Source organism: Prinia subflava, chromosome 3 (assembly GCF_021018805.1).
Source record: "Prinia subflava isolate CZ2003 ecotype Zambia chromosome 3, Cam_Psub_1.2, whole genome shotgun sequence".
NCBI lineage: Eukaryota > Metazoa > Chordata > Aves > Passeriformes > Cisticolidae > Prinia > Prinia subflava.
Window position 1 is genome coordinate 16,138,780 of NC_086249.1, and position 215,564 is coordinate 16,354,343.

Consider the following 215,564-nt stretch of genomic DNA (forward strand, 5'->3'; position numbering starts at 1 on the left):
CAGAAACTTTTTAAAGAATGAAGCTCAGTGAATAGGTGAAAAACTTCATGGCAATGCATATTTTTGTGAAGAAGAAAACTATCTGGTCAGCTGACATGGCAGCCTTTGACTGGTGTTTGAGGTCTGGTGTGTTTGAGAAGAGTTGTGACATTGTGGTGGTGACCTGTGGCTCTTCTTTCAGAGACCATTCTCCTAAGGAAGCCTCACACCTGCCTGTTGGCAGCCCCGCTAAAACCTGCTCAGATTTCCCCACTCTTTGCCTCAGTGTCTTTGGCTCTGGCCCTGTGATCAGGCAGGAAGTTTTCCTGGGAGTTTGGGCTTGTCAAGCTGAGCTGGAATCAGATCCTTCAAAAGAAGGGGCAAGGAAGGAGCTTGCAGGGAATTAATCTGCCAGTATTTGGCATTACTGTCCCGACTAATACCTTCTGGTCTGGCTAAATCTCGCATCACGTTTTTATTTCTCTTCCAGACAGCTGTGATGGTTACACAAGTTCAGCCGCTTTTGTTAACTTCACACAATGCCTGACCTTGAATTCTGTCATTTCATGTCTAGCCCTTGTATTTTACAAGAAAGGGAGGACAAGTGCCTCCCGTCATCTTCCTTATGCCTCTAATTATTGTATCATGTCTTTTTTCTGCAGTTCCTCCCTAATGTAATCAATCTCCATCTTTCCATCCTTGCCTCCTGTGAGAAGTTTTCAAGCCCCTAATTATCCTTTCATTTCCGAACTTCTGCTGGGTCCTTTTTAAGCAGTGTACTTTTGAAGTTGCTTTTTCAGCCTGATCTGAGAGGATGCACGCTTGGCTTTCAGCAGCCTGAGAGGGGGCTCGGGATTGTTGACTTCAAATGCGGCGCTTTTGGCAGGGCCATTATGCTGTCACCAGGAGTAGCCGCCCCGAGGGCTGGAGAACACGGGGAGTGTTCAAGGGTGTTAATGGGGCCTCCTCACCAAAGGCTGCAGCCTGGGCTCTGATCCTCCTCTGCCTCTTGTGCAGCAACACAGACCCGTGGTACCGAGCCTTGACTGCCCCTCTCAGCACCGTCTTGGCCTTCTTTCCTGTTCTCTATTCCACCTTACGTTGAGATTTTTGGGTTTTCTCCCTGCCCTGCTCTATGCCATGGCTTTCTACGACATCTGTCACCTGATGGCTGAGCTCTTTATCCACAGCATTGTCTTTTTTCTTGCTTTATTAAAGTTTTTGTTGGTGACAGATCTGAGCCTCGGCACCCTGGTGCCTGAGCATTTGTGTGCCCTGCCTGTGAAGATGCTGGCTTGGCCTCATGATCAGCTCCCATGGCCTAATGATTTCCTGTCCTGGGTGTCCTGCGGTGACACACCTGTGCCCTGTTCCAGGCCTCGCTGGGGCTGCTGTCATTTGGGCTGCTTGTTCTTTGGCACATTACAACATTTCCTTCCCACACGCTGCCTTCAGAATTTCCGAAGGATGGATCTCACTCGTATTTCTCAGCAAGCTCTCTAGAAGCGGGTGATGCTAATCAGAAAGGGGATTAACATGTACCCAGACTTATTTGGACTAACAAACTCGATGGGTTCATTTTAATTAAGCAGTAATTTGGAGTAAATGAGAAGATAAGAGGTAGCCACTGTGGCGTTTGAGTCCTGTTACTGGGACTGGCTCTGAGCTGTTTTCTGATTGCTGCTATTTACATTCCTCAATTCTGATTAGACTTTAACTCTTAGCGAGGCTGAGCAGTGGGAGCAGAAGAGGGCTAAGCCAGGTAAGTGGAGGCACAGTCCAGAACTGCAGAAAAGGGTTTATGTTGTCTTCTAAAGGGGGTAAGAAGGAGCTTGGTTGCTCACATTACTTACCTGGTATTGCCTTTTCCCCCACCTCTGATTGGCTGAGGGCATTTTATTAATTCAGGACCTGATGCCCAGAGTGCAGGTTAGTCTCAGTCCCTGTGCAGTCAGGATGGGATGCATCTGGTACTGTTTGTTCCTCAGCTTGTCTGTGTGTTTCTCTCTTCACAGCCCATTCCAGCCTCCTGTCAGCCAGCACAGCCTGGCACAAGGACAGATGAATGCTACAGAAGGGTAAGAGTTCTGTTTATTGCAGCTGTTGACAGCCTTGTCCCCTGGTGCACACAGAATTCCCACTGCAGCCCAGCCCTGCACGTGCCCTGCACTGCCCTTGCCTGGCTCCTGCTCCAGCAGGGACGTGTCTGCCTGCCAAGAGAAATCCCGTTGGGATGCAGTCCTGGCAAACAGCTGTGGTCACTGTGAGTGCCTTGTCTTCACACGATGGGATCCTGCAGGACCCAGCTCCTCACAGGGAGAGCCTGTCCCCTGCTCTGGCTGGTTCCCATCTGCTTTCTGCTCAAAATGACTCAAATTTGCACTCAGCTGGCTTCTGGTGTGGGGCAGAACTTGCCCAGCCTTGGTAACAGGAACTCACCCCTTTGGTGTTTGCTGCAGCCTCCTGGTCCTTTCCTCACATGCAGACCACAAGGTTGTTTTGCCTTGGTCTTTCTGCTGCAGCTTTCCTTTCCTCCCTGGCTACTGGAAGTGGTGACAGGCAGGTGACAAATAATGGCACTGGTAATCTGATCTGGTTTGATCCTTTTGCCTTTCTCATGCTGCTTGCATTCATCCAGAGAGTTGTACATAGCTGACAAGAGGGAGATGGGAGCTCAGCACCTTTGGCTGACATTTGGGCTTCTCCTGGCAGAGCAGTTCAGTTGGGAAGAGCCCTCACACTGAGCTCACTGCTGCCCTTCTGAGCGCTCAGCCTGGGGTGGCCGCGTTCTCCCTGCAGTGGGAGTGACAGGAAGGGGCTCTTGCTTGGCTGGGGACATTCCCTGGGGCTGGGATGGCAGGTGGGAGCTCCGTGTGAGCTCCCTGCAATGGAGCACGGCAACATCAGCTAGGGCACGGCAGGAGCTGCTGGAGGAAGGGAGGTGACCATCCCCACCTCAGCAAGAACCGCAACTGCAATTTCTGTATTCCTGAATGAGAAGGGTAAACTCCAACCAAAGGCTTTATACAAACCACGCACCTTTGAAACACTATAAAGACTCTAGGAGTAGAAGTCAGAAAAAAAGAGATTACACCAACTAGTATCAATTCTTTCCTTTATTTTCTTTCCCTCTGTTGTTTTTTGGTTTTTTGGTTGTTAATAGGGGCTCGAAACAGCCTCACTTCAAGATGCCTTAGCTTTGTGATACTGATTTAGGATACCTGTGGAGACAGGACATGGTTAGCACAGGAGTGTGTGCTTCACCCCCGATCAGCCTTCGTTCTGAGAGACAGGTAATGACTCGTTAACAAACCACATACATAGCCCACATTTCCTTGACACTGAATCCGAATATTTGTTGCTATTTAAAAAAGTACAACGTTTGATTTGTTTGTTTAATCACAAAACAAAACACATGAATGGAAACACTCATTTACGTGACTATTGCTTATACACCTAAGAGGAAGAGTTGACTACGAATGTCCACACGCGGTTCCTTCATGAGAGAGAGTGTGCTCTTACCAGACCCTTCCAAGGCAAAAATCCATTCAAGACTGAAATATGCTGTGCTTGAGTTCACCTTTGGACTATGGAAAGGATGGATGGGGCAGGGCCCAGGCTATTTGAAGGGCATAATTAAACAAAAACTGGGGCCTTGCCTGTGCTACTACACACGCAGTTTATGCATGAAGGAGGCCTGAGGTGGGATGCAGCTCTGAAGTGATTTCCATTGGAAAAAAAAAAAATGTATGCCCATCTGCATTATGCATTATGCACGCAGTGTGGTGTGAAAGGGATTCTGGAAAAGGAGTATAAACTGTTTTAGAGGAGAGTTTATGTGATAATTTGATACAATACATGTAGTAAATAGAGTATTTTTGTTACACGTTTTTGTAACAATCCTCATACTGTGGGGAATGACTGATGTAGATAATTGAACTGTAGAACTACAAAATACTTAAAGCCCCTCCCCCCAGGTAATTATAGAAAACAAAACCTGATTCTCAAAATTTCAATTATTATGTCTTTTAATTCAAGATTTGCAACTGAAGTTAAAGCTCTAGAATGGATTTAATTTTTTTATTAATAAATAAAGTAGCTTGTACTTCATTGAAGACTTGCCAACTCTGCAGACTTATAAATAATCTAATTTAATGCATTTCTCTGTCTATCTACAGCACTAGACATAAGATTACAAAATCTGGTCAAACCCAAAGGTGTGTGTGCTGTTGGAAGTTCTGTGTAACTGGTTTTGGATGTGATTACGACAGAGCTCCTGGAGAGAAGAACGTGAGAGAACAAAGTATCTAAATGAACAAACAGCATTTTAAACTGAACTAATATTTCCAGCCAATCTGGCCTGGTGCAGCTGAGGATTGCGAGGCTGAAGATACATGTAAGCTCGGGATTTTGCTTGAGGTGGTGCTGTCTGAGTGGGAAAGGTGAAAGCACAGAAAGATTTCAACATCCAGTGACAGCCAATGTCCTTGGTTTTCCTCCAGCCAGTCACAGTCCTACAAGTCTTTCTCAGAGTCAGATGCTGTGCTCCTTGCTGGGAATGCTGCAGCTTCATGCCTGTCACTGACAGCCTTGAGCAGCGTGCAGGGCAAGCCTTGCAAAAATCCCACACTCCCCCTCATTTCACAATAAATCACCCAGGCAAGAGTTTTTCCTCCCTCATTGAACTTTTTAAGTGATGGGTTTTTTCCACATACATGGTAAATCTTGATAGAAAGCATTTAACAGTGTGCACTAACAAACTTATACAACATATACATTACATATATATATTATATATATAGAATGTTCTATATACAAACATATACAACTTTTTAGATCTCTACAGACTACAAGAAAATTGATAATTATAGTCACAAGTGGTGAACTTAACAGAAATAGTAATTTATAACTGTTTGAAAATATGTAAAATATGTAAGAGTGGAAAGCTGTGACCTGATGGGGAGTACTAGAGAAAAATTGCTTAAAAGTTTAGTATTAAAAATTGTAAGTTTTGAGGACTGCTAAATTCTCATTTCTCTGTTGCATAAATATGCAAATGTAAACCTACTGGCAGGTTTTTTTTCACCCTGGTGATAAACTAGAGACTGTTGGCAGCCAAAGTCAGATGGGCCTTGTGTAAAAGACTTGTTGAGGACACTTTTCTCTCTGGGTGAGCTGCAGTGATCAGCAGTTAGAAGTTGCTCTTAAATTTTCTTCAAAGATCCCACAATTCCAATCAGCCTGTGGGGCTGCTTCTGGCTGCCACACACCAGGGCAGAATGGAAAATAAGCTGGCTGCTGAACAGTTTGAATGCTGCCCCAATTGATTCTGTTGCCCAGAGACCAGTGGGTTTGGATTATAGGCCGGAGCAGAGGCCCAGTGAACACAGGTTTAAACTGAGGATCAAATTGCTGTAATGTTCTCCTTTATTTCTCATTCTCAGTGCCTGATTAGGCAGTGCTCCCTCACAGGCACCAGTGGTTACTTCTGTGACCCAGCCCCTGGAAGGAATTTCCCAGGCCAGTTGCTATTGGCATCAGAGTGGCAAGTTTGGCACATCCTTACACACACACACACACACACACACACACAGAGAAATCCTCTTGGGTCATGGACAACTCCAATTCCTTGGCTCTCAGCAGAAAACTCAGGCATTGCTCAGGCTTTGACCTTTTTCCCCACAAGTTTCTACAGTTCTGGCAATATAGAGCAGTTTCTCCTGTGCCAGAGGAAATGGTGGAGTCTCATTCCCAGTTGAGCTAGACCTGTAAGGGCCATAATTTTGATTTTTGCCTACAGCAAAATGTAAAAATCCTGTAACTCATGAAATTGTTCTGCTACAATGCGAATTTAAAACTTCACACCTCAAATCTCTTCCAACCCTTTAACTTGTGCAGTGGGCCAACTGTGAGGCCAGACTTGTGGATGGTACAACTTCCTGGGCTGTATTTTACTGTAGGTAAAGGAAGGAGATGGAAAAGACATCTTTGAGAGGGATCATCTGAACACTGTGACGATACAAACACCAGTGAAGTTAAGGTCTAGGTGGGAGTGGGATGGTGCCTGTCTCCATCAGTGTCCATCAGGATTCCTTGAAGGGACAGAAGGTCCCTTACACTTCTTCAATAGAAAAATTTTAAAGGCTGTTTTCCCCGTTTTTCCTCACTTTCTTTTTTCTAATTTGAAGCCATATCCAGACACATGAAAACAAGCCTTCAGTGCCTTGTATCCAAGCCAATCTTAGAAAAATTTCTAACCTAAGAGTTGGCTTGTGTGGCAGTGAGTCTTGTAGGGTAGGGTGCAGCATTCCAGCAAGATAGACAACAAATCCAGCTTACTGTTCTCTTCTGTGGCTGCAGGCTGCAGAGTTTTCTGCAGCATTCACTGTGAAAACCAAAGAAGCCACTTTGAAGCAGAAGCAAATTACTTGTAGCAGTGCGAGCAGAGCACAAATTGTCACTCACCCCTGGTGTCACTTTATATCTGTGTTCCATATGAATGTTGACAGTGGTTTCCATGCTCCTCCCTGGCCCACTGTGTAGTGTTCCTGCCTCTAATCCCTCTCTCACAGGTTTTGGGGGTTGTTTCTTTGCAGGTCCCCTCTCATAATTTCAGCTGAGCACTTAAGCTGCTCTGCCAGCTGCTAAGCAGCCTCTGTGAGCAGTGTTTGACGAGACTGTGCTTTCCCATCTTGCCTTTCCTAACTTGAAGCAATGCTTCCCAAAGCTGGTTTTCTGTTCCTGCTACTGGAAATAAGGCAACCAAGTGATACAGACTCCACAGGGATGAAAAGTGCCACGGCCCACCTTCAAGGACAACAGATGAATCTAGTGCACATTTTAAAAAGTATCGATTGGGATGATGTGCCATGTGCTCTGAATTGCAAATAAACCATCTATGCACATCTTAATGACCTTTTTAGATAGTGCCTGTCCAGCTACCTGCAAAATTGTTAAATTTGGGGGATAGGATTTTAAGGTTTTTTATTTTTCTGGTAGGAGTTAAAGAGCACTGCTTGTGAGCAAGGCTTTTCAAGGGAAATCAATAGCAGATAAGAAAATGCAGCTCAACTTATTTTTATGTGGAGAACAGTAGCAAACATGCTTGAAATGTACTGGCCTTTTATAATGTCACTTTTAAAAAATAAAGATTTTTGTCATTTAAGGTGTTTTTTCTTTTTTTTTCTCAGAATAGAAATAAATCCCATTTTTCTTCGGTCACAACATGCTTCCTTTTTCTCTTTTTTTTTTTTTTTTTTTTTTTAAGTTGGCAATTAGTCATGCAAAGTTTTATAAGTGCATTAACATTCGAGTTTGTACAGAATATTTTTAACCAGACGCACTCCCCACAGTTCATACCTACAGCTTCTGAAAAACTACATGCCACAGTGATGGTTGAGTTCCTTTTGGGAAAAAATCGGCCACCCCATGAGTCAGCTGTTGGAAAGACCCTCATGATTCCAGCTTCCGTCCCATGGTCTGTAAAATTTCTCCTCAATGTGATGAATCCAATAATAGTAACAGGAAAACATCTTCTAGGAGAAAAAACTGTCTCTGGCCAGTGACTGGTAGATTTGGGAATAAAGGTTGTTTCCCTGAACAGTGTTCTTGATAAAGCCACAAGCAGCTTCTTTGAAAGTCTAAAACTGGTACCACTTTTTGTCCTTGTATTTGAGCATCACCTACAGAGATGGGGAAAAAACCAAACAAATGCAATCAAACACCGCCCTGCATTTGAGAGACCACACACGACCTAGGCCCATTAAGTGTCAAACTTTAGAATTAATAAATGCAGAACAATGCATTGCTTCACTACCAATGTCAGCAGGTCTTGAGGCCACTGAGATCTCACATTTAATCTCACAGTTATTACATTAAAAAAGCATTACCCGCTATTGTTGTTTTTAGAAGATTTATCCCGAGGAGCTTTAACTACTTTTCTTCTTTAAAAATTAAAGGAACTTGCTTTCTATAGGAATAAAAAGACACTTATCTATGGAGCATAGTAGATATGTCCTGACTATATAAACTTCTTGCATTTCAGGGCACGTTCTTTCTGCCTCACACTTACAAAAGCCAATAGAAATGTAAAGGTCGAGAGATGTGATGCACATTAAATGAAAAACTTGCATTTTGGGAAGTAAGCTTTGATGTTGTTTTATCTTCAAGAAAAATCACTTTAGTTTTCCCAGTCTTAACAGCATGAGATGGAAAAGCTTTCCATTTCCAGCTCCAAGCACAGAAGCTATTCCTATTCCTGGCAAGGCCTTTTCTGCATAACAGTACCACAAGGCTGTACTAGTAATGTTCTCCTCTTCCCAGTAAGATCCATAAAGGTTGCTATACACTCATCCACCTACCTGTTTTCTGCCCTACTACATGGATGTGCTGCATTAAGTGGCATAAAAAAACAAATCATAACGAATTAGTGAGAAAGGCAAGATGAGAAGTGTCCTGTTCTAAATTCAGAGGCTGGAAACGTGAAGGAAAGGGGTGCAATGGCAGTTTGTTTTTGGCATTCTGATAGTTTGGGAGCAGAAACAATGTCGTGCCAGTTGTCACGAGCACACCTCCAACACCATGACTGAGTGAAGGGAGAGAAGGGCACTTGGCTTTCCCAAAGGGAAGCAAAGGCTGGGTGGCAGGGTTGGCAGTTCCCGGTTCCAGGGCGTGGGTGCCAGGGCTCCTACCTCGTGGGCATGTTTGGAAAACGCCTCAGCGCTGGCCATCATGCTGGCAGTCCTTTCATCCAGCTCGCCCAGCTTCTGTCCCCTCTCGTCCAGGGCGATGCGTGCGCGAGTCAGGTCCCCGATGACCCCGCCCGCGGCTCCTCTCACGCCTTCAATCCCGCCGGACCCAGGGATGTGCTGGGCCAGGCTGCGAGAGGCTTTTCCTGCTGTGGCCTCGCCAACTGCAAAGGAGAAATGGACAGAGAGACAGGGATGAGTTCCCGGCCTGGCTCTGCCAGTGCTCCTTAGTCTTGAGCTGCAGCCCTGCAGCAGCGATGTCATTTGAGGGGCACATGGCACATGTGGAAGGCTTTGCTCTGTCACCATCACATCTGCAGTGCAGTCATGTGTCCCCCACTCTGCTCATCAAAGGGGCTGCCAAGGTGAAGGAGTTATGGAATGGCAGAGAAGGACGCTTCCCTTCCTCCACTAGGTCAACTTTTTCTTTTCATCAATCATCTCAGTCTTGTGTATTGCTCCATTCCTAGAAGACAAGGGCAGGGAATCTCAAGAATGATTTTCTCCCGAAAAAAACCCCAAACAATAAATTACTCACAAAGCTCCTCTCTGTCAAAAGCTTGTCCGCTTCCTCCGAAAAGTCCTTTGAGAAAGCCTCTGTTTTGGGCTTCTGGTGTTTCCACAGGAGTAAACAAATCCCCAAGCATGTCCTAGTAAAGCCAGAAAAAAGTCCATGTAAAAAGTTAGTGAGGTGAAAGTGCCTCTAGGTGTTTTCTTGATTTTCATTAACAAGCCACATGCACTGGATCTGATGAACTGGTTTTAAAAGAGTCTGTTGTGTGAACCATATGTTGTAGGTAATATTTGTGTATTCTGACAAATGCTTAGGCTAACTAGACTCTCTCATGCTTTCAAAGGGACCTGGTTTGTCACTGCCCAGTCCCAAGTTTGTTACCAGAGGAAAAAAATTGCAGTTAATACAGAATGAAAATACCAGTGATAAGGTCACATTTTGCTTAGAATCAGCAGAGGTGACACTATAACTGATTAAACAATCTGTTGTGTATTTGCATTTTGCTTTAGTGGTTGCCCAGACAGGTTTTCTTTTTGTAGCACACCTGAGTTCAGTGCTTGCCAGCAATTCAGAGTTTGGTGGTTTGTCGCTTAGTTGATTTCTTTTTTTAAACAAAATTCATTACCTTCCTGCAACCTTTCCCCACCCCATTAGTGTGCCATCAGTAATGAATGCTAAAAAGCACATCTGCTGAAGGCACTGCTCTGGTGCCACATCTTGGAGCAGTCACTCCAAACAAGTGTCAGGCTCAGATTTATTTGCAGCAGTACCAGGAATAGGCGGCTCTCTGGAAAAAAACCAAAGGGAAGAGCGTGCAGTCCCATTAGTGTTTGAAAGCAGGGGGTTGTGTGCACTGGGAACAGTTTCTGCCCTGTTGCTCAGCTCTGTGTTTGCTCAGCCAAGCCTCAGCAGGCAGATCCAGCTGCTGTGCTGCACACAGTGCTCGCTCCTGGGGGCTGAGTGTGACTCACAGCCACTGCTCCTCTGCACAGCCACCTGCTCGGAGAAGAAAAATTACTGCAGCCCTTGGAGCCTGAGTGGAGCTCTCATGCAGCCCAGCTTTGTTTTCCCAGGTAGCAGGTGATACTGGGTCATCTGCTTTCTGTACACACATAATGACCATGCAAACCTTTTTTTGCATAAAAGTCAAGATAAAAGCAGCCACAGTCCAGCAGTGCAGAGAACCAAGGGCTGTGTTTCCCTTTGCTTGGTAGTTGCATGATGCTGTTAAGGTTGGTAAAAAAAAATAAATCTAGCTTATAACAGCCTCTTGCTGTAGGTCCACAGTCTAAGATGAATCGGTCAAACCTTTAGATTATTTTCAAATGGGCTCCTTGCAAAACGATCTCCTCTCTGGTGCACAAAAGCTGGTGTGCAATGCTGGCTCCTCAAAGTGCCTTTTCAGACTTGAGACAGACAGTGCTGTGATGTGAGCTGAGCAGCTCAGCACATGTTATTCCCTAGGGCATAATGAGTGCTGGCAGGACCATTTCTTTTATACTTCCATTCTGGTTCACTGCTAATTATATAACCCAGAACTTATTCCCCCTCTTTTTTTTTTAAATTTTTTATTACTCATGTTTCTCCCTGTAACCTCTCACAATTCCTTCTCTTCAGTAAATGACATTTTCATTTGCATTTTCATTGTAAAATAACCAAACCAAACCAGCCCATCTCCAACTTGTAAAGATTTTTTGCACAGGTGCAGGTGACAGTGCATGAAAAAGCCCAAAGAACAACAGAGCTGCTGACTTCTCTCTCTTGCTTTGGCACCATTCAGTCAGGGCAAGTGGAGAGGAACAGATCTGTCCCCCCTCTGCAGCACTGTCCTTATCAGGGCCAATTTACCCCTGATGAGTGAGGCTGCCATCCCTCCCACAGCCGGGCACCAGTGAGGTGTGAGCCCTACCTGCAGGCTGTCACACATCTCCTGGCTGTACGTCAGGCGCTGGATCTCCGTGGGAGAGCTCAGGTACAAAGCCTGCCCTTCGTTGGTGAAACAAAAGGTCCGTGCTATCCTCATGTCTGTGACAGGCAAGTAGTTGATGTCCAGCAGTGGGCGGAGGCTGGGCAAGCTGAGGAGAAGCAGATTCCCAGGTTAGTCACCAGCTGCCACACCAGGCACACCTGCTCTGTGCCTGCATTTTAAACCAACTCTTCACTTCATGCTCTTCATAATTGCAACAGCTCAAGTACAGCCCTAAGCTGAGAAATTCAGCTGTAACAACGCTGTATTCCCATCGTATTTGGTTGGCTCCCATGGAGACCTTTCAGCTGCCTTGCCTCCATGGCACAAAGGCTTCTGCTGCTGTCTGGATATGGGATGTGCATGTGGCACAGGATGGCTTGTGCCACACGGCCGGGTCGTTTGCAGGGCAAGGCCTGCAGGGACATCTGGAAAGGGCCAGGCAGGGCCCTGCTTCCACCCAGTGGACAAAGACTCCAGCATCACCTTTGCTGTCCTCCAGCTTCCCATGGTTTGCTGTTTTGGACAGTACTTTCCCAAATTTAAATAGCCTGGCCAGGGAAAGAGGGTGCAGCAAGGTGAAGGTACAACAGGGCTACTGCACAGTCAGCTCCCTGGGGGAAGGGACAAGGAAGGGAAACCAAGTGCTCTGAACAGAAAATCTTCAGAAGTGACAGAGTGGGACTTGGTACTTCACAAAGGATAAGCAGAATCCTTTCTGTGGCTGAATTCTATACTTTTCTATATCTGACCCACCATAACTGAAAAAAATTATCAGGGCTTTCTTTTATCATAGTTAAAAATCACCAGCCATCAACTGTCACAGGTAGGGGATTACTAGAAAAAACCAGGAGCTTGCTTTACTGTGCACCTGCCTGCCTTAACTCCCCACGTGGAGACAGCCCAAGGATCAGGTATGGCTGCGTCCAGGCAGAGAATTAAACACACCCACCAGGGAGTTAACGCAGAGCATCAGGCACTCTGCAGCAAACACAAGTGGAATATGACAGCACTGTGCCACCTCTTTGCTTAGTTTTGCCACAAGATTAGTTAGATAAGTACCTCAGTGTCATGATGTGCCCATTAGCACAAAAGCACGCCAGACAGACGCTGTTACAGAGGGTGACCACATCTGCTCGCAATAAAAAGGACGTTTCGGTGATGTTGTGGACATAAAGACATGTTTGGGAAGGCAATGAGAAGACTTTGGCTTGTTTTTCTGAACAAATGACTGCAAATTGATGATCACCCATATCCTGGGAGGAGGAAGGGGAATGCATGACAAGTTTCCTTTTCCTTGTTTTGTCACCGTCATCAGCGCTGTGTGGATCCCTCCATACTTCATAGGGCCGATGTGTCAACGTCCCCATGCAGTCCAAGCACGCGAAGGTCAGCACGGCTCCCTTCAGTGTCAGGACGGTGCCTGCAGAACAGAATTCCCTCTCACTGCCACTGGCACCACCACCAGACTGGTTGTCAGCACGGCACAGCTGACACCCAGCTCTGGTAAACACAGCACACGCATTGATCCAGCCAAGGGGACAAGGCGTGCTTGCTCAGTTCTTTCTGACCACACGAGAAGGTGAACAAACAGCCTGCCAGTGCTGGAAAGGTCTCAGGCAGCTGATATCTATAATGATGGATATAATACAAGCTGTTGAAGGAGGCCTGTTGTTTACCTCTACGTTATGCTAGTAAAATATTTATTCTCCAGCAGTAAAATTGCTCTAAGTCTGGTGACCTTCCAACATTGTTTTTCTAAACAAACTGGGGGTGGGAAACCTCTGCTTCTGTGCGTTCTCCATTTTTTTGTCCATTTTTTAAGCACATGCTGCCTCTCCTCAGACCTGACCTCTCAGCCCTCCGTTCTCTCTGCTACACCATCTGTCACTCACTCAGCCAAGGATCTCTCCTGGTACAGCAACCTGCCAACATTTTTGTTTCCTTTCCTGAACTCCCTTCTGCTTCTCTGCAGCTTCCTGATACTAATGCAGCCAAACTGTTTGCAGAATCCCAGACAGAATTGTAAACAGGACTGTAATTTCACAATATGAAGGAACTCTGCTAATTTCCCAGTCCTCACAAGAAACATGTAACTTTGCCTGTTACACAAGGCAATCTTTGGAACTAACACAACCAAGTGTCTCTGTCCATGAACTTGTTGGTCCCTCATGAGCATCTTTACCTGTGTGCCCTCCACTCAGTGAGTGACCACACTGATTTTTTGAGACATTTCTGCCCAAAAGGCCATACAAAGTCATGCAGTTATTGCCCCTTTGCACCAAGACAGACAAAAAGCAGGAAAAGAGCTGCACTCTCACCACTTGGTGACACCACGACTGGCTCTGACTGCCGTAAGTCATCACTAGCAGGCAGGTTAAGGGACAGGATTATGACCATTCCAAGGCCTGTTCCAACCCAGAGGCAGGAGGAAACAGCAGAGTCGTTCTTTCGGGCAAAGGACTCCATGAAGTACAAAGCTGTGATCGCCTCCTTTGAGTCCCTGTCGATACTGGACACGCTGGAGCTTCGGGAACGGCTGAAGGAGTTTTCCCTATTTTCTGCACAAACAAATACAAGCAAACAGGCATAAATTACTGCTCTGGGCACAGGCACAAGCCTGCAGCAAACACAAACTCCCTGCAGAGTACAGAAGATAAAGTTTTCTTAACCTGAGCAAACATTCCAACCCTAGCGTGATACCAGCTTGCTGCCAGTGTATAAATAAGTGTGGAGAACGCTGTCAGACATCATCAGTTAGATCTGCATTAGAAATAGCTGTCTATTATGGAGATTAGCATGGACTAATTAGAATTTACAACAGCCTTTGCTCAAAGGACTTGTTCTAAATAGCACAAAGTAATTTTAGACCCATATGTTACCAATGCATTTAGAATTAATCCATGTATCTCATTGCTGCAGGACATGAAGGGAGATGTCATTATCGGCTTCAGAGCATGTGTCCCCTGCTTTGCTCTTGTTGCCATCACTAGGATGCTCTAGCACTGCATTCACAGCCATCATTTATTGTGAAGGTATTAACAACTGCTCCCTGGGGAAAGGACACCCATTGCTGAACTGAATCCAGTCCCCAAAACGTCTCAGGGTACAAATCCACTCTGGCTTTTCAGGGGGTGAAATAAGAAACCTGCTCCGTGCCCTTGGCAACACCTGCAGAGTGAGCTGGCACTGCCGAAGCTCCAGCAGGCAGCATTGAGAGGCAGCTGGAGACAGGGCTGTGCTCTCCCCACTGCAAGTGCCCAGGTACAGAGACTCTCTCTGAGCTTCTCAGGGAGAGGTAACAATGAACAGGCTAAGGAGCTCTGCTTTGCTTTGCCCAGTGTCAGGCAGGAAGCACAAAGCTGTGTGAGGGAACTCCTGGCAACAGCAGGAACATCAGAAGCTATAAAGCAAAGAGGGCTAAAAAGTTCCCTCTGGCTCCTTGAAGAGTCAAGGAGCCAGAGGGAAGATGGGAGTAGGGCTGGCTGCTGCATAGTCCTTGCAAAACAACTTATGCCTTAAGTGATGCTCTTTACCAACCTGTAGTTAAAAACGGGATCAGATCATTGGAAACCCCACATGTTCTTTGGCAACGCTAATAACTGGAGGTGAAGAAATAGTTGAAGGTACTGGGTCTGCGATAAAGGTCTTGCTCCTGAACATATCATTATGAAGCTGATCTGTATCTGGTACGAAATTGTCCTTTTTATAGCTCAGAAGACAGTCACCTCTTCAGAGCCAATAGAAGTGTCTAAAAGGAGGAATAGTTTCTGCCACGGCTGAAGAATAAAATCAGAATACTTTCTCATGTAGCCCAGCTTAAAACTGAGCTAATCATCACACTGTATACATGGTTCCTGTGCTCCACCAGAGCAGCAGCTTTGCCAGAGACTCTCTTCCTCAGACAACAAACGGCAGCATTGCATTCCTCTGCCCAGATGCCTCAGTTCAAAGTCATCCCTACACTGCAGCTCCCTGGGGAAGAGTGGAGAGAACCAGGGCGAAGCACTGCTGGAACCACACCAAGGATTTCTGCCCGTGCTTCTGCCTTAAGTGTTGGCACACAGGGTTGGGGCAGGTTCTCCTGCTACTCTTTTACACTTGGGCCACCTTCTGTCCTTTGAGGGCATCTGTAACTTGTCAAAGAGGAATTACACAGGACAGCTTCTCCTGGCACTTCAGTTCTACTCTCATGGAAGAGAATCTTATGTCTACTTGAACTTCCAAGCACTGCTCTCACCCCATTTCCACTTCCACACAGACACTGCTGCAGCTTTCTAGTTCTGTCCCAGCACTGCTCCATGTAGCTGCATAAACTGGGATTGTTGGCACATCTACAGACACAGCTGCTAATACCTTAAGAATTAGTGTCTCCCATAACCCAAGCACTTTCTACTCCTCCTGCATGGAATGAGTTGGCCCAGCTCCTTCCTGAGCACTGACAGCTGCCAGGTAAAGAAAGGAAGACAGGAATTTCAAGGCAGAAATCATCAGGGCTCCATATACATATATATATATATTTTTCTCCCAAAGGGTATCTAATCCTTAATAAAAATGTTATTATGTAATTAATCTTCTCTTTAACAGGTGTATTAATATCACAGTCACATAAAATTCAAATATGGTGGTGCTCAAGTTAAGAAAGATGTTGAAAGGACAAATGCAGTTAGTGTAGGCGACATACACAGAACTTAAAATATATGATGTGCCATTTGCATGTGTCATCAAGCTTTCTCCCTCCCTAAATTAACAAGAAATGTTCCTCACTCCTGTGCAGTACAGTTAACTAATACATCTCTGCAAAACTGACACTAACAGATATAATCTTCAGGACACTTTTGGGAACATACTGTGCCATCTTCTATTAAATACACTACTCAAACTGAAATTCCAAAGATCAGCAAGACATATGCCAAAATTTGATGTCATTAAACATATCTGAACAGCAAAGTCTGCAACTGCTAAGTGACTTTATTGGCTGGCTCTAAAGCAAGGTAGAAATCTCTCCTCTTCCTAGATTTCAGGATAAATTTACTTAAGTCTTGTTCCCTGGGACTCTTTCCTCAAAGAGATTCTACCCCAAATCCTTCATCTAGAAAGCATGCCACTGTATCCTGGAGAAACACGAAAGCACCTTCCTTAGGAAGTCTAAAGAACTTACCAAATCCTTTGCGAATATGATTTCTGTGTCTTAAAATGACATCCCATCTTCTCAAAGTTGACTTGCCAGTTTGTAGCAATCCTTATCCAACCACCATATTCCAGGTTTTCTGTCCTATTTTCTTTTTCTCACTCTGCATGGTGAGTGTAGCAAGAATGTCAGCTACATCTTTCTGCAGGAGTCTGAACTAGGACCACTTCTTTGCAACATTGGTCAAAGTTGATTTGGACTATGTGGCTCAGCCAGGGGACAGGACATTCACCTGTGAAAAGATCCTCAGAAGTTTGCGTCTTCTCCTCCTCCTGAGAAAATCCTGCTATATGGAACTGTCTCAAAAATGTGCTCCTGTCTATAGGTTGCTTCCTGCTTTGAGGAAGCCCAGTATTCCCTTTTCTCTGAGAGGCACATATCCAACATATTCAGGATCCATTAGGTCCCACACAGCCCCTCAGACCACCACATCCTTTCCCCTCTTCAACTCGCACACCCTGATTTCTTGGCTTTTCTGTTCTCCTGTTAGGTCTCCAGGCTGTTTCTGCAGCTGGCAGCAGAGAGCACCACCAGAGGGATCCAGTGGCCCCTCAGAGCTAAGTAGTGACTGTAATTTGGGAGAGGCTGCTGTTGGATGACAAACAGCTCTGAGCTAAAGCATTACTACCTGCAGTCAGTGCATTTCAAAAAGCTGCATTCCACGGGTCAAGACCACACAGAATAAACACCACTGCTGTGCTAAGAGTAGCCCTCCTTACTTCAAAATGTTTTCATTCAGCCCCATCCTATGCATGGTTTTGGGTTAATGAGCTGCAGATGGAAACTCAGGACCCAGCTTCCTTTGTGATGCTGGACTGGTGATTAAATTTGGGTGATGAGCCAGCAGCGTACAAACAGAAGCTTTATGACTTAAAACCAAGCAAAACCCCTCTAAGTTGCTTCCCACCTCACAGAAAAACACACAAGACACTTCCATGCACAGCAGATTAAAAAGGAAGCCAGTGCTTTTGAGTCTTCCCTCTGTTCATCTGTGTGCAAGCAGTGTGGTGCCGCTTGTCATGTGAGGATGTTCTGATTCCATGGAAGTGCTGGAGCACTGGGAATGCAGCCCACTGCCATAAAGGCACATGCACTGCACAAGGACAGGAGTGGCTGAGCCAAATATTAGCATGACATTTATACAGAAGCAGCCCTGAGTAGTTGTCCCAGTCCCTTCCTTGCCTGACAGAGTGTCCTGTTGCTGGTGTCTAGAGGAAGATTTAATTTGGGGTTTGGGGGTTTTCTGAGAATTCAAAAGATCGTAAATGATTCCATGTGTTTCAACTGCCACCTGTACAGAATGGAGATTGCATTGAATGGAGATTTTTTTTTTCTTTTAACTTCCTTTTGCTTAGCAGAAATAAAACCAGAATTTCCTCACTTTCCTATGGAATTAAAAAACCCCATATGTATGCCATGCCCAACGGAATGCTCTGACTTGTCTATTCCCAGCTGCACCAAAAGCTTTGTAAGGGGAACACATCCTCACATACCATATCTCCCAGGAAATTGTTACTGGGATTTTTATAAAACAGTGGAATTAAAACTAACATAAAGTGTTTTTCTTTATGAAGTTAGGAATCAGGAAAATAAAAGTACCACTTGTTAAGAGGAATGAAAAAACCCAAACCTACCAGTGACAAAGATCAAGAGTTTCATAGCAAATATTTACATTCATTACTGAAGAGTTTTGCAATTGGTTGTCAGTGTCTTTGATGCTATTTATAGGTTCTTTCCTGATGTTACAGTAATGAGTAATTGATCTGTTTATGAAATATATACAAAAGTTGACCTTTTTGACATAGAAATCAATACATTCTGAAAAAAAAAAGTGGAATAGTTTATAGTCTCCTCACTTGGAGAATTCTAAAAGTTTTACTCCCAAACATCAAAACTACTAGAGGCCAATGGAACTGTTTAAAACATTTGCCAGTTTAAGACCATCATCTTACATTTTAAGAGAAATCTGTCACTTTCAAAATTACGTAGTCAGGAAAGCATTCAAAGCTCTGAATGTCAAGGGAAATATACAGTAAAGGAATTCTACTTACAGCATGAATTTGTGTAACATCACAGACACATGGAGACCAAACATGGTACTGATGACAACATTTCAGCAACACAGAGGAGAAAAGGGCAGGAGGTAACACACATTTAGGAAAAGTGCATGTTTGCCTGGCTATAAAACCAACATTTTAACAGCAGCACTCTAAAGCTGCGTTCCACACGACATAATCCACTGGAAAGCAGCAGAAGTTGTCCTAAGCACAAACAATGTGTTAATAATCTGGAATTTTACTGTAAATGATGTCCTGCCAGATCAACTTACTCAAGTTTCCCTAAAATGATGCTGTGGATATGCAGCTTGCAGAGCATTCCAGCCACGGTGGCTGTGTCTGTGCTCTCAAGGAGCTCACAGCTGTGGGATGCTTGACCCTCCCCAGAGGAAGTTCTGAAATGTATTGCCATGATGCTGCTACAGTTAAGGCAGTGTAACCTGAAAGGTTTGATAGAATTCCCACTGATCCAACACTGATGGAATGGATGGCAAATAAAAGCTTGAAAGAAAAAATAGATTCAAGAAAGTAGACCTGGATCTAAGGTATTTCCAGAATATAGTAAAGTTGAGGCTTATGTTTTAGTTCAGCAAGTTTTAAAAACAGTGTCAGGGCAGGATTATTTTTCATGTTGAAAAAGTAGAAATAATTTCTATAAAAATGCAAAAGATCTTTGCAGTAAGAATCTATCAAAATTCCATTGGATTTTATGAATCACTTCCCTTGACTTACACAAGCAAACTGTCTTTATATTAACATCACAAAAAGCTCAATTTGGACTTAGTTTATGAGTTTGGACATATGTTTTTTATTCAAAGACATCACAATTCTCTAGAACTGAAATCTCAGCCTGAACTATCCATTCTGCTGAAGCATCTTTTATGACACTGACAGTTCAGGAAAGAATAACTTGTCTAACTTTTATACATGGAAGTACCCAAGGATAAGGCGGAGACAAAAGGCATCATGGAAGATGATGAAGCCATGCCATGGCAACATCTCTGCCTCCACACCTTTCTCACCTGGGCCACTCATGGTGCTGGGGACCTCAGCCTCATCCCCAGGCTGCCACTGGGGTGAAAGTTCAGAGATCTGCAAAATCTGAACCTCCAGGGGCACTGGGAGTGGAAGAGGCAGGCCAAGGGAAGTGACCGTGGATATAGCAAAACACTTTGGGTCGATCTGAAGTGATGGCTAGCAAGGAAAAAAAGCTAAATTTGAGTTGCTTCACCTGGAATCAAATCATTATTTAAATTAAAACTGACTAAACTGACTAGATATTCAGTGACTCCAAGAGTAACAATATTTTCATTGAGTTGGTTGTTTTAAAAACAAGGACAATTTGCAGATTCTCATAAGAAATCAAGCTGATCCTAGTAGAACCTAACAGAAAACGTACTTGAATCATGGAATCCTCCTTTCCAAGGAAAGTAAGAAACACTTTCTAGATCTAGAACAAGTCTTCCCTGCAACATTTTTATCTGCTCCTCTGCACAGACAAGAAATATGGTGACAAACACAACAGTTAGTCAGGACTGTGCTTTACCATAGTGTTTCTCAGTTTTTTCCTGTTATACAAGTCTTACCAATTACACTGATGGCAAAGTAACTCCAAACGCTATCAAAATTGAAACGATTTACAGGAAGAATCAACACCATCAGCTCCTCCCTGAGAAATCAATCAGCCAATCAATGTAAGGGCTTTTCCACGTGCTATGGAAGTCCAGCTGTGAAAAGCCATGGCACTCAGGGGCCTCGTGAAGCGTGGCCCCAGGACTGCTGTGCCATGCCCAGGGGATCACGTAAGCATCACTCTGGCTTGGCTGCTGGGCAAGGAAGCTTACCAGAAATGATCCACTCTGCAACACAGAGAGTTATTGGCAAAGGGAATGTGCTGGAGAACATGAGCTGTTCTGAAAACCTGCCAGAGAAGCAATAACCTCCTCAGAGAATTAATTTCTGCAGTTAACTACCCTTGTGATCGAAATGAATCCCCAACTGTCTTCCTTAAGTCAGGCTTCTGCCTTAGTAATTTATGTCCTGTCCTTTTCTCTAGAGACACAGACAGCTGACTATTCCCTTCCTCTCTGCAGTACCCTGCCATGCATTTCAATACTTTTGTGCTTTTTCCCCCCAAAAAGGTTTTTTTTTTTGTTTTCTTGAAGGCCTAGGAAGCACTGCCTTAAAAACTACACCAACCAACCTCTTGGCCATCATTACCTACCTCACATCCACACGTGGGCTGCAGACCCAAGAGACTCAAGAAAAAGAAGAGCTAGTGATAAAAACAGAAACCTCCTTCTTCTACCCCCACCTTTTCACATGGAAAGGAAACCTCATGGCCACATTTACTCATCCAGTGCAAAAAATGCCAATGTGTTATGGATACAGCACTGCTGGAGACGGCTTAACAGCAGAGCCTTAAGTGGCAGGAGAAAAATTATATAAATTTTATATAAATTAGACAGCAAACACTGCAATGCTCAGCACACCAGGTGAGTCTGCTGCCTCAGGCAGTGGCCTGTTCGCTAAGATAACTACTCAGTATCAAGTTTCAAGACCCCAACTACAGCATACTGGACTTGGCTAGAAGTTTTCATCAGGCTACCTAAAAGGCGTTTTTTTAATGGTAATTTCCATAAATACTTTTGATGAATAAAAAGAGTTTAAATTACATAGTATGTACCAAATACTGTGTATTTTCCAAAACAAATTGGACAAAACCATGCAGATGAGAGAACAATTTATCCCTGAATAACTGTAGTCATCCTATGCATACACAGACACAAAAGAAAAACTTCAGGTATAAAAGTATACTGGATCAGTTAAAATGGAAATTGTGTTGTACTTGCCATAGAATTTTGATAAGATCATTAAAAATAAGAACTACTTCAGTGGTTCATTTTGCCAGCTCACAGTGACACTTCAATTCATGTACTCTGTATCAAATTTTAACTGCCTATAATCAAAAGAGTTAATCCAAAACCTAAATGCTGAAACAGAATTGTTTTAAAGGAAAGCAAAAGCAAATTCCAAGTCTTTGTTATTAGCATTCCTAGAAAACTACAATGCACAGCAAAACCTTGCTAGGATTCCTTGTTCAGAGGTAATTCTGTAACACCCTGTGTAAAACCTGTAACACCTTTCTAAAACAAGGTGATTAGGCTGGACTAATTTAAAACTACATAATGGGGAACAAAAATAGTAAAAAAAGGAAGACAGTCTTCTGTCACTGCTGCTGGAAGTAAATGGACTTCCAAACACAACACTTCAAAGGAAAAATTCTACTCTGTGTTTTCTTCCCATGAGGTATGATGGAACCACAGGTGGACAAATGTATGCAGAATGCCCAGATTTCCGTATGGATGCAGACAAGGAAAACAAAATGGCAGACTCAGCCAGCAAAAGCCAGAGAGGAACCTTTGGAGAATGCAAAATGGCTTAAAAAGCAGTGTTTGAAAAAAACAGAACAACCAATAACCAAGAAGTATCAAATCTGAAAGACTTCTCATAACACACAAAGCAAGGAGAAATGTGTGCCAGCACGTGTATCTGTGCACACATCCATGCACCCACCAGCTACAGAAGTACAACCACACTGAGCTCCCTCCCACAGCAATTTTATTTTTATTCTTTAATGTCACTGTTTTCTTTAATTCAGGGTTTTCTTTAATCTAAAATTGCAATTAAAAATTCAAACACACATTTTGTTTTCCTGTGCAGAAAAGCAGCAGATGTTTGGGATCTAATAATCTACACTGCAATTCTTGATCAGATTGGGATCTCTGCAGGTTTAAAAACTATGATGTTAACTCTTAGGCTGAGATGGACTATTTTAGGTCTGTGCCACAGTACAGAAAGCCAACCAGTCAAGCCACATATTTTCCCCAGGAAGCTAAACAAAAATTTAATCCCTATTCCAGTGTTTCTGTGAAGACCTGCAGAAAAAATTGGGTGCTAGTCAGAACCCAGAGGTGGAAGAGACTGAAACATGAGCAGTGCAAATAGCTACAGCCCTCAAAGAAATCCACTAAGCTTGGAGACAAAGCACATTCCCATTCCATAGAATGTTACCATGGGTCAGAATCTCTGTAAGGATTTTATTGGCTAAGAATAATCTGTATTCATGTGTATTTTTTATTACTGTTTAAGAGCACAATGTTAACTTGCTAATAAAAATGTAGTTTATACTCTGTGCAAGAAAGCCTTATCAAAGAAATATAACCACTAAGTCCTGAAATCTCAAAAACTTCTTTTCAAACGGGACTTGAAGTTTAGACTTTAGAAGCTCAGCAATGGAATTTCCTGTATTTGTGGGTTTGTTTACAATGCCCACAAATTCTTATATTATCTCAAGAAATATACTGCTTAATCAAAAGTATGTGAAAACAAGATTGTTTAGAATCAGTGATCACAGAGTAGTTTGGGCTGGAAGGAACCTTTACAGGTCATCTGGTTCTAACCCACCTGCAACAAACAGGGACAGCTTCCACTAGGTCAGGCTGCTGAGAGCCCTGTCCAATCTGACCTTGAATGTTTCCAGGGATGGGGCATCCATCACCTCTGCGGGCAACCTGTTCCAGTGTTTCACATTAAAAAAAAAATCTCTTCCTCATAAATAATAGTATGCTATTGAGAATTTGCAAGGTTCTAATTTTTTGCTAAAGTAAGATATAGAATACTGAGGATCTACAGAATTTTTTACTACAGCCATGAGAGTGGTGCTTTTATGAAGGCAGAAGATACTGAGATAACATGCAACATTTCAAAAAGCATAAAAGAGGATGATGAGGAGACTGGGAAAAACATAGGTTTAGGCAGTAATGATGCACCACCCCTCCGCCACCACTACCTGGCTTTTGAATTATTCTGCTATGAATGTGGGAGAAATAGCAGCACTCATGAATCGGAGCAGTTTGCAATATTCCAACCTGCAGACAACAAGACAACTACCCTGCCCTTCCCTCCCCCCTCACCATTTCCTTCCTATGATTCATCATTGCAAAGACATTCTTCAAAAATGTTTGTCTATATCAGGAATCCTTCTGCAGAAGGAAAGAGGTGAGAGTCAGCAAAATCTTGACAATCAGCTCACTGGAACAAAGTCAGAAGAATGTATTGTGTGAAAGTTTGTTGAAAATAGACTTGATGAAAATGCTGGAAATACAGTTCCTATTCTACCAGGAGGTCATATTTGAGTAAGTAGAGTTCAAAATCCAATGCAAGGAGAGAAGATTAATTTATTATTCTAATATATATCTTATGATTGCTTACCAAAATGTATTATCTTTTTAATCAAATCATATAGAAGAGGTTGTAAAGAGTAGGAACTGGAAGCATTATTAAAAAAAAAAATCTCCAAGTATTATCAGTGCCTTGGAGACAGGCTTAAAAAAGGTAAGAACCATTTATCCCCACACAAAAGGGGTTTTTTTCTTTTTCTTTTTTTTTTTTTTTTTTAATGCCTAAGAAGTCCTTCTGAGATAGCAAACTCTAATCAAAATTCTACTCTGGTAGAATAATAAAATCCTACCAAATTCTAACCTGAAATGCTATCTTTCTAGAAAGCACATAAAATATGTATCTTGACTCACCTCATGAGAGTACAAAAATAAAGGAAATAATTTCTTGGGAATATATCTATTGTTTGTGGCAGCATAGGCTCCTAAGTAGCCAATAAATTCTTAGCAAAGAGGGGAATTTTTTAATGTTATTTTGGAACAATTTAACCAGAAGGTTTTGATCAAAGCCACTTCCACATTAGAAAGAGAATTCTTATTCTCAGCATATTCTTTCTCAAATCTTTTAACTTCTCTTCTTCCTCTTCCCTCACCCAAAGAATCTTTCAAGCATCGTACCACCTTCCAGCATATTATTCAGTAGAAAAACCTTTAGAAACACATCAAACCACTTGACAAAACAGTGTGTCTAGAAATTCAAGATACATGAACAGTGGAATGTCAGTCATTCCAGGCAGATCAGGCAGTAGAGCCAGAACTCAAAAAACAAATACTGCCAACTGAAAAACAGTTTAGACAAACTGGACAGAAGGCTTTACTTTACTGAGAGACCACAGATAATCAGAGAATTATTTTAGTCAACAGACCTGCTCAAAGGTGACTTGTACACATATCCACACACCCAAGGACAAACTCCAACCATGCTCCATCACATTACATGCTGATATAAGTGACTCTGGAGGCTGTCTGGCTCACTCTTGCAACAGTCGTTTCACTGACTTTACTGAAAATTTTAATACTATTTAAGTGATACTTTTAAATAGGAATTTTTAACGTCAATTAATTCAATTTCCTTCTCAAGCCTGAAAGGAATTTGGATGATTATCTCTAAAAGAAATACACTTTTATATTAAAATTGATAGATACTATAAATAGCCATGAGCAACATAAAGTGAATCTTTCATGACATAGGTATGCAGAAAAGCAACATCATACCATTGAAAGCATCACTGTATTGCTAAATGTTTTGTACAAATGAGTCAGTGGGGCCTTAGGGGGCTGTGGGCTCTGCCTGCCAGTGACCCTCTTTACTCTGGGAGGATGGGAGGGAAGAAGAAAAGAAGCATAAAAGGATTAGGTAATACTGTGGCCTTGGCAGGTACAAGTGCAGGTACAAGTGTGCTGATATTGCAGCGGGATCTGCATACCAGAATTCCAGAAGAGTTTGGTACTAATAGGATGAAGAAAACCACTCAGCAATAGAAACTACTGTGGCAGTGGTATATTTTCCATCAGGTTGCTGTTACAGGACAGTGTTACTTACCATGTTTGTGTGGCACATAAAGAGAGCTATACAAAAGGGTTATGTTATGCTCACAATCTGTCATTAATGTGCAGGGAAAAATTTGCTATTTTATATTACCACAAAAACTAAAAAATCAAATCTAATAACAGGTAACAAAAGTATATTGAAACCACTTGTATTTAAAAACATAAAGGTAGACAATCTGAGCTATACAATTGCCCTTGCTCTGTCTTCACTAACAGGTGTGGAAATTTGGAAGTCCTGGTTCCAGCTGTAGCTGTGATGCAGACACCCCTGCAGGTGGGCAGGTTAGGATACAAAAGCTCCTCACAAGAGGAGGATTGGGGTTATGGTGTTGCTCATTGCCTACCAATTCAACAATTCAAGTGTCACTTAGCTCAAGGCAATACCCGAGACAAGGATCCCGCTGAACTTACTCCCTTTCACACCCGGTGAGAAATTCTCAAATACCTGGCAAAAGAGTCATTGCCACCCACCTTCTGTGGTGACTGGGAGAGAAATCTCCATGCAGGCTGCAGACTGGGCTTTCCTGAAGGGGGGCCTGCCGGGCCCTCGGCGGTTTGCTCGTGACACATCCGCACTGGAGAGTCGTTTGCCCGAGCCGCAGCTCTGCGATGTTGGGCTTGTACAGTGACCATTCACATGATCTGGAAAGTGAACGCAACAGATGCTCGGTAAAGCGTCAGCTCCCAGCATTCGGAATGGAGGAGAGATGGATGTTCTGATTCTTGAGAATGGGTAAAATCTGATCTGCTGTGGATAACTACTGAGTGCTTTACCAATCCATCACATTTACTAAAAAAGAACTCACCATTTCTTTAAGGTATAGCTTGACAAAACCCAAGGGCCATAGAACCGGTACATGTTCTTAGAGCTGCACATCCCACAGCATTTTGCTGACCTGTGCACGCAGGCATTTACCAAGGTACTGCAGGTAACACTGACACCCTGCTGTTGTGTCTCCTAAGAGATGCCGAGCCAATTTGAATGTTTTCTTTTCTTTTAGCTCTCGAAAGAACTGCAAGTATCATTTACTACAGAGTAAAACTCAGAGCTAGACATCTTCCCTGCCTGACTCAAAGCTACATGAAACAGGCCCTATTTGAGATAATTACAAAAATAGCCATAATATTGCTAAGTATTTTATTTTTTATATATCATAGATTTATTTTACTTCTAAGGAAACTGCTGAACAATTGATTTGTCTGCTACAGCTCTATAGAAATGAGGCCATGGTCAATCAGCACAGTGCATGTTGCTGTCTCATGGGGTGGGAAACAAAACACGCCTGCTTCAAACTCTTACTACATTCGTCTGTCCTTTGTCAACAGGTCTTTAAACCACAGCAACCACTGATCAGGGCTTGGATCAGAGTTCAGAATTGGACTGGACTGCAAAATATTCATGTGATATTTTTCTTCCTCTCATGCCTGGCAAGACAAGATGAGGAGACTTACTGAACACAATTTCCCCTTCAACATGTGAAATGATACACACCCAGGTATAATTGAGTTCTTTTTGGTCAGCAGGTTATTTTAAGTAAACAGCAGCTAATAAGTAAAACAAAAGTTCAGATTCATGCAAGCACACTGGATATTTCATTCAAAACTGTAAAAGCTCAACACTATAGGTAGGGGTTTCTGCCTTAATTTGGGGTTAATTCCCACAGTCTTGAGGTTTCTGCCCTAGTTTTAAATGTCAGGTTATTTATATCTGAGAATTATCTTAGTCTTTAAGAGTCTGTACTTAAGGATCATATTCAGTCAACTGTCTCTGATTTGTATTGTATCCAAGGAAAAGATGAATGTTCCTGTACCAAGATAAATTTATTTCTTGGTTACCACGCCATGACAGCACCAGTGTACATTATGAAAAGCTATTTCTATATTTCTATATATTTCTATATTTCTATATTCACTCAATATTCCAGTCCTATAGTGAATACAGTGTATAGTGTGGTACATTTAGTCTTTGAATGTGCAAGTCATGTCCTTTCCATGTGAAAACAGTTCACTCTTAATGAACAAATGTGGAAAAAAAAGTTCAGAATTATAGATTAGAAAGCAATTTAGTATCTGTACTGCGTAACAAAATAGCTCTGTAGGAGACACAACTTCCATGCTTCTTGTCTTTTTTCCTTAATACATGGCTATTAACTGAGCTAACAGCAGATATAAAACTGATGTGGATGACTCATTCCATTTTTAGTTAGGAAATTTTCCAAAATTTCCTGGAACTGTTTGTATATTTCAGCAGAAGGTCCTGTGAGATCGGGGGCTTTGTTCAAGGACACAGACTGACTGTTCAACCTCTGCAACAGACACATCCTCATCCAGCTGCTTCCTTTCTTCAAAATTCAGTTTGTGGGAAGGTGTTTCAGCATGATATCTAATTATCTCCAGGGGGAATCCTAGGAAGTGGTGAGGAGAATAATAGAGTGAAAAAAAATCATATTCTATAGAAACATCAACAACATTTGATTGAGTCCTCTCCCCTGAGCATTGTACAGAATGGCCACAACACATCCAAACCCCTGTTCACTCTGCCACACTTTGAGAGGAATGCTGCTATGTTTCTCTAAGTTTGCTGCCTTGTCTCAGTTACCTTCAAAGGCCCACACAAAATCATCCATAGGATCTGGGCACCTAAATCGCTTTAGCTGTTTTGACAATGCTTTTTTGAAAAAGCAAAGCCTGTTCCTGGGAAGAAAAAAAAATCAGGCCTCATTCTAGAAGATGTAGGGATATCCCTTCAAGTACTGAAGCTGGTGAAATATTAGTGGGTGCTATAACAAGGAGCAGAAAAGGGATTTTATCGATCAGCTACAAACTTGTCTGTATTTTAACACTGTTCTGTTCCTCTGATTAGATACAACTTTTTCAAATGTATACAAGAAGAAATGTAGGTCTTCAAGCCTTAGTAAAAACACCAGCACTGTACAAAAAGTAAGATAATGATAGGAAACATGACTACAAGGTTTTTTTGTGGAGAAACTGAAAAGAATCCAGCAGATAAAGACCATTTAAATCTATGAGAAAACTCTGTGTGTATTTAAAAATTAACTCCTCATATTTTTTAATGCTATACGCTCTGTGATACAAAACAATTCTAAAGAAAGGTTATGTACTCTTTAAGAAGGGCTTCCTCACTGCACTGTCTGGAAAAAGATGAAGTGTGCAAGAAAAATGACAAGAAAAAAAGAAGTACTACTTTTCTACAGTGTACTTTGTAAGGGAGAATGAGAATGTTCAAACTCTCAGCCTTTCAGAACAACTGCAATGATTTACTACCCCTCTGAGGCCTGAGTCACCTGATTCTCCTTTGCCATGACGGATGTCTCCCTACCACTCCAAAGAACACGTACAGGAGGCTTGTAAAAACACGGCTTTTTTCCAGCTTTCTTTGATTTGTAAGGAAAAGCAACACTTTAACTTCTGTCCTTGCTGGAATACTGCTTTTGTCACATGGTCACTGGGGCTCTTCTCGGCTTGGAAATATTGCTTGATATGGAGCATTAGTTGATATCAGGGACTTAATGTTGTACTTAAGCAGCAATGCACAGACACAATAGTGCAGCAGCTCCTCACTCTCTCTTCTTGTGGAGGAGGCAAAGAACAGCTACTGCTGAAGAAAACTGCACAAAACACACCTTCTCTTTTCTACCACTGCATTTGCCATCACCTCCTACCCCTTCTCATGGGTGCTGCTGCCCATGAGGTGCAGGGAATGAGAATTACCCTCTCCAGTGCTCCTGGATCCCTTCAGCCAGTCCCACACTAATGCAATATATTTGGGCATCAGGGTTTATCCTTGAAGCAGTCTTCAAACTGTGTAAGAGCCATCCCACTATGCCAGGGGAGCAGCCTTGTCTATTCCTGTGGATAGTGAACTAAACGGCCAGGGCTCAGTTTGTAGTTATTCTGACCATTAATTTGAAAATTTAGGGCTCATGCAAGCCCTTGGAAGTAATCATAGGCAATTACCCCTTTAGTCCATTTAAAACTAATTTAATTGTATTGGTTTAATAAAACAGCAGTAAATCATTGTATATATGATGTATTAAAATACATAAAAGTTCATGACATAAAATTCTGTAATATCCTCCATGTGCTGCTTCTACAGTGCAGTTCATGGTTGTTGGCCTTTGTCTGGGCCCATGGAATTACGAATAGTTACACATAAGAATTAAAAATGCTTTATCTGTCCCTCTTACCAGTCACTAGCACCATTCAGTGCCCTGTGCACCCCACAAACTGCTTTCAAAAGCAAAGAGAACTGTGCTGGATGTAAGGCAAGAGTGTCACACAAAATACCAGCGGGATCAAAATCAATAGGAACTGAAGAAGTAACATCAGCTACTGTGAACCTGATGAAACTACCGAAAAATGTGATGTGCAATGTGACAGCAAGCAAACCTGCAGGGCAGCCTCAAATTAAGCCAATTTTTTTTTGAGGCATGTTGCACAGGAACAATATTTTATACACACATGCTGATTTTAGCTTACACACAATAACATGTATATCCTACACAACCTGCCTGATTACAAACATAGAACTTTTAAACAACTTGGTGACCTCTGCAAAAAAGCAAAAGAGACCAACAATTTACCAGTAAAAAGATGAACACTTGTTAAAGGCAAATGTAATGAAAGTGTCAGTAAGAAAGAAGCACTCATTTGCAGTTAGTGCCTAGCAACTTTTTTACACTTGACACAAAAAATCAGGAAAGAATATGAGCAACCAATTCTTTCAGTTCTAACAAAGGGATAAATTCAAACAGAAAAACTAACTGAAAACCTTCCTACTAATGATTTGAGAGAGGCTGATACAAAGGAACATAAATATCCACAATTAGAAGCATTATAATATCATCTTAAGTTGTAAAGAAGTAATCAATAAAAGAGAAGATGAGAACCAGAAGAGAACCAGATAAATGCTTTATATGGAGCAGAAAGAACCTGAAAAATAAGTCTCAGAAAATCTTCTCAACAACTGTTGAAGAATACAGCCTTTACTGTTAAAGTGAAGAAAAATCCATTTGCTTCCACTGGGGGATTTTTGTTATTACCAATAAATTGGATTTTGAGTAATGATTATGGTGGTGAGTAACTTTTATTTTTAAAGCAGCAGAGATACACATTTGAATTAAGAAAAAAATGGTATTCTGCCTATGGTAACAAAATCCTATCATATACTTGGTTCTAGAATCACCATGTTTTTTGAAAGCAGAATGAATAGATGTATTTGTCAGAGAAACAAAATACTGTGGAGTGGCTGAAAACATTAAGTGCATTGTCAGATCACTGGCAGAGTCTCTTTTAGAACTACTATTTTTTGCCTGAAATTAGGAAAAAAATGAAAATACAAAGTAAATGCTCTGCAAATGCAAAAAAAAAAAGAGAATACATTATTGTATGTCATAACATCACCTCTATGTTATCATATCTGAAAAGCCAAAACCTGGCAGTCCAAACCAAAAACAAATCTAGCTGTGCTCCCACAGAATAGTGGGAAAATTTTGGACTACTCGGATCTAACTCTGCTCCTCAGATTCATCTGCTGAATTTCTAGTGATCATGTAACACCACACTACAGGACAATCTCAAAAAGTACACAGCACTCAGTGTGCCTCCACAGAATAATCTGACATAAATGGTTGTTATGCCTTGTGCAATAAACAGGAAAACATAAGACAGAAACCCTGACTGAATTCTGACACATAAGCATGAAATGTGATAAATCCTGAGCTGCACAGAAGACAACACTGCAACATGCAAGCAGAGTGGATAGACCATGAGACCATCTGGATATCAACAACTTGTCCTGAGCACCCCTTAGTGTAGCACTGCACCTGCATTGTCACCATGGAAAAAAACTGGCATTCATTCTCTGGTTTTAAAAATGAAAAATGAAAAATGTTACAACCTGAGAGGTGAACAGAGACCCCAGAATGGAAGAACACCTTGTATGTGTTTGCAGGGCTGGAAAGCAGTGGAAAAGGACTTACCTTTGAAGTCCCCAGTAAGGAACTCTTCTGTATGTAAAACCAAAGAGCTTGGGAGCAGTGAGTACCTGTTACAATGGAGCCTAGCAGTTGTGTATCATTTTGTTATTACCAACTCCTAAATGTACGATGATCTTTACCGCTTGTTTTGTTTTTCCAGCTGCCAAATTTCACTGCCTTTCCTTTGTGATGAAATTTAACTGTTGCTTATAATCATTTTAGTCAGGATATTTTTGGTATGGTTTAAGGCACTTACCTTGCACTTTAACTACTTGCTTGTAAAATTCCAAAGTAGATCAGTTTGTTGTATTTTTTTTTCTCACCTGGAAGCATTAGAAGTTAGAACACAGCCCCTTTCTGCTGTGAAATATAACCACAGAACACATGTGTATTCTGCTGTAATAACTGAATTATCCTGTTGCTTTTTAAAAATTCTGGTTATTTGGACTAGCAGAAGTACAAATATATTCATTAGATATATAGGTTCTCTTTTAAAAACGTTTGACTATAAACATTCTACTACTTAAGCAAGGAAGAAACTGGTGCTGTTATGCACCTGACCTTAAGAAGGTTAACAGACTGTTGTCTAGTAGGGTCCTATATACAGAGTATCAAAATCCAGGCCTCACAATGTGAAATAGCTGAAAAAGTTTAAAACCATTTCTGTAAAAGTGAAAGACCTCAGTCCACCTCAAAATGTTTTGCACCTTCATGGTGACAAAACCTGAAGCAGAGAAGGCAAAGCTCATCCTCCAGTGACTCAGCAAAAGCATAACCAGACGCTCGAGGGCTGAAATCCTTCCCCTGTATTTGGCACTTGCCAGACTGCAGATCAAGTGCTGAGAGACTTGACTGGACACAGTCCTGACCTACCTGCTGTAGCCTGGCCTGCTTTGAGCAGGGTGGGGGTCTAGACAACCTAGACCTGCAGGGTCTAGAGGTCCCCTCCAACCTTGATTATGCTGTGATTCTACCTAGAGGTAGAGTTCAGATAATTCCTCTACTCAGATGGTACTTTCAGACTGAGAAGGGGACAGAAAAGTTCCTCTACCCTTCTGGAAGGAGACATACACTGGACAGTCCCTAAAATCCTCATCATGCAAAAATACAAATAATTTTCCATGTATATTTCCAAGCATTTAAAGAAAATCATTGGTACAGCTGGATGTCTGGATGGCCTTGTCTACGAAGTCATACCAAGGAGGAAAGCAACTCATATAGTTTTGAAATTTCTGAAATGTTCTTTAGCTTTGTAAACAGAATTACAGATCCAGATAAATCATTACAGAATGCTCCACCTAAAATCTACCAGTTTGTCCAATGCAGTAGTAAGCAAAAACAGATTAAAAGCTTCAAAATTGTGTGAGTGCCTAATGTCTGCTGTAAATACTTTGAAAAATTTAAGTGATAATTGTTATAACCCCACTGCTTGTTCCTAAAATGGAAATGATGTTTCATTTATTCAGGCACTGTTTTATAGGCTTGGGAGCATCCAGGTCGTGATGCTTCCCTCTCAGTGAAATACAAAGGCATCAAACGGACGATGTTTTCATATTAAAACTCTATTACCATATGCATAAATCAAACAGATTCAACAAACCTCACACAAAATGGACAAAATTAAGTACAAACCCATAACCCCAGGTCCTTAATCTGATCCTTACAATTATGTTTTATGAACCCAGCTTTCAGAATTAAAGTTTTTGGGACTCTGCATTAGAATATGTTTCTCAAACCCCTGGAAAAATGAGGTTATTTGGTAATTTTTCTACATTTTCACTGATGTATAAAGTGGAAGATGTTAACTTCATTTGGCAAAGAACTCATTCACTGCTTATAAGTATCTGCAGAAAGCATACAAAAATATATTAAAATTTTGATGATCACAGCTTAACAGGAAGGAAAAAACCCACATCTATTTATATTTGCATTTCCTTTTGTTCTTTCACTAATAAAAGTCTAGGTGATGGCATAATTCCTTACAGTCAAACCATCTGTTCATAGTAATTCTAGAAAAGTCAGCAGTTACCAACTCTCTCCCCTCTTTAGCTATGGCTTCTGTCTGGCTCCCTGTGATCAGCTGGAAACTTTAAAAGCTTTTAGTGAAATGAGTAGAAATATTTTCTGAAAGAAAAATACAAGGTGAAGCTTGAAGTGGCTGGTGAAGCAAAGTGAGAGAACTTTCATACCAGAGCAGTTCTGTGTGTCTAGATACATCTCAGACTCTCCACTTGATTAAATGAAATTAGGATTATCCCCATAACTCATTTCTGTGAACCACTGCAAGGAAATGAAGATGATCTGTTCAGAAGACTTTGGGAAACATTATTAGGTTTAAAAATAAAGGTACTATCATTCAGAGCTGTCTCTGAAGGGTAATAGAGAAGCTGTACAGTCTGTGCAGCAGCATTGCCACAACTTCCTTCTGGTCAACTCAAATAAACACTGGGTTGCTGTGACCTGCAGTCACTAAAACTATCAAGAAGTCTCAGAGTATCCCTTCATGTGCCACATCACTCATTTCTGTGTGGAGATACAACATCCACAGGTGACAAATGTTTCAGCAAGGAGAGATAATAATCACCACATCAAAGTAAAAAGAAGCTGAGATCAACTTCATCAGTCATATAAAGGTCAAAGTGGAGTCCCAAAGTACCCTTAGGTCATGAAAATCCTGCTGAGGTTTAACAAGAACACCTTGAGTCATCAGATCACACATTATTCCCCTAAATGATAGCAAACTACTCCCCAAGCAATTTCCAGTACTGGCAACACCTCCACCTGAAATAGATTTAACTTCTACTTAACCTCTACTATTTACAATTCAAAGCAAAGTGAAAGCAAGGACATTCCAGGAGGCAGATCATAAGAAGGGAGCAGAACTGTAAGCTGCCAAATGCTAATGTATGCCCCAATTAGCTGCAGTCGCTGCTGAGAGTGGGCGATGTATCAGCGCTCTCTAAAAAGCTACGAGCCAGAGCCAGTGGGATGCATGGACAACATTTTATCATTTTTTATCATTTCAAAGTGGTGACCTGAATATCTTTACAAGAAGTGTGGGCCAAAAACTATTGTTAGCCCCTGAATATTCAGATTGTGGGGACCATCTCAGGCAGCAGCCAAATGGTGGATAAATAATCTCCAAGAGCTCTGACAGCGTGGCCAGGACATTCTGGAGCAGAAGTAACTGAAATGCAGTCACCACCTTTTCCAGGAACTCTCATTTAAATGTAGCTCCTTATACTGAGAAAGAGAGGCTCTTCCCAGCCTGTTGTAAACTAAGCAATCTATAATTCAGCACAGTTTTAATGGCCAGAATAATTCACAGGCATATCTTGCCCTTCTAAGACCATCCGGACTGAGAGCTGAAAGTCTGGGGGTTTTTCAGTTTATTTTCTTTTCCTTTTCTAAACCTCTCTCTGCTGTTGATTGTCCATGAGTATCTGCCAGTTTAGACATTGAATGCTGCTTCCACATGCTTCATCCTTAGCTTCTGGGAAATCTGAGCACAGGATACCTGATTGCTGCAGCACTAACAACAAACAAGATGCTTTAGTGACAATTTGATCACAACTTTCAGTGCTTATGAAGCTTTTGGAATCAGTGGCATTGCACTAGTTCCTGCAAGATGTGTAACTAGAGCTTCATAGGCTTATTTTATAGTTAGCTTCTTCTATTAAAAAATAACAAATACAAGCAAATAAAGGAATGGTAGAAACATGACTACTCTGAAATCAAAACTACAGGCAGGATTATGCATTCCATCAATCTTCAAAGTTCATTACATATGTCATATATTTAAAATGGATCATTATGCTTCCTACCCTTTCTGGTTGAATTTGTTTAACTTCTGGAGCTTTTTACCCTGCTCCCCAGTCCTTAGGATTTTCTTGGGATTTTTTTTTGTGTTTGCTTGGGGTTTTAAAAATATAATTCTGCCTGCAATTTGTCAATATATTCTAGGCAAAGCTTACAATATGCTCCCAACATGATTACAGGAAAGCTGATGATAAGGTAGCTTTTTCTCTGATATACAACATTTTATATTACACAACAAAGCTCTCACCAATTCTAATTACAATGGTATAGTTCTTTCTCTTTCAAAATCCTCTAAATCCAGTCTTTTGTCCATTAAGTTTATCTTTTGCTTATCTTATGCTTCAGGATTTAAAGTTATTTAATGCTATGTGTCTTTCAAGACAATATATTTTTTATAATACTAACAAAAAGAAGTTTGATCTGTAGAATATGGCTTAGTCTTAAATCTTATCCTACAGCTATTTTGATACTCTAAGTATTCACCTTCCCTCTTAATAGCTGCCCATTATTTTAGCAATAAATATTAATTTTACAGGTCTATAGCTGCCTACTTCTTTCACCTTTTTGGAGTATTAGATTGCTATGATTTTCCATTCCAAATTTTCTTTAGGTGTATTCCTCTGTTCCTACTTTCTCAAATTTATTTCAACTGATCACTTTGGACACTGAAACCCGCACAATTTGGATTAAACTTTCCAATGACTTTTTCAACATTTATTTACCTGTTCTTTACCAGGAGCAATTGACAGTTTTCCAGGTTCTTCAGTCATTTATATTATGGAAGATATATTTATGTACCTGACTTTTGCCTTGTGGTACAAGTGCTACCTTGGTTAATAGGTGCACACGATTCCCAGTGACAGAAATGAAGTTCAGCTGTCTTATGACATGATCCAAGGACATGATCCAACTTTAATTTTTTATCTCTAAAAGAACACTAAGTAATGAGGCATGGCTACTTAGCTTTTTCTGTCATCTTACAAGGGAAACTTCCCAAGAGACCAAAACTAGAAAGAACTCCTTGAGACTGAGAATATTTAAAGAACAATTATAAGAACTTTTTGTGTGAGCGACACATTCCAATCCAAATACCAGGAGCAATACCCTTTATGTGGATATGGTGTTGCATCATCTGCTCCAAGCAGTTTTAAGTTATTCAAGACACAGAATTTTCATTTTAGATTTTTGAGGTGAAATTTGTGCTCTCACTATGTGCACTATGTACACTTCCACTGAAATATTAAAGCAGAATTGAGAAAAAAGATTGCAGCGAACTCTGTATTTAACAGCTGCCTGAGGTAAGTCTCAAGGAGAAGACTGAGACAAATGACTGACTTCCAATCTAACTCCTCAGACATTCAAAGACACCATAAAATGCAGATGGTCAATTGTCTTATCACTGTTGTGGCACAATTCGTACACCAAATAAAGAAAATAGACCAGCGCATGCATTGGGTATTATAGGCAGAGTTCACCAACAACCAGCTTGGAAAGACTTCTGGAGCTTTTTCAGAATAAAGTATTACACACACAGTGTGTAATGACTGGCAATATATGTCTACATGAAATAAATGAATATTAAACAAGCAAAATGCTGAGAGCTGCCAACAGAACTGTATGGGTTAATAGGTGGTTTTTAGAAAGCCTTTTCATACAAAGCCTCTGAGGTTATTGTGTTATCTCATGAATCAGTTGGTAGAATGTTTTGCCAATGAATGTAAGGAAGTTTAAAGCTGTTGGCTTTCGCCTACCGTACCAAGATCAGTCTTAAGATCTGTTGGCAGACTTAACTTTCTTGATCCTTTAACTGAAACAACAGAAAAAGGAGAAAGGCAGTTGTTAATAAGTAAGAAAGAAAAAGGAGCGAGGGAAAACAACATGCCATCTTCTGGTTAAAACCATGTTGCAAATTTGTAGCACTTTTCTTTTAATCAGCACATAAATGCAGAATAATGGTTTAAATATTTTCATTTATACCATTCAGCAAAATAAATGCAATTGAACAAAGAAGCACTGGAAAAAAAAAATTACTCCAGCTTTCAAGGAGTGAATGATGTTTTACATAGCTTTGGCTGTGTGCCTGCAATATCTTACCTTGTGGTGACAGGAATGATAAAAAAAGAAACCACAAATGAGATTAAGGCAAATATTGCAAATGCTGGCTATGCAGCATATCACAAATATTTAAACACCTGCAAACCAATTTAATAAGAGGGTGCAATGAAATTATGAGATCTGATGACATCATACCTCAAGATAGCATTTGAAAAAGAGAGGGCATATTGCAGAGGTTATGGGGACAGAACATACTGTTGTAATATTGTGGAAAGGAAGACAGATTGCACAGAAACAAAATACAGCAGCTTCAGGACATAATGTGGTGTTATCTAGTCATCAAAATATTGTACTCAATTTAGTGAAGGTTTAATTATTTGTTGTGTTCCAATTATGCAAGAAACTGGTAATTTTGCTTCTGTTCAAAAATGTTTTCATTTCCTCACACATGAGCACATTTTAAAACAATGAACTCCAGAGAACTGAAATAAAGCATGTCTTGTAGCAGTCAAAATGGCATTAAATTTATCAGAAGAATGCCTTAAGAAATCTTGTATTAATTATTCAGAAGATTTGATTTCCAATTTGGTTATTTCATTTTGTATTCATTATTTTTTACATGGTTTTCTGCCTCTTACCCCTTTCCCATGCTGTCTGTTACCAGAAGGGAACAATCAAATATTTGTCAACTAACTATTATATCACTATTATTAGACTTCTAAAGGAAGTCCCACATGGTAAATACTGCAGTGATGGGAACATAAGAATATAGGGAACAAATTCTTAGTAATTTGTATTTGGTAAGCTTTTAGGTCAGAAGGATGCCCAGAACAGACACTCATTCTTTAAGTCACAAAATTCTAAATTAAAAAAAAAAAAAAGAAAAAAAGAAAAAAAAAAAAAAAAAAAAAAAAGAAAAAAAAGAAAAAAAAATTCTGTTGTATTCTTTTGCAAGGCCAGAAGTAAATATCAGCCAGCACCTATGCTAGATGTTTTTCTCTTCAGGGATGAGTAGGGGAACCCATGAGGCTCTTGAGCAATATTTTGCTATCAGTAGACCCACCACAGCCCTCCCAGTAACCCAACTTTAGCCATAACTTTAATCCAGGACACAGTAAAGAGGTCTCTCCAGATCAGCCTGACATCAAAAATACATACCCCTAACACTACTACATAAAAATTCTCTAATTTGGATACCAAGTGTTAGGCACCAACATCCATTTTAGGCACTCACACAAAGGGCAGTTTGATTTTCAGAACAGCCTTTAAAAACCCATTCTATTTATCTGAGCAGCTGTCAAATACTCTTTCAGACTGTGAATGGGAGGCTACTGCTCCAGAAAATCAGTGCTCTGCTATAAAGAAGCATCACTCGTGATATAATCTCCTTTTAGGGGAAGGACAACATCTGGCCTAACCAGCCCTCTGAAAAAGGATAAGCAATTCATTAGAAAAACTGTAGGGCACTTTACTAACAGATTAGGACTTAGAGTAGCTAAATTAGTGCTATCATCATGCAGCTTTGAGCTTTGAAAATTGGTAGTCTTAACTTCTTCTATTTCTAGGTTACAGGTGTACAGCAGGAATTATGTGTCTTGTGTTGCATGCCACAGCTGTTCCCAAATGGTGACACTCATCTGAACCACAACAGCTCCCAGCTATTTGTGTGCAGGCTCATACAGCACATGCAAAGTTTGGACTTTCTGATTCCTCTGAAGGAGTCTACACTGGCTTGGTTTGGGAGCTGCCACGTGACAATCGCACACCCTTCACGTGGCAATCACACTGATGCACTAGGACACAGCACAGATCACTATCAATAGACCCCATATTTGAAGGTAAAAACAACAGAAGCTGCTGGTTGTTTTCATGCTTTACTGTGATTAAAGATGTCTATATCAATGTTTTTGAACTAACTTTTAAGTATTAATAATATCCACATTCTGATCAATTTATGTAACCTGGTTTTAGTACCTATATAATGCAGGTTTTACTGTCTTAACATCTTTTATAAAGAAGGATCATGCACATAAGCCTATCTTGCTGACAAAGAGATTTTGAAAACCAGTTTTATTTGAGAATGGAGTATAAAGGATCTAGAGGCCAGCATAGTTGTCTGCTGTCATTATTTGTTTATATTCACACTGGAGGCAGCCAGCAGAAATTGTGACGCTACAGCATAAGGCAAGACAGCCCCTACCCAAAAGAGCTTCAAGTGTCAAGAGTCAAATCATTCAACTGTGGGATGAGGAAGAGTTCCTAGGTACAGTCTAGCAACCAGCTAAGCTGAGCACGCAGGTTTTCTGACCCGACAACATCCTGCTCTGTAGCCATATGGTTCCTCTCAGTCTTCCAAGGAAAACACCAAGGCACAACCAACAAACAAACATGCACTCACAGCTCTGGCATTCAATGCTGTTTCCCTCAGCAATTACAGCAGCACTGTGGTCACAGAATTTCACATGACTCAAAATGAAGGTGACTTTATACAGGATTTTTTCTACTGAGAAGCTTCTGCCTGGCTAACACTTGGAAATATCAGTCCCAGTTACTGCTAGAGCCCCCTTGAACCTTGAGCCACACACCAGGGGCTGCACAAGGGCCCAAACCCACGCCCCCAGCTCCATGGATGTATTGTGCACACTCCCTGTTCCTTGCTAATCCCTACATACAAGTCCCCTCTCAAGAACTTAAGCACGAATTCACCTGTTCAGAAACTCCTTTGCTCAAGGGAAATAGTGATAAAATGCACCTTGTATCCACCCTGCTGAAGCTAATATCAAATTATTGTCTTCTGACTAGCTAACATTCTTTTTAATTTAATATAGATAAGTAGAAATGGCTTTTCCAGTGTTATCAGTAACTAAGTTTCAAAATAAATTACCTAGGTTTTACAGACAAAATGTTTTGAAATGTTTACTTTCTAGCTTGTTTTCCAGGAGAATATAATTTTGAAATGGAGTCAAATCTCTTCAGCTACTCTGAAGTCACCCACAAGTCAAAGAAAGAGAATGATTGTTTAGAAACTTAAAAATATTAACTCTTCTTGAAAGAAAGCTATTTTAAAAACACTTCAATAGGAAAGTGGGAGTTCTGCATGGCAAAGGCCTAATCCCAACAGATTTAACCAGTAAAATGAATAAGGATAGCAGCATTTGGAAATCATAGTATGTATAAAAACTTGTGATCTTGCCATTAGGGACCTGTCTCAAAGCTCATGGGAATCAGTTGTGGGAATTTTCACACAGCGTTCTCTAAACTTCAAAATCTTAAAAGCATTTTGGATGCAAGCCCACAATATGAAGGTGCTTCTTAAGAAAAACCACAACTTTATTTTCATTTTAGAACAAGCATTCGAGAAGTCCCTCTCTATACACAGACTGAAGAAATTCCTTCCTTCAGGTCTTTGAAAGGAGTCTAAAGTGTCCATTTGCACTGCACACAACAAATGACCTATCAAAGTTGTATTTTCCTGTGCTCACAGTGTATTTGCTTTTCTACACTTCAATATGAAGCTCCATATGAATGCTTAAAACAGTAATGGACATACATAATTATATATATTATACATTAAATCCGTAAGAGTCGTTGAATAAGTTTACCTAAAGAGATGATAAAAATAAAGGTAAAATTTACTGGAATGGGTACTGTTCTGTAACACATTACACAGTAATTAACTCAAGCATTTGATAGAGCACCATTTACATGATGAGTGCTTTAGAGCTACTCAGCTTTCGTGTGCCCCTGCAGAATGAAAGCAGTACAAAGCCCTTTTGACCCCTAAATCACAGACAAAACAAAAATGCAGTTTGAAGGAGTAAGTGCAGGAGTAAGAACAGGATGTTTTGAGGCTGTTGGTTTAAAGCCACCAAATACCATGACATGGCATGCCTCGCTGCATTTCTGCAGTCATGAAACATGCTTTATATAGGCAAGAGTTTGGGGTTTTCTAAAGTTCTGTTGTTCCACAATTTTTACCAATGTTATTCCATACATATTACTACATCCAGAGTACATTTACAGTGGAAATTGCCACCTGTCAGATATTCAAAAATAAGCAGAATCTTTCAACTAACTTCTTCTTTTCCTTTATAGTGTTGGAAATGCATCACTATAGTATTTAAATACCAGTTTAATTAAAGACACCAGTGGTTAAGGAAGATTATTCCTCTCCTCTGCCTACCACTCTTAAAAAACAAGGATGCTATTTCTTCACTTGTGCTAACCTCTGTGTGGCACTGTGCATTTCAGAAAACTTTTAATCAAATGGTTTAATTTTACATTCTATTCTGAGCAGTTTTCAGAATGGGAATCTGATTTTTCAATTATATCTGCAGAGTCATGTTTTAGTAAGTAGCACAGGAGGAACATCTGAGAACACAGTCTTGTGAAACAAGTTAAATATTACTTAATGAAGAAGTAAGATTTGTACTGAATTATGTACCAGCCCTGCATGTGAAATAAGGAGTACTCTTCAGCCCTGAGTTTCTTGCTCAGTACTTCAACACTCATATCAGTGATAGAACACACAAATGCCTAATTCTGCTTTGAGGCAGGGAGAAGAGAAACAACAAAGCCAAATTTGTGAGTTGACCTAGGGTGTCTCTGCAGAAATTTAGTCAGAGTTTAAAACATTGCCAAATGCTAGAATGTTACAGGCAAAATCAATTTTTTCATGGAAACAGAAATAGTTCAGGCAGTCTAAGCAATGTTCAGCATCAGATCAAAACATGAGAGGCAGGAGATCTTTCAAGTTCTCCAAGAAGCCTTTACCAACACTGTTCTTACAGCCTGACTGGAATGGAAATCTGACTAAGCTACTCCTGGCTTTCTCAGACGTAGAGCTACTCATGTCTACACTGGCAATTAGTGTGCCCCAGGGATTCTTCCTAGGCCTTCCTTTGGGAGTCTCAAAGTACACACGTGAGCACAGCAGTGTTGTTCCTCAAATCATCACCCTTCCAAATCATCCATCCCTGATGGAGCTAAGGATGAAGATGCTCACCACCGTGCCATCCATCACTCGTGTGCAGTGTTTGCCATCCACACTCGTGCCCTCCAGCAGTTTGCACCTCATGTATGTACTGAGCACCCTCAGGGCCAGTACCTGGCACAAACTTCCCTGCTGGGTGAAGAACTGATGTGGATGTGCTGCTACAAATCCAATTCTGTTCCGTCTGTCTTTGCCACCTTACGTAGTCACACCCAGCAGGCCCTCCTCCCTTGGGGAGCAACTTGAGCCGCTTCACACAGCAGTTCAGATTTTCTTTCTGGTTTTGCTAGGTGTCTGAAGGATCGAGTCTGTTTTCAGCAGAGGAATGTCAGTGGTTTTACAAACACAAAGGTCATGGGGCTCTTATGGAACACAGCACACTTCCATTGCACAGCTCGTGTGCCATGGACTTTAAACAGACAAAGGCAAGGCTGGAAGTGGAAGGATCCTGCCTGACAGATCCATAAGTATGTAGCTGTGCTCTATGAGCAAGAAACATTACTCAGTGAGAAGGCTGGTGTAGGTGTGAGGCTGTGCTGGTGAGCACAGGATCAGTCCCACTCCCAAGTTTTGGAGGGTGCAGCTTTGAGGTCACTTATTCCAGGTGACTAGGTTGGATTTTGCCTCATTTTACAGGAGGCATGCAGAAGCAATATTAATTAAATAAAAATAATTAATATCAGTCACAGTAAATGAAGCTTCTTTTAAAAAGTAGTACTAATAATAGTTACTTCCTACAAAACTGCACCTGATTTCACATTTTAAAAATATCAATATAGCTTGGAAAACAACATGAAAGTGCTAAAATAGGAAACACCCATAAATATGCCATGTTTTCCTTGCTGAATATCTCCAAAGCAGAAAAAAGCAGAATAAATTTTGGAGCAAATTATCTCAGATTTATCTAAGAGAGCTATTTTTGAGCAGTAGCAGAATGAAAAATTGAAGTTAACTGTAGAAAAAGTAAAGTGTTATAGGAGACACTCATCATTATAAAACTAAGAATATGCACATATGGTTACCAAGTCAGTCATCTCTTAAGTTTCAGTGAAAAGAAAGGGAAAGGTTTTAGCTCATTTCTGAAGAGAAAAGTGAAAAGTTGAATCCAAGTAAGCCACAGAATAAATAATCTAATTATAACTGAGCTATCATATGTTTTATTTTAAAGCCTATATCATGAGTTTCTGAGGTCCTGCTCAAGGGTTTGAGCTCCTAGTTTTATATCAATATTATTATAGCCTATTTCACTTTGATATCACCATATCTACAGAATCAGGGTTGCAAATAGTACAAGGAAATACATATTTCAAAGTAGCTGTTTTGTTTTAGCTCTTGGTATGTCAGGAAAACATTTTTATTAGTTTCAGTCTTCTATAAATTACTAATTAGTAGCTTTCATTCAAGATTAATGTGTCCTGTTATTATGACAGAAAATATGTGAAACAATAACAGAGAATTTGAATTGCATAGTTGTGGGAATTTGTTACGATAACTAGGGGGGATAAAGTATCTATCAATACTTACCAAACTACAAGGAAAAGAAATGTGATATGCATACCACAAGCAAAATGAATGTATCACAGCTACACCTCCTTATTTTCCATAACATTTAGAAGTCAGCTACCAGAAAACAGCTCTTAGCAACCATCTTTAAGACAGTGAACTCACAGTAAAGAGATCAATGTAGACTTGCTGAAAAGGTCTCTGGCAATGAGACAAATTCCACCTTCTGAAAGACTATGGGTAAAATGGGAAACATTTATGAATTTTTGTATGGCCAAGATTTCCCTGCCCTGGCTGATACAAAAATATTTTCCTTGAGGTTCTGCTTTCACTGTAAATTACATAAATTAGGCACCAGGGTTCTAACGGTTAATATTTACCATCTCCATACTGCTGATTTCAAATGATTTCTCCATGTACATGTATGTATAATATATACATATAGAATTACAAGGACTCCCTATTGTAAAGAAACTTGGAAAGCCTTTTAAAAAAACCAGAAAAACAAGTTTCTTATAGGAGGCTATAGGAATATACCTGCATGGTCCTGTTACTTCAGATGTTTTCACACTGTTCACCTCAAGATGCACCACGTACATTTGGGTTTTCCTTAAGGAAACAGACTTAGGATTTTACTGTGCTACATAAAAAGCGCTTCTCCAGTAATTTCTTCTCTTTGGAACTATGAACTTCACTTCTTAGGGATTAATGAAACACAGTGATGCATGACATGAATGGCTTATACAGACTGCAGGAAGAGAAGCCAATCACCTTTACCTGAAGTGGGAGACTTGCAACGCTCAAGCTCCAGGGAAACTGGACTGTCACTGAGTTCAGTCAGGCCTGAAAAAATGGAGTTAAAGAGTTAAGTTACAATCTAACAGGGCATGCTTAAACTTTCTTGGTTGATGATATTCTGCACTTTAAAGTCAATTTGGGGAAAGGAATGGTGTGAAATGAGAGGGAAATAATCTATTTCAGATAAGTGCAGTTATCAGGCTGTCACTGCAGCAATTTAGGCTTGGTTAAAAAAAAAAAAAATCACACCTCTTGTTAACTCAGATTTGTTTTCCGAGTGCCTCGGGATAGAAAAGAGTGACTGTACCTACCGAAAGAAAACAAGTAAGTATAGTTTAAAATGTAAAAGTCTGTGATATGACTCAAACTCATTCATCCCTGTCAAACTGATGTGGAAACAACTCTGTGCTTTCAACTGCTGCATAATGCAGGGAGGAAATCTTAAAAGAGGGGAAAAAAAGTAAGATTACTGCTACTGTGCAATATTGTAACTTTCATGAATTCACACAAGAGAGGTCATTTTAAAGGACACAGAAGCACTGATAATGCTGGCTGAGTGTAAGACTGAGTTTTTCGATAAAATGCTTTCTACATGGTATTTATAAATATTTGTCAGGAACTCTACCTACATGTAAGACAGCACCAAGGAAAGCAATCCTAGTCTATACTGCGTAAACTTGAGCTTGTTTCTGTGAGCAAACTAAGATCCATCTTGGCTGAACATTCAAGTTCAAACATGCCTGTTGGCATGGAAGGGAGGGAAGGTCTGAGCTCACTTCATCCTTTACCATGGGCTCCCTGTTGAGTGGGTGAACTGGGCATGGCCACACCTATCCAGATGCACCCTTTGTGTGTATCCCTAAAGCCCTGTGCCTCACCCTTGTTACAGGAGCTCTAGCACTCCATGCCACTGACAGGCAGCCCTGCCCAGACGTTCACATGCCAGCTAGGTGCACCCACAGCACTGAGGTCAGAGCCCACAGTCAGGTGTACATTACTGCCACACTGATACTGGATTTACACACACTCTGCTTGTGCTGCATCCTGAGAATCCAACATCCTACAAGAACCTTTCAGTGTGCTTTAAACAGCTCCACAGCTCCTGTGAGATTACATGTTATAATTTTTAATGCTTCCAGACCCTCAGGTCCAGAGACTCTCACCACTAAAATTCATATACACTCTTGTTTAGGAAAATTCTGCCACTCAGTCACCAGTCCTGCTTTCTTAGTACTGAAACCATTGGAATCCTAATGTAGGTACAACTTTATTACAATGTATTTTTGAACTGCTAAAAGAACTGGAGAATATCCAGAGCCCCAGCCAGCAGAACAAAAAAGCTCCTACCAGTAATGAAGATGTAGGAGTGCAAGAATAATGCTGAGAGCCCTTTGGAAAACCAGCAGTATTGATTTAGTCTGTTAAGTCAGTAGGAACACCATACTCGCTTCTAACTTAAGAAACAAGATCTGCCAAACTAGACACTATTGTTGAAAACCAAAGATTTTTTTATTTTGAAAAATGTACTTGAATCTTTCTTTGATTTCACTTAGAATCTGTGAGAAAAATTTATATTTCAATCAACTGCAAGTTCGGTCACTTTTGATGTTATGAGAATACTCAGGAACTGTAATAATTTAGGAAGCCTCTCTTGTACAGTGGATCTTACTTCCACTAGAACCCAAGGCTTCTGTATGTACCTAGAGATTTGGGACATAATTCATTTTTCCTGCAGAACTGTCTGTAGGGTGCAGCAGGAGCAATTTTGGCCCATTTGCATAACAGCAGAGGCCTTGGATAAATAAAACTTACACTGTTTCTTTTGTAAATGCTTTATTGGAGATATACAAGTTTTAACACCTTGTCTAAGACGTCCTGAACATTGTATAATTAGTTCTTCTGTTGGATACAATATCAAAGCCCAGATCAGACTTTGCTTCTAAATAGTTTGGTTTGGTTTTTTTACCATGGTGTTCATAAAAACAATACTCCATCTCCATATAAATTATGGTGCCAAGGACTTAAACAGGAAGAACACCAAACTGTACTACCCAAGAGCAACCACAGTAAGAAGACCATGACTTCTTCGTGTTTGGTACAATTTGCAACAAAAACCACTGAAGATACATTTCATGTTATGCTATTTAAGAATGTTGAACAGGTAAACTTCTCTACAAACCTTGGCTTGCTGTCAAGCTACTGTCACCCCTAGCAATGACCACTTACAGATGCCTTTAAAGAAGAAGTGCAACATATCCCCTGTGAAATGCAATGCCCTGCACTGGAGTATTGGCTTAATCTCACTTAGATTTCCTTAAGAATTCCACTTACAAATGTTCTCCTGCCATAAATCTTTCTTGCTTTGAAATATTATAATGAGTTCTGCTCATTAGATAGCCATTTACCCAAAGTCTCTTTTAATCTTGCTAAATTCTAAATTCTGAAGACGTTGTAAGGCAATGAATTACTCAATCATCATTCACTGAAAAGGATAAACACGTATTCGTCAATTTTTATGTGTTACCTTTGATTCCACTAAATGTTTCCCTTGGAGATAAGAAAATGAGCTCTCAAGCTTTTCCTTGTAGTACTGCTCATTTTTTACTTTCATTTCCTTTTTAAGGAAACCAAACTAAATATTTTCAATAATTTACCATGTATAAATATTTCCATGAACCTTAGCTTCCCTCAAATGTCTGAGAGACTACAACAGATACTGAAGTCAGATTTTAAAAATATTTTCATTTTACATTTTGAATTCTGTAGGCAGTTTGTGCCCCAATATATTTTAGCTATTTTTAGTCCCCCCCAAAACCACCACCCCAGGAAATTTTAAGCCCACCTACAGAAAGAGGAATATAGCAGTAAAAAATGAAGGCAAAACCCCGAGACTAGCAGTATGAACAACCATCTGAGAGAAGATATACCCATGGACATTATAAAGAAATCAGCTTTGATTTGAGCAAATTGTAAACGTGTAAATAATGCAAGGTGTAAATATATCACATAAGGCACTAAAAGACTTCTGCAGACATGTCCTGTGGATACCTTTCTAAATTTAGTGTGATTTTCATTTCTTTTTTATTCAAGGATCAAAACCCCTACTAGTATGAGGTAACAACTTCAATGAACCTGTAATGTAAAATTATGTTTGAAATTTGAAAATTCTATCTGTAGGTTTGAATGATTCAGACTGATCATTTACTCTAAAGCACCCAAAACCATCACATCTTTGCTTATAAAGAAATGAACTATAAATAAATTATCATAAATATTCACAAGCCAATATAATAAGTAAGCTCAGAGTTATCTTAATCCCTCATCTTTGCACTGAATTATCATACTATGTTTTATGTTTATATACCTATATATATATCTATGCATCCATTCTTTGGAAATTAGTTAGTTCAGAATATAGCTGTTGACTTAAACTCGACCTATATTAGCTTCTTAGGTGTGACTTAAAATTACTGATATACAATGACTGACTCATAGCACACAGTTTTCTGTGTCCTCCTCACCGACTGAGGTTACTTCTGCTCACCCCCTCTCAAGGGACTGGCCTGAGGGAGGAACAAGGACTTCTCACTGAAAAGTCTTCATTATGAAAATTATTTTGCAATGAATCAACATCCTTTGGATTTGACAATATTTTGGATGCTTCATAAAGACTATTTTGTTCTACCAACAGATGGTATGAATTTCTAGTAGGAGATGCAAATTTCTTTTGCATCATTTTGGTATTTTTATATTCTGCTGCAGATATTATCCCTCTAGATGCAATAAATGTACTTGTTTTAATATTTGAATGCATGTTATCCAAAATCGGGTAACAATATGTACAACTTGATTTCAATTGAAGAAGAAAACCAACCAAATAACCAACCAACCATGTAACTCTGCAGTGCAGCAGAGAGGGTTTATTTTATTTAGCTTGTCATATAATCTTGCTACAAAGGGAGGTTGCTGCAGATGTTACAGCAAATGGAACCAGTCATCAACACCTGAAAGTTATCCCCAGCTCTGCACTTATGCTCACCTTAACTTCTTATTTTCCTCAAATTACTTCTCTGATCGGACAATTATGTTCCAGTCTCTTCCACTGTGTATGCCTAGAACTGGTTACACTTCTTCCCTCCTTACTTCCCTTTCCAACTTTCACTTCTCAAACCAGAGAATGTGCTGCCTTAATGCTCTAAGTCCACTCTGGGTGCATTTGAAAAGTCTGCTTTACATATGTAACCATTATTGAGCTATCTATAGATTTATCGGCTAAAATTCAAAATATTTATTCCATAACTGTACTCTGCATATTGGATGTCCCTGACATTGTCGATCATATCTTTCCTCTGGAAAGCCTCTCTTCTCCAACTTACTGCTTCTTTCCTCTTACACATTCATTCTTTTTTTTTTCCCCTTTCCCTGTTCAGTTGCAAGACATCCCAGACTGAAATATCAACACTTCCTTTCTCTGACCCAGTATTTGAAGAGATTGTTTTGTATAAATATGGCAAAAATTATATATATATATATATATATCCCTAATGATTCATAAGTACACATCTTTAACTTGGATTTATTCCATCCAAGCTGGAGTAGTAATCATGTCTTTCAAAAATCTACTCAGGAGTGTCCAATATGATTTTAACAGCACCAAGACGAATACGACTTTTTTTTTTTGTGATGAAGTGTCCTCTTTACTATATCAACAGAGCTATCAGCATCACTGTCTTCTCTGATGCTATAATCCATAATATTGGTTCCATCTTTGAAGGTCACACTTTAACTCTTGTAATTAGGCTGGGCACTAAATTATATAGTCTCTTCCTGCAAATAACCTCTGAAATGACCAGCAAAACACTAAGTATCTTGCTCATTGATAATCTCTTCTTTGGCTTCAACGCCTACAAGTCTTATTTTCTCATACTGATCCACATGAAATTATCTTCCTGCTTCAATACTTAATTGAATCAACTACTCATGTATCTTCCCATTAACTTCCATTTTTAGTGATATAACCCTTAGAAGTTTAGACCTAATGCTTCTGTTATCACATGAATGCTCCTGCTTTTGTCATAATAGTATCAGCTTCAACTGCACAATTTCCAAAAATAATTTACTTTTCCCATCATCATCCCTTATGAGAAAAAATAAACTTGTAAGCAAAATCCAGAATCCTCTCTTAATACCCCTCTTAAAATTCATCTCTCAGATAAGAGATATAACAAAGCAGAACTTGAGAATGACTTCGCAAAATATTTTCAGTCTGTGACAGATTCTAGTCCTGTTCTTGATCTTACAGCATCTTTCAGATCATACAATATATACTCCTGTATAAGTATCAAATGACAAAAGCGAGAACCAAACCATTTTTGAGGAAAGAAATTAAGCTGTTAATGATCTTGCCTAAAAGTCAGACTACTACTTCATAGGAAGTTTATGCAGACTTTTCTGACCATGGAGATGAAGACAGAAACAACATAATACATTTTCAGCTATGAGAGACTCTGTGATCTGTGTTTGTAATTTTGTATGAAAACAGTGGTAATTTTTGCCCTTAGAATTTATTACATTTTTAGAGGGGAGAAAAAACCCTCCAAACATTTGACTGCTGTCTGTCACTCGGGTTCTCTGTTACAGACTTGAAATTAGCAAGATCAGATTAATAGACTTTAAGATATCATACACCAAACCTTTTTATGGACTGCTGAATCTGTAACTGGACTAGTCTTTTAACTAAACAGACCACCTTTTATGAACCATTATGAAATCAAGTCATAGAAATCAGCCTAGAGGGATGGAACAGAATGTGTTGTGCAAGTGTACAAATGTATTTCAATAGGTACATAACTTTATATTTATGAGAGATGATGAAACAACTACCACTCCTTTATCCTGCCTATACTGAATACTTAACATAAAATTGCCTATCCTGTTGTTCTGTGAAAAGTGCTTTAAAAAGAGGCATCCTAGAGACCTAATTACATATAAGCACTGCAGTTAATTAAGATACGTATGGCTCATCTGTTGAACAGTCATTTTTGCAAAATTAATTATAGCTTTGTTCACTGCATTCTGCAATGATGAATACTAATATTTAAATTTCATATCAATATAACTCATAATTTAAAGATATTAAAAATGTGAATTTTCATAGCTCTCTTTGATGTATGTATTTTTATGCCACTTTACATTCCCCATTGAAGATCAGAGGCATAGGATAGTTCCCCAAAGCCAAATATTTAAGCACCAAACCAAGATATTTAAAATTTTAAATTTCACAGCATCCAATCCAATGGGTACTCTTTTATACCACATTGTTCTTCTGAAAAAAGGGAAGAATTAATTGGTAACTACAGATAGTGCCATTGCAAAACAAGAAATGCTTCATCTCAGTAAATGTATATGGAAACGAATATAAAACAAAAGAAAGATACTGTCACCAAGAACATAACATTGTTGAAAAATAATTGCTAAGGCCCAATCTGTCCCATATAACACCGAGGTTTTCTCTTTGACTTTCTTTTTAAAGAAAAGAATTTCTGTATAATAAAGGTAATTGTCAAAAATAAGCATGGTTGACATCACAAAATGTAATAAGTTTGCATGCATGCTGAATGTGTTTAAAAAAACACATTACAAAGCACAAACACATGGGTTTAAGTCAGGCATAGTCCAATCATGATAAAGCTTTTTGCCTAACCTTTATAGAACTTACTCTGATAGGAAGTACGGATCCGTTTCGTTAAATCTGGATAAAAGTTAGACAGGCCACGCATGCAAAAGTTGTCTTTGGAACATGCCAGTACACCAGCATCAGCAGCAGGCAGAGGAAAGAGAGAAAAAACAGTCTAAAGTGAAAGGAAGTGATACCATAACCAGCATCTAGAACAGCCAAGGTGAAGAAATTTCAGCAGATGCTTACCTTCCAATTGGGAGATATAACAAGAAAAATAATCAAAAAAGTAAAGGATGTGGGATGGATGGTGAGAAAGCAGCTGAGGCTTTTTTTAGCCGCATAGTTTCTATGAGCAATCTAGACCTTGCAATCCTTCTTAGTGGTCATTTATCCCTAGTGGGCTCCATTCTGGCAGCACTGGATAGCTGGAAGGATGCCTTAAAAGATTGGCCCAGACTGCCACTGACAGAGAAAAACCCTCTGTGAAACAGTGCTGATAACAGCTTTTTCTACATGAGCAATCCTCCACCTTTTGTACAGAGCTCTGCAGCATGTTTGTGGCTAGCTGCTCACATTTCTTAGGGAGCTGCTGTGGGGCTGGCTGAAACCAGACAGAGAAGCTAAAGGTAACTTGAAGCTGCTGGTCTCTTCTCTCCTCAGCTGTGCCAAATTTACATATTTAACACTTGGCACAGATGGGAACTAAGTTTGCTATGATTAAATGCATAGAAAGTGAGATAAATGGTCTTTCAGGAGCAGAAGTAGGCCTGAACACTTGTATTTTAGTCTATAAATTTTCCTGTAGATTTTGCTTTCTGTTTGGAGTGTAAACACATTCAAAATTAAAAACCAATATTTCCCATAACTCTGTGGAGAAGTAGGATTTGATGACTCAGTGTAGGGTCTGCTGATGAAAATGCTGGTGGCATAAACCCATTATAATCTATTGCTTTTGTAATTTTAGAGTTAGATATAAACCTCCACATTTTCACAGATATTTTAAAAACTAATTCTAAAACTTCACAGCTATGCAAAACACACTTCATAATTGTGTCTGACTCTTGCATGTTACTATGGGATATGTCAAGTGGAAAGACTTGAAACAGACGATCTGACTTTTTCTCATACAAGTAAATGTTTAGATAACCAACAAATTATGGTAAAATGTAACCCTACTGAAATATTAATATTTCTAATACACAATGCATAATAACCATTATGACTTACTGTGATCCTCTTAGCATCAAATTTTAAAAAGGATGTTGTAAGTTTATATTAAGAACTTCAGTTCACTAATGAAATGCTTAATTTGAGCTCTTTGTGTTACCTCCATAACAAGCCTCCCAGGTGCCACACATCTCTAAACACAACTGACTATTCCAACAAATAGCACCTGGCAGAAGGCACATTTAAGCTTAAACTGGACTCTCATTTATTGGCATGAACTTATTGAAACCAGAAAGAATATAGCATACAAAGTACACTTCAAGGGACTGCCAGAGAAACAATTTATTGCTCTGCTTGTTATGATTTTTACGGACTCAGCTAAGGGAATTACTTGCTGACCTCCATCCCAAAAGGAAAAAAAAAACCTCATAAAACATTTTATTTATGAGAAAGTGCCCGCACCTAGAGCACGTCAAATTTCTTTTGCCAAGTTATAGAAACTCCATTGGCCGGCAAATAGTCATGCATTCCAAAAGCACTAGAAAAAGCCACAGGCAAAAAAACCAAGGAAACACATCAGGCTCATAAGTACAATGATTCATTTCCTACCTGCAGCAAACTGCCTGCTCTTGCGAGGCGAGCGGGGCTGCCGCTGGTATGGATCGCTGGATCCATAGAGGTCGAGGGTGCCCATGCTCAGCAGGACTGTCTTCTGCATGAAATCCACAACAGCCAAACCATTGCAGTTCCCAAAAGCCACTCTGTACAGAGAAACGGCCCTCAAATGTCTTAGCAATACGGAATTAAATTCTGAAGACAATAATAATTATTATTATGAACAGTGCACAAACCTTTTCTTCAGGAACTACTCAAGCTCACATTTTTTATTTCTTACAGATTTGTAATCCTGAATTTCAAAAACTGTTTTCTGAACCAACTTTCCAGAAAGCAGACTCACAACTTCTACCAACTTTCCATACCAAACACATTGCAGTAATGTTTAAATGTTGCTTCACTGAACAATATAATTCTAATAATAATGACATCAATTAAGCCTAAAAATTGGGATATAGATCTTAAAAAGTGGTTAAGCATTTATATAAAATACAAATACATGCAAAAAAATCTTTTAAAGCTCAGTGAAAATGGACAAATGAAATATATTAAGCTGTTTTGTGGAAATGACCAAATCTGAAATGCATTTATAAAATTTCCTTCCAACTCCGTCAGCTTAGCTACAGCAGTGATTCCTGTTAAAAAAGTCTCTACTGCTTTGAAATGATTCTGTAAATGCATTTTGATGGCAGTTTGATTTATGGGCAAGATCTCTCTCCTTCTGTATCAGTCTGCAATTTTAAATTCCAGACAGAAAGGATTGCAGGTACAGCCACAAAGAAACTCAAAAATCCAAACCATGTTTAATCGTATGCGGAATCACTTGCTATCAGGTTCTGTCATTTTATGTAAAAAGTGATTCAGATGGTTAGTTCAAATCACTGTAAAATATTTAAGCACTTAATTTACACTAAAAGTCAGGTGTGCAGTCACCTCCACCTGACTCTTCTTAATGTATCTCCAAAATATCTGAAAGGAGTTTGTGTGTGAAAAAACAACAATGCAGAAAAAAAGTAATGAGGTGGAGGGAAAGCAGGGCAGCTAAAAAATTGTCTTCTGCCCTACCTTTTCTTACACTGCTTCTATTATAAAAAAGAGGGTTCCATCTAGCAAATAAAAAGTAATACGTAAAGAAAAATGAAATTATTTTTCCTCAGTTGTCAAACTAGCAAATTAAGGCACCATCTGCAACAATGGATTGAATTCTACTGGTTGTTACTACACCTTGTTTACCACCCTTGTCTCAAATCTGACTGCAGTACAGCATCTATGGAATACTATGGATGCACTCTGGTTTTTCCCCACTGATGTCCCTCAGGGGCCCATACTGGGACCAGTACAGCTGAATGTCTTTACCAGTGACAGAGGCAGTGGAATCGAGGGCACCCTCAGTTAATTTGCAGACACCAAGCTGAGATGTGCCTGAGAGACAAGTGCCATCCAGAAGGACCTGGACAAGCTTGAGAAAAGGGCTCATGTGAATGGGGATAATGGTTTTAGACTAAGAGAGGATTGATTGTATGTGTTCATAAGTACTTGACTTGTGGGTGGAGGCAAAAAAAGAGGAATAAAAATGCCAAGTGTCAATCTCATCTATTAACACTTTAGGGAAAAATAGCCATTTGCACTTTGAAAATTATTAACCTGAGATTTATTAACTTTGGAAAATACGAGTCACAAGAAGAGCTAGTGATCATTCACACCCCTGGTCAGCGATTTAACAAATGTATCATTTCCTGGTCTGGATTTTTCTAAGCTCCTCTAATTTCACACACAAGCATGGATCTAATATTTCTTATACCCTAACAAATTAGTTCAAAAAAGAATGTGAAATTGCTCATTAATAACACTTCTGAGGATGGGTAAAAAAATCTAGACAGCCATTACTATTAACAAGGCTTAAGATATATTGCTAACAACCAAGTCCTTATGAAATCAAATACAAAATAAATTTCTCAGTTTTGAGCAATGAACAGAATTAGTTTCTAGGTAATGTTCCATTCTTTTGGTATCTTTCACAGAAATGCCATAAAACCCTCATCAGACATTTCTTGACAATTAATATGCAGATTAGCTGAACACTGTTACCCCGTGAACCGGTAATAAATTTCCAGTGACTGCTTTCAGTACAACAGAATCTACTTCAAAACAAATTTATTATTTGTATTTAACCTTGTTCCTCAAGGTTAACCTAGTTCTTCAGTTGTAATTGAAGCAATTTGTAAAATTTTCTTTTCTACTTTCATAACAGGAAGAAGTTTTGGATGATTCATTTCAATGTAAATAAAACAGGTGTTAATACTTTTCATTTGTAACCTTGGTACTGTTAAAAGTAAACCAAATATATTAAAATAAAATGTTGCAATGCCTGAAGTCTTTCATCTTTGCTGGGAATAAAGGCGTTTTTTGCATCTCACTTTATTCCTGTTTCATGGCTGCAGTAAAACAGTTCCAGAAATCATAGTAATTAAAAGAATACTGGAAACAGACTCCCCAGAACACACACCATTTTATGTCTTCAACCTAGTTAAGGTTGAACCTACTAATCAGTTAAGCTGATTAGTATAGGAAGAAAAATTAGGCAAAAGATGACCCAAACAACTCTACAATTAGCATGGCAAAAATTACACGTTCTCATGCTGAAGTGGAATAGCTTTTTCCACATTGTGAAAATAGATTAAAGTAGTAAACAAAAATTCTGATGAAGGAAAGGACTGTGTCTTGTCATAAGCCTGAGCAAAAAGCTGAGACAAGAGAAAGGAAGAGAGAAGAGAGTCTACATAAAAAATGTAAGGAAAAAGACCTTTCTTGGGTAGATTTCTAGGAAAGTTAAATTTAGGTTATCAGCCTACTTTATTCATACATGCATTTATTTCTGAAACAATCTTGTACTTAGCTTATGGTGCTTTAAAGGAGGCTGTCCTGTAAACTACTATTGCTCCCAGCAAATGAAACAATTTAAAGCACTTGATTGAATCAAATCAGTGGTTTAGGAAACCACTGTGACCATTAGGAGAACCATAACCTATCACAGTAATTTACAAGTGAGAGAATGGTGTGATTATTCAGATGCTGTCCTGAGGTCTGACACCTGCAAGGGAGCAAATCAGGCAAAACCTCACAGTTTGCACAAGTGACAAATGCATCAAGGTATGGTAAAGAAAAGAAACTCCTAGAATTCATTAATAGGAAACAATCTAGAAATTCAGGCTGAAAACTTGAAAAAACAGCCCCCAGAACACAATATTTTTGCAGAAATGTAGAAACTCTGAATTAAACTGCCAGTCTCTGAAAAAAGTCCAGTGAGTTATGGAAAATCAGCAGGAGTCAGCACCTAACACCCGTTACAGCAAATAGTTTTATTGGAGTAACACCTACAGGGAAAACCATTTTAATGTATCAGGGTGACTCTTAGTAAGAGAAAACATTAAAAATTTGCAAATAAACTGAACCTGAGGAAACAATTACACACACTCATTTGCATTGCCATCCAGAATACAGCATTTAAATGTTCCTTATTCAACTCTCAGTTTCGGGTCACCAATTCTTGTGCAAACAGACATTAGCACAGACATAAAAATGCTGCTCTCAGAAGACAATTTCCAACTAAGATATGATGTCATGAAAAATGGCATTTAACAGTTAATCACTTCACCATTTCCATTAAATGAATTTCACCTTGGTGAACCTTTCAAAATAACTTTGAAAATTACAGATTTGAAATGCAATTAGATCTTATTTGAAAGGATGGGAAGAATTATGTGAAAAGATTCAGTATTTTAAATAGGATTAGTAAAAATATTGGCAAGAATTGCAGTTTAACATCCCATATTACAATCTCTATGTCAGTTCAACTCATTTTTCCCCTAGAAAATGCTGATTTACAGCATCTTTTGAATACTTTGCTTTAACCTCAACTGTCTGTGGGAAATTTCATAGTTGGAAACCATGTGATTTAGTGCAATAAACAATAAATCAATGCAACCTTAATTCTGAGTTACTTACAGTCCATAAGCAGAGTTTACAGCAAGACTGGTAATCTGCTGTGGAGGCTCACCATCCACCCACACCAACTGGATAACGAGATCTGCCTGGTAGCCAGGAGGCATCCGCACAGGGCGAGCCTTAACGCTAAGATGAAGAAGAGGTACGAAATAAGAACAAAAAAACAAATGACAGAAAAATGCAAAGAGGCAAGAGAAGATGAGAAGATACACCTTTCTGTAGTGGTCCTCACCAGACCATATTAAAAACTTACTGACTTGACAAATCTATTTGTCCATGTAGTGCAAACTAGTCCTGGTTTATTTCTAAGAATATAATCACCTCATATGTGAATGAATGGTGCCTACACCAAATCTAACTATTAACACCTGTTCCTACTGTGTAATGGCAAGTTCAGTGACTTGCAAAGCAGCTAGTGAAGGTGTACATTTTAAGGGGAAGTGTAAGAGCTGAACAGCTCTATATGACTGTTTTATGTGCTTTTCTGAGTGGTACAACAATGTGGGATATGCTAAAAGAAAACATGAAATAATAGCAATGCTTTGAGGTATTCATGTTAGTCACTGGTACATTCACGCTGTAGTAGTAATTTACAGGTAAAACCCACTAGTCAGTGCATTTTCACTGTACCTGTTACTGGTGAGAGTGCTTGTATTGCACCCCTTTGCACACAGGCATAAAACAGGGCAGTCTATGTTATGTGAAAGTCATTTGTCATCTATCCTCTAAATGCATTTCCTTTACAGCAGCTTGGCACACTCACTGTTCTATTTCTTTTCCCTGTAGTACTCTTCAGACCTTACATGTGTATTTGTCTGGAGCAGTAATCAGGCACTTGGCATGGATATTGTTGTAGGAAAGACGTGACAGAGCAGTTCAGCGAGTGCTCAACCCCCTACAGTTGCCAATAGCTTTGTATTGTTGTTTTCTATTAACAGCAAACCTCTGCTCAGAGTTTTGCAATTTCTGACCTGTTCTGCTGGCACTAAAGCTTTGCCCTTCTCTTTGTTTATATGATACACACCCACGAGCATTTCTGAAGTGATGCTATTCATAACCTTAATGAAGCAAGCCCTGCATTACCCAGGAGTACTCATGTTGAGAACAAAGGTGCGAACATCTGTGAACACAAGCTGCTTAAGGGAGAGGGGTCCTTTGAGACCAGGATAAACTGAAACTACAGACAAGAGTTGTATAGAGTAAAGATGTATTATTTTCAAAGAAAGTTCACAGCAAGCAGAAGCTGGATATTTTACAAACAGTCCTTCAGAGTATCTCTGTGATGGAGCCCTTCATCTTCTGATGTCTGTGGATAAGCCCTTGAGAGGCATAATAGTGGTTTCATCTTGTACCCCATTTTCAGCTTTCAGCTCCTGCCCTTAAAAATGTTAGAAAAACATAGAACAGGTAAATTAAATCCAAGAGCCAGGACTTAGCCTAATGCCCTTTCAGCTGAGCTTTCTCTCCATGTTTTCTAATGGATAACTGATGGTGTGGGAGAACACAAGAGGCAAGCACGCTGCTCCAAGGATTTCTCAAAGCAATGCATTTATACTTTCCTTCTTCTAAACAAGCTACCATGAGACTGACAATGACTGCAGAATTAATTCTGATCTTCTAAAACATGTTTTTAAATGTGGTATTACTTTTCCAATGTGTTTTTAATGGTATGCTGAAAAATTAGACAACTTGAAGTACTTTCTAAGTTTTCTTTTGGATTCTGTCACCTGAGGGGAAAAAAAGCAAATACCTTTCCCTCTAAATATTTTTCACTGCAAATTTGAGGATCTGCTTTGATAAAAATGGATATTTTTTCACAGGGATTTTCTCCAAGCATAGAATAAACTGTAGGTGCTGCGAGACTTTAAAAATGGAGTTAAATAATTTCAGTTTTCATGACTGAGGTTGTCATTCCCATGTTTCTGTGACATCTTCCTGTTCAAGAATCTTTGAGCTATTTCTCTTGCTTCCTAACCATCCTGCTTGAACAGTAATGCAGATATTCAGTTCTGCACCTTGTTTTGGATGGCTTTTTATTTGAAGTGTTTATAATAAAAGCCTAGCAGACTGCAGGAATATGAGCAGAAGGAATGTAGACATTTCAGTGAATTCCTTGATGTGTTCTTGTTAGGCTACAGTGAATTTCACTGTTGCAAAGTTTTGGGGTTTAGTTTTTTTCACAAGCTATTCACAGTTCCTTATCACTTTGGAGTTACTTGAAGCTACTGTCAAAACCTCTGATTGACCTAATTTTGGGATGATACCAGAAGTCTGGGAACAAAGACTGACATTCTGGGTATAGCTTTATGACAACAGCATTTACATCAAAAGTATATATCTGCATAATCACAAATCCATTGGTTTCTTTGGTTATACGAGCTGCCTATTTCACTGCAAAATCTTCTGAAAGAAGCAAAACCAAGTTTAGCCCATACTGCTGCCCTTCTCTCTTGGTAACAGTTCTTTTTAATTTCAGAAAAGTGCCAAGCTTTCATTACTTCAGTCCCTCCAGTTACTTTCTTCCTAGTAGCGATTCACAGACACAAACACATTCAGTCATTCTGACTTCTGGCTAGAAAAAAATTATGTAGTGTGGAGTGCCATTCATTTGCTGATACAATGTTGAGAAGCAGATATGAAAATAAACATAATGGAGCCAGTGATGTATATATGTAAAATTTTATGTGCATTATTATACAGTTCAAGCTCTGCACTCACCCTCCATGTGCAGGTGGCTGTAGCTTTATGTTAATATTGCTCTATTTTAGATTCTGTCCTGCTGCCCACCTGAATGACTTGCATGTAAAGTCAACAGCATCACCCTGGTCTTTATTGTTGGGTTTTTTTTCTGTGTTTCACCACTACTTTCATTTTACCACCATAATTCTGCTGAGATCAGAAGTTCTTAGACAGACAAGGCCTGTGGACCCAGCTAAGGTCTGAGGGGAAAATGTGGATATTTGTATGTCTTTCCTGAGAAAGGCAATAACATACAGAAGTATACTTTTTTCTAAATGTAGGTGTGCACCAGCAGTTCTAGTGGTATAATTACTCTGACTTTGAAAAATCACTTCTCAGTCAAAATAAGGTTGTAGTTACCTTATCTAAAATTTGACAAAAATCTATTGGCCAGCATAATGTGAGATTAAGAAAACTTCTAAATGAACAAGCTGAACCTCTGTGAGTTCATTACAACTTTTCTGACTCCAGCATCAACAATTCTTCATCTTTCCCAGACAAGATCAAGTAAGAATCTCTTAAGCAAAAATCTTAGCCAGTGAAATGATTAAATGATTGCATTCTTCCTGATCTCAGTGTCATAAATAGGTTTCATGTTTGGGTTTTTTTTAATAATTGATCTCTGCCTCTTCTGTTGATTTTCATAGTTCAAATGAATGATTAATCTGAAGTCTGAAGTTCAACTGCCTGACTGAATGAGGTGGACAAATGAACGGAATGCCAAAAAATACTGTTAATTTTACAAGGACAATATCACAATGCTGCTTTTAATTGCTAATGCCATTTTCAGGAGCCAAGCAGCCCAAAGTATCTGCAAAATCAGGAAATGTTCATTTTAACTGCTTTTGAAATAATAGAGGCATTTAAAAGATTTAATAATAATAAGACCAAAATAATAATGAATTCACCAAAATGAGAGCAACTGTTGTCAGCAATGCACTCTAATTGCTGGAAAATTATAGTTTATAGAGTTTTGTACAGAATTCTTGTTTTAAAATACTCTAATCCATAATTATCTGCCTTATTAATAAGAACATATTAATCTACTCCGAAACAGTGATAATGTATTCTAGCAGAAAACAATTTGCTTCTTTCTAAAGATTAAACAAATATACACTTCCACACAGTGCGACTGTTTCATAATTGTATATTTAAAAGATTGTTTAATAAGTGTGAACACAGTTTCCATACCTTACACACCATAAACTGCATACAATTCTTTGACTAAAAAAACCCAGTGTTATAATAATTAATCAAGGAGAGAAAGCTTTGCACATGCTGGCTTTGATGGAAGTTTCTTCATGAACTATCTTCAGAAATTTCTTGAAGATTTACTCCTAGATCACACTGGAAAATGACAGCCAAACCTTTACTGTAACAGTTTATACTTGTCATAATTACTTCTACCCTTTTGAAATCCCTGGTTGATTGTTTTGCCTTAATTATTTTGTTTGTTCCATATTCTGGTTTCTTCTCATTTTGTGTCACACACATACAATGAATCTCTTTTTCTTGGGAGTTGATGGATTGACTAACAGATAAGAATGCTTTTTAGAAAGATCAGTATTGAACCAATGGCACAGACTTACCTAAGACATGGGATACTGTCCTTCATCGTTCCTTCACCAGCTACAGTGTTGGTACTGCCTGAAAGGCTCTTTAAAGAAGGAAGCTGGGAGGAAGCATCTGGAAATGGAGGATTTGTTTCTGGTTCAGGAGTAATGATGTCTTCTACTTCACATTGAAGTCGTACCTCTAATGACTTGAATAAATAAAAAGTGAAGTTATTGTTTCATACGGAAAGCTGCTGTTACTTTCAAACAAATATCAGCATGACTTTTTTAAAAAAATAACTCCCATGTAGCATTATAATTTGCAGGCAAAGAATACTGTAATTTGTTATTTATACAGAGCAACAGCAACATCAGATAGGATCTAGAAGGATCACCAACTTTGCCTCCTGATTACTCGTACACAGAGTCTCCACCAGACAAGATTTAGCCAGGATGGATAAGCCTGACAGTGTGAATAATATTGATACATGAGCTTCATTTGTCCAAAGGTGAGGGCCAGGAAATCAGAGATTGCAGCAGCCAGCTCTGTGTTCCTTAGAATGAACATGAGTTTGCTGGCTTCTAGACAGCAAAATTCAAACCAGTTACCTTTTGCTTTCCTTCTGGCCTCTCTAGAAAGGGAAAAAGAGGCCAAACCACCCTACAATCCTCTCCACTAATTCAGGAAATATTAACTGCAGGACTCCAGGGAGGAACTGGACAGGAAGTTTAAATCTAGGTAAGTAAATACTGAGCAATTCTTTCTACCTCATGACTCGTCCAGGGAAATCCTCATTTTGAAAAGAATAAAAACCAAGGTACAGCTCTCAAAGAGACAAGGTCTGGCGATTACTAGCTGAGCAGTAATTTCAGTGCTGCTACTTTGAAAGGAATAGAAGCACTTGCAGAGGTAGACACTGCAAGCTCCATCTTAGTGATCCTTCACTGAGACACCATCTGTACCAGAATGAAGATTAACAAAATAGCTAAATTTCATGAGAATCAGGAGATGAAGGTGAGTAGTACTGAAAGATCACCTGTTTCTCAAACATTGTGCTAAAACACACAAGACTTCAGAAAGAAATGATTCTGTTCAACCAAGAGAGAGAGTCCTTTCTCAAAAGTTCACAAGTGTTTTCTTCTTTCAAAATCCATGGATATTTTGTGCCTGAATCAGTTAAAGAAACCTACAGACAACATTTGCCTTCAAAGACTAATGAGTGAAATATTGAGTTCAGGAAAATTTTATCTGGAAGTAATTGCAGCTGACTGAAACAATTTATAATGCTGTTTAATCTTTATTCAGGACTGGAGTAATTGTTGAAGAGCATGTTCTTTGCTTACCATGTTAGAACTGCATCACTCTTCTTTGTATGTTTTTCTGCATGTATTCCTTTTTCTACTAAAATTAATTTTGTTAAGTTCTAACTGTTGTGCATGCGAAGAGAGATGGAAAAATTCAGGCTAAAAACACAATTGTGAATTTTTCTTATGTTTTTTCCCTGCTTTTACTGGACCTTAAGAGGTTATAGAAATGTTGAACAGCTTTATTTTGACACAGAGTAAAGATGTTTTTAGGGGATCTCATCACTAGGCTTATTGATTCCCCTTTCCACTTTTAAATGAGTGTAAACTTTTTTCTTATATTTCTTCTCAAGAGCTTGGAAGAGGACCTTCACTGAGGAAAGACTGCTCACTGAGAAAGTGATCATGTTTAATTAATAGATCCTTTTGAGATAGGGTGGAGTGGATTCGGATAAGAAAAGAAAAATAACAGCAGCAAATGTTTTTTATATAACTGCATGGCCATGAGTCCAAGGTTGGATATGAAGCAGAATTGGTCTCGTGCATACTTCTTGCCTCCGGAGTTTGATATGAAATTATGCAAATAATATTTCTGTTGAGGAAATTCCAGGCACAGCCTATGCCCCTAAGGCATACTCAGCTGCAGACTTCCCTGCTACACGGAGCAACCTTGGAGTAGCCCCCACACTTCCCAATTACCACAGCAAAAACATTAAAACACTGACATCAGGGCAGTCAAACCAACGTGGGGGCCTTAAAATGCTGGGATTTGTAGACTGAACTCAAGGTAAATTCAGTCTGGCTGATAAGGAAGGGAGGACACAAAGTGCTTTGTACCTCAGGCAGCAAAGAAATCCTGAGATTGGCCAGCTCGGTCTCAATATAGAGAAAACCACACAGCCTAAAGTCAGGTGCAGATTCCAACAAAGAATTCCATACTTTTGATTAAAAAGCCTTTTTATAAAACACTTGCATCATTAGAGCAAACACTTGAATGCAAGCAGCAAAAATGCAGACAAAAGAGAAGGCCCATTTCAGAGCTGCACAAAACCCAGGGGAATTCTGTGACTATGCCACCAAGATTACATAATTTATTACTCAGAGAAGAATGCTTATTAATTACAGATGAAATCTGAGAAACTGTCAATTTGCACATATTATAACACTTTGGAAAATAGCAGTAATGATACAATTCAGCCAGAAAAGTGCAGGACAGGGAAAAAAAAATTAAATTATAGATAATAAAAGATAAGGTGCACTTGCTGTGGAACAATGTGAGAATACTGAAATGGAGTAATTTTGGCAACATTATACATGAGCTGGTCAGTAAAGTGAAATTACTGTTCATCAGTTTTAACCTTTCCTGAAATGATACATTCAGGCAGCTTAACAATTGCCTGGGCTGGGGGGAGAAAAGAGTGGAAAACAATGGAAGAATTGTAGGTAATGAATATCCATACAGAATGGCACATGGCTACAGACCAAAAATAACACAGGTTTTTGCCACTGTAGAACATTCTAAAGTGCATTAAAATAGCGTGAAAAGGAAAGAACTATAATCAGGGAAGGTGACAATCTGGCATTTCATACAGTTTCCATCTTTAGGGAAGCAACGTCAGCATAAGCCAGAAAAAGATCAACTCTTTTTGTTTTGCTAAACTTACTGACAATTCTCAGCCTCTCCTTATGAACAGAAATAAAAGAGATTAAATACTTGAGTTGAAAAAGAGCACTGTGCATGTACACAATGTATATTGACTGACAAAAACATACAGCAGACAGTAAATTTAGACCAGGTGAATACAACAGACATTACTGTATCATAAAGTCTTCAAAGCAAACCGTGTCTGAAAGCTGCACTGTATGTTACTACTAAAGCAGAAAGAAAGTGGAGAGCAGATTCCCAAACCCTCAGATTTTTGTCAGTAACTGAAGTAGGATCAAGATTTCTCTGGAAAGGTTTGAAATGGAATGTCCCTGTATTTACCTGTATTTACACTGCTTGCTATTTTTATTTAAGTACTTGAGCACAGATGAAGCAAGGCATTTTGATTTAGAAATTATGCTCTCTTATAAGAGAGTGAAATGAGTACTTACTGCAATTTCAGTATTTACTTCATGTTTGCTGAACCTGTAAACAATCACATATGCAGAAACTCCTGCCACACAGAAAATCCGGCTTTCAGGACACCAGTACATCATCTGAACAGCAAAAGGATCTTCTTCCACAATCTCAGCTGTTGCTTTTCCTTCTCCCACTTTCTGTTTTTCAAAGACCTTTGAGGTTTTTAATTTATACAACATCTGTAGAGTAACTGGAATATATTAAGACATATAAAAAATAATAACATGAAGCAAATCAGTTTAAAAATTCCTCAGTTCCCACTTCTTCTCAGTTATGGCATAACAAGGAGTCTTAGGAAAGCCTAAGAGGAGAAGATGTGTAATATACAATTGTCCAAACCAGGACAAAAATACAGATACTATTCTAGTACACATTACTGGTAGGAAATGCATTTAATACTTCTCAAAAGGGTATTTCTCTGTGCAACACTTCTTAGTACTTTCTGGGGAAGGGTGCCAAAGGTGTAAATCATTGTGTCTGTAGTTAGGCTTATAATCAGTGCTATAGAGAGCTCTGATAATATCGATACTTTCCCAAAGAGATGTGAAACTAAGATTTCATTTGTCTGAGGTTATGGTCTTGATAGAATGTAAGGACTGTATGGCAATTCAAGAGAAAACATTAGGAAACCATGCTGGTGGCCTGGTCAATACAAAGTTCTTCCAAATTAATGGGAGTTTAAAAATGTTTTGAATTTCTTGACTAATAAGTAGATCTATATTTATACCTGTATATAAAATCATAATATCCAGAAGCTTTTGTCAAGATTAGAACTCCACTGCAGCAAATTCCAGAGGTAAAGGAGGGGTGACAATTCACCCCATCATGTTTTACATTCTTCCCTGTTTTTACTACTTTTACATTGGTTTCTCAGTGGCATTAATCAGTAATTGCATAAGGTCAGACAAAGTCAGTCAGGCCCAGCACCCCTGAAGGTGTGCATTTCCACAAAGGCACAACTGCTGCCTGTGTCAGTGTAATCGTGGTAGCTCAGCCTGGCCAGCTTGTGTAACAAGATCAACAGGGAGATGAAAGGACAGTGTCTTAGTTATGTAACCAGATGATGAACACAGCAAAACCCCATTTTTGTTTGGCAGTGCAGATATATTCCAGGAGGTTTAGCATATGCAATTTTTAATGTTTTAAAAAGTTTTAGCACATAAAGCACTTCCAAATTTTCACAAATTACAGCAAGTCCTTCTGTAATAAATATGTAATTCTTTCTGCCCTCAGAGGCAAAGAAAGAGGATTTAGGTTTGCTCTTAGTGCCAGTAGCAGATCTAGAGTGGTACTTCAAATCAGGCATCATGGGTCCATGCACATTATGACTGGAAAAATTATAGAATCATAGGGTACAGAGTACAAGACAAGACTCCCTGTGCTGCTCTGAATTACTGGGTACCATCTGCACAAGTAAATAAAACACCAGCAATTTCTTTTGAATAAAGATAGATTTGGAAAACAGCTCCAGTGGCCTAGCAAGTCCCTGTCTCTCACATATCTGTGCTTTCAGACACAAGATTACACAATTAAAATATGTCTAAAAGTGAAGTATTTTGTGCCTTCAAATACCAGTAGGATATTATGTTTGCTAAGGACTCTCAAATGAGCTTTGAACTCCATTAAAAAGGTTAACACCTTGTAAATAAAATAAATAAAATACTTGTAATAGTCAAAACCTTTAAAATAAAGAGTACCAAGTATGGTACGAGTAACACAGTACATGGCCTGAACAGCAGGACTAGAACCAGGACATCAGAGATGCACTGAACATACCAGCACTGTTGAAGAGATTGTGAATATTCATGATCATCTAAGCTTTTAATGTAAAGAAAAATTCCTACTGCAGCATTTATATATTGAGTAGGTTATGCCTATATTCCCTATGAGAGGTTTTTTCCTTTCCCCATTTCTGCCAGAGTTATAGAAGGAATAACTAGCACATTACCTCCTGTGCAGTATATGCACTAAATGCCTTGGGGTCTTCCAACAGTCTGTATTGTTTCACCCTAACTTTAGAGCCTGTATTTGCACATTCTTGTTAAAAATGAAATATTCACAAGACAAAGTCTAATGTCTCACTGTACTTCTCTAAATGAAACTAATTATCCTACTTTTCTTCTTATTAAAGCTCTCAAAAACGTCTCATTTTGCAGATAAACTGTTGACTTCATTTGATGATTGGTGTTCACCATAACTTGAAGACAGTGGAAGATGTAAATTCTGAGCAGCATGTTTCTGTTTTCCCATCATTTCCAAACAGACAAATTACATAATAAAAAGCCAATCCATGGCCATCCATGTTCAGTTGCTGCGGCTATTTAATACATGAAATGTATTTTGTGAAATAAGGCTTTGGAAATCCTCATTTTCTCCTTGTCCATCCTGAGTGAAACTATTTGGTATTAAGCAAGAAGGCAAGTACCTGACAAAGTCATCAGGCTTAGCTGACATTAAAAACTTGTTAACATTCCCCATACTTGTCTGGAAATGGTAGCAATATTCATCATTTCAATTCTGTGGCACCACGTGGAACTAGCAGGTATTTTAGGTATCTCCTACTCCATGATCTTGGCACCCATCACAGACTGATTATTAGCATCATATTAAATCTCTCCATGTCTAACACTTCATCCAGAATTGTCTTTCACACTCTCTTTTTCTTTAACACATTAATACCTCATAAAAAAGAGAGATATTACCCAGATATCCCTGTACCACCAAAGAGACAAGAATACAAGGCAACTCTACAAGAACTTTGGTGAAGCCCTGTCAATTATTTGAAGCAGAATATTTTAAATTTATATCAAAATGTATGTGTATCTTAATAAATATATTTTACTAATGAATACCATGTATATTTTCTGTAGGGGAAAATGCTGGCTGCTGCTATGTGCAGTTATAGCTGGATTGTATGAAACAAGTATTTTCTGAAGCTTTTTCCTGCTAGGATGAATGGAAATGCCTCCCAATTATTTCCCAGAATTTGAGACTGAACAAGAAAAGATTTGTGTCTTTTCCACCCTCACCAGATCAAATATGTTTTGAAATATATGAATGCATTGTAATAGTTTTTTGCTTAGCTATAAAGAAGATTTTGTTGTACTCTGCACAGAAGTGACATGACAACTGGAACTCAGTGTTAGATGTAACTGAGCCCTCTATACACACAAGAATGTGCCCTAGGGATTTTTACCAACACTTCATCCTTCGTAGATTTTGGTATGTTGGACCTTGAGTTATTATTCCTCACTCTTTTCTGCCTAATAGATCTCATTAGCAGCATTTTTTCTCTTAATAAACATTTCCTTAATTTCACCCCTTTGTCCTAATTATATCAGCCCAGCTATTACTACTGAACCTGTTAAATATCCTGGTTTATATCTAAATGTGTGCTTGTGTGATTTTTCAGCATTATGTAAAAGTGAATTTTAGAAACTTACTGGCAGAAGCATCCCAAAATTTTACTGATCCATCTGCATGGCTTAAAAAAATATAAAAATTAAATGTGTTAAAACAAGATGCAATTCTAAAACATCATCTACTTTCATGACTAATAAATACAAGAAAAAATTCATTTTGTTTATGTAACTCTCTATAACTTACTGACAATATATTAAAGACATACATACTAACTGTAAGAAAATATTTTGTTATTTGGTTTCATTTGGTTACCAAAATATTTTTATGCATTTCCTGCAGAGAACTAAGCCCCCAATGAATTTTAAGATTGCAACAAGAAGAAATTACTTCCTATACTAATAATGAGTTTAAGATGGAACACTTTTGGCTTTGCAGTGGGCCAGCATCAAATCTATGCACTCTATAAATGCCACGTATAGCGAACTTGGAAAGAACAGAAGGTAACTTCAATTTACTTGATACTTCACAACTGTGTTCTTTTTATTAACAGAAAATCCCTGAAGCAAAGCTGGATTAAAAGGAGACACTTCTGTTCACAATGAGAATGATCCCTTCATCACTTTCTCATACTATTGCATACATCATAACCTTATTTTTCAATTCAAGTATCTTTAGTATCATTGATAGTAACAATTCATCAAATACATGACTGAGACCAGAGGAAAACTCATGGTGCATCTTAGCTGACTGAATAGTGTCTGTTCCACAGTATGATCCCTTGGGAATCCATCAGGCACTGCTCATGGGGCTCCTACTGCAACCTGAGCCTTTCTAGGCCTTTTTGCTCTGGTTCTCTGCCCACAGGGTAAAATTCATCCCAGAGCACCATACCCTCACTAATGCTGAGTATTAAAATGAATTCCCAAAGCGTCCCCAGATAGAGAGTCTCCAGAAGGCCAAGGGACATAGAACAACAGCTGCTCTCCTTTTTGAAGCTATCCTCTGTCATCTTCAAGGTGAAAATATTCTCTTGCAATAGATTTTTTTTTCCAAAGACCCTGTCTTCACAAGCATTTCTATCTAACACTGGGGTCTCAAATGGTCATTCTTAATGGTAGCTCATCTCTGGGTACTAAATTCTGCTTTCTACAGCAAAATAGAATTTCTGTGGTGACACTACTCAAGCGAAGAGCCAGGAAATGCATAGATGGTGAAGTCTCAACTCTTATCTGTAGCCAACCCAAAATCAAAAGGAGTAGACACAAATACTTTAAAAGTACCAATCCCCAGTCTCATTCTCACCCTGTAATAATGATTTCAGGATATGTCTGAGCTCCAAGATTCCATGCTCCACCACTGATAGGCCACTCCTAAACGAACAAAAGTATAGAGACCACAACTTATTCTGCTGAACCTTGCTTGGTTAATTTTTAAATTCAGGAGTAGACAACATCTTCCCCCAAAAAGCAATACAATTTGTAAAAGAAGAAAAAAAAAAAAAAGTAAAATTCAAGACTTTTACAGTTCATTAACATTTTTGTGTCATCAGTTCAGGCTCTGGAAACTTAATGTATTTTTTATATTTTTATATATAACTTTTACATTATCAACTAATGTTCTATGCTTTTAAAATATTTCTGCACAGCTAACATTCAACAAACTAAAACAGCAAGGAGAAGGAGGAGTAACAAACAATTCTGCTGGTCTTTTGAGATGGCTTTTCTCTTGGAGGTTCTATAGAACACTGAGTAGACAGAGAATTTATTTTGGATGCAAAGACCACTGAAGAAGCTGGACCAGAAACAAGTATCAGAGCGTGATGCCATGAGATGAGAGAATGCAACTTTTACAGAACATATGAGATCATCATGGCAAGACTCCCATTCTCCTAGTCTAGAATGCTGTCCTGTGCAGAAAGGCCTGACACGTATGGATACAGGACACAGGATGTAGAGGGTGACTTGTGCAGAGTGGGTCAGGATGTGTGCTGAGCATGAGTGGGTGGAGAAAAACTGGGAGCACAAACTCTTTCTGTGGATACATGGAGTGGATGCTTGTGGGTACAGAAATGGGTGTCTGGCACGAGTGACTACCTGCCTTCAGAGTGTGAATTTGTACATGCACAAAGAAAGCAAGGGGACAAGGGAGGATGCAGGGAATACAGGTATGTGTGCAAATTGTACGAGGTTAGGGTAGACTCAAATGGGAGAAATAAAAATATTTTCTGAAGTACTTTTGTGAACCAAGATTCAAAAGAAGTAGAGAGGGCTCACTCTCTGAGTTAATGGAAAACAAGTGAGCTCCAAGGAAAATACTTCCATTGATTTGAATAGAGAATTGATGATGTCTGACTTATTTACCCAGTATTTTTTCTACTTTATTTATTAAAATGGATTATTTCTAGCCAAAATACAAACCAGTTTAAAGCTAGAAATTTATAAAATAATAGCATTTCTTCTTTTATTTCCTGCAGCTTGTCCTATTTCTACAGCATTGTGGTAAGATTTTGGTAGCTCAGTAAAATAATTATTATTATCCCTATTTAATAACAAATCTCACAGACGATGTCAACTCTCACTGAACCTCTTCTGCTTAAGTCTTTCAATTAAAATGCTTTCACTTTTTTCTTTGATAGAGAGAACCTATCTGTACAAATTTGAATTGTACACTGATGTCTCCCTTTTAACACAATCTGATCTGGAATAACTCCAGCATCTTAATCATTAAGTCCTGTCTAATGGTAATTAATGGTTCTGCTTGAAGTGGTCATGTTTCTGAGAGACAAACACTGGACTGTAATCAGGCTGCTAAGCTGCAGCTAAGCAGGTGGGACTAACCTTAAAGTGATTATTAAAGGAGTAAACCAAAAATAATTTCGTAAGATGTTACAAAAACATAGGTTACACATCTACTTCCTTTGCTTAAAAAAAGAATATTGGTTTTGTTTACCTTATTGCTGTATCCTTGCTTTTTATGTTTTGCTCCTACAGAATAGAGCACAGGGATCAAATCTGGAGGACAGTCCGCAAAATATTCTGTGCAGGTAACAGGTGACTCATGAATGTCAATAGGATATGGATTTTCAAAGATTGGAAAACTAGTTAAGGAAGACAATTCATTAGAAGCACTGTGACACACTGAGCCATAGAATAAAATATATTCTTATATAAAAGTATATAACAGAATCTAAGTAAAATCATTACTTAATTTTTTCCCCTTATTTATTCAAACATGTCTTGTTTTTAATATCAGTAATAATGTGTAGTTACCCAAAGACAGACATAAAATTCAACTCCTTTGACAAGAATCCTCTTGTTATATAAATAGTCCCTAAGGCTAATAGGGTTATCTTTATGAATGAGAAAGAACTAATATTTTTTTTGACATCTCAAAATCTTATTTATACAGAAGTGACACATTTTTGAGAAGTTTCAGGTTCATGGATATGATATATACTATGAATGACAAACTGCTTTTACAACAGTGGATTTTATACTGTACATCTTAGCTTATTGGGTTGGTTGACTTCTGATTATACAATGAAAAATTGCAATTACAGATGAGTAGATCTCAGTTTATTTCTCATTTCCATCAGTTTGAACAGACTAATAAGGAGGAAAACCTCACTTTTGGCACATTACACAATGTTATTCACAATTGAAAAATATAGGAAATTGGGTTCTGATTTCAGTTATGTCCACTTTACACTGCAGAGATAATCTGAATTGTTCTTTAAAGTATCTTTAAAGTTCTTTAAAGAGATCTGAATATGATTCACTTAACATTTTTCAATACTTTGATAGCAAAATCTGTTCCTCGTTACACCAGTGTGAATGTGGATGTCCATTCCTGGTAGTGTTGGAGGCAGAACAAAATAAATATGAATTGGATTATGCTTTATATGATTTAGAGTTCCTCTTTGATAGGAACATTGATTTTGATATGAAAGGACTATTTTTCATTTAAACTAGCAACTGGATCATAAAACAATGCCATTATTTATTGAGATACTGAGGCTAGACATGCATAAAAGTAGCTGTTGAATCTTATTTCCAAATCACATATGTGTTCAACCATTATTTAAATTTGGTGTTGAATTAATGTTTGAGGGCTGTGCTGAAGGGGCTGAAGATTTAGATTTATTCCAAAGTTTAAGAACAATTATCATAAGTTCCTCTCCATTAGATGAACTTAAGTCTTAAAGTGGAAGTAAATATTTAGCAGGAGTTATTTCCAAGAGTGAATGATTTTGGATAGTTAAATGATTCAGAATTTTATGGTAATTTACTGGACAGTTAAAGACCTTCATATAAAACATTACACTTACTTGCTTTGTGTCAGGTCAACGACAATGAGATCTTTTTCCAAAAGCACAACTACAGCATAGGGTTCTTGAAATTCTGGAAGAAAGGAATCAAGTATAAAAGACATGGAGTTCTCCTGTCAACCATCTTAAGCAAGCAAGCAATATTTATGTTCTTTAAACTTTCACAGCATGTTAGAAGCTTTGAGGTATAAATCCTTGACATATGCACAAACCAGACATAGCTGGAAACTAGGGCCAGAGAGGAAGTAAGAAATTACTTTTGGATAGTACTGTTGACAAACATACAAAGTACAAAAAGAACTGGAATATTACAGCCTGCCAGCAGGATGCTATTTTGAAAGTAAAGAAGTAGAATATGAATAAATTGTGTGTATCATTGCATTATTGAATCCAATTGTTATACAGAAAATGTATTTTTGCTGTCCCAAGGTAATATTTCTACTGTGTACAACTGCTCTTCAGAAAAAGATTGTGCAGGACACTTCATGATACACAATTCCTCCATTTCTGAGGTGATTCAAGGGGAATATTCCCTAGGAATCCTGTTAGTCTGCTGTTTTCAATTCAGGTACTAACATGCCCCTTCCTCCTGCACACTCTTCAGGAGATTATATGGTTTGGTTTTTAATACAATTCTCTTTTTATTTCTCAGAACTGAAGAATTAAGATAAATAAATGCTTCCCTTGATGCACAGAGTATATTAATTTACATAGGATGTTATCAAAGATATATAAATGTGAAATTATGACTTTCTTTTTAACAGCAGCAAATCATTCCAGCACGTGCAAGCTCAGAATAAAGTGTTCAGATGGGTGATGCCAAAAGGACGAGTCAATGACAGCAATGATTCATCTTCCTTTCAGTCCTGCTATGAATGCACATTATTTGTTGCCTGTTTTTATACTAGGCTATGAATAACACAAGTTAAACCAAAATGTTTAAATATTGGTCTGTGAGCAGGGGAAGATGCTACAAACGCTAAGTACTAGGAAGTATTTGACATAAATGAAGGTCCAAAGCCACTCTGATTACAGAAAATTAAATTCATCCATGACATTGAAGCACATATGCACTTTATCTTTACTAAGTGTTTTTAATGTGTTTTGGTTTAGCTATGTATGTAAGATTTATTTTACTTTTCTGCTTGAGGGCTTAAAATGCTAAAGTTAGTTCCTTTTTCACTTACAGCTTTTCTTATTTTCTGGAACCTTCTGACAACGTATTTCAGAACTTGGCAGTCCCACAGTATGCAGCAAACATAACACTTTTTAACAGCTAATTTCATGCTGAAGTGTAAGAACTTTTTTGCAGGTAAGTGATAATTTAATTTTCATAATTTAGCAAGATGTAAATGATGACATATTTCAGAAATATAAGCACCTAGCTTTGATTAACAGCAATATTTTCTCACAGTAGCCCATGGGTTTCAATCCTATAAGTGGTGACTTTTGTGTGCTTTATTGTCCACTCACTACTTGCTTCCTACACTGAGAATGCCTACAAGTTCCCAGCTACTTTCAGTTATGTAGTTTTCTTGAGATGAAGACAAATATGAGGATGGAAGTCCCTGGGATGGGATTAATGTATGAGGAAAGATCACTTCATTTATATTTTCCATAATTGTATTTTTCCCAATAAACTCACCATTTGGATATGGGGTTTCACAAAGAGTTAAAAAATCAACTATAGGATGATCCATTTCAAGAACTGTAATTGCTTTCCCATGCATGATTGTTAAACTTGGTCTTCGACAAGGCTTATCATATGACAATCCACCAGAAAATATCACAAATGGTTCACTGTATTAAAAAAGCCAACATAAAAATGTAAGTCTACATAGCCCATACAAGTTTACATTACAGGTTTAGCATCTGCAAATAACAATAAACAGCTTTGTACAAAGAAAGCGGGAAAAGATTCTAAAAGAACTTAAACTCAGGAATGTGATATTGAGTTAATTACAGAATTAAAAACAAACCTGCTTTTACAGGTCTTGTACTCTACTTTAAGAATTGGTTTACAAGATTCAGGTTTTTTTCCATCTCTTTGAACTTTTCCTAAGGAAAGAAAGAACATGAAAACTATTAAAACATGAAACTGAATGATTAAACTAAAACATATACATTGAAATAACTGTATACGCAACAAAAAAAAAGGAACTTTAAAGCTACAAAAGATTAGGAGTATTAGCTCCTATTTCCATAAAATATGCATTTGTCTAAATCACATTGATGATGTCTTTGTGTTTTTACTGCCTCATACATCTAAAGAACCATAGAACACACTTCAAAGACATCTATAAACCATGCAGATTTCTGAGTATGACACTTAACGAATAATGAATGAATCAGACTAATGATATGCCTTTTTTTCTGAACACATAATGACCATAAACAGCTTAATTTTTTCTGAAGCCATCCTTAGATTGACTTAATTCCTATTGTTGACAAAACACTACATGCTTTGGAGTGTAACTAGTTGAGTGATAAAATTAAATGAAGCATACAACTGAAATTCATTAGTTCTTGGTTAATTATGGCTCAGTACCTTCTTCCAGTCAAAGAAAAGTCACTTGTAAACTAAAAAAAATAGCCATTTTGTGTTTGTTGCTTTGGAAAGTCTATGCTTGCTTTTGACAACAGCCTGACTGGAGGATGCAGTGTAAATGGATCCAGACTTTTCTCAGAGGTGCACAGTGATACATGACAGGAGACAAAGGAAACAAGTTGTAGCATGGAAAATTCTGGTTAGATATTAAAAAAAACGTGTGCCACAAGGGTCATTAAACACTGAAAGGTATTCCCCAAAGAGGTTGTGCAATTTTCTGCTGGAAGTGTTCAAATGCCCAATGTCCTGAGTTTACTCATCAAATCAGGCCTGTTTTGATCTGATTGTCTGACTGGTTGAGAGTTCCCTTCTGACATGGTATAATTCTATGACTAAAAATGATGAAACAAAAGTAAATTAAGAAAATGCTAAATCCTTTTGGGCCTACTTAGATCTTGATGTCCTCTTCTTCCTCCCAGTCAGGTTTCTCAGTAAAGTAATGTATGCAGTTACAATGGTGCCAATACTTTTTAACCTAATTTGTAGGAAGCAATTTTATATAAAGTCCCACCCATAAATTATACAGCCATCTCTTACTATGGCTCCTTTAAATTCCTCATTGCAGTTCTGTGGGAAGCCTTGTACCATCCCCATGACAAACACCACAGTACCTTGTACAAAACGCATTAATGTCTTGTGAAAATTGCACATAAAAGCCCCTAAGTACTATAAAACCATAAAAGAAAGAAATGTGAAAATCCCAGAGCCTGAGGGTCTCACAGAGCAATAGTAGACTCTTAAAAGGAATTGGATAAGACATTAGAGTAATATTAATCAGAAAGAGGTATTTATGACACCAATTAAAATAAAAAGTTTGATCCAAGTTACTGATTTTACAATAATCTGCAGCTACTTTGCAGATCAAAATATTTATGCAAGAAGCAACATCTGGGCTACAAGGAAAAATTAAATAAACATACAATTGCTAACATATTGCTAATAAATATGTTAGCAAACAGCATTGAGAACACTGTCTTGCTTCTTAGGTACACATTTTAACTATCAGAATTACCGTGTGGAATTGTGGTCTGGAATGGTCTGTTAGGGCTCTTCAGATTCCATAGGGTCAAGCTGCCATCAGAGTGACTACACATGAACTGTTTCCCTTCATGGTGCCAAGCAACAGAATGAATAGCCTACAGAAATGAAAGAAGAACTTGAGACTGGAATGGAATACAGTGTTTGCACTAATAATATTTTCATGTAGGACTTCAGATTATATGATTTGAATGGTACATCAACAGTTGGATTGTTCTTGTTTGTCTAAAACCCTTTACCATCACTTTTTAGCAACAGATGGCTGTAATCCACATTTCCTCATAAAGGCTAATGTAAGACAGTAATGCATGAAAACTTGTACTGAATCAGGTCAAAACTGAAGGAAAAGGGTATTAAGGTAAAAGTATAAGAACAAGGGCCATACAATGCAGTTGTAATAGCTCTGATAGCTCTCCTTAAAAGTATTTAACCTGGTAAATTTACAGGTAATTCTGTGTCAAAATCTTTACAGGTAACCCATACAGTCCTCCTCAGAGGAAGTAATACACTGTTCTTGGATAATTACCACACGCAGTCTCACATACTTAAGTTGCAAATCCCACAGAAATCTGGGATGTTTAATGTCAAAACCAAAACACTGAAGAATCCAGGGCTGTTTCACTGATATAGAAAATTACCAAAACAACGATGTAAGATAGTTTTGGAATGGGTAATGCATCAGAGAAGAGGAATATCACACTCCTTTGTGCATGCTGCAAGTACCACATGATGAATGTTATGTACACTATTCTTAGTATTTTGTGCATAGTTAGTGGAACTGACTGAAAATATCCATAGTTACATCAAACTACAGGAAAGGATAAGGGTGTAAGTCCTTCAATTTCCCTGGTATGTGCTGGAAACTAACAAAAGCCATATTCTGACAAAACATTCATTGTATATCACAATTTCTCACACATGCTCCACAGAAGCACAAACTCACAGAATTCTCCCTAGAATCCATAGCCCTTCCAGAAATGTTCACTGCTAAATAGCAATAGACCAATATATTTTTATGTAAATGTAAATAAAAGAGATCCGTTTTTGAATGTAGCTTAATAAATATCCAGGGTTTTTTTCAACTCAGGAAATGCTAAGGCCTTGCATGCACTTAAAATTGCATATAGACATTTACCTGATTTATTTAAATGACTTCACATCATACCTAGGTATTTATAAGTCAGCACTGCAGCTGTTCATATTAATTTTGCTTAAGTACTACTGGTCACTATTTAAAACACCCTGTTGTTTTTTCTCTTTTAATCATTATATTGATTGTTATGGCTGGTTACAGCTCATGGTCTGGAGAGAGTATCAAAAGAAATCATGGCCATGACCCTTTACCAAAGCTTTATTCAGCTCTTGGGGCTGGACAGCAGAGCTACAAAGGAGTCTACATTAAGATGACCCAGATGTTTCAATAGGAATTCAACATGCCTTCTACATGAATGCTTGACAAACACAGTAATAAAATAGTTATGCCAAAAAGGACACAAAAAATGGAGCTGAAAAAATTGAACTCTAGGTATTTATTTTTGACATAATGGGTATCACTCAAACTTCTTCCACTTTCAGAGAGGGAGTTGGTACATAATTTCTCTTAAATAACCAGAAGAAACAGAACTATAAATGAAGTAACAAAAAATATCACAGAAAGATGGTTCATGCAGAGTCCAGCGTTGTTGCCCTCAGGTAGAATAGCCTTAGTTCTGTGGGGAGCACTGTCTCACTTACACTGAAGGCGTGTCCATCTTCATGCAAATTAATTCTGACATGAGCTCCTTCATGCTTGCTATTATGCCAAATTTGAATCTGGTTTTGATGTGTTATCATACTCAGAAACATTTCACGTGGTTAGAGTCACTGACTGTGTCTGAGCAGGAGATAGTAACTAGCTAAAAACTGTATTGAGCTGCTTGTGAAACTGCCTCTCCATGACCAGGCACCACCTGCCAGCAGAAACCTCCCGTGGAGTGGAGCTGGGGTGGAATGATCCTGGCACAGACAGGTGGCACAGCAGCAACTCAAACTGACTGTTGGACTTTGGCACAAAATGGGCAAGAAAAACAGAAATGCTTTTGAAGGTCTCAGCTGCTAGCCACGAGTAATTCTGAAAGAATGGATGAATTTTCTCTCTGCTAGAATATGTCTAGCATTCCGATCCACTTCTTTAGCATCTACACACAAAAGGAGCAGTCATGTGCTTAGAACAGGAGTTCATCATGTTGGGTGACTCATGTGAATGTCCACACAGTGTATGCACATAAAGCATCTCACTCCAGACTGGGTCTGTTTCCCCTTCTGCAATGCTCATGGTGGTTGCATACACATTCCATCTTCCCTCATGCTCAGCATGTACTAAAATTAAGCATGTACTAAAATTAAGCATGCCTGACACCATTTCAGTTCCTTCCCAGCCACAAACCTTCTCTACTGACGGTCTTTACTACCACTTTTAACCGTATTTTGCACAAGAACAATGCTTGTCCCATCTTACATTTTGAATGCCAAAAAGTCCTTTGTGCTCGTAGTACTGCAGGACCATTACAGCAAGGGCCACATCTGATTTGATACTTCAATAGTGGCATGGAGCTAGACAAAGGAAGGGAGTTGTCATTTGGTAAATGCCTCTGAGAACCCTGCATCTTTGTTTTGGGGATGTGTTCCAATCAAAGATGACAACTGCTCCAGACAGCTTTGAACAGGGATTGATGCAAACTTCCAAAGCCTGCACAGGAAGATGGCTGGATTTTGAGTCTGCCAACTACCAGTAACAACTTGAGAACCATTTGAAAGATCTGTCTTGTTTACATGCTGTCTTTTTATATCACTTGATGGAAATAAACTTTTGAAGGAAATTATAAAAGAACTTGGAAGGAAAGCCTTTTATAGAAGGCATTGTGTAGGAGCATTGATTGGAAAGGCCTCAATATCTCATGCTTATCACCATTGAGAAGATGAAAATCACAATGATAGTAAGAAAAGTGAGGGTGAATTATTTTAATTCAGAACTCATGCGAAGAGGCACTTTGGTGCCTGATGAAGATAAAGAACACTTACAGGAATTTACCTGAGACTTCACAGATACCCTGCAACTGGAACAGTTCTGGCTCAGTGCCGGAACAATACTGAGAGATTGGTCAGATATCGTGGGCACAGAGCCTTCCACCAGTCCAGGCAGCATGGTGAAGGGGAGCAGGAAAATGATTTCTGGACTGTGATCTTTGGTGGCCAGTCCATAAGATGTGGCTTGATAATTTGGGTTGCTGCTAAATACCAAGTGGCACATGCCAAACTAGCAAGTTTTGACTCAAAGAACCTATGTAACCCAGGATTTAAAAATCTTGGAACCCTTTTTAGTGGCTCCCTAAGGATAGTGGCTTCCCTAAAAGAATTCTAGCAGGTCTTGGACATTATAAACACGGCACCTGAAAGTCTGGAATAATGTAAAATGGCTAGTCACACAATCCTTTTAAAAACAAAAAAAGAATCTTGCAGTTATTTCAGTATATAAGAAGCTAACACAAGTTGCACAAAGTGGAGTAATGACACAGCAAATAACCACTGATGACGAAAGCATGGAACTGATTAAAAGGCAAAACCAAGTTCCTGAGAACCACATTGAAAAATGTGGAACAACTAAATTCTAAATTGTATAAGAAATTTTCAACACCCACCCATTCTGGGTTGACAATGAAAAAACAAAAAGGGGAATCAGCATTAAGAAGATCCTGCTTCATATAGTCTCATTCTGAATACAAGAGAGGACAGTGGGTGAACAGACATCCCCATCCCCATCCCCACCCCCACCCTTCCTGAGGAGACCTGTAAAAGGAAAAAGTTTTTCAGCCTTAAGTAATAGAACGGGTGAAATTTCACAAGTGTTTGCACAAGCAGACCATCACCGAGAAACAATTTAGTGGGCATGTCTTGAGGTTTAAGTGCTGGCCTGTTCAAACTCTGGCCTTTGAAACATTTGCTGTGTCGAAACTCAACCTTGAAGCTCAGAGTAGTTTCTGACAGCAGGTCTGAAAGAGTGCAGGATTCATATGTATTCAGATTGCTTTTCAGAGGAGAAATAAATGTGTATACACTCCTTATACATAGCAAGGTGGCAAGATGAAGAAAGAAAGAGAACTACAGGTAACCAATTACTGCCGGGATCACTTTAAAGAAAATGTCCTTTTCTACATTCCACTGTATTGCATTCACGTTCATCCATGGTGAACTTTAGAGGACAGGCAGAACAAAGCATATTCTTCCCTAGGGCTAGTGCTAAAATAATAATAACTAGGAGTATATCTATTTTTCAAGCAGCTTGATTGTTGATACAAGAACTGCATCTCTGTTAACACAAGCTGCTTACAAATGACAAGAGACAATTGTGTGATGACTATGACAATATAATTTTGAAAACTGTTTAATCAGATCTTAAGTACCAGGCAATATCAACAGCTGTACAAGGTAATTTGTCTTCCAATATAATGAATGTTCTAGAAATAGTCAGTCAAGATTATTATATAATTCCTGTGGTAGCTGTATCTCAGGTCAGCTCATTGTCAGACTCTGTTCAACTGAAGATCCCCACAGAGAAGTTGATGAACTTGTCAGGATCAAGGGGAGGACATTCTGTGTCACAGTACACTCATGAGAGCCTAAAGCATCAGAACTAGAGATTTCAGACTTTGATTTCTATTGTCAGTAATTTGCCCAAAAGCATAGTACACATAGTATTTCCAGAACCAGCAATGCCTTCAGATGAACATCCATCTGCTTGGCAAGACATATGGCAAACTGCTGAACGATGGCTTTGCTGAATTAAAGGGAGTTGCTTACCTCATCATAATAAGCTCTCAGATCGGCTCTTTTAGAGCGTAAGTCCCAGAACACGATAGTCCCATTTTCATAGCCTATCAACAGCTGGAGGAGGGAAGAAAACCAAAATTATATTTTCTGATTCAAAAGGTACATATAAATATTGAGTAATATGAAAAGAATGATGTGCAAGATTGTAATTTGCCCTGCACATAATACCTTGCTTTTGAATTATCTTTCAATATAAATTACTTCACATTGCTGACAATTTAAGATCTGATATGGAAAAAAAGAGCTTTATACACCTTTTTTTCCCCTGCATGATTAAGCACCTGCACAGTCTTCTCAATTGCACATCTGCTGAAAACCAAAGATTGTAGTACATTCCTACCAGCTTTTACCTTCCCTGCCCCTTGTTGGAACAAGAAATGTTTGACACCTAAGATACCACTTAAACAACTCCAAACCAACAGAGTCACCAGATTAAATTCTCATTCAGCTACTTATATTCCTTTTTATGCTTGCTATTACTCCAAACCATTCTGAAGAACTCCTCCTGCAGAGAATAGATTGCTTGCTTTCCTAATAATTAAAACAAAATTAACTGATATGTCAATTTTTATTTCTTCTAGAACTGGGATGTCATATTATCATGCACACCAGAGAAATACCAGTAAAGATTTCTGAAAAGATGAAAGAGAAGAAAAACAATGCTCAAGAGAAAATTAAGAATGAACACAATAATTTCTCCTTGTCTCCACTGAAAATATGTAAAATATTGATCTGTTACTGTAGAGTTACTCTTCATTTGAACACAATTAATTTCAGATCTTATGGACAATATGATGGCTAGCTTATATAGGCATCCTGGAAACTGTTTCCCATAGAATCTGTCTTCTTAAGAATCTGTTCTGGACATGAAAACTGGAAATGGCTAAACTGGCAGACTCTCACATTCCTGCAGCAGAATATTTTATACAACTAATGATGATAATTGCAGTTATTCATCATCTGTAAGCAGATATATCACACAATTCAGGCAAGAATTTAAAGTTTCTATATAAAGAATTTGTACAGAATAATGAGAAGATTATCTCTTAATTGGAGAAACCTTAACAGCATCTTTGCTATCACTCAATTTAGTTTGCATGAGTCCTAAAAATGAAATTTGGCTGGGCCACTAAACAAAACATCACTTTCTTTCCAAGTATAACTGATACATCAATACTGTTACAAAAGTGCCTGGGAATACTCCCAGTTCTACTGGATACGATTCTTTTTATTGCCAGGAAAATATTCTTTATGTGGAATCTTCCAGCTAGTCTGGAAATTATTTATAGTTAATGTACATAATACCTGAATATGAACAACAACTAATTATGCTCCTGAAGTATTATTCTCCTGAAAAAAATACAAACTGTCCCAGAAAAATTCCTGAATATTTAGCATTTTTGCTCTGGATGGTTCCATATGGGATTTTGTGGCAGGGTCAGAAAGCATGCAGCTCATTGGACAGCACTTGTGTCAGGATGCCATACGGTATTCTGGGAGAATAGGCTGCCACTGAGAGAGTGAACAAAGGAGGGTCTTAGTGCAGCTGCTTGCACTGTTGGTATAGCAATCCCAAATGGAAGCCATTTGTACATCCAGGAGTTAGTGATGCTCACAGCAGCTCACTGGAGTAGGTGCAGGCCTGTGCTGTGTTGTGCTGCACAGGCCTGCATTGTGCTGCACATCTTCCTTCAGTAAGGGAAGGGTAAACTTAGGTAAACTTAGCTTCTAATTCTAAAGGACCCTGTAGACCTCTCCCACTTGGTAAAGACAAGGACAGCACCTTTGTGTCTTTGTCTTTATGTTAATGTAAGGCAGTATGTCCCATGTGAACATCCTTCTGCTTGACAGTAGAAATGGATGGGGCTTTTAAAAAAAAAATCTTTTGGGATCTCCAAAGACCAAAATGCTGGCAAGCCTCTTCACAGAGGATGGTGCCATGCCCTTATTGGAGGTTCATCCAGTGCTACACAGCTTGGGGCTCCCACCCTCCTTTTTGTATTGACTCCAATCAACAGTATTTTAATAAGTTATGGAGTCTGCATGCCCTCCTTACTGTCATCATAACAAGAACTGGCACCTGTGCATTACAGCTGGCACCAAACCAGTCACGTTCAGTTTGTATCTACCAATACTCTTTTCACCTCAGCCTTTGTACAAATATATTCAGAAAAGTGAAGAAATTGAAAAGCATTTAGCATATGGCCCTGTTTCTTAATAAGCCTTTCCCCCCCGGGAAGCAGGCTTGTCTTTTGATTTTTATCCCTCTCTTTTGCAAAGATATCATGCTCCAGGTAATTACTAAAAGGTTAAATACCGTTTATCAGAGGCCACATTTCACCTGAACTTTTGCTGAAATGTTTAATGCACAACTGGACTAAAGAATTACAAGTTACAAAATGTGATTTCAGGGAAGACATTGAAAGACAAAGAGACTTGCTGCATAGACAGGAATCTCCCTTTTGTTCAGACAGTAGTCATGCTGCTTTAGTACTGACACAGTGATGCAGCACTAAAGTCACAATTCCAGCTTGGGTGAATGGGATTAGTCTCATTGCCAGGATATTTACGATGCTCTGGATTCTGACCTGTCTGAACCATAGGAAACTCAAACATTCCCACTCCTCTCAGTCACAGTGATCACTTAGGAAATCTATAAGACAAGCTCTATATCTGTAATAGAGGTAAAAAGCAAAACATCCATAAATGCAGTTGGAGAGAAAAACCCAGTCAAAGAAAAACAGTAAAAAGAGTCAAGGATGGAAAAAACCCCAAAGATTTATCTTGCCTTTCGTGCCACCTCATTTAACTACTCATGTTTAATTAGGTTACAAAAACAAGCAGAACACAGGACAGAATTTGGAGAGAGAAGTCCTGGCAAGATCTTCCTTGTTTAGTGGAGTTGTTTCACATTTTGACCTAAATCTTTCTTCATCAAATGCTTTTGATGATGGGAGGAAATTTCTTTTTTACAGTCAACTAATTACATCCTGGTACATGCCAGCAAGCCCCTTCCTTGTCCTGGTAATACAAAACAGCTGGAGAAAAAATCACAAACAAACAAGCCTGCCAAATAAGTTTGTTTTTTTAGGTATTATTAGATCTCAGAACTCAGACTCAGAGATAGGAAGTTTAGCCCACCAGATAATTGTAAATAATATTAAACCTTTTCCTATTAAGCTTTCTCCATTTGCTGGGAAACTGGAGATCGTTGCATTTAATGTCTTTTCTTTTGTCAGCAAGAAAAATTGTGTTTGCTACAGATCTGTCATTTATAAATGTCTGTGCACTCCAGTCTGTCCCTAATGTACACCTATTAATTGATTTGGCAGACACAGTTATATTTCATGAACTTAATCACTTGGTCCCCGAATTGTTCTTCAGTGACACATTAAATGACTAAATTCTCTTTGATGTCTGTCTTTCAGCCTCAACTTGTTAGATTCATAAAAGAGACTTGTCTCCAAAGCCTGCCTAGATAGTTGCCTGTAGGCCACTCTGGAAAAGTTTTGAATGGCAGAAGTTTTCTGGAATTGCATTCACTCTTTGGGCACAAGGAACCCAATCATAAGTCAATGAAACAAACAAACTTTTAGAAATTCAAAGGATCTTAATGAAAAAGGTGAAGATACTGCCAGTGCACAAACTTCCCTGGCTTTCAAATAGAGCTCTTAAGACTGTCTTAGATTTTGAAAGGTCTGACCATGTTTTAGGACTCTCAACCACTCAGTGTTCATAGGGGAAATATTTATTTACTTCAGCAAAACAGTCCCAGGTCTGTAAACAACTTTGTAATAAACCTTTGTTATAATAACATAAAGAAGGCTATGTATCACTGGACTCTTGCAAAGTACTTGTAGAGTAATACTCTTGTAGAGCACAAGAACATCTGTACTTTGAGTAATGATTATGACTGATTTGTATATACTATTTAATTCCTGAAACATATGCAAGGAACACTTTTGTCTGCTGCCTATCATGAAGTGATGTCTGGACTCTGACTTCTGCCGCTAATACATTTTGGTGGTCTTTAATTAACTTGGAGCTGTGGAGATAAGCAAAGTATGTAGAACTATCATCAAACAGCTCTTTTATCTAAGAACAACTCTGCTGAATTAAATAAAAATCTACCTATGACAGTATCTTTTACTGAAATGGCCAAGAGCAAATACCAAATCATATGGGAAGAAGACAAGTACTTGTAACTCCCACACAGTCTCTCAGTCGAAGTAATTTTCTCATTCAAGTATACCCATCTCCTCAACTATACATGGCTCTGTTTAACCTCACCTTTAAGAACCTTTTAGGAGAATTCAGCAAACCTCTTCACTTACCCTCACATTGATTTCTTTTGTGTTAACTTTTCTAGTCTTCCTTGTGATCAATACATCTTCAGCACATACAATAGCATTTGGAAAAAGTTTTATAGGTTCTACCCACTGCACATTTGAAGAAGTACTTAATTGCCTTGTTTGGAATCTGACAGGTCAGCTTCATTTGGTATCCTTTCAGGTTTTGTATTGAAAGAGACTATGGGCTGTTTCCATCCTTTTAATATCAGCTGTGATTTTCAAACTTGGAATCACAATCAGGTCTTTTCCATAGTGAGTTTTCCTGTCTCACTAAGTTGTCTCTCATAGAGAAAACCCTGTCCCTTCTCTGAATTTCTTTTAGCATTACATTCATTTTAGACACAGAAGGACAAGTATTATAATCAGCATTCAGCAGGCAGATCAACAATGCATTTCTTTAATAGCTTTGTTTTGTTCTCTATTCTTCTCTGCACAATGACTAATTTTGATTTTCTTTATTGTTCACTACTGAGCACTGAGCTGACATTTCCATTGAACTATCAGTCATCACTCAGAGCTCTTGATACCAAACAGTAATCATCAGCTCACATCCATTTTTTTATATGTAAAGTCAGAAATATTTTGCCCTACATGTATCACCTATCATCATTTACACCGAATATACTTAAAAAGATAGTATTTAACCTGCCATTTTACTGCTGAGTTGCTCAGCCTCCTAAAATCCAGCAAACCAGGCCACATCACTGCTTCTTCTATTTTCTAGGCTATATATGACCATGTTGAACAGTAAAAGTCCCAGCAGCTACTTTTTTCCCCATTTTTTTCTTCATTCTGAATAATGATTGATTTATTCTGCATTCTTTCAACTAAAGTTTAATGAGACTTAGTTGACTAATGTAGTTTAATTTATTTCTCTACTGTTGAATTTTTTATTTAGAACTATGTCTTTTGATTTAAAGCTTGGATCTTCTCTTACATCTGTGTGTACTTTTTACTGATATATTCCTGTAAACACTATCAATTCTATATTCTGTAAAACTGCAAATATTTTGTTAGCACCAATCCATTCTTTACACCACTCTCAACTTATCAATGATATAAAGAGCTGCATTGAGATGATTTCAGTAAACCTTACGTTTTCTACTGCTTCTCCCCATAAGTTTTCAATATTTGTTTTTCATAGACATCTGTCTGAATTTGCTGTTGTTCTTTGAATGCTAGTATTTCATCTGTGCCCAGATGCCATGTGACCTCTGAGCAACAAGCACTTGTATTCCCAAGCCAGTTCTTTTTTAACTCCCTTGTCTGAGTCCTTTTCATCTTCTCTCTTCCTGCTGAAAAATATTTTTAGGTTTCTGTTTGGACACAGTGCATGGCATTCCTGTAAAAAATCTTCACTGACAAGATCATTTTTTCTTTTAGTACCCTTTTTTTCCTGCACTGTGTGCCTTAGGTAGCTCATCAGCAGCTTCTGTTGTGGCCAGCAAACGAGAATGATGCCTCGTCAATAAACCTTATTCTCTCTTAAATTTTGCCATAGATAATAAAAATTGCATTTCTTGACCACTTCTTGTTTGAGGCTAGAACACTACCCTTCATAATGTTTAATTAGTTTATTTGATAGTATTCTAAATTGCTTGACCTATTGTGATTCTTCCAGAAAGGCTTAGAGATGCCATCGAGGTTGTTGGTTCACAAGTGCTACAAATGGTTCATTACCATTTGCACGTAGTTCACCTGGCAATGTGGGTAAATTCAAGGACAAGTGGTGCAAATGAAAATCAGATGTGGTCATCAGTGCTTTTCTAGGTACCCATAATTTCTGCATAATATCCCCCATATCACTATCAGGAATTCAAACTGCTGGTAGCTTCTAACAAGTGTTAGCTGTTATGTGAGGCACACTGTCAAACAGATACACCATTGGGAAGGTGCAGTACTTTATAAAGACACACTGAAACGCAATTACTAAAAATGATCAAAATCAGTGAGAGAGCTAAATACCATTTTCCACACAAGCAAAATGCTCAAATATCAGTAGCAACATATAAACAAACAAAAAAAAGCTTTAATAGAATCGGAATTCTGTCAACCATATTTCATCTTTGAAAAGCTGCCATACAAATAAAGCCAACTCTGATTGTGCCTCCTGCTGGTATCAGTCACAACCCCAATGCTCTGACTACATGTTTGGCTTCCACTTGTGGACAGTGAACAGAGTTGAGAATAGCAAACAGCAGCAAGTTCAAAACCTGGGTTATTATCATGATAATTCTTATATAAGAAAAGATTTGCTATCGTATAAAAACTTACTATAATGTCTTCATAAGAGCATGTTTATCCAAGTACTGAAGTCATGATACAGTTTTTGGTCAAATCTTACTTAGACAAAGTCGAGCTTTTTTAAACGGGAACAATTTAGATGGCTATAAATTTCAACAGTATGTTGCCTGTATCACTAAAGTTTACTCATTAAATTTGTAAAAAGATAATCTTTTTTCTTAAGAACAGTAAAATAGTTAAAGTGATCTGCAAACATAGAAGGAAAGCAGACAACAAAATTAGTGAGTAAGCAAAAGGAAAGAGTAACAAAGCAAACAAAGTCTATGAAATGCTGCAAAATTTTATACATTGCTGTACTCACTTTTCCCTCGTCTCTTGGGCTGTCACTTAAATGTACAACTGGGCCAGGGTGAGTCTTGGTGGATCTGCAAGACAAAAATCAATTAAAATCTGTGAATGTTTTTTGTTGTAAGAAGAGCTAGATACTTCATTTTCTAGGTGTGCTAACATGTACCTTCAATGGTTTAAAAATAATTGCAAAAAGCCTAACAGGGTAAAGTTATAGGTAGGTATCTTTTCATGTTCTCCTCTATTTCCTTTTTGCCATTATAGGCAAAGATTCTCTTTTCTTAATGAATCCTTCCTTCTTTATTTTTTTAAATCTCACTATTCTTCCTGTTACAGTAACTTCCTCCCTCTCTCATTCTTACAGCTTTTTTTGCCTTTTCTATTCTCTATTCCATCTCTTTTTGACCCTCCCTCCTTACTTGTTCCATTTGAAGGCTAATTTGCCAAGGATTTACAGAGGCTTCACTGGATTCATTTCAGATACTGATAGCATGACTCACCAAATTCCAATGTCACTAAAGACGGGGTTTCAGTAACCTCACCTACACTGCCCAGGCAGGAAGCATCTTAGCATTAGTGCAATGGAGTTTGAGAAATGGAGCATCTTGCCTCTCTCTGATCTGTAAAGCCTTATCTTATCTTCAGACCAACTAACACACACCCACAATGCGTGTTTACTGGGGCTCCTCAGCCACAACATCCATCCTTTGTAAGCCTATATGGAGATTAATTACTATTCTTGACATCCCCTCCCTTTTTTGAAACACGCATCAACTGCGTCATATGTGACAATGCTGAAGTTACTAATGTCCAGCACGTGGCAGCAAATGCAAATCAGAGGAAACTGATTGAACAGATGGAGATTTTTCATCTATCATCTTTTCTGACCTGACCTTCAGGCCCTGGCAGTCATAGAGAGCAAGAAGACAAGCACCAGTCCACAATGAATGCCTGCACAGAAGAGTACCTTTCTCCCATCTAGGTTCTGGGGTCAGAGTACACGTTCCTTGGAGTTCAGCTTAGAATCTGAACTTGCATGACTGGTCTTTGGTTCACCAAAGATCATCAGGAAAAAGAATATGGCAGAGATTGGCAGAGCCCATAAAGTGAAGAATTTATCTGGAAATCATACGTAAAATGACCTAGGGTGCAAGTTTGAAAACAATCTGCAAGAGATTTACAGAAACGAACCAAAACAAGCTTTTCCAGCCAAACTACTTAAAGGATTTTCTGAAAATAATGGCCTCTTTCTTTGGCTGAACACTGCACTGTAGCAAAACTGGCTTCTGTTCTACAGGTCAGACTCCAGGATTGAGAGTGGGACACAAAAATTCTCAGACAACTCAAACATTAAAACACTGTGGACTGATCCATAACCTCATAGGCTCCTCCTTCCCAGAACAGTATGCTCCAAAACTCTTAAAAGCATGCACACTCTTCTCTGGCCTCTATACTTTGCCCCCATTGTGTTTTAAATGCTTTAACTATTTCATCATGCACCAAAGCTGGGTCAAAGCAGAGAGGCAAAGATCTACTCTGATATTTATTTGTGAGCTGAGGACAATGAGAAATTACTCCAGACATCCTGAACATGCAGCATGTTATTCTCCTACATGATGTCTCCATAAGCAAGGTTTCTGCAAGAGCATTTTGCAGCATATCCCATCACAGAAATGAGATCAGCAGGAAAGCAGTGGACAGATGGTTTATACAGTGACATTCTACACAGACTGTCTTTCATGATGCCAGCAGCAAGCACCCATTTGGCCTGAGACATGGCAAAAACCCATTTTTTACAGAGATGCAGATAGCAGGAGATCTGTCTGTCATTCCTATCCAAGCCAACTCACCAGAGGGGACCCCCTGGCTGAGCTTCTGTTTCTGAGTAACCCATACTGAAATAAAAACATCATTTGCACAACACCAGGCCTTGGAGCAGGCAGGGTAGGTAAGCAGAGACAAGAAATGGAGGGACAAGATGAGGTTGTTTGCAAGCAGTGCTTAGACCTACATGTCTTGTACCTCTGTCCTGAGGGAGTGCATGTGGCAGTTTGGGACATTCTAGGCTGTTTCAAATGTTGTTTCTGACACAGATTCACCTGTCTGAACTGGTCAGACAATTTTGATGGAAAGAACAGGTCTATTTGGAGTATAGGCTGCCTGTGCAGTGATGGGCAAAGGAGGAATGGCAAGAACAAGAGAAAAAAACAAGAAGAGAAGACACAGCATAAGAATTTTCAGGTTTTAGCCAGATAAGAACCACAGACAGATGACATAAGAGAGAGCAGAGGCAAGCAAACATCAGATATATCTCCCCAGAGAGCTGGGGCCAAACAAGGTGGTAGCAGAAGCACATGGAGGCTGACAGAGCACAATGGGTTGGGCAGCTATCCCAGGCCACTGAACCAACCAGGATGCATGGTGGGTTGCTTGGCCATTCCAGTCTTGGTACATGACCAGGAATATTGCAAAAATCACGACAAATGGAGGGAGAAAGAAAAAGAGCATGCTGTCTTTCTAAGTTAAAGATTGATTCCATTTAGTCAGCTCTTTGTACCTACTAATTTTAAAAGTCAGGAACAGTTTAGATAAATCTGTGCAACCAGTTTCTTTGAAGGATACATATAATGTTGCTTCCAAAGAATGTATCAAGTTCTCTTTGGGTAGAAGCAAACTCTTACATGAGCTGTCCTCTACTCTCCAGGCTAAGCATACCTTCATAGTCACATAAGATCCTTGTTCCTCTGTAAATGGTATAAACCCCCTGTCTTTTACTACCAGTCTTATTTTTATCTTATATTCCTGCAGGGTGTAGCCTTAAATTTCCATGCTAAAACTTCAGTTGAAAACCTTCACTAATACAATACCTTTTCCAATCTGCTCCATTTCCCTCTTGAATTCATTGTAGTTGGAGGATACTGGGATTTACTGCATTGTATTAATGTTGTAGGGTTTGGGTATTTTTTTTCCCTCTGGCACTTTTTGTTTCTTTTAAGAGTATTGTAATTTAATTGTTACACACCTAGCTATTTCTTTAGTTTTGTTGAATAACAGCTTTACATACAATATCAGCAAAGTTGATACCAAGCACATCAGTCTGTGCACTAAATATATGAGATTTTATTTTTCCTCATTGTCTTTCCTGTATTTTGGATATAAGTATTCTCTTAGTATTCATATTACCTTACTTCTTGTTATTTTAACAATTTAGTTGTTTTGTATGTTTTAGCTCTGGCTTCTTCCTTTTTCTTTCACTTCCATTAAATTTAAAACTGTCAGATATGTCACTCTATCAAAAGACTCAATAAACCATTGCTTAGTTTTCACACATACATAATCAGTCTAGGAAACATGAGGATCTGGGGGAAGGGGCTTTTGTTTTTGTCTTTTTTCTCACCATTCTATTCTCTGGCAATAAATTAAGTTTTTCCAAGTCAAGTCTAGTTTCTCCATTGACAGTAGCTGGTAAGCAAGTGGTTTTCCTGATTTTACCTTCATTCATTAACTTTTCCATCTTATTTTCTTTCCCTGTCCTGTTGAGGACAGGGAGTGAGAGAGTGTTTGGGTGGAGGTTTCACAACCAGCCAGGATCCACCGTGCACAATTTCCTTGATCTCTTAACAGAGGCCAGCTTTGTTTATACATAGGTAAGAGTAAGTAGGGAGTCTACTAAGTTTGGCAGTCATAACATGGCTTCTGTCAGGAAAGCAGAAAGGATCCTTTTCAAATAGTTGTTGTATATACCAAAACTAATTTCACATGTGCCATCACAGAAAGATCACACACACAGATGACAACAGATGTTTCTGAAGCTTTTTGGAATTGCAGAGCCTATTCTCTGGCAGTTCTCCTGCACTGCCTTTCCAGGGCTCCAAGAAACATAGATTTTTTTTATACACAGCAAGTAAAGTATTTGATTTAAAACTGATTCTTCTTTGGATTACATAACAAGGAATATTCACAAGATGTAGCATAAAGTTTGATATTTGGTTTTGGATGAACATGCACAATCCTGTCTTGGGTGAGACGTTTGTGGGAGGATAAACTGATACAAAATAATCCCAGTTCAGGCGGAGCAAGGAAGAAAGCTGTGTGTGAAAGCACTGCAACTCCCTCAATTCTGCAAGACCTTTTGCGTGTTGCTCTGAGCCTGCCCAACTGCTGGATACAGAAGGAGTGACACGATAAACCTCTGGTTTGCTTCTCCTGAAGTGGTGTTATCCCCTTTGGGTACAGGACTGTGGCGAGGAACGCAAACCCCATCCTTTGTGTCACACTAAGACCAGGACTAGGATCAGTGCCTCACTTCTTGCATCTCCCTGTCTCCTCAAGGAAGGTATAAATAGAAATAACAATATCTTTTGGAGCCCTAGGGAAGTGTTGCTCGTAAAAGGAGAGCAAGGCATTAGGCTCTACAGACAATTTCTCTTGAGGGTAGACATCATGACTGCACTACAAGCCGGATTAAACAAAGCAATTATTTAGTTAACTATATTATATCAATAACATCATTTTATAGAACCCATGAAATGCTATCACAGCTACAGATACAGTAATTACTACTTTCATACAGTAAATTATACTGCATGCGGAAATGTCTACACACAAAATCCCATTTTGCCTTAAGTTGTTTTAGTATACATAAAATGTTCTGTTTCCCCTCATTTCTATTACATTAAAGCTGTCCAGGAGATTGGAGAGTTGGATATTGTCATTATGGAACTACCTACAAAGAAAAAACACTGCCACTGAATTGTATTAAATGCAAAAGCAGAGATCCAACAGCTCCTGGAAAGGACAAAGAGGTGCTGGAAAATCAACCACATTTGAAGATTTGAAGCTATTGTGAATTTGAAGATTTGAAGCTATTGTGAATAAAGCACTCTACTGTTGATGACAGATACTTGTGTATAGGCATTCCTTCAAGCTGGCTTTGGGAAACTACATAAAAACTAATTAGATTCTACTTCTTGAGAAAGAGAAAAATAAAGAAGAATCAGCAGGTAAAAATAAGATATAAGTGGAATAGCTGAGCAGGGAATTTTTCATTCCCAAATAGCAGCCAGAGTACAGCTGAGAAGGACTGAGAAAATAAAAGCTCTGAAAAGACACAAAAAAGGATAAAACACAAATCCAAGTCAATACATAGCAGAAAGAAAAAAGAAAAAAAGGTCAAGTCCAAAAACTATCAGCAATGATTTGCAGTAAAAAATTTCTGAAATGAAATCTAACTTCAACAGAGCAAGAAAAAACTATGAGCTATTGATACAAAACTTTGCAACATTTCATAGTCTTCGTTGCCCTTTAAGCCCAAAAAAACAGACTGCAGAATTGAAAAATGGAACCAAAGATTCCCATGACAGCTGTACAGAATTAAAACTATGTGTTTGTTAAGAAGATAATGATACTTTGAGTTGCTTTGCACTTCATCAGAAGTTCCTGACAGCAGCAGGTACTCATTTACTTGGTGTATATTCATTTGGGGAAATGAAAGAGTGGTTATGCTGTAAGACTCTTACTCAGAAGAGGTGGACAGAAATTAAGACAGCAGTCACCATAAAACGGTCTTCAAAGGCTTGTAAGGATGGAAGCTTTTATTTGATTATTTTATCCTAAAATTAGAAAGCTCAAAAAGAAGTCTTCAGCAACGTTACAAATCTGGACGCAGCAAAATGTGGAAAATACATAGATGATGTATTCCTCAATAATCCTGGAATGTTTTATGCATCTAAGAAATCAAGTGACTTGAATACTGTCGTAAGAACTCCTAATACCACGACAATCTTTAAGGCAGGTAAAAGTACGTTATGACAAAATAGATTCAAATCAAAACCTTATTTTTCTTTCAAAAGAAAAAATAGCCTGCACAATTGGAGAAGTACTGTAACAATTTCTGAGAAGAATAAAAATCTGGTGTTAGGAATTGATAGATGGAGTTGGAAGAGGGGGTAAAGAAAGAAAACATCCATATTAGTCATTGTTACGAAGTTGAAAGTGCATAGACAAATACTTCTTCACTGTCAGTAGTCAGACATCTCCCACAATTCCGCCTACCATAAAGGTGCAGTGCTCCAGGGAATTTAAGACCTTCTTTTCATTGGTAGAGCCATAGAGAAATATAACACAATGAGTAAGTTAGACACATTGTTCATATGCTGTGGATCAAAGCTGGGAGTTGGAGTAAGCAAGAATCAGTTCAACCACAAGATGCAACTCTGAGTCTTAGACACACTTTCTGAAATGTCCGGAAGAAGGAAGCCTTGAAAATCGTGCTTTTTTTATACTAATAACTACCTCCATTTGGGTCTGCACACAGAGGGGGTAGCAGATTCTTCTGGACTTTTACTTCTCCCCCTTTGTACTGCTTTGCCTCACTGCTGTGGGTCTACTGATTCTGAGTCTCCATTTTAGGAAATGGGGATGGGTAACAAAGGGCTGAGAAAGGAGATACCAAGTTATGGCTCTGTCATAATTCAGTTCCAGTCTGCCCAATTCGATGACCCTCCAAATCTCAAAAATTTTGGCAAGTTTCAGTAATTCATTCATTAACAGTGGCGTGTTAAAACACTGGAATCTTACTGGGGGCTTATAATGCAGATTTTTCATTTTTAGAGTTCAGAGGACACACATAAAGATCTTTTCCTTTCCAACACTAGATGACCTTCCCAAATGTATGATCATGCTGTGAAAATTGATCTCACTGTAGCTGGAGTAAATGGAGACATGCTGGGCTCATTGACTATTTTTCTCTTCCAAAGCTGTTTCCAAACATTTGGAAGGAAAAGAGAGAAACAGTTTGCTTAATAAGAGAGTAGAAAAGCAAACAGTATCATGAGCCTCAAACCCCTCTGGCAAAGGACTAGCTCTGCTACATGACAGAGAAATGACAAGTGAAAAAGTTTTAATTTATTCATTCTTAGCTGAGAAGATTGCTTCAGTGTGGCCTGAAGTAGTGATAATGCATGAGATTATAGAAATGGCTGAGACAAGAATTGGTACCCATATGCTTGTGTTTTTCCTCAGCTCTGTTCAAGGACAGGTCCACTGAGACACAGACAGTGCAGATGATTTAAGAAGGAAATTTTTCCTGTAACTTCCAGAATTGGTTACAACTTTGTTCTGAAAATAATATTAAAAAAACCCCAAACAAACAAAACAAACAGCAAAACCCCGTTTCCTTTGCATTATTAGCTGTTCAGGCCTTAATTTCTAACTAACATTAGATACTGTTTAAGCTCACTGAATGATCTCTCCTGTAAGAGAAGACGATAAACTCTTATGATAAAATATGTATTGCAATCATCTTTTTGATATTTTTCTCCACTAGAAGCTTCTAAACAAGGCATAAAACCACCATCACTCAAAAAACCAGTGTTCTACAGATCTTTCAGATACAAAAGCAGACAAGAAAAAAATCACAGAAAAACCCCTCTGCACCAAATGCCAGCTTTGTAAGTAAAAGCAGCTGTGCAGGATAAGGTGATCAGATTTCTTGCATCATATGCAAAGTCAAAAAATATTACATCTAAACCAGTTTTCCTCTCAAGTCTTCAAACTGGCAAACACTTTCACCTCAATCTTTCATTGCAACAGAATCATTGTTACAAAAAATTCTTGCAGTCACTTGATAGGACTCACTGACTCAGAATATTTGGTTGTTTCTGAGGATGAGGGTTACATGGAGATTTCATTAGAAGTAGACACAAACCAGTGAAAAGTAAGGGGGAGGCAATTAAAAGAAAGAGAAGTTATGTTGGTAGACTTTCAGTTCTAGAAACTGGATGAGAATTGTGTGAAGAGGGATGAACTCCTTCAGGCTTGTTAGAGCAGATATTACACAAACTTGAAACACTTAAAATTTTATTTACAAACCCTCCATCTAAACTGAGGACTTAAATATAGCCGCAGAGCAATGGCTTTTACTGGTCTTTTCTTGCCATTAAGTTTGAAAGATTGCACAAAAGGTAATCCCTTTCTTTCCAAGCTTTATAGAGAATAGTAACATCTTCAAGCTAACCTCACACTCAGAAATGTTATCATTAACTCAGAACTTAATGTTATGAGCACCATTGCCCCTTACACTGTTCATGGTAAGGCTGAAGATTTTACTGAATTTTACATATTTTCCCATTTTCTTTTGTCATTGAAAGCACCTAACATCAACAGACCCTGTGAACCTAAACACACCAGAAAAACCTGATTTTACTGTAGGATGGAAGTTGGTCTTGAAAATTCCAGAGAAGCCTTAAAAGATGAATTATTTTACGATCCTATAATACTAAAATGTGAAAAATATGTAACAATTATATGAAAATAATGTGGAGATTAAAAAACATATCAAATCAGAACATATCCATGGCCCAAAATAAAACTGTTCTCTCAAACATTTTTCTCAGTACTATTCTAAAGGAAAGTCCACAATCATAAGCTCGGCCTCATAAAGTGCATTTAAAGTTAATAACATTTCCTTTAAAAGCTAATCTACATTCCATTTTACGTGCAGGAAAGCAACAGTACTGGAATAGACATCATAGTTTATTACCAGAGAGAGTTCAAATTACATTACTGAGTCACCCAGTTTCAACTTCAGAAGCACTACAGCATCCATAAAAGTGGGTGCTGTGGCAAACATCACCACTGTTCCCACCAGCCTCTTCCTCTACTACAGAGATGCTTATCTGGAGACACATAGGATCCCTTGTCCACCTGCAAAATATTTACAAGGACAACTCCCTCCACTCCATATCCAGAAGCACACTTACATGGATCAATTTCTCCTCATAAGACTGGTAGAACTAGAAGCAGTAATGAATGAATACCTGTGCTCACCTGTCAGCAAAACAGTACATGGCAAACTTGCTTTTTAGGAGAAGAACCTGTTTTGGTAATCAAGCAGCGCCTCCAAGTACTTGAGGTCTACCTTTATTATGCTGTCATTACCTTTTACAACTTATGGAAAGGAAAATTTTGGGAAATCTAGGTATTTTCCTGCATAGAAAATACAAAGAAGATAGTTAGGAGGGGCTGCTGTCTTCCTTGAAAGTTCTGGAGAGGGAGCATATTGCACAGCATCTAGCCTATGTCAACAAATCAGTAGTGAAGTTTGTTAGAAAGCAGCCCTTATTTCCCACATAGAAAGAGAGGCATCATTCTATTCTACTCTCATGAAAAATGTTTGTCTCGGCCATGAAAATAATTTAAAAACATTTACCCAGAAGAATTTTCAAATAATTAGCAACTGAAACTTAGTAGAAGGTTTACAGTCCATAAAAAACTTTTGGATCTATTTCCCTACAGAATGGAAACATCCTGATTTCTGGAGAAAAGAAAATTACAAGTGCACACAAAATGAAAACGTGTTGTTCTCGAAAACTTTAAGATTTTATCTATTCAATATAGTAAACACAGACACTCTAAAATACAGGATTCAAAAAGCCCTCCAATATGTCAATGTCACCAAAACAAAGTGAGAAACAGGAAACAGATAGGATACTTTCCACCTGAATAACTCATCAAAATTATCATACTCAATGGAAACCACGTTTTCCAGCAGTACTTTTTTGCAGCCAAAACTACTAAGCAGAGCTGAGCAGTCTTACAGGGACAGAACAACCAAACATTCGAAAACTGAGAACTGGACAAAAGATTTACCAGCAGACTGAATCCTGATTACTATTTGAATCCTTGGTTTTATGTCCTTTGAAGGTAAACCTAGATTTGTACAACTGTGCCTATCAAATTTGGTGAGGGCAGAGATGGAGAAGGAAAATGAGGCATCAGTTCAACTTGGCACACAGCGTGGTAAGTATAATAATAATAATAGAGGGAAAAGAAAGGAAGGAATTTTTGAGAACTGGGGTTACACTGCAGGCCTGTAACCCTGTTCTTAGCTATGTTCTCTTGGTTCACTGAGATCGCTGTATTTCCGTTTACTACCAGAGGTTACAGGTCTCTCACAACATGAAGCAAATGTCTCAGAAACTGCAAGAAGAACTTTGAGCTTTCCCACAGAAGTTCCCCTTGCTGGAACTTCACAGAGGAAACAGCAGAGAAAGCGTTTTTCATTCCTGTCAATGCTTTTACTTGCAGGAAGCATAGATGTATCGTAGTCGGATTTTTGTATGTCTCTTTCCATTTCATACCCCCAACAGAGGTACCTGGATTAGCTTTTTACAGAAGTATCATTTAGTAGGCACTCATTATCTTTCCTGTCACTTCATCAGGTTTTGATCTGTTTCAATTAACCTTGAATTTCTCACTGTGTTGAGCAGAAGGCTTGGTCTAGAGACTTCCTCCTGTCCCTTCTCATCTAAATGATTCCACAGTCAATGAAGAAAAGTTCTCTGTAGAGTCTTAGGGCAAATATCCTCCTTTACTCTCTTCACAGGTTAGAGGATATGGTGATCAAGTTTTCCTCATAAAAACAGCAAAATCTGAATTTTAGTGATTAAAGACTTTCTGTATCTCAAGGAACTTCCCAGTTAAACAGTACACCAAGCTTTTTTCTTCCATATGAAACATAATTACATGGTCTGTAACATAAATCTGATTCCTAATGTCCTGTAAAAAGCCAGTTAATCCTGCATATGCATTCAGAAATTAAAGGCTTCAAAAGATCTGGTAATATTTGCAAAACCAAACAATTCCTAAAAAATTAAACTTAAGACAGCTATGAAAATGACCACACATACAAATGAAAATAAAAATCTACACTTACAGCTCTATTGCCTTGTTCCACATGATAACATATCCAGAAAGAATGAAGGACTCAATATTTACAATGTGTGTATTTCCTCTCTCTGTTCCAACATAAAGCCATTTACTCTGGAAAGGTAGATGGCAGTAAGTAATCCTGGAAAAGAAAAAAAACCAAAACAACAAAATATAAGTGACTTGACTGAATACTACATTCACAATATTTTTTAACACTTTTTCAGCTGAAAGAATTATTCTTTCCATTTTATAACTTGAGAAATCCTGCCCAGCAGGCATTCTGAAGAATGTACAGGTTCTGGGGGTCATCTGCAGGAAAATCCTAAAAGAGAACATGAAACAAAATAGAGGCAACCTGCCTGCCGATATTAAGGGCAGCACAAAAGAGAAGCGTCATTTGAGCACCGAACTAAGTCTATCTATCTCCATGAGAATGGAAATTTGATAGTATTCAGGACTATCAAGGAAGGCTTTCTTATATCCTTTCTCAGAATAAGCAGATTATCCAGTCAAACAGAGGTTTTTGGACATCAGTGGGATTCATGTTTTGCACGACAGAAGTATAACACCATAATTCATAAAAGAAAACATTCATTTATTCGCCATCTGGAAGAGTAGGACCTTAGATAAGAGCACTTCTCAAAACTGAACTACCACAGACACACTGAATCCCACACTCATTACAAGGTGATGAAAAAGTGCTACATTGGCTTGAAAAGAAGTCATAAGGATTCCTCATGATAATACATAAATGTTTTCACAGATGACAAATGAGTAGGTTCAGGTTACTTCCTTATTATGGTTATGATATAGATACAACCTACACTAAAACAAAATCTACACGAGATGAGAAAACATTGGCTACTAAAAGGTAAGTAAATGCATGCTACCTACAGAGACTGAAACTTAATCTAACCTTATGGTACAGATTTGTAAATTTTGACAAAAAACCCAGGTATTTTGCTTGGTGTTGTATGTTATTACATTTATCACTCAGTTCCACAAACAGGCTATTTCTGACTTTTATATACAAACTTGTTTTTTTTTCCTTAGCACCTTCAACCATCACAAAGTACATACAGTATTTAAAACAATGTATATTTAAAATTTTCATTCCTATGGTACAGCAATTTTTCTGAATTTATTATAAAGGGGTGAGAGGGGTGTTGGCAATCTTTTAGTAATTTGGCTCTCTCAGGCAAGTAAAGTCCTCTGAGTAGAGCACTTGCTACTCTTTAAGGAATTGTTCAATAATTATACAAATTAAATATACTTTTTGTAATGGTTCCCTGTAAAGCACTCACAACAAATAAAAAGGTTCCAAACAGATTATACACAGTATTTGCCTAGTTCTGTAGTTTTCCAAGTATCTAATAAACTGTCAGTACATTTAATACTAAATTCATTCAGGTGAGGAAAATTACTTTTCTTGTACTTATGCATCACACTGGATTGAATACAGTTGAAATATGGAGTCTTCACACTGTAATTTATAGAGAAAATTATCGTGAAATCATGGAACCTGGAATAAGGCTTACCCTTCAGAGAAATCTTGTTTTGTTGATTAAAGTGAGACCAAAATATGAGATTGTCTTTGTGCTGTCCAGCTGTACAGGGCTAAATTTTACCATCAGTTGTCTAATTTTGCCAATAATTCTGGAGCCTTTAGTGGAAAGAGCACCAGGTTTTTCAAGAGAATTGCTTTGAGAATGGGAGCTATATTTTAGCATGCATAACTGAAAATGCCCCCAAACAGCAGCATGGTACTGATATTGTGGGTGCAGTCAGACCAACAAAGATCAAACAGAAACAAATGCAGAAGGCATATGCCACCTACATAATCCTTAATGGAGTTCAAGCTGTGAGCTTTATTCTTCTGCTCGTAACAGGTGCAAGGAACCATTTGCCCTTTTGGCTTTATAGTTTCAAATGGGAAGTTGTCTTTCACATCTTTTCTGATCCTTTCTCCTTTAAATCAAACAACTCTATTTCTTTTGCTTTCTCTTTGCACCATTTCCTTCACTTCTGGTTATATTCATATTTAGTCCATTTTTTATGGTTTTTGTTTAATTTCTTGCATTTCTGTACTACCTCTACTCCTCTTTCATGCACTGCAAAGCATATGGATGCTTTGGTAGGTCCCAGCTCTAAAAAACTTCTCTAGCTAATAAACCCTCTTAATCACTTCATTCTGAAGTTCACTCAATACTTGTTTGTAGTAAACTGTTAAATTACAGGAAGAGGAGATAATTTTGCCTTGAAAGTGTTGAAAACGTAGCTGTCCAGTGAGTGACAAAAATCTGTAAGTTCCAAAGTGAGCCCTACTTGACTTGAACACTGCTACTCCAAATTCTTGCAGTAGTGCCATCAGACTAAGCAGGTTCAAATCCACCTGGGACAATACCATTTTTCAGTCCTCTGTTAAATCTAGTCACAAGCCACTACAGGGTACTGCAGAAAACTTGATCACCCATGTGCAAGAATGAATCCAATGTCTTGATTATGAATACAGTTTCAACATCACCTCACACACTGTCTGAGGCTGCTTTGGGCTGCTTCTCGTCCTTTTTGAGATTTGCTTCCACGTCATAATCTCTAGGACACACTGCCACAACAACCAACAGGCAAAGTGGCTGTCTGCACTCCCAGATACTGCACATCCTCCATTTGCCTCGCTTAGGTTTAAAATTTCAAGAACTTAATGCTTTAAGAACAAGGTCCTACAGCAAGAGAAAAATCAGACTAAAGTAGTAACTACTAATAAGTAGTTAGGCCATAAGTTACTACACTTAATATCTTGCTGGCCTGTCTGAAATCCCAGACACCAGTCACTACTAAGCTTGGATGTACAATATGAAGGACCAAAAGAGAATTAGGTATTGCTAAAGAATGAAAAAAAGCACCACAGCAATGCCTGTTTTCTTACACCCAGCTACTTCCTCTTATATAATTTCATTTTGTTCTGCCAAATTTATGGGACAGCCAGGTAAGAAAGTATTCTGCATGTTCTTCCTTCCACAAAGAAAACTACTCTATGAGACTTTATTGTTTACCCAAACTGTTATTAAACATTATGAAATGTCTAATTATGCAATGTATACATGTCATTATAAAACCTTTTATAACATGTGAGCTTATAAGAAAATAGCACTCCCTCCAAGACAATCCAGGTATGTAACAAACCCATTAGAGCACAGGGATTACTAGGCATTTTAATATAATATATTGCTAGGCTTCACCAAACAAAGCCATACAATTTTCACACTCTGCTAAAACTCTGCATTGTTCTGAAGTAGTTTTATTTTACATTATGTAAATTAAATTCAAATTGCTTTATATATTATTGACTTTTCACTTCTACAGAAAATATTAACTTGACTTTGAGGCTTGGAAGCTTTGAAGCAAAACTCAGATTTTTAATGAACATCTTCCATCTCAGTAAGTACTGCAATTACATAACGATTTCTTCAAGAGAAAACAATGAAGTCTCATCCTGTAGTTTTCAGTGTGGATGAAAGGTATTCTATTATATGACTCTATTAGTCATATATCCCACAAGCAAATTAAGATGTCTTTTGATGCCATTGCAAAAACAAGTCAATAAGCCAGAAAGAAAGAAAGGCTATTTTTCTTCTTAAGAAGTTAGGGGTTGTACTGAATTATGTCAGTACGATGTGCTTCTGACAAAATTAATCAGATTGTCAATCAGATTGAGACAACATGCAACAGAATTAAATGGAAACTTGAGGACTTTCTCAATATTGATCACTTAACAGAAAGTGAACCAGAAATGTGGATATTGTACATTCTTAGCAGCAAACCACAACATGAATCTTACTGATCATTAGAAGAAATAGCAAAAAATTGATGAATTGATACCAAAAAAGGTGTTTCTATTCTGCCAGAAAAGTCTGAAATGTATAATTTTTTCCAAATGACAAAACAGGATATAGAATATCCTGTAGGATATAGTAATTTTTAAAAAATCAAGAGGTACTAACTAAAACACTTTAATTAGAATTTAGTAATGAAAACTATTTTGCTAAGGTCCTAAAAACATACCTTATGTAAGTAATTAAACATATTATTTACATAAATTATGTAAGTAATATAAAAGACATAATGGAATAACTGAATGAGACATTGTCAAAACACTGAACTTTATTTTAGAAAGGATATATTCTGACTAGCAAATCTTGAAAAGGTGTATTTTTCAGAAAATCACAGCTCTCTACATTCTAACAACCATGGCCAAAAACTCACTGCATATTAGTAGAATACTACAATGTTAAAATCCTTTAGAATGCTATAACATCTAAAGCATTAATAAAACCTCTCAGATTGCTTAAAATCATATTTATTATGCTAATTGTATTTCTTTAAGAAACAGGAAAGATAATTTTGAGAACACTTCTTTCTGCCTCTGCTTTGTTATTTTTCTATTTTTAGTATGAAAAGTTTCCCTGGAACACTATTGCTGGTGCTGAGTGGGGAGACCTGCTGAAAGCTGGAGAGTAAATTGCACTTCTGTCAACATGAGAAACAGTTATTCCAATTTAATTATTTAGTTGCTCATTCATAGACATCAAAACTGCGATTAAAATTATATTATGGCTTTTCCCTTTCTACAGATAATCTCAAACATGAACAAGCATATAAACTGTGTATTCCTTATGCCCAGCACTGACTGTCAGAGTTCAGTTTCTCTAAGTTCCTACAGAAAACAAACATTAGCTTGGACTCTCTTTCAGAATCCTACCAAAATAAACTACAGTGTCCAGGTTCTCAGCAAATATGGAAATTTCACAAACTGCCAGGAAAAGAGGGAGACAAAACATGAAGGAGCATTAAGTTGGGAACATGAGTAGCTGACAGAAGCAAGCCCAGCAGCTGCAAGGCATGCCTGTCAGGGTCCTGGCCTGCCTTCTGCTCTCAGTGACTCCTAAGGGACTGCCACTGTCCCAGATTTACACCTAAATTTACACCTAAATTTACAATGCATTGTCCCACACGGATGAATTCAGCTGCTGAGAAAGTTGATCACCTTCTTAAGATGGTTATGTCTATCAGAAGTCTACCTTTTCATTGCAGTGATTATGGCTTGTTTCCTGTCTCCAGGGATTTTCCCCAGCATCCTCTGGTGCTTTCAGTACTTTCCACTAATTTATGCTATTTTCTTCAGCTGGTCACCCCCAAGAGCTGTTCTCTTGGCACTAGCACCTGATAGACTGGGCATCATCCCTGGTACTTGCCAATGACTGGCTGATATTATGACAGGTCCTCTTTCAAAGCAGCTCTTTAAAGGGACTCCTCTAGAGAGGAATCTGTGGGCTGTGTAGCCTTCAGTGGATATTCACAACAGGGGAAAACCACTGCATAAGCCCTTCCCTTCCTTCCTTCTTCACTTCTGCAGGATTTCTTCACTCCAACAACAACAACAACAACAAAAAAAATACAGCTGCTGAGGGGGCTTCATGATTTTCTATCAGTCCTCTTCTCCCTCCATCAGCAAGCACAAATTATTTCTACACAATTTATTTTCTTCCCTCATACTCCCTTAATCTTTTGGCAATTTTGAACAAAAGAAATACAAAACAAAGCACACCAGATTCACCTAGTCTCACCCCCTCCTTCTCCAGTGGTTGAAAGTGGACTGAGGTAGCTTCTGGCTAGCCAGCATCCTCAGAAAGTGTAAGGTTACTATTCTGTCAGTTTAGTAGAGGATATTCAAGTTGAGATTATTACTTTAAGTCACAAAATGGACACAGGAAGATTTGGACAGTTATTCAGGCAAAGTAATTTGTAGCTGACCTGAAGGGCCTAAACAGAAGCACGGGTTAACACTACTGACAATGAAAGAAAGGAGTTGTTTCCAGCAGATCTAGCAAAGGATGTAAATTATGAGCTATTTGGCTTCTGGAGGTATTTAATCTTCTTCCTGGTCTATATATAAATTTGGAGCTCATCACCACTGTAAGACATGTAAAAAACATGCACAATAGCAGCAATTCATGCAGTCTGCCACCCACATGATGTGATGTGCTTTCAGCAGATGGTTGTGCAGCTCCCCAGACAGATGTGAACTGGGTCTGTGCATAGTAATAACATTTCCTCTGCTAAAGGGGTGTTGTTATATACCAGGAAGCCCTAGGAAGGCAGAAACTCAAGATGAATTCCATTATTATGAGTTCCAGTGTTTAACTCAACTCTCAGGTTAACTTCCTTGCAGAGTATGCGAAGTCTCTAGGGCCAATGAAAGAGCACAGGAAATACTTTAAATTACCAACTGGCTGACTAAGAGTCAAATAAAATATAGAGCAGTTCAATATATCTGGAGAGTTCCTTCCTTTCAGGGTCTTGGTGATACTAATCACAACATGAGTATTTCTCCTATTCACACTAGATTCTCCAAATACCATATAAGATAATTTTAAAAATTTCTAGCAGCCCTGCACACACAGATCCTAGTGGAAAGTGAATGAACCAAACATGTCTTTGAGATTGACACTTGTAGTCAACCTGGTTTTTAAAAATGTGGTTTAGTTTTAATTTAAAACAAGAAAAATCTTCTCTTTCACATATGTTTTCTGCTACCAACAGTCAACCTTTACTTTGAATTAAAATCCGTTGATCTGTCTTATTTTATGCTTTAATTACTTACACAGAAGAAAGTGAAGTAGAGCTAAAAGCACATTGAACACAAACTGCATTGCATCCTGGCAGCATAACATGGGATAAACTCCATTGTTTTTTAGGAATATCTGGACACAAGAGCAATATTAAAATAAAATATATTCTCAAAATACTGCATGAACAGTTCTATCTCTGGATTTTTTTTCTAGAGTGTTATACAGACCACTCAAATATTTTTTGTTTTAAGATTATAGTGCAAATAAAGGTGATGACAGGATTGGGTAGATGAAGAGTATCTATCTAATGAGAAATGTAAGAACTAGAACTAAATTGTATTTTTCCATCAAATTCAGAGCTGAACGTGACTATTCTGCTAATAACTACTCAGTGAATCATCTCTACCAATAAATTCTAAATTAATAATGAAAGTCACAAACTATTTACAATTACCAAAACAAGTAATCATTTAGCTCACATACCACTGTGCCTATTTCCTGACTAAACAACAACAAACAACTGAAAACCTGCAGACAGTAGGATCACTTGAAGACATTACTTGAGATTACCTTATATGTGTACAGATCAGTGTTTTAAAGACAGACAGTAAAATGAATTGCTTTACATGAGGAAATATAATATATGTTCCTTACAAAGAAACATGAATGAAAAATGGAGTCAAGGCAGTGGTAACAGTGACTTTCTAGATTTCTACTTTTCAATGTTCCTTTCAAGTTTGGTATCTCAGACTATGCATCTTACTCAATCAGTCCACAGAGCAGTTTTATTTGTCTTTGCTTTAGACTGGTTCAGATACAAGTATTCATCACTGTCACTGCTGCTAGTAAAACAGCAAAAAATTAATTTGTGGATTGGAATGTAAGAAATGAACCTTTGAGGTTCCTCTCTTCTGTTTAATACTGATTTAATCTGATATCTTCAAATGAAATACCACTTGAGCTAGAAGAAATTACTATAAGATACCTCTTGATTTAAAGAATTTCACTGATGGGAGATTCTCTACAAATGCTGAGGTACAACAAATCAGGATTCCACCTCTAAACTATAATTTCAGTACTAATTATCCTAAGCAAAGTATACTTCTAGCAATTTGTGAACATCCTACATATAATTAAGACATTCTTCTCCCCCCCAGCCTCACTTCAATTTCTGCAAATTCTGTGTAGAAGAAATGTTAAGAAAATGTTTTCACTGTAGAGTTTCATTTAAGGCCAATAGGCTTAAATACTGCTGAGATACCTAACACAATTGTTTATTTTGATAAAGCAAAAAAAGCTTATGCATCTATTTTCCATCAAATTATTTAGATATGTCCTCTGGCTGGTGGTCCACTGCTGCTTTCAAAGTGTTTGAGATACAAACATTTTTCATAGTGCCCCTTACCTGAAATATTATATATAAGTATCTTACAAGAATAAGAAACAGGAAGACAAGAAGCACAAAAAAAAAAAAAAAAACAACAAAAAAAAACACCAAAAAAAAAAACCCATAAAATTTGAAGAACTGCAGCTGAAAAACCATTTCTTTCTCAAGATATTTTGGTTTTGTCCATTTTTTTGTGTTGGATCTATTGGCACATTCTGAAGCATTCTGTTTTTAGAAATTGGGATTGATTATTAATACTTTAGAGTGTTAAACATGAAAATACAAAGTTCAAGGTAAAGCACTACTAATAATATATTCTGTTTTTTGTTTCCCTTCTTTTCTGTTAAAACAATTGAGAATAAAAGTAGGCTGTTTCGTTGTTTATTCAAAAGCCAGAACATCCTGTGTAAACCTTCTAGACAGGGGAAATAACCCTAAAAATCTGAAGTTAGGCCCAATCTTGACTTCTGAGGTAACTATTTCAAATGACTTTTCAATCTCAACTGTAGTTAATAGCTTACAGCATTTAAAAAATACTTGTTTTAAGAAATGCTTAACCCCAAAAAACATCAGTGTAGCAACTATATGAACATTTGTAATGGGTGTCAACAAAAATTATTTACAAGCAGTTAACTTAAACGAACCTAGACCATATCAGGAAAAGCATGTTCAGAAAAACATTAGATGCATTCCATTTGATTAAATTAGTAAACCCAGAGATCTCCCTTGAATGAAGAGTTAATTTATGTATTTAGATAAAATCTTATGAGGTTATTATGAAGTCTTTACAAGGACAGTCAAAGTCTACAGCATGCCACAGGACCTTTGGTTTTGCCCAGTTTTATTTCTTATAACTAATCTTCTTACAGCTCCACATAAGGTCACCCTGGCCTGTCCAGCATGCCATAACACACACAGAAAAACAGCTGTACTATAACTTCCTATAAGATACAGGCATTGAAATCCCCACCCTCAATAACCTCAAGGTTATCTGCATAGCACTGCAGCAAGTTATGGGCATTATCGGAGCTCAAGAACAACTTACAAGTCACTCTTGAAATCCCAGTGTGCAAGAGGATGTACAACTTTGTAGCCTGTGCTATGGATAATTTGTTTCATTTTCAGATGACAGAAAATTACCTTCCTTCCTCTTGGGCAAATGCACAGCAGAGACACTCTGTTTTGTCAACTTCCTTTCATGGTTTTGACTGCAAATTCACGGGAGTGTCTTACCTGTAGGAGCAGGATCATTGACAGTGACAGTGACACTTTCTCCCTGCCTTGATCTTTAGTATTATACAACAGTAATGTCGTGGATAGAACAGGTGTAACATGAATACTTGGTCTCGAGAGAAACAGATACGGAAATTACAGTGAAATGCACTTCCTTAAACAGAAAAAGATGCTGGAAGAAACCAGCATACTTTTCACGGACTTCTAATTTGTTTCTGATGCTGACTCAAGGTCATTACACAACAAAAATGAGAATAAAAGTTCCACAAAATCAGTGAAGTGAGCAAATTAATGAAACAGGGTTGGAGAACAGACTCTTGCTCTCATCTTCAGGGGAAAGACAATGTACATGATTTTTCTCTTGTCTACTGGCTTGTGAAATCACTATTTCATATTTGTAATACTTCACTTGTCCTTCATAAATTTCTTTGAAGGTTAAGCAAAAATGGGGTTGTAATACCAAACACAGCAACAGTGATGGGCAATAGAGAGCACAGTAACAGCTACTAAGTTTCTTAGCAATGAGAGAAAGCCAAATAACAAAGGCTGGAACAGGAGGATGACATTCTCAAAAGAGAAAATTTTTGATGTATTTATTTCATTGATTTTGTAGCATCTGCATTAAAAATCTCCAAACACCTAAGGGTAGAGTTTTTCTCATCCCTTCACCCAACACTGAATACATAAATCAAAAATGCAGGTTTTGGTTACAAATCTTCTAGCTCCAAAAAAGTAAATTGGGACCTAGCTCAAAGATGAAAGGTTGAAGCTTGTCTTTTGTTTAAAAGCTTGACTTCACAGAGCTGTTAGAAAAGTAAACTAAAGATACGTTAGTATTTCACCCTCTGCTAGCTGCAGCATACATAAATCTGTGTTTATCATACATTCTTACCAAAATAAGTTTAAACCCAATTTTACATCAATATCAATCAAGTTATTTTGAATGACACACTAAAATCAGGATAAGACTGAAATACTGAAATTGACTTCAAAGAAAAAATAATTTTACATGTGTATGCTTTTTCTTTGTATGCATGCTTTTTTCCTTAACAGCTTCCATCAATTAAAATCATGTAGACTTATTGGAGACCAGCTGTTCTCATTTGTTGCGCTTCAGTAGACAGGGACTCTGTGATTAATGGTCCTTGTTTTTCTGCAATCTGTAGTCTCTCTTCTCTTCCTGCTCATGTACTGTTTAATGATATAATCTCAACACTGACATTACTAGCTCTATTTCTGATTTACTGGAATAATGCCCAGAGTTTATTGTGACAGAAGGAAAAGTATCCTAAATCATTGCATTTGGTTCTTGCTCGAAGCTGACATGTGTCTGGGCAAGAAAGAGGTGGTGTGGTTTCCAAGAACCAAATTACTTTCTGCAACTGAATGGGTGCATGTTCTTCGTTGCTCTAAGATATGACTGGAAATCTAATATAACAAAGGTCAAAGGAAAGATCTAGACAGAACTCTGAAATACATCTCAAAATTCCAATTTGAAAACTTCAAAAGAGAAAACCATATAACTCCCATATCTACATTATAACTGTAACAAGAAAATTCCGATTGATAGTGTAGACTCCTTATGCTGCCTGAACTTGCATATATTTTAAAAGATTTTTTTTTTCTGTTAACATGGTGCATTTCTGTTACAGTATTGGCCTCTCATTTGTTATGACTGAGACCATGAAACAGTTGTTCAATGCATAGCTGTGAGTATATATTTTAAATGTTGCTATCCAAACCTGGCCTCAGAGCAACTTGGCAACATAGCTGCTATGTAAAAACAACATAACGTTACCCTGTGTTGTCTCAAAAAAAGCATAAACCTACTGACAAACATGCTTTATTTTTTAGAAAGCATTAGAAACAACCAGCACATTGCTCAGCATACGATATAAGGTTTGACAGCATATAGCAATATTATGTCTCCTGCTAAGGGATTTTTTCCAGAAGGAAGAAACCCAGGCAAACAATCGCATGTGGCCAGGTGACACAAAATTAAAAAAAACAGGACATGTTTTTCTCCCCTATTGAAGGAAAAACAAAACTTCACAAAGATGTTTTTCAAAATGGAATTTTGAAGAGATGCCTTTTTTTTTTTTCAGACAAATAATACAAAGAACTACAGCCAGAGACCCAAAGAAAGATGTAGACTGGAAAAGTGGGGCTTGTCAGGTCAGAGGGCTCTGTACTGTTGTTAAGTCCTCAGGTAATTGTGCCAGCTACACATTTTTCTCCAGCAGCTCTATGGGCCATGATGCTTTCACGTGTGCATGTGTTAAGTGGATGTAAGTCATCTTTCGGGGGTTTTTTGCCCTTGTGCTATCGAAGACAGCTGCTAGCTCTACCAGTAACTCAGATGTAGCATATTAGGCATTTTGCCCTCAGAGAAGTTAACAAACACATATTAAAGCAGATACTGTGACAAAATGCATTTAAGGACTTTTTAAATTTAAATGAAACCGACTAAAATAATATCGGCAGAATCCTGATGGACTAAAAATTACTTTGGGGAAAAGACTATAAACGTCACCATTTAGAAAGAACAGAGAGTCTTAAATTCAAGTTTGGATCTGGATATAAACAGAGATCCTTCTAATATTCTAGAATGAAAAATATGACCAGGGCTTCTGTGATCTTAGTTTAGAGTAACATCTACCCTCATGTAATTTAAGCATAAAGAAACTAAACTGGTTTTGGAATAGCCATCTTAAGCTCTTGTAGCATTTTTTCTGCAGTGGCACCAAGTCTCAGATGGCATTACAAATCCCACCCAAGATGGTAAGCATAAAAACTTAAATCCGATAAAATTAAGACATTTTTTTATCTCTGATGTTCTGATTGTAATGTTATTACTACTTGCTCACCTATACTTAAAAATAAACACTAACCAAGGTTTGGAGTCCTTCAAAACGGGGTTTTTTTTCCTTCAAAAGGAAAAATTTTGAAAGTTATAGCAAAATATGGAAGGTAGGTTCACCAAAGGTAGGGCATTCCAAATAGCCTACAATAGGTTCACAATAGGTAGGCTATTTCTATCAAAAGTAGCATATTCAAATTATAGGAAATATAGCATATGTCAATATGCTCAATACAGCACTTATTTTAAAAATCACTAAAAAATCACATAATGTCTATTTTACACTTGGTTTTACTGAAAAAGGTTTTTTTATTGGTTATTTGAAAAATTCTCAAGAATTAGTTCTACATCTGTTGTAATTTCACAAGTGATCTTTGTACTAATACTAATGAAACCTCTAAGGACACAATATTACAGAAGAAGGACAATCTGTATGAGTAAAGTACAAGAAATGGAATTAAATTTAAAATGCAAAGGGCACAGCCTCAAGCTTCAAAGAACTTCCACTTTAGGGTTAGAGCTCATGATACAGAAGTGATGGAAAAAGACAATTTCAATTTTGCATGTCTTGCTTTGCTTCCACGATTAAAGGCTTGCACTGAAAAGCAGCACATTCCCTGCCAGCTAGATATACATCAGGGAAGAAGTGTAATGGGTGTATTAGTCAATCACAGCAAGACCACAAACACTGGTAAGATGAAGCCACATAAAAGGAAGATGCCATTCTTGCATGCATCAGTAAACATATTTCTGCAGATTACAAATGAAAATGGTATTGTCAATGGCCACAGCACAGATGGGACCCTATCCAGAATGCATTTCCGTGATGAATCATCAGCTCAAAGAGACTTGATACAAGGAAAAAGGCCCAAAGAAAAGAAAAGGTAATGAAGACAAAAAATGATAAAGGAAAACACAGAATCTTGATTTTTGAAGTGAAAAAAACCCCCCACAACCCCAAAAAAGCAAACCAAAAACCCAGGTTGTGAATGTGTATGAATGAGCTGTTTATCTGCAAAGGAGAGACAAAATATTTAAAATGCATGACAACGTGGATACCAGAATATCATAACTAACGGGAAAAAAGAGGCATAAAAATGCATTTAGTCTTGAAGCCGGAAGGTTCCTTTCCATCAGAGGAATGAAACTCACATGGAGCAATTTTCCTGAAGAGCAAAGGGCGGATTTCAGCTTGAGTGGTTATATAACAGTGTGAGGCCCTGGGTAGGGGATGCTGCTTGTGGAGGAGTTGGTGCTCCACACACGAGTGACACCAAGGAGGCACCAGGGCCGCATGTGCAGCGCGGTCTCCAGGCTGTGTGGAGCTGCACGAACCCCTTGGAAGCTGGATAAACACAGCCAGCTTGTTCTCACTGAGAAGCCTGCAGGCAGCTCCCACCTGGTGGTTGCACCAACAGCGCGGAAGGAAATTTTAGTGTTAATGTCCTCTCTGTCTGATAGTAGGAATAATGCACACAGCTGCTTCCTTACAAGAAAATCCTACAATAATTTGGAGGACAAAAATGGGGTGACATTTTCTATGGATGGGTTACCTGCAGACTGAAGGCCTGTGTGACAATGCCCAGGTCAGGGCTCCCAGCATCTACAGGGATGTAAGATTCCCTGTGCTCTCCTGGCACTCTTTGTAGTGTTCATTCTAATAAACAGCATTTTGAATGCAAACTTACAGGGCCTTGAGTGCCTTTCTTACTGGGACCATAAGGGGACCAGCAAACCTTAATGCAAAACATCATCAGTTTGTTCATTTAAGAAAGGGAAGTATATGAGTTCTCAAGTGTGCAATGAGGGAACCAGACTGAGGTGGTCCCTTTGGCTCCACTCCACTAGAAGGCTCACATGTCTATCAAAAAGAAAATTTTAATGATCATGTGAGCTTTCATTTTATTTCAAAAGATTGCACAGTCTCACAAATCTATCAAATCAAACCTGTTGCTTCTTGGTATCAATAAGCAAATCTGTGTTTTGTATTTTTACTTTTCGTGGATTTTTTAGCTAACCTGTGCTGAAGACAAAAACCACCAAAATGCTTTTGCTTGATTTCTTTTTATAACCAAGACAGTCTTCATTTCAGCTTCCAGGATGAGCTTATGGCTCTCATTGATCCTACAGGTCAAGTGCACTATGAAATTCTCCGTAACATGATATAAGATGTGAAAAAAGAATGCTTTTTTTTTTTTTTTTTTTAACAGAGAAAGCAGACATGTGGTAAATTAATACATTAACAAGATTTGGGTCAGTCTCACTGAAGAATCTTTCCACCCTTTTGTCTTTCTGAAGTGATATTTGACGAAGTTCATTTTCCTGCTCTACAGTACCCTAGAACAAAAGTTTTTAAGAGCTTCAAGAATCTTTTCAGGCTCAAGAATTGCATGAAAACATTGGGTTTTGAAACTCCTGAGCACCATTTGTTCAAAAGTGACAAATGCTGATGCAAGACCACACTACACATAGAAAACCAAGCAAGTAAGCAACCCACCAACCAACCAACCAAAACCTGCCAAAACCAACCAAAACAACAAAACCCCAAACAAAACCCCTCAGAAGCATGTTTTGTAAAATCTTCATCAAGATGTGGAAGTGAATGCCAATTGCATGGCTTCTTTTCATTTCCTCATTTTTTTCCATCATCAATTTGAGAAAATTTACATCCATTCCAGGAACTGTTTTATGTTTTTATGGTGAAATATTGCCTTATATTTGGATTCTATGGTTCTTTGCAATAGTTGAATGCTAGACCACACCACGTATTTGTAATCTGTTTTGTTGTATAGCATGGCTGTGCTACTGTACAGAACCTTGCTTGATGACAGACCTCTGATTAATTTGGAAGTACAGCAACAGAGTTTGCAGCTATACACTATGAACGAGGAGGCTCATTCATGAGCAGGCAAGCTATCACAGGAATCCAGTTCCTTGAGCAGGCAGTGAGACAGAGAATCTACTTTAACTACCCCACAAGTTCCCTAACACAAATCAACAGACACAGCTACTGCTGCGACCGCACAGCCAGTCACCAGTATTCACTCAATAGCCTCTTGCTGTCATTTTGATGAGGTTTATCTGCAAAGGAGAGAGGAAGTATTTAAAATGCTCTTAACACAGGACACAAAATCCTGCAAAGATAAAGTAAGGCAAATAAGATTCAGCTACAGTCAGGAAATAATATAAACTCAAGAAAAGTTACCTTATTCAAAAACACCCATTTTTTTTGTTTTGGGTTTGGTTTGTTTTAATTTATTTCCAAGCATTTGGAATAATGCTCACCATCATCTTGTTCAAACACTGCAAGATCTCAACTGTAGGAGTCAAATTTCTAATTTAATAGTGAGTTACAGTTCACAGAACTGCTCTGAAAGTCGCCCACTTAAATGGCTTCTCTTGCTCTGTGCCAGCATACCTAGTCTCAAAGCCAGTTATACAGGTTGTGTCACCTGGTGACTCCCCTCAGAAGGGCACTGTGGTATTGTCATGGCATTGGTGCAGAGGGCATGCAGATGGATTTAAAGACCCAACACTCTGTGTCACAGTGCTCATGTGTGCTGCTGTAAGTCACTGGATTAGCTGCTGCAGCACTGTTGGCTCATTTGTCACACACCAGTCAGCAATGGCTATAAGAAGAAAGAGAGGAGGGCTGTCCCCCTGCCAGCCAACACAACTGAACCAGGTGAGCTTTGGAATGACAGGAGATGAAATGTGTTTGTAAGTGAAACGAGTGTCTGCTGGCTTATAGGCCCTGGATTTCACACTGCAATCCTTGCTGGCTTTCCTACCCCAGCTGCACTTGTATTAAATGGGAATTTGGAAGCTGTTGTATAGTTACAGCTGTACTTGCTGAAGTCTGCTCTGATTACATTAAAAATAATGAAGACCAATAATAGTTTCCAGTGGTTTTGCTTAATCCTAATGTTTTTGCAGCAGATAGAGACAGTGTCTAGTAATGTCCAGTAGCTGAGTTATTTATTTTGCCTAAAATGCCTACTGGAGATCATTCCGACATCTCCTATGACATCAAGGAAGGAAAAAGAGGTTCTAACATATGGAAGGCATCCACAATTTTGACCTTCAAAAACACTGAGGTAATTCTTATAGAACGTTAAGAGTTTAAAACGTTTTACCTGTCTACCCTATTTGTAAAAGAAACCATAAATCATATATTACCAACCATATGCTGCTGTCAAACATGTCTTTGAGTAACTGTCTTATCATTGCAGCTCTTGGTATGGAGCCAAGCACTGAAACACATTGCTTACATTTGTACTTTCTTTGAAGTTCTTAATGCATTGTATTGCATTCCAATAATAGCAATAGAAATCTAAAATGATTACTTCACATGAAATAAATACATACCTTTTGGCAAAAATGTATAATTTGCTTAAGTCCAAAACAGTCCAGAGCACTATACCGTACAACAGAAAATATCTGTTTGCCATTAAGACTCTTTAGTGTTCCTTCTATACTTGCTCCAAAGAGACACTTAGTAAAGGAACAGTGAATTATGAATTATTATTGCTAGTGCTGCATCATCTTTAGTTTAACAGCAGGTCAGAAGAAGAAAAAACTAAATCTGGAGACGCTGCAAATTCTGATTTAATAAAGGTGCACTTTGTTAGTGAATTATTATTCATAAACTATTCAGTGTCTTAATACTGAATCTTACATATTGAGTCAAAGACTGCTGTATTTAAGCCTTCTTTGCTCTTTACAACAATGTTTTTACCAACATCCAAAGAAAAGAACAAACATTTTTTTACTTTACATATGTATGTATGCACTTGGGGAAACTTGACTCAAGTAATTGCAGTCACCTAAAGAGGAGATTTTAGTCCATTATCCTGAAATCTTAAATGTCAAGAAGCAGAAGCAAATTGCAAAAAAACAGTTCAACTACATGATGACTGGTGCATTGTGAGTAATAGCCAAAGACTTAAGTAACATTCACCTGTCTGACAGAAACTATCAGCTCTATGGTTCATGCACCAAATACCATAAAAACTCAGAATAAACTGATTCCACATGAAAGTTAATTAATCAAAGTCAAATGAAACAAGCATTTGGAATAATGAAACATCTTCATCATCACAAGCAGATAAAATATTAGAATTTTAAGTGCACTGTATTGCATCACTTCATGAAGTAAATCTGCCACTTGCTAAAAAAAAATCCAACTAAACAGACAATGTCACAAAGAGACAAACATACTGGGTGAACAAAACTAATTTTTTTTTAAATCCTGTAGAGAGGTATGCAACTAGAAAAATTTGAAGGATTCACATGTTCCATTTTCATAGATAAAATGCATCTGCAGAATTATGTGTCTGGCTCTGTGAAAGCTACCTAAATCTAAAATTAGGTTATATTATAAATAATCTTATAAGAACTAGCCTTTGACTTTGTAAACACTTCCCTATATGGCATCTTTTAATATCTTACTATTTTTTGAAGACATGCATCAATGTTTTAAACCTGTTTTCTGTCAAAAATCCTTTCTCACAATTTAAGAAGAATTTAGAAACCAGCTTGTTCACTGGTTCACAAACTTAAGACAAAAGAACCACTATTCAATATGAACCTTGCCTTCTCTTAACCCCTCCCTGCAAGAGGAGAGGGGAAGATGAAAACAAAGTATTTTTAACTGTTCCCACAGTGAGGAAAACATTACTTTTTGGAAGCCAGACCTTTGAATTTCTTGAAGAAAATCAATTTTGATCTTATCACTTTATCAGCTTCTCAAGTTCCCCTTACATCCATTTTGTCATGGATTTCATATAGCTAAGGCAATCATTATTTCATTCACTGTTTCTCTGACCATCCCATAACTTTGAACTTCTGGTCCCTAACACTAAAAATATATTCAGAAAAAAAAGAAAATTCTCTTTTAGACTTAGCTCTATTAGGATATAAACGTTCCAAACTGAGAGGGTTAATTAGAGCTTTAGCCTTACTTTTTTGCTACTTGCCCAGAGGCTTATGTTGAATTTTACATACTAAATGTGTAATTGAGCTTAGAAAATTGAAAGTTAGATGATTTAAAATAAATTTATATAGATGTAAAAAGAAAATATAATAATAAAGAAGAGATTTCATTCTGAAGCCAAGTGCTTGAATAATAATAAAAAAACCACCCAGAAGCTTAGAGCAGTGCTAGAGAATCCTGAGAAGAAATGAACTGCCTATAATGTTATTTCTTCATATTTATGGAAAACTCTTTTTTCAATTCAAAACTGGACTTATTTCTTTGACAATATTATATTGCGGGATATTTGCCTCACAGCCTTTGATGTCCTAATAAAAGTTATTTAAATGGCAGCAATTGAACCAGTTACACAAAATATACATAGAAGAACTAACAGTATTTTGCTGCCAACTTATTAGATTTTGATAAAAGGCAGTATAGCTAGCTATGCCTTTGTAACAAATAACTTACATTCTCAGATACTACTATCATACTCAGATACTTGTACCTCAGTTCAAAAATATCATTAGAGGAAATTTGGTTTTTAGCAAAGTTTTCCAGTATTCTAAACAACTTGCAAGTATTTTGCCCAGTGTTTTCGGGTGTCAGATGAAAAAGAAAATTAGGCAAGTGTGATGACAAATGTTTTGCTTTTAGCAAAGCACAAATGTGCATGAGTTTCTCTGAGTAAGAAATGCTGGCAAATTATTGACCAAGATAGCAGGTTAATATCTCTGAAGAGAAGGTGGAGATGAACAGAGGCTGCATTCTTATAAGCAGTGATTGGTTAGGTTGTGTGTCAGGTTTCTGGCTTGGGGAGCTTGATCAAGATGTACTGGAATAACTTCTATGATATTTAGATTTATCAATGACAAATTGTGAGTAATGCACCTACCTGATGAGAATACCAAGATTCAAACACTTCACCATATGTAAAATGATAAGTTACTGTTCAGAAGCAGCTAGAAATGCACACATAATTTTTCATTTCCATCTTCCCTCACGCAGTCCCAAACCACTTGATACACTTTTGCTGTAGGTTATAAACTTACTGGAATCAGGCTGTATATTTTCTGAATTATTACACAGGACTTCCTACTACAAATCATGCACATCAGTGACATTTTATGCAAATATGATTTGTATCTGGATAATAAACAACAAAGAAAAATGTGTTTTCATAATAATTTCCAGACTTGCTGCAGCTAAAGATTTGATGACCCTGTTCACTTCACAGCTCTGGTGAAGTACTGAGATCGTTCTCCACTGCACAAGCAAATATATAAATATCAAAAAAAGTTGCTGCACCTTAATAAACAGTGAATGCACATGCTAAGAGAATGAAAATAGGAGTTAAATTTCCAATTAAAATAACTGCTGTATTTCTGCACTGAATCTTGGTCTCCTGACTACTGCCCTAATTCCTTAATAGAAACTTGGAACTTTTTCTCATTATTAATACACGTGCATAACTGAAGTTCCCCAACACCATATCAGGTCTTACTTGGGTGACCAAATACAGATTGAAGTGCTCAGCTCCTGTTTGAGTTTGAAAATTACAACCACTCATTTAATCTATTTTCTGTAGGGATTCCTACAAGTAGGTCCTGATAAAGTAAAATTAAAAAAAACCCACTCTGATTCACTTGACACGAAGCAGAGTTTCCCAAATTCACAACCTGTTTCTGCTAAACTTCCAATATTTAAAAAAATTAAAATGATTTCAAGGTAAAAAAATAATTATTACCCTCATACCGCCAGCTGAAGAACTCTGTCTATTACTGAGCAACAGTTTAGCCAAAAGTGAGTGCTTGTGTCCACTCTGAAGAAAAAATGAATTGTTGTTCATAGTAGTTCACACAAATAAAAGTGAAATGAAGAACATTTTGGCAAAAAGAAGACCAAGTTTTTCTAGTTCCAAGAAAGCTGCAGGAAGCGAAAGTGAAGTTTTTGTTCCATAGAAACAAACCTGAAAGGAAAATATTCAAGGCAAAACTATATCCACCTGTAGAAAGGCAAAATGTATTATAAGAAATCCAGAAAGTGTTATTTTTTGTAATGAGATCTCTGTTTCGTGTCATATAATCTTACCTTTCTCTGTTAAATTTCAGAGAATGTAGAATAGCTGGTCGTTTCTGTCGGAGGTTCCACAAATGAAGTGCATCATCTGCACAAGCGCTGACCAAAGCACCCTAGAGCAGACACAAAATACAGCAACACGTTATTTTCCTGCAGATTCTGTCTTATTCTTATGTGATCCTCACTGCTAAAGATCTACCTGTAAAACTGACGGTTTATGAATAATCATTCCTTTCTTCTAGAACAAAAATACTCTACCATAAATAATACACACTTGAATCGATCTGGTAAATGTAAATACTTTAAATTAGTACAAGATCAGCCAAAATTAAATTAAATCTCCATCGATTTAAAACTGAAATTAAAGCTTTGTACCAAAGTTACAAAAGCCAACTCTCAAGTCTTTCCACATAAGCAGAAAGATTAACAAAATGGAAAACAGACAACACATAAAAAGGTGAGTGTGAAAGATATAACTGAAGGATAAAGAGATTAGTGCATGAATGGGCACACACGTGACAGTGTCAAGTACAGCTTAGTAGTCAGATCAAGGTAAGATGAAAATTCAAAGCTGGCGCTGTGAAAAGAGGATGCAGATAAGAAAGCAGGGACAGGTAGCAAGAAGATAGGATGTAAGAATAACTAAGAGATGTAGACAGAAGGACACAGTCTTTATCACAGATCAGAAATACTCTGAGGACTGGTTCTGCTTGTCCCAAAAATAGTCATCTTTCAAAGCCCAGGCCTCTAACTGAGGTCTGACTGAGAAGCTTGGAGTGAACTTATTCTACCTGCTTTAGACTGCCTTTCTCCTCACCACAGAATATTGGTGACATATTTGTGAAAATTACCTGCAGGGGAAGCTCCCTATTGCTCCTGCAGTGGTTTTGCACACTTACACCTCAGATCAGGCCAGGCACACATCCACCCTTGTGTGTTACCATCACAGAGAGGAACAGATTGCCCAAACACAAGGCAATGCTTTATAGTGAGGAAGGGCAAGGATGTAACTGGAAAGATTAGTTCCTACCATCTATGACTGACTGATAAACTTCTCTAATCCTAGCAAAAGGTTCTTTTCAACACTGACCTACACAAATGAAATTTATGGAGGTGAGACTTCTCTAATACACTGTAATCCATGCTTTAATTCTCATCTCCCAAAGAGTCAGAAAGATTGCCTACCACAGAAATCAAATTCATCCTATGTATTAGGGGTTTGCTGGTCACCCACTGAAAAGAAAGAATACTGATTCAAACTTTGTCCTTTCTGTTCTCATCCCTGCATTCCTCTTAAGAATTTCACTGGACTGTTTCTAAAGTTTCAGTCCTCCCTCCTCAGTTCCATGGTTCAGTTACTTTCTCCAAATAGATGTAGGAAAAAATTAATATTTTTCAGGTTTAAAAACCCCATAAAAATAAAACTCTTCCTCTGAGAAGTTCTAAGATTGCTCCATTTCCAAAGAGGACTTGAAACTGTCAAAAGTGTTTCCTTAGGTCATTGGAGAAAATTATTCAAAACTTATTTGGCCAACTTCTAATGTCCTTAAAAAAAACCAAAAACAAACCACCTCTGATTTGTATTCACCAGAAAGTCTTTTTGCCTATTCCCATCTTCAGAACCTTCTACAAAGAGCAAGCTATAATCTGGCACTGTTTCTTCACATTGTCTAAATTTGATCTTGAGAAACCATTTACAAAGACTAAGCATGATGGTTTGATTGATGATCCCTGCAATTGCTTTTCATTGCTTCACGTAATAGCACATCTCCAACTATTGAGTTTTCAGCCAATAACCATCAATATATTTTGATAGAAAGGTTTAGCTCATTTATTAATTTCTATTTGAACCAGGACTGTGCAGCATATTTAGTAACTTTATGGATTTTACATAATTTTACACACATTCATGTATTGACTGCCTTTTGTTCAGTATTTTAAACTGATGGATAGGAAGGCAATACTTTTCCCTGAGTGCAGTCCCATAAATATTCTTCTAGGAGGCTGTATGTTGAATGTCCTCTGGATGTAAACCACTTACTTGTTGGCACAATTTGTCAATGGGAGAAGTTATATCACTCAATTACAATAACAAGAATTGACTTATTCAACTAAATGTATACAGAAAAATCTGAGTAAATATGTTCTTACCTCATTGATTAGGAATTGGAGCTGCAGAACTGCAGCACCACTTTCATGTTGGCAGTAGCAATCAACACCAGGCCTGCCCAATCTGTTGTCATCAAAGTCAAGGATTCTAACATTCCTGTTATCACCAGAAGTAAAGAGGGAAAGAAAAAACTACCAATTAAACTCTAATTAACCTTTAATTAACCTCAATTCTTCTTGCTTTCTGTAAAACAAAAGAATTCATGCTGACATTCCACTATTCTAATTAAAATACCAACATCAGCAGCCTGAAACATGTGCAATTGTGAGTGATCTATTCTTGCCATTCTTTTTCTTGTGAAACAAAGTACATGAATTAACACATAAATTCAGCAGGATGCATCTTAAGTTTATTTTTATACATTATTGGTTTATATAACACATGAATGTACAGATTTTTGTACTTATCAAGACTAGACATATAATAAATGTAGCTTTTTATTTGTTCTTTTCGGGTCTTTTTTCTGTGCATGCTAAATTGTCATCTCTCTTACTAAAAGGATGATGGCCCTTCCCATCTGAGTCAGAGACTTTAACAAGAAACTGTTGAAGATCAAAAGTAAAGCAAAAGGAGAAATATTAAATATATTATTAGCAATCATATTGTGTGGAAATATGAAACACCACATATTAAAAATAACAGGATTATGATTAGAAATAAGATTTTACAGCATAGACCTTGATCTACCTGTAATATACAATCATATTAGCATATTCTAAAATTCTGACAAAAAAAAGGCCAACTGTCCACTTATTTTGGCTGCAGGTAAATGTCAGAATCTTTACTTCGACTTCCACAGGAGAAAGATGTACAGTAAACCATCCTAATATTGGCCTCCAGAAAGTATAATCTGTTAATTATCAAATTTTAGGCTTAGAAGTTCCAAGTACGAAGCAATTGCTCTTCCAATTGTTAAACCAGCAGCTTAATGGATACCACCAACCTTGAGAGACCTGAACTCTACTCTTGATTTGGCAGCTGGTCAAGTGGATAACCTTAGGGGAAAAAAGTATTTTTTCTTACCTGGGCCTTCATTTCTCTATTTGTAAGATGGAGACAGAGTTTTATAAAACTAGTGTTCATAGATGAAAACTTGTGTATAAAACACTGTAACTACATTACAGAATAGCAAGGGAGAGAAAAAGAAGTAACAGCATTTGCTGCTTGTTCCCAAAGTAGTAGTCATGGATACAATCATAACTGAAAAAATAATAAAAACCTACATTTTTTAAACAATTGATTCAGAATGGACAATAAAGATGTACTGTAGTCTAAGGCACTTTCTAAGAGTTGATGGTAATCCTCTGATCTATTCTGAATGACTGTTCTGCGGCACTCCTTTTAACATTTAACTACCCCTTCTTGCAATGTGAGAGAAAGTACCAAAACCAAGCAAGTGACCAACCCACCTGGGATTTCAACTTAACTGGAACTTTTAACAGGTAAGTGCTTTCCTTTTAACCTGAGTTTAATACTCAGTACAAATACATGGCCCTACTTAATGATTGTCCTTAATGAAAATTACAGCTGCATTGTCCCGATAAAGTGTCTGTCACCCTTCAGCATTGGTATCACACTAAGTCAGTTTTCTAGGAAACATCCTAACAAAGCAGATGATTTCACTCAGCATATCCCAAACAAACAAAGCACTTTCCAAAAATTCACATTTATATGCATTAGTGTTCACCCTGAAATACAAATTACTAAAGTACTCACAAATTACTAAAATAAGAGAGAAATTGTGCTGTCTGCTTCATTCTGGCCAGTTGCCCTGAAGTGAGAACTGATGCTTAAATAGCAGCATTAGCACTGACTGCTGGTGGTTTTCAAACATTCTGGGAGTTGCAGTAAGATCCTTCCAGCAGAAGGAGCTGAAGAGATATGATGACTTGGCACATGTTCTTGGCACTTGAGCTCATCTTCTGCAAATTCTGTGTTCTGCTGCCAAGCATGGAGAAGTACAACCTTACCTCATCAAATCTTTTCATAGCAATGTATTACAACAGGACATACAGCAGAGGAAGAACCTACAGTTCAGGCTTTGGACTGACTTTTATTCTTTTACTTTTGCCTTTTCATTAAATGATGACTCTGCTATCAGGGAGAATGGAGTATCTCTGAGGATATTAAAATGAGGGACCAATACATCTCAATACTGCAAAGTAGATACCATGGGTTTCAAGAATAAAAACTAGTCACTATCTTCTCCCTTATCAGTATGTTAGATCTCCCAAAGCCATGCCAGATTATCCTAATTTATACCTAAAAGGGAAAAAAGATGAAAACTAAGTCTTCATGTCTTTTGGGATCTAGAGTGAAACAAGTAGAATTAGAGTTATGTACATCAAGCAGTGAAAGCATGCCAGTAATAACATTCTAAAAGAAAAGTTTTCATTCTGAACCTACATTTAATCCTGGTTTTAAGATCTGTGAGACTGAAATAGGATTTTTTTGCTCTTCATTCACTTGTATGCAACACTTTTTCACTGAGTATTTCAACATCTTGATATTCCAAAGCTTATAATTACACAGGAAAAAATAAGTTGCTAAGATGACTAATTTTAAGTACTTGGATTCATCTTCCAAGACACAGACTTCCATTGACAGCATAAAACATTAGTAACCAAGAATTTACACTCTCACATCCTGGAAATCAAAGTTGCCAGGGAATGATGACATTCATGATGAGAGGTAACAATGACCGAATCTTTTCACAGCATGATCTCTGACCACTTTTCACAGTACCCCACAGCTTTTTATTCCATAACTCATTTTTACTATGTGATACAAACAGATCTGATGTGTCTCATTCTTCTCAGAGCTTAGTATTAATGGAATCCAAAGACTTGCAAGTCTTTGGTGTTCACTGAGAACCAAAAGTGCAGGTACTTCAGAACTGACTCATGAAGTTGAGGCCAGTGTCACTTGCAGCAGGTATTTAAGTTCTTCGGATCAGAAGAGGATGAGGTAGGACATGTTTTCCTTCATTAAGACAGTGACTCTTTAGTAGTGTGAGATTAAATCTTTTGGCAATAACAAGGACTGCAGTCTGATTCATTCCTCTTTGCAGGGGCAAGGAAGTGAAGATACGGTGTCATAAAGAACCTCCTGCCAAGGCAGACAGCAGATATCTCCTGTCAATTAAAAACTTCTACATCACATATGACACCTTTTTCAAAACCAAAACTCTCCTCCATAGAAGAAAATGACATTGAGCTATGCAAATAAGCAGCTCTAACTTTTTTTGAGTACTTCTTCCACATCTAAGAGCAATCTATGTACAGAAATGAACATTAGAGCAAAGGGTTATAATTAGTAAGCAGAAAACCACGGTCTCACATCTACTGTTTTATTAAAATGATACATACAGAAATGGCAAAGCTCCATTTACAGCCTCTCCTTTAAAATATTTGGGAATTGTGGGGTGCTGCAAAAGTAGCATTGCTGCCCCAAGTCCTTGTCATCTGATCTGCACTTACTGGTACGTGTTTGAGTAGGACTATACAGCACCCTAAGAGCAGATGCTTGTGGGCTGGTGTTACTCCATTACATAAACCAACTGCAGAACTGACTTAGGGTATAACTCGAATATAGGACAGTTTTTTCTTGCAGAAGACTTATTCCACTAAATGGAATGATTTATCAGTTCAAAAAGCACCAATGGATTTATCTAAATCATCAAATACTAGAATGACCAAAGAATTCAACCACACCATTGACCAACTAAAACAACCAGGTTTGTCAGTTGTATCTGTGTTGCAGAGAGGATCTTGTCAAAAGATAACAATTATGGAAACAGCACCTTTAGCACCTAGATTTGCAGTTTTGAACATAGCTACTTTCAGTTCCTGGAATACATATTTTTACACTTCCCTCATGGAGTTTCTCCAAGTCTCACATACATTAATTTTCAACCTACTAAGGACAGTGCATATTCTGCAACAAATAAATGCCACCGTCCTAAGTCCTAAATAAATGCCTAAGTCCTAGGTACAAAACTGGGGTTCAAACTGATTTTTTCTCCCTTTACATGAGATATTCTATATTTTAATTTCTAAAGTGTATTCCTCCAGTGTTTTGTTATCCTCCCTAAGAATGTCATGCTATATGTGGAATCAATACATTCAGCTTGAGTTTCAAGCCTTTGCATCTCATGACATCTTTTTATGCTAATAAATACTGTCACTTTAACAAAAATTTCCTGCTTTGAAAGTGGTATCTTATCCATCTTCTTCATAAATAAAAGCAAAATACTCTGAGCTCCTTTACTTTCATGTCACCAGCCATTTTCTTAGCTTTGAATAGTTCCTGTGCATTTTTATACACAGTCTAGAATGTGTGCTCAAATTCTTTCAAGTCTCAAAACTAAAGCCACACACCTTGGTAATGACTTCTTTAATACAATGGAAGAACACAGATTGCATTTTGTAATTTCTTATATTCAATATAGTTTTTAAATACATGTGTATACTACCTATTTATTACAATAACAAATTGGGAAATCATATTGGTTTTGGTTTTTGAGACTTTTCCATTGTTCTGCAAAAAATCAGCACCCCCTTACGATGCTCCATTCTGTCAAATGCTTGTAGCTGAGCTCAGTGTGTCCTTACAAAGGACACACAACAAATTCCTACCTTGATGGCCTTCTGTTCGCTGTAGATTCACTGGGCACTGCTTCATTAAACAATATCTTTGTGGGTTTTGTTTTGAACATAGAAGGGTTTAGTTTTACAATGAGCTTCATTATGTCTGGAGTTCATTCAGCTGGTTAAATAAATAGCTCTTTTTTTTTCCTCTCCACTACGAAAAGGTGAAATACTGATGCACTTGGCTGCTACCTTAGGATGCTACATGTGAAATCTTTCATAAATGCTAATATTTTGGCACCAGTAAACGTGAGATTTTGGTCTACAATGACCTTCATCTTGTTTATTTTTCTTGACATAGATTTCTCTGTTCATACATACAAATTATGTAAGAGTTAATCTCAGGAACAGTTAAATATTCATGATTATCTTTATTGGCTGAAAAATTTGCTTTTGGCAAATCTTTGATTTCTTCCTGGTTAAAGCTTATAGACAGCTAGTATTTAATGGCAGCTCTATACACTAGAAGCATTTTACTTTTTATTTCCCGAAGTACCTGCAGATACCATGAGAATAATCAAAACTCATAAGGCTACATATTTTCATCTCTTCTGAATAAGACTGCCTTTCAAGGTCTTTGTCATTTTGAGAATTATCTGTTCCAGAAAGAGAATACAAATTCAGCCAACATGTGATTGAACTCAATCAACCCTAAATCTGAAGTAGTACATTGTGAAAAGCAGTTACTCAGAGGTACTGACTCCAGCAACATTTTACAAACAACACAAAATCATAGAATCATAGAATGGCTTGGGTTGGAAGGGATCTTCAAGATTATCTATTCATGTAGGTGAATAATTTCATATTCTTTGTGGAATATCAATAATTTTAAATTTCCTGTTGCATATGCCTACACACATACACACACACACGATGATTAACAAAAACTACCTAGTGCTAAATTCACCTCCAATGGAGAAGTAATTTAGTTATTAGTCTGTAAAAGCTCCATATTGCCAGGGGGCTGCACTGAAAGATTTGTATTTTGAGGTTGTTCTTCACATAGTAGTGGAAAAACCCCAACATTATGCAACAAATGCAACAGGTTGCATTTATAGTGGGCTTCCTCTTTCTTCCCAGGTAGTCATAAACCTCAGCAAGCTCACTGACACATACAGATAAAACCAAGAAAGGCAACAATGAATGAAAACTGGAATCCATGGAAGCAAGTGAAGAGTATAATTAACTATATTCACAGGGGCCACTGTTTGAGAGCCATTTACCAGTGCAGACAGCAGTTCAGTCAAAAGCATGACGAATATGGGAATAAGAGGAACATATCTGTTTACAAACCCATCCAGTAAAAAGCTACAGAGAGAATAAGCTGAGACAGAATAATACTCTTGCCCTAATGCACACTGGAGGTTATGGAAAACTAAACAGACACAAATGAGAGGGCTGGGTGTTCTAAAGCCAGAAAGTTACTTGAACATAACCAAAATCCTGAGCAACAACCTACAGAGATATAGATAAAAAAATTGATAACACCACAGAATTTGATTCAGTTTACTGCCTTTTAAGAGGACTATGCAAATCATACCATTTGCTGCCCATCTGTTTGCAGTGGGCACAGATGGTAGTCTAACACACTCTGTCCTACCAAAGAAACCAAGCAGGTAGCCTTAACTCAGCCATTTTGATTTGCTTTTCTTCTCAGCCTTCAGGCATTAATATTTAACACAGTATTTGCTCCATGTGGGTCTGTACACCCAGAACACACATAACAGATGCAGGTTATCACATGTGCAGTCACTGATGACAAATGCATCCATCCACAATGGTGTCATACTAAACCCAACTGCATTTAAAACTTAAGTACCAATGTTGTTAGTATTTGTTTTCCCTGGTTTTGTACACTCTGCCACTGAATTTGATGATTACAGATTTAGAGAAAGTTTAAGGAATTTTTGTTTGTGCTCTTCAAGCAAAAATGAAAGACTATATATACTCTATATACCTCTATACTGAGGTCAAAACTTACTATTTTTCATATTGTTGTTCAACAGAGACTTTTTCTAATGTTTATTGGATTTTTAGTGATTAGTAACAGTGATTACATGGTGCAGATTTTCTTCCCAGCTGCCAGTTATGAAGAACAACTGGTGACAACAGAGGATAGAATGAAAAGTGATCTCATAATCAGTCTTTTGTAAAAAGGTCAAAAGACCTGTTGAATGAAATGTAACTAAAAATAAAAATGCAGTTTGCCAAATATTAATTCTTCCCTGGGTTGCTATGGAAAAGTTAGAGAAGTAAAATAATACATTAAACCTTCATCCATACAGTAACAAGGCTTGAGATACACATTGTACTTTCCCTGTTAAACAGAGACAGCACTTAGGCATTACTGGAAATTTTTAAAGCAAGACTGCTTGTTTTCCCCAATGCTACTTCCAGCACCAACAATCAGACTAGGAACAAGGTGATGAAGGTCCTACGGCAAATTATACAGTCTGTGGGAGATGGGAGCAAATGATGAAATAATGTTCCCTCTTACATGAAGTCATTCCACTGTTTTGGCTAGTACACACAGGGGAAAGAAGAACTTCATTGTTCAAAGGTGATAGAATAATTAACACTTGTCACAATTACTTCTGGCTAATTCTTTGTGCCAGGTACATCACAGCAATGTGTCCCACACAGCTCTAGTTCTGAGTTTCATGAGCAATTATGGAATTTTAAGACTACCACTGCCTTGCACACTGTTGTGTTACTCCAAAGGCAGACTAGATGCAATCAGGAGCACATATATAACTGGTGTTCATGGCAAATTTTTGTGCTCTGTTCTGCAACAAGAATGCCCTAGATTTTACTTTTATCAGGTACTAAGACCCTGCCAAAACTGCTTTTATCAACCAATCAACACTGAACTGAAATAGTGAAAAGTTTCTACTGAAAAGGTGAGAAAATTCTACACTTCACCGAAAAATTACGAGCATCTTTCTGAGGCATTCAAAAAAGTCCTTTCAAAACAAAATAAATCCTTTCTATCAGTAACTTTTCTTCAAAGTTAAATTCATAATTACCTGCTAAAATAACAACAAAATAACTCCAGAATTAATTTAAAGAAATTTAGTCCCTGAAAGTCTCCAGACTACTAGCTATCAAGACAGTCAATAGATTATGAAAGAAAAATAGATTATGAAAGATTGTCCAAAAATAGATGATGAGCAGAGCTTGTATACTGATTGACATATTTATTGTCTGAACTCAACTTTACAAATAAAATTAAATAATAATTCTCTTAAATTTTCTGATTATACTGGAATAAGAAGCAAGGAATACTGTGCAAATATAACCCGAAGGCTCTAAAGTAAAAGTGGATGGTTTGATGATCCATTCTTTTTGTCTTATTCAGTAAAATATGTCAGAAAATTTCCATGCATAACATCACAGATCACTTTCATTTAACTGAAAGATCTAAGTACACCTAGAGAGATATACTATGTAAGAGCATTTTGGTCAGAAAAAATCACACCAACACACAGGTACTAATGCATTGGGAAAGACAGCACCTGATCTTGACTCAGGCTTTGGAAGTGCTAAGTGGTTTAGAGATTCGTTTGCTTGCGTGTTTGAACGTTTCCACTATTCCTAGGAATGTGCCCTCTAACATCAATATGCCAATAGAAATAATTTAATTTCAGTGTTTATCCAACCACAAGATAATACAGATGCTGAGGTCATACACCATGTTCTTTTTAGGCAGAGCAGTGCTGCCTAAAATATTAAATAATTCCATTACTCCACAGGAATCTGCTCACAGCCTGTTAGTCAGCTGATGAGCAATTCCTCAAATTCATCCACTGCTTCAGCTCTATTATCATCTGTTTAGTATTTGATGATTCCAGGAGGTCTCTGGTACAACGCAGAAAAGTACTTCACATTCAAAAACTTATTAAAAGGAAGTTCAATATGTTACAAGGCAGTAATTTCATTCCTGCCCCAGAAAAACAGACAAATGACATTTCTATAAGTTTGATTTAGGCTACATTAATATTCAGCTCTTTTGCCAGTCAATATATTTATTTTTGACTCTTAATAAAGAAAGATGTTAATCTAGAATTTCATTTGTTAAGCAAGAATGGTCGTGTAAAGAACACAGGAACACGTGCTATCAATAGAAGCCAAAACTGACAACGAAGCTATTCAAATTTGAATCACTAAAATTAGAAAAATGTAAGAATTTAATTGAAGTAAATTTAATTTAGCATTTGACAAAGTTTCAATGAATCATCTGGCAAGTTTTATTCTTAGGTTTAGCTCCATATAATTGACACTATAAATAAGCCTATGTTGAAAGGCATTTCAAATATCAGTCAACCTTAAATAGTTTTATTTTCTACTATCGTAAAACTCATGTCATTTTTAAGAAAAGATTTCAGCAATGAGCTACATGGAAGATTAGGTTTTTTTCCTACTCCAAGTTACAGGTTAAATGATATCTACATTTATCACTTTTATAATCCTCCCGAGCCACATAATTATTCCATCTGATTTTGAAATAAAGTACAATATAGTCCACAGTTCATCAGCCCTTCCATTCAATATACATGAAACAGGTAACCAGCAGCTGGCTAAAATGTATTTCAGGAAGTCTTTTTGGTGCAAATGAGTATGAGCTATCATTTTGCCATTTTAAACAGACACTTGTAGATTGTGTTATACAAACTATGTTCATGTTTCATGAACATATCTGTAAGAAGCATTTATGTTTTATTTGAATTAAAATTTATAATCACATTAGTTAACACGGGTTAAAACATGAATAAAGGTTTGAAAACGTAGTTAGTGAATACTGAATAAGTTCCAAAGAGCATTTGCATTTTAAAAAAAGACCAACTACTACTGGGAATAAAATAGGACGTATCACAAATCTCCCAGGATCCCAGGTTTTCCATGCCAATTACTGAAAATCTGCATGTTTCAGTGAAGCAGGACACCGTTTCAGAATTTACCATATTAATACGGCATTATTTCAGAATAACCCAATTCTTGTTGGACAAGAATCAAGAAGGATCAAAACTACTTCTACATTTCCTTGGCCATTCTAATTAAAAAGACTGAGAGCTCTGCCTCCCTTTGAGGGATTATTCTTTGCAGATTTGGAGAGAACTGAAGCACTCTACAGCTGAAGTACATCTGGATCTCCCAGGTAACTGTCACCATGATGGTGCTGCTGCTGGTGGTGGCTCCCAAAAAATCCAAATCCCTCTTCACAGAATCAGGAGACCTGGCAGAGACTGTGGAGGCTGGATGGTTATCAGTTCAGTTCCCACTGCCATGATCCTTGGCAAGATCTGCTGAGTTTGTTATCTCACGTCAGGAAGCAGGCCTGCAGTGACAGCTGCAGCTCCAGCCCAGCACCATAGGACACACCACCAGGGCCCTGCTCTCTGCTCAAGACAATGACAAAAATGCCTTAGACTCCACCTAATTTGTGTTACTGCAGTGTGATGTGAGGCAGGAAGCCTGCAGGGAAACAAACTGGGCAGAAGAAGCAAGATACAGTGTAGGCCATCCATTCTGCCTCCTGGAGAAGTCCCCATTATAATTTTAATTATTAAAATAGGCTTCATCTAGGGAGAGACAGCTCTTGCAGAGCCATCTATCATACATGTAGCATGAGCAAAAGAAAGGAGAAACCTGGAGCAAAACAGGGAGAAATCCAGCTACACAGTATACACACACATCAGTTGCATGAGCTTCTCCCTACACTGATTTTCAGCAGTTGGAGATATTAATCATATGGCCATACCAAAGTTTAAATACTCAAACTGTAGGTAGGATAAGAAAGAGAGACCACCAATCAGTAAAAAGCCTTTGATCCTCACTAATGTGGAAGTCAAAACAGAAATATTTGTGAAGATAAACATGGAGATGTAGTTAGCTTTGATTTTACGAAATCCTAACATTTTTGACTATTCAGTAACAGCTTTATCTATTCTTTTTTATTCCACAAACAATAATCACAAAAGCAACATTTCAGTAATCCTACATTATCTCCAAGACTTGATATATAAAGACCACTTTGGCATGGTCACTATTCCTGCACTTCTATATTCCTGATTTGCCTTTTTACTAAAGTAAATTTACTAATCTAAATTGGGAGGGCGGGGTAGGGGAGGGGGGAGTTTTCTTTTTCCAAGCACCATTCTTCCAAGTTCAACATAAAAACTATCACCCAGATTAATTTTAAGATAGATAAAAGAATATAAATACAAAAGGGTTGATTGTGGAGCAGCTGGGGAAGAGTTATTTATCTCCGTTTGACTTCCGTGCACATAAACATCCATTCCTTGGGATGTCTGTCTAGGAAAACAGTAGGGTGACTCTAAATATGGAAACTGGACTGCCCACTTTTGGTTGTTGTATATTGCCTTTTGACTTAGTTTACCAAAACGAGCAGGAGTTTTCCAATACTTGAAGCTCAAGTGTCTATCAACTTTCCAAACAAATATGTATTTCTTAGGGGATGCTTTGTGTGACCACAATTTATTTGCACATCAGCCCAAAACAATCGGACTTGAAAAGACAAATACACACACACATATGAACATACTGGGATGAAGAGAAACGTTTAAAAGAGGGGGAAATGTGAAGATAACAAGGCAAGGATGATGTAATTGATTAGTGCTTGCATAGGGCAGAAAAATGAGATCATTCATACAAGAAAGTCTTAAGGAATGGCAGAGAAGCAGAAAGTTTACTTTTTGACATTCTCCAGACAAAGAGAGGGGGAGGGGAGACACCAAAAAACCCTAAACAACCTCCCAGTTTTCTTCAACAGAGACTTCTGATGTTGTAATTTTAATACTTTGGAAGGATTCAGAATTTTCAAAGAGTAGGTAAACAGATTTAGAATTTAAGTTTGCCCTAGGAAATGCCAGTATCTGTATAGATAAAGCAGGAGCTGTACAAGGTCTTCTGAGAATACTGATTTATTAGAACAAGCACTGACAAGATATACTCACAGCTACTGACAATGCTTGGAGGCTTTCTTGTCCAAATTTGCTGATGGATTTCTCTTAAATATGAGATATACTCACATCCTAATACGTGATAAAAATTTAAGGCTGTAGCTTGGGTAAGGTCACACAATTTACATGTTCTACATCTTAGCACACATTTTTAACTTGAAAACAACTGAACTGATTAGTAAGTAAATGGGAAGAGAAGAAATGCCTGTGAAAGGGATGATGTCAAACTGACCATGATTAAAGGCAAATATTTATTCTTGCTGAGTGTCCCAGCTCCTCTCTGCCAAAGACAGACATCAGAACTTGAAACTGGTAGGTACCTACATCAGCTGCTTTCCTGCAACTTAAGCTATGATTAGGCAGAACATGACGCTGAATATCAATACACATCTTTCCACAAGAACATAAAAACCTCACTAAAAGTTCTCTGCTGTTGCAGCCCACAGTGAAGCTTTCTTTTCAGGTTTGGCTTTGCCACTGAGTTCAGCTCTATATACTTAAAAGAGGTTAATTCCGAGACTGACCTTTGCTATCCAATTTAGTGCCCCATTTTTCATGTGGCTTACTTTCAATTTTGTCCAGTTTCAAGCAATCACTTTTGAGAGGGAGCTCTAGCTCTGCCTTATCAACCAACATTTCCCATACTGATCTTCTCAGGAATAAGAGAGACTACTAAGATGGCATTGGTTGCTCAATGTGATCTCTATGATCCCATAACAAAATTACAATTTTTGTTGATTTTTTTTTAATTAAGCAATTTTAAATCCAAATCACACAGGCATTTATATTTCCCAAAGCCTAGTCTAATATTTAGCATTCATATTCATTGCACACTAATCATTGGTCAGATTTATTATTAATGGTACTGTAAAATCATAGTGATAGCGTCAAATTTAAGTGGTCTCCCTGACATTAAAAAAGAATAGATTCAATAATATTTATCAAAAAGCAATTAAAGTATCTGAAATTTTAATTTATCTAATAACTCAACGATATACTATATATTTCATACATTTTTGTTTTAAAAATCAGTAACACATCTAAGCCAATACATTAAAGACAATAAAAAAGGTTGTGTCCCACCTTAAGGATAATTAACTTTTGCACTGATAATCACACAACACGTTAAAATCAAGGGTTACAAGTGAAAATATTCTTTTCTTTTACTGTCTCATGACAGTAAATACTTGCAATTTTCCTTCATTTCTTCTGAATTACATCTCTGCAATGAGGGTACAGATAATCTATCCACTTCTCCAACTACTGCACTGATTTTATTTCATCTGGAAAGTTCAGGCACTTCTTCTGTTCACTGAATATACACATTATACATTATTTCCCTGATATACTTGTTGATCCAGAAATAAAATGTGATAAAAAATTAATTTACAATATTAAATTTCATACTTCCTCTGTTCTGGTTACTCAGCCCCATTATTATAATCTCTGGTCTCTGAAAGAGCAAAATGGCTTTTTTGATACTTAGAGGTTCAGGGAAAAGGGGTTTTTTTGTTGTTGCTATATTTTGTGGGTTTGGGAAGAGATTGCTCTTAAATAACACAAGTAATACCCTAAATTTCATTGAACTTCAAGACATTCACACTTGTGGATGACCAATGCATTATGCATCCTGCTTTACCCAACAGAATCCAGACCAACGACAACAGATTTGATGCACTCTGTGCCCGTGTTTTTTAAACCCTGATCCCTGTGACAAACATTATCTTTGGATACAGAATACTCAGATTCTGGCCATATTTCTTCTGCAATGATATCCCCTGGAATACTGTTCCTCCAGCACAACACAAATGCCACAGATGGACCCTGGTTTCAATGCTCTGCTGAGGAGTAGAAATTCTTCAAATGAAGGAAATTGTGAAGAGCAAAGTGACTGTAATTGTTCACTTAACAAAGGCCTGGTAGAAATGCAGGTGGAAAATCATAAATCAGGGCAGCTCCTTCTTTGTTTTAAGCCTTATTTGAGTCAAATACCACAAATCCCAAGCTCTGCACTACAGCACTTCGCATATCAAAGTGTCCTGCATTAATTTAAGTGTGTTTTGACATCTTTGCACAACAGATTATGAAACCTGAACCAGATTCATTCTTAATTTTCCAAGACTCTCATTTCTTCTGGTGCTGAATCTATTTCAGATCACTGTGTAGCATATCATGGTATTCTCAAGGTACAAGTAGTCAATTATTGATTGTCCAACCAAAGCTCTTACTAGAATATCCTTTCAGAATTGCCCTCTTCTATTACCAGCTCCAGTTTTACAATATGCCAGAATTGCTGGATTAGCATTAAAACAAATCATAAGAATAAAAAATCCAGTAGACAAAATGCTATTAAAAAGATTCCTCTGAATATTAATTTTTAGACCTGAAATTAAATTTGAAATCTGAAATTAAATTCTTAGAACTAGAATTCCCAGATAGTTAATGGAAAAAAGCAAATTTGCTTTGTTGTTGGAGCATGAAAATGCCTAATCTAACCTCCTGTATTACCTCAATGAACACAATACTATTTAATAAAAGTCTATCTTCCAGAAAGACAATAAAGTTTAAGATTTCAAGAAATGAAGACCCTATGAGTTTCCTTGGTAATTCATTTCAAAGACTAAGAACACATATTGCTAAAAATATTAAGGTAATTTGTCAGAGTTTAATTTCAAGCCACTAATATATTTTTCTGTTACTTTAGAAAATCTATCCAGTAGTCATTTTACTCCTATGGAAGGACATGTAGAAAGCAGTTAAATCATCATTCCCTCTCCTTTTTCATAAACTAAGTCAGACTGAGATCCTCAAGTTTCTCATTATAACACACTTCTTCCAGCCAAGTAATTTTTGTTTCTCTCCTGTAAATCTATCAAGATTTCTACAGCTATCTTTTACATTCACAAAAACAAAAAGACAAGGCAAGCGAAAAAGACAGAAAAAAGTGAAAGCTTCCCTAAAAAGCACTGCATTCTGGTTATTCAGCCTTTATCTGGATTTCACACACTGGTAATTTATATCTCTGCTTATTACCAAATAACTCAAGCAGCAGTGCAGAATTAAACTAGCAGTGCAGCAGTCAACTGTTAAACTTCAGTACTGTTAACACACACTCCTGTTGGTGAGGCAATTAACCAATTCTCTGAATAACCCTTACATTAAGGTACAGAATCATAAATTGAGAAGCATAACATGTAATCACCTCTCCAGAAAATGAGACGTGCATTCTGATTCTTCTGATGAGAGATAATTCCATTCATTTTCTCTTTATCTAAATTGCTACCTGCATCATGAGAAGACACCTTGTCCCTGAAGACCAAGCAGTTTACCGCTCTCCCAAATATTAACACCATTAAGTCCTGTGAAGGCAGTGAAAGTGCCCCAGATTGGAAAAAGTAAATACAAACTCTTCCTCCTGGCACCTTCTTTCCTGATAAAGATTAGTCTGAGGTGTGGAGTCGTATGGCAGGTACAAAGTCTAGCTGATGTTGCTCACAGAAATGATGGAGCTTCTGGGATGATTTGAGCTGCCACCTACAAGCAGACTTGTGCACTTCCTGACGAGGAAGGCTGCCAGAACAACAATGATCTGTAGGCAGCTGGTGTGATCAAAGTCTTTGTTATTGTGCAGCAGGGAGAGAAAGACTGACAGATAAATTTTCAGGAGATTTTGGGGACAAGAATCTGTCCAAGCAATGGATTTTTCCATGTTAATTATTTTGCTGTGTCTTCCACCTCTCCCCAGCCCTGGCTGCTAAAACAACATTTAACATTGACTATAAAGTCAAGCAAGAAGAAAGAGCTGAGGAATGTTTTCCTCAGCTCTAATATAACCTCTTATTTTGAGGATTAAACGGTGTGGAGATCAAGAATGTGACTGTAGTTTAGTAATTCCCTTGTTTTTCCTGATTACTGAGAAGTAAATCAATGAGACACACAAGTATTATTTTATCATTAGAAAATTATCTTTTCTTTTGTTTTGTTTCAAAGAAAGCAGCCAAAAATGTAAAAAATAAACACTTTGACTATACACTAAAAAAATAAATATCTCCCAAGAACAACTGTGTAATTTTTCAAGAAGTGTGGCATTAGTTACCAATAACAACTGTGATTGATTTTTCATTAGATGTGGAGTTCTCACATAGTGCTGCTAATTCCCTGGCTTTCACGAACAATTTAAGATAACATATAAAATAACAGAGAAATAATTTCTTGGGCTTGAGACAAAATGCTTTTGATTCTCTAACTATATAAAAATCTAACTATACAAACTATATCTAAACTATAAATCTAACTATAAAAACTGCATTTAAAAAAAAACCAGGAAAATTTCAGGTGGACAAAAAAACCTCACAGACCATGTCAGGAAGGCAACAATTCTTTGTAACCCAAATTATCATCACCTCTCATAGAACATGAGAGCATATTTGTATTCTGCAGGTTAATGTCATTTGGTTCTTGACCAGCACAAATACAGAAGTCAGAAGTGAATGAAAAATATTTTTCACAGCATACATTCCACTTGGCTGTTGTGTTTGTTTGTTTAAGCAGAAAAGACCATGGTAATCAGGAAAAATCACTTTTTTCAGACTAAAACACTCTTAACTCAATAACTAGCTCTTTTAATAACTTACAAAAAAGTACATTTGAAATGACATATGTAGGAAAGCTTGTCACCTCACACTTAAATTAGTTTCCCAAGTTCTGATGTCTGATCCAGAATCTGATCCAGAATGTGCACATGTGCATAATAAAAAGGTCACTGAAGCAAAAATTGACACAATCTGTGAAGACTGTTTGGTGACAAATACTGTGAGACTAAGACTAATTTGTTTAAAAGCCTGAAACTGTAGGGAACTCAGGACAAGCCTGCAGAGAATTTTGGAATCATAGCAGATAAGGAAGAGCAGGAGTTCTAATCCTTCAGGCTACATTTGCCTAAAGCAAGAAGATAAGGGAGCAAAAGGAGGTGGCCACTGAGTAGGAAGAGAAGATCTATTGAATTATGCAAAGCTAGCCTAAGACAGCAGCAAAGAGAGGCTTACCTTTGTGGAAAGCACAAAGCACTGCTTCAGAGATTTCCCCAGAGTTGAGGGACAGAACACAACAGTCTTGACTCCAAGCTTCCTGCACATTTCTCATCCTGATCACTGGAGAAACACTGCCCCTTGGCCCTGCCATGATCACACATTTCAGAAGCTCTGCCTCCTGCTTTCCTCCCAAGTGGGCAACCTCCAGAGTTGCCCAAGGGCTGGGCATCACTGACATGAGCTCTTGTCACGCACAAACCAAAACACAGGGAAGGATAAAAACTCAGGCACGTTGGGAGTGAGGTAGCTCCAAAAATGAGATAACAAGAAATCTCCACACTGCACACCTGCAAAGGGGCACTTCGCGCCTGGATGGTTCCTCTTTGGCACCTACAAAAGGTCTCATTTTTGTCTTCCACCAGAGCTGCCTGCACACCAGGCTCCCAGGAATGTTGTTTTCCACTCCTTACTCTTCCCCCTCCACAACTGGAAACTTCCCATGGCTGAGAGGATTTGACAGCAAACCAGGGATATCAGACTGGAAAAAGTAAATACAAAATCTTCCTCCTTGCACCTTCTTTCCTGGATAATATTAGTTTAAATTCAGACTTAAAAGATTAAAAGATCAGAAAATATTTGCTCCAAGATCCAGCTAGCCAGCAAAGAGCGTAGATGGAGCCACCATAAGGCAAATGGAAGACCTCTCTTCCAACTGTCCCAGATAATTCATAATTTTTGTGATTTGGCATCTGGAAAGAACTTGAGGCAGCATATGGGGTATTTTTTATATTTTCAGTTATGTCATGCAGTAAGTCTTTCCGACAGTTATTTTTGTTGTCACATGATATTTTTATGGCACTATTCCCACGATTAATGAGCTGTTTTTAAAAATGTACTGATATATAGCAATTTATTATTTTCCTTGGCTTTAACAAAAAGTGATGAAGTAAAGCTCTGCAGACAGCTTGATATAATTATAAAACTACAATATCTGGCATGCCTAAATATGCTTTAAAGCATGCTATACATAATTACTATACTATTTTCATATCTTTATTTCATAGACTCAGAAAAACTCAGCTTAACTAAATATACTTATCCTCAAAGAACACCTCAGATACTCATTTTATATTATTAAAGACCAGGATTTTTTCCCTGACCTCTGTATTTTGAGGGTTTTTTTTTTAACTGGCTGAATTTTTTGCAGAAAATTATCTTCCATTCTTCACAGATTATGTATCTGGAGGTAAATCAAGAGATTTCATCAAATTCTACAGATAACTATTTATTTTGAATTGTCCTTATGTATATATAACTTTCAATCTATCAAACCATCTGTCTTATTCAATATGCAGAACACTCTTAGTCATTACAGCACACATATATATATCTACACACACAAATATAAATACAATACACATGTACAGACAGAATACAATTATACACTTATGTGTATATATCAAATATATATGTTAGAAGCTCCAGTTTTCAGTGACAATGTGGCCAGATTCCTATGAAAGGCATATTCCCTTTGAGGGATCTGGGAGGTACCAACATCAGAAGAACAATGCCTGACATATGAAAATCATACACTATATACTACATAAATAAGGTAGTAAAACCAGCAATATTTTGAAAATTCAAGACTACTTTAATAAAAGATATGTAAATCTATAAAAAGAAACTACAGTGATTGTTTACTGCTGCATAAGAGCTGTGATATTTAATAGTTCAGTCTACAGTAATAGTTTACAAGTTAGTAAGTTGTAAATTTTAAATTGTTGCTACTATTGCTATTTGTTCTTTAAAATATGGAATATCTTGTAATTTATATAATCAGAAAATATTAATGTGATTTTGTAACTGAATAAACACTTCTTATTAAAATTGCAAAGGCTGCAATTTATCTTTCACTATCAACTGGTAATTCCCCCCCATTTCGTTTTCTTATGGATTGCTGTTAGGAAGATGTTTCTTCTGAAGTTCTAGAAGACAAAACTAAAAGCCACACAGCTTGAAAAAATGTCTCCAGGTAAGCAAACTTGTTCACTGCTGCATTTGGCACATGGTCAATGTCTGTTCAGCGAGTGAAGACACAGCCTCAGTCACATTTATTCTTTTACAGAGGGCAAATGAAGACCATGGAACATTTAAAGCTTTCAGATAGCTTAAGTGAGACTGCACAATGCATAATGCTTGTATAGGCAATCTCCAGAGACACAAAGTTTTCTTTGAAAAATGTCAATGTCACTCCCAATAATTGCAAAACTAGAAATCGCTAAAATGTTCTTTCACTGTGTTTCATCTGACTCACCCTGCAGTAAGTTTTCAGTGTTGCTTCTCTGCAGATGTAGCAGTCATTGAATTTTTCAGAGACCACTTTCATAGCTCTGGAGACTCAGTTTTTAGCAGAACTGATCCTATGAAACTGGCTCTACAGTGTTGATATGGTCACCTCCCACTACGAACAGAGATCTCATAAATGTGTGGGGAAACCAATAATACAAATTCTGCTAAAATCTGAACCTCAGAAAATACTGAAATAATACAAGAAACTTTTTTTAAAAAACAGGCAAGCCAAAAAAGTGGAAGGTTAGGGGTAAAATGAAAGTTACTGCAGCACACTATATAGTCAGTGTGTGTGCATTTTCCTGAACCAGCTAAAAGCAGAGTGACCAAAATGCCAATCAAAACCTCAGAAAACCAGTCAGGAATAAACAATACCTGGCCTATGAAACTCTGTTTCTGAGCTACTGAATCTCTATGTCAGACTGATATTTACATATATGTTACTAGCATAGGAAAGAATTTTACAGTGAAAACTCTTCCATTTACATGTTGAGACCTTAGAAATAAGATGGAATTACAAAGATAAGACATCAGACAGTCCTAAAGGAGGACAAAGAAAGTTAAAAGATTTCTAAGGAATCCAGGAATACACAGTAATTTATTTATCAAAAGATAGCAAGGATTTTCTAGTCCTTTTTTCCCTCTTGCAACATGTGGACATAGAAAATAATGAAAAATGAAACTGTGTAGATAGCTTCAAGAAAACTGACAATGTAAACATTGTCCTTGTTCTGGTTTTCAGATCCCAATCCATAAACTAACACAAGGTTTGAATGAAGGTGATCTCACTTTATACCTTCTTAATCCCTTTTTTCTTAGTCCCTTTTCAAATGGTGCCAAATTCTTGGCATTAAAAGCCAACCTTTGGATTACATACATATTCTTGTGTATGTTGATATCTACCTACAGCTACACACTTGCACTTAGACTTACATATAAAACAGAGTCAATCCTAGAATGGCTTGGGTTGGAAGAGACCTTTTAAAGGTCATCTAGTTCCAAGCCCCCTGCCACCCTCCACTAGACAGGTTGCTCAAAGTCATGTCCAACCTGGTCTTGAACACTTCCAGGGATGGGGCATCCACAACTTCTCTGGACAACCTGTTCTATTGCCTCATCATCCTCACAGTAAAGGACTTCTTCCTAGTATCCAATCTAAATCTCTTCTGGTTTAGTTTAAAATGATTCTTCCTTATCCTACCACAATCTGTGTACAAACTCACTCTGCCTCTATTTTATAAGCCCCCCTTTACGTACTGGAATGTTGCTATAAGAAGGCTCCCCAGAGTCTTCTCTCCTCCAGGTTGAACAATCCCAGCTGTCTCAGCCTCTCCTGATTTGAGAGACATTCCAGTCACCTGATCATCTTTGTGGCCTCCTCTAGACCCATTTTAACATCCACCAGAACCCCCAAATCCTTCTCAGCAGTGCTGCTCTCAATGAGTTCATCTCCCAGTCTGCTCAGGCCTAGGCTTGCTCTCACCCAGGTTTGGCACCTTGCACTTGCACTGTTTAGAACTTCACGGGGTTCTCATGGGCCCATTTCTCAAGCTTGCCCAGGTCTGCTGGGATGGTATCCCTTCTAATGACAGAATATGCCTTCTACACTGGAAATCTGGACTTTTCCTAAACCTTATGTTATTCACATTATTTGGTTCAGCACTCAGAATTGGCCTTTTGAACTCAGTGAAATAAAACAGAAGCAACAATTTCTGCAGAAATGGCAGCTCAGTTTGCAGCTAAAAGGACAATATTTACTGAACCACCTCTATTAACAACCTCCCTCTAAGCCAGTGGTCTTTTGCTCAACCACTTTCTCTTTTTAGAAGTCAGCATGACCTTGGGTCACAAGAGGAACCAGATCAATAGCATCAACACAAAATAATCCTTGTGGAAGCATTTATTTCTTTTTTCTCCTTTGTTAGACCAGAAAGAGCAAAAATTGCCCCAACTCTCAAATTATAAACCTAAATTGGTACACCGCAAGTTATGTTCCTAGACAATTTAAAAACCCATCTGAGCAAGTTCAGTTTTCTTTGTCTACTGATCTAAGAATTTCTGTAGTCAGAAACAGTGTGAACTCAGTTTTTGCAGCAATAATGGTTTATAGACCAAATACCTCAAATGACACACTGATACAACTCAGTTTGCAACAAGTATGTATGGTAAGAGAAATTCAAGTTCCCTGAATTCAATCCTAATCCACATTTATTATTGGTAATTTTATTGATTCACACAGAAAAAGTATGTAAAATTCTTATTCAAGTACAATGTCCAAAGGTTAGCAAATAGAATGTTGTTGGTTTTTTTCAACTTGGAAAGCAAAGATATCATGAACAAAGCTGAGTATACTGATGCTAGACATAAATCTATAATGTCTACTGCATATGCCATGCATGTAGGAGAGAAAAACACATTAAAGTGTGTATCAGTTAATTAGTATATTGAAATAGCAAACCCACACATACAGATAAAGTAAGATTTGTACTATAAATGGCTACACAGAATAGAAAAGTAGTACACATTTATAGGCAAAGTTGTAGGAGAATATATTTCATGTAATTTTTCACATTGCATGCAGCCAAGCCATCTTCTCAGTCTGCACTGGTCTAACTGATGTCCAAAAATAATTTGTAATTTTTCAACTTCCTTACAAATCCTTTGAGAGGTAATATAAGTTCTGGTCACTTGTTTTCTTTAAAGATCTGTCCACATTTCATTTTCTCTTAGTTTGAAGCAGTAAAGAATTCTAAAGTAAAGTAATTCCAAACTGGCATCTTAATTTTCTAGATTTTCAAGGCTCTTTTTCCATGTTTTTCTCCAACACTACCAAATACCTGTTCTGTCCCACTGCCACTGCAGTAACCCACTTGTGGTGGGGAGAGTACCTGCTGTGTACTCGCCATGGTGATGTGAACACAAGGGAAAACATCATTTGTAAACCCATCTTGGTTGCTGGTGTACAAAAAGATTTAACATTCCAACACAATGATAGGCAGACATTTTAAGTACCAATAATTCTACCTTTGAGAGAGGGTAATTGAATATGATCAACAAAGACTAGGACTTTGGAGCACAAGAAAATGGTAATAACAAACCAAAGAAATGAGATGAGAATTTGTGCCTTCTTGATTTCTAGTTTATTTATGAAAGCAGCAAAGGGCAAACCAATTTACAGATTTTTGGATTCTTGGAATGTTGTGTTTTGAGAGCTCATTTTAATAATAACAATGAGATAACCTAAAAAGATGAAACAAACTATTACAATCTATGCATTTTTTCCCTTAGAAAGAGCAGCAATTAAGGAAAAGGCAAACTCTGCATGAGATTTTTAAGACGCCTGCCAAAATTCTGCTCATTTTAATTCCTCAGCTATTTAATAATTCAGGCAGTTTATTGCAGTCAAAAAATGCCCATTTGCCATTTCTGCATTTATATAAAGCATAAGTCAGTGAGTTTTAATCATGCTGCCTATCTTTGGAACTGTCATTGTCCTTTCTTATTTCACTACTTTGAGGAGAAAGACCGGGGATAACAATTTCATGCTTTGAAAAGAAACATGAAATGCTATGCTTTGCAAAACTGTAAATATCCATTTTAAATTTCATCCATGTACCTTTCCAAAATGATAATTTATCCTCACAATCCAGTGAGGTGAAGATATTTCTAAATAGCTTTATTGTTTATATTCTGCTATTCTTTCTATTTGAAAAGGGGGTTTTTTCCTTCTCATTCTTTTAGGATATAATTTTCAATAAGCGGGTACGTAAATGACATGTTAAAGTCACCCTTACACAATTTTATACCAGGATGCCTTTTGCACATGTAACTGTACACTTTGAAATTCAAATTCTCAATTTTTTGCATGGAACAGATTGGAGGATACAGAGCACATGATGCCACGTGCCATATCCTTACAAACTCTGATCTTTGAGGATGCTTGAGTCAAGAATATTCATTTTTGTACAAATCTTGATAGGGCCTTCCCCTTAGCTCCTGGACAAGGCAGTGATGCAGGCACTGTGGTACCAGGGCTTCCAAGAATATGCCTCAAACTGTACAAATTCACAGCAATCAACATTTTTTTCTTCTATTGTTCTTTTACATAAGAACATTAGTGTAATGTCCTGGCCAGAAACTGCTTATGAATGGGAGCAATGTTCATCACTCACTGGAGGTGTCAGGGTGGGGAAGTGGCAATCCAAGATATTTAAGCAAACAAAATCTACTAAATTAAAAAAGACAAATAGAACAGGACAAGAACTCAGGGATACCTGAGCAATTAAGACTACCACTCTCCCAAAACAGTGCTGTCAAAAGTCTGGGTCAGAGTTTCATTTATAGCTGTGCATGGCTACCAGTCTAAATTACTGCTGCTGTGCCTCCCTGCATAAACCCTCACCTCATTCTCTGTGCTGGCACCGTGAAGCATAATTGCTTGGGAGATCAAACTGGACCATGAATGGTCTGCAAGTAAAGTTAGAAGCTTCCCTTGCCCCTTTGTGGGTAGGAGGCTACTGGCCAGAACATGCTGGTTTGAACATGAATTGATTGCTGTGCTCTTTATTTTTCAACAGATATCAGCAATGCCCTTCTTATCCCCTCTTTTAATATGTTCAAACCTCATCCAGAATGTATTGCTAGTTAAGACTACCCAGACAGAAAACAGCAGTACCTCCTCCAAGACATTTTGGGCTGCAGGACAGTATGCATGCCAGATCCATTCCTTGGAATCCATTTGGCAGCAGTACAGCAGCAGCAAGCCTGTTCTGACAACAAAAAATTCTTTAAAAAGAAATGTGAAAAAAACCCAACAACAGAATATTCTTCACAACTAAACACAGGACAGTAACTATGATAGAGGCAAGAACACAAATAATGTTTGTAGAACTACTCAACATATAGCTTATCCCAAACAAATCCATTTGCTAAGTTTAGTGGTGTTAAGGATCCTGTAGAAAAAATAGTGTGCATTCAAGTAATTAAAGAGCACCTCTAGAGTACTTCCAAATGAAAGAGTTAAAAATACAGTGGCAGAGATAAGCATGACAATGTTTTATTTTAAATACATTGCTTTATGAATTACGTTCTGTTCTTACTATCAGAATAAAAACTATCCTGTCAGTCTCTCTAACTTAAAATTAATCCTTTACTGGATATAATATTACCATTAGGTAACAGGTACATGAACAATGGTCAATTCATTGTACATAAACTCATTGAGAGAACCTTTAAACGTTCCCTTGAGTCAGGATAAGTCTGAGTAATGACCTGATTTATTGCAGCTTGCCTACAAGTTTACACTCAGCAACTGTGTGATAGCTTTCATTCTTAGAATCGAAGAACCTCAAGGAATGATACTAGTTTTAAACTCTCAACTTTCTGAGCTACAGAAAAACAAAAGCCTAAATAGAATCTCAAAAAGCCATTCTGAAACTAGAAGTAAAAATAATCCAGCTTCATTTGAAGCATGGTAATTTATATATATCAAGTTATGGATTATGTTTTTGGTACTATTAAATTAGATAATATCTTGCTCGGAAACAGCAAAGGAAATAGTTTCACCTAATTAAATTACTTGCTAGTAGGACCTTTGGAGCATCTTCAAAAGCCATATGAACAAATTACTGGAAAATGGAACAGCCTTCCTAATTTTGTGTGTGATGATTTGTTAATGATTACATTAAAAAGAAACTGATCCGTATCAAGCTATTAAGGCAAAAGGGGATAATTTTATCTTTCACATAAGCCACAGGTTTTTGTTATGTGGTTCTTGCATGATTGTGATTCTATTTCAACAGGCGTATGTAAGTTAGAAAGGGATGAATGCTGCGTGGAAGATGTCAACACTAAGCACTGTTCAACAGTGCAGACTGTACAGCCTCCCTTCTCGCACTGAGCCACAGAACACTGAGCAGGCTACATGCACACAAGAGCCTTGCATGATGATGGAACCATCCCTCCCTTGGTTCAGAGAAAAACATGCTTCCTACTGCCTCGTTCCAGTCCCCAAACCACAGAGTCCATGGTCACACAAAACACTGACATGGAAGGCATGATTTGCTTATTGTCTATAAATCTGCTTTAAAACAAACAAATAAACAAAACCAAAAACCAAACCCAAAGAAACAAACAAAAAAACCCCTACTAAAGGGTTCTGTAATCTGAGAAAGCCATAATAATAGGCAATTCCTGAAAGCTGAAATCAAAAAAAGAGGCAATTTTTAAATAGAATTAAGAAATGAGTGAAAGAAGGTGAATTGTGCACTTTATGTCTTCACATCAAGATTTATGCCTTACTTACAAGGTAATAAGAAATAAATACATATGACATATTAATTTATTCCTATATTACTTCACTGTGGGAACACAGGAAGAGCAGCAAAGGTCATGAAATATATGTGTAACAGATATCTTGCATAATATTTCTTGTTACTGTATTGGTGTCATTAGTAATTTAATGCTTGGGGAAAAAAGCATTCATGCTGGACAAGAGCAGCTGGCTGACAAGCCATGAACACAGTTCTGAACTAAGGTGCCTGGTTCCAGAAAAAGACCTCAGTGCCTTTGCCACAGTTGACACAGCTCCTGGTTAATCCAGTAGGTACCTCTAAGCAGCCAGCCTGCCTGATTTGACAACTGTCATCAAATGCATTTCTGTCTGGTGTTTAAATCCAAGGAAATAGAAAAGCAGTAGATGAATGTGGAACTAGTCCAAACTGTAAGGAGCAGTTGGAAGGCAGATTACTGCATCTACTTTGCTAGTAGTAAAACAATACCCAGGAGCAAAGTGAGGAGCAGATTCCATAATTGTCCATGGGATGTAATTGTTACTCAGCTTCCAGGCTGTTTTGAAGAGATGCATTTAGCTCACTCCAGGACCTAACCAGGGAAGGAGGAATATTCCATGCAGCACTCTCTGTATACAATGTGGAAATGTTCTGTCCGGTTTGGGTTCTTCTTCCCTATACAGTCTTCCACCTCTATCCCCAAAGGATTTTCATCCTCTAATACCCAAGCATACATTCCTACCATACACTGGAGCTTGTAAAGACACATCCTTTGTCATGTGTCACAAAAATACTGTGCTGTAGGGCTGAGACACAGATCTCACATATTTCAGAGACTTTGAAGTAAAAAGAGAAAAGGAAAGAAAAAGATTATACAGACTTCAATCAAATGCTGTGCTGGGTGAGATCGCAGAAAACAGAGAAACATGAGAAGTTTTGAAGCAAGATACGCCATCCCTAGGAGTTTAACAAGCATTTCCTCAGATGGACACCATTTTCAATTGCCCATACATCCTCTAAGTCACCACTACTCACAATTAAAAGAAAATAGGTAAAAAAAATAGTTAAAGAAAATTTAAACACGTGAAGAGACTCGGTAATAGGAAGTGACTGTGGGAAAAAAGACAAGAAATAATCAGGTGCAAAATACAGTCTTGTTCATAAAATCCTGAGCCAGGATTTAAATAGATTTTTAGTTAGTCCAGCTAACTAAAATCTTTGCTTTACTTAAAGCCTGTAGAATGATGAAAAGCAAGATGATCCATAATAAAAAAATGGCAAGATAAGAATGCTCTGCCTCTAGAAGTTAGAAAAAAATTCTGAAGGATTTGCTCCTATGAATGTTAAGAATTGTTTAAGAACGTGAGGATGTGGAATCCTCTTCTGTCTGCAAAAAGTTAGAGGGGGAACTATGTAGCTTGCTCAAGCTTTTAAAAAGTAAGTACAGACTGCCAAAATCTGCACTGGCTCCAGGAAAATTCTGAAGTATGACAGATGTATATCCTGAACATGTTCTGATTCACCCCCATATTTCTCTTTTATCTTTACAGACCAGAGGGAAACATGCAGCAAACAAATGGGCTGAGGTCTTTCCTCAGCACAGAAGTGCTCCCTCAGCTACACACATCCCCCATTCTGAGGATACAAGGGCATGTACTCAGTGAGCTCCCTGGCACAGTCACTTGAAGCATAAAACATATGCATAACTTAGGTAATTTAATCCCTTTTGACTATTTGAGTTCAGGAACCTTTTAGTGCTTATGAAACAAGACTTGAATATTGCTTCAAGATACAGCATTTTTGAATTTAGGCCAATTCTGAAGTTAAAGGTCTCATAGTATTTGCTCCATTCCATTTACATTTTCCCATGTATATTGTTTTGTTTAATGTACCTGTATGTTGTACAGCTGTTATATGCTAATTTATTTCTAATCTTTGTTAAACTAAAATTAGGTATGATTGATGAAACATGCTTTTATGTAAATCCAAGAAGGTACTTTGATTGAGATATAGACGCATATATACAGAAGATTTCCATCAGCAATAATGACTGCAACATGGAAAAACAAAGGAACACACAATCAAAGGACATGTTCCAAAACATTTTTAATCTGAGCCACTCAGCAACTGTTATGCATAACATCATGCTCAGAAGAGAGAAGAGTTCACTTAGAGATGGAGCACAGTGAAAGCAAAGGAAAAGGGAAAGAGCAAAGACAGTCATAACATTGAACTCTTCCATGACAAGCTATCAGTAATACAGTAAGATCTGATAAAATTAGCTAAATAAGGAAAAGGTTGACATGTGAAAAAACAGTTTGACTGCTTGAATGCTATATATCATTATATTTCATTCTAAAGAGCATCTGTCTCAGCCACTGATGGTCATTGTTTAAAAGAACTGCCCTTTATATTCCTAGCGAGCATTAAGACCATGCAGCAGCCAAAAACCAATACACTGTCAAAATTAAACAGCAAATCTCTGCATGGCTTAATTCCCAGGACCTTTTTTTCTACTATTATTATCATCATTGACCACACAGAAGCTGTAAACAATTTGTACACATGCAATATTTGCCCTGTGGGAACCTGCTTTTAATGGATTCAGAAATGATGTCAACAGTACTTCACTTCTGGTAGCAGACTGCAAAATGTTGATGGTTCAACATCAACTCCTCAAAGCACTGGGAAATGAAGGGGTAAAGAGGTAAAGAATGAAAATCAGAGGATCAGGCAAATATTAAAATTATGGATTAAAATTTATTTTGGAATTTTTGGACCACCTGTATTACCTGACAGGATTATAAAGAAAAAATGTGATTACAAATTTCCATATAAATAACTTTCAAAGTTAGGAAGAGCACAGTCATATTTTCCCATAACATGTGAATGGGAAGTGAAATCTTACAGCCATAGTATCATTTAAAACTAATCAACTCATTAATTTGAGCAGATATAACCCTTTTGAAGATGATGGCAAAGAGCCATTTGGAATTTTATGCTACTTGTACAGATAGCCTTCTGAAATAAGAAAAAAATCATTGAGACAAAACCCTGTATGTGGAAGTTTTGATTTAAAACAGCCATTTTACATCGAAGGAGAAGTTGCTGAAAACAGAGATATTCCTCATTGAAATCTGCAGTTTTAGGTGACCAGAAGACATGTCAATAAAATCTAGACTGTTAGTTATAGAATTGCACTATACAATAACTTTTGAAACATTTTATTGTACCCGGAGCTCTGTGACCTGACCCAGTCCTGTTTGTTTGTCTGATCGTTCTGCTTTGCCTCGTCTTTTTGATGTTTGCAAAGATGACTGACAAATTGAAAATCAATCTAGTTAATGCCTTCAGATCATCCATAACATCAACTGTTAAACAGCAGAGGGAGAAATGCTGTGGTGTGGTTTCATGATTGATCTAAACAAATTTAAGCCCACAACACCAACAAAAGTGATGCTCTGCCCTTTCTCACTGCTGCCTTTCGCTGAGCAGTCTGATCTTCCCTGTGCTGACAGCGTGGCTCATTCCACTGCCACACAAGCACAACGGGGAGGCATTTGTGCTGAAAAGCAGCTACACAGCAAAAGACAAAACAACTTCTTTCCCCTAGATTGAATTTCCCAGTTCCCAGACCTGGCTCACCAGGCAGCAAGAGGGAGGGATGGCAGTGCTGGCTGGTGGTGGATGGTACTGAATGGAAGCAGTATCCTGCTTTGAGGAACACACAGAGATTAGTTTAAATCAGCTGAGCACCTGCACCTGTTGAGACAACCTTAAATAAATATTCCAACTTTTTACAACTTTTAGTCCTGAACTCCTCAAATAAAGGAATGGATTTAAGGAAAAAGAGAGAAAGATAAAATTCTTCATTTTTTCTGGGTGCTCATTGTTAAAAAAAAAAAGTTAAATTACCTTGAGTTTGTTAATTCAGAAAAACATATCAACCCATTCTTATCTGCCTAAATAGATCAGAAACCAAACACAAGGTATCTAGCTCCTAAAATATGGCTAGAGTCTACAATTCTTCGGTGGGTATTCCCAGTACTTTCTTCAGCATAGTTAATGTCCCTTTGGCAGTTTTGTTTCTAATTTAACTTTGTTCCTGGAGATCTTGGAAGTACAGTAATATTGAATTATTTTCTGACAATGGGAAGTGAAACAGTCATACAAATATCAGCGTATACTAAAAATAAAATGTCAGCAAGTAAAGGCAACCAGCAAGTGATTTTATATTCATTTTATTTCCTATTTCTGGTGGAATTTTACAAAGGCAAACATTGTAAATTAATACCTTGTCCAAAGGAAGTATATGCAGACAGGGAAAACAGCCTTTTATTTTTTCTTATTTCTTGAACTGTTTGCATCAGCACAGAAGGAAAGAGGTTTTGGTTTGACCTGTTTCAACAAAGAGGGTTCCAGTCATTCATCCCACCAATGGAATAAAACTTCAAGCAAAGCTTTCACTGAGCTCCCAGAAGATAGGGAGAGATCTGAAGCTTTAGGAAAATATATAACCACTCATACGAGTTTTAATGGTTCAATAATCTTAAAAGTAAAAAATATCTTGAAGTGTTAAGTTTATTTAAAATTTTATTTAATGTGTGAGTTGGGTCTGAACACATTAAAGCAGCAAAGAGGAGGACACATTTTTTGTTGCAAGGTTTTGGGTTCTTCCATAAGTTTCAATTTCAGTAAACCCAAACAACTGGAATTCCATATTTGTATCATGTTTATCAAGTAGATATCTAGAAGAACATTTTAGAATTTTAAAAACCCTCTGTAGCACAGTATGTGCTGGATTACATTTCAAAACCACTCAAGTTATTTTGATCCTGGATTACAAACTAGGCAACGTAAGGGGAATCCCATTACAGGACAAAAGACCTGGACCTGCCTACTTGGGAACCTACTAAAGTGAAACAATTTCATGATTTTTATACTTTTTTCTGGCCTTCCCTGTAGAGATGCTACACCATTCCTAACCTCCCCCTCAACATACAGGGGTAAAAAAAAAAGAATAATAAGAAAATGGACAAATCTAATGAGAGTTGCAGCACTGCTCTTCCTTACCCAGTTCAAGTGCACAGCACAGCTCCACCATTTCCAGATACCCAGGTTGTTCCTAGCCTGGGCAGGAGACATCCTCAGAGAAGGTCAAATAATCAGCCTCAGCTGCAACCCAAGAACGCAAAAAGGCACAAACCCTCAAGATTTCTAGGAAGTATATCAAGCACACATGATCCCATTCTGAGATGGGAATGATTACAGATAAACAAGCAGATGTATTTTCCAACTTGCTCTGAAAAAATGTGACATTTGTCCGTGGTCACAAGTCAAAAAATCATTGCCTTAAATGGCTTTTTGATGTGGATTTCTAAAAATAAAACTGCATCAAAATCCTTCCAGTGTTGCTGCTAGTATTTTATCTTGGGACTGCTTTTCCTCTCCACAAACCACTTCAGTCTGATAGGTCACACAGACAGGATGAATAAGAAACACACAACGGCTACATCTCGGAGGGAAAAAAAACCCTAAACTGCCTGCAAAAACAGAGATTTTTAGCCCACCAGATTTTTTCACAATTTTAATAGCTGTAAAGAATAATTTGTCTTTAAGCATTATGAAACAAATTGCATTCAAGTGCAAAGTCTCTTCATAAATAGGAAGCACTAGCATGGGGATGCAGTGAGCCGCTAACCAAGGTAACTCACGTGTAAAGTACTTTTTATTATGCATTAGATGTGTCAGCATATTTTCAGGCTAAGAATAGAGTGGAGTAAGTAATTCGTTATTTTTTTCATGAAAATAGATTGGAATTGATATTGCACATTATTCATGCAACTAGAAAACTGCAACCTTACATGTTTTCAGTTTTACTGCTTTTCTTTGCCAAACTGACTGAAATAAATTAAGGTGACACATTATGAAAATCATTGCACATAACAAATTCATAACTTCTAGAGCAGAAGCAGCACTAATTGCTCAAAAGCTGTCTTAAACATTTATGAGTTACTGTAAAATATGAAAAGAGTACAGCCTCTAGTTACAAAAAGACAGCCACACAGCCAGCAAAGACGTGACTGCAGTTCAGGAAGGTAATTCCCAATGAGCTCACGAAGCCCCGGTATTGTAACAATGTTGTCTGCAGCAGCACAAAGGTCTTTGTGGGCTGACCCCCCAGCACGTATTCACATTCCCAGGCAGAATGTGAGCTCAGCAGCTGAGTTCTTTCCTACCACAGCTGTAATCCAGTCACTCGGTTTAGGTATACCCACAGCTGGTGAAGCCTGCCGTGGTGCGACACCCCAAGAAGATTTAAGCTTTAATAAAGACTGGAAAAAACCATTCTTCAAAATGCAGGAGTATTTGAACAATCTCTGGAGACTTGCTGATGAATTCAGAGAACTGTCCAAGTCAGATGATATTTATTCTCCTTCTCCTTCCAACTGACCCAATTGCATTAAAAGAAGTTAAAACCAGTACTGGTTTGTTGGGGATTTTTTGCGTGTTCCATTCTTAGCCATTGCTCTAGCTGTCACTAGAATATTCTTCAACTGCAAGCAGGAGAAGAAACTTGTAACTTGTGTTCAGCTACAAATATCAGTGTATGTGGTCAATATATCCTGCAGCAAACAATAGAAACAGAAGATCAGAGCTCTGCAAAACCTGGCAGCTTTTACATATGAACAAAAGGGGTAAGATTTGCTGGGTGTGCTGAGAGGCTGTGAGACACTGTAGAGGCCAAGGTGAATGCCAGACCTCAGAAATGTGCAGAGGCACAGTAACATGCAGAGGAGTGCTAGGCAGGTTGGAGGGAAGGACTCCTGGGTTTGCTAAGACAGCTTTAATGTGGGTATTTGCTGATACTGAGAGAATGTAGAAGACTGGCTGCACATTTCTGAAACAGCAGAAATACCACAGTACATGAAGACTAAGTAGTCTGAAGATGCTGGAACTGAATTTTAGAGTTTTCTGCAATAGCAGGACAGTATTTTACAGCAGAAGATTTTGAAAAAACTGTATCCTCTCCCTGAGATATGATGTTTCAGCTTTCCTCTCTCCTGGTTATCATCTCTTGTTAAGATCTCAGTGGAATAGCCAGATGGACAACACCAGGTTTCCAGTTCAGGATCTATGACAAACACACATGTGAAGACCTGGTTTCCCAAAGTTTTGCAGAACACAGGAGTGCAGCAGAACAAAAGTATTTCTGGGTGCAAGATGTAGAGTACCTGGTAGCTTTATTATTTAGTGGCAGGGGAGGTTGCCCAAGTGATTGAAATTAGGAACAAAACACAGCTGAAGAGAAGGAAAAGGAATAGTACTTGCCTATCAAAGTTTTTCCTTTAAGATGTGACTCACACCAAGCAGCCTGAGGACTGGCTATGGCAGTAGTAGCAATGTGAGGACTTCATGTATTGCAGTCATTGTTTCAGTGAATGTTCAATATTTAACCCTGCCTCATCCTTCAGAGAGAAAAGACAGGGAGGAAGGGACAAAGGAGAATCTGGAAGCTTCCCAATCCCTCTTTGTGAGAAAGGTGGTAAGAGAAACCAGCAACAGAATTCTACACTATGGATGATATGGTTGGTGGTTGTTTGAACTCCTAAGTAATAGTGATTATCATTTTGCCACTGTGACTGAAATTAAAGCAGTCTTAGTGAGATGAAAGAGAAATGTAAACAGAGGCTTTTCATATGCAGCCTCACAGAACCTAAAAACTAACATGCACATAGATTTCAAGAGCCAGTTCTGTCTGCCTGAGACTTTGATATTCTGATACACAGTACAAAGAATTTGTTCAGCCTTTTATTACCTGGGTAATAAATAGTTTGTAACCCTGTTAAATAGATCAATCCATCAACTGTTTTCACTTATACGGATACCACTATTTATCTGTTCTAGTTTTTTGAACAGATTTTGTGAACAACTAAAATCAAGATTTGAGACAGGTGGGAATTTTCCTGACAGGTGGCCACACTACACAGCAGTTTCCCAGTTCCCCCCCAAAAATACAAATACTATCTGGAAATATGCAGTTGGCAAAAGTATCTTCTTTTCTTTTTGTGTGTATACAGTTTCATTTTTCCTCACTTCAGATAGGAACTAAAATAATACATAGAGACACATTTGGGTGATGGAATTTTTACTTCTTCTTACATTTAAGGAATGTACACACTGAATCTATTTATTCCGTGATTCTACATGGCATTTCTGTATGTGGCAACACATTAAACAAATGCCTGTGTATGCATCACAGTGCTCAAAGCCTGACTGTGAGAACAATTTCCATGTATGATATATATATGTATATATATGTCATTCAATGATTGTAAGTCTAAAACCTATTGATTAAGCCACCGCAACAGTACAGTATATGAGGAAAATAAGTAAAGTATGTAGTTAACTTATCCCTAGTACATGATGTTGTTAGGTTGCTATTACAGCACCACAATGCAAAAGGGTAAGGGAATCAACCCTGGATTCCTTATGACCTAGAACACACCATGTAAGAGCACCATCAGAAACAAACTTTCAGGCTAAATGCTGTTGAATGGAACAGCTCATGGCTGAAGTGCCAGCCTGAAAATCAAAGGACCTATGCTCTTCAAGCGTCTCATGCTAAAGACTGGGTTAAATCATTTTAGTGCTTCAGTTTCCTCACATCAGTAAAACTGGGATAGTTCTATCAAAATCCATTTTAATAATTTTGATACTTGGTGATTAGAGAAGTACTGCTTTGTCCCCATTCTCTAGTGTTGCTTTTTGTAGTCTTAATTCATATTGGTATAGCTTTTAAAATACTGATCTAGAACTGCTCTATTTGCAGATCAGCTCAAACATGCAAATTTAAAATGGAAGTATTAAAACTGAATGAATTCTATCTTCCTCCATATTAAATACTTCCCAAGAGTGTTTAAACTTCCTTTTAAAAGAAACTGATTGAGATCCATCAGAACTATATAATTCTCTGCACTTTGCTTGGTGTTATACCCATAGGAATTGGCTAATAAGAGGGATTTTCTTGTAAAACTAAGCAACTAAACCCTGAAGCCTAAATGCACATCATTAAATGCACTATGCATTAAATACGATGGAACCAAAATGGATGTTGTTTGTCCTGAGAAAGGCAGAAGAAAGTTTTTACAATGGAGATTTTACAAGAACAGGAGCTGGGCTAACAGTCCAAACTTCTTTATGTAAAACCAGTTTTTAGTATAACTCCTTGCCCATTATCATAAAAAGCGAATATATGTGCTTGCTCAAATATTTTATTTTATTTTATTTTAATAAGGAGAACAAAACCTGAGGGAAAGTGCTGCCAGGCACTGTGGAGGTGGAAAGTACAACATCCATTTGGAATTACCACATTAAGCTCAGAAGAGTTGCTATAGATTTACACTACTGTCCAGAGTACTAAGAGAGATAAAGGTAAAAAACCACCAATGTGAAATGTTTGGATCACATTGGAAATGGCAAGCTTACAAAACAATAATAACTACAACAAAATCTGACGAATCTCTTGGGTTACCCAGGGCTACAGGAAACAAACAAGAATATTAAAAAGTTTAATTATTTCTTTGATTCAGCTTTTAACACAGTATATTGGCAAAGATTCCTTTATGCACACTCCTTATTTGTGTATTTCTGTTAAGTAAGATTATTAAAGATGCAGGTATCAGAAACCAGCAGGTAAAGTTCCAAGTAAACTACTAGTCGGTCCAAACAATATTTATGTCATGCTTTGGAAGGAGCATAGGAATGAAGCAGAATGGATGCTAGCACTGCTCACCCCCAAACTGCATAGATAATAACACATATTTCTAAAAGAGACTTGAGATTACCCAGAATATTACAAGACAGTAAATCTTACTGTGGAATCTTGCAAACACCTTTAAATTAAAATAAGAATATAAAAATAAAGAATTTAGTCTAAACACTGTTTTATAAAAACTAACAATAACTCCTCTGAAAATATGATATTGATCAAAGTCATGAAATAGGAAAAAACTTCCTCAGTTGTCAAAAGGCTGCAGAAAATCTCCTTGAACAGAAAACAAACTAACTGAAGACACAAAACAAGAGGAAATAACTTCATTGATTAACAATTATGGTAGAAAGAAAGGGTATGACTAACTGCCAATAAAAACCTGAATTCTAATGGGCTTCAAAAATTTCCAGTAGGATCTTTTAGTAATTGAACAGCATTTAAAAAACGGATGGGAGATAAGGGAGTACAGTCCACTTTTGGTAGTGATTTTGACATTCTGAAGACAGTGTCACCAAAAGCAATGGCACTTATGGTAAAGTCACAGTATCACAGTATGCATCTGATAAAGTTTGCTATATTTCTTAAACTGTTAGACCTAAAAAGTTAAACATGTAACAGATCCATTTGATTTAGCAATTTTAGCACGAATCTTTAAACAGACCAAAATACTTGATGAAAGGGCAAAAAGATGGCTACATGCAAAACTGACAAATTCAATATAATTTCCACTAGAAGAAAAAATCAGTTTAGTTGCTTATGCACATAAGGAGAATCCAAATTTACAGCAGGAATTCTAGGAAGACGTGTGAATCTCTGCAGTCAGCTCTATATGGAGTGTTGATGAATAGAATTGTTGCAAACAAAAAGGCCCATGAGAGATCCTATATGCTTACAAGCTTCAAGCTGACATGGAAGATTCACAGCTCAATTTCTCTTTAAAAGATAACTTTACAAGATTCTGTTGATAAAAATACCCTGCCTAAATTTCCAGAATCATGACTGAAGAATGACTGCAATGAGCAGTGACAACAAGGCTCCAGGGCAGACATACTATGATTATATAACCATAAATTGACTAGAACTAAAAAAATAAAAAAAAGAAAAAAAAAAAAGAAAAAGAAAAAAACACCAAAAAAACCCACTTAAATAACACTTGCTAATTTTGTCATTGGTCTTGTAGTTGGTTGATGAATGAGAAGTTTTCTAAATATGCATTTCAGAAAGTTGGTGAGAAACTGGTTTTCGTTTTGTTTGTTTTTTTAATGAAAGATGCTTGCACAAGACTGCTCCTCCCAAAAGCTTCTTCTGACTTTTTCAGGCAGTTTGAAAATACTTCCTATGAAATTCTCAAACAATCTAGTTTGGGGGAGCTTCTTTTGTTTGCCTCCAAGATGCTTAACTATTTCATAAGCAGCAACACAGGCGGATCTGACTTGATCTGCTAGGTCTCTGACACCAGGCTTAGCTTCATTCATAAGAACCACTCATAGCCTCACAGAATTCTGACAGACTTTCCCTTATAATCATTTCTGGAGCTATGGACAGTATTAGTTCTTTTCAATCTCCACTAAGGAGGAAGAAGAGAAAGCAAAAATGAGAAATACTGAATTGAAACTTGGATTCTAAAGGTCTCTAGCAAGCAGGATGATAGTTTTAATTAAGAATGTAAAGCTCTCAATTAAAAGGCAAATAAACTGATGGTTTTAATAGATTTGGCTATTTCTAATTCAGATTTTGAGATACTTTATACAATCTGGGAATTTTTTTTCTGAAATTCTGAAACTGATTTTATTTAATTATTAACTCAGTATTAGCACTGATGTTTTAAAATACATGTCAATACATTTACAAGAAAATAAATTGTGATTCCCATACTAATGCAAAATTGATCCAAATCTTGAAGAATTATTTACTATATGACCACACTGAAGTGATAAAGGAATGTTAAAGAATGTAAATTAAAGTCAAGAATGCAGAAATATGATCACCTGGCAGGGTTGAAGTTGGATGTGATTTGTATTGCATTCTGTCTTAATTAAAATCCTGATGCTAACATCATATCAGAGAGTCCAGAAGTGCAAAATATTTATCCTGAGATGAAACCCCAAAACAAAAGGTAATAGTCTGCCATTGCGTGGTTTTTGTCAATGCACAGACCTTGTAAAACTACGAGCTGATGATCACACAGGTGATGTTCTCAATATGGGAAATATCAGAAGCAAGGACAGATAAAGAACCAGTAGTTAAGTATGGTTAAGTATGATAAAGAACCATTCTTAACTACTGATTCTTTATCTTTGCAAACTCAGAGATGTGGTTATACAGGTCCATAGCAGGAGCCTCATCTGGTAGTGCTTAGAGACAAACCAGTAGCCAGACAATCATTAGGCCCCAGTGGAAGTTTTGTTTCTGGATAGCAAAGATAACACCGAGCACACAGATTGAGAACATTCTTTCTGACCATTGGTCTCCACCATTCACAAGTTTCACCTGTCCTGTTAGAAACTGCACCACATTAGCAGAAATTGCTGGATTTTTTGGTTGCCAACATTCAGGATCCTGTTCTAAACTAGGGGAGTAGAAGAAATCTTTAAACTATTCAGCAGCAGCAGCTTTGGCGGCTTTTGCCCAGATGAATAAATTTAGCTGTACCTGACGTCCCTCTTGGGAGAACAGAAGAACTTTCAGTCCCTGTAGCCAGCTTGAAACATGCCAGGAGAACCAGAGCAGACACTTTGATTGCTGTACTTTGGGAGCAGGCAACCAACTAGACTGTTTCATGAAACCATCAAAATTTTCTCTTTTTCTCCTCATGATATAACATCAGTCTCACAGGAGATGAGGCAGGAAAGCAACAACAGAGAAATGCAGTAGTTCAAAAAAGCAGTATTTCATTCTTTCATCCTCATTTCCTCTAAGTCTAATGTCTGTGCCTCTTCCTTTCTCTACAGCTCACAGTACAGCAAGGTAGACAAAGACCCTGACACAGCTCTTCCTTGTCAGGCCCCAAAGCACACGGCTGGAGAGGAATCCTGATAATAGTAAAGCTGAAGTGCAAGGACAGAACTGATGCAGGACTAACGAGAAATGAACATGCAGACCTAATTGTACCATATTTCTAAGGAATCCATGTTTGAGTTCCTTTGGCTAGGATATGAATATAGAAGAAAAAGAATTCACTCTTAATATAATATCTCTCAGTATCTTTTCTGTGAAGCCCTAAAAAGGGTTATGGCTAGCTAGAATAGGGAAGCCCTGGCAGTGGTTAGCTAAAATAGACAAGTCAGGTACAACATTCTACCTGCTTGCTCAGAATTACATTAACTAATGAATTTCAAGTCAGCAGAGAACCATTTCTCTAAAGAAACTAGTAAGGACTCAGTGTTTTTCTGTCTTTTCTTGCAGCAGAAGATTTACTCTACTTCCAGGAATATGTAGCTGGTAGCATTATATAAATTCCTTTTAAAAGAGGTAAACTTTTTTTAACAACCGGAAAATATCTCATGTTTAAGTTGTTCAGCAGCCACGAAAATTACACTGTTTTCTTATTGCATTTATTGATCTCCCAGTGATTTAATTTACTCTCAAAAAATGGAAAGCTTCTTTGCAGTAGTAAAACTGTCAGCCTAATGAAGTGATTCTTGTACTTTCAAGTCCAAAAGAGTGATCTATCAATTAAAACGGAGGGGACCTATAAAATGAACCAGCTTTTCATTAGTATTTCCTTTCATTTGAGAGTTGCAATGTTAGAGAGTTCCTAAGCTACAAAATTCAGGAGCACAGGAGAAGACATTATTAGAGATAATTTTCACAGGAGAATTTGCTTTTCCTCTCATTTCAGAAAAGATTGGAGTTTCTTGTTTTGTTTTCTTATTAGCTGGGACATCCTACAGGAGGAAGCTGACAGCTTGAAAAGCTTATGGTCTGGATGATGATATTACTTTAGGTAAGTTATCTTTTAACTAATTTAAGGTCAATTTTTACACAAAATTTTAGTTTTATTGAGAAATACATGCTCAGGAATGGTTATTCATTCACTTCATACAAACTACACACTGTGGAGGCATAATTAAAACACACCTAGTAATTCAGAGATGCTTTTAACAGAGCTCATCACTGTTGTCAATGTATAAGGATTTCCTCTGTCTGTTGTTCTGGAAAATATAAATGTGGTATTCCTAATCTTAAAACCATTTTAGAACCGTGCATTATGTTTGTTAAATGTAAGGACTTCTTGACACTGGTAGATACTTCACTATTTCACAGCTTCAAACAGCAGGAATCAAGTTGAAAGTTCTTTTTATTGATGGCCAAAGGACTTGAAAAGGCAAGTCTTGTCTCTTGCTGAAGACAAAAACTTTTCACTCAAAAAAAATCCATGTGACCAGTTCTAAACCTGCAGGTGCCTCTATCCACCAGACACCTTATTGTATGAATGAAAAGGTGTACTGATAAAGCATGAAAAGGCTTCCCCATTAACAGTGCAACATTTTGTGTCTCCAAATAATGAGGAACAAAAAAGGAACACTTATTCCGCTTAAAATAAAGATGCTGTAAGCAGTGTCCTGACCACACCCTACTTGGAACTACAGCAGCTCTTGACTCGTACAGTTCAGGAGGGCAGGATGTGCGAGTTTGACAGAGAAGCAAATATTCAATTAAGAGAGATGGAACAAGAAATCATGGCTAGCAGGTCTTCACCTAGGATGGGGAGATCTTAGGTTCCAGCCCCTATTATAACCTGTGTATGCTATCCAATGATCAGTTTATATAAAATAAATTAATTTGCCAAAAACAAGAGCTGTGGAGGCAGACCGGCAGCTCTGAACTTAAGTGCTACTTTGAAATCACTAAATCTACTGGGTACCATTTGATCTTCCAGTATAAACTAATATTTTATGAACAACTTCTGAGAAACAAAGATATGAAGCTATTATGAAATAGATACTCCATCTGTCTTGCTAAGATAACACGATCTACAAAAATGAGAACTTCACATGTTATAACTGTTGCATCTAGTCACTGTTCCAAGTAAGATTTATAATCTGTCCTTGAAGATAGACTGGAAAGCAAGATTCCTCCTTTATATCATGTGACTAGATCAGTATCCTATAAATACTGGGTTGCACTTGCTTTTCCTATAAAGTGCAACACTTAGAGTGAGAAATACCTCAGAGGTATGTACAGTCTGGTAGGAAAAAATGTGTGTAACAGGATGTGTAGGTTTAAACATTCTGCTAAGAAAATTGAACCGTGAATTGAATTGTGACAGTCCCACATCTCAGCTGTGTACATCCACAGGACAAGTCAGTGAGTGGATGAGCACAAACTCTTAGAAATAGCATCCACTACTGCATTTTAAGTTCAGTCTGACCAGCTACACTTGCTCTGACATGGTCTGCCAGATCCTAATCCTGTAATAGAAGCTTCTGGAGAAGATTGATCAACTATATTGGTGTTCTACCATGAGACAAAATTAACTTTTAACTTAATTTTTATATATAAGAGACTGTATTCTTGGGTTTCAGATTTATGCCCCTCTCATGAATTTTGCCAATTAGATAAAAGGAATTGGTATTAAAACTATGCAAATAATCTACTAAATAGAATGTAGGATGTCTGCAGAAGGAATATAAGACACTTCCCCTAACCAAATCACAAATTTTAAATTAGTTAGTTCTTTAACAGATTGATGCATTATATTAGCCTCTCCTCAGTTCTAACCATTTAACTTAAAGTGGAATTTCTCAAAATCTACAAATTAAGATTAATAAAACTGCTGTGAAAAAGAAAGCCCTGTTGTTATAATCTAATGGGAACTGGGTCACAAGTCTATCCACACCTGAAATGGAGAAATTATTTGCAAATGTAAACTTATGTATTGCAAGTAATTAGGAAAAAAATATTAAGACAAATATTTTAAAAGCCTAAGTTGGTATGTTCTGATCATAGGTTTCCAAGACACGATTGTCATTCGTGTGCATGCATACTCAAATGTATTTTCTGCCACACATCTCATATTGATTCATTTCATAATAAAAGCATGGTGCTTTTGAAATTGGTGTGTCTCAGATCAGACCACATAATTCAGTCAATCCTTATTTATTTACTAAAGCAACCGAAATATGTAAATATGTCACAGAGCTATCAATTCTGCATTGCAGAAAATACAGCTAAATAACAATTCAGAAAGTCAAACTCCTCTAAAAGTCACAGCATTTAAAATGCACTTGTTGTAGCTACTTAAAATGCAGTATATTCAGTGATGGGGGCTTTGTTGGAGCAACCACACAAAAACCCCAACCTGAAATCAACTATAGTAATAAGGAACTATATTCCAATATTTCTTATGCTATCTGTGAACATTTTTTAGGGTTAATGTTGAATATCAACATATAAATATACTATATATGGTATATCTATTTTATACTATATGCTACTATTTATTCGATAAAATGAAAAAAAACCCAGAAACTCATTACTGGAAAGCACAGTTGTTGTCAGTAACTAGAGAGAAGATCTATCCTTTTTCTGCTCAAGTTATCAGTTTTACAATTAAAGCATGTTAAGATCACTAGATTTCCACTCATCTTTGTCTGAAAACCACAACTGTTCAAACAAACAGTACTGCAGAATTTTTGAAAAGTGTGCTGTGTCTGGCTGAAACGGAGCTGATTTTCTTCATGAAGCCCTGCAGGGCGATGTGTTTTGAGTACAAGATTAAAACAGTGTTGATGAAACACCAGAGTATCTCCCTCATAACAGCACTAAAGAGGAGCAGACACACAAAATTTCTGGGTCATTTCTCCTCCCTGAGCTCTCTCTGGATGGAGAGACTGATGCCACACTTATATTTTTAATGCACTCTAAGACTTGGATACTTCAGCTATTCATTTTCAGATAGCTCTTGATCCACAATCTATTTTGGATAAACTTGGCTTCTCCCATGATGCTCTTTTTTAATTCTTCTTTTTGTACTCATGTGTGGCTTTGAATGCAGTATCTGAAGCACCTGGGAAACATCTTGGTTCTTGACTTGAACAGTTTCCTTAGAAAAATACAGTATTCAGAGACTGCTTTGCACAGGTCAGGTGAAAGATGGAGATTGAAGGAATATTGCTTGCTTAATACCACTAAGAAAAGATAGGTCAGGGGTGAGGAATAGAAATCTAAGCACTATAAGAACTGAAGTGAAACTAGGTCAGTTAGGCAAAGAGGGAGTGAACTGAGCATGGATAAGGGAAGAGAACTTCTTCAAGAAAACCCTTCCCTCCCCCTCTCCTGAACGAGATCATAGTCCCTGTTTTGTTCATTTTCCCATTTCCTGAACCTCAGGGAAAACTGTGCTTTTATCCCACACCTTTACTTGAGTTTTAGGCTGAGACTGTGTGTGACTGTGTCCGTCTCATTTCCCACTAAACCACCCATCACATGGTTCATGTTCCTTGCTGTGGAAGATCCTCAGAGGGGGAACTCTTTGGTTTCAAAACCTCTCCTTAGGCATTCCCAATGCAGAGACAATTATTCAGTCACTGTAGCCTTTCTACCTCATAATGGGCATTCAACCTTCCACAGTTCCCTTTCATCCCAGGTCTCCCTCCATTAACAACATATGTGCAAGAAAGGCACCTAACTTCAAGAAGTCATCAAGAATTCAAATTGAAGGAGTGCCTGTAGCTAAACAAAAATAGGTCTCCTTCAACAACACTAAAATGCTCCCACTGTATGTGTCTGCGTAGTTTGGGTTTGTCTTTTACTAGATATCAGCTTTCCTAAGTTATTTGGAGAAGTGTCAATTCTTTCTACCATCAAGAGTATCTGGCAGATAGAAGCAAAAGAAGAAAGAGTCAAAATAACTAACTAAATGTCTGGTATGACTACAAATTTCTGTGGTTTAAGGATGTCTGCCAAATTTAGGTAATGGATATTTGTCTAAAAAAGATAATTAGCAGACTGGAAAGGAGGGTAGATTGATGTACTTTACTTCCTATGCACATCAACTCTTCTGTTGATGACAAAGTTTGGAACAAAAAAAGGTAGGGAAAGCTGTAAAGCTGACATAAGGTCTAATTAAGACACATCACATTTTTGAAATAGTTGACTATCACCAGTAGTCATAATTGCACTATCAGAGTAAGCTGAGAAGTTTTTTTATTACACTCAACCCCCCTCCTTGTAACAGATATCCGGAAAGCATTTTTTCAGGTAGTGTTCGTAAATGCAGTCATCAGCTGCAGAGTCATCCACCTGTATGTCAGTTTTACATGCATCTCCAAATATATGAAAATCTATATTTTCTCAGTAGATTTGTGTGCAGATGTCAGATTCCATTTTTATCTCCTGGATAAACAGCAATTGAAAGAGAGGGAAGTCCAGTACATTTAACTGTAACATATTCAGTCTGCTTACTTTAAAAGCATGGAAGAGTCTTGGGAAACAAATGGACTCAAATTTATGCACATATGCAGAAACCTAATATGTACATATATGTATATATATGTGAATGCACACATAACAAGATGTATAGTAGTCTTAGCATAGAAAAAATTCTCCAAATTCTGGTTCTGTCAGATTTAGTAATACAGGTAAATTTGACTCTTTTGCTATCTTTTAAAATATTTTTTTATTGTAGATTGACAATAAATTTATTTCTGTAATAACCTATTTAGGTATCTATACACGCAAAACCACACATTTGTATGTTGATTTCCAGGGGAAATTTTAAAAGAACTTATTTTAGGAGTACTGACTCTCAGTGACGTTTGTATTCCTGAATAGCTCAAGTTCTCAAGAAAATTCCCAAATATATTGTACAATGAGATGAAAGACGAAATGTATCAATGATTCCTCCAAGTCAAACAACAGAACTTTGGGTTTATGATCTTGTCTGTGCTACCCCCATTCCATCTGCCCAATAAATCACACAGAGTAAACAGCAGAGAACACAGTTGGCTTATTTTAAGGATAAAGAACTACTGAAACCTTGTTTAGATTAAAAGACAGCAGTTCCAGGGAGAGTAAATCTGTCACAATTTATATTTAGCTTCTATGCCACCCTTGTCACAGACCAAAACCTCAAGTTACATTCTCCTCTTTTCTTTTCAAGTACATCCAACCTGATGTCAAACATTCTTTACCACATTTCCTTTAGCAACTGTAAAATTCCATGCCTACTCAGAACTCTGCCAGCAATGATTTAATTAGCGCTACTTATTTTCTTTGCCAGGTACTCTTTTTCTAGAGTGCACAAACAGCCTCAGTTTTACCTCCCAGGAACACAGTCTCTCTGTGCACATCAGCTGCTAGGGATCCATGATGTTCAAGAGCTATCACAGGTTTAGATTTTACCTTCCCCTTTTCTCGGCACAGTAACTCTGGACTCGACGATTTGTTTACTGGCTGTTTCACAGAAAGAAACAAGATGATCTCATAAAACCACTCAGCTTTTCTTGGAGGAAAAGACCTCCAAAACCATCGAGTCTAACCACTAACCCAGCATAATGTTTTTCAAAGTCCACCACTAAACCATGTCCCTAATTGTCACCTCTGCAGGACTTTTGAACACCTCCAGGGATGGTGACTCCACCACTTCCTAGAGCAGCCTATTCCAGGGTTTGACAATCCTTTCAGTGAAGTAATTTTTCCTAAAAGCTAATCTAAACTTCCCCTGCACAATCTAAGGCCATTTGCTTTTGTCAAGTACTTGAGAGAGTGATAAGGTCCTCCCCCAGCCTCCTTGCCTCCAGACAAAACACCCCCAGCTCCCTCAGTAGTTCCTTGCAAGAAAAAAGTTCCTCTTCCTATTCTCTTGTGTTCCCTAAACAAGAGAGTCCAATCCAAACCAGGTAGCTTTGATGCTACCAGTAAACAAACAAATAAATAATTGGGTGAGTTTCTCTGATGGGAGCTAAGCAGTCTGCTCTTTCACTCCATCAACAGTACAGTTTAGAAACAACAGCCAAACACAATATATGTATGGAAAGAATTCCCTTTTCCTTACGTGTCATACACATGGCAGAATGAAATTGTGAAGTTCAGTTAAAAAATATTTTTACAGGATACTGTGGAAAACTTAGAGCCACTAAAACCTGTATTTTCCTTAGTTTGCTAAAAAGAAAAACATAATATAATATGTATAATATTTAATCTGTTACATCTTGACTTGAATTTTATTGCCTGATTTCAGCAACTACAAACATCTGCAACAAGACTGGCTTGAATGAGTGGTGTTCTGGAGGTAGTCCTAGGGCCTGTTTCACTGCAAATTTATTAGTCCACAAGTAGGTTTTTTATGTAATATGTTCTGTAAAACTTAGAGCCAAGTGGAGAAACCTCAGTTAAAATTAATAAATAAGTAATTCTTTTTATGGCACCCTCTGTCTTCAAAGCACAGTTTCCATTAACTCAGGGCTCAATTAAGCAAACCAGGCTCTCTCTGACTAAGCTGAGAAGCATTTCTGTTATGATTTATCTTCCAAAAAACTCAAATTCCCTGGTAATCCTGACGCTCTTGTTTGATTAATATACTATAGAACTGGTAGAAATTTTTCCATGAATGAGGTAGGAGTTTGCTAGAAAACAGAAAATGTTACAAGGAAGGACACTTTGAAAAACATTCTTTTCCCTACTGCTAATTCTTTATAATCTATTTTTATAGAAAACATACAGTGAATTTTATATAAGCTTAAGGATATAGCTATTTTTCCACTTTATGTTCCTTTCCTGTGGCAGGAGACACGCAGGTTTAAATTAATTCTACATGAATCTGTATTAATTCAGGCGCTGTACCTGAATTTTCCTCAAAGGAGGAATTTGTAGAGATACAGGATGACTAGCCAGTGACAGCACTGCTCCTAGAAAAGCCGCAGTGCTGAAATGGAAAGAAGAGGTGGGCTTAGGAGTCAATCCTCTGCAAGGTCTTCCTCCTTCTACCATGAAATTCCCAATACCCTCACTCTGAAGAGATCAGTGAAGTTTCAGGGACAAAGCCCCAGATTTTTAACCTTGCATACCTCTAAAAAGAAGAAGATACAATGACTACTAGACTTGCACTTCCCAGAAGTCCACAAATTCACAGACACTTTCTTCTTTGCATTTCAACAGAATATACACAATCTACTTCACACAGGTAAGAAGTAAAAACTACTAAAGCAAAGCTTGCCACATAACTTGAGGTTTAGTTGAGTCTTGTCAGAAATTCTGGATCAGATAGAAATTGAGGCTTACGAAAATGCAGCTGTTCAGACCAAGAGTACCCAAAAATGGTGGAAACAAAGTTTTAGTAATGTTACATGAGACAAAGGCTTGTTTTCCACAAGGAGATTTTTCTTTACTTTATAACCTGCCTTGGGTTCATTACATTTATAGTTACCTTAGGAACAGGGATAGCAAAGAACCAGAAAATGTTATATTGCTATTATATAGAGCATTGTCCCCTATTTTAAACACATAATTTGGCTACAAAAAAAATGTAAAAAAAATTGGTTTATTAGTTCTGTATTCTGTAACTTTTAAATCTTCCTGTAATAGTCTTTCTCCTTTTTTCCTTGCTTTATATGTATTTTCAAGGAAGTGGAAAACATTGGAACCATGACAAACTAATAAAATTATGTAAAGAAACATTTTGAAATACATAACATTTAAATATTCTTAATTGTTTCTTTAATTTGTCTTCAAATTTTAGTTACTTTTTAATTAAATTTATTCTGTATAGACTTCTAATATTAAAATCCTGCTCTATTAAAAACAACACATAAATTACTAGCACTGAAGTACCTTTATAATTAACAAAAAGAAATAGGCACTTTTACAGTGCTTCTGTCCTAAAGTCACTTATTTCCCACCACTCACATGGAAGAATCTAAATAATTTCATACATAACCATCTAACTGCAATCTAACATTGGCTAACTGCATTGCAGCAATGAATTTATTTATTGCTAGCACAACATTCACAACTTGCTTATTACCACTCTGCTGTCCACTCTTACTTTTCACGCTGAAAAAGATCAATTCTGTTTTATCTTAACCAATACATGCCAAATCCATGTGCTAAAAACTCAATCAGAAATTGTTCTTTGAACCCCTGAGGGACCTGGCTAATTCCTCAACAGCACATCCTTTTCCAGTCCGTCTCATAAAGCAAAATGAAGTAGAACATAGCAACTGCAGCCTTACCTGAGTGCTTGTGGAAGGTAATTCCCATCCCTGCATTACAAATACACAGAAATGGTGCAAACTCTGAATGAGAAAGGATACATTCGTATGGCTCCTGTCCTTGTTCCAATTGCCAGGATTTTCTGAACTGGGTCAAAGGCTAAGGCAGTGGGTAGGTACGGAAAACCATGGCGAACCGTCTGAAAAAGAGCAAAAGAGCAAAGTGACTGAACTGCAGCCAGAGAGAGCAGCATTAAAGTTTTGTGCTTATGTTTTTCCGTATGTTGTAGCATTTTCAATACATTTCAAGAGAAATATTTTAAAAGATACAGTATTTTGAATACAGAGATGAATTCTGTTCACATTAATTTCTAGTTATGCTTTTCACTCAGTAATATTTTAAATGGTTTTATGCAGCAAAGTAGATTGCAAAGCGTATGTTATTATACAACTGGTATACATTGCTGAAGTGGTATACTGAAAGAAAACCTTAATATGCAAGGCAGCTGAACTGTAAACTCAAAAAAGACACATAATATGCTTTCAAAACACTGTCAGAAACAACTTCAACCTCAACAGAACAGCTCCAGCAGACAGAAATTGAATATGTCCAGGGGAAAAGAACCAATAAACTGAATCAACTCCATGAGGTAAAACCCCTTAATATCAATTTAAAAAACAAAGATGCCAGAGAAGATGTTCTCAAAATGAGCAACTGAACCGCTCCCCCTTTCTTAATCTTTGTTTATAACACTATGCTTTTAATTCTAATTTTAATTTTTGCTACCACACATCCTTGAAGACTGTCTTGGTAATTTAAGGGTACCTTAACCTGAAGGTTATGACCAACATGACTTGCCCAATTCTTACAAGGAAGAATCTGATGAGGGAGAACACTAACACAAGAGTAAAACTGAAAATAACAAGACTAGACTATAAAAATACACATAAAAATGAACCATAATTAAATTTGTGTATGGGGCTGCTCACCTAAAATGAGCACAAAATGCTGTTTTTTAGTATAATAATAAGGGTTTATATCATTTAACAAAATAAAACCTTGAACTCTAGGACTGACTCTTTTTTTAGTAAGTGATTGGGGTTGGAGAGGAAGTACTTGGTACTGAAGGAAATTTAACTTTTTAAGCTATTTTCTTCTTCCTTGAAATTATCTAGTTCAAGAACTATGTCTGCTGAAGTATTCAGCAGTCCCTACGGAACAACTTCAACAAAAGGGACTCCTTAATTGCAGACCTGTTGAGTAAAAGGCAGCTGATGATTCCACAGCTGTATCACGCCAACTCCTCCATTACAGCTGCAAACACTTGAACTGATAGTCACAAGCAGTTTGGGAACAACCAAATGTATGTTTTTCAGCAAATAACCACTTCCTTAAAAGAGACCTTAGTTGTCTCGTATCTTAATTACTGCTGATAAGGGAATTTGTTTAAAGAATGTCTAATTTTTAGTTTCTAGGCTGAAGAAATCCAAAAGCGTATGCTACTTCACTAAGCTGTAGAAAAGTAACTCACTTTTTATGTTAATGTAGGCATTTATCAAAGATCTCAATTCTGTTTCTGGTTTTGTTTGCTTTGTGTTTTGGGGTTTTTTAACTTTCTTATCTTCTTAAGTGTTAGGATTACTCAAATATAAAGTTTTTTATTCTGATATCTCAGCTGGGACCGGACTTACACATCCTAGAAACAGTTTTACCTCTCACATCACAAAAACATCAGGAATCATGGATTGTAGTATTTTCTAGTGTGTTGAACATGTAGCATTACTAATCTGCTATCATATTTGAAATTTCTGTATTCTGGTGAACAAATGTTCTTCCTTAACTGAAAAAACCTACATATTTCACCAATGATCTTTCTGTTAATTATTGATTTTAGAAAGGCTCTCTATAATAAAGTTTGAATTCCTATCTGTTCCATCACAGTAAGTTTCTCCGATGTTTGGACACTACTGGAGTTTTCCGTACTATTTTTAAGGTCTAAGAATGCAAAGATAAATATTTTAAAGACTTCTTTGCATCTTTGCCTACATATTTAGGATCTGCATTGTATTTTCAATATTTCTGCAATCTAGAGTCAGACTTCCCATTTGGAAATTTTAATTGGGTCCTGTATTTGAGATAGAACTATGTTTTAAAAGAACAGTGATATACATCTTTTCAGGATCATAGCTCAGTGCAGTTTTTGAACTCTAGGATTGACTCAAAAGTGCTCTTTCTAATTTGTAGCCATTTTCCAAATTTGAGTATTTACACCAATTCCAACTGGGAGGTTTTTGTGAATGCAAAATTCTGCCATTTGTAAAATATTTTTTAAAAATGTTGAAATCTATTGAACATCCAAGTAAACTACACTTTTCAAGTCAAATATTTATATTTATTAGGACTCCAAAAGAACAAAACCATTTTGGAAAGAAAGCCAAGTTATACAGTACAGTTTTAGGGCAGAAAAAGATGTCTCTGTAACAGAGGGTTTGGCCCAAATTAGAGCAGCCTCAGAAATTATTCTGAAGATTAAACCCATTCAACAAAAGAACATGGAAAAGCTGTAACACTCCAAACTCTCAGGTTCTTGCCTTCAGCTTTGGTCCAACAAAAACTTCTTGGTCCCTTCTTTTTCCAAGGACTGTGAGAAAAATTGACATGAAAAGCCAGCACTAGGAGTAGACTTTTCAGTTGTGCATTGATACAGCTTGAGTGAACATGAACGTAAGGATGAGTTACAGTTCCAGACCTGTGCCTGGGCTTCCTTACAGCATTTACTAATGCAGATGAAAGAGAAGAGAAGGCCACAAAATTAACTTGATCCTAGGATGACAACAACAACAAAAAAGTACATTCCTATTTTACCTGAGTTTTGTCCAGTAGGAACAACATGGAACAAAACTACCAATGGTGCTCAGAAACACAAAACAAAGTAGTTGGGTCAATAGCAGGCAAAAGCAGAAGTATAGTTAAAAATCAGTCTGTGTTCAAAGAAATACAGGGGGGCCTAACTACCCCAAATACCCCACAAAAGAAGCTGCCAAGAAAAAAAAAAGAGAGAGAAAAAAACCAGACAGCAGATGGAGCCAGGACTGCTTTTCTCCACATTATCCAGCTTCCTTTTATGTCTCCTTTTTGGGCACACCGTCTCTAGAGGCAGTCTGTGCTCCCTAGGACATACAGTTTCTGTGCAATATGCAAAATAATTTACTTGAAACAGAACAATTACAAATGTAGATACAATTTCAGCATAAATCTGTGTTCAACTCAGTTATTTTCTCTTAAATTCTCTTTAAATCATTTTAAGCAGTGAATTGCATGAATATATCATTAAAGTGATCTTTATACAAACAATTTACCTAAATTAATATAGGAAATCGATTATTTGGGCTTGCTAGTAATCTACCAATGAACATTTTAATATCCTGTACAGAACATAATGGTCTTTTTCAGTCCAAGATACAAGACATATTTCATTAGCTGAAAAAAAAAAATTGCACTAGTACTAATGTGCAATATCCAGTATAATTGTTCACATGGTGCATAATGCAATTTTTCAGTATAAGAGTTTTCTCATCTTTTATTCTGTGGTAGCTTATACCAGACTTCAAAGACACCTTTTTAATAAAAGTGATTATAATATTCTCTAAATAGCTCCAGAAAACACAGAACTAGATCAAATTTTAAACTGTATCAACTAATAAATAGGGTTTATAGTCAAAAATGTTTCTGACAATTTGCATAAACTTAAAATTTGTAACTTTTCTACAAATATTTTATAGATACCCTGTTTCATTTAACATCTGACAGCAAAAGTGGTTTACTTAGGTAAATAATTTTTGAGAATATGTACATTTGCTAAAATTTAACTACGTAGTCTAAACCTGTGGCTCAGTATGTAGAGTCTACTTCCAAATTGTCACCAACACGCCACATGCAAAAATGTCAGTGAAGAGTAATTGACTGGTTTACAGAGTAGAGGATGAAGTGTTGACTGAAACCCCTCCAGCCTCTTGCTCAGCTCTGTAGGAAACTAAAAAATGTCAATGATGACAGCATCTTCACCACTTCAATACTATTTTTAGTACTGTGGTGCTCCAAGATTGTAGTGATAAAAATGAGTGCTGACACAAATGAGCTGCCATGTATTACATCACTAAAAGACCGTGACATCACTCATTTACGGCTCTCTGTGTCTGTAATCTCTGATTGGTAATGATCCCTTCTCATGAAAAATGGAAAGAGGACAAGGTATCAGAAGGCTTCACACCAAAGTAAACAACACAGGAGGGATAAATATTTTATAAGTTAAATTTTCATTTTTTGAAGTAATGCTTTTTGTAAAAATCACAGCTTAGCTACCACTTTTCATGCACAAGTTATTGATTCCATCTATATCTAAACCTCTAATAAGAACCAGGGATTCTGAGCATGCTCACAGAATATTCTAAAAAAACTACCCTTTTTTTTTTCATCTTAGATAAAGATACCCACAGATAGTTCTTTTCCCTGGTGTAAAGCTAGAAACAGTCATCTGGAAAAAGCCATTTACAAAAGGGACTCTGGACCTGTAGACTGGGAGAGCTGATTGCTGTCCCTGACAAGATGGCAAAATAAAGACTAACAAAGCACACGGATAAAGATAGTTGCAGAAGTCAGCAGAGTTTCTTCAATGGGAAATCATGTCTGACTAGTTCTCTCTAAATCTGTGAAGCTGTCAGCATGCAAGTAAATAAAGGGGATATGAATATACATAAGTTTTCCAAAAGCCTTCCAATAACATTCCACAGCAATGTTATTAGAGAAACAGAAGTGTCATGGGACTGAAGAAATTTCTTTGTCAACTGAAAGCTGGTTACATCACAGGAAACAAAGGACAGAGTTTTATGGATTTTTTACCATGAAGAAAATTCACAAGTGGAGTTCTCCATGCTTGGACCTATTTTATTCATTGTCTTTAATGAACTATAAAAGGTAATGAACCCTGAAGTCTCTGAGATCATAGCTAATAGTAATCTCCTTTGGATAATGAAATTCAGTACTACCAGTGACCAGCTCCTGAAAGACTTCATCAGAGTGACTGAAGTGGGCAAGAAGTTGATAAGTGAGCTTCAGTGTGATTGGTGCAAGGTATCTAGAAGAAAAAAAATCTTAACTAGATCTGCACAATGCTGATTTTGGAACTAGCATCTGCATCTCAGCAAAGTAATTTTTGGGCATGGTTGTCATTCCTCTGAAATATTTGGTTAAATGTTCAACAGCAACCCTAAAATGCCAAGTAATATTGGACATCGTGAGGAAGAACACAGGAAGAACTAACACAGAGGGCATCATTCTGCTGCTAAAGAAAACCTGTGTGAGCCCATTACTTGAGAGCTGTATGTGGGGGGAATATGACTAAGAATTACATAAACAAGTGAGTGGGTAATCTAAACATATTTGGCAAATCCATGGAGGCATTCAAAGGAAATTAAAGATTAGTTTAAAATGGGGGCGGGGGGAATGGGACTAATTCATTGACATGATTGATAAATAGATTTTAAAAGGACCAACTAAAGATATGCCCTCTGACATATCAAATCCAGTGATGGTGAATGATGGGAGATTAGAAAGGGAATGGACTGCTGAAAGTGATGTAACTTATTAACCTCCCCAAGTGACAATTCCGCTGCCACTGTCAGAGACTGACTGCTGGGAGATATGGACCATGGGTTTGTCTCAGCAGGCAATTTCTTAGGAGCTTATTATCCTCGCCAGCAGCAGCGAAACAGAGAGGAAGAAAAAGGAGATCAGTATTGGTGGAGAAAAATACAGTAAAGAAAAAACATGGCAAATGTGGGCACAAAAGAAAAGTGTTACTGAAATAGGAATACTGAGACAGGAAGAAAAGATATAAGAAACAAGCAGAATTTCATATTATTTCCCTACAAAAACTGCTGACATAGGAGAATAATACTTTTGGCAGTAGGCAAATTTGGTTTATTGCTTAATTTTTAAATTATGGAACTTACTTTGTTATAAAAGGTTACTTAATTAGCTATGGTATAATTTTGATAAAGTAGCTGTCCTGGACATAAAGCAGACTTCAAATACAGCCTGAATTTTAAATGTTTAGTTTCACAAATACTACACACTGATAATTATATGAAAAATAAGAGCGATTTTAGAGTATTTAAAATTAATTGACTTAAATATTATACATTTTTTGAATAATGAGCATACGAATTTTTTTTCTGTAGCAAAGATCTCTGCAGATACTTCAGAGATGTGTTTTTCCACTGTCATTTTCAGTTCTGCAAGCTAGATGTTAAAGACTATTAAATAAAGATGGTCCTATTTAGATGTGATTCATATAGATACAAACAGCCAAGCTAAGCAAACCACAGGGGAAATATAAGGCCTTGTGAATTTCAAAAAGCATTCTCCTCATATTTGTCCTTTTGAAATAACACTGCAGTGTATCAAAAATACAAAATTAATATAATTTAGACAGGAAAATCCACAAATAAATAAAATTACTTTGATCCATAGCTTTATCATCCTCAGCTCAGGTGAGGTTGGAAGGCAACTCTGCAGACTGTCTGGTCCAACCCCTCCTGCCCAAAGGCGTTGAATTTTAATATCACTTTCTGGATCTATTTAAATTGGTGTAGCTACAGCCAAGCAACTGCTTGGCAACTACAGCATCCTGCTACATCCAGCAGGAGTTACAGCACTGAGTTACAGCACTATAAGTTACAGGGTATTACATGAATATAACCATCCCAAGGGAGGCATTATGCCCTTTGGAGAAATCCCAAGTCCAAGGGAGAACGATGCATGCAAAATTCTTTCACTCTTCCTTTCCTGTTCTTTCTAAAAGAACTCTCTCAAGTCCAAAAACAAACAACCAAAGAAAAATAGCCACAATCAACCCTAGGCAAATATACAAAAAAGGGAAGAAAAAATGAGACCACAATGAAGGAGTTGCACCCACTGTTCAGTAAATATGGTGTCACGTACTTCTCACTATTGCCATTTAAACTGGCAAGAAGAAATAGGGCACCAGCATATGGAGAAATGTCTTGATCGCTCATAAAACTGTACCTACCCTTGTGTTTAATGTAGAATTATAAAAAAACCCAACCCTACTGATTGCAATGTTTATTTTGGCCTACCTAGTTAAGCAAGACTTCAGTCCAAATGGAAAAATCTTTATAATCAAAGTAATTCAAATAGCAGTTCCATTGATTTTGTTGTTGCATCATTTAACCATATTATTCTAGAATTTGAGACAGGCTGGTTCAGAATATTATCTGCCTGATGGAGATCTGCTTTAGGGGCATATACAAGAATTGTAAAATCATTCAACTTATCTGATAGCCCTGAAAGGAAAATATTTTTGTCTTCGCTGTGACTGTGGATACAGAGAATAAGATAATTTCATAACTTTAATGAGAAATTTAAAAAAAACCCCTGTTTTTATTCAGTTTACATCAGACCAACATAACAATAACCAATTAATTTTGCATGTCTTCCCATTTTTGGATTTTCTGAAACTTCCCTACTTTAGACTCATTATGGCTGATTGTGATTTCTGTTCTGAAACAAATGCTTTAGTTGCTGCTTTCAAAATATTTTTGTTTTTTAAAAAAATCAGCCATACTAGGAGATTGAAAAAATATTACTTCTGTGATAAAGTTCTTGGGGGTTTGGGCTGGGGAATGGCAGGGGAGGAAGCTAGAGAAAGAGAGTGTTAAAACTCTACTTTGGTACAGAGATAATCTCAATTATTGGTTTATTCCTGTGAAAATCTGTTTTGCAATGTAATTTGGCATTCTTGTATACAAATGCTATTACCAGATTTCATTACTAGCATTTACAGTGTTGTTTACTATTTAATACTAATTCATAATTAATCTTCTCCTACCTTCTTTCTGTATACATGCTGTATACAACTTGAAGATCTTTTTTTTTTTTTTTTTCTGATGTTGAATTGAGAATTTCATCTGAAAATAATGGCCGGCATCTCACCTCACACAGGGTAAAGATATATTCCAAATGAAATGCAGGTATTTTGTGGCAAGCTTTTACCCTCTCACAGCAGTGAAATGCAGCAGATCTTGCACATCTCTGTCCCCCTCTGCATTGCCTAGGAAGCTACCAAGCTCACAGACACAAATGAAGAGAGTGCAGCCACAGATCGCAAGAACGAGATCTGTGTTTACATAACCACAGGCCACTCTTCCTGCCTTTGCCTCATTCGGGGAGCACTTCCAAACATATGCAGGGACAAACAGTGAATTAAGCAGGGATCTGTGGAGTCAGTAAAATTTAGTTTTATCCACAGCTACAATGGAATGTATCTGTAACACAAGTGCTGATGGACAGCTGTAACTGAGAGCACATCTCCACCTTGAAGGGATACAACAGATGGAACAGGATGAACGAACCAGAGATGAGCATTCCTTAATTTATTATTATTTACTATTATGGCTATGTCCAGTGGGTAACAGAGATCTTCTTACAGGAACTGTTGCAAAGCATACAAACAGAACAGCATTCATCCTCCTCACATGTTGTATACTGTTCAAAACAAATGTGAGGGAGGACAGGAACAAAATATAAGCAGACACTTTAAGAAAACAAAAAGATGCAATAAAGACTAGATTGCCTCACATACAGACGTAGGTGGATACTAGCTGTATCAGGGACCTGACTTCTGAGTGCCTGACCTCACAGCACTCTTACATAACAGATTTTTAAATGAAATAGAAGTAATTATTTTTAATTTATCGGATTCTAGTTCTGCAAAAAGACATGCTACCATACACGCATGCATCTACTTACATACACCACAGAATTTGGTAAGGCCCATGCACTCATCAGCTCAGGGCCTTGAATATTGAGGTTGGGTTTTTTTCAGTACTATACACAACTTAACTTCAAAGGAACCATAGAGAGTGCACCTCCTCAGACTTTGGCCCTAGCCACAGGTGACAGATTGTCTCGAGTACTTTTTATTATTCATCATCTTTGCTGGTGATGTGTTAGGAATGGACACAGCACTGCACAAAGATAACATCTTATTACATTTGAGCATACTTGCCAGCCATCTGTACCTAATAATATTGCTTTCTCTCCTCTCCACAGATGCACATTACTTGTATTTCTAATCCTACAGTCCTCTAATCTTCCCCTACAATGATTCTAACACATATTGTGACAAATCAATATACCCTATAAACTACTTTTATGAGCACTTTTTCCTTAGAATAGCCAACAGACCACTTTATTCATGTAGTTTAGGAAGGTGTATTAGTTCAGTCTCTACTGCTTCCTTTTCTCTGTTTATAAAGTGAATATACTAAGTTTTCACAGTATTTTCACACAGACTTCAAAAAGTATTTTGGGCATAAATCATACACCAGGGAGTATCAGATGTCTCAGAACAGGAAGCAGATATGCATGGATATTCATCTAAACAAAGTGAGAATGGGGTCTGTCTTGGATTTAGTCCAGCTCCACTGAGAACAGCTGCATGTTTTACACAGAATATGCATTTCTATCTAGAAAAAAAAAATCTTCATATATTTATCCATGAAACTCTAAGTAATTTCTTGGTCATTTCTTTAAAAAATTAAGTGTAGGTATTTTTCTTTCAGAAGTAAGTTGGGGGCAAAGTTGCTTATGCAACCAACTTTTTATGTGACAGATCCTCAATCAGAACACTGAGGCAACCATGCTGAATTTCCTCCATCCTCCTATATGAGATTAAAAATTGCTTTTTCCACTGAAATTGTGAGAAAAAATCTCATTAACTATCTGGTGACCCACAGGTGAGGAATAATATAGCCATTGTTCCCACTAGAGCTGGAGTTGTTCAGCCTGGAGAAGCAGAGGCTCCAGGGACACCTTACAGCACTTTCCTGTACCTAAAAGGGGCTAAAATAAAGTTGGAGAGGGATTTTTTACCAGGGCATGTAGTGATGGGACAAGGGGCAATGGCTTCAAATTAAAAGAGGGTAGATGCAGATTGGATATTGGGGAAAAAATTCTTTACTATGAGGGTGGTAAGGCACTGGCACAGGTTGTCCAGAGAACCTGTTCATGCCCCATTCTTAAAAGCGTTCAAGGACAGGCTGGATGGTGCTTTGAGCAGCCTGGTCAAATGGAAAGTGTCTGTGCCCATGGCAGTGGGATTGGGACTAGATGATCTTCCAACATCTATGATCTCAGGGATTAAGAAAAAAACCCAAACAAACTCCCAAACCAACAACCAAAAAAACCTCACACTTGAAATGGCATGCAAAACTAGAGCAAATATCTTAACCTTTAGGTTTCCCTTTGTGAAATCAAGAGTTGATCCTCAAGGATCCCTTCCAAATCAGGTTATTCTATGATTCTTATATTGTTAAAAATACAAGGTCAACCATAAAAAGCAAAAAAAATTTAAAATACATTAAATAAGTTAATCTATGTGGTATGAATTTGTTCTCCTCTTATAGGGATTAATTAAATTATCTTTTCCTGCTATAGTACAGTGGAGCCAAAAAATCCATCTGTAGTCATTTGAGACAGAAAGGAAATTCAGAGTCATTCTGGCTATCCAAGGTGGGCATATAAACTGAACAACTAACCTAAAGATCACTTTGCAGCTGTGCAGAAGACATGCAACAGAGTGTGAAAACAATGGGAGGCTCAATGGGAAGACGTGGGGTAAATTCAATATGCTAAAAGAGAAACAGATGCAAAGCAGGTCAAGCTGGAGACTCAAAACAGTGGACCCTGAACATTTTGGATTTTCTGTAGCATCTATACTGCAGGGATAATAAAATTTCCATCTCACAGAAATATTATGAAGGTCAATTCATTAATGTTTGTAAAGCTTTCAGAACTACAGTGGTGAGCACTTCTGTTGGAAAACTCCATGGGGAACTTAATATTCAGGCATGCTTTGAGTTTTAAGTATGCAAAGAAATATTGAAGTACTTTCCTATGAGCAAACACTATTTGTTCTGCTAAATTAAACCTATAGAAGAAATATGGGATCATGTAATTAAAAGTTGTCTGTGCAAAAAAAATTTTTAAGAAATGTGGAACTTTTTGAGTGCTTTATTCAGCAATCTTAAAGGTCTGGAAATAATTTTGAAGATGTAATTGCATGTGTTGGCCATAAAGGGTCTGCATGACTTCATTTAGGATAAATAATGCAAAAAGACAGATGTTTGCACAAAAAACCCGAAACAAGTGAATCCAGTTACTACTACAGGTACCTCAAAATCTTCAAAATTCTTTCAAAATAAGCTTTTAATATGCTATGCTCTTTCCCATGGATAAATCCTATTTCTAATTAATACAAACACTTAAAAAAGAAGATTACATTATGCTCTTCACAAATTCCATGAAATTACTATACTCTAATTTAGAAATGTCATTTATGACTCTGTAGTTTTAAACAGAATAGGGTTCTGCATTTAACTTTAGATCCAAACTCTGGTATATATATAATCCTTCCCAACATTATCTTATTTACCATTTAAGTATTAAATGAACTCTGAGAAATTACAAGCAAGAGTTCATACTAATTTTAAAATGGGTTTTCACAGAAATGTAGCACTTTGCAAACATTTTATTTTTTGTTCCCTGTATGATCTTGGCAAGGAAACAAGACGGATTAACCAAACAGCTCAAACTAAAACACTAAGGATAGCTTATAACAAGGACTTTTTTGTTTTTAAATTCTTCATAATCAAAAATGTGCTCCTGCAGCATTGTACTTAAATTGCCACTCCAAAATTCATCTTCTCTCTGTTATCACTGAACAGTAGTGTCATGTTGCATTTGCAGTTAAAATACCTACTTGGCTGCTGTCAGAAGGATTAAATGTTTATCTTCATAGCTGACAAAATAAGGTATTACCATCTATAAACCATGGGAATTGAAATTTAAGACCACCTGATAGGAAATCCAGATAATTAAGGTATTTAACTTGGCTACTCATTGACTTTATCTTGAAGGCCTTTTTCTGCAAAATATAAGCAAGATTAGGAAGGCACAGTTGCAATCGACTATGGGATTCCATATCAGTTTTAACAAAAACCTAAAACTGTTCTGGCCTCCATGGGTTTTGCACAAAGACTGGGTAATGAACATACTGAAACTATGACTACACTATCAATATAAACAAAACAAAACAACAAGAGTACCAGGACGTTTCTTGGGTTGCAAGACTACCCACTAATAACACAGAAGACCAGCCTGGAAAAGAACAGAAATCTCATGCTTTGGGTTTTCAAGGCAGTCCATAACCATGTGGGAAGCAATTCTTTGAGAAGATTAAATTGCCAGTTCTTGACCTTTTCGTGGGTATCTTTTGCCACAGCAAAAAGAAAACATGTTAGAGTAGATTAACTGTATACCTGGTAAAGTACAACTGTTACTATGCTCTTAACTGGGGTCTTGATTTCAAAGCTATTAACCTCATGCTCTACAAATTCAACTCTATGATTGTTCTCCAAGAAAACCCTGAGTAGCTCTACAAGGGAGACTTATTTTCATGAGGAACAAGTACTTCACATATGAAAAAAATGTACATCTTCATTCTTATTCAGTTTTTCCCAACTGCGTCATCCCCTAACAAGCAACCTTCTGAAAAAGTAACAAAATCAACTGTTTTCTCCTTTTATGTTCCCTCTGCTCAAAGTTCTACTCAAATGATTTAAAACATCCTAACTGTGAGCTTCTCACTTCCTTTATTAATAGCAGATCTCTCCCCAGTGACATATTTTAGTTTCTAGATGGTCTGGACAAACACAGGTGAGCCTAAAAATCCTTGCCAGAGGAAAAAACCAACAGAGGGAAAATAGAAAGAAGCAAACCAAAGGAAATTAGGTCTGTCCAAATTAAAATTAACATAGACTTTAGTGGCTTATTCTACTGGATCATGCCTAGTTTTAGGATGATGCTGCTATCTCACACATTCAATTCAACTGATGTGAACTATAATCAATATTTTCATGATTTCCACTTGGATACCCAAATCCCAAGAGCAGCCCCTAGATGCAGCCTAAACTGTACCTCAGCTTCCTGCTGTCACAAAATAGGTATGACAATATTTCACATTGCTTGAGTGCTTTGAAAATGGTGCCACTGATTCATCATTACAGTTACCAACATATAAATTTATCATGCTTAAAATTTATTTATCACAGTTATTTCATAGGTAATAGTTTCAAGAATATTTCATTCTTTCAATACAGAAGATCACACAAATGATTTCAATATAAATGCCAAAAGTAATTCATTGAGAACATGTCGACATAAAAGATTCAGTTTACTTCTGGTAAACTAATCTGTATCTCAAAAAGACATTGTGGTCATAACCAACCTAAAAATGCCACAAAATGGAGCGCTGGCCTTCAGGTGTGTTACAAATGAAATCAGGTGTGTTGTTATTCAAAACAGCGTTCTGCTGGAGGATTGGATCTGTGTTTTCAGTCAAGCAGACCTCCCACAAACTTCAGAAAGGCAATTTATTTACATAAAAACTGCAGGGAAAGGCCCTTTGATTCTTAAGTGTGAGTCAGCTTTTATGTTTCACTTCTAAATGAGGCTTTTTATAATCAGCAAAGAAAGGAAAGCCACTCTGAGGTGCTACTTAGGCTGTTAGGCCGGATTGCCTCGACCCTGCAGACACCAAACCAGAAGTGCCTTTAGCTTCGCTCGGTTCTGCGTGCAGCAGGATCACACATCACGGATCCTGAAATATGCAGCCCCTGCAACTTATGTAACCGAGCATGCAAATACCCAGCTGAAATACCAGGAGTGCTGCACAGCAGAAGCTCGGGGAGGACGGCAGTGGGGTTATGCCGTGTCGGTGTGTTTTTAACTCGGCTGAGGTGCAGATTCTGGCGGGGCTCGGCCCCTGGGGCAGGCGGGGGAGCGGCGCCCGCGCCAGGCCCCGCTGCCCTCGGCTCCCCTGCACCAGCGCAGGGCCCTCACGGCTCCGGGGGCTCCTCCTGCTGCTCCTGGAGTGCTACAGGGCTGCTCAGGTGGAGCCCGGGGAATAAACACTGCGGAGTGGCAGCAGCACATGATCACCGAGTGGTTTGGAAGTTTGCTTTCGGCATACCTTTGTATCTTGGAAAAAGGAAGCCGGTGTTTTGAGTACCATGGACTTCTGCAGTAACATGCATTCATAAGCAAGTGCTGCTGCAAGCAACCAAAAGGTTTCCTACACAAATATTTACTTGGTTGACAACATTTTAACCTGAGAGCTAAGACAGGCAAATATTGGCTACTGAAATTTTCTTCAAATGACGTATTCCTTTACACATATTCCAAGTAGATCTATCGGGACATAACACGAACTGTCTTCAAGTAATATCAAAGCAAACAAGGGAAATAATGGAGATTAGGAAAAAAAAAGTTTCATCTTCTGTTGCTTATTTTCACAAATACACCATACAAAATAAAAATATATCTCACTAAATACAGATGTTTGTCCCTATCACATGACTTAAAACATGAAAAACCATGTTGAGATTTAGCCTTAGAAATCTTTGAATGTCAGACCTTCTAATGATATTTTAATGTAGGTTGATTGTTTGCATTGTCTTTTTACTGACATGACAAAAATGGGAAATCACTGGACTGAATACCTGGAGTTTCACAAAATGCTAAATTACTGTGTACATAAGCAAAAGTAGTCAAACCCAAGCCTGGGAAGCAGGTATGGTTCTAATGCACCCATTAGTGATCTTCTATCGAACTACAGAATCATTTGAGTCAAAAGGCTGAAACCTGTTGTTGTTCAGGATGGCAAAGAACTATAAGGGAAAAAGAATTAGAATTTTGTAGAACCTATCTAAAGGTCTCTGAGTCTTTAAGCCATAGGGGCTCATCCCTCTCCCTTTGAAGTCTGCAAGAGTTTTGACACCAGCTGTAGCTGAAAGCCAAACAGAACTAGGAACATGGTATCTGAGATCAGGGAAGCTGCGTGTTTCACAAGGACCAGATCTGTACACAAAATGTCTCATAGGCTTGTCTTGGTTGTTTATATTTCTTTCGTCTTTCCAAAACACAAAAATAAATAATCATATGCTGGAGTTGGCTGTAATCTAAACTTCAGATCAATTTGTATCTGATTAATAAAAGCAAAGTATACTTAATAGGTGGAGTCCATTTACTGCTAGTAATGCAAATTGCACTAATTAAAAATTCTGGATTTGAAGCTCCTAATCAAAAGAAATAAGCAAACAAAACTTTGTTTGTAAAGCCACCAGAATTCACATAAAACTGACAGGTAACAGTAGAAAACCATAATCTCCTTTCGTGTTTCGTCTTCATTACAAAAGTAAGATTTTCATATTCCAGAGTTGGTGAGAAGTACCAAATAGTTTGTGCTGTTTCACAGGTGCAAGTATTTAAGACCACCACCAAAAGCTTTGTTGCAGAAAATAGATACAAACCAAAATACACACAGGGATATCTTATGCTTTCTAGTCATAGAAAATTCCCACTTAAGGTGATCAACACATAAAAACCAGACTAGATTTGGCAACTTTTCATATTTATGCTGTTCCACCAAGTTTGCTGTCATGCAATCAGAAACTTCAGTACTAATGGTAAGCAGCCACCCTGAATCTACATCCAGCTCCTCACAAATAATTGAAGTCCTGGGTTCAGCAGTCACTGCACTGTCTTTTATTTCTAGCTCATGCCTTTTTCTTAAAATAGAGAAGGAAGGGCAGGGAGGATGAGAAGACTGAGGATGTGAAGTGGATGCATACAATCTTCAATTTCTAATGACTTGTAAATGTTATCAGTACTAACACCATTTGATTGCTTTCATGTCCACAACCCTGTCAGCAATTTGGGGTCCAAGTGTGAACTTGGAATTCGATCCTGAGTGCTGAAATCAAGATTTCTACGAATTTACTGACTACCCCAACTCTGCAGCTGGACGAAAAAAAGCATCCACTGGATCTCTGTCTTTTCATTCCAAAGTCCTTATACAACCACTGCAGTTCTCAAGTAAAACCCTTATTGGTATCATATTACTACCCCCCCCAACCCCCAACCTAGGGTAGCTTTTATTATTTTATTATTTTATTATTTTTATTATAGAAAATAAAAAATACAGCCTTTACCTTACAGATCTGAAAATAATCTGAAGTGAGCGTCTCCTGGATCTCCTCTCTGGGTGTCCCTGCAGCGCCCGCAGTCCCTCCTGGGTGCACGGAGCCACCACCAGCCCCACTTCCACTGCCACCGCCACTGCTTCCAACAGGGGATGCGGCAGTTAAACCATCCAAAACTTTGCGAAAATTAAATTTCTTCATTTTGGACAAATCTTTCGGATGATTTGGGGGGGAGAAAGGATGTGTCGTAACACATTCAGCTACATGTAGCGACCGAGAAAGTCTTTAATGGTCCTCTGAGTGAGGCAGCACTTTAAGTCTCTTGTACGAAACAGAATGTCAATATTAGGTATGATTGATTGAAAAATACAAAGGCTTCATTTTGTCAGACGCAAAAGCTACCTGGAAAGGTCCTTTCCAAAAATAAATAAATAAATAAATAAAAAATCCACAAGCAGCAGGACTAAGATTTACGTTCAAACAAGAAACAATGGAACAACCACCATCGGGCTCGCTCCCAAAATCCACATTTAGCAGTGGTCAAAACAGAAAAGTAAATAAAAAATTCAAGCCGGCATCCAAAACAGCGGGATCCATCCCTTTACCTTATCTGCCTAAGATCTGCCTTCGGCACTTGATTATTTCAGCTAAACTACCAAAATGCGTCTACCTTCAATTTCCCCTTCCCCTCAAAACCCCTTTGAGCCGGGGTATCTGTGTCCCGGAGGTTCCCGAGGAGCAGATTCCCCGTTCCCAGCCGCTGGTGCGACTCCTGTTCCTGGTTCCCTGCCCTCCCCAGCAAATGCCGGCAGCCGCTGCCGCACTCGGTGCTCCTCTCTCCCCTCGGGCTCCACGGCGGGCTGCGAGATGCGGGCTGCGAGATGCGGGCTGCGAGATGCGGGCTGCGAGATGCGGGCTGCGAGATGCGGGCTGCGAGCCCCCTCGCTCTCCTCGCCGCCCCGACCGCCGCTCCGTGAGGAGCGACGGCAGCGAGCGACCCCCTAAGCCAGTCCGGCCGTCCCGGGCTGACCACCCGTCCCGTCCCTGCGCTGACGGACCCCCCGCCCGTCCCGATCACCGAGCCTGTGCCGCTGCCGTGCTCTCCCCCCGGAGCCGCTCCGGCGGGACCGGGCTCCCTCCGGCGCCGGGGGGACGCGGGTCGGGGAGGGGCGGGAGAGGAGCGGAGCGGGGCAGATGAGCGGGAAGCGCAGGGCGGCGGTGGCGGCTCTTGCCCGCCCGGCGCGCTCGCAGCCGTTCTCCGAGGTACTGAAAGCTCCGCCGGCTTCAGCCGCAGCTCCTCCTCCTCTCCCTTCCTCCTCCTCCTCCTCCTCCTCCCCTCCCTCCCCGCCTCCCTCCCCCGTCCGCCAGGCCCCGCCTGCACCGCCTGCCGCACCAGCGCGCAGCCGGCGCCCCGCCCCCCGCTCGCGGCTCCGCTGCGGGCGGGGCGGGGGAAAGGCGGGGAAACGCCAGTGATTGACAGGCAGCCGCGGCCTATCCTATTCCTTACTGCGGTTACGCCGGCCGGACGTGATTGGCGGAGAGGGCAGGAGGGGCGGTGACTGCACCCAGCGTCTCGCGGGCGGCCGGCTCCACATAGGGAACGAGCAATGTCTGACGGCCCCCGCGATCTGCAGCCTCTGATTGGAGAACTGCCAGGATGGGCACTCGCTCTCACCAATAGGAGAGCAGCTCCGCCACGCCACGCCCCAGCTCAGCGGGATGGGCGGGGCCAGGGGAGCCCCCGCCCCACTGCGGCGAGAGCGGCAGCGATCCCGGAGCTGCTGAGGGGGAGCAGCCCCGGGGGCAGCGGGGCTGGCGGGGGTCAGGGTTTATGGCGGCGGGGAGGACTGAAAGTTGTTTGTCGCAGCCTCTGATGCGTGCTGGAGCTCGAACCGACCCAAAATTCGGCATGAAGTTGTGTCAGGGGAGATTTGGGTTGGATATTAGGAAAAGGTTCTTTCACCCGGAGGGTCTTTGGGCACTGGAACAGGCTCCCCAGGGAAGCAGTCATAGCACCAAGCCTGATAGAGTTCAAGAAGTGTTTGGACAATCCTCTCGGGCACAGGGTGTGACTCTTGGGGATGGTCCTGTGCAGGGCAGGAGATGGGCTCAGTGATCCCTGTGGGTCGCTTCCAATCGAGGATATTCTGTGATTCCGTGAAAATGTCTCGGGAGCTGGCGGTCTTGGCGGTGGCAGAGAAGGGTCCTGAGTGAGGGGCCCCCATTTCTCGCCGTGGCACCGGGGGTCTGCGCGGGTCGGTGCTCGGGCCGCGCACTGACATTGCCTTCAGGGCAAATCCCCTTTTCCTTCCCGGGAGGTCCCAAAGGACCCAGGGCTGCCCTTCCCCAGGCTCGCTCCGAAGCCGTGCAAATCGCTTGGGACAGCTCTGTGGCTCAGAAGCGCGATCCGGCACAGGAGGTGTTACACTGCACACAAGCCTCTATAAAAAGGTTATTCAGGTCAGGAACAAATGAGGCAGCGATTAAAAGTGACTCATGGCACAGCGCTGTCAACGTGGTTGGAAGCCGAGAACTGAATAAAAGGGTGTAAGGAATAAACACATAACACCTCTCCTGTATAGGAATTAATCTGTAACACCTCACCAAAGTGTTGCACATCCTCACACTTGAGGTGATCAATGAGTGCACACTGGTCACCTCATTTTTCAGATGTTTTAGGGGTGCTTAGTGTAGTTCTGAACCCACTCTAAATCCTAATTTGGTTTTTATCAATCTTAAAATTCAAGAAGCAAGATAATAGCTTTTATTTCAGCACCTTACACTGAGATCCATGCTTTTTTTTTTTTTTTCACTTTAGTTCATCCCTTTGTGTTCACAGGTACTCCCCATCTGAATGATAAAAAGATTGCAGTAAAGTTCAAAGAATAACTGTACCTTCACTTAATGCCCTCATGAAAAGTAAAGGGTACATTGCTGATGAAACTGGAAAGGTTGATAGGTTTCCGTAGTCAGGAAAAAAGGGAACATAACTTTGTTTGGGAAACAAAATATATGAGGACTATGGCAAGGAGACAAATGAAAAAGAGCATGGAACTGAGTAAGCAAATCTGTAAAGATAAAAGTACAGAGTTTTGGAGAATGAGAAAAAGTCAAAACCCAGTTGAAGCTATTTGAAGAATGTCATGTCCTTCTGATACTATGTTCACCAGAGGCAATGCAAGTTAAAAGAAAAGGCTAACAAAACCCAAAAGAAAGATAACAACATGAATTGTAAATAGGAAAGGAAAAGATAAGGTTAAAAATGAAATAATTAGGATGAAGAAAATGTCACAGAGACTTGCAAAAAGTCTGTCTGGGAGTCAGGGGTACTAGAGGAAGAAAATCTGATAACACAATAATTTTACAGTTCTAGGGAGGACAGAGATAAGACAGTTTGTTTTAAGTCAAGAAAATGATGAAAATTAGAAGAATGGATGATAACTTTGGAGTTGGAATAAGGTGCAGACATTTTTTGAATGCATTTTGAGAACATTTCTCTTCCAGAGAGAGCTGGGTATTGATGATTAGATACTACCTCAGAGTATCCAAAAGGGCAAACAAGGATCCTCACACTGCCAGTGTGCTGTTAGGAAAACTGACTTGTAGGAAAAAAACAAAACAAAACCAAACCAAACTGACCAATATAATACAATCAGTCCTGTTTATAAACACCAACTGAGAAAAATCTTGGTCTCATTACTAGTGCATGTAAGGTGTGTATGTCCCTTTTGAAAGTTTTTCTCTAAAGCTGAACACAAATCCAGAAGCAGAGGGAATAATGGAAATGAGAGTTGTGGAATGGTGCAGGGGGAGACAAGACAGTGTAGGACACAGGGCATAGGCAAACTCAGTAACGATTTTGACAGGCACAGAAAGGAGCCCCATTGAATGACCACATTGCTGCGAAGATTTGTTGTAGAACAACAGCAACAAAACGGGAACAATTTGGTTTTGACATGGTAAAAAAACCTATTGCTTCTCTTTTTTTAGTGGAGAAACAAGCAGTAGACACATGAGGCATTCTGTTGCCAAGTTGTATTGGTTTAGATGGTATTGGTGTTTCATAGGACACTTGTGAGATTGCCACCACGAGTTCTAATAAAAGTTGATAAAATTAGGAAAATGTGTAAAGATTTTAGATGTTAAATTGATAAATAAATGAAGTTAAGTAAGACATGCCAGTGCATTGTGGGAAATATGTATCTGAATCTGTTTTAGATAGTAATGAGAGGGTATTCTCTTCAGTGGTTTTTTTTCTGAAGAGTATCTTTTACTTTAAGTAGTCATGTTCTGCAAGGTCAAACAGAAGCCAAATGATAAAAGGAGAACCATTTGCTACAAAGATTTTGCTGAGAAAGAGGATCTTTAACAGTCCACACCATCAAAATTCATATGAACTTTCATTCTGATTTTTGCTTAAGGAAGCTTGTGATTATGTGCAGTCATATAAAAAGATTGGTTAGTATCAAACCTGGCAAAGGAGAGTAATATTAATTCAGTATTCTCTCAATCTGATTCAAGAACTGACCAAGAAAAAGAAGAATCAGGAAAGATATGCTAATATTAGATATTGTATGTTTTGTGTATAACTGATCATTACTGTTCTGGTCAGTTCTCTGGCTTTCTTGTTGTTTTTGTGGTTTTGTTTGTTGTGGTTTTTTTTAACAACAAATCCTGCTTCAGCCTGTGGACTAGCATTTCCTGACTTTTCGAAACTGCAAACATATTTTAATCTCAGGTTATATTTTTGGTAGTTAAAAAAAATCCATGCAGAAGTGTGCAATAAGTGATGGTTTCACAGTTGACATTTTTGAAGTGATTCATGTGAGTCCCTTTGCTAATCCATATATTAGCAGTTAAGAGCAATGACTCCTGAGAGAAATCACTGCTTGCCCACCAGCAGCCTTGCAACTACACCCTGACAAAGAACTTCTGTGCCTGTAGACAAATGAAGGAAAAAGATGTAATCAAATACCAGAAACACATTTATACCAATGCAGGCAAAACTGTGACTTTGCACAGCTACCTATTCCTCATTACACTGTGGGACATTTGCCAGTATTACCCATGTTCCTGTGTAATTCCAGAACATCGAATGGCAGCAAGCATAGTGTTCCTGCCTGCAGAGCTCCACTAAAAATATCCCCAGTTGGTGCTGAATATCTGGTTAGAACAGCTTGCTGAACTCTATCAATTAGCCAGATCTTAATCTATTTAATGTGTTTTATTAAGGCTATATAATGCTAATGTTTTAATCAAAATGTCAAGCAGTACTAAATCAGATTCATTAGGAAGGTCCAAGTCTATCACATTCATGTGGTTACCTTGATCAAACAAACCTGTAATCTCATCAAAAATTGAAGTCAGGCCTGCTTGTCAAGTCTTGTTTCCATAAAGCCATGTGAACTTGCTTTCATTACATTCCTACCTTTAACTCCTTATTGATGGAATCACACATAGCATGACTGGTTTAATTCATATAACATCACTGTTTTGTCCAAGATTACCAAGGATGCCAGGTCTGTTATTACCTTGGTCATTCTGCTTGATTCTTGGAATAACAGGAGCTTTCCTTTTGCTCTCTGAGTATTAGCTGTAAAGAGAGCTGTTAAAAATTAACATAAGAAGGCTGGAAGTCTCCTACTCTTTAAGGATCTTTGGATACTCAGGTGCCATAGAGACTGCTGATTGAAAAACAGCAGTGCCATTCTCATCCTACAGAGGTGTCAATGGATAGAAAGATAATTCATCATCCTCATGTAATATTAATACATTATCATTTTTCTTTCTCTTCACAAGTACAGGATGGAAATATTTACCATAAAAATGAGATTTTTATGCATGCTCTGAGACCAGAGTTCTTAATGAAGAAGCTGTGGAATGTGTCTGTACAAAACCGAGAATGTAATTTTGTAATAAGAACTCCATTTTGTGCAGTAGGCAAAGTACAGGTATAAATTATCTCATGGGTAGAGTCCCCCATGGATAAATCACCTCAGCTTGAGATGATCTGCTCTTGTTGCTGTTGAAAAGGAAGGTCCTGCATCCATTTGAGCCCTTGGGGGGGTGGAACAATGCATTAATTTGCTCGGAAAGTCAATAGTTTTATTTTGGGTTACTGAGCTGGATTAGCTCTGCACAGTCAGACAAGCCCTAGAGCCAGTGCAAAGAAAGTCAGAGCTATAGAGCTGGACAGAAAGATGAGGGTAGCCCCACTTCTGTTAAATGTGGTTCAGCTCAGGTGTACACTGGACATGCATTGTGATGGTGGCCTACTGAGCTGTATTCCAAATACATGCTCCGCTCAGGAAGGGCTGCACATCCCAGTGAAGAGCTGTCCCAAGCCACCTGAACAGCAGCTGGGGGCAAAGAGACTGCCCTGTTGTGACAGAGCAAAGGGGGTTTTTGCAGGGGGTTCTCCCAGGCTCTGGGACTCAACCTAGGTTTGGTTGCTCTGAAGCAGGGGTCCTTTTCTAACAGGTTGTGGAGTCCAAGGTGTTACAGAAGCCACAGAGGAGCGGAAGCCTCGGTGATTGCACAGCAGTAATTTGCTTTTTTTACTGTAGCAAGTCTGCAAATCTCTGGATGTCAAATTGAGATAACTTGGGTTCTAGTCAAGACAATGGGGGGCCTTGCCTGGGAGACACTACTAGTCTAAGAGGCTTGATAAATTCTGGGGTAGCTAATCTATGCCATGTATCATGTTGCTAGAGATTTCTTATCCACATTTATTGTAGTTCTCAGACTGACTTTTTGGTATTCTCTCTGCATCCAGCTTGCATTGTATTCCATGCACAGTTTTCTAGTTCTTCCTCTTAATCCCTTTGCCTAACAGTTCATTTTATAGATCCCTATCTGTCACGTAGATTAGCTCCCTCTTTCCCCTCTTCCCCCTTCAATAAGGATTAGATAAAACTGTCTGGTTTTCCCAGGTCCTGCTGTGAGCCAGGATATTTGAACTCCTAATGACCCGGGTTGCAAACCAGCCTGTGCACATCTGATGTATCTGAAGGTGTAATGGTTCATTAAAATATTTTTAGTAACTGGCACAGGTTTTTGGAAAGCAGAGTTGTTATTTTTGTACTCTGAAATTTTAACTTCCACCAAGCATATGTCTGACTTTTGATCAATATACACATTTCTGATTTTTTTTGTGGATGTTTTCCATTCCGAATATTTTCATCTTCTCTAGGAGCTGCAAAACAGCAGGAGCTGATGTCTTTTCAAAGTCAGTTGTTAATAGTTCACAGAACAGCTTTCCAAAAAAAAGACATATACGAAAATGGAATAGCCACTAGCTTTTAAATACAAGGGACTGTTGGCGTCCTTGACCAAATGTGTACATATCCAGGTAACAGAGCCACCAAACTGACCAGTCACCCTCCCAAACATGTTCGCAAGAGATCACAGATTTCCCAGTCATCAAGGATAAGCTTTCAGATAGGGAACTTCAAGCATCAGTTAAGCATGTTAGATAATCTACTGTATTTAAATCCCTTGAGAGGAGAATATCCTTTATTAAAGTAAAAGAGCTTTAGCAAGTCAGGAAGACTGTAATTCACAGTGAATATTCTTTTTGTTGTCAGCTTTGCTACAAATTTGACATTTTATGCCTTTTTCCATTATTGCTTTGAGTGTTTTGCAAATTATCACTGACATTTGAAGTGACAGCCAATATATTGCAAATTGTTAGCTCACTTTACTAGATTCTGCCCTAACAAAGGTCTCAGTTAGGACTGGGCTACTTGTCTTGGTTGCTTTCAAACCCACACAGTCTTGCAAGTTTGAAGCATAATCTTTGAATTAATTTAAAAGCATAAGGAGTTTGAAAGAAAAAATAAATACGTTTAATGAGTCTGCACTTGCTCTGTAGAAAAGCCATCAGCACAGTTTGCATTTTTGGGCAGGTTTCTTCCAGTGTTCACAGAAAAGAGACCTCTTATTAGTTGGGGAAAATTTCAGCTGCCATTCAAAATCCTTCTGTTTAAATTACAGGGTAAAAATGTCCATTCACTCAAACTGGTTTGATGAATCATAGGAACCAAAAATATAATGCATCAGTTCACAAAACATCCCATATCACATTTCTGGCCTATTTGTGAAAAACCCTCATAGAAAAGTCTTGCTCCAAGAGCAGGTGACTGCATTTTGTATGGATGGCCCTTAATAGTGTAGATATTTGCATTAAAAAATAGTTGGAAAGATCAAAGTGGAGAGAGAGAGAGAAGAAAAGCAAATGTAAAATGGAGTCCACATTCCAGTATTTCAATCCTTTTGTCATTAAGAGTGTTCAGTTTTATGTCTGCACCTTTCATTTTTAACAGTTGATATATTCTGCAAATTGCTGTTGACCTGCAAGGCCAATTCCCTTGTCTCTTTTTGACTAAACAATTCTTCATAATAAACAGCCTAACCAGAAGACTCCGGGGAACAAATGCTACCTGCAGTCTGACTTCCAACCTTCTTCTGAACTTTATGAAAAAACCCTTGCTGCTACTCTACAGAATCATCCCTGTCTCCCAATCCATCCCCCAAACCTGGACCACAGCCTGACCACAGCCAGGTCCTTCAGCACAGGACTGCACACCACCTAATCAGCTGTCTAAGAATTAATGTCATATTGAGCTATTCCATGGGTGAATCTAATCTCTGAAATGGCTCTTATGCCTTCCTTTTCCCCCCTTTAATCTTCATTTAAGAGCAAAGTGAAGGCAGATCCGACCATTCTGTCTCCTCTGCAAGTATTCTATGAAATATTCCATCCTAGTCTTGATACTTTGTTGAAAGGAAGTCTGGAAGAAATGTTAGCAGTGAAAATCCAATCAGTCCTAAAAGTTTAAAAAATGTTTCTTAATGCCAGAAATGACAGCTGTGTTATTCCTTAGCCCTTGTTCTGTCTCACAGTCAGGGATTTTCTTTATGCTGGTGTGATATATCAAATAGGAATTGGGTGTGTAGTGCCTGTATGGGGTTGGATTGAGTTGTCTTAGGGGCTTTGCATCCTCGCTGTCCCATTTGCATCCTTCAGACAGTGGATGTTTGCAGAGTGCTTTACCAGCTAAGAAGTTAGTGCAGTGCCGATCTACAACACAGTGCTGAACACAAAGTCTGTCCCTCTGCAATCTCTGTGTGTGCAATCCTATTAATGGCCATTTCTTGAAACCTGGAGGAAATGAGGATCCACCTCAGGACAGATCTGAGCTTAATTCTTCAGTGTATAATCAGTATTTAAAATGACAGGAATCATTTGTTTTCCAGTTCAGAAGCTCAAAATAATGTTAATACATTTAAAATATCTTGAAGTAAACATCCAAATTTAAATTAAAAAAGGAAATGCCTGCTTTGAAAATATCAGAATTCTTTTTTCCAAATGTTGCTTGCATTTTATTTCTGCTAGAAGCATCTTCTTAACCTGACATACTCCTTCAGTCTTCCCATCAACTCAAACTAATCCAAAATAGATGTCACTGACTTGCACTTCTGTCCTTTATTGATTTTTGATGCATTTGTCAGTGGAGAATTTAGGCACAGCTGTCCTACATCTGAAGTTCTGTGTAATGACCATTGAACCAAAGCAGATTCCCAAGGAACCGCAGGAGGAATTTTCTGAAATATTTGGTAGAGACCATGGACTCCCATGGCAAATTCAAGTCTCTCTCAGGCAGACCCACCACCTCGTAGGTGGAATACACCAGACTGATGTCATCAAGCCAAATCCAGGTAAAGAATTAAAAAATCATTCTCTCTATTGTTCTACTAAGTGACCAGCAAATAATTGCATAGGCCACTCGTGTATGTCACATCATGCTCATCTCTATCCACAAGGAAAATCACTTTTAATCTTTGGCTCCCGCATTAGGGAAGTGTTCAAAGTGATAAATCATATGGAGCATTCTGATAGTTTCTTCCTAATAGAATTCAGTTTTCTGTATTTTTGAGAATTATTTTCTCATCTCTGTAAAATAAATAAGACTATAAATCCTGGTCTAAAGGATAACACCAGGAATCTGGCAGTTATTAAATAACACGCAGCCAAAACGAAGTATCGTACCTCTAACTCATTTGTCACATTTTAGTCATTTGTTTCATCTGTTGGCAGGTTTGAAGGTGAATAGGTATAGGGGATACAAACAGTAATTTATTTGGTATTTAAGTTTGCTTAGTAGTGCCCGGGCTGTAGGAATTTGGGTGATTCATCAAAGGCTCTTGTCCTCCAGACAGCACAGACTCTGTTTCATTACAAGCCCAGCATTTTTTGAAAAACCAGGAGGAGGCGTGTCTAAGATTTCCACTCTTGGTTAACATGAACACAACATCCCAGCCCTTGCTTTGTGTCTACCATGTGCTCACAGACAAGGTTTAAAGCCAAACTTCTCCCTCATTTTGAGTATTAAGATCCTCAGATATTTTATGGATTGTGTGCCTTCTGAAATGCTCGGTTTTGATCAGGTGCACATTCACATCCTATTCATCACTCAGCAACATAACCTATGGAGGATGATTGGCATTCATACTAGAAATGCCTTATGCTTTCCTACCACTATGAATTATTGCTTTCATCTCTGAATTTACATACACTGATGCTTGGACAGATTCTAGACACATTTGGAAGGAAATGTGTTTCGAGTGACTGATGGAACAAAGAATGTTTCTATTTCTCATCAGACTATTCTTTAAAATATATCACTGACTTAGTATTTTGATCACTGCATTTAGTTTAGGCTCACCAAAACTCATTCTGTCAAGATGGGTTTGTTTTTCAAAAGATTTGTGCTAAAACCTAATCTGTTCTGTATCCTCAGTGTTTTAAAATTTTTCTATTTTGATGCTACTGATGCCGCTGTGTTTATTTAGGAGGAAAAAAAGGCTTTAGTTCTTTACAAAGTAACTAAAAAAGGGTATAGTCCTCACATCCTCTTTGCTCACATAGTTGGGATTTGACTCCTCCATATAAGAAATGGTTTTGTTTCAGTGTTGGTTTGGGGCTTGTGTGACAAGATTTTGGCAACAAAGTGGGGAGTACAGGAGCAGCTTCTTTGAGAAGCTGCCAGAAACTTCCCCCATGTCTGACAGAGCCAAAGACAGCTGGCTTCAAGATGGACCTGCCATTCCCCAAGGCTGAGCCCACTAGGCCTCTGGGATAATGGATTTAAGACGGGGAAAAAATGATTGGGCAGAAGTAGTTGTGGCCAGAGAAGAGATGAGTGAGAATACATGAGAGAATCAGCCCTGCAGACACCAAGGTCAGTGCAGAAGGAAGGGCAGGAGGTGCTCCAGTTGCCAGGGCAGAGATTCCCCTGCAGCCCGTGGTGAAGGTCCTGGTGAGCCGTGCTGTCCCCCTGCAGCCCATGGAGGACTCATGCTGAAGCAGGCGGATGCCTGAAGGATGCTGTGACCCCATGGGAAGCCCACACTGGGACAGAGTCCTGTGATGCCTAAGTTTTTGCTTTCCTGTTTTTCAGATTCTGTGCTGCCTAGGGTTGTAGTTCCAAGCCTCATATTGTTAGTAATGTCTCTTCACAGGGTAGGAAGACAAAACAAATCCCTTTCCTGCTGGAGACCAAGAACAACAGTTAAATGTTTTCAGGCCCAAAAGCATAAACAACGGTGGACTGAAGAGAGAAAATGAGAAGGATGGCACTTCACAACCTGAAGCTGTAACTGGACAATTAAACTCCAATATGCAAATGGACCAAAACTTATAGAAGTGTTAAGATCTCATGACTGGTCATCCATTTTGTGACCATTTTAAGTCCACCTTGGGTGTAGCCCTGGCCAGGCTCTTCTGCTGCCCAAGGTGTATCCTTAAAGGCCTTTTAATAAATATCTACTTTATTCTCTTAGCTCTGTCTAGTGTCTGTTCCAGATCACCCTTCCCAAGGCATCAGCAGGACCTGTGGCCCTGTGGGGAGAGGAGCCCACACTGGAGCAGGTTTGCTGGTTGGACTTGTGACCCTGCAGGGGCCTCACACTGGAGCAGTTTGTGAAGGACTGTAATCCATGGGAAGGAGTCATGCTGGAGAAATGTATGGAGAACTGTCTTCTGTGGGAGGGACCCAGAGCTGGAGAAGGGGAAGGACTCCTCTCCCTGAGGGGAAAGCAGCAGCAAAAACAATACATGATCGTAACCACCATTCCCTTCTCCCTGTGCTGCTGGCAGGGAGGAGGTAGACATTTCGGAATAAAGTTTAGTCTGGGAAGGTGGAAAAGGAGGGACAAAGATTTTAAGATTTTTTTTACTTCTCATTATCCTGCTCTGACTTGATTAGTAATAAATTCCATTAATTTCTCCAAATTGAGCCCATTTTGCCCATGACAGTAATCAGTGAGTGATCTCTCCCCATCCTTATCTCAACTCATGAGCTTTCATTATATTTGCTCTCCCCTGCTCTCTCCAGTTGAGGAGGGGAGTGATAGAGCAGCTTTCATGAGCACTGGTAACCAGACAGGGTTAAAACACCACAAGTGTTAAATTGCAAGTTTTTCTGTCTGTGTAGTTTGTTCTGTCTCTGTTACACTGAAGGACGCTGCAGCTGCAGCAAACACTGTCCTGTACACCAAAGACAGGACTTAACACATCAGCATTTACCTGCTCACGAGTGTGGAGCTTCTGGAAGCTGTGGGAAGTATTCTCTATCTTCAGCAACTCATATTCATCTTCTGCCCTGTAGAGTTTTAGAAGGTCTTCCCTCTCCCTTGATTTTGGTTCTGGTGTGAAAACATTAAATCTTGAACTCTGGATACATGTTGTATTTGACAGGCTAATTGACCCATTTTAATTAATTGTCTTTGGCTCACACATAAGAGATCACCTTTCCTATAAGTAGCTTAAGGAATCCACTCATTAATCTTCTTAAGCAGCTATTCTGTTCTCACTTCCTCTGAGGTATTTGCTCACACAGCCTCCACATTAGACTCATCCAGCAAGGAAATCCCCAAAGGCTCTTCATTGAGCTCTGGGAGAGCCCTACCTCACAAAATCATTCCTGGAAGAAAGGGGTCATTATATTTTACTTAGATGCTCTTTTACCTTGGGAAAGGTAGCCAAATTAAGATGACCTCAACTTGATTTTTAAGTTTTTCTAACTTCTAGGAGAAATTACACAATTACACCTGGAAATAGGTAAGGTCCTCTAAAACAATCTTTCTGGTACTACATTAAAATCATGTCTGAATACAAAACACCGTATTTTCAACTCCTTGCCATCATGATGAGATGAAGATATTGCACTAATTTTAAGGAAGCTTTGACAATTTCAAGTATAAACATACTGAATCTCAGTTTTTGCTTGGTGTAATCTCACAGATAAAGAATTCATAAAGCAAGAAGCACTTGTGCTTTTTTTTTCTGGCAGCATCACAAATGTTTTTGGAAATGTCTTGTTTGGGCCATGTTTTCTTCTTCTGCTGCACAACCTGCTATGGCTTGTAAGTACAAAGAGACTACTGTGGTAATAATGTAGTAAAATCTCTGTTCTCACTGGCATAGTAGAAACAGGAGCTGACAAACTGATTGCATTTGACAGATGTAATTAAGTCAGTGAATGGGACAGGGTGGATTTTAGAATATGGGATGTGAGGCAGCAAGGCTTAAAAAAAACAGAGTAAAAGACTTGGGAAAAAACTGGTCCAGGCTAGATACTGATGTTAGGACAAGGCCATAGGGTTTGAAAATTTTTGGGAAGAGAAGAGGGATTAACAGAGAAGGAGGAGAAAAAACATAAGGTGAGGGAGAATGGGAAAAAATCAAAATCAGCTTTCTGTTTTGGTCATACTGAATTGAAGTTGACAGCTATTTAGCCCTAAAAATATGTCAGATGAAAGCTGAAATGTTAGTTTGGACAGAAGAGTGAAACCAGTCAGTACTGTGTCAGGATGCTTGTTGAATCTGTGTGGATGAAATTACCCTCTGGAAATGTTCAGAGGAAAAAAGTTTTAGGGCCAAGGATATGGAACCACCACAAAACACTTCAGACATAAAAGCCACTTTGAAGGGTTGGAAAGTTTATGGCATCCTAACCAAATGTGGCTGATTGGAAGCACAGAAACCAGGATACTGTGCCATCCTCGGAGACAGCACATGCTGAGCTGTATTTGGAGGTGTACAGTGGATAGTAAGCAGGATAAAGCTCTCTGTCCTTCCCAATGGTGAGTGCAGAGGAGTCCATCTCTGGGGGGCTGCAAGCTTGGTACAGGGCTGGTTTGATATTATTTATGGGAGTGGCACCATGCCAACTACACAGGTTTTAAAAAAAATCTTTCCATTTTTTTTTCATAAAGAGGTAAAGAACCCCAAACAACCAGACTACTGCTCTGAGTGTCTTGAAGTTGTCATGGGTGACCACTCAGCTGAGCTCTGTGTTGGTGATGACAGGTCAGTCTTGGCCTGACTTCCTCTGCCCTTACACGAGCCATCTCTCCCTTGTGTTCCATCCCTTGTACCAAAACTTGTGAGGTCACGTGTCTAAGTCAGATCAACGTACTGAAACGATTTGCTTTTTGGCAATGTCAGTTTTCTGCCAGATCAGCTTGTTCACTCAGCTCACCCTGCTGTTGCAGAACCTCTAAAACTTAAAGCTACTGCAGAGGAGTCGCAGGAGCACTCGGCTGGGGCAGGGAAGGGACCCCTTTTCTGCAGCCACTGGGCAAGGCACAACAAAAAGCATCACTGGTGTCCCTGTCATTGGGGTAGGGGGAAAATGTCCTTGTGAAAATGAAGCAGGCTGTGCTTTAAACCCGAGTCACCAGAGTGCATTTACATGTGTTAACAGTAAAACTACTCATTGCCTTGTCTTGCTGGGTTTTGGTTTTTGCACATTCCTCTTGTACACATTCCTCTTGTACTAAACAAACACTGTTCTGATTCCTTTCCATAGGCAGTCTTTACAGTGAGGTCTGCACATAGACATTTTTTTGGATGCAAAGTGTAAGCAATCTTTTTTAACCTCTGAGATGAACAGATATACTCAGTGATATTTTGCAACCACCTTTAGCTCAGTTTTTACAATAAATAAATCAAGAAATCCAAGAGCTCCGAGAAGGGTACATTTCTCAACTTTGAGACCAGTCAGTAAGTAGGTGGGAGGTGGGACAGATCTGCCCCTGTGACCTGGAGGATAATAGATAAGAGCATTTTGACACTGCATGTTTCTCTCTCATGTACTGTGCTTGCCTCCTCTCACCTTGATTATAAAGTTTTTAAAAAATCCAATTCTTCACCACCTACACACATGCTATTAAAATCATGATGTGTATTAACAAAAAACCTTTCCCAGCTGGATGGGAAATTGCTGATAGTGTTGCTATCAACAGAAGCCAGCTCTTCATTGTGCAGCCATCCACCATGATGCCATAAAACCAAAGCCTGCTGGGTTTTACAGTCTCAGAAATTGTTCATTTCTCATCCACTCCTCCATCTTCCCTTCGGTTTTTTGTTTCGCCTCCTCTCTCCCTGGATAAATATAAACTGCCAAGATCATGGGTAGCACTGACAAAGCACGATGGAGAGGTGACCAAATTACTCTGTCTCGTGTTCCATTATTTTGGGGAATGAGGTGGGAAGGAGCAAGAGGATAAGGCAGGCAGACCTGCATTCCGGGCCCCAGAGCAGCAGCAGTTACTGATGCTCCCTCCTGATCCCCCCTCCCTGGCAAAAAGTTATGGATGTAGATGATTCTTAGGGCTAAGCTGTTTTCAGAAGAGTAACAAACTCCATTTAACAAGGAGCGGTTCTGAAACAAGTCCCTTGGACCACAGTATCTTTCAAATTCCAGGAAATCCAGACCTCAGTTCAAACTTCAGTGCTTTCCTGCTCTCTTAAGGCAGCACTTGACAGCTGTGGTCATGCATTTTGACTGGGGTTAGGAGGTGATATCACAACTTAGGGCCTCTTGCCAATCTGAAGTAGCTATGCTTTATCTGTGGGAAAGTCACAGTTTACAACATCTTAGTAACCTAGTCCCTCACTAACTCCTATTATTTTTCTCTGAGATTTCTTCAAGACTTGCAATAGGAAATACTGGGCAAGTGAAATAGAATGACAAAGCTGGTCTATAGGAGGAGAGATTTTCTCTGAAATTCAGTCAGTGACAGCTACTGCTTCATTGTGCTTTCTTTTTGGTGTGAAATTCAGTTGTTGAATATCACATACCTACTTGGGCTGGTAACAAAGAGCTGTGGCCCTGAATGACTCTACATATGCTGGCAGGATTGCCCTGTCCTCAGTAGTCCTTATTTCTGCTGCTGTCAGTGAAACACCACGAAACATGAATGATTGGCATGAGGATTAAGTACCATCTCTAGATAAATTGTAGGTAATTAATTCCCACACCAAAAAGAAACATGTCAAAAACCATTAAGGTACAAATAGAAAACACGTATCTTAGTCAAAGCAGAACCCACAGCTGCTAACAAAAGTAATTTTATTGCTGCTGTGTTCTGAGCCCAAAGGGGACTAAAGCAAGTAATTAATGAGACATCTCCTTGTGTCTGGGTGTTGTGTGTCCTTTTCAGCAGTTACTGAATATTTCCTCTGCTTTCATATCTCTTCTCCCACCACTTCAACATGAAGTAACAATTCTCACTTTGTAATTAAGACCTGTCTTGCAAGCATAACAGAGTCTCATCTTCCACACGGCTGAGGGACCTGTATCACACCTCCTCTCCTCAAAAGGAGCTGATCTGAAACATGTGAGGTGAGTCACTATCTAGGCAACCAGAGCTGGGACCGGAGAATTAAATGCCTCCAACAACCTCTATGGCATGTACTCACTCAAAAACAGCTGGGCCTGCAGCACGGGGCTTTTGTTTTAACGCACACTAAACTGAGAAAGAAGGAAAGAAAAGGAAAGAAGGAAAGGAAAGAAGGAAAGGGCTTTGTCCCTAGGCCCTGGAAGCTTCATGGGGAGTTGAGAGGATGCCCAGGGCGAGCATGTAGACATTATCTAGAGGGAACTAGCACCTGGTAACCAGGGGACTGCTCCACTACAAGACTTGGCTTGGAAAAGAGAGTAAACATCTCTTAAGGTGGATGGCCTTTAGCAGTCTATGTGTAGCTGTGGTAACAGGGTATTTCTCCACTAAGCACCATCAATGAAAGACTTAACAAGTTCCCAAGAGCTGAGGCACCAAAGCCCAGTCATAATTTGTTTCCGTAGTCAACTTTGCTTTGGGCTGTTGCTCTTACATTTGTTTCAGAACAGAAGCCAATGGTTTGTGTTCAGCTTGTGTTCAGTTTCTCTGCAGTGACCAATGTAACATGCTAATTTTAAAATAAAGATGAAAAATTGTCTGTCATGTTTACAGTGCCTATCCTGACATGTAAGATATCCTGGTTGTGTTTTGTCTTAAAATTTATTTATGTTATTTGTCCCTTGGGATTTTTTTCCCTCATCCATCCCACTCTGTTCCTTTGCAAGGTGGTAGTCTATGCTCACCTCCACCTAAACTGAAACTGTAGTGAACATCTTGACATTCTATAGCAGCTGCTACTGTGTAAGTGGAAGAACAGTTACTGCCACTCACAGATATCAGGGGGACACAGACTTTGCTTCTTCAATTCAGTTAAATCTGTGCCTTCTGGTGTGGCTCATCACTTTTGGCTTTGTCCTCCGTCTGAGTTTGGCAACACCTGTCTAAAATCTGACATCACCTGTGCGCCTTTGCAAATAGTCTGACTTGGTCTTTGCTGTGAAGTCACCTTACAGTCCCCAGGCCAGCCATGGGAGGTACAAGGATCATCCAGGACCTGGTCTGGTCTGGGTCTGGAGAACGGGGACTTCCTGACAATGATTTAGAGGCTGGTAAACAGGGCTCTCTTCCCTTTTTGAACACTTTTGCATCCCTGTCCCCAGTCCAGAAAATTACTGCATAGCTCTGCTTCACCCTCTCTAAAGCCTCTGTGTATGTTTCCTGTGCCCTCCAATGGGCACAGCCACAGCAATAATATATTATTAGTTAGGAGCTGTTCTGCTTGGGAATAAAGCAGAAGCACCCAGCACGTGAAACCACAGCACGAGTAAACAAAACTGTAATGCTTGAAATTGTGACTAATTAGAAATGGGCAATTCCATTTTCCTCATGAAGGAAACCAAGGTCCTATTCTTCTAAGCTCTATACTCAGGAGGCTTACTAATATCAGCATTAGGAAAGCTTTACACTGAGTGTTGGGGTTTTTTTTTAACAAACCAAATAGGCCCAGAGTTGCTGATTCTTGCATTCTTTCATCTAGTTTCTATCCATTTGGCTTATATATGTTTTGAATTGTGCTGATCAAAACATGCTTCAATACTCTCCAGCTACATTACTTGTTTAAAGTCATGACACCTATTAATCCCAATATCCATCTGATAATACATTTTGTGCATCTGTGCCAGCCTCATCTAGCGATTCCCCCTTGACTATGTTCTCATTAACCCTAGGACTCTTTTCTGTGATCTCTTCATTTCTCTGTACTCATGTTTATTCATCCTTTCCTTTATTTGTTGGGATTGAACTTCAATTAATTGATTTAATCTCATTCTTCTAGCTTGCACTTGGTGTAGTCTAACCTTCCAGGACTACGTACATGCTTCCCTCTTTCTATTCTGCAGGTATGGGCAGGCTCCCAAACTGAGAGGGGTTGCTTGGACATGACAGGAGACCTCCTTGATTAATTCTTCACCACTAACACTTATCCTGGGTGCTTGGCTGTTTTTCATCAGGCTTTGTACAAGGCAGAGGTCTCATCAGTTGACACTCCTGCAGCAGAGACTTGTTTGCAATTTCACAATGTAATAGCTTCTCTTGTTTCCCTGTCATTCAACATAAAGATAAGAGAGGACTCGTAAAATCATAGAATCACAGAATGGTTTTGGTTGGAAGGGACCTTAAATGTCATCTACTTCCAGCTCCCCTGCCAGAGGACAGGTGCCACCCACCTGGCTGACAGAGCACAAAATCATGTAGGATGCAGCTGACAGCAAAACCAGGAGGGGATAGGGAAGTCAAATACTTGCTCCAGATCTCAGGAGAATTGGGCTAAACTGTGTTCTTGTGTGACCTCTCCCAAGAGGATGGACTTCTGTCCTCCTCCATTAGCAAGACCGCAGTGAGTTTCATGAATTTTCTAATACCTGTGTTAGCAGATCTGATCCGTGTCACCCATTCCACTCTTGGATCATGTTTTAAGCTCCTAGCATTGATACTAACAAAGTCCTTGAGCTAACTATGCTATTTTTAACCACTGGAGCCCTTGGTGTTTGTAGGTCCAAACTCAGGACACAGGGAACAAACACCTTTCATTGCACTAATGCCAATATACTGACTGTGGTGGGGGTTCCAAATGGAGCTCGTCTTCAGAGAGTGTCTGTCTCAAATTTACACCTTTCTATACCTCTCCTGGAGCCCTTTCTAGTTGCCTGACAGACAGCCAAGGAAAGTGCTCCTCCCTTGCTGGCTGAAACAAGTCAGGGTGCTTGAACAATGCCACCTCCCAGCATGGGAGATCAGGCAGGCGAGTGGGTGACAAGGAGGAGGGAAGAACAGACCTCTGAGCAAAAGCCTTCGTGATGTATTTGGATGAGGGTGTTTGTTTACAGCTCCAACAATTTTTCCACCTCCACCAAACTGCTGACTACCATCTGATGGCAAAATAAACCAAAATTGTGTGTATCGCCTCTACTGCTTGCTCTAACAGCAAAACATCTGCGTGGCTGTGGTCTGAGCCCCTCTGGTAGTTTGAAGTTTAGGATTCCGATCCTTCATATAAAAAAGAATGTGATGTAATCCGCTTTTCATTCAGTGGCTTTCATAGATGTGGAGGGTGAGAAAACACACTTAGAACAGCCATGGAATTTGAAATGAGTGTGTTGGCTGCAAAACACAGCATGGTGGGACACACTTCCCTGCATTTGACACATGCTGGAAGAGCTGGGGTTTGAGAAGTTCCATTCAGATTTCAGTAATTCTCATACAAGGTCATCTTAGGGAACAATAGACATAGCTGCTGTGGAGTATTTTTTGTCCACTAGGCTTGTTATCCTGTCAAAGAATATAATTAATTTGGCTTCTCAGATGCACTATAAGCCCCAGTTGTCTGCTATTTATCACCTTACTTTGCTGTAGTTGCTCACACAACTACGTTATTAATTCCTTACCTATTTTTTAGCAATTGATGTAGTGTTCTTTTTGTTCTACTTCCCTGTCTTCCATTACCTATATAGATGGGAAGCTATCTCATTTCTTGGAAGGAAAAGTTGGCTTATGTTCTTTCCCAGCAGATACCATTTAGGGTCACACTTTGCTTTCAGGAGTGCTTGTCATCAGCAGTTGTGATTATTCAGCTGGTTAGTTTACTTTTAGTGGTGCTACATTGAGTAATAGCCTGTATTTAAGTTTTCTGTGTCTTCATGTTGAACTTCATAGACTTGTTTTGTGATTTGGCTTGTTGCTTTCTGCTGCCAGGAAAGGCTTTCTAGAGGTATTATGCTTTTTGGTAGAAAATAGGCAAGAGTTTTAATCTTCATACAACCACAATAAATCAAAATGCTCTGAGTGTCTTTCCTGTAGTAACTGAAGGGTATCCACCTGCTTTATTAATATGAACTAATTTGTTCTCAATGGCTCCTCTGTAGTAGAAGGATATCACTCTTGCTCTCTGTTAGAAAAGGCAAACTGGGCTTCAGAAAGGGTGGGGATTGCTCCAAGTTCATTGAGAACCACAAGCTGTGATTGAAATCTCTATCGCCTGCCTTGAATAACTACACTGGGCTATGTGTAGTACAAAAGCTGCTCAGAACCAGCATCCTCAGCTTGGTAAGACACTGATATCCCAGTGGAACCCTCACTTATCTGGATGCTCTCTCTTCCTGCAATAGCCAGACACACACCTTGGGTGAAATGCTCCCCAATTTCTCCTGGTTGTTTTTGCCACCCACAAGAAAAAACATGTGGGTCTGGCAGCCTCCCCCACTTCTGGATGCAGCTTGTATCCTGATCACCCTAAAATCCTTTCCTGGAGACTTTTGCCAGACTTACAAGAAGGAGGGGGCTCTAGAGGTAGGGACAATGTCACCCAGGACAATGGGCTCTTAGGGGTAGAAAACTCATACTTTTTCAGCCTACTTTGCCTAAGCTGTGGCAAGACAAGTTATGTGATGAAAGAGCCCGAGATTTTTGAATTGGTGGGGGACAGTGAGTCTTGGAGGTAGAAGTAACTAATCTCTTTTCTCAGCATCAGTCTCTCCAGGGGTTTCTCTTGCTTCTTCCATCCAGGCCCACCTTCTTTTCTCCCTCCTTTTCCCAAAACCCTAAAACCTGGAGTAGTAAAATTAAGTTTTGCCAAAGTCACTGAAGCATTGAGCTGTTATTGAGCTATAACCTCTCTGTGCATTTCCCATTTTCCATGCTCCAGTGTCTGAGCTAAAAGCTTCCTTTCTCAAAGAAGGAAGGTTCTATCAAATACAATTCCAGGCCCGGAGGGGGAAGAGCGAATAAACATTCAAAATTTATATTCTTAAATATAATGAATTTTAAAGACAATCTTGTGTTTTGAGACCTGACGTATGCTTTTTTATCATTTTGAGCTGGCAAAAGTACCAGTGTCTGGGGAACTTTTAAAATTTGTTTACATTACAAACAGAGTACATTGCTCCCATTCCCCACTCCAGATCAGCCATACCGGGTTTTTAAAAAGTGCCTATCAAAAACTGCTCCCCTCCTTCAGGGGTAGCAAGATCTTCTCTAAAATGATCCTGTTTGCCCTCTAAAAAGCCAGCTTCACAGGTGGGATCGGGCCCTGACAGAAGGGCACACTGACGTGGAGGAACAGCGAGAGGCATGAACAGCTCCGCGCTGCCCCTACTCATGCAGGGATACAGGTGCTCAAGTGTGAGACACCCGGGCGACTCACCGGGAGAGGAAGCTGGCTCTCTGCCTGACCATAGCAGCATCTGAGATATTAATTCCAGGCTGCTGCGAGCGCCGAGTTGCCTCAAAATGAAAATAAGGCAGTTGTAAAGAGAACTGGAGACCCAGGGTTAACTGTGATATCCTGCAGGAGAAGATAATATTGAAGCGTTGTCAAGCGCTTTCACACGCCCCGGTCATTTCGGCTTTGTGTCCGACACAATGGCTGGGAAGGGAGCACAGCACTTAAGGCTTAGAAGGGAGAGCAGGTAGGGGCAGAAGTAGCTAAAGGGCTTGGAAGGTCAGAGAAGAGAAGGAAAAACATTTCCATGTCTCCCACAGCAACCTGAGCAATAATCCTGGAACACGGACACAGCTGCAGCCTGCAAAAAAGATGCAAAACCAACAACAAAATCCTCCTGGGATTAGGAAGCAGTGAGGAGCTAGACTGAAAACCAGATGCATTTCAGAATAAATTCAGTGTTTCAAAAGCAATGATGTGAAGGGCACATGAGCCACAGTAATAAAATGTGATATGAGCTGTTACCGTAAACAGGGAGGAATAATTGACAGGGAACTAAAACAGATCCGCACAGCATGCATAGCCCAGGGCTCTGCAAACCTAGGGCTGAATGGGAGGAAGGGGAGTGGCATGGGGAGAAGTCAGAGAGAGACTGACAAATCACAGCCAAAAGATAAATAAACCACACAACAGCCTGTGATCTCTGAGACTAAAAATTCAGCTGGAATGTGTCTTGTGGTGGATCAGCAGAAAGAATAGTAGGCATGGAGAAATAACAGACTCAGACTTACGCAAACTAGAAGTATTGGTATTTTTATATATAAAAATTATAATGAAAATCAAGTGTCTTTGGGGCTGAAGAAGAGAGACAGTGTTTGTGAACTGGTTGGCCAGTTTGTTTTATCCTTTGGGCATGTTTGCTATCAAAAATCTGCAGCTTAGGAGAAAGTGGCCAGTTTGGATGTGGCGTGGAGAAAAGCCATGGCCGAGATCTGAGACACAGCACCACAAACAAAAGCTCTTCAGAAAACAGTCTGGAGTGGTGATGGAGTAGCCAAAGATGCAGGACAAACAGCATGGAGTGCAGAGAGCTGCAGCTGAGCAAAGGCTTTCCAGAATATCTGGCAGGTTATCACATTCTCTGACACTTACCACAGACACATGAAAGTATGTGCACAGACACAAATGTGTGCATGCTATGCATGTTTGTGTATGTTTATGGACTTCAAAACCACATGAGATTAACTATGGGCGGTGCTTGTTCCCACAGAGAAGGATGTTGCTATTTCACAGTTCAACGGAGTGGTGCTGCACAGCCTCTTTCATGGAAACCATATCCAGAACTGCTCAGTGAGTTAAATAATACAGGCACTGCTTTAAATAATAAATAGTAGTGTACAAACGAAGGATGTTTGTGAGAGACTGCAGGAAAGGAACATCAGTGATGTTTTCAGCTGATATTAGTAAAAGATGGAGGGGCAGATGAGCACTTGTGACTGACCTTTGGACAGGAAGGGATCATTGCTTTGTACCCCATAGCATTTGGGAGCTAGCTACAATAAGGGGCCATAGTCATGCTTCCTGGGGTGCCTACAGGTGGGTAGCAGCAATCCCTCCTCACAGGCAGCAAAAATCTAGGGGGTTTTACCATTTCCATCCCTACAGCCACAGACAAATGTACACAGATGGGTGGAGAGGTATCACTTAGTCCCATTCCATTCATATTTGTGATGTTTGCTCCCTCTTTTGTTCTTACAATGCCCATTCCTGCAATTTCTCAAGCAATCTCTACAGAGGGGACTTGTAACCCTTTCTCTGCACCTTGCAAACACAGTTTACCTCTTAAGTGGGATGTAGATGTTTCAGTGCTGCTTCTGAATAACTAAAATGGTTTTTCCCATCCATGTGAAGTATGTCAGCCTTTGATCATCAGTAACTATCCCCTACTTAAAATATAATTGGCTATGGCAATGTAATTTCCTTGTATCTTGTGAGTATTAGGAAAGACAGGCAGATGAAGAACAAGAATTGAAATGAAACTCTGGTGATGAATACAAACTCCTGCCATTACAGCAAATTCATGCTATGTCATAAGCCAACTGAAAATGTCTGGGCATGCATTCTTTGGTCATTTGCCCTCCTTGCATGCTCCAAAAACCAGAATAGGGGAAAGCACAACAAAGCCAGTGATATCCAGAAGAAAAAAAAGTAGAGAAAACGACTTCCTGCCTCACTAAACCTCGGGATTTGACACTTTTCTTGGTTCTCCAGAGCTCAATGAGAGACAAGAACATCACCTCGAAGAGTGCTTAGAGCTCTGTAGACTCAATCTTGTGTTTTTTGACAGATGTTTTGATTTGTTTTACCAAGATCTTTAGGACAGGTAGGCAGATCTCTCCTACATGCTGTGTGTCTCTCACTCTTGCCTTAGTTTCGTGGACATTGTAGAGGAACCTACAATCACAGTACATCTAGGCCAGTCTGCTTGACATGGTGGGAAACTGCTCTGTGAATCTGTCCAGAGCCCTGTCATAGATAAAAAAAAAGCTTCCATAGACTTCCTCAGGCTTTGGATCAGATTCTGCAGAATATGCTCCACACTGATTTTGCGTTAAGCTATCACTTTTATATGCTGAGATTCAACATTTTCCGAAAGGGTCAGCTAAACAAGAAAGGTACTCATGGCATTTATATTTTTTTCCAATGGCATGAAGATGCTGTGTAGTACATATATGCATTTTGTTCAAGGTACCTCTTTAAAGGAGGGGAAAAAAGAATAAGCAAAAGTGTCCTTCCCATGTCATTATCAGCCATGGTGTGATTAGGAACAAAAGTGCTATTACTCGAACAGCAGACATGAGAGTCTGGCACCCTCACCAAGTCAGATCACCATCTGTGATGGCTTGAAGGGGAAAAAGCTTTCCCTGTTAAGCAGCTCTCATAAGTAAAAGATGTGCCAATATCCATCTCCATTATTCCCCTGCATACTGCACTGTGAGCACCTGGAGGTGTCTCAGACTCAGCATTTTAGTTTGGATTACCTGAGTGCTTCTGATGAAAGTTGTGCCCCATCTCCTGCTTTGGCTTGCAGAGTGGAGCAGCTTCAAGGCTGCTAAGGGTGATTCAGTCCACAGGTCCAAACCAGAGCCGGTCTGAGCCAGCCCCTCCACCACAAATGGTTTCACTGCACAGGTCTGCTCTGCACCTTCACCTCTTGCTTACAAAAATGTGCCTGAGATAGCATTACCACAACTACTCCAAGTTAGCCCTTTGTTCATCTTTTTGTTTTTAAAGCAGAGATCTGTTTATCCACTGAGCAGCAACCATGAAGTGCAGCAATGTCCCACATGGCATTGATGTCTCTGCCAGGGCAAAGATCATCTTCCTACCAGGAAAGCATTTGTTCTCATTTGGGAGTCTTATGGGCATTACTGGTCAGCCAAGTGTGTCTTAGTTAATTAATCCTTGACCCATCGTTTTGTGCTTTTCAGGTTGCCCCAGTGGTGTTTTTTTACTGAGATCTGATGCGTAGGGAGCTGGTTATGCAGCATCCTCCCTTCCCAAGGTATCTTCACAGCCATTGCAGTGCCAGAAGTAATGTGATATGGCCTCAGATATCTAGCTGAGTGATTCCTGTGCAACAGGGGATAGCAAAATTCAAGTGTCTGTCTGCAGTGTTTGCAAGCAGCTGCCTGCAAACAGCGCACGCAGGCAACCAGCAGATGATTGCTCCTGCAAGAGGTGTCACGGACGGGGGCTGCTATCTCAGCTCTGTGTTCGGTGGCTGCCCTGCACACCCCCAAGAAAAGAGAGAGACAAAGCTTGATGCAATGACAGGCACTCTGAAACGCTGCCATTCAAAATGGCAAGGGACAGGGAATTGCCCTGAATCAGACTTGGTGGCCACCAGCACTCACCGGGGCTACCTGCACAGTTTGTCTGGATAAAAACAAGATCTCAAACAGTATAAATTCACTACTTGGACTTTTAATCCTGCCTAATGAGCTGGGCTAATAATCAACTGTTCCCTGTTTAAATCTTTTCTTCTTCCTACCTGGAACTTGTGTATGATTGTTCTTAGCTGCACTATTTTACAAATCTAGCTTAGCCAGATGACAGATCTATCTACTGCCAGAAAGTGCTGCCCTTGTGAGTATTTATAGATAGCAACCAAAGTCAGTTCTTGATCTTCTCTGGACCGAACTTGAAGTTGTCATTAAAAATACTGACTGAGCTCTTTTTTTTTTGACATTTACTTGGACATCTATGAGCCAGTTATTAATTCTACCAGTGCAGTATTGGCTACACTGATTTTTAATTGTCTTTTTTTTTAATGAGAAGGACACATGCAACTGTCAAATAGACATCTCTTATTCCCAGCAATCTATAAAGATAAATTTAATCAGATAAATAAAAAAATCTCATTTTTATAAGAGGTTTCATTGATTGCTTTTAAGAAAATAGGTTTCAGCATTTTCTGGCATTGAGTATGCTCTCATTCATTAATGCTTTATTCAGCTCCCATATGTGCTTAGCAATAATTTTGCCTGGGACCAGTGACAGACTGATTGGACTTGGGAAATCCAGGTATGGACTCACAGTTTGAAGGGCTAGCACACGATCAGCATGACACCAGGCATGCAGCACCAGCTGCACAGGTGCCCAGTTGGCCTGGGGGGGGACCAGACAGGTTTGCAACCAAATCTTCTGCACATGCAGGGGAGCAGTGCCCAGTATGTAATGCCCCCCTTTCTGGGGACAACCTTGGGTTGTGCTCTCTAACCAACAGTTACTTCTCTGGCCCTCTGAAACTTCCCCTGTGTTTCAATATGTTGACAAATACTGTCAGTGTTTCAGGAAGCTCCTCAGACACTTCTTTCAGTATTCTTGGTCACAATTTTCTGGTGCTACTTCTGTTCATTGCTGTGATAGCTGCTTACAACCTCCACTGCTGCTGATGAGATAGAAAGTATTTCTTCCTTCCTATGGAATAAGCATGTCCCATTTCTTTCCAAATACACAAAATAAATATCCAATGAATGTTTCTTCTTTCTGTGTTATCACAATAGGCAATTCTCTTACCTTTAACACTGGAGCTACAGGCGCCAACAATGGGAAGAGACTTTACTGAACTTGAGTGGCATTTTTGTCAGAGAGAGAACGAGTGTGAAATGCCCACAGAAAAGTTTAAGTCCAAAATCACAAGGAGGTTATAACCAACTAAAATACCAGGTTCTAAAATGCTTCCCTGCATTTTAAACACCTGCATCTAAAACACTCTCCTGCATCCCTTGGGATCTGGGGACAAAAAGAACTACTTTAATACTATTATTTCCAGGTAGAAGATTGTTTGATATGGCAATACAGATAGCATAAGGATTTGCTGGTCCAAGAGGTCCCTATGAATCCCATCCTCTGTGTGATTGCAAGGATGTCGTTGGGTCTTAGTATACTTAAATAATGCTTTCTTGCCCTTAATCTTTAAATCCAGGGTTTTTTTCATTAATGTTTTATTTTCTTCCATCACCTGTCTTTTTCCTAGCTAGTGACTTGTTTGCAGAGCCACCAGACTTTCTGTTACTCTCAGTTGTTACATATAATAAGGTTTGCAATAATCATTGTTGCTTGTCACTTTCGCTTTCTGTGAAAGATGGATTTGAGACCAGAAAGCCCCTCACAGAATGACAGGTTGTGGGTTTGGGAGGAATCTAATTGTTTTTTCAAACACAATGTTCTTATTTCTATGCTAAAATTTTCCCATGCAACAATTATTTGACTGTAGCTGACCTCTAGAAATTGTCCTTGGAAAGAACCAAATAGACTCCTGCAGGCTCAGATGTGGTCTGTCTGCACTCAGAGGAGTTTGTCAGGTGCTTCCACAGAGGGAACCAGCTCTCTGAGGGACTTGTTTTTACCCATCCTGAAAAAAAATATTTCCATTATTCCCTGCAAGTATAAGATTGTTTCCATAGTGCTGCTCCAAACCTGTAGGATCCAGCTCCTTTGTTGGGACTTTGGTGTTCAGCCAAGCCCCCGCTACCAGGGTGGGCTGCCAGGTCTGGCAGTCCTGAGGAGCTGGGGATCCAACAGCCACTTCCAAGCCTGGAAGTGCCAGTGGAGGGCTGGGAGGTGAGGCAGAGTATGGGATGGGTCATTTCTCACGGGGGACAGTACCCAGGGATGTCAGCAGTTCTGTGCAGAGCAGCACGGGGGTTGATATGTGGCATGCAGGTCAAAGAAACCTGGGCACGGCTGATGAAGAGTAGACAGGTTGTAATTGTAACTGCTGGCAGCTTAGTTCCAGGAGTGCCAGAAAAAAACCCTGTGCACTGAAGAAACACAACAGCTCCGGGCAGGCAGAGGCATTTTCCATCCATGACCTATGGTGAATTGCCTCTTTATGGTCGAACTTCAGCTCTTCATTAGCAGCGGGGTCGTTGGCTTCTCCTCTCTCCAGAAAACCACAGAGGCAGCACTAAGTGCTGGAGTGAAAGAGGAGTAAGCACTTTTCAATTAGCCACGGACTTTATGAGACGTGAGACTGCAGCAGCAGTGCGGAAGGTGCCGGGCGTCCCCGGGCTGGGCTGAGCCGGCAGTGCAGCCCAAGGGCAGCGACAGGCACGGGGGACTCAGCGTCTCCCCTGCCGCTCATTTACAGCCAGAAATGTCACGTTTGGCTGCAGTGGCATAAATAACAGGTGACATTTTAACAATACTGTCAGCACCGTGCACGGCATCTTCTAACATTGGTGAGTTATGTGAGGCCAGTGCGAGTTTTGTGGGGTTTGTTAGTTCTCCTCTTTCAAGGCAATCGCCTATTTGCTCCCAAAAACAAGTGTTAAATTAAAAAACACTCATATGCATTGCAAATAGCTTCTCAGGAGGATTTCTGACGTTGTGAAATGGCAGAGCTATAACTCTGAGTGAGTGAATACTGGAGGATGAGAGATGGCTATGAAAAGAAGCATCCTCCATGCACATGCTGTGAGCAATGGGATGGAAATTGCTCCTGATAATTCAGTCTTCTGGACATGGCAACTTGGCTTTAACAGGTTTTGCTGTAAAAACACATTCTCTGTGTTGGCATCTGCCTCTCAGTGTCCTGGGCCTTTCACACACCTGGAACTATCCATTAGAGTAAAATGGAATATGTATATATAAATGCATAATATAGCAAAATTTTCCCTTGCTGCCAACCCTTTGATTATTTCTAAATGACACAATAATTAAACGGAGTGATTTATCACAGAAATACATGGGAAGTCACAGCCTGATTAAAAGAAGGGAAAAAACCCCATCAACTCACAAATATAATAATAAAAGTGCTGAAAGTCTGCACTTCGATCCAAATCACCTTGAGAATTTCAAGCCATTTAACAATACTTTACAAGCTGTTTCAAGCCACACAAAGAATTAACCCTGCTGCCAGCCAGCAGCAGCAGCACAGCAGCATGATGACAGGGAGGGAGCACTCCACTATCCCTCATTTTCCTTTGGCACTTCTTTATGCCTCCAAGTCAACATGCTTAGCTGATGCTCCGTAAAAGCCCCTGCATTTGCTCCATGACTCCCTCCCTGTCACCCACACTCAGCGCCAGAGAAGGGATCTGCTGAACTCTCATCATTGCTGAGAAAAAGACCAGCCTGGAGAAAAAGGATCCCAGATGGGTCCCAGGGGCCTGGATGCATCCGTCCCTATGTCTTCCTCTTCCACCTGCAGGAGGTGTGGAACACCAGGGACTGTGCCCCTGTAGTCCTGCAGCTCTTGTGTGATGTGATTTCCCAGCAGCTTTACCTCGACGACCCCTCCTGCACTGAGTGCAGCTGCAGGGTCCCAGCCCTGCTCCTCCTCTTGCCCCATGAGCTGCTGCTGCTGCTGCAGAATGGGAGGGGGCTGTGCTCCCACAGTGGTGGGACTGTTTGCATCAGGATGCATCCAAACTGTGCATTTCAAAGGATATTTAGAGCTTGGACCTGTGACTGTTTGGACTCATGGCTGATTTGACACTTACACCTATTTTTGTATTTATCTGCTGAAACCTTATTTTTTTCTTAAAGCATTCCTGTCACACTGCAAAATCCCCAGTCTGGTTATGGGTATGTATTGCCAGCAGAAGAGATGGAAACTTCTTATCCTGAGACCAGGGCTAATTGCTAATGTTAAATTTGGGACTTCCAATTGCAGAATCAGTTAGTTTTACCCAACCCAACAATGTACCTGGAGTATCTGCTCCATTTTGGGGTTTCCTAGTGAGGAAGCATATTAACACAGAGTTCAGCAGCAGGTTTCCAAGGTGGTTAGGGAAGCGCAGCGAGTGATGTACAGGGAGGAGCTGGGTGAACTGGGTTTGTTCAGATGTAAGAGAAGGTACAGGGAGATCTTGATGTTGTCTGCAATGGGAAGGCACAGAGAAGATGGAGACAGATTTTTCTTGGAGATGCGCTTGTAGCAGAGACAACTGGCAGGAGGTGGGATGTGAGCAATTTGGATGTGATATGGGAAAAGCCACTTTATCCTTATAAGGGTCATAAAAGATTGAAATAGAGTCCAGAAAAAAATAGGAAATCTCTCTTCTTGGAGCTATTCATGACTCTGCTGGACAAAGCCATAAATAACCTGCTTTAATTGGGCCTGCTCTAGTGGGGCCTTCGGCTGGAAGGCTCCTGACTTCCTGACTTCAATTAGTTCGGGGTTTGGTGAATATCATTTATTGAGCTATGATTTTCTTCTAAAATGAAAAAAATACCTCTTTGATGAGGAGATAATATACTTGTTATAAACCCTATCCTCTGGGATCTCTCAGAACTGGACAACTAAGGCACTAAATATGTGCACCACCACTCAGAGCTGGAATTACATTGCCAGCACTTCAAAGTTAATTATTTTTTGCTTTCAAAGGAGGAAAAGTAATTTTAAACATAGTTTAATATCAGTCTCACACCAAAGGTGTTTCTTGCTGCTTTTCTTCTATAAACCATCAGTAGCATGAATTAAAATTTTCATTTCTTTTCCAGTTCCTTTTCTACTGTGAAGAATGGATCTTTAATAAGTAGCTGCCATCTCAGCAGTGGGTCCTTTTAGAATCAGGGCTGAAATTTGTAGGAGGAGATACACATGTGGGATCTTGAGGAGAGGGGCATGGTGGTGTCAGAATTATAAAGGCTCTGTAATCAGCAGAGAAAACCAGACCTTATTGTAAGTCATGATCCACAGTCCCAGGAGCACTCCAGCACTCAAAGCTGGCTCTCGAAGGATCAGCCCAGCTCCCAGGAAGACAACACTGGAAAGGACAGAGCCTTAATTTAGTCTCTTCTCATAGAGGGACTGTTCCCTATCTCCCCCCTGTCTAATTCTAGGACCTGGCAGTGCTGCTGGGCTCCCAGGCCTGAGTCCTCCCAGCTCCATCACTGCTCCTCAGCAAGGAAGAGGGGTGACCTCAGCACATCCCACTCCCCCAGACTGCCCGGAGTTTGGAGACTAAAAATGGACAATCAGGGAAACAGAACACTGAA

The 215,564-nt window shown here is 38.5% G+C and overlaps 1 protein-coding gene across 1 annotated transcript; it reads right to left on the bottom strand.

Moving 5' to 3' along the window:
• Positions 1 to 7,174: 7,174 nt before the first annotated feature.
• STXBP5L (syntaxin binding protein 5L) lies at positions 7,175 to 184,358 on the bottom strand. The gene is made up of 26 exons (XM_063394030.1): positions 184,154 to 184,358; positions 168,122 to 168,219; positions 120,773 to 120,854; positions 118,634 to 118,734; positions 98,464 to 98,598; positions 87,760 to 87,823; positions 80,773 to 80,856; positions 75,911 to 76,034; positions 74,270 to 74,348; positions 73,936 to 74,090; positions 72,291 to 72,363; positions 70,913 to 71,060; positions 69,266 to 69,333; positions 68,044 to 68,084; positions 64,573 to 64,790; positions 61,207 to 61,379; positions 56,879 to 57,004; positions 52,868 to 53,019; positions 44,392 to 44,457; positions 25,717 to 25,887; positions 13,528 to 13,767; positions 12,269 to 12,629; positions 11,150 to 11,315; positions 9,265 to 9,376; positions 8,670 to 8,890; positions 7,175 to 7,661 (listed from the first exon to the last, which is right to left on the bottom strand). Exons 1-26 carry the CDS (start codon positions 184,343 to 184,345, stop codon positions 7,620 to 7,622), a joined length of 3,492 nt encoding a protein of 1,163 aa, XP_063250100.1. The 5' UTR covers positions 184,346 to 184,358; the 3' UTR covers positions 7,175 to 7,619.
• Between the last annotated feature and the right edge of the window lie 31,206 nt (positions 184,359 to 215,564).

Bases quoted from the DNA above. Each gene is read 5' to 3' on its own strand.
- STXBP5L (XM_063394030.1), bottom strand. From the start codon at position 184,345: ATGAAGAAATTTAATTTTCGCAAAGTTTTGGATGGTTTAACTGCCGCA. The intron at 120,855-168,121 runs GTATCCTTTCTC...TGATGACAACAG, and splicing joins AGGACAGGAGCCATACGAAT to ATTGGGCAGGCCTGGTGTTG. The intron at 80,857-87,759 runs GTGAGTACAGCA...TCCCTCCTCCAG, and splicing joins GCCCAAGAGACGAGGGAAAA to CTGTTGATAGGCTATGAAAA.